The 288358-nt window shown below is 38.5% G+C and overlaps 1 pseudogene; it reads left to right on the top strand.

The window, feature by feature from the left end:
• Positions 1-57841: 57841 nt before the first annotated feature.
• On the top strand, positions 57842-154528 carry LOC129550090 (14-3-3 protein zeta/delta-like; annotated as a pseudogene).
• The last annotated feature ends 133830 nt before the right edge of the window (positions 154529-288358 follow it).

Here is a 288358-nt window from a genome sequence, read left to right on the forward strand (position 1 = left end):
TTCCTTTAAGAGGCTTTATTTTTTAGAACAGTTTTACATTTTGTGGTTTTTATATAAAATTTATTTTACAAAAATTTAACTAGCAAAGCCACATTTAGGTCACCAGAGGAGTTCTTAAAAGTTTCTCAAGTTTTATAACTTTTTGTTTTACCTTTGCTTAGAATTTATATCCTGCCTACTTCTGAACAGATTTGAAGTGGCTTATGAGATTAGGCATAATGCAAAAAAAGGCAATTAGGGATAGAATGAAAAGATATCCTCTAACTAGAGCAGAGGGAATGAGGTGGACAGACACCCGAGAGGAGATGATTGTTAAAATTGGGGCACTGATCTTGGCTCTGTATTTCGAAGTAGCCAAGGCAAAGAGGAAAAACTCATGGGTGTACAGAATTTTAATTTCTGAATAGAGAAAGCATTTAGATATTCAGTTCAGTTCAGTTCAGTCACTCAATCATGACCAACTCTTTGCAACCCCATGAATCACAGCACACCAGGCCTCCCTGTTCATCACCAACTCCCGGAGTTCACTCAAACTCATGTCCATCAGGTCGGTGATGCCATCCAGCCAACTCATTCTCTGTCGTCACCTTCTCCTCCTGCCCCCAATCCCTCCCAGCATCAGAATCTTTTCCAGTGAGTCAACTCGTCACATGAGGTGGCCAAAGTATTGCAGTTTCAGCTTTAGCATCAGTCCTTCCAATGAACACCCAGGATTGATCTCCTCTAGAATGGACTGGTTGGATCTCTTTGCAGTCCAAGGGACTCTCAAGAGTCTCCTCCAACACCACAGTTCAAAAGCATCAATTCTTTGGCAATCAGCTTTCTTCACAGTCCAACTCTCACGTCCATACATGACCAGTGAACTCCGGGAGTTGGTGATGGACAGGGAGGCCTGACGTGCTGTGATTCATGGGGTCGCAAAGAGTCGGACATGACTGAGAGACTGAACTGAACTGAACTGAAACTTAAGTAGCAGTTTGATAACTTATATGATACATTGTATAAAGTTCAGAACAGTATTTTTGATTCATTTAAAACAAATACACTCATTCTGTTTCAGTTCAGTTCAGGGTTTACTCAAACCCCTGTCCATTGAGTCGGTGATGCCATCCAACCATCTCATCCTCTGTCGTCCTCTTTTCCTCCTGCCTGCAATCTTTTCCAGCATCAGGGTCTTTTCCAATGAGTCAGTTCCTCACATCAAGTGGGCAAAGTATTGGAGTTTTAGCTTCAGCATCTGTCCTTCCAATGAGTATTCAGGACTGATTTCCTTTAGGATGACTGGTTAGATCTCCTTGCAGTCCTAGGGACTCTCAAGAGTCTTCTCCAACACCACAGTTCAAAAGCATCAGTTCTTCAGCGCTCAGCTTTCTTTATAGTCCAACTCTCATGTTCATACATGACTACTGGATAAACCATAGCTTTGACTAGATGGACCTTTGTTGGCAAAGTAATGTCTCTGCTTTTTAACATGCTGTCTAGGTTGGTCAAGGTTTCTTCCAAGAAGCAAGTGTCTTAATTTCATGGCTGAAGTCACCATCTGCAGTGATTTTGGAGTTCCCCCAAAATGAAGTCTGTCACTGTTTCCACTGTTTCCCTACCTATTTCCCATGAAGTGATGGGACCAGATGCCATGATCTTAGTTTTCTGAATGTTGAACTTTAAGCCAACTTTTTCACTCTTCTCTTTCACTTTCATCAAGAGGCTTTTTAGTTCCTCTTCACTTTCTGCCATAAGGGTGGTGTCATCTGCATATCTGAGGTTATTGATATTTCTCCCAGCAATCTTGATTCCAGCTTGTGTTTCATCTAGCCCAGCGTTTCTCATGATGTACTCTGTATATAAGTTAAATAAGCAAGGTGACAATATACAGTCTTGATGTACTCCTCTCCTGATTTGGAACCAATCTGTTGTTCCAGCTCCAGTTCAAACTCTTGCTTCCTGACCTGCATACGGATCTCTCAAGAGGTAGGTCAGGTGGTCTGGTAAATGATATAGTCACACTTTATTTCTTGATTATCAAATTAAGCACTATTGATACTTTCTACTATTGACAAAGAATGGAACTTAGTTACTCTGCCAACATTTTCTTCTCAATCTTTCTCCCATTTTTAATAGTCATATTGAGAGGGTAACAGGCAGGAAGGCCAGAGGTCCCCAAGCAGCAGGAAGAAACAAACTGCAAGTGGCAATTTTTTTTTTTCCCCTTTCTCTATACAAAGTCTCTTTTAATTCTGTGTTGACAACACCAGATTATGCCTTGAGCTAACCAATGAGGTTTTCTTATGTTAATGAAACTATGTATTTGCTTTGAAATTTGCCTCTCTTCAAAATGGTTCCACCTAAGACTAACTTCTTTAAGACAATAGCTCAACAAACCAGTATTCCTGTCAGTTGCTTTATGGCTGAGGGATGACACACCTTGTGCCATCCTGTCTCAAAAGTGCATATTGTGGGAGAGGGGTCTTGGTGAAACTCCTTAAACCTTGAGTTGTCTCTCTTATCTGATTAATAGCTTTCTAACAGACATAAAACACCTTGCTATAAACTAGCAAAGGAGCACTCCTTCTGTCCCCTTCTGATGTCCATGTCAGAAGTTTCCCTGTTTCTATTATACTTTAATATAAACTTTGCTACACAAAAAGTTCTAAGTAGTCAAACCTTGTCTCTGATCCTGGATCAAAATCCTCTCCTGTGGAGGTCACGATTCCTGGTGTAAATCCCAGCATAACACACAGCTCACAGCAGCAACCTTTCAATATTGTTATTTTTTAGTTTTTTATTCAGAAAATTAAAATTTGTATTTTTCTGATTTATCCACTTGAAACAGTATCTCTTGACTCCTCCAGAACAAAAAGTGTTCAGTGTTCTTACAGTTCCTTTCTTCTCTTTTCCCAGTTTTGCCAGCTCTATGCTACTTATGCATGTATTTAGTTGCTCAGTTGTATTCAACTCTTTGTCACCCTTTGGACTGTAGCTCACCAGGCTCCTCTGTCCATGGGATTTTTCAGGCAAGAATACTGACGTGGATTGCCATTTCATCCTCCAGGGGATCCTCCTGACCCAGGGATTGAACCTGTATCTTTAGATGGACTCTTTACCCCCTGAGCCATCAGGGAAGCCCCTACTTATCTGTAATCAATGTTTAAACTATAGAAGTTAAAAACTGATAGTGAGAGGGCCAGATACAGGTGTTCACAAGTATTATGTTTGACTCACAAGATGACTATTTTTAAAGGAAATTTATTTAATAGTTAATAAGTAAAACTAGGGCTTCCCTGGTGGCTCAGAGGTTAAAGCGTCTGCCTCCAATGCGGGAGACCCGGGTTCGATCCCTGGGTCGGGAAGATCCCCTGGAGAAGGAAACGGTAACCCACTCCAGTATTCTTGCCTGGAGAATCCCATGGACGGAGAAGCCTGGTAGGCTACAGTCCACGGGGTCGCAAAGAGTCGGACACGACTGAGCGACGGAACGGAACGGAACGGAAGTAAAACTATAGAGATTTCATATGAATATGCTTTGTTTTTCTTCTCTAGAAAAGTGGAAGAAGAGCCAGTACTATTGAGTCCATATTTCTGCATGGCAGTAATTGTCTCCTTTTGATGAAGCTTATGTTCATTTCTTCCCAGGTGCTTTGATGCATTACTTCACTCTTCTGTCCCTGTAAGCATCTGAGTTTGTGTGTGGCCCTTAGTTTATAGTATTTTGCTTTATTCTGTAATTATCATTAAATGATCCATGCTTTGTCTATAAAGTGAATCTGCTCCATGTTCTGGGACACTTCCTTATATATTTCTTTTAGATTTTTATTAGCTTTTTCAAAAGAAAACATTGTTTCACTAGTCATTTTATTTAACTATGAACACTTTGTTATTTTCTGACTACAGTTTATCATTGCAGATTATTTTTGTTTCCTGGAAATAATGGATATAATCAAAATTCCACTGATTAGAGGTCTTTTCTGTCTCTCTTTCAGTTTTCCTCCAGCTCCCTGAATTATCTGTTTCCTCTAAAGTCAGTTATTCTCATTGTTCATTTCCATCCACTTTTCTTGTATTAATTTGTTATTTTTGGTCTTCTTTCATATTTGCGAATGTAAGACTGTGAGCAGATTAATATCACTAGTTCATTGTCTCTTATCACCAGCTTCTTTTCAGCTTCTTTCTTGGCCCTTTTCTTCTCTGTTGCTTCATGATTAACTATTGATACTTGCGTTGCTGCAGGGCTCAATTCTCCCTTGTCATCCACACTCCTGTCTCCCAGGTGATCTCATGTATTTCCATGGCAATAGCAAGGAAACCAAGGTAACTCATAGCTTAAAATCTTCCAGCAGTTTCTTATCATGTTTTAATAAAGTTTATTCTATCCTAAATAGCCCCACAATATCTGGCTCTTACTTCCCCTAAACTCCTACCTCCTTCTCCTCATCTGATTTACTATAGACACAGTAGCTTCTTCCTGTCACTCAAGCATACTCATCTATCAATAATTCCTACTCTAGGACTTTATAATTACCTGTTGCCTCATTCTAGAATGTACACCTTTTGTTAACCTCTGGTTATATAGGTCTCAGCTTTGGTGCCAAACCTTTTCTTGCCTCTCTTTTTAGAGAGGTCATTCCTAAATACCTCATCTAAGATGGCTTCCAAGTCCCTTACACTCATATAGTAACTCACGTTATGGCACCTATTGTGAGTTTAGTATTTTTCCTGGTCACTTAAAAATGTCCATTCATCCCTCAGTATTTTTTCTAGGATCTTCATAGATACCCAGATTCTTTCCTTCTTTGTTGAAGCTATGTGGGTTTATTTCTTGGCTCTCTATTCTGTTGCATTGATTCATATATATGTCTTTATGTGCCATTGCCATGCTATTTTAATTACTATAGCTTTGTAGTATTATTGGAATTCTGGGAGGGTTATGCATCCAGCTTTTTTTTTTCCCCCCTTCAGGATTGCTTTTGCAATTCTGGGTCTTCGATGATTTCATATAAATTTTAGGATTATATATTCTAGTTCTGTGAAAAATGTCATGAGTAATTTGACAAGGATCACATAAATTTGTAAATTGCTTTTGGAAGTATGGCCATTTTAGCAATATCAATTATTTCAACCCAAGAGCATGAGATATCTTTCCATTTCTTTATATCGTCTTTGGTTTCTTTTATCAATGTTTTCTAGTTCCTTTATCAATATTTTCTAACACATGAGTCTCTTATTTCCTCAGCCTGGTTTATTCCTATGTATTTTATTCTTTTATGTGATTTTAAAATATTTTTTTAAACTTTCTTTTTCTGGTATTTCATTGTTAGTGTAAAGAAATGCAACAAATTTCTGTATGTTAATCTTGTATCCTGCTACCTTGCTGATAGATCTAGTTTTTGTGTGGAGTCTTCAGGGTTTTTTATATAGAGTATCATGTCATGTGCATATAATGACAGTTACCTTTTCCCTTCCAATTTAGATGCCTTTTATTTCTTTTTCTTGTCTGATTACTGTGGCTAGAACTTTCAGTACTATGTTAAATAGAAGTGTGAGAGCAGGCATCCTTGTCTCTAAAACCCCAGATTTTAGAGGGGCGACTTTCAGCTTTTCACTTTTGAGTGTTACATTGGCTGTGAGTTTGTTATAAATAGCTTTTATTATGTTGAGATGTTCCTCCTATACCCACTTTTGTAAGAGTCTTTATTATGAATGGGTGTTGAATTTTATCCAATGCTTTTTCTGCACCTGTTGAGATAATCATGGTTTGTTTTTTTTTCTTTGTCTTCCTTTTGTTGATGTGGTTTGTCACATTGATTGGCTTGCGTATGATGAATCATCCCTGTAACCCTGGGATGAGTCCATCTTTTTTGTGATGTATGATTTTTTTTTAATCAATATGTGTTGTTGGATTCAGTTTCAATAGTATAGGTAATTATTTTTTCTTGTACCAAGAATTTTTCTCATCAGTGTACATTGATCCCTGCAAATTTTCCTAATAGAAGGCTGACAGAAGACTTCTGTTGTTTTTAGACATTCATTGCTGCTGTTCAGTCGCTCAGTCACTTCCGACTCTTTGCAACCCCATGGACAGCAGCACGCCAGGCTTCCCTGTCCTTCACCATCTCCCAGAGTTTGCTCAAACTCGTGTTCATTGAATCGGTCATGCCATCCAACAACAATCAGTAAATGAGTGGTGTTGGACATTTTTAGGAACACATATTTAAATATTTTCTAATTAAGATAAGCTTTTTCAGAAGTTTAAAATTATGTTCCAAAAGGGAAGTTATGGGATATTTATATCAAAATAATCACTGGAGTCAAAGGCACAGTCCAAAGATTCTGGCAACTGTACATGGGAATTGCAGCCTCACCAAAAGACCACAAAAATCATACCTCCACAGATGATTATTCTCTCTATTCATAAACCTGAAACTAATAAGCTCAATTTTTTTTAAAATTCAGAGATAAATATATTTCAAGTCAGGCAATAAAATGGGGACTAAAATGGTTCTAGAAAAATTAAAGACAGGCAATGATTTAAACAGATACTTCACAAAAGATATGCAAATAGACAATGACTACATGGAAATATGGTCAACATCTTAATAATTAGGATAATTTAAAATTAAACTACAATAAAATATTACTATACACACACCAGGATGGCTAAAAAAAAAAGACTGACAACACCAAATATTGGTGAGGATGTGAAGTAACCAGAATTTTCATACATTGTTGGAAGGGATGTAAATTATTCAAGCACTTTGGAAAAAAGCTCTTACAACTTCTTACAAAAGTAAACAGACATCTACTACAGGAGCCAACAATTTCATTCCCAGGTGTTTGCGCAATAAAAAATTTTTTTAAAAAGCATATTTACAGAGGAAAACTTATACAAAAAATGCTTATAATGAGAACCCAAATAAAATGAGAACTGAAAAAGGAAATATTACAACTGATAATGCAGAAAAGAATAAAAAAAACCATAAAAAATATTATGAATACTTATACGCCAACAAATTGGAAAATCTCTTGGTTGGACAAGTTTCTAGAAGCCTCAGTTCAGTTCAGTTCAGTTCAGTCGCTCAGTCGTGTCCGACTCTCTGCGACCCCATGAATCACAGCACGCCAGGCCTCCCTGTCCATCACCAACTCCCGGAGTTCACTCAAACTCATGTCCACAGAATCGGTGATGCCATCCAGCCATCTCGTTCTCTGTTGTCACCTTCTCCTCCCACCCCCAACCTTTCCCAGCATCAGAGTCTTTTCCAGTGAGTCAACTCGTCACATGAGGTGGCCAAAGTATTGGAGTTTCAGCTTTAGCATCAGTCCTTCCAATGGACACCCAGGACTGATCTCCTTTGGAATGGACTGGTTGGATCTCCTTGCAGTCCAAGGGACTCTCAAGAGTCTTCTCCAGCACCACAGTTCAAAAGCATCAATTCTTCAGCGATCAGCTTTCTTCACAGTCCAACTCTCACATCCTATAGCCCACCAAAACTGAATCAAGAAGAAATAACCGTCAATGTGAACAGACAGGTCACAAGAAGTGAAACAGAATCTATAAAAACAACAACAAAAATGTCCTGAAAAACAAAGTCCAGGACCAGATGGCTCCACTAGGGAATTCTACAAAACATACAAAAAAGAACTTATATTGTTCCATCTCAAACTCTTCCAAAAGATTGAAGAGTATGGAACACTCCCAATATTATCCTTTGATGCTACCATCACCCTGCTACCAAAACAAAGACACTGCCAAAAAAAGAAAATTATAGGCTAATATATTTGATGAATATAAATGCAAAAACTCTAAACAAAATATAAGCAACCCCATTGACTGCAGCACTCCAGGCTTCCCTGTCCTTCACCATCTCCCAGAGTTTGCTCAAACTCATGTTCATTGAATCGGTCATGCCATCCTGCAATCTTATCCTCTGTTGCCCCCTTCTCCTCCAGCCCCGAGTCTTTCCCAGCATCAGGGTCTTTTTCATTGAGTTGACTCTTCACATCAGGTGGCCAAAGTATTAGAACTTCAGCTTCAGCATCAGTCCTTCCAATGTATATTCAGGGTTGATTTCCTTTAGGATGGTCTGGTTCTATCTCCTTGCAGTTCAGGAGACTCTCAAGAGTCTTCTCTAGAACCACAGTTAGAAAGCAAAAATTCTTTGGTGCTTAGCCTTCTTTATGGTCTAACTCTCATATTTTTACCAGACTACTGGAAAAATCATAGCTTTGACTGTATGGACCTTTGTTGGCAAAGTTTTTAGATATAGTCTATTCTTTAAAGGAACTGCTTGTCCTACTTCAAAATATAACATGGGCATTTTTTCCTCTTCCTCCTCCTTTTTCTTTCTTTTCTAATAGTAATAATGATAATAATAATTATCATTATAAGTGAAAATATAAATAGTTATCAACTCCTCACTGTCAGATAATGTGCTATATTATTAAAAACACTGTTTTATTGTGTTATATGAGATAAACATTCATTAACCACGATTTTACAAATGAGAAATCTGGAACAAGAACAAGTTGTTATTTGTCTGAAATCATAGAGCTGCCATGTAATGAAATTGGAACCTGAATCTAGCTTTTTTTTTTAACCTATTATCACCTGTGATATAGTCCTTTTGCCATCACAGACTCATGTACATTGGAATATAAAACATAATTAATTGTGCTATTAAGTTGTGTGTTTAAGTTACTATGATGGGTATCAGGAGTCCTCCATAGGACATTCTGCAGAGTGTTCTTGTCTTTTAGGAGTACCAGAATCTTAACTCAGTTAACAGTTGCAGTCAATATGGTCGAAGCATGTAGTTATAATGATATCAGAAAGAGCTTTTTAATTCAAAGACATAAGAAATAGATTACCTACAAGTGAGTACACTGTACAGCATATGGAATATATAATGGTACAGAGCACTTTCTCTGTGATTAGTGTCATGTTAGGCAAAGCTGAATTATGAATCTTTGCCCAATAAGCTTATAATATAATGAATGTTACTAAGTTGTCTATAGAGAATTTATAAATAGTTAAGTGCTGTGATAATAACATGCAATAGACTACACATCCTACATCCTTGATATTTTAGAAAATATCTTTTAGTCCCTGCTTGCTAAGGCATGGGTGAAATTTGTGGTTAGGATTTCCTGAGGGAAAACTTCACTGACTTTGATTTTGCATTTTATGATCTTCATACCTAACCTTATTTGGCACTGAAGTGCAGCTAATACTAATATCAGAGATTTCTCTTTTCTTACTACTATGCAAAATTCAGAATTTTAAAAATACTGTATATTAAATATTAAATCTGTCTTTTAAGAGTGGGAAAAAAAACCCACCAAAATCCTGATTCTCTTTCTCCATAGCCTTTCAAACCCTATTCTTACTGAGGGTTGGTGGTTCTGTTTGCTCTAAACTAGTGAGAAATTTGTATCTTTACTTGAGCAGAGACTAATACAGAGAAAGATCCTGGGGAGTAACTGAACAAAGAGAATATGAAATATTTAGATTTGTTATTGAATTGTATTAGAAAAAAGGGTACAGAAACATCCCTTCATATCTGAAAATGGGAAGGTAACAACAATTTTTGTGTTGCCTATGGTTTATTTTTGGTGCTTGGGAATTTGCTATCATAAAATAATTTAAAAGGATGGAAAATGCAATAGTGGTGAAGTTGAATGGTCATTTTTGGAGCATTGGATAACTTTTAGCATGAAGAGGAAAAGCCCAGTTTCCAAAATATCTGGCTCAGGAAACAAAAGAAAGACATTATGTAACCATGTTGCAGGAATTTATTTCTGTCTGCAGTTGGTACACTGGGACAGCTGAAAAGAAATTACAGAAATTGATGTTTAAGAAGTATACTTTACATCATTCTTTGGTGCTTCCACATGTGTGTGGGGCATATATACATAGAAACAAAAATTTCCAGAAACAATACCAACTGTTACAATGTTCCAGTCACTGATACTTTTCATTCTATTCTATTGAAAGAAGAATGTCATTACAGATGACTTTATGAATGTAGTCATTAGACCCTTTCAGTTCAGTTCAGTTCAGTCACTCAGTCATGTCCGACTCTCCGCGACCCCATGAATCACAGCACACCAGGCTTCCCTGTCCATCACCAACTCCCGGAGTTCACTCAAACTTATGTCCACAGAGTCGGTGATGCTATCCAGCCATCTCATTCTCGGTCGTCCCCTTCTCCTCCCTTCCCCAACCTTTCCCAGCATCAGAATCTTTTCCAGTGAGTCAACTCGTTGCATGAGGTGGCCAAAGTATTGGAGTTTCAGCTTTAGCATCAGTCCTTCCAATGAACACCCAGGATTGATCTCCTTTAGAATAGACTGGTTGGATCTCCTTGCAGTACAAGGGACTCTCAAGGGTCTTCTCCAACACAACAGTTCATTAGATCCTTTAGGGGAGGGGATAATGGAAAATTTGGAAGAGACTATGTTTGAAAGTCAATCATGCGGGTTTAAGCAGATCATATTTATCTTTCATTTCCTTTCTAATTAATTCACTATTCACTTTCAACTCATTTTATTCCTGTCTTTATACTCCTATTGATATCTCATAGCCCTCCCTATCAGGGACTGCAGCTGATTGGACTATGGGTGGATACCTAAAGAAATCAATCCATAAGATAAGTTGTGTCAATCAGATGCCTAGATTGTTCAGATTTTTCTAAGATTTTGATAGATTTGTATCTCTTTACAAATTCATTTTTGGAGTCAGTTTGAGATTTCTTTTCCTTGTATCCAAATATGGACTTCCCTGGTGGCTCAGACAGTAAAATGGTTGCCTACAATGTGAGAAACCCGGGTTCAATCCTTGAGTCGGAAAGATCTCCTGGAGAAGGAAATGGCAACCCACTCCAGTATTCTTGCCTGAAAAATTCCATGGACGGAGAAGCTTGGTGGTCTACAGTCCATGGGGTTGCAAAGAGTCAGACACGACTGAGTGACTTCACTTTCACTTTCAAACATGGCTTGAAAACTGTACAGATATTTCCACTGCTGTCATTTAGAACTCATTTCATCTACAGATGAAACATGCTGTCTTTTAGTTTATATTATAATTGTCAACTAATCAATGAACTATGACTATGCAATACTGTTTAAAACACTGGCCAACAAGTTTTAATCCCAATTAAATTCAGTAAATTTTTATTCTTCTAAGTGCTTCATCACTTCTTCACACAGTCAAGCTAATAAGAGCATGTTTTCTGAGTCTGATTCTGTTTTTGCTGGCTAAGTAGTCAATGGTTTCTGTTGAGTGACTGGCAGGTTATAGCCTCTCTTTCTTCAGGTTGTCTTGTCTTTTCTTCTTCTTAAGTACTTTCCCTTAAGGTTTTAAATGGATTCTTTGATGTCCTGACATGTCGGGAGGTTTAACCATGGAAACCATAGCTTGTTCTTTTTCTCTTCTTGAGGCATGAATTTAGGGCTATTCTATAATACTGAAGTTTCTTTAATATTTGGAAAGGTGACTTATTTTGAGAATAGAATAATATTAACTTTTTCAAAGTTACTTGAGGTGCTTAATATTTCAAAAGTCATCTATTTTCAACTTGTTTAATTTTTCAGTTTCTAAGGCCCTAAAACTGCCATTTGGGTCTGTTGCCAAATATGTAGACACTCTGCAAAGGAATCCCGTTGTGAGTCTCTCATTCAATTATCTATTTTCAAAGGGCAGAGAAGAACAGAAATGTAGTCTCCTTTTTGAGAGAGGAGATAAGAGTTTTATTTGATAAATGGTTTTTGAAAGAAAATTTTGGGTAATTTTTGTCAATGAGTTAGTTTTATAGTGAATACATTTTTGTATTAAAATTCCTGAGATGTGGATACATTTCCCTCTTGTTTAAAAATAAGCAAGAGTTGAGTAAGTATACTGATTAGTTAGAAGACATTTTTGTGTTTATGTTGCTATAGAAGTATTAGAACTAGTGATTTTCTTCCAGGGAGAGTTATAATTTTGTTGAACATTTTATTTGAGGAATTACATTAATATGTAGTCTTTGATATATTTTATATTCAAATATTTTTATCTTCTCCTTCAGTTCAGTTCAGTTCAGTCGCTCAGTCATGACCGACTCTTTGTGACCCTATGAATCACAGTACGCCAGGCCTCCCTGTCCATCACCAACTCCCGGAGTTCACTCAAATTCATGTCCATCGAGTCAGTGATGCCATCCAGCCATCTCATTCTCTGTCGTCCCCTTCTCCTCCCGCCCCCAATCCTTCCCAGCATCAAGTCCTTTCCAGTGAGTCAACTCTTCGCATGAAGTGGCCAAAGTATTGGAGTTTCAGCTTTAGCATCATCTTCTCTTACCCTCCCCATTTCCTAAGACTGCTGCTGCTGCTGCTAAGTCACTTCAGTCGTGTCCGACTCTGTGCGACCCCATAGATGAAGCCCACCAGGCTCCCCTGTCCCTGGGATTCTCCAGGCAAGAACACTGGAGTGGGTTGCCATTTCCTTCTCCATTCCTAAGACTAAAAATGAAGTAAATTTCCAAATGAATCCCAATTATATTTTCATTCTGCTGGTGACAGAGAATTATATATGCACTCATGCTTTGAGTGAGTGAGTGGGTGAAGTCGCTCAGTCGTGTCCAACTCTTTGCGACCCCGTGGACTGTAGCCCACCAGGCTCCTCCGTGCATGGGATTCTCCAGGCAAGGATACTGAAGTGGGTTGTCATTTCCTTCTCCAGGGGATCTTCCCGACCCAGGGATCGAAGCTGGGTCTCTGGCATTGCAGGCAGATGCTTTAACCTCTGAGCCACCAGGGAAGTCAAAGTCAAAAGGAGAATTTTGTTTCCAGGTGATCTAGAACTAATATTTCACATTTTTGGATAACTTTTTTTCTAACTCATAAGACAGTGAACTTGTAGCTGGGAGAATTTGGGCTATGCATTCTGTGTAATGAGATTTTTAGATACTTCTCATTTTTTCCTTTTTCAAACTTCCTGAATCATCTTATTTTTAATAATAAATACATATTAGTTTTATAATAAGATAAAATATCAAAACCATTTTCAGCCTAGCTTTTTTCCCTTTGGAAGCTTATTAATAGCTATTAGAGGCATGATAGGAGCGTCATTTGTTCAACTTCACTCTGTTCACTTTGGCTTTTAAAGTATATTTTCTTTTCCCCACTCTTTTGTGCAAACATTTTATGAATACGAATTGTTAGTTGATAGAGGAAGTTTGATTTTGCCTATGTGTGCTTTAAAAAAATCTAAGAATGCAAAAATTAAGAAAAGTAAACCCAAAAGTTCTGCCTGCAAATCTTCAGGTTCTACTTGAAGGATATTTATCTACTGTATTTTTCCCTAAATAGACTGCAGTAGTTTGAGGATTAGCTGTTTCTCGGGTTAAAATGCAAGAGGTTAGAAGATAAGGGTAAAAGTTTTATTGCAAATTCTAATAGCCCTCAGTATTATTAATATGGCACATGGAATTTTTATGTCAACAGATTTTTAAATCCTAGCTTACAAATGCCTGTAGGATTGGTAATATATTTTTACTTGTATTTCACTTCTGAAATTTACTCTTTAAGGTTCTTTGGGTTTCCACTTTTATTTTCTCTTATTCTGGCAAGAGCACCTTGGTTTCTATAAGGATTTACCCATTCCTCACTTTGTGCAATCTTAGTGAAATTGCCAAAGTATCCTCTACTCTCTTGGTAAAAGAATGGTCATTCTACCTAATGAGCCAATCAGAATCCCCCTTTCCAGAATTTGAATCTTGAGTCATAAGGCCTTATGACAGAAAATAGTTGGATTTTTTAATCATGGGGTGCATGGTGAAGAAAGTCTCATTGGTTTTTCTACCATGATTCCCAGCATTGCTATGGTTCTTATACTGTTTGAAGCCTGATCTTTTGAATTTTCTTCTGTTAGGCAGTTTTTTCCTTATTTCAAATTCATTCATTTTTTAAAAAAATGATCTTTCTTTTTAAAATAAAATACAGATACAGAAAGCCACAGCAAACAAAAAGCTAAATAAACTATTATAAATTAGACACCCTTACAACCATCATCTAAGGGAAGAAACAAAACTTTAGTAGGAGAAAGGAATAGAACCACCACCCAAGAATCCCCCTTTGCCAACATCTGTCACATCTCAGTCTTAGTTACTTCCTTCATAGTGTAATTGACCACTATATTGACATTTAAAATAACCACTCCTTGAATTTATCACCCAAGGATAGATGCCTGGTTTAGTGTTCATTTTCAAAATTTTTTATAATTTTTTTCATTGGTATAGTTTTTCCACTTTTTATAATATTCTTTGAAATGAATTTCTTATAGTCAAGACAGCATTGGGTTTTTTAAAAGTCTACTCTGTCAATCTCTGTCTTTTAAGTGGTATATTTACAAAGTTTTCATCTAATTACTGATATGTTAGGGCTTAAGTTTGCCATTTTATTTTATTTTCTATTTGTCCCCTTTGTTTTGGTTCTCTGTTTTCTTTTTTCTTATCTCCCTATAGGTTAAACATTTTTTTTTAAAAATTCTATTTTGATTTATCTATAATTTTTTTTTTTTTACTCTAACTTTTTGTTTAGATCTTTCAGTGTTTGCTTTAGGTATTATATTACACATACATAACATCATAATCTGCTGATTTCATGCTGTTTTCTCACAATGAGAGTGGAAGATTAAATATATGACTTTAAGATATCTGGTCTAACGCTAACTGAAGCAAAATAAGAACCTTTATTTGATGCTGTTGTGAAAAAATATAGTAATTCTAATCAAAGTTTATGATTAATTGTGGTTTGTACAATAGATTTCAATCTCATACAAACTTTTATATTGTAAAAGTGATTCTGAGTCTACTTTTCTGATATAAAAATGCAAAATTAAATCCTGAAATGTGAAAAATATTGGAATTATAAAATAGCACAAGGTATACTTAATGTTAAATGAAACGATATTTTGAAATAACTTTTTAAAAAGGAAAAATAATGATAAGTTGTAAAAACAAGATGGGTTTATACTCTTTCTTGAAGTTAAATACAGTTGGACACTGAAAGTTGAAATAATCACTTGTTGGGCATTCAGAAAATTCATGTTTATTTGAAAGCTTTGGCTAATATGTGTAATTTTTTGAATTATACAGAACCAAGTTGAACAGAATTTCTAGAACAGAACCATTATATAAAATAACACTGGTATATCTATACATGCATGTGTGTGTACTGATATTTTCATATCAGTACTGATATGAAATACTGATATTTTCATATACATTTGCTTTTAAAGTTTGATGTAATCATTAGCTATTGACTTTATAGGAGTATTTCCAAATCTTGTAAATCCAAGTTTAAACTATATCTTACATACTCTTTTAAAGCTAATTTATGATTTATGTATTAGTTAAATTTTGAGTATTTGGACTCAGATTATACTGAAACAAAAAATGGTTTAAATAAATGGAATAAAATGAGTCAGAGAGACTATTTGGTATCTAACAAATTGGGGGTGATTTCAGATGCTTCTTAGAATTGAGGAAAATAGAAAACGGACATCTGATTTCCCTGGACATGAAATAGTGCATTAAGCCTGTTTCCTCATTCTGCAGACCAGAATAGCTCTTAGCTGTCTTCTTGAGCCTTCAGACTTATGACTGTCTTTCTACCTGAGGACACTCTGATTTGGAACTGCAGCATATTTAAAGTTGACTGGTTCTGCCAAGTGTCCATTAAGGGTGCTCCTGTTGAGTCCTAAAACGTTTGTCATCAGTGTGGTCTTCTGGGTTACTTTTTCTTGATACCCTTTTCTCTACATTTTGCCTTATTGCACACAGTATTGACTCACAAGTCCCTGGTACATCGCCAATTTTCCTCTGGAGGCTAGAAAATAGAGACTATGACATATTTTCTTACTGAGAGTCCTCCTGCTGTTCGATGTCTATTTTGAGTTGAAATTGAGAATATAATTATTTATGTCCATGGTTCTTAGCTTGAGGTGTCTTATTGCTTATGACCATTGCACACGTTCAAGCTGGTGTTAGAAAAGGCAGAGGAACCAGAGATCAAATTGCCAATATCCACTGGATCATCAAAAAAGAAAGAGAGTTCCAGAAAAACATCAGTTCAGTTCAGTTCAGTTGCTCAGTCGTGTCCGACTCTCCGATCCCATGAATCACAGCACGCCAGGCCTCCCTGTCCATCACCAACTCCCTAAGTTCACTCAAACTCATGTCCACAGAGTCAGGGGATGCCATCCAGCCATCTAATTCTCGGTCATCCCCTTCTCCTCCTGCCCCCAACCCTTCCCAGCATCAGAGTCTTTTCCAGTGAGTCAACTCGTCATGAGGTGGCCAAAGTATTGCAGTTTCAGATTTAGCATCAGTCCTTCCAATGAACACCCAGGGGTCGATCTCCCTTAGAATGGACTGGTTGGATCTCCTTGCGATACAAGGGACTCTCAAGAGTCTTCTCCAACACCACAGTTCAAAAGCATCGATTCTTCGGCGATCACCTTTCTTCACAGTCCAACTCTCACATCCATACATGACCACAGGGGAAAAAACCATAGCCTTGACTAGACGGACCTTGGTTGGCAAAGTAATGTCTCTGCTTTTTAATATATTATCAAGGTTGATCATAACTTTCCTTCCAAGGAGTAAGCATCTTTTAATTTCATGGCTGCAATCAGCATCCGCAGTGATTTTGGAGCCCAAAAAAATAAAGTCTGACACTGTTTCCACTGTTTTTCCATCTATTTCCCATGAAGTGATGGGACCAGATGCCATGATCTTTGTTTTCTGAATGTTGAGCTTCAAGCCAACCTTTTCACTCTCCTCTTTTACTTTCATCAAGAGGCTTTTGAGTTCCTCTTCACTTTCTGCCATAAGGGTAGTGTCATCTGCATATCTGAGATTATTGATATTTCTCCCAGCAATCTTGATTCCAGCTTGTGCTTCTTCCAGCCCAGTGTGCCTCATGATGTACTCTGCATATAAGTTAAATAAGCAAGGTGACAATATACAGCCTCTATTTCTGCTTTATTGACTATGCCAAAGTCTTTGACTGTGTGGATCACAATAAACTGTGGAACATTCTGAAAGAGATGGGAATCCCAGACCACCTGACCTGCCTCTTGAGAAATCTGTATGTGGGTCAGGAAGCAACGGTTAGAACTGGATATGGAACAACAGACTGGTTCCAAATAGGAAAAGGAGTACATCAAGGCTGTATATTGTCACCCTGCTTATTTAACTAATATGCAGAGTACATCATGAGGAACGCTGGGCTGGAAGAAGCACAAGCTGGAATTAAGATTGCAGAGAGAAATATCAACAACCTCAGACATGCAGATGACACAACCCTTATGGCAGAAGGTGAAGAGGAACTCAAAAGCCTCTTGATGAAAGTGAAAGAGGAGAGAGAAAAAGTTGGTTTAAAGCTCAACATTCAGAAAACTAAGATCATGGCATCTGGTCCCATCACTTAATGAGAAATAGATGGGGAAACAGTGGAAACAGTGTCAGACTTTATTTTTGGGGGCTCCAAAATCACTGCAGATGGTGATTGCAGCCATGAAATTAAAAGATGCTTACTCCTTGGAAGGAAAGTTATGACCAAACCTAGAAAACATATTAAAAAGCAGAGATATTACTTTGCTAGCCAAGGTCCGTCTAGTCAAGGCTATGGTTTTTCCAGTGGTCATGTATGGATGTGAGAGTTAGACTATGAAAAAAGCTGAGCACTGAAGAATTGATGCTTTTGAACTGTGGTGTTGGAGAAGACTCTTGAGAGTCCCTTCCCTTGGACTGCAAGGAGATCCAACCAGTCCATTCTAAAGGAGACCAGTCCTGGGTGTTCATTAGAAGAACTGATGCTGAAGCTGAAACTCCAATACTTTGGCCACCTCATGTGAATCTCATTGGAAAAGACCCTGATTCTGGGAGGGATTGTTGGCAGGAGGAGAAGGGAACAATAAAGGATGAGATGGCTGGGTGGCATCACCGACTCGATGGACATGAGTCTGAGTAAACTCCAGGAGTTGGTGATGGACATGGAGGCCTGGGGTGCTGCGATTCATGGGGTCGCAAAGAGTCAGATACGACTGAGCAACTGAAATGAACTGATTGCATATAGGTCATGGGGCAAAAGAGGTAACAAGTCTGATTCTTAGAGGCCCTGGGAGTGTATTCAGCTGGAAAAGCTATGATCATGAGTCTACTTCTCCCTTTTGCCTTCACTATGATTCATTCTGCTTCACTCTCAGCAATGTATTACTGGATATTTATTCCTTGCCAAGTTTTAAGAAAGCTCAATTTTTATATTGTTTAATTGCTTATTTCCAAAGTTAAGTTCTTTTCTTTTTTTTTTACTTTAAGACCTTCAAATAGATTTTCCTTTCTTACTTGAAACATCTTTCAGTTAAGATAAATGAGCCAAAAGAACGACACTTACTGATATGCCTTCTCTTCTTGCTGGCTTGATGAAAGCTCTTTCTTTCTTTTTGGAATAGACTGTTCAAGATCTAGTCTGGCAGGAAGTCAGTCTCTGCTGGAAGCATTGATCTTCATTCTTTTCTCTTTTCAGTTCTTCCTTCTTGATATTGGTCTAGGGACCATAATTCCTGATTGTAGGTGACAAACCTCCCGATGTAAAATATTCCTTTTCTCTACCTGAGCTCTGCATCATCAGATATCTGGAGCTGAGAGGCTATCTCTGGAAAATATCTTTGAAGTCTCCTCCACTTATTCACAGCTCACATTATTTGACTCTAAACTCTCCATACTGCTGGGGAAGATTTTAAACTTAGATACAAGAAGCACCAGGAACAAAATTGGTATAACATGTTGCCTAGCCCATATGTTTTATTGTTTCAAGTCATCATATCAGCTGATCGTAGAGGCACCCATTGCTGAATGCTGAAATGAAGTTTCAAAATAAAGTAATTAATGTCATTCTGGTAAACATGTTTTAAAGTTTGACTATACTCTGATTTTGAGTTGACAACAAACTACATTGTGAATTTGGATTGGCTTATTAACACAGCGAATATCAGTACTCTGCTGGGGTGCTTTAATGATTTTAAACAACGTTTATCAGTTAAACAGGGGGGTTATGAGTTGATAACTTAAAATGTACTCAACATAGCTTGATTATAAAGGAGAACATATCATTCACCACTTTCACGCATTAAATTGTCTGTAAATAAGATTTTTCCTATGGTGATAAAGATCAAGATGTCAAAATAAGTTGAACATGTGTATCTGTACAAACTTCTAAGCAATGCTAAATGCTTCTCCAACACAGTAAGTACTTCAGTAAAAGTCAATTTCTTTGTATTACTTGCCTATAATGTTAGTTTTATATTTGCTCTATAAAAGTCAGTGCTCTGTTAAAAAATATATTTTTAGAGGAAACACTGTTTTTTGATTTATAACCCAAATCTCTTAAATTCATAGTTAAATATTCTTTATCAGTCTATAGGCCTTGACGGAAATGTAGAGAGGCAATTTATTTCTCATTAATTAAGACATTTGACAACTTAAAAAGATATAATAATATATCTTTAATTCCTATCTATGCTCAGAGAAAAATGAGATGGGAATATTTGTTTCAAAGATAATTCTATGCTATTATTCATGTTACAGTGTTAGATGTTCTTCATTTGCTCCTCCAAACCTACTCTTCTCTTCCCCATCCTGCTCTGTGAACTTCCCATCTTGCTTCCCTTGATTTGACCAACAAGAGGTATTGGCAGGTATCAGAGGGTGGAAGAGAGTGAAGGCAGGCTTATTTTTTCCCTTCTCTCCTATCAGGGTCATCAGTTGTTAGAGGCTGCTTCTCTCTAGATTGTCTTTCTTTTGACTTTTAAAACCTAGGAGTGGCAATGGTCTCCTATTCCTCTTTCACTAAACAAGACACCTCTTCTTGTTTTGATAGTTTGTCTTAACTTTTGAGAAATCTTTGTCAATAGTCTCTGTACTAATTTCCTAGGGCTGCCTTAACAAACTCATACAAACTTGGTAACTTAAGAAGGTCAAGGGTCTGAAGTGAGTCAGCAGCATCCTGTTCCTCTGGAGGAGAGCAGGCAGAATCTGTCCCATACCCCTCTCTCGGCTTCTGGTGGCTGTCAGAAATCCTTGGTATTCCTTTTCTTGTGATTGCATCACTCCAACCTCTGTCTTGCTCTCCACATGGCCTTCTCCGTGTCTCCCAGTATCTTTTCCTCTTCTGTGTCTTATAGAACATCTATCATCCAATTTAGAACCAGCTGTGATCTAGGATGAGCTCACCTTGAGATTTTCACCTTAATTTCATCAGCAAAGCCCCTTATTCCAAATACTATCACATTCCAAGGTTCCAGGTAGAAATGTTTTGGGGGCTTACTATTCAACCCAATATAGTCTCTACATTAAACTCTCCTCACTTAAGCCTATTGTGTGCATGTGTGCTCAGCCATGGGAGTGGGTTGCCATTTCCTTCTTCAGGGGATCTGCCCAACCCAGGGATCAAACTCATGTTTCCTGCATTGGCAGGCATGTTCTTTACCACTGAGCCACCAGGGAAGCCTGCTGGGCTTAATATAATATTTAAATTTTAAATATAAAAATTAAAAAAAATTGGAAGATTAAAGTAAGATATGTGAAGAAAGAAGATATTCAAAACAAATAGTGGCATGGCGAGACTCATGCTACGATAAAAACTAGAAATACATTGTCTATAGAGAACTAGCAAAACTGTAAATTTACTGTCTTAAAGGAACAGTTTTCTTTAGCGTCCCTTTAAGATCATATACTTTTGGTTGTCTTTGGAAAATCTATTTTAGAAAAATAAGATTATTTGATTTATTTGAAGTCAATCCCCCTACTAGTGAGAGTTTAATAATAATAATAAACCCTCTCAAAGCTGGTATAGGTTCTTCCATCCAACATATATGAACTGTTGGGGTTCATATATAGGCCTCATATGACTAAGTCTAAGATATATAAGTATACACTCCTCACTCTATGATCTTAGGGGCTTGAAATGTGTGATTGAACTGTACAGTATTCAACATAACTCTCTAATAGAAGAACTCAAGGAAGTACAAGACGCCAATTAGGATGATATTTTTTCCTGATAGTGACAGAAAACATGCACAGAATCAAGAGCCAGTCAGAACAAGGATAAGACTGTGGCCCTGAACAACCTGGGCCTTGGGTAAGTGAGGCCAAAAAATTTCTGTAGAAATAGAGATTTAGGAAACCTGTAAGGGATGTGTAGAAAAGAAAGTATGAGAGGACCACAGGGTCTGGACCCAACCAGAGTCAAGACCGTTCTTTCAGTCACAGTGAGTGAAGTATTTTCATCAGTTTATGTTAAATCTTTCTCTCCTCCCACTGTGTTATATTTCAAAAATTTGTGCTTATTAGCTTTAGAGAAAATTGTTTAAGTTCTTATGCCAGAGTGTTCAGCCATTGTCAATCATTCCTTTATAGTTCTTTTAGCCTTGTCAACTAAAGAACCCCTCCAGGGTTTTAAAAAACAGATATTGAATGCATTCTTCTCATCTCTTTAAGCTGAATCTTGTGAGCTAAAGAAAACTAAAAGTCCATGAGACCCCTCTCTTTCAGGATGTTGCTTTAATAAACTATTTTATACAAAATCCTGATGTGCTGCATGGTGTGTACAGACAAGGTCCTATTCTTGTCACTCAGTTGAATACACTGGGATGTTTAAATGAGGGAAGGTAATCTCTTTGCTTCTTCACTTTGGGCTTTGAATAATCTACTTAAAGTGACACTTTCCTTATTATAAAAAATGCAAATATTTTCATATTTCTAAACATTTTATTTACATTGAATGATTTAGGCAAAAGTCTCTCATAGTAGAAATGAAAAATTATGAAACTGTAGATCTGTGTATGTTTCCACTCAAATAAAGAATAATGAAATACCATTTCATGGGGCAAAAATATTTTGATGACTAACTGAGATAAACAAGGCGTGAAATAAATTACTTAATAAACAGCTCACAAATGTGACTTGTTTAATACATTATAGTTGACTCATCCTGCCTATTCACATTAATGGATGAGCATAAACCATTTTTGTCAGTGAAATTTTATTCAGATTTAAAAAGAATAATGTAGTTTATGACAGATTTAACTACCGTCATCAACTATATACCATCCTTTTGCTTTCAGATTGTAGACTGAACATATGTTTTTAAAATCTTAATATGTCATATAATCAGAAGTGTTTTATGTTAATATATGGCTTTGTTCATTTGATTACAGCACTGGAAGAACTTTAAAGTTTTATGAGAGTCCTATAAAATTCAACAGTTTGATGGAATACTAAACAGAGTAATCACCATATTTTATGGAACTTTATTCTGAGCTCAGTTAGATTTTCTCTAATGAATTTTAGGTGGAGTGACTCAGATCACTAGCATACCATATTCTATACATGAAAAGGGATGGTACCTGGGTCTAGAGTCCTGAAAAATAAAGAACATCTCTCAAACTATCTATCATATTACCAAAAAGTAACTCAAACATGGAACAAACAAATAAACATTGCCTTATGTATGTGACAACAGGATTTTTTTAATGAGCACTTCATAATAAATTCCCTGTCCTCTTTCTCACCAGGAGGTGAGAAAACCTGTTTTATAAAAGACCAGTAGTACATATTTTTAGTTTTATGGGCCATACTACACTCTCTACCTAAACTACTTAATTCTGCCCTTGTGAAAACTGCATAGATAACATGTAAACAAATGGAGTACCTGTGTTCCAATAAAATTTTATTTATAGAAACAAGGGGGCAGGACTGATTTTGGCAACAGGTTTGCCAAAGTGAAAGTTAAGTTGCTGCTGCTTCTGCTACTGCTAAGTCGCTTCAGTCGTGTCCGACTCTGTGCGACCCCATAGCTGGCAGCCCACCAGGCTCCGCCATCCCTGGGATTCTCCAGGCAAGAACACTGGAGTGGGTTGCCATTTCATGTCCAACTCTTTGTGACCCCATGGACTGTAGCCTACCAGGCTCCTCCGTCCATGGGATTTCCAAGCAAGAGTACTGGCGTGGGTTGCCATTTCCTTTGTGCTTGTAAACCTTTTGGCTAGTTGTGCTTTTTGTGATGATAGCATTCCGAGAGAGGATCAAGGCATCAGGCTGTTCTCTTCAAAATTTTTAAGCCAGTAACCAAAGCTACAGAACAGGAGAATAAGACTTATCAGTCTCAGGATTTTCAACTATGTGGTCCTGACCATTAATACATTTAGTTTATTTATTTTAACTGGTAAGTCAGTGAGTGAAAGAACAGGTTTGAGTCTGCATCATTTGAGAATTCCCTCCATATTGGCTATTAAATTATGTACTATCCGTCTCTCTTAAATACTTCCAAACTTCTTTCCAGACATTTTCTGAAGGATGAAGTGGCTAAAACTCATATAGTCATATCCCTGACTTCTGTTTATTTCATTCACATGAAGATTTTCTAACAATAATAACATGGGTGAGAGGGCTCTGTTACCTGACTTGTAACCTGGAAAGTTCATGTGCATTTTAATCTTTGTGGTGAAATTCAGCCCACTGAATTCAACTATTACCTTAATTTATTGGCAGATGAATGTACCTAGGTCTGCTTCTTTATCTCAGTTATGATAACAGCCATTCAGACTCTCTATCCTTATTTTACTGAACAGAGCTTTTCAAAATTCTCTCTCCTCTTTGCCTGTAATCCCAGATGAGTAACACCCTTTGTCGTGTATTTTTCTTATTTAATAAATTGCTTTTGTCATTTCATGACATCCTAGCAACTACAGCTGATCTAGTAGTATTTGGCAGTCACACTTCTGTACCTCTAAGTTCTGTACCTCACCTCTGATGAGATAGATATTGACTTCCAGGGAATAGACATTCTTCAGGCAGCATCAAAGGACTCCATCAAGGATGGGGAGAGGGCAGAGCTTGTAAGCTTGCTCTTTGTGAACTCTCTTCCTACTGAGCTGGAGTTGTTACAGGGTCCTGCTCTTCAACTGCAGGTCACCTTCTTTTGCAGGCACCAATTTCTCTTTATATAGTAACTTTGGAACTGATGGTATCTGGGGAGATGGTACAAACCATGTACATACAAGAAAATTGAAAATGCCGAAGGTTATTTTTTCAGATATTTTATTCATTTAAGAAATATTTATAAATAGATTGACAATATAATTTACTGTGTATATCATAACCCTGACATTTTTTTTTCCTGGAAAGATATAAGATGGGAAATATAGACAAAAGGATAGTAATGTCATTTAAGGAATGCTTCCTACGTCTGTTCCAGACACCAGAGAAATAGCAGTAGCCAAAGCCTGCCCACAAGGAGCTTTCACTGCAGTAAGGAGAGACATAGTAAACAAGCAATAAAAAAGTTAACCTTTAAAAATAAAATTTCCTATTTATATAAATATATTTATTACAGAAAAAATAAAATTCAGAGACTTCCTGTTGTTACCCTTGCTTTCTTATTTTTCATACATTAGCATAATGGTGGTTAAGAAATTAACTACTGGTGATTAAGGAAGCCTAAAAGCAGACTTCCTGGGTTTGAGTCCTGCCTCTCCCAGCTGAGATACTTAAAAAAGACCGCATGTGTTAACACATGGAAAACAACAGTTGTGCTCAGCACATAGTAAGGGCTCAATAAATACAATGTTATTTTTATTATTACTTGACAAGGACAGTACATTGATGAATCTTCTGAGATCCTAGAAATAAGATTGTTGTCACAGAGTAGAGATAGAAATTGTCTTAGAAACAAAGGGTAGATTTCCAGGGCGAAAGGACTACACTGTAACTTTCCGCATGGACTGATACAGCTAAAACATCCCTGTGTCAGACGTGGGCTTTGTTAGCAATGGATGTACAAAGACAGCAGAGAGTAGCTGTGGCGCTGTATGTGTACATGCTCGTTGTGTCTGTCTCTTTGTGGCCCCGTGGACTGTAGCCCATCAGGCTCCTCTGTCCATGGGATTTTTCCAGGCAAGACTGCAGGGATGGGTTGCAGTTTCCTACTCCAGGGGATTGTCCCACCCCAGGGATCAAGCCCTGTCTCATTATGTCTCCTGCACTAGTGGGTGGGTTCTTTACCACTGGGAAGCCCAGGTGTTGGTATTGTATTGGCTAGTGAGAGAGTTAATTCTTAGATAGGCTGATAAGGAGTCTGGGGCCCTCAAGGAGGAAAGGGTCCAGGACCCTTCAGTTTAGTTCAGTTCAGTCGCTCAGTCGTGTCCGACTCTTTGCGACCCCGTGAATCACAGCACGCTAGGCCTCCCTGTCCGTCACCAATTCCCGGAGTTCACTCAAACTCATGTGCATCAAGTTGGTGATGCCATCCATCCATCTCATCCTCTGTTGTCCCCTTCTCCTCTTTCCCCCAATCCCTCCCAGCATCGGGGTCTTTTCCAATGAGTCAACTCTTCGCATGAGGTGGTCAAAGTATTGGAGTTTCAGCTTCAGCATCAGTCTTTCCAATGAACACCCAGGACTGATCTTCTTTAGGATGGACTGGTTGGATCTCCTTGCAGTCTAAGGAACTCTCAAGAGTCTTCTCCAACACCACAGTTCAAAAGCATCAGTTCTTCAGTGATCAGCTTTCTTCACAGACCAACTCTCACATCCATACATGACCACGGGAAAAACCATAGCTTTGACTAGATGGACCTTTGTTGGCAAAGTAATATCTCTGCTTTTTAATATGCTATCTAGGTTGGTCATAACTTTCCTTCCAAGGAGTAAGCATCTTTTAATTTCATGGCTGTAATCACCGTCTGCAGTGATTTTGGAGCCCAGAAAAATAAAGTCTGACACTGTTTCCACTGTTTCCCCATCTATTTCCCATGAAGTGATGGGACCAGATGCCATGATCTTTGTTTTCTGAATGTTGAGCTTTAAGCCAACTTTTTCACTCTCTTATTTCACTTTCATCAAGAGGCTTTTTCGTTCCTCTTCACTTTCTGCCAGGACCCTCAAGGAGGAGAAAAGGGACAAACGTTTTTTTCTATATTGTTTTGTCTCAGTTACATGAGATGTTTTTTCTTTAACTCTGAGTTGTTATGTCAACAATATTTAAGACTTTCTTTAAGCCCAGAGCTAATAATTACACAACAAAGCAACTATCTTGCTTAAGGGTATGTTTTTCCTTACGCTCTGTACTAACGATTATATAGAACTATGTATCTTGCTCAAAGACATGTTTCTCCTTAAGAAGCATCTTCTGATAATCTTGCTATCTTTAAACTTGTGGGAGTGGGTCTGCTAAGACCTTTCTGTTAGTTCTAATTTTGTTAATTTAATATGTATGTTGTGGGAGTGGGTCTGGTAAAAGTATATAAGTTTTATCTCCTTGACAAGACTAGGAGTGGAGCACTCCATCGCCCTTCTGATGTCTATGTCAGAAGCTTTCTCTGTCCCTTTTTATACTTTAATAAAACTCTGCCACATAAAGTTCTGAGTGTCTGAAGCCTGGTCCCTGGTCCTGAAGCTAAATCTTCTTTGGAGATCATGAATCCGACATCATTCACCATAAGCTATTACTAGCAAATGCTCCCAGGAGGAAAGGAGTCTCAACCTGATACCTCTGTCCAGCGTTCCCCTCTGATTTGTTAGGGATTCCTGGAACAAGTCCTCTGGATTTTACACCTAAAGAGAAAACCTTTTTTTTTTCCTTTCTTTTTTTGTTGGTTGCAAGATAGTACTCTAAAGTAGCTCAACTTATAGTGGGGGCTTGACTGATTAACTTCCTCATAGCACTTGGCATTTAGTTTCCATTGCTAGGCTTAAAATATAAATTGGATTTGAGTTGGACTAAATTATTCTCTAAAGGAATTGGTGTCTTATGATTTGGTGGGGATATGCAAATGACACCACCCTTATGGCAGAAAGTGAAGGGGAACTGAAAAGCCTCTTGATGAAAGTAAAAGAGGAGAGTGAAAAAGTTGGCTTGAAGCTCAACATTCAGAAAACAAAGATCATGGCATCTGGTCTCATCACTTCATGGGAAATAGATGGGGAAACAGTGGAAACAGTGTCAGACTTCATTTTTTGGGGGGCTCCAAAATCACTGCAGATGCTGATTGCAGCCATGAAATTAAAAGATGCTTACTCCTTGGAAGGAAAGTTATGACCAACCTAGACAGCATATTAAAAAGCAGAGACATTACTTTGCCAACAAAGGTCCATCTAGTCAAGGCTATGGTTTCTCCAGTGGTCATGTATAGATATGAGAGTTGGACTGTGAAGAAAGCTGATCACGGAAAAATTGATGCTTTTGAACTGTGGTGTTGGAGAAAACTCTTGAGAGCCCCTTGGACTGCAAGGAGATCCAACCAGTCCATTCTAAAGGAGATCAGTCCTGGGTGTTCATTGGAAGGACTGATGCTAAAGCTGAAACTGCAATACTTTGGCCACCTCATACGAAGAGTTGACTCACTGGAAAAGACTCTGATGCTGGGAGGGATTGGGGGCAGGAGGAGAAGGGCATGACAGAGAATGAGATGGTTGGATGGCATCACCGACATGAGTTTGAGTGAACTCTGGGAGTTGGTGATGGACAGGGAGACCTGGCGTGCTGTGATTCACGGGGTCGCAAAGAGTCGGACACGACTGAGCGACTGAACTGAACTGAACTGAACAGAGTCTTTGAGAGATTCCCCAGCAGCTCATCTGTTAAAGCATCCACCTACAATTCAGGAGACCTCAGTTCAATTCCTGGGTCAGGAAGATCCCCTGGAAAAGGGATAGACTACCCATTCCAGTGTACTTGGGCTTCCCTGGTGGCTTGCATGGTAAAGAGTCTGCCTGTAATACAGGAGACCTGGGTTCAATGCCTGAATCAGGATGATCCCCTGAATAAGGGAATGGCAACACCCTCCAGTATTCTTGCCTGGAGAATTCCATGGACAGAGGAGTCTAGCGGGTTATAGACCATGGGGTGGCAAAGGGTCAGACATGACTGACTGGCTAACACACACACAAGGAATCTTTGATTTTATGGCAAACTTGGATAAATAGATTCAACCATATGACAGTGCCATTTTTGTAGGTCACAAGAGTCCAGTACTGGCATTAGACTGTGGTTTAGTTGAAAGCCTGGGCCGCCACACATAAGCACCTGGTTGCGCTCACTGCAGTTCAGCTGCCTGCCTCTGCTTGGCTGGTCTCACAGTCCGAGAGGACTCCAGCCAGCCGGCCAAGCATGGAGTCTATCTCTTTAGGACAACTGAAGGCCACAACCGAACAAATCCTGCCTTGAGCCCTCTTGGCGGCAGGCTGAGAGTGAATAATGCAAGTGCTGCTACTGCTCTTGCCAGACACGAAACTCTGCTTCCTTGAGGACTGGTGGACCATGGGGATAAATCCACCCCTTAGGCTCCGCTGTCTCTGTGTCCCAGAACCTTTCTGTAGTAATGACAAGCTGTAACCCTTATCTCTCCTCTTCAGCTAGGCATCCTTTTCTTCCCTACTGGGTCTTGAGAGACTGCACGAAAGCACTCTGTTACATCCACGTTGTTTAAGCCCATCCCTGTGTGAAGACCCCCTCACCCAGGGGACATGAATCCTCTCCCGTTCCCCTTTCAGTCACCCGATGACACAGCAAGGCTGATTTTGGCTTGGAGATCAGGGAAGGAGCTGTAGTTGAATATTCTGGTCCTGTTGGAAAGATCATCCTTTGGGTTGTGGTCTTGCAAGCAGGCTGTTTTCCCTTACTGCCGTTAAACATTTCACTCATCAGACTCCTTCTTCAGATTCCAGTCTCACCCAGCAGCTTTCTACCTATCACGCAGCTTCTCACATAGATATGCCCTGTCACAGCGGCTTACAAGTATTTTGGCTTCTGTGACATTTATTTCTTCTTGTGAATTAATAAATTTGAATTTGGATTTATATCATAGTCTTAAGAGTTTAGTTCATGTAAGTTTCTGCTTATGAAAGATGCCTCTATTTATAGTGTGCCAACACAATCTGATTGCTAATCTTTTGAGAAAAGAAACTAGGACAAATTCAACAAAGTAAAGCATGAAGGCCTGAGTTCTTTTCAAAGTTAGGCAGATTTTCCTTTTCCTCTCAGACCTGACATCACCATGGGGCTGAGCACAATCAAAAGCTTCTTTTTGCTTAGTTCTTAGTTTTCACATACACTGCCCACCCTTCCACACCAAATCCCTTCTCCCCCCAAGTCTCACTGCAGACATTTTGTAGGATTTTCTGCCTAGTTGTTGGAAACTTCTAACTTGGAAAATTTTTAGGATATTTGATATTTTGGGGAAAAAAGGATAGTAATGTTAAGTAGTTATATAATATGCCAGTTGGTTTCCCTGGTAACTCAGACAGTAAAGAATCTACCTGTAATGTGGGAGACCTGGGTTCAGTCTCTGGGTTGGGAAGATCCCCTGGAGGAGGGCATGGCTACCTACTCCAGTTTTCTTGCCTGGCGAATTCCATGGACAGAGAAGCCTGACAGGCTAGTCCATGGGGTCGCAAAGAGTCAGACACAACTGAGTGATTTTCACTACGAAGACATGCAAAATTTGTAGAAAATGCCACTGTTGTTGAATATTCAGGTTTTTCATTATTTTTTCTGTTCCAAACAGCTCATGATGAACTGTCTTCTTGATACATTCTTGTGCTCATCTATTCTCTTTCTCTTATTATAAATTCTAAAAGTGAAGTTCATGAGTTAATACCTGCAGTTATTTTAGGTTCTTGATACATCCTTTTTTTTTTCAATGTAAGTATTAATTTACACTCCCACCAACTTTGAAAGAGACTGAACATTCATCAATATTGGTTTTATTCCTATTTTTGAATCTGTGATATTCTTATAGGCAAAACATACTACTGCATTTTTGTAAGTAGATTTTCCATTATGCCAAGCTAGGCTGATTTTTGACGATCTTTATTTTTCTTTTATAAAACACCCACACATTTCTCCCTCCTGATTGATGTCTGTGCAGCAGGCAGGAAGAGAGAGTGATGATCCTGGGAATATGAGGCTCAGAGATGCCGATTATTTCCTTTCCTCCTGAGCAGCGCTGGGATCCTTGGACTGTAGCTCTTCAATGACAAACCCTATGACTGGAGGACTAAGCCTATTTCCATCAGAGCTTTTACTGTGGTAGCTGAGGCTTTTATTGTAGTAATGGATGCCTTTTCACACAGCATTTGATGTTATGTCATAGGCTACAAAGGGAGATACTCAATTTTGTATTAATATACATTAAATGTTATATATTATAACATTATATGTTATATATTTAATGTACTAATATGCATTAAATACCATGTTATATGTTATATATTTAATGTACGATCAGTACAACTGAGTGACTGAACTGACCTTCTAACAATCAATTGAATAATTCAGACACATTCTTTTCATGTGTGTGCTCAGTTGTATCCAACTCTTTGTGACTCCCACGGCTCCCCATGGAGCCCACCAGGCTCCACTGTCCATGGGATTCTCCAGGCAAGAATACTGGAATTGGTAGCTAAAGGATCTTCTAAAGGATCCCTTTAGCTAAAGGATCTTCTAAAGGATCCCTTCTCTAAAGAACCTTCCTGACCCAGCGGTCAAAACCGTGTCTCTTGTGTCTCCTGCATTGGCAAGCAGATTCTTTCCCACTAGCCCTGCTTTCATTTCAAGCAGCAAACCCAATAGTGGCATTTATTGCATCATCTTGGAGCAAAACGTTCTTTCCCAAAAATCAAACACCATAGATCTTTAAAAGCAAATTTTTGCCAGAACATCATTTAAAGTGAAAGGGGGAAAGGAACGGGCTGAACTGACTCCATCTTGAGAAGGAAACTTTCCCCTTTTGCATTCTTGGTAAACTTAGGACTATATGCCTGGTAGCCAAGGAGACAACATACCTACGGCCGAACAGGCTTCCTGAACTGATAAACAACCCGATTCCATACCTAGATTTCCTGTTGCCAGAAAGAATGTAATGGCCCACTATGTAGTCAATCACTTTTGTAATCTTTATGGCACCTGTTGATGTAAACTACAATGTGTAACCAGCTGACATTTTAAATTACGAATCATGACTGTAACATTTTCCAGGCTAGGCTTAAGGAATTTGGGGATGTGGGTTTGATCACATACACTTAAGGTATATGAAATTTTCACAAAAGTCGGTCAGCGTCCCTAGCTAAAGAGGAAACTCTGTTTCAGACCCGCTGGTGTAATAAACTGCACTCTACTATCCATGCTGTCCTTCTGAGTGAGTTTGCTTTCTGGAGCATTTGACTATAACTAAAGCATCACTCCAAAAAAATTGTTTACAATTGTTGGGCCTACATGACCTTCTAAAGCTAATCACCTGGAGAACATTATAGAATTTGTTACTGAAGAAATCAGTCCTTTAAGGGGTATTTTTTCGTGTTCCCCTTGGACTCTCTTGTCTCTGGTGCTTTCAATATCTGAAGAAAACTTGAAGCGTGCCTTCCTAAATGTCAGAGCCCTTAATCTCAGCCAGTGCTCTTTTCGTTCTCAGCCCCTGCCCTTCTCCTTGGGGTAGCACAGAGGGCAAGGCTCTCATCTGTCTCTAGACTGGCTGCTCTCACTGGGAACTAAGAACTCGGAAGAATGCCACAACTTATTGTCTGCATTATGTTGTGTAACTTGCCCTAAGCTACTGCATCTTTTTCAAGTGACCTGCAGTTCTCACTTGGTTACTTATTGGAATCCACTTTTAAGTATTTTCAAAACTATATGCATACTTTTGAATTTACAATGTGTTATAAAACATAAGGTGTGTTATACATTCATAATGGTGCTATATTGCTCCATTTTCCTATTCATCTTTATTCCATTTCCATCCCCCATGGAAGTTGCTCTAAACCTTTATCACTTTCGAAATTTCGTATTCAGTACTGGGTTCCTTATTCTCAGCAATAGCCACCCTTCTCAGCTGAGCAAATAGCAGTTACGAGCCCTCCATCTTGCCTTTCTCCATCTCTTGTATATACTTATAGATTCAGACATCACTCCTAGAGGGGAGGCTTTCCTCTTTTCCAAGATTTAGTCCAATAAATAGTTCCTCTTTCTTACAGATGTAGTTTTTCTCTTTTGATTAGTTTCTTTACCTCATTTAAAAAATAAAGCTAAAGTTTCTCCCTCCAAAAACGTTAATTTTACTTCCCCTGAAATGCTTTCATCCAACTTGAAGCTCATCTCTCTTTACTTTTATCATTAAACTTCTCCATCAACTATCTGTGAAATGAAAATATCTCCTGCCATGTCAATAAGCAAGAAATGTCACCACCATCAGCAATTTCTGGCCTCCAAATGTGAACGAGGGCTCCCCAAACTGTGATCTAGAGGATCCAAGGAAACAGTATTGGCCTCAGATAGCTGAGGTGCATATGGAAGGAATGATTTCAGTGAACTCAGAGGCTTGCATCTTCCCATACTTAGAATGCTACATTTCTTAACTTGATACCTGATCTTTGATATTCAGACTGACTGCTCCCTTTGTTGCAAACTTATATGTAGCCTGACTTCCCCCTCCTGCCTCCTTGGCAGTATTTTTAGAGTTGCTGGGAATCTATCTCCTGGGCTCAGAGTCCTAAACATTCCCACCAAATAGAACTGTCTACTTTCAGGTTGTGAGTATTTTTTAGTCAACATATCCAAAATTTTTGTTTTCATTTCCTAGTCATTAATTGAAAATGTAATTTGAGGTTTGATTCTGCTTTATTTCTGAGGCAGATGATTCTCAATGGCACTGGTGATGTTTTAATCAGATAGTCCATTTGAAGTATTTTCATTCCTTTCCTTTCTATAACAATAACCAGCTCCATCATGAAAATTGTTTCTCCCATGGCTTCCATGCTACCAATTTTTCTATCTTCTTTCTTCCTCTTTGAATATTCCTTTTCAAAGACCTTCACAGGGTTCTCTAATGGAGGCTGCTTCCTGAATCTCAGGATTCCAGAATGGCTTCTCTTGTTCTTTCTTTCTTATTCTCTCTTCTCTACATACATGCACACACACTCGAGATATTCGTAGCTCTTCCTATGGCTTCAAATTCCATCTGTTTACTGTCTGTAGTATACATTCTATTGAGTGAGAGATACAACACAAAACACAAATCGGGCAGTTACAATACCAGATGGCAGTTATATGCATATGTGTGTTACTTTCAAGATATTACTAACCTCAATCATTTCAATTTTCTTAACAATTGACATGGATTACAGAATGGCTAATTTTAATGTACACATCAGAATTAAAAGGTATAGTAAAAGAGATGACATGTTCTGTGACAGCAGAAATCGCTGTACTTCTTTGATTCCTTGAAAGTCCCAGAATTAGCATTTTATACATCCTAGGCACTCAGCAACTTTATGATACTTGTAAAGTCACCGTGACAGTGTGTGACTAGGTTCCCCTGAGAAAGTTTCTTATAAAATAAAATACAAAGGATAAAAAATAGATGCCACTTGTACCAACTGCAATTTTTCAAGATTATTTTTTGAGAACCAAAGCTAAGCGAATAGCTTTGAATTACACTCAATAGATTTATATTCAAATGTGACTTGTTCCTGGAAAGTTGAATAGAAAAATAAGATTCTATAAGCTATTCGGCCCCAGGACCACTATAGATTCTGTGCCTTGCTGCTGATTCTCATTAAGTGGTAGGCAAAAGTGATTTTACATAATCATGTTAATCAAACGATGAAGATATAAAAATGTATGAAGTCTTTGAGAACTGAAAATAATTTTAGAAATAATCTGGTTTTACCTCTTCATTTTGTATGAGAGAAAATTGAAGCTAGAGGGGTTAAGTGAGTTCTCCAATTTCACTTAGTTAATTAGTGGCAAAGCAGGGGGAAATCAAGTTTCAAGGCTCAAGGTTTAATGTGCTTTACATTATAAAACTGCTCATAAATAGCCCAAGTTGTTGTCAATTCTGACAGAAAAATTAGACTTGTTTTAACATCATTCTCTTAATTAAATAGCCCTTACTCCTTATACCTGAATCTATTTATTTTTTCCCTTTTAGACATCTGAGGTACTTTGCAGGTGAAGAAAGTGGAGCAGTTGCTTTATTCAGCATGGTGAGTGAAGTTTCCAGGTTATTAATGGTGATGATTATGTTGCTTTTTACATGATATTTTTTTGTTCCCCAAATGAACCAGGTAGTTGGTTTTATATCTACGCTGGAGAAGACTCTTGAGAGTCCCTTGGACTGCAAGGAGATCCAACCAGTCCATTCTAGAGGAGATCAATCCTGGGTGTTCATTGGAAGGACTGATGCTAAAGCTGAAACTGCAATACTTTGGCCACCTCATGCAAAGAGTTGACTCACTGGAAAAGAATCTGATGCTGGGAGGGATTGGGGGCAGGAGGAGAAGGGGACGACAGAGAATGAGATGGCTGGATGGCATCACCGACTCGATGGACATGAGTTTGAGTGAACTCCGGGAGTTGGTGATGGACAGGGAGGCCTGGCGTGCTGTGATTCATGGGGTCGCAAAGAGTCGGACACGACTGAGCGACTGAACTGAATGGAAGCTTTATCTCTTATTCAGTTAACAAATATTCATTAAAAGTGTACTTTATTCCAGTCTTAATACTGGCAACTGAGAGTGGAAAGATTAATTTTAACCCAGTCTTTGCTTGTAAAGGTGGTATCAGCATCCATTGAAAATTAATTGTAGTAAGATCTGAAAGTGTTCTCTTAATTGTAAATTATAATAAATAAACAGTCACAATCATCAGTTAAATGCAATTTAAACACTGTAGATGTAAATATGATATTATACTGATACAAAGGGAGTTGAAGTGGGAAAGAGGGAGACAAAAGGTCTCCATGGTGATAGTAACCTGTACATTGAGTTGTAAGCAATGAATAGATGTTCTTGAGGGGATGGTGATGGTGGGAGGGTAGAGGTAGGAAGTAAGGGGTAAGGGATTAGAGGCAGAGATAGGAGAGGAAGCAAAGCCATGGAGGTGTGAATTCAAAGCAGTTCTGTGAGGTTGGAATTTAAGAAGATAGGGTGGGAGGCAAGAATGGTAAAAGGCTGGAGAAACAGGGAGGAGCCAAATTTTGGAGGGGATTTGTATGTCCATGGTAAGCAATTTGTTCTTCATTCTTTATGTATGGACCCATAATTATCATCACTCAAAAGTCTTCCTGAGCATACCTTATATATATATGTCTCTATAGTATTTGCTGTGGTATGGAAGGAAGAATCCTAGATTTAGCATGAGTTCAAATTCTTATCCTTTTACTTATTAATGATGAAATTTTGATCATTCATGTAATCTCTTGGGACCTCAATTCTATTTGTACAATAGAAATGATCATTCACAGGGGATCAAATAGGATAGAAATTTACAATTCAAGAGCATACATAGTGAAAGAGCATTATTATTTTGATTATTTCAGGGGCAGAAAACTTCTGGGGCAAAGAAAAGATTTAAGGCATTGATGAAGGTGTCATGTTACAGTTTGCTTCCAGTCGGTTCTCTGGGATTGCAGAGAGAGGTATAGCACGTGTTGCTTCAGTGAGAGTTCAGTTAAGAAAGTAGAAACCACTTTATATATTCTGGTTTGAGGTTATGGATTATAGGACTTTTGGAAGTGATTGGGGAGTGGATATTAGGAAAGCTGAGGCTGAAAGATAGGGGAGCTGCCTTTTGAAGGTCAGGGAGGTGAACTGTTAAAATTTAGCCTGAAGCACTCAATGGCTGACTTTGAAATGCTTACCTGGAAGCCATTCTGAAACTCATGTAACATAACCTACATTTTAAAATACATATTCAGAAAAGCTTCACAGTATGTAGAAAGTTTGACCAAATACTGAATCATTTAGTTGTATGATCACAGGATGAAAGAAAGAAAGAGACACTATAGCAGAAGTTGTATGAGAAAATATCCAAATATTTTATGGAATTTGGGAACTGGAAAATGCAAATAAACTAAATATCATGTTAAATATGATGAATGCAATTTAACATAATACATTGCAAAATTGAAAGTTAATATGACATGAATATTTTAATGATCCCCATTCAATAGAATATTTTGCAGCTGGGATTGTTCATTAGATAGTGGGGAAGAATATTGAGTTTATAAGTGAGTTTTTTGAGCAGATCATTAAAGGAATGATTTGAAGTATTAATAAACAGATACCAATTTGGGGTCTGGGGTAGGAAGTCTCCAAGATGGCCCCCAGTGATACCTACTGTTTGGGAGTAAGGTTCTTGTGAAACAGTCTTTCTTTGAATATTCTGGACCTACTGACTTATTCTAATCAATAGAATCCATAAAAAATGGTGAGATGTCATTTCTGAAATTAGAATACAGAGGACTGTGACTTGGATATTGCAAAGACTATCTTGTTCATTCTTGCTTTCTCACTCTGGGGAAGTCACGTGCACGCCATGTGACGGGAAACTGAGGGAGGCCTATGGCTAACAGCCGGGGAGGGGCTGCATTTCATATTAATTAATTCCATTATTTAACTCGTACAGTGGACTCTTTCATATTTAGAAAGTCATCACTCACCTTGATATAAAGGTTCACTCACATTTTCTTGAGTTTTTTATATTTTTATTTTTACGTTTGATCCATTTAGAATTTATTTTAGCATCCTCCTTTTCAATGTTATATTTCTTACCTTCAGAGACCGCAATGATCCACTACTGAGAAAATCTTCTGAAAGTTACTCAGAGATTCCTGAAATCTAAGGCATTTTCCAAGTGATTTTATTACAGTGGCCCATTTACTCAACTAGTGATTTCTTGAGTTGATCCAAATTCTAACCCTGTAAGTACTCTTACTCCAAATGTTGAGCACAGATGTACAGGAAAGAAAGTACACAGTTCTTAAAATAAATGTTAGTAATCATTTCACTTAGATGTGTGATTATTTTCTTCTCACTTAAAAAAAACAAAAAAACCTCAATCAGTGCTTCTTTAAAAGTGTTACTTCCTCCATCTCTTTGTGGGGAGCTATAAAGGAATACATTTTACAAATAATTAATACTAAAGACCACATACAGAATCAAGGATAGTGAAGAGATAACAATCAGCTATCAATTATCACTGCATAATGCATAGCAAAAACCTGACTTTGCTGAAAAGGTGTTATTTTGTAAAACAGGCTGCATATACAGATTCGGTGCCAGAATAGTTCCATGAATCACTCCTGTATAACTTTCAAATAGATAGGAATTGCCATTCTACATGGCACTCTGATGACTACAAAGAACACTTCAGGAAATATGTTTCTTCAAAATGATACTCATAGGTACAGCCAAATTTTTGTGCTCCAACTATTAAGAATAAAGTTTTGTGGTTAAAGATAAATGTACTCCTGACTGATCAAAAGTCAGCATGCACATTGAGTTGTCATCTGGGCAGTATAGTTTGCATAGAATCGTCACCTTTTCTAGCCTATTTCCCTGCTGCTAAGTCACTTCAGTCATGTCCGACTCTGCGACCCAATAGATGGTAGCCCACCAGGCTCCGCTGTCTCTGGGATTCTCCAGGCAAGAACACTGGAGTGGGCTGCCATTTCCTTCTCCAATGCTTGAAAGTGAAAAGTGAAAGTGAAGTCACTCAGTTGTATCCGACTCTTCATGACCCCATGGACTACAGCCTACCAGACTCCTCCACCCATGGGATTTTCCAGGCAAGAGTACTGGAGTGGGTTGCCATTGCCTTCTCCCAGCCTATTTCCCTAGAAGAATATAACATGTCATTGCATATTGTCATTCTTATTCCCCACAGAATTCAAATCATAGACCTTTGGTGCGTAGTTGAGGGTTCATTTTCTCTCCCTTGATTAAACAATTTTTAAATGTCTTTGACTTTTGTAGTATATAAATACTCTAATAAAAAAATTACATCTCCAAATTGAAGTTTTTATATTTAGCAGAACCTTATAAAAATGGTCATTTTTTTAAAATAAAAATGTTCAAACATCAGTAACATCACTGAGTTTAACCTAAGTAGTAAGTTTAATGACTAAACAGTGATTAAAGTTCTCCTAAGGAAAGTTGAAGAATTCATGCTTTTGAACTGAGGTGTTGGAGAAGACTCTTTAGAGTCCCTTGGACTACAAGGAGATCAAACTAGTCAATCCTAAAGCAAATCAGTTCTGAATACTCATCGGAAGGACTGATGCTGAAATTCCAATTCTTTAGTCACCTGATGTGAAGAACAGACTCATTGGAAGATGAGTCTGATGCTGGGCAAGATTGAAGGCAGGAGGAGAAGGGGATGACAGAGGATGAGATGGTTGGATGGCATCTCCAACTTGATGGATATGAGCTTAAGCAAGCTCCGGGAGTTGGTGATGGACAGGGAAGCCTGGTGTGCTGCAGTCCATGGTGTCACAGAGAGTCGGACACGACTTAGCAACTGAACTGAATTGAGCTGAAGGATAGGAAAGCTTAGGAGCACATTCTTAAACAAGCTGTCTCTTTATTTTCTTGTTGTCATATTATAGAAAGAATTTATTCCAGATTGAGAAAAGCGTTAGTTACCTACCTGAACTTTCTTACTATTAAAACCGTTTTTGCAAAAGTTGACAAAGGGTCCAGCTTAGGAAAAACCACAGGAAAATGTGGTTTTCCAAGCATCTTTGCAGTTGATTATAGCTTTCTGGTGTACTTTTGTGATGTGTGTGGAACCTAATAAGTTGGCTTCTTGGAAAAATTATAGTTTCATTGGTAAAAGGAAGACTCACTTGGCAATTAGTCATTTTGTAAGTCTGAAGATGAATATTCCATGTTAAGAATTTGGAAGCTACATAGAACTTAGGTTCTTAATAATTTCCTTGAGCTACCTCTGATTGCCTGTCTCCATACTTGATCTTTTGTGACAAAAATAAATCCCCACTGGGTTAAGCCATTATTAGTTGAATTTCTATTACGTGTTTCTTAACTTCACTTCTTAATGTACTGCCAGAAGCAGGGCTTCTCCAACTTTAGTGACTACCTGAAGGTCTTGTTGAAACAGATTGCTGCAGCTATTCTCAGAGCTGTGATTCATTCAGTGGATCAGGAGGTGGATCCTGAAAGTTTGCATTTCTAACAAGTTTCTAGGTGATGCTGATACTGCTGGTCCCAGAACCACACTTAGAGAAGGATTTAGCAGGTTAAAAGACAGGAAAACAACTGTAAGATACTATAGAAGCTAATTTCCTTGATTGGGTATCAAGTTAAGGGATGAATAAGAAAAATTGCATCTAAATCTTCCCAAAGTTAGAGGAGTGAATGGAGAGAGTTTGAGCTGAAGAATGAGTATGCTAGGCAAATACATGGGACCAGAAGGAGAGGAAATGGTTGTAGATGATGTGGAAACAGGGGAAAACACTGTGGTTCTGGGAACTATGTAGATGTTGATCTATAAGCTAGAGACACACATACCCATGTGATTAGGAGAATTGTGTGTGTGTATAGCAGGGGCCAGATTATGGCAAGTTTTATACACCATGGCAAGGAATTAAGTTTGTATTCCATAGTCAGTGGGAAAACCATTAAAATTTCTAAATGTAGGGACATGTTTCATGTGCATGACAGAAAAGATGCTGTTGGCAGTGTAGATGGTAGGCTGGAGGAATAGAAGCATAAAAGCAGAAGATTAGTAAAGGGTCAGTGTGATTGTTCAGGTTGTGCTGATTTTCAGTTGAATGGTTTGATTTGGTTTTAGTGAGTAGACATGAATCTGAGTACGAGTATCATCAATCAAGATGGAATTTTTGAAACCCTTACTCTCAGCTGCATAACAACATTTAATAAAGTACCAGCGCCTCCCTCCCTCTGGGTGCTGTCCATTAGAGCAAGGCTAGCTTCCTAAGAGCTTTCCTTCTCCAACTTCGAAAGTGTGGGTAGGAGTGAAGCTTCTTAATTATCAAGAGATGTGGCAATCCTGGAATTCAGAACAGTTCTCTAGGATCTCTTTAATCTATTGTAAATTTAAGCCAAAACATACATACTATCTCAGTGAGTGAGTGAGTGAAAGTTGTTCAGTCATGTCCGACTCTGTGACTCCATAGTGTTATACACTCCAAGGGATTCTTCAGGAAAGAATACTGAAGAGGGTTGCCATTCCCTTCTCCAGGGTATCTTCCCAACGAGGGATTGAACCCAGGTCTCCTGCATTGCAGGTAGATTCTTTACTAGCTGAGCCACCAGGGAAGCCAAAAAATATAAAACAATTTCATTTATGCTATGCTGAGTTGCTCAGTCATGTCCTACTCTTTGTGACCCCATGGATTGTAGACCACCAGGCTCCTCTGTCCATAGGATTTCTCAGGCAATAGTACTGGAGTGGGTAACTGTTCCCTTCTCCAGGGGATCTTCCCAATCCAGGGACTGAACCCTGGTCTCACACATTGCGGGTGGATTCTTTGCTGCCTGAATCACCACAGAAGCCCCTGAGCTACCAGGGAAGCTATCTCAACTGAAGCATTAATACAGCCTTGGTTGTCTCTTCAACAAGGATAAAGTCCATAAGGACATGTCACAGGGAAAGTCATCTGTCACAGGTTGACACCTGCTCTCCCACACAACATCACCCCCAAGAGAAACTCATGAAGCTATAAGAAATATCCTCTCTATACTTTTATCTAACCACAAATTTATAAAATTTTGTTTTAGCTGGACTTGCATAATATTTATATTTACAGTCCTTGCAACAGTCAAACCAAGAGGCAGCAGGATAATTTAGGCTTTGGGAAAAAAATGCTAAAGACATTAGGGATTTATAAATTGAGCTGCTTCCTTTGTTTCAGTTGACATGTTTAGGGGTATTGGTAAAGAGGCCAGGAGGTTAGCTTTCCATGTTAAAATTAGTGGCATATGTAATAGCTTGGTAATGAAAACCCAGGTGGTTAATTTCTGTGTTTAGAAACACTTTTTCTTTTTTTTTTTCTGTTTACTTAGGGAAAATCAGAGTACATAGAATGCACAGAATGGTTATACAGTACCAAAACCAAAGCAAAACAAAAATAAAAAAAATTGAAAGAGAATGATTTGTAAATACATGCCAGCTTTTAATTTATAAGTGGGGTGCATAGAGGTGCTATGGGAGGGCAGTGCTATCCCAGGAACCACCATAACCTCTTATCTACTGGGCCCATGCTCTCTTTCATCAAGATACTAAGGCAATCAAATGATGAATCAGAAGTGTGTTTGGAGAGCAAAGAGACTACTGTCATCTTGCAGGATGTTTAATCTGGATGGGCTGATGTAGAGGCTGATGACCTTCCTCCAGCACTGTGCGCTTTCCTATTGCCTGACTCACACAGACCTCTTAGACTGTCTGTCTTTTTCACAGCTCTGGAGAATCACTCAGAAAATGGTCATCTCTGGCTCTCCAGCTTTACACAAACTACCATATTTCTATCATGAAAACATTTTCCAGACAAATGGAATAGTATTGTATCATAGGATACTTTAACGATAGTTTTATTTTAGCTGTTTTGATGCCATTTAAGAGATAAAATTATTTAAGAAATGTGCCTTATTCTCATTAGAAAAAAGTGATCTCTTAGTATGCAATTACCTTTAAAATATATATATCAGGGAGTTTCCATTAATATGAAAACCTAAGTTTGATGCAGGAACACAGGACCACAATAAACTAAATTTAAAAAGAAATCTGAAACATAGTAACAGTTGAAATGTATTTAATATATTGTTTTCCTTACAAGAATGGTATATAGTTGAATAACATTTTATGCACTGGATTTTTAAATTGTTTAATGAATAGTGTGTTTTCCTATGGTAATATTCATCTATATTTGTATTTTAATTGATTAGTATTATTCTATGGAGATATCATAATTTACTACGTTCTATTAGTGGACATTTAGACTCTTCCCCAAATTTCAATAGATAATACTTTAATGAAGGACTCCGATTAACTATCTATTATTTACATCTTTCCTTCTTTCCTTAGCAACCACATCTCAAAGAGTTTGCCTTATACATTGCCAAGTGAAGATACCACTCTTTCATAGGACCAGTCTGATCCATCGTATACTGATATTTTGTCTCAAATCTGTAGGGTCACAGAATCCCATAATCTAGTTGTGTTTGTGAATTTGAAGCCCACAGTTCCTTGTGTATATATTACCTGTGTATGTGTATATGTGAGTGTGTATGTTAAACATAACATACATGACAAAGAAAGTGTATATAAATATGTATTATATAGCATATATTGTATATACTTAACTTTCTTTGAGCTTAAAATTTGTTTCATTAGCTCCTCTTAGATGTCTGTTTCATTAGCTTCTCTCTCAGTTCAAATTTAAGCTTTCTAAGTCTGAATTAAGGAATTGTATTTGAAATAAGTGATATGATTTATATTAAGTTCCACTTTGGGACTATAGCTCTAGTTCTTTGACCAAAAATATTTGATATGTTGGAAATAACCTGTGCTAAAAATTCTTTTATTTCCACTTCATCATTTTATTTGTTTGTGATTTAAAACTTTGAAAGCTACCAATGGTAGAAGATTCCATTGAAAAATATATGTGGTTCTGGATCAAGGTATCTATGTGTGTATGAGTGCACCTAATTCTATTATGAAAATAGATGTGTGTGTGCCTTTGTCTACCATGGAAATACCATTTTTTTGTGTATTTTAAAAACTTTTATAGCTATTATATTAGAGTTGGAATATATAATATACAATTCTTATGTAAGGAGGTGGATCTATCTCAACTCTTTACAAGGGAAAACTTGGCAGAACAAAAATTCAGAGGTTTATTGTTTTTAGACGCTTTAATAGGGGTTCAGTCCATTACCTTAGAAACTAAGTTATAAACAGAAAATGCTGTTTCTCACAATAATTGGACATATAGATAGTTTGCCTTACCTTTGAAACAAAGGTTTTTAACTTGGGAGAATTAACTCCTAGGAGTGCATGAATGAGCTTCACAATGTGCATGAGTCCACCAAAATTATATAATCCTAACACTATGCTTGCCTAGAAAATCCCATGGATGGAGGAACCTGGTGGGCTGCAGTCCATGGGGTCGCTACAAGTCAGACATGACTGAGCGACTTCACTTTCACTTTTCACTTTCACACATTGGAGAAGGAAATGGCAACCCACTCCAGTGTTCTTGCCTGGAGAATCCCAGGGATGGGGGAGCCTGGTGGGCTGCCGTCTACGGGGTCGCACAGAGTCGGACACGACTGAAGTGACTTAGCAGCAGCAGCAGCAACACTATGTTTATGTGCATTCATGCATTTTTCCCTATTGTGAACATTCTATCATTTAAAATCCCAGTCTCCAAAGGCTCTGTGACACATAAAATGGTTAAGAATCATAGTTATGAGACATTAATTATATACCAGAAGACATAATTAAATAGAGTGTGTTTAAATTGGGAATCCAAGGATTTTAGGATATTCAGTAACATGGTATTATGTTTTCATATATGGTTTGACCTGTCAGAGCACAATTCAATTTTTATTGTGTAGAACAAATTGAGAAGTTGAAACAGGCTAGTATATTACTTGATTTTTTTTTTAAAGATTAAGATGTAGAAGAATAACTTAATCATAGCAACTGTTTTGTTGTTCAAAGTGAAAGTCACTCAGTTGTGTCCGACTCTTTGCAACCCCATGAACTATACAGTCCATGGACTTCTCCAGTCTAGAACACTGGAGTGGTTAGCTGTTCCCTTCTCCAGGGGATCTTCCCAACTCAGGGATCAAACCCAGGTCTCCCAAATTGCAGATGGATTTTTTACCAGCTGAGCCACCAGGGAAGCCCTTTGTTGTTCAGGTCGAGGTTAATTTGGATGATTGCCTATAGTCTAACCTTGAGTTTAATTTGTTATTTATTTACCTATTTTTATTTCAGTGAATAAGGAAGCCAGATGAAAAGAAATTTAAGCTTGTCAAAGAAATTGGTAGCTGTATAATTTGTTTGGTTAACTAGCTAATTAACCTTATATATTTGAACTGTAGTAAGCAGGGTACTTTTTATACTGAGGACTTGGAGGTATATGGAGACATGTAAAAAATGGCTGAAATTTTCCAAACCTCACCAGCTAGAATGAAAATGAAGTTTATAAGGCCAACCACACCTAAGCATTGTACCTTCTGGCATGGGTAACTAACAAAAGCAAGACTATACGATGTTTTCTATCCACACTGTCACAACTAGGAACAGTTTCTACTTATAACAGAAATTTGACATGGGGCTATGTTTTAAAATGTAGGTTTTATTATTATTCATGTATGGTGAAGTTAGCAGATCAGGAGATGACTGCAATTGAAAGGATAGTTTGTTGCAGTTCGCTAGAGGAGGGGGTACACCACCTCACTTGGGGTTCCATTGGGAAGCACTAGGGTTGGTCAGGAAGCAGAGGAGGGTGAGGGGGAAACGTGGGCCAGAACCATTATTGTGATTTTCTAGAGAAGGAATGGGAGAGGCAGGTTAAAAAAAGTTTAGGATTTTCTAGTTGGATTAATTTCTGTGGGCTTTGGGGTGTAGGGTATAAAGATAAAGAGAAATAGGTAAAATTAATTTTAATATATTATTTATATGTATATTTAGTATATAATTAAAATAATATATTTTATTTTATTCCATATATCCAAAATGTAATTTTAGCATAGTTCAGTTCAGTTCAGTCGCTCAGTCGTGTCCGACTCTCCGCGACCCCATGAATCACAGCACGCCAGGCCTCCCTGTCCATCACCAACTCCCGGAGTTCACTCAAACTCATGTCCACAGAGTCGGCCTCATTCTCCGTCATCCCCTTCTCCTCCCGCCCCCAACCTTTCCCAGCATCAGAGTCTTTTCCAGTGAGTCAACTTGTCGCATGAGGTGGCCAAAGTATTGCAGTTTCAGCTTCAGCATAACCAATATAATTATTTGGGATGTTTTTCCTTCTTTTTAATGCTATATTTCTGAAATGTGGTATGTATTCTATACTTACATCTCAATTTGGATGCTGAATTTTCATATAAATACTTATCTGCATTTCAATTTAATGGAATTTACAGTTGATCAAGTATATTTGCATATCCAGAATTATTCCAAATGCGCTTGAAAGTTTTCCAATAACTGAACTCTGAGGATTCGCTTTAAACATTTAAATTAAGTAAAATTAAATAAAATTTAAAATTTAATTCTTCAGCAGCACTAGCTGCATTTGGTGGGTTGTTACTGCATTCACCAGTTCAGGCCTAGAATAATGATTATCAAACTATACTTGATAGTTTGATTTGAACATATAGTTCAGATTAGCCATGAATTAGCTAAAAAATACAGATTGCTGGACTCCACCTTAAACCTACTGAATCAGAATCTACAGGGCATTACATGATCAACAGAATAGTTTGAGTATCACTGAAAACACCAAACCTCAAATGTCTAGAAACAGAGGTTCTTTTATTAGAAAGAAGTCTATAAATTGTTTTCTAATTAGGTGCCCCTTAATCTCCAACCTTACTTCCTACCAGTCCTAAAGTTCTCTGTTCCAGCCACGCTGACCTCTTTGCATCTTTTCCTCTTGTGACTATGAATTCACTTCCTTTGGAATTATCTTCTCTTCCACAAAAAGCTTGGCACACACAGTTGTATTCTCAAAGAAGCATTTCCTAAGCAGGTGAAACATGAAATTCACATCTTTTCCATCATACTCTGTCTCCTCTTTTTTACTTGTCAGTTTCAATAACAGATATTTCATATGTTTATACATTTATTGGTTATCTCCCTCTTCCTAAAATGTACGTCTAGTGGGAGATGGGTCTTTGTTTTGTTTACTGCTTTATCACCATTATCAAGGAAAATAGTTCAGTCGCTTGGTCATGTCCAGCTCTTTGCAACCCCATGGACTGCAGCATGCCAGGCTTCCCTGTCTATCACCAACTTCCAGAGTTTGCTCAAACTCATATCCATATAGTCGGTGATGCCATCCAACCATCTCATCCTCTGTTGTCCCCTTCTCCTTCTGCCTTCAATCTTTCCCAGCATCAGAGTCTTTTCAAATGAGTCAGTTCTCCGCATCAGGTGGCCACAGTATTGGAGTTTCAGCTTCAGCATCAGTCTTTCCAATGAGTATTCAGGACTGATTTCCTTTAGGATTTACTGGTTTGATCTTCTTGCAGTCCAAGGGACTCTCAAGAGTCTTCTCCAACACCACAGTTCAAAGCATCAATTTTTTGGAGCTTAGCTTTCTTTATAGTCCAACTTTCATATCCATACATGACTACTGAAAAAGCCATAGCTTTGACTAGATGGATGTTTGTCATCAAAGTAAAGTCTCTGCTTTTTAGTATGCTGTCTAGGTTTGTCACAGCTTTTCTTCTAAGGAGTAAGCGTCTTTTAATTTCATGGCTGCAGTCACCATCTGCAGTGATTTTGGAGCCCAGAAAATAAAATCTGTCATGGTTTCCTCTGTTTCCCCATCTATTTGCCATGAAATGATGGGAGTGGATGCCATGATCTTAGTTTTCTGAATGTTGAGTTTTAAGCCAACTTTTTCACTCTCCTCTTTCATTTTTATCAAGAGGCTCTTTAGTTCCTCTTTACTTCTTGCCATAATGCTGTGCTTGTCACTCAGTAAATTATATAAAAGGAAAGTACTTGGCACTCACTAAATTATATAAAAGATATATATATATGTGTGTGTGTGTGTTAGTTTCTTAGTTATGTCCAACTCTTTGCAACCCCATAGACTGTAGCCCACCAGGCCCCTCTGTCCATGGGATTCTCCATGCAAGAACACTAGAGTGGGTTGCCATTTTCTTCTCCAAAGGGACCTATAGAAAGAAAGAAAGTGAAGTTGCTCAGTCGTGTCTGACTCTTTGCGACCCCATGGACTGTAGCCTACCAGGCTCCTCCATCCATGGAATTTTCCAGGCAAGAGTACTGGAGTGGGTTGCCATTTCCTTCTTTTATACATACATACATATATATATATATATATATATATATATAAAATCTCATTCAGGCTGGAAGACTAGAACCTAACCATTAAGTTTGTACAGCTCAGGTAATGTTGATGCAAAGCCTGCTCCAGTGTCTATAATAAGTGCCTCTGATTGATCTAGAACTTGAATTTCTCACCAAACTGACTTTTAGACTGTATCTTGGGGAGCATGATGGACATATATGGTCAGTAAAGGGCACTAGAGAAACAGGGTACCATGGCCACTGAATAGACTTTATGTAGTTGAAAGGGTCAGAATGATCAATGATAGTTGATATCTAGTCTCGAAGAAAGATTGCAGAAGGAAATGGCAACCCACTCCAGTATTCTTGTCTGGAGAATTCCATGGATAGAGGAGCCTGGTGGGCTGCAGCCCATGAAATCACAAAGAGTTGGACATGACTGGATGGCTAACACAGACACACACACTTGAAGTAGTAAACAACTAAAGCAATGGTGTGACTTCCAACAGACAAGATGGCATAGATTCATTTTCCCCTGGTCTGCCCTGCTAAGCATATTTATAAACCTGGAAATGGTTCAAGAGACAGTGCAAGGATAACTCTGAAATGTGTTAAGAAGAGTTGAGCTGGTTTATAACACCAGGATGTGAGGCATAGCACGGCAGCAGGGTGTCTTGAGTCTCTCTGCCCAACAGAGAATGACATTCAGCTCCAGCATTTTCAGATGGAAATGGCAACAGAAGGCAGCCTAGGTTTGCTGCTCCTCCCCCAACCCCTGATGGAATGGGAGTAGCTTTGCCAGCATCAGGGGAGCAGGACACCACCCACAAGGGGATCAACTGTGAGCCTCACTAGAAACAAGCGTCCAGGGGAGACATTTCTTCCTATGGCCCCGAGACTCTTCTTTTTGCAGAGAGTTACTGAGAGGGGCAGGGAGTCTAGGCAGGGGAATTCAGCTATAGCCTGCAGCCTGCTCAGGAAAGACCCTTTGTCTCCCAGGGAGACTTTTCTTCCCCAAAGACTCAGGACAACCAGGAGCCGCTGATGAGGGGATCCTTTCCACAGTCTTCTCCCACTGAGAGACACCCATGGGCTTCCTGAAGAATCTCACTCAGTTTCCTCAGGTAGCACCAGCTGGGACCAGTGGAAGCCCCAGGGGCACTAGACAGACCAAATTAACAAAAGAAACAATCTAAACCTCTAAATGTTAGACTGCCATTGGAAGCACAGACCATGGATATAAGCCAAGAACCACAGGCTGCGTCTAGACAGGGTGACTTCTTGTTAAATAAAAGATTTAAATAGGACTCAGAGTCTCCTAACAAAGCAGAGAATATGTCCAAGATAAGTATCAAATCATAACCCTCGAATGAGAAAAGACAGTCAATCCACTAAATGTCAACACCAAGATGAATCAGTTATCGGAATTATCTGACAATGATTTTAAAGCAGCTATTAAGGAAATGCTTTGACAATCAATTAAAAATTCTCTTGAGACAAATGAAAAATTAGAAAATCTCAGCCAAGATGTAAACTTATAAAAGAGAACAAAATGGAAATTATAGAACTGAATGACACAATAATTGAAATTATAAAAACTCACTGGATGAACTCAGTACTTAATTAAGCATAGATAATTGATAGAGGCTTATACATTCATTTTTAAAATAGTCACTGAGTATTTACAAAGTGTAAAACAGTCAGATCTATTACCTGTAAAGACCTTCAGTGAAATAGAGGAGATGGGTATTAAATAAATCATTGCAGCAATAATTACAATTGTGACAAGTGCTATGGAGGAAATGCTACAAATAAGAAGTACACGCAATCCTTGTCAAGGATGCAGGATTTGAAGAGAAGATGAGGAGAACGGAAGATGATTCGTAAGGAGAGAGTTTTCTCTTTGAAGGGAGTTCAGTGAGTTTCCTGCAGAGTTCCTCCTGACTTGACCAGCTCACAATTGCCTCAGGCATCTGTTGCCAGTACTCTTGTTAAGGCAGAGACTCTCTGAAATCCCTATACTTCCTCTGAACCTTAGGATTGTGATGAGGGGAGTTATGGGTGACTTGTGGGTTTCTGGTATGGATGATGGAGTGAATATGGCAACCTTATCAAGACTGGTTGTAGAATAAGTAGAAACAGACTTGGAACTGGACAAAAATGAGATCACTTTTGTATATACTGAGATGGAGATGCCCAGTTATCTGTTATACCCTCTGGCAGATAGATTTGTGGTTTGGAGCTTGGCAGAGATCAAAGTTAGTGATATGGATTTACCAGTCTTTAGCAAGCTGCTGCTGCTGCTAAGTTGCTTCAGTCGTGTCCAACTCTGTGCAACCCCATAGACAGCAGCCCACTAGGCTCCACCATCCCTGGGATTGTCCAAGCAAGAACACTGGAGTGGGTTGCCATTTCCTTCTCCAATGCATGAAAGTGAAAAGTGAAAGTGAAGTTGCTCAGTCGTGTCCGACTCCTGCGACCCCATGGACTGCAGCCTACCAGGCTCCTTCATCCATGGGATTTTCTAGGCAAGAGTACTGGAGTGGGGTGCCATTGCCTTCTCCGAGTCTTTAGCATAGATGGACGCTAATGCAAGGAAGAAATGAGGTCACAGGAAGAGAGCATGAGAAAATGATCTAGGACATAAATGTAGGAATTTAGAGAGGAGAGCCTGCAAAGAAGATGAATACAGGGAAAACATAGAGAGGAAATAGAAGCCAGATGATGTTAGAGAAGGAAGGAAAGGTTAATGTCAAATGCTGCATAAATGTCAAGGAGCTAGAAGGACAAAGGCTGTTTGCAGTGAGAACACTCAGTGCCCTTGGCAGGAGCAGGTTCAATAATTTTTAAATGGAAAAATTGGTAACAGGACATGTAGACTCTGTTTCTGCGAATTTGGCATAGAGCAAAAAAGAAAAAGAGAGAGGGTCAAGGTAAAGATTTTGGCTTTTGATTTTGCTATGAGAGCAGCAACTAGAATGTTTCCAGGCTAGGTAGAGAAAGCAAATCAGAAGGAAGAGCTTGGGACCCCAGTAAGAAAGGAAGTGACAGATGAGGCAGTGTCCTTAAGTGGCCGTGAGAACTGAGATGGTGGAGCAGAGGAAGGGACGTTATCCTTCAGGGGACGGGGCGGCTTGGGATAGCTTCCTTTTCCAGTGAGCGGAGGGGACAGGGATTTTAGGTTATTACTTGGACCACTTGAAGCTCCTTATCAGGTGGAAACATTGTCTCCTGCTAAAAATAAAAGGAGAGGTCATGGCTGGTGAAAGTTTGGAAAAAATATTGGAAACCCTAAGAGGAATAAGGAAAAGGAAATGAGACATTTTCTGGGACTCACTGACCTACTAGTTGACATTAGAGGCATGCCTGTGATGAATTCTTTTGAATATTTCTTCAGCAGGTAGTTTTGATGGTGAATGTCAGCTGATCAATTTTGGAATGAGAGTTTAAGGAAGTGTTGGCACCTAACCAACGTTTTCAGAAACAATGTGGAATATTTTGTAGCATAGTTACTGTCAGTATTTACTTTATGACAAACCTAGTCAGTTTCCTAAATATATCTCTGAATGGTTGATTAAAAACATGTTTTTCATGTACAGTACTTGATCTGTCCCGGGAGGGAAGCCTAGAAAAGTTGCAGTTCCTGCCTGCCATAAATTATCTGTTTATTTGGAAGGAAATGATAAATAGTACAACAATCAGGGAAGATAAGCAAAAATGAAAAGACAACTGTTATTTGTGTTAAGGCTTGCTATGTATCAGACATTGTTTTATAGATGTTATCACAGAGACAATATCGGGTAATGATTCAGAGTGTGGCTTCTGGAACCAGATTCTAAGTGCCTAATACATGAAGGCGATTATTATCATATGATTGATTTCACAATAAATACAAGGAATAGACATTATTATTCCCATTGTATAAACAAGGAAAGTGAAGCTAGAGGAGTTAGAGAATCTTGCCCAAGATCACGATTGAGGTAGATTAAGATTTTGATTTCTGATTGTGTCTGCATTTGTTTCCACAGACTCTGTTGTCACTCACCTAGGGTATAAAGTTGCACAAGTTGTATTGTCCTTAGAACTTTTGCTTGCAGTGTAGGGGGTGTGCTCAGCATGTGGTGACACTAATCACAGAATATGTACCAATGAAAATGAGTCTTTGGAGGGATTTGTGTGTTTTAATTAGAGAAACAAAGTTAGAAAGGCATTCCAGAAAGAGGAAATAATGTAAATCAAGCAACGGCCATGGGGATTACTTTCTTTTTTAAGGTCTGGAAAATGATAGGGAGGTAATTCTACTGGAGTTGACCTCCACGTGTTGTGAGATGAGAGGGCAAGTAGCTATATGAGCGTTATTTGATTTGTGAGCTTTTTTTTTTACTTGCCTGCCCTTTTGATATTATTGCATTGTAAGAAAAATTGGAAATAATAATTTCTTCTCCTTTCAATTTAGATCAGTCCAGTGGGCCTACCCAGTTACATTGCCTTTCTTTTCCTATGAATCACTAACACTGAACACAATACTTGTGTACAGCAAAATTTGTACATTATGACTTTCTTGTGGATTGCCTCTTAAATACTAGCTATGTTCCATTTGAATGACTTTTGTTTCTAGGATTTCCTAACTGGCTTCTTCATTTTCATCTTGACCCCTCTACAGTAAAGGCTCTTCCCACAGCCATGGTGATTCTTGGAACATGTAAGTCCAGTCATGTGTGGACTGCTTAACATTTCCAATGACTTTTCTATTTTCTCAAAATAAAATTCAGTGTTCTTACTCTTGCCTATACAACCCTATAGACCTTGTCTCATGCTGGCAACCTCTCTGACACTGTTGCTGCTGTTTCTTTCTCTATCCACATTGCCTGGTTCATCATTTCCTTCAGCTTTCTGCTCACATGCCACCTAATCACTGGGGTCTTTCCTGACTACTTTCTCTAAAATAATCCAGTTCTTTTCACCTCTCCTCATATCTGTCCTGGCAACTTCTTTTCTTCTTTACTTTGACTTTGTTAATATCACTCATCACCACCCAGTGTATTATATATTAATTTGTTTATTGCCTTTCTCTTTTCATTTGCGATAAGCCCCATGAAAATGGGAACTTTGGTTTACAGTTCTTGGTATACTCTGAAGAACATTGGCATTTTTTTGTTCAGTCACTAAATTGTATCCATCTCTTTTCAACCCTATGGATGGTAACACATCAGGCTTCCCTGTCTTTCACTGTCTCCTAAGTTTGCTCAAACTTATGTCCACTGAGTCAGTGGTGCCATCCAACCATCTCATCCTCTGTGCCCTCTTCTCCTGCTGCCCTCAATCTTTCTTAGCATCAGGGTCTTTTCCAATGAGTAGGCTCTTTGCATGAGATGGCCAAAGTATTGGAGCTTCAGATTCAGCATCAGTCCTTCCAATGAATATTCAGGGTTGATTTCCTCTAGGACTGACTGGTTTGATCTCCTTGCTGTCAAGCGGACTCTCAAGAGTCTTCTCCAGCACCACGATTCGAAAGCACCAATTCTTAGGCACTCAGCCTTCTTTAGGTCAGTTGATAAAGAATCTGCCTGCAATGCAGGAGACCCGGGTTCAATCCTTGGGTCAGGAGGATCCCCTGGAGAAGGAAATGGCAACTGACTCCAGTATCCTTGCCAGGAAAATCCTACAGTCCATGGGGTCACAATAGGACACGACTTAGTAACTAAACCACCCACCATCACAGCCTTCTTTATGGTCCAACTCTTACATCCATACATGACTACTGAAAAAACCAAAGCTTTGACTATACGGACATTTGTCAGCAACATGATATATTTGCTTTTTAATATGCTGTCTAAGTTTGTTATCATTTTTCTTACAAGGAGCAAGTGTCTTTTAATTTCATGGTTACAGTCATCATCCACGGTGATTTTGGAGCCCAAGAAGGTAAAAATCTGTCACTATTTCCTTTTTCCCTCAATTACTTGCCATGAAGTGATGGGACCAAATGTTATGATCTTAGTTTTTTGAATGCCGAGTCTTAAGCCAACTTTTTCACTGTCCTCTTTCACGGTTATCAAAAGGCTTTTTAATTCCTCTTTACTTTCTGACTTTAGGGTGGTATCATCTGCATATCTGAAGTTGTTGATATTTCTCCTGGCAGTCTTGATTCTAGCTTGTGACTCATTCAGCCTGGTTAACTGTTCTTGGTATAATACCAAGAGCATTGGCATGTAGTAGACTCTAAACTAATGTATGTATGTATGTGCTTAGTCCCTCAGTTGTGTCTGACTCTTTGTGACCCCATGGACTATAGCCCATCAGGCTCCTCTGTTCATGGGATTCTCCAGGCAAGAATGTTGCAGTGGGCAGCCATTCCATTCTCCAGGGGATCTTCCTGACCCAGGGCTTGAATCTGGGTCTCCTGCAGTGCAGGCAGATTCTTCACGGTCTGAATGACCAGGGAAGCCTAAACAAATACTTATTGAATAAATGGAAATGAATGAATAAAACTATTTGTACCAGTGCTAGTATATTTAATATTTTAAATTTATATTGGAGAGGACCAATATCTCTAATACAGGAGTTATGCTGTACTAGAGTACTTCTCAAAATCATTGACTAAAACTTGTCATGCAGGACCAGAATTTGTGCCAGTAGGGCTATTTTCCTTATCTAAATACTATTTAGTACAGTGAAAGCATTTCCTAAAACAGACATGAATATCTTTTTTAAAAAATTGAAAACCATTAATGTATAGTGGATATATGTCAATCCCAGTCTCCCGTTTCATCCCATTACCTCCCCTTCCTCCTTGGTATCCGAAAATTTGTTCTCTACATCTGTGGCTCTATTTCAAATAAGTTGATCTGTGCCATTTTTTCTAGATTCCCCATGTAAGTGTTAATATACAGTATTTCTTTTTCTTTTTCCATGCATAAAATAGGTAACTAAAGAGAATCTACTGTATAGCACAGAGAACTCTACTCAGTGTTTTATGATGACCTAAAGGGGAAGTAAATCTAAAAAAGAAGAGATACACATATAACTGATTCATTTTGCTATACAGCAGAAGCTAACACAGTGTGTAAAGCAACTATATGCAGATAAAAATTAATATAAAGTTTGGATGGGGTTAACAATCCAGGGATGTGAACAAATCAACAACAACAACAGCAACAAAATTTGCATTTTTCTTTTGGCGGAGTGGTGAGATTGTTGTGGAAAATCTGGGAGGGGTTATGAATGAGAAATCTAACATGAAAATAAGTTGTACTTCAAGCCTCTGCTTGAGAGAGTCTAAGAAAGGCTAGAGAGGTTTGTCTATATTTGAGATACAGTAGGAGAAAGAGTGGAGAAGGAAATGGCAACCCACTCCAGTGTTCTTGCCTGGAGAATCCCAGGGACGGGGGAGCCTGGTTGGCTACCGTCTATGGGGTCGCACAGAGTTGGACACGACTGAAGTGACTTAGCAGCAGCAGCAGCAGCAGGAGAAAGAGAGTTATGAAATTCTCCTCAAACATCAACACAGTTTATGAACTTGGGTGGGTTCTCAACAACCACTCAAGGTCTGCCATTTCCCCTTGGGAATGAACCAGACTGTCTCTCCTTTTTCAGGAAGGACTCAGGGATTGCTGTTTAATGAATGAAAAATCTAACATGAAAATAAGTTGTACTTCAAGCCTCTGCTTGAGAGAGTCTAAGAAAGGCTAGAGAGGTTTGTCTATATTTGAGATACAGTAGGAGAAAGAGTGGAGAAGGAAATGGCAACCCACTCCAGTGTTCTTGCCTGGAGAATCCCAGGGACAGGGGAGCCTGGTTGGCTGCCATCTATGGGGTCGCACAGAGTCGGACACGACTGAAGTGACGCAGCAGCAGCAGCAGCAGCAGGAGAAAGAGAGTTATGAAATCCTCCTCAAACATCAACACAGTTTATGAACTTGGGTGGGTTCTCAACAACCACTCAAGGTCTGCCATTTCCCCTTGGGAATGAACCAGACTGTCTCTCCTTTATCAGGAAGGAGTCAGGGATTGCTGTTTAGTCGTCATAGTGACCTCTGGAGACAGAATGGTAGACTATAGAACCCTCTGAGGCAAGTCAGCATCCAAGTTTGTGTCTATCTAGGTGTCCTTGATCTAGTCAGTTTAACCTATTTATCTATTTCCTAGAGTCAAATGAAAACTGGCAAAAGAGTATTGTTACTAACCTCGAATTCGTGTCTTCTGAGTTTTTCATGTTTTACTTCATTGATTTACAGATGCCTAGTAGCTTAGTCAAGACTGAGAAAAACACAGTCGTGTACTAATAATAAATTATCAAAGATAACCAGACCAACCAGCCTTCTAGAATTTTGTGTTGTAGAGACTGGCAAATTGGCAAACAGTGCAGGCTTGTGGGTTGTCACTGGCTTTTTATGTGTTGCCCGCACCCCCAAATTTCTTGTTCTGGCATGGCAGTCTTTTATAATGGTTCTATTACAAGTGAACTTTTCAAATTTATTATCAAGTGTATTATAGTAGATATGATAGCTGCATGTGTTTGGTTGTCTACTAGACAAAAACATTAGTTAGAAGTTAGAACTTCTTCCCTGACACCTAAGTTCTTTTACAGTCATGTAAACACACTCTGTTGTCTCAAGAGACTACAGTCACAGTGGTGATATTCCTTTTTATGTTTATGTTCTGAAAGAAATCTCCCTGATGGTAGAATATATGTCAAATTCCAGCAAACTTCAGGTTGAGAATGGGAGAGGAATTCCTGGCCCAGCATTATTGGTCAACATAGAACTCATTATGTTAAATTGGGTCATATGTATTGCCTCCAATACTTGCCAGGTTTTTTCATTCAATAATGCCAACATTGCCACTTCATCATGCAAACAAACAATCGAAACCTCAAATATTCTTCTGCAGATACTAATGACAGCAGTCTCAAAGGGAGCCTAGTTTTTGTTTCAGCACTGCTGTCCCTCAGACCATCATGTGGCATTCTGCAAATCATGAGTTTTAAATGAAAAGTGGTCAGCTGTCTCAGTGACTGAAATTGAATTATCGGGATCTGGCCAATGAGTGTCATCACTAGGATATCCGAATTCACCAGTACATTGGACATTTGGAGAAGAGCCCTGCCTGTTACCATCTGTTCTCTCATCCCATGCCATCCTCTTTTTTCCGTGGGGCTCAAAAGACTTCTTTCCCAATAAGGAGAAACTAGAAGTTCAAATTTGAATAATGTTATCATGGTTAGCCATTCACTCACAGTTTTTTACATTTTCTGGGACCCCGGAGAAGGCAATGGCAAGCCACTCCAGTACTCTTGCCTAGAAAATCCCATGGATGGAGGAGCCTGGTAGGCTGCAGTCCGTGGGGTCGCTAAGAGTCGGACACGACTGAGCAACTTCACTTTCACTTTTCACTTTCACACATTGGAGAAGGAAATGGCAACCCACTCCAGTGTTCTTGCCTGGAGAATCCCAGGGACAGGGGAGCCTGGTGGGCTTCCGTCTATGGGGTCACACAGAGTCGGACACGACTGAAGTGACTTAGCAGTAGCAGGGACCCCCCTGGAGTGTGGCATGGCTCCTGCATCTTCTGTATCCTTGGCCATTATGATCTAGTCAGAAGGCTTGTTACTGCTATCAGTGGAGGTGTCTGTACCCAAGTTACCCTTGGGTAACTCAGTTTAACCTGTTCTCTGTCTTTAAAATCTTTTATCCTTGGGCAAGTAGCATGGATTTATCACATAGGTGTGGTGTGTAGCGGTGTTGTCAGTTCAGTTCAGTTCAGTCGCTCAGTCATGTCCGACTCTTTGCGACCCCATGAATCACAGCACGCCAGGCCTCCCTGTCCATCACCAACTCCCGGAGTTCACTCAAACTCATGTCCACAGAGTCGGTGATGCCATCCAGCTATCTCATTCTCTGTCATCCCCGTCTCCTCCCACCCCCAATCCCTCCCAGCATCAGACTCTTTTCCAGTGAGTCAACTCTTAGCATGAGGTGGCCAAAGTATTGGAGTTTCAGCTTTAGCATCAGTCCTTCCAATGAACACCCAGGACTGATCTCCTTTAGAATGGACTGGTTGGATCTCCTTGCAGTCCAAGGGACTCTCAAGAGTCTTCTCCAGCACCACAGTTCAAAAGCATCAATTCTTTGGCGATCAGCTTTCTTCAGAGTCCAACTCTCACATCCATGCATGACCACGGGAAAAACCATAGCCTTGACTAGACGGACCTTGGTTGGCAAAGTAATGTCTCTGTTTTTTAATATGCTGTCTAGGTTGGTCATAACTTTCCTTCCAAGGAGTAAGCATCTTTTAATTTCATGGCTGCAATCAGCATCTGCAGCAGTGTTGTAGGTATATCATTGTTTTAATTTGCAGTTAAAAGGTGGTCAATGAGGATAGCATCTTTTCCTGTCTTAATTTTTCATCTGTATATCTTCTTTCATGAGATTCCTATTCAGGTTTTTTTCTTCTTTAAAAAAAATTGGGTTGTTTTTATTTTTATGTTTGAGTTTTAAGTCCTTTTTGAATATTTTGGATACCAGTGCTCTATGGATAAGTATTTTGAAAACATTTTCCTTAAGTTTATCTCTTATATTTTGATACAATAAGCCCCCTACCTATGAACTTTCAGGTTGTGAGCTTTCAAAGAGGCGAAATACGTGCCCATGTCCAATCATGTGAGTTAGTTCGTGTGTCTGGCGTACAGTGTCACATGTATGCATCCTCTGCTAGAGGTTGTGATTTTCTGCACTTTACTGTATAGCGCTGTTGTGCAACATGAGGTGCTTACTAATGAAGACCTGATGGAACTGGAGGCCCAGAAAAAGGGCTAAGAGAGACAAGAGGAAGAAAAAAGAACCAAAGAGATTCTCAACACAGAAAATGGTGGGGGGTTTCTTGCTTTGAAGAGGCACTGTTAATTTTTGAGGCCCCGGGCCCAAATGTAGAATGGTGCATGAAGGTTGCAGCAGCCGTTCAGAATGCAATCCAGTGCGACCGTGAGCAGAAAAGAAGAGCTACTACCCAGATATCACTGGGTTATTTTTTCGAGAGGGTAGACCGAATTGAATCCAGCAAGGAACCAGAACCTGTGCCATCAATGTCAGGCGTGAGTGAAATTGCAGCCTGCCCTCTTTCTCCTATTGCTGAAGATCCTTCAGCTCTACCATCTCCTACCTCCTCTCCTTCCTCCTGTCAGTAACTCTTTTGCTTGTTCACTCGATGGCAGCCCCTTTTATGCCAGCCTTTGTACTGTACTTTTTAAGGTACTATGCTGCTGCTGCTGCTAAGTCACTTCAGTTGTGTCCAACTCTGTGTGACCCCTTAGATGGAAGCCCACCAGGCTCCCCCGTCCCTGGGATTCTCCAGGCAAGAACACTGGAGTCAAGGTACTATACTGTAAGATTAAAAATATTTTGCTTAGTTTTTTATGTTTACTTCTTTTTATGTATTATTTGTGTAAAATGTATAAATCTATTACAGTACAGTACTATATATCTGATGGTGTTAGTTGGGTACCTAGGCTAACTTGGTTGGACTAATGAATCAATTGGACTTACAAATGGACCTCATTCATATGTAGGGAACTTACTGTTCTTTTAACAATGTGTTTTGGAGAGCAGAAGTTTCTAATTTTAAATTTTGTTTAAAATTCATGGATGATGCTTTTGAAGTTGTATCTGTTATCTCATCACTAAACTCAAAATTGTCTAGATTTTTTTCTGTTTCCTTCTAGATAGTTTGTACTATTGAATTTTATATTAAATCTATGAGTCATTTGAAGGTACTTTTTGTGAAAGGTATGAGGTATATGAAGGGGTTTATACATTTGTTAAAAAACAGAGACACTACTTTGCCAACAAAGGTCCGTCTAGTCAAGGCTATGGTTTTACCCGTGGTCATGTATGGATGTGAGAGTTGGACTGTGAAGAAAGCTGATCGCCGAAGAATTGATGCTTTTGAACTGTGGTGTTGGAGAAGACTCTTGAGAGTCCCTTGTACCGCAAGGAGATCCAACCAGTCCATTCTAAAGGAGATCAGTCCTGGGTGTTCGTTGGAAGGACTGATGCTAAAGCTGAAACTGCAATACTTTGGCCACCTCATGCGACGAGTTGACTCACTGGAAAAGACTCTGATGCTGGGAAAGGTTGGTGGTGGGAGGAGAAGGGGACGACCGAGAATGAGATGGCTGGATGGCATCACCGACTCTGTGGACATGAGTTTGAGTGAACTCCGGAAGTTGGTGATGGACAGGGAGGCCTGGCGTGCTGTGATTCATGGGGTCACGGAGAGTCGGACACAACTGAGCGACTGAACTGAACTGAACTGAATACATTTATTGTATATGGGCATCCAATTGTTCCAGCACCATTTACTGAGAAGTCCATCCTTTCAACATTGTATTGCCTTGGTCCTTTGTTAAAGAAGTTGCCTTTATTTGCATGGGTCTGTTTCTGGCTTTCTATTTTGTTCCACTGAACTATCTGTTTTCTTTTACCAACACCACACTGTCTTGTTATATGGAGTCTTGAAGTTAGCTTTAGTAGTATATGTCTTCCAGTTTTGTTCTTCTTTAGTGTTGTGCTGACTACTTCATGTTTCCATATAAAACCCTTAAAATTAGATTTTACAAAATAACTTGTTAGAGTTTTGGGGGAAGACTGTGTTGAATCTATAGATCGAGTTGGGAATCAATTACATCTGAGCAATGTTGTCTTCCTATCCATGAATGTCAAGTATCTTTTCATTTATTTAGATCTTCTTTGATTTCTTTTATCAGAGTTTTGTAGTTTTTCTCATGTAGAGCTTATAATTTTTTACATGATTTTCCTGTAAATGGCATTGTATTTTTACCTGAAACATTCAATTGTTTATTGTTGCTGTATAGGAATCAACTTCTATTTTAAACTTTGTATCCTAAAACCTTGATTTTATCACTTATATGTTTCAGGAGTTTCTTGGTCTGTTATTTGGGATTTGGTAAGCTGAAACTGCAATACTTTGGCCACCTCATGCGACGAGTTGACTCACTGGAAAAGACTCTGATGCTGGGAAAGGTTGGGGGCGGGAGGAGAAGGGGACGACAGAGAATGAGATGGCTGAATGGCATCACCGACTCTATGGACATGAGTTTGAGTGTACTCCGGGAGTTGGTGATGGACAGGGAGGCCTGGCGTGCTATGATTCATGGGGTCGCGGAGAGTCGGACACGACTGAGCGACTGAACTGAACTGATAGACACTCATATCATCTGTGAGCTAAAGCCATTTTATTTCTTCCTTTTCAATCTGCATATCCTTCCTTATTATACTAGATAAGGCTTTCAGTTAATGTCTCTTGTTTCCTATTTTAGGAGAAAGCATTCAGTTTCTCTCCGTTAATGTTGGCTGTAGATTTTTGTGAATATTCTTAAGTTGAGGAAGGCCCCTCTATTTCTAATTGCTGAGAATTTTTATTATGAATCGGTATTGGGTTTTATCAAATGCTTTTTATTTTTCAGCCTGTTGATTGCATTAGCTCATTTTCAAATGTTGAACAAGGTTTGCATATCTGTAATAAATCCTTTTTTGGTCATGATGCATATTTCTTTTTATACATTTTTGGACTCAGTTTATTAATATTTTGTTGAGGAATTTTGCCAATAGGTAAATGTCTTTGATTCCCTTTCCTATGTGAATGATATCTTGGCTGAATATTTGATTTTGGGGTGATACAGTCTTTGCCTCTTTGGAGAATAAAGGTGAGAGATGGCAGGTTGTCAGGCTCTTTTGAAACCACTCAGTTTCCAGTTCTCCTTAGCTACAAAGTCTAGAGTTCTTCTAAACTTTGAAGTAGGAAGTATAAGGAAGAACCAGTTCATCTGTTCAGGGGTAAGTTTCCCCAGCCAAGCTTTCTCCATTAGTGCCGAGCTTTGATATTTCCCCTGAGAGCCTGGATATTTGGTCCTCAGACTGTTGTCAAGAACAATGCACAAGAGAGTTGTTTAAGGGATTCTCTCCCTCTCTCTCATTTTCTCTCTCAGGAGAGCCTGAAGCCTGAATTCTTATTCATACTCTCTAGTCTCTCTGCCTGCTGAATCCAATTGCTGCAAAACACAAAACTAAGGAAAATTAATTGCCAATTAGCTTCCAACGAAAGAGGAAGAGAATAAAGACTTATAGTTAGCACAATAATTTCCCATAATCCCTGTCACACTGAAATCTATTTAGCTCCTCTTTCTCTGCTTCCCAGTGTATAATAAATTTCATTTAATTCCTTTTAAATGAAATAGTACAATGCATCAGACCAACCACCATTTTTGGTGTCAGCTATACATAAACTTTAAACTTAGAAAAGTATTTTACGTATAGCACGGGATTCAATTTAAGCCTGAACTTTACTGATATAGACAGCACAGACAGAAGTAAAGTGACTTCATGCAGCTTAATCAGCAACGGGGACCTTGGCAGAAGTGCCTGGAAGTGAGCTGTCATTGAAGTGGACAAGTGGAAGAGAAGGAAATGGCAGAGGCAAGTGGTACCAGGCAGGACCAGTTCAGGAATACAGGTGAGACCTCTCTCAATATCTCCCAAAAGGAGTTCACGATATTTTACACAAAACTGGCGATCTTATGGGGATGGAAATTCAGTAGCAAAACTAGCAAAATTCAATCATGACTCTTAATATGATACCCTTTTATTAATAAACACCCAAGTGTGGCTTAGGTGACTCAGGTTACACAATATTAGAGTGTGGAGAATAACTCTCTTAACAATTGTATTTAACCAGCAAGTAGATGGCAATGGCAAGCCACTCCAGTACTCTTGCCTAGAAAATCCCATGGATGGAGGAGCCTGGTGGGCTGCAGTCTGTGGGGTCGCTAAGGGTCAGACACGACTGAGCGACTTCACTTTCACTTTTCACTTTCACACATTGGAGAAGGAAATGGCAACCCACTCCAGTGTTCTTGCCTGGAGAATCCCAGGGACAGGGGAGCCTGGTAGGCTGCCGTCTATGGGGTCGCACAGAGTTGGACATGACTCAAGTGACTTAGCAGCAGATGTACTTTATCTTTTAGCCCATGTTCTTTGGTCTTCGGTATCTTTTCTTTGTGTGATTTAAATAGGAAAATTAATTAACACGTTTTAATAAACATCTCATTATTTACTTGGAGAATATGACTTTATAAAGTATGCAGGATTCCTTGATCAGGGAAAGGAATCTTTAGATGGTCAACAACTGCCAGTGCTCATTTATAAGGAGGTAAAACCTTTTCCTCTGTTATTTTGGCTGTCTTCCTGACACATTCAGCAGACCTTGACAAGTACAGCACATAAAGCTTATTTCTGTAGTGATAGGAGTAGTACCCCCCTCCTGCCCAAGAAACCTTTATAGGCAAGGCTCCATTCAGTTCCACAAAAATAGGCTGAGACAGTCTTACAGCTTGCAAAACAGAGCTCGCTAGCCTTGCTTCATTTCACTGGGTTTCTGAAGGCAGTCCTGAACCATTGTTGCACCGAGTTATCTCTTCAATTCATCCATCAGTTTGGGGTACCATTTTTTTTTTTTTTTTTTTTTGATGGAGATCAGATTGCTTAGGAACCAAGATAGAAGTATTTGAAATCCAGGTCTTTGGTGCTTGGGAAGGAGTTCTTTGTGATTTTCCTACCCATAAACTCTTAATTCATATTCATTTACAGTGTTTTAGTCTCTTACACAAAAAGAATGGATTTTCCACAGTTGATGAGAAAAGTGAAGAGGAGTGTGAATTTTTGCTGAGCTTAGAGCTAACCTGCTTGAGTGACTAGGAGCATCTTAGAAATACACACTGTCAGTTTAAGAATGTGATGCAATCTTTGGGGGAATAGAGTATTGTTTGGGTTCTAGAAAGAAGGGATTTGTTTCATTTGATTTGGTAGATGGTATTATATATCTGACAGTAGAGTTGGAAAAAAGTTGGAAAAAGTTTCTTCTCCTTTCCCTTGCCTAAAGAAAAGATTAAGATAAAAATAAATAATTTTCAATGCTTTAAAATAATACCCTTTCCTTTAATTATATAGAATTAGAATTGAGAATATGAACTTCATTTGGCATTCAACAATTGAGTTGGGAAATCATTGTAACTTTACTAAGATTGGTGCAGAGCAGTGTTTCTCAATGTTCTGATCAGCTTCACTTGGGAAATTGTTAGAAATGCAAATTCTCAGACTTCATCCTAGACCTACTCAATCAGAAGCCCTGGGGTAGATGCCCAACCATCTGTATTTTAATAAGTCCTCTGAATGATTAGATGTAGGCTAAAGAGAATCACTGGTATAGAACACAGGTCTTTCTTAATGCCCTTGCAGCTCATTTATTGCTAGGAGCCTGGAAGAAAGTTCTATCGTTCCATTTCACACATGACATGCTAGTGAAATGTATATTTCCAAGATCAGTTTGATAGATAATGCTGTATCTAATTAATTCCTGCTTAGACCTTAAGTGCTAAGAGAGTCTGCTTTTGTGGAAGGGTGGATTAGAGTCAAATCTTGTGTACTGAAGGGGGAAACATAGTAATTTTATTAATGGAGAATATACATGGTGAATTGGGGTGTAATATTACATCAGTGGAGATTAAGGGTAAACAAAAGAGATGTTTTTTATGCCAGTGTCAGTCACGTTCTCAGTGAAGTTTAATCTGACCACCATAGGTGAAGCAGCAAATGTTTTCAACCCCGTTCTGGCTATTCCTTCTCCCCCTAATCATCTCTGCTTTTTTTCTCTTCCACTTATTACTTCTATTCTATTCTAATTTTCTCATTTATTATTTTTGGTGTTTATTGTCTCCCCGCCGCAACTGAAGAATGCCATCTTCTCAAGGGGTGGTATATTTTTCACTCTCTTGGTATCAGTGATAATGAGAGAAAGAGAAATAAAACAGTGCCTGAAAAACATAGTTGCTGTCGTTTGGTCACTAAGTTGGGTCTGCCTCTTTGTAACCCTGTGGACTACAGCCTGCCAGGCATAGTAAATACTAATAAATATTTGTGCATGAATGGAATATACAGTGTTTATATTCTTGCCACTGTAAGAGTGAAGAGTTGTGGGAATATAACCAAATGAAGGAAATAATTCACCTAAGGTTGATGTGCTATTTGTCCAAGTTATGGGGTTACATCATTGCACTAATCATTATTATTGCACTGATGATGTTACAATGAACCATGTTACAGGCAAATAACGTAAATCTTAATTAGGAGTGGAGTAACAAGTGTTCCAGCAGGCTTGCACACTAGAGGAGTGTTAAAACGGGAAGTTTGGGAGGATCTTTTATTGTGGACAAAGCGGTCACAAGAACTTTAAATGAAAAAGAAAAAGGTGTATATATAAAAAAGACTGTCTTATAAATAAAAGAGATTGTATTGGATTGTCAATTCATGAATTTGGGGGGTCATGCATATCTGGAGAAGGCAATGGCACTCCACTCCAGTACTCTTGCCTGGAAAATCCCATGGATGGAGGAGCCTGCTGGGCTGCAGTCCATGGGGTCGCTAAGAGTCGGACATGACTGAGCGCCTTCACTTTCACTTGTCACTTTCATGCATTGGAGAAGGCAATGGCACCCCACTCCAGTGTTCTTGCCTGGAGAATCCCGGGGACGGGGGAGCCTGGTGGGCTGCCGTCCATGGGGTCTCATAGTCAGACACGACTGAAGTGACTTAACAGCAGCAGCAGCATATCTGGAGGCTTCACTAAGGAATCAAGCCTGGAAGGTAGTGGCTTTCGTGAATGACTGTTATTTTGACCTGTCTTGACTGTTTCTCTTACTCCTTGCTGCTACCCAGCAAGCTCACCTGAAGGGATTAGGGTGCTTAGAAGGTGAAGATAAGCACAGAGTATATTGGATTAAGATTCTATTATTACAATCTTTGAAAGTGAAAGTGAAATCTTTAACTGATGGAAAATACTTTTTAAAATAATTTTCTTCACTTCACAATATTTTTGTTCTAGGTGGTAAATGTAAGAATATTATAGAATGCTGAAAAACATGGGTAAATTAAATAGTTAAACACAATTCTATATTATTGTGTGTGTGCTCTGTGTCCAACCCTGTGACCCCATGGACTGTAGCCTGCCAGGCTCCTCTGTCAATGGAAGTTTACAGGCAAGAATACTGGAGTGGGTTGTCATTTCCTTCTCCAGGGGTTCTTTCTCCTGACTCAGGGATTGAACCCATGTCTCTTGAGTCTCTTGCACTAGCAGGTGGATTCCTCTAAATTACGTTCCTTTCCCACCAGTAACACAAGGAATACTATTTTTTTTGAAGTTATGATTTCAAATATTTTCTTTTACTGAAGAGATGCTAATTATTGAAAGGATGTATTTAACTTTAGTCTTCATATTTGTAGCCCGAGACTCACTTAGGTTCAGGTGAAATTGCTTCAGTAACTAAAGATAATTCTGTTAACAGAGTTTAACACAATTCACCACGCTAGATTCTGAAAAAATTAAATGAACAGTGAGCCACCATTTTTTTAAAACTGTTTTATGTTTATCCCTGGGCTTTTCCTGTTCACAGCCCAGTAACAATTAAGAAACATAACCATTTCCCGAAGCTGTGGCTATTCATTTCAGCTGTCATCGACACCCACTCTGGAAAACAAGAATGCCCATGAAAAGAGCCATGTTGGCTTCTGTTCTTTGGGAGACTCCAGAGACAACTTAGCATCTGGCAGATGGAAAATAAAAATAGTGGCTGTGTGCTTTACTAATTATAGACTTCTAAAACAATAGCTATGTCAGGAAAACACATGTTAAAAAAATGAAAAGCAGAGCATAACTATCTACAAGTTTCTTCAGAGGAACATTCTCACGTGTTAGGTGTTAAACTTGAGTGCTTGCTAAAAAAAATCATTTTTAGCAGAAGGAAAGAAAACTGCATCCACAAACATGTCTCTGTGCGTGTGCCCATGTGTATGAGTGAGGTGAGAGGTAAACAGGCGGAAGAGAGGGAGCAGGAGGCAGGCCAAGAGGCGAGAGAGGGAGAAAGGGAGAGAGAGATTGATGGATTTTCTTGCCAGGAGATTTTGATTACCCTTGTTTTCCTGAAAGCAGAGGCCCACCTAGGAGGGGAGCAAAGGTTTAAGACCCACCGATCTTGAATGACAATTTCAGTAAGAAGGGGATGCTTCAAATTTCTTTGTTGAAAGAGTAGAAGTGGGAAATTTATTCATGGGTTCAAATGTTTGCTTCAGATACCTGTTTGCTTTAAATATCTGTGTGCCCTAGAACTTGGGAAATGCCTGGATGCAAAATATTAATATATGTGGAGATGAAAGAGATGTCCAGAATTTTGCAGAGCATTTGTAAAATATGAGGGGCTTTCTGTCTCCGGATAAACTTGATCTGTATCAATGAGTTAGCTGAATATTCAAGGAGCTAGACTGTGTTTGTAACTGATGATATAAACACACTCAATTCTATTTCAAGGTTGCATATTTTTCTGGCCGAAGTTAAATCAATGTTGAGTAAAACAAATTAACAGTGTAAAATACAGTTATTTTTCAGAAATTTATATTTTAAAATGTGACATCATTAACATTATTATTTTAATTCTTCTGTGGTATAATTTTAGGGCTTGATACACATTTCGTTAACAGCAGCAACCATTGTACCTAGTTAATGGTTCTAGTAAATTTAACCTTTAGTGGGGTAAGGGAGAGGAGGTCATTAACAAAATTACTAACAATTGCTCTTGTAGACAAAGGCCTCTGATCACAGGATGTGGATGTGGTCTGCTCTAGGGGACAAAGAACCAAGGACATGTCTTGTCTGTAGAGAGTTTTAAAAACAATTATCAAATTAGGTGAAAGTCTCTTTATTTATTATTATAAAACACTCGGACAATTCTAAATGTCAATTCATTTAAGACATTAATTTTCCTAAATAGTAGAATCAATCAGGTGGTGTGTGAGGATTACACTCATAATCAATATGCCTGATTGCTTTCCTAAAACAGTTTGGATATTAAACTGCATCAACTTCCCCCTTTGCCCCACCATAATTTTTTTCCTACAAAGTCAGATAGAGGAAATCTGATGAGTTCACAGATTAATTTCTTTCAGATAACTCTGGACTAGAAATTTTCCCATCCTCTGTAAAGCCTTGTAGCAGCACTTGTGAACAAGAATCAAGCTTCAGAATTTTACTCTCAGAAGGAAGAGTGACTCATACATCTTAGACTGATTTTATTAGATCCTTGTCAGATGTGGTCTTGAATCAAAAGCAGGCATTATAGAGAAAATGCAATAGTCTGCAATTCTTCTCCGGAGTTAGACTGGGTGGTTAGAGATTGCACTGGTCAATCACCGATAAGAAAAGGAGCTATGTGGATTTTACACACAAGGATAGTTCGGTTCAGTGGCTCAGTCATGTCTGATGTCTGACTCTGCGACCCCATGGACTGCAGCATGCCAGGCCTCCCTGTCCATCACCAACTCCCAGAGTTTACTAAAACTCATGTCCATCAAGTCAGTGATGCTATCCAATTATCTCATCCTCTATCATCCCCTTCTCCTCCTGCCTTCAATCTTTCCCATCATCAGGGTCTTTTCAAATGAGTCAGTTCTTTGCATCAGGTGGTAAAAGTAAAGGTGGTTAAAGTTTCAGCTTTAACATCAGTCCTTCCAATGAATATTCAGGAGTGATTTCCTTTAGGTTGGACTGGTTGGATCTCCTTGCTGTCCAAGGGACTCTCAAGAATCTTCTCCAATACCAAGTTCAAAGCATCAGTTCTTCAGTGCTCAGCTTTCTTTATAGTCCAACTCTCACATCCATACATGACTACTGGAAAAACCATAGCTTTGACTAGATGGACCTTTGTTGGCAAAGTAATGTCTCTGCTTTTTAATATGCTGTCTAGGTTGGTCATAACTTTTCTTCAAAGGAGGAAGCATTTTTAAATTTCATGGCTGCAATCACCATCTGCAGTGATTTTTGAAGCCCCCCCCAATAAAGTCTGTCACTGTTTCCATTGCTTTCCCGTCTATTTGCCATGAAATGATGGGACCAGATGCCATGATCTTAGTTTTCTGAATGTTGAGTTTTAAGCCAACTTTTTCATTTTCCTCTTTCACTTTCAACAAGAGGCTCTTTAGTCTTCTTCACTTTCTGCTCTAAGGGTGGTGTCATCTGCATATGTGAGGTTATTCATATTTCTCCTAGCAATCTTGATTCCAGCTTGTGATTCATCCATACCAGCTTTTCTTATGATGTACTCTGCATATAAGTTAAATAAGTAGGGTGACAATGTAAAGCCTTGATGTATTCCTTTCCTGATTTGGAACCAGTCTGTTGTTCCATGTCCAGTTCTAACTGTTGCTTCCTTACCTACATACAGATTTCTCAAGAGGTGGGTCAGGTGGTCTGGTATTCCCATCTCTTGAAGAAATTTCACAGTTTGTTGTGCTCCACAGTCAAATGCTTTGGTGTAGTCAATAAAGTGGAAGTAGATGTTTTTCTGGAACTCTCTTGCTTTTTTAATGATCCAGCAGATGTTGACAATTTGATCTCTGGTTCCTTTTCCATTTTCTAAATCCAACTTGAACATCTGGAAGTTCATGGTTCATGTCCTATTGAAGCCTGACTTGGAGAATTTTGAGCATTACTTTGCTAGTGTGTGAGATGACTGCAATTGTGCGATAGTTTGAGCATTCTTTTGCATTCCCTTTCTTTGGGATTGGAATGAAGACTGACCTTTTCCAGTCCTCTGGCCACTGCTGAGTGTTCCAAATTTGTTGGCATATTGAGTGCATCACTTTTACAGCATCATCTTTTAGGATTTGAAATAGCTCAACTGGAATTCCATCACCTCCACTAGCTTTGTTCGTATTAATTCTTCTTAAGACCCACTTTACTTCAGATTCCAGGATGTCTGGAATAGTGGTAGATCTAGGAGATCTAAGTGGAGAGTTCCAGGACACACAAGCGTGTGTGTGTGTGTGTGTATGTGTGTGTGTGTGCACGCGTGTACACACATTGCATAAGGATATACAATTGAATAAGCATGAAATGAGAGGACTTGAGAAGCAAGTTCCATGTAGTATAATAAACTCTGACTAACTTGAGGTCTGTGCTAGTAACCTGGGAATCCAGGCCCAAAGAATAGGATGTGAATGAAGGGACCTATATTCAGAACAGGGAAGGTAGAGGAAAATCCAGCCAGAATACCAGGACCTGGTGGAGTTCCACCTTGACAAAAGGAAAACAGAATTCCTGCTAGTGTGGAAGTGGGCCAGGACTCAGATCACTGTCACATCCATTGTGTCTTCCAGCATAAAAACACAAAAGAGTTGGGAGATCAAGTACATGTGGACATTTTTTAGCCTTTTGTTAACTAAATATCTTCCATTTCCCATAAATGTCTTTTCCATGCTTTTGAAACTCTTGCGTTTATTGCCTTTCCCCTCTGAATAAAAATATAATTCTTAATGTTTAATCATCATAAAAGTTACAAAGGGGATCTCCTTCAATTTTCTGCCAACAAACACTGATTTGGCTCAGTCTACACAGAGAATGAGATGGCTGGATGGCATCACCGACTCTGTGGACATGGATTTGAGTGAACTCCAGGGGGCTGGTGGTGGACAGGGAAGGGCCCGGCGTGCTGTGATTCATGGGGTCGTGAAGAGTCGGACACGACTGAGCAACTGAACTGAACTGAACACTCATTTTTAAAAATTTCTTTCTTTCTGTTACAGTGAAATATACCTAGGAATCTCCTAATAGTCTTCCCAGTTTTGATTTTGAGTTCATCTCCCTCCTCAGGGATCTTAATGTACTGATCATTTCCTCTTTCCTGTGTCTTCAGTTTCTCCCCACTTTCTTCTTCCCAGAAGAATTGAAAAACTCAATTCTCTTCCATCAGAAAACAAACACAGAACGTCTGCTTTCTTTTCCCCCCAGTACTCTGTAACTTGCTGCAATCTGGCTTCTGTGTCCACTCAGTTACTGAAATTATTTTCACCATGGTCACCAAATATATCATTGTAAGCCTAGTAGATACTTTTCAACTTTTTCTAAACTGAACCACTGTCATTCTCTCTCTCTCTCTCTCTCCTTTAAATACTCCTTGCTTTATCTTCTAGATTACCCACTAATTTTTTTTTTTTCAGATTTTTCTGATAGCCACTATACATCTGCTTTGCATGGTCTTCTGCTGCTTCTACCAGGAATTTCAGCCCCACCTCTTTCCTTGCCTTCTTACTTGCACCCTTGCTTATCCACATCAACCCTACTCTTCCTAAAATCAGTTTTGTTCTTACATACTCTAAGAAGTTTTTCCTGAATTTTGAAATGTGTGTTCTGTTCAAGTTTGTACGCTTTCATAGCACATTTTCTTCAAATAGCGCTCACCACTGTGGTATTGTAATTGCCTGTATACACACCTGTGTTCCTCTCGTTATTGCTGCTCAAATTATGCCTCAGAAATGCTCAGCATCAGCTTTGCCTGAGAACTCCTTAGAAATGCAGAATTGTGGGCACCACCTCAGACCTACTAAATCAGAACCTGCCTTTAAACAACATCCCAGGGGATTCATGTCCACATTAAAATTGGGAATCTTGGTGTGGTCATAGTAGGCATTTGATAAAGGTTTGTTCGGTGAAATAGAAAAATCCCTATGTACCCAAAAAGTCTGGACAGAAGAAAGCAAATGGGATGGATTGTCTTAAGGTTAAAGTGATATATTTAGATAGAGAAGGAAATGGCAACCCACTCCAGTATTCTTGCCTAGAGAATCCTGTGGACAGAGGAGCCTTGTGGGCTGCTGTCCACAGGGTCGCATAGAATCGGACACGACTGAAGCGACTTAGCATGCATGCATGCATTGGAGAAGGAAATGGCAACCCACTCCAGTGTTCTTGCCTGTATAATCCCAGGGACAGCGGAGCCTGGTGGGCAGCCGTCTATGGGGTTGCACAGAGTAGGACACGACTGAAGTGACATAGCAGCAGCAGCAGCAGCATATATTTAGAAAGACACAACTTAAAAGTACCGCTGAATTGAGAAGGCTCTTTTGCTCAGGTCCAGAAGACAATTGCAGACAGTTGCTCCGCGTCTACTTAATACAAAGATGGGGGGGGTGTGAGTGAGTGAGTGCATGTGTAACAGAGAGGGAAAGAGAGAGAGAAGGAAAGAAACAGAAAGAAGAGGGAAAACAAATGTAGTTTAGCTAATGAGCTTTGGGAATCTTCACTGCTTAAATTTCCTCTGACTGCAGAGCCCCATGGAATCACTGTCTCAACGGAAACTCCTAGAAGACGCCAAATTCAGAAGCTCCTCCTAAGGCAACGCCAGGTCTGTTGATTTTATTCCATTTAAAAATTATCAGAACAGGTTTTGCATTTGGTTAATATTTACTGCTACACAGCTTACATATTTTGCAACACGCTCTGCCATCTAATGATTATTCAAAGGAGGCTCAGCAAATTAGGCCCCAAGGCCCAAATTCAGCCTTAGCCTGTTACTGAATAGCCAACAAGCTAAGAATGGTTTTCACTTCTTTAAAGGGTTTTTAAGAAAACAAAGAATAAAATAGGACAGACCTAAGTAGTCCTCCAGCCCTAAAATGCTTACTGTCTGTGTCTTTACAGAAAATGTATGATAGTCCTAACTCAAAAATTAACACCAAGATCCATAACACTATCAGAACCGTTTTAGGGCACAATCACACAACAAGGGAACTATTCAGTAACAAGAAAAGATCTTTAAGTCGCCATCTGCCATAGCTCTGGTGTGAATGTACACACACCCCCCTTTCTCTCTAATATCGACCAGAAACTCCTGGATAATTTTTTTGGGCACAATTATTATTACAGAAAATAAGGAAAATAGAGCTCTTCTTAACAATTCCTTGCTTCTGTTTAAGGGGTAGTATTTAACAAAATTTATTTTGTTTGAAAAATACTCTTCCAGTTTTCACTTAAATTTTAGAAAGAAATCATTACTGTACAAGAAAAAAGTGAACTTTTCAATAAGTAAAGGCACTCATTCAGAGTCTTGCATTTGTGTGTTAGTTTGGGTATGTTCGTTTACAACAGCTTTTCGCTTCACTTCTTATGCACACAGTGGTAGCAGTGCTTAGGAAAATACTTTATTCCTACTGAGAAAGTGGATTCTTGTTATGATTTGATGTAAAGATGGAAGTTTGTGCAAAATGTCCCAAGATCTGACTGGGAGTACATTCAATTTATAGGGTGGAAAGGTCTCTCTATCCCTGTTCAGAGTATGTAAAGAAATTTGTTTTAAAATTTCTCAATAGTTTGATCATGGGATATTGCACATATGAGTATAATTTTTGACACATTGCCTATTTATTTTGATTAATGAAGTGAAAAATACTTTCTCAAGAGGTAATTGATTTATACTATTTTTTTCTTTCTGTTTAGTCCGGGAATTATGACCTTATATGCATGTAAAATGCCAAATTATCTCTTATCATATTTGTGAAGTAATTTTTTGGAAGCACCTATGCGGATGTGACCAGTGATAGAAGCAAGGTCCGATGCTGTAAAGAGCACTATTGCATAGGAACCTGAAATGTTAGGTCCATGAATCAAGACAAATTGGAAGTGGTCAAACAGGAGATAGCAAGAGTGAACGTAGACAGTCTAGGAATCAGTGAACTGAAATGGACTGGAATAGATGATTTTAACTCAGATGACCATTATATCTACTACTGTGGGCAGGAATCCCTTAGAAGAAATGGAGTAGCCATCATAGTCAACAAAAGAGTCCGAAATGCAGTACTTGGATGCAATCTTAAAAATGACAGGATGATTTCTGTTCGTTTCCAAGGCAAACCATTCAATATTACAGTAATCCAAGCCTATGCCCCAACCAGTAATGCTGAAGAAGCCGAAGTTGAATGGTTCTATGGAGACCTACAAGACCTTTTAGAACTAACACCCAAGAAAGATGTCCTTTTCATTATAGGGTACTGGAATGCAAAAGTAGGAAGTCAAGAAACACCTGGAGTAACAGGCAAATTTGGCCATGGAGCACGGAATGAAGCAGGGCAAAGGCTAATAGAGTTTTGCCAAGAGAATGCACTGGTCATAGCAAACACCCTCTTCCAACAACACAAAAGAAGACTCTACACATGGACATCACCAGATGGTCAACACCGAAATCAGATTGATTATATTCTTTGCAGCCAAAGATGGAGAAGATGTATACAGTTAGCAAAAACAAGACCAGGAGCTGACTGTGGCTCAGATCATGAACTCCTTATTGCCAAATTCAGACTTAAATTGAAGAAAGTAGGGAAAACCACTAGACCATTCAGATATGACCTAAATCAAATCCCTTATGATTATACAGTGGAAGTGAGAAATAGATTTAAGGGATTAGATCTGATAGATAGAGTGCCTGATGAACTCTGGATGGAGGTTCGTGACATTGTACAGGAGACAGGGACCAAGACCATCCCCATGGAAAAGAAATGCAAAAAAGCAAACTGGCTTGGACCCGAGTTTGAGTGTACTCTGGGAGTTGGTGATGGACAGGGAGGCCTGGCGTGCTGTGATTCATGGGGTCGCAAAGAGTCGGTTACGACTGAGCGACTGAACTGAACTGAACTGATTGGTATTCATAATTTCTTCAGTTCAGTTCAGTTCAGTTCAGTCGCTCAGTCGTGTCCGACTCTCCGCGACCCCATGAATCACAGCACGCCAGGCCTCCCTGTCCATCACCAACTCCCGGAGTACACTCAAACCCATGTCCACAGAGTCGGTGATGCCATCCAGCCGTCTCATTCTCCGTCGTCCCCTTCTCCTCCCGCCCCCAACCTTTCCCAGCATCAGAGTCTTTTCCAGTGAGTCAACTCGTCACATGAGGCGGCCAAAGTATTGCAGTTTCAGCTTTAGCATCAGTCCCTCCAATGAACATCCAGGATTGATCTCCCTTAGAATGGACTGGTTGGATCTCCTTGCAGTATAAGGGACTCTCAAGAGTCTTCTCCAACACCACAGTTCAAAAGCATCGATTCTTCTTAGGCCTGCCCAAACTAGATAATCCAAAATTAAATAAAAGTGATTTTTACGGAGCTTTTGTGTATGATCATATGCAAGTTTCCTGAGGCCTCCCTGATAGCTCAGTTGATAAAGAATCTACCTGCAATGCAGGAGACACTGGTTTGATTCTTGTGGCAGGAAGACATGCTGGAGAATGGATGGGCTTCCCACTCCAGTATTCTTGGGCTTCCCTTGTAGCTCAGCTTGAAAAGACTTTGCCTGCTCTGCAGGAGACCTGGGTTCTACCCCTGGGTTGGGAAGCTTCCCTGGAAAAGGGAAAGGGAACAGCTACCCACTCCAGTGTTCTGGCCTAGAGAATTTCATGGACTTGTATAGTCCATGGTGTCGTAAAGAGTCAGACATGACTGAGTGACTTTCACTCCGTCATATGCAAGTTATGGAGTGAGGAAATACCCATGAACAATGGAAATTATCCCCTAACTTAAATTTCCAGATATTTTGTCTTTATTTCCACTTCAATGCTGAGCACTTATGCTTGGAAAAATAACTTTACAAAGTACATGTGTCTGTGAAATTATTTGAGAACAGTTTTAATTGTTAGGGTTTCTATGATTAGACCTGAACTTATCCCTCTTCTTTTTATACAACATATAATGTCACCCAGAGGGTGCTTTATAAAACTTAATATGTTTAAGGAATCATTAATGATGTTAATTAAGTTTGATCTTGCCTGTAGGATAGAACAATCTTGTAAAAATTAAAAAAAAATTAGTTTGTGTAACATTCCAGGCTAATTTTCCCCATATTACATAGCATCCCCAAAGTTAAGGTTCAGTTCAGTTCAGTCGCTCAGTCGTGTCCGACTCTCTGTGACCCCATGAATCACAGCACGCCAGGCCTCCCTGTCCATCACCAACTCCCGGAGTACACTCAAACTCATGTCCACAGAGTCGGTGATGCCATCCAGCCATCTCATTCTCCGTCGTCCCCTTCTCCTCCCGCCCCCAACCTTTCCCAGCATCAGAGTCTTTTCCAGTGAGTCAACTCGTCGCATGAGGTGGCCTAAGTATTGCAGTTTCAGCTTTAGCATCAGTCCCTCCAACAAACATCCAGGATTGATCTCCTTTAGAATGGACTGGTTGGATTTCCTTGCAGTATAAGGGACTCTCAAGAGTCTTCTCCAACACCACAGTTCAAAAGCATCGATTCTTCGGCGATCAGCCTTCTTCACAGTCCAACTCTCACATCCATACATGACCACGGGAAAAACCATTGCCTTGACTAGACGGACCTTGGTTGGCAAAGTAATGTCTCTGCTTTTTAATATACTATCGTGGTTGTTAGTCATTACTTTTACTGTATCAGTTTTAGAGAGGAGCATTGACTTCACATCAGGTACTAATGGTTTTTACATAACATACAAAACTGTCAGCTGTCTTATTTTTTGTTTATTATCAACACTCACGTTGTAATGACTTAAATTATACAAATACCTGTTTTATGACTAAAATTTGCACAGTACCATTCAAAGTGTGAATGGTAGAAAAAATGAGTGGGACATACTCTCAAAGTAAATTTCATGAGGCCAGGGTAATATCATATTCATTTTTATTGAGTCAGATCATGGTACATAGTCTGTACACAGAGAATACTCATTCGATGTACATGTTGAATATGAGTGAATTTGTAATGAATGTAATGGGAAGTGGATCTAAGAACAATGCAGAATTAATCGTAAGATAATAGAAGCATGAGAATATAAGTACCTTAGGAAAGGTTCAAAGTGATGTGAGAGTTTCAGGAAGATGGTAATTACATCAGGTTACATACAAATAGACAGGAGAAGAAATGTAGGAAGAATCCACGTAAAAGGAATTCTTCAGATGCCACTGGAGTGTAGAATAGTGAGAAATGGTTAAGGGGCAGTCCAACCAGAGAGAACTCACATGAAAAAGGCACAGAGATGGGAACACATGGCAGGTGTTAAGGGACTGGTGACTCCTCTGGATGGACTCTACTGTGAGGTACAGATGGGGAGGACGTGGGAAGATTGGGATTTAACATGCTCTGCTAGAATCAGAGAAAAAAGAGTAATTTATATCACCTAATCTGCAGGGTTGTCAAAATGCTCTACAATAAAGTATTTAAGCAAATCCTCTAAATTTGACAGCAAAAATTATACAGCAGCTTTAGGTAAATTCTTCAAGTTTTTAAAGGGCAGAGTTATCAGGTAAGCACCTTAAGTTAAGCCCAAATTTGCTTCAGAAGTAGAAGATGTAACTTTGATAATCCTTTTAGCAAATACATTCTAAAATTCTCTTTTGTATTAGCTTTACCTTTTGTGACTGGAATGAGCATAGATATTTTTACATCCTCTTAAAGATAAAATTCGGAGAAGGCAATGGCAAGCCACTCCAGTACTCTTGCCTAGAAAATCCCATGGATGGAGGAGCCTGGTAGGCTGCAGTCCGTGGGGTCACTAAGGGACGGACACGACTGAGCAACTTCACTTTCACTTTTCACTTTCACACATTGGAGAAGGAAATGGCAACCCACTCCAGTGTTCTTGCCTGGAGAATCCCAGGGATGGCGGAGCCTGGTGTACTTCCGTCTATGGGGTCACACAGAGTCGGACACGACTGAAGTGACTTAGCAGCAGCAGCAGTAAAGATAAAATTATCTTACTACTTCTTTGCTTGCTTATTAGACCATCAAAATACTGGGCAATAAATTTGCTTATAAGACATCTTGCATTTAGTGTACATGGAAAAGCATCTCCCTGCCAATGCAGGAGGTGCAAGAGACAAGAGTCATGGTTTGGTTCCTCAGTCAGGAAGATCCCCTGGAGTAGGAAATGGCAATCTAGCCTGAAAATTCTAGGTTAGAGGAGGAAGTTGGTAGGCTACAGTCCATGGGGTCACAGAGTCAGACGCAACTGAGTGACTAAGCACCCCACAAAATATACATTTAAATCTTGATTCCTTGTGTTTGTTTATTCTTTGCTTATCATATATCATTAAAAATTATTTCTTGATTATACTTTCATAGGGAGCATTTGAGCATATTTCTTGAACATTTGCATTTCCAGTATATGGCAATGCTGTCATATGGCCATTTGAAACTGTAACAACAGTCATAATGAAAGGAAGCAGATGTTCATTGCTGAGGAGGAATCCTATGTGATGCTAATACCAAAATACACATCTTCCATCTCAAAAAGACATTTTTCACTTCTCCTTTCTTGGAATTTCCTATGTATATTATTCACTGCAGGAAATAAAATGTTAGAGGGAATATCATAATAAAATTTAAGTGTCATACCAAAGAAGAGTTTTTGGAAATTAACTTCAGAGATTTGAACAACTGCTTATTTATTCTTTTTATTTCTAGGAAGTGAAACTTTTAAATTAGATTTTTTCCTGGGATGGTTTATGGGTGGCTCATATACTAGGAAATATAGAAAGGTGCAGGAATCTAGGGTGAAGAAAATATTTGTGTCTAAAGAATATGTTTAAAAATTATTTCTGGTAAAATATTGTCTTCACATCTTAGTGAATTTTATTGAGATATTTTGATGTAATGTTACTTTATTGAGACGTTTTTCTCAAAACTCACTGGAATAGGAATAGTTTTCTAGTACACACAGAGCATTTATGTGGAGTCAGTTTTGACTCTGAACTGCAGTACTTGGATGCAATCTCAAAAACGACAGAATGATCTCAGTTTGTTTCCAAGGCAAACCATTCAGTATCACATTAATCCAAGTCTATGTCCCAACCAGTAATGCCGAAGAAGCTGAAGTTGAATGGTTCTATGAAGACCTACAAGACCTTCTAGAATTAGCACACAAAAAAGATGTCCTTTCCATTATAGGGGACTGGGATGCAAAAGTAGGAAGTCAAGAAATACCTGGAGGCAAATTTGGCCTTGGAGCACTGAATGAAGCAGGGCAAAGGCTAATAGAGTTTTGCCAAGAGAACGCACTGGTCATAGCAAACACCCTCTTCCAACAACACAAGAGAAGACTCTACACATGGATCACCAAATGGTCAATACCGAAATCAGACTGATTATACTCTTTGCAGCCGAAGATGGAGAAGCTCTATACAGTCAGCAAAAATAAGACAAGGAGCTGACTGTGGCTCAGATCATTGGCAAATTCAGACTTAAATTGAAGAAAGGAGGGAAAACCACTAGACCATTCAGGTATGACCTAAATCAAATCCCTTATGATTATACAGTGGAAGTGAGAAATAGATTTAAGGGACTAGATCTGATAGACAGAATGCCTGATGAACTATGGACAGAGGTTCAAGATATTGAACAGGAGGCAGGGATCAAGACTATCCCCAAGAAAAAGAAATACAAAAAGGCAAAATGGTTGTTTGAGGAGACCTTACAAATAGCTGTGAAAAAAGGGAAGCAAAAGACAAAGGAGAAAAGGAAAGATATACCCATTTGAATGCAGAGTTCCAAAGAATAGCAAGGAGAGACAAGAAAGCCTTCCTCAGTGATCAGTGCAAGGAAATAGAGGAAAACAATAGGATTGGAAAGACTAGAGAGCTCTTCAAAAAAATTAGAGATACCAAGGGAATCTTTCATGGGAAGATGGGCACAATAAAGAACAGAAATGGTATGGACCGAACAGAAGCAGAAGATAGTAAGAAGAGGTGGCAAGAATACATAGAAGAACTGTACAAAAAAGATCTTCGTGACCCAGATAATCACGATGGTGTGATCCCTCACCTAGAGCCAGACATCCTGGAATGCAAAGTCGAGTGGGCCTTAGAAAGCATCACTATGAACAAAGCTAGTGGAGGTGATGGAATTCCAGTTGAGCTATTTCAAATCCTGAATGATGATGCTATGAAAGTGCTGCCCTCAATATGCCAGCAAATTTGGAAAACTCAGCAGTGGCCACAGGACTGGAAAAGGTGTTTTCATTCCACGCCCAAAGAAAGGCAATGCCAAAGAATGCTGAAACGACTGCACAATTGCACTCATCTCACACGCTAGCAAAGTGATGCTCAAAATTCTCCAAGCCAGGCTTCAACAGGACATAACTGAGAACTTCAAGATGTTCAAGCTGGATTTAGAAAGGGCAGAGGAACCAGAGATGAAACTGCCAACATCTACTGGATCATTGAAAAAGCAAGAGAGTTCCAGAAAAAAAATCTATTTTTGGTTTATTGACTATGCCGAAGCCTTTGACCCTGTGGATCACAGCAAATGGTGGAAAAAGCTTCAAGAGATGGGATTACCAGACCACCTGACCTGCCTCTTGAGAAATCTGTATGCAGGTTAGGAAGAAACAGTTAGAACTGGACATGGAACAACAGACTGGTTCCGAATTGGAAAAGGAGTACATCAAGGCTGTATATTGTCACCCAGCTTATTTAACTTATGCAAAGTACATCATGAGAAACACTGGGCTGGATGAAGCACAAGCTGGAATTAAGATTGCCGGGAGAAATATCAATAACCTTCGATATGCAGATAACACCACCCTTTTGGCAGTAGTGAAGAAGAACTAAAGAGCCTCTTGATGAAAATGAAAGAGGAGAGTGAAGAAGTTTTAAAACTCAACACTCAGAAAACTAAGATCATGGCATCTGGTCCTATCACTTCATGGCAAATAGATGGGGAAACTGTGGAAAAGTCGACAGGCTTTATTTTTGGGGGCTCCAAAATCACTGCAGATGGTGACTGCAGCCATGAAATAAAAGACACTTGCTCCTTGGAAGAAAAGTTATGACAAACCTAGACAGCATGTTATAAAGCAGAGACATTACTTTGCCAACAAAGGTCCTTCTAGATAAAGCTATGGTTTTTCTAGTAGTCATGTATGGATGTGAGAGTTGGACTGTAAAGAAAACTGAGCACCGAAGAATTGATGCTTTTGAACTGTGGTGTTGGAGAAAATTCTTGAGGGTCCCTTGGACTGCAAGGAGATTCAACCAGTCCATCCTAAAGAAAATCAGTCCTGAATATTCATTGGAGGGACTGTTGTTGAAGCTGAAACTCAAATACTTTGACCACCGGATGCGAAGAACTGACTCATCTGAAAAGACCCTGATGCTGGGAAAGATTGAAGGTACAAGGAGAAGGAGAGAACAGAGGATGAGATGGTTGAATTGCATCATGACTTGATGGGCATGAGTTTGAGTAAGCTCTGGAGTTGGTGATGGATATGGAGGCCTGGCGTGCTGCAGTCCATGGGGTTGCAAAGAGTCAGACACAACTGAGTGAAATGAACTGAACTGAATTTTAATTGTTTTATGATTCTTATTTGATAAGATGGGATTGAGGATCTTCTCAATACCATCTCCTGGTGCCTTGCATGTTGTCTTGCGTGCAACACCACATATGGGCACAAAGTTCCAATAATGTAATAGTGATAAAAATATTTATTAAAAGAATATTGCTTGTATTTGATTCTCCAATCAAAGATCACTTGCTCTGATCTTAGCCTAGCAGAGACAATAACTCTGGCGTGCTGTAATTCATGGGGTTGCAAAGAGTCGGACACGACTGAGCGACTGAACTGAACTGAACTGAACTGATGATACTTTAGATTTAGACTAACATTTACATGTAACAATATTATTTATATTAACAATGTAACTAACAAGTAAGAATAAAAATAATATTTATATTCAGTTCAGTTCAGTCGCTCAGTCGTGTCCGACTCTCCGCGACCCCATGAATCACAGCACGCCAGGCCTCCCTGTCCATCACCAACTCCCGGAGTTCACTCAAACTCATGTCCACAGAGTCGGTGATGCCATCCAGCCATCTCATTCTCGGTCGTCCCCTTCTCCTCCCGCCCCCACCTTTCCTAGCATCAGAGTCTTTTCCAGTGAGTCAACTCGTCGCATGATGTGGCCAAAGTATTACAGTTTCAGCTTTAGCATCAGTCCTTCCAATGAACACCCAGCATTGATCTCCTTTAGAATGGACTGGTTGGATCTCCTTGCAGTCCAAGGGACTCTCAAGAGTCTTCTCCAACACCACAGTTCAAAAGCATCAATTCTTCGGCGATCAGCTTTCTTCACAGTCCAACTCTCACATCCATACATGACCACGGGTAAAACCATAGCCTTGCCTAGACGGACCTTTGTTGGCAAAGTAATGTCTCTGCTTTTTAATATACTATCAAGGTTGGTCATAATTTTCCTTCCAAGGAGTAAGCGTCTTTTAATTTCATGGCTGCAATCAGCATCTTCAGTGATTTTGGAGCCCAAAAAAATAAAGTCTGACACTGTTTCCACTGTTTTTCCATCTTACTGATAACTAATTATAGGTAACAATTGTTTTAATTTGTGCATTAAGAAAGTGATTAAGTTCTTAATCTCAGTGAGTCTCAGTTTTTTCAACCATAAAATATTCTTTAGTAATCATTCTCACTTGTTTTGAGTTTACACAGCTAATTAATTGAGAGCTGGGACTCTAATCTAGGACTGTTTAATCTGATGATGGCACTTTCTCTTTAGTAAAAGGTTAGTTGTCATAAGAAAATCTTATCTATTCAAAGGGTTTTGACTCCAGCTTTCACGTTATTTTTATTGCATCATATATTTGAGCTAGTTGGTGGTAGCAAAGATTCAAAATTGAAAACATTCAGTTAATAATTCAGACATTTTTGTCTTGGTGATATTCACCGCATGGTAGATGTTAAACCTCTTAATCAAGAAAATTTTGAACTGACAATTTCAAAAACATATGATCCAATATCCTCGTTCTACTGAGGACAACACTGTATTGATAGCTCTCTGTACAAAACAGAGCAGGGCTCTTCATGAACACAATAAAAACTAAAAATGATATTACAATAATGGTATTTTTGGAGAAAATGGTTTGCTTTTTTGGATTTTTCATTTAAATAGTCCTTTTTATATTTGGAGAAAGACAGCACTCTGTCAAACTCTTAAGTAAAGGAAAAGCAATCCAGACCATTTGTGTAAACCAAAAGGCACATAATTCCAGGGAGTTAGCAATCTTGAAGGAAATTACCATTTGAATTCTTTTGTTCACTTTTATTACCAGATGGTTTAAGATATTTAATAGACATGATAATGCTGATGTTATGGCCTGACAATACAAGAATATTCTATAGAAACCAGGCAGTAAAAATATAATTGGCTTTATTCTTTGTAATATATGAGTTCTCCACAATCTGGTGGGACTGAAGCATCATCACTTTAGCTCATGAGCGATGCCAGAACCTGAGTCACTGCTCTCAGAGAGGTAAGAAATGTTCTGAAATGACATCAACAGAGTTTGTGACCCCATGACAATGAAAGGTGTGGGGAGTTTCATTTTACCATGTTAAATATTTTTCTCTTTAATTTACTGTATTTCATTGAATCTAAGATGCTACAATGATGCACATTACAGTTTAGCTGAAACCTAGGTTGCATTCTCTCAACTTAAATCTGTATTATCCTGAGCTGAATGAATTCTCTCCATAATAATAAAAATAATCTAGGACAGCAGAATTATTTTTCCAGTTTCTGTTGGTTTATCAATCCTCAAAGTATAATTGAGTGCCTATTTCTGCTTGAGAAAGTGCTAGGCATGACAACCTGGGACTTGACCTCAGAGAGCTTACAGTTATACGTGCATTTGTGAAGCAATGTGATAAGTTCAATTAATAGTCATATACAGAAGAAATTATAGCACCTGTCAGAGCATAATTAGGGTGTGTGGGCTAAGAACAGGGTTCTTAAGTTCTTAATTACAGTAATTATTAATAATTGCTAATGACAATGATGCAACATATACTCTTACTATTATACAATGAATGGTTTTCTCCCCCTTTAGTTGGTATCAGCAATCAAGGATTCTCTCTTTAAAAGTAACATTTGCTAGTATATTAGGTTGAATAATATGAATTTGTCATTTCTATAAGTTAAAAATAACTGAATTGTGGCAATTTGTGTGACTCAACCTATTCATCTTGCTGAATAGAAATTTTCAAGTGAGTCTTTCATGCTGTTTTGTGCCTTCTCTTTTGCTGTTGCTTAGATCTTACGAGAAATACAAAATCAGTACTTTTCAGTTTTGATGAATATATCCCTCTCACCAAATAGCAAAATTTATATACATATTTTTTAACATGTGATTGGGAACTAGAAGAAAGAAATTTTGAACTAAAGTAGTAGATTTCTTTCCTTTAATTTAATCCTTGGCCTCTAAGACAACTCTCAAAATTCCCAAGAAGACATGAGATACTACCAGATCCTGTAAATAAACTTGTCCACGTTAAGTCACTGTTCTTGGACATGAAAAACCATTGACTTTTTCAGCATACAATCAAAAGGAAAGTTCATACCATTTTTTTGAAGTGCCCCCCCACTCCTGTCTTAATTCTGAGTTCTTTATGGTCATCTTTTTATTCAATTCCAGTTGGTATCGAGACTTGTATCCATAAGAAGTAACCCTACCTATTCAGCTAAAATGTTCTGAAACTTTCTCTAAAAGATGGGATAATAGAAACACTATACATATGGATCATTAGCAATTTGACTCTTAGAATTGCTTCCACTCCAGTTTCTACTGTATTGCAGGATCAATAATCAAGCAATCTTCTTTCTTCTGGAAAGAAATGAAACATGATGACTTAAATTTTTAAAAATGTTTGAATCTTTGAGAGTTGTTTTGCCTTTAGAGAGTTGTTTAGAAAACCACTAAGTCTTTTGAAGCTAAAGCAGAATGCTAAGACATTTTTTAAAAAAGGAAAAAAATAGAAATTTGCAAAATGTATATTTTAAAATTTCAGTATGTGATATTTCTTTCATTTACTTCTGGTGGGAATGTAAATTGCTACCATATTTTACAGAGGGTCATAGATAATTAGGTATAATACCATGCAAAAAGTCAAGATATAAAATTGTATACAAAGTATCAATTATTAAAACAATAGGAAAATTAAAATTTTCAAGAAGAAAATATGTCAAAATATAAGTAGTGATTATTCTTGGGAAGTGGGGAATGGGTTATTGAGTGAGGGAAAAAAAAAACAACTCAGAATGTGAGAGCTGTGAATTTCAGTTTTATTTGGGGGCTTACTGGGGACAGGAAACAGCTTCTCATATAGCTTCCGAGGAACTCCTGCCAGGGAAGGAGTCAGTATATATATGATTTTTTTCCCCCTTTTTTTGGCCTGAGAATCAAATACACATCTTGGTAAAAAGTTATTGCTAGTCACAGGAATCATGTATCTCAGCTGATATTTTTAATGCTTATCAGAGTATGGAAGATGCAAGAATCTGGGCCCAGTGAAATTCTTCCTTAGATATACGTTCTATCTAGGGGTCATATATACAAAGCAGATACATCCTGCTTTATCCTGAACTCCTTTTAGGGTATACTTGTACAGTGATTGCAGTGGCTAATGACTTGATCTTTGTGGAACCAAATGGTGGGCAACTTTCTTTTGTTTACAGGATGTAGATGAGGAGCAAAATTTTCCTTCTATCCTATGGTTTTGACTGAAGAGTCCCTATAATTAAAGGACAGATTAACATGAAAAAAACAAACAGAAGTTTAATAACATTTATACCTCCTGTGTGGGCTTCACAAGTGATTTAGTGAAGAATCTGCCTGCCAATCCAGTAGATGCTGGTTCGATCCCTGGGTCAGGAAGATGCTCTGGAGTAGGAAATGGCAACCTGCTCCAGTATTTTTGCCTAGAAAATTCCATGGACAGAAGAGCCTGGTGGTCTGCAGTCCATGGGATTGCAAGAGTTGAGCACGACTGAGCCACTGATCACACACACGCATACCTCCTGTACATAAAGGAGATGCCCAGGAAGACTGAGTAACTCCCTGAAGTGGCCCAAGTCACCACCTTAAACACCATTTTCAGGCAAAAGTAAAGTAAAGATGTTGGGGCAGGGAGAGGCTGGTTATGGGAAATTACTAGGAAAAGCAAAAATGATAAACGGTATGATTATTATGCAGATTTATATGCCTTCTCCACTGATAACAGTTTCTAGAGATTATTCATTCTCCTCCTCCTGGTACAGAGAGGGTGATACCGTTACAAATGGCAATTTACCTTATAAGTGTAAATTTCTCTTGTAAAAGGGTAACTCCTATTTCATTTTCAGAGCTTCTCTTTGTTTGCTGTTTCTTAACCAACTATATTCCTTATGCCAAAAAGGTATATTGTGAGGGTGGCGAATTCTGCTCAACCTTCATGGGTAAGCTTATACTTTTTTACCTGCCATGTGCTCAGTTGCTAAGGTGTGTCCGACCCTTTGTGACCCCTGTGAACTGTAGCCCACCAGGCTCCTATCTCCATGGGATTCTCCAAGCAAGAATACTAGAGTGGGTTGCCATTTCTTACTCCAGGGAATCTTTCCCACCCAGGGATCGAACCCACATCTTTTGTGTCTCCGGCATTGCAGACGGATCCTTTATGCATTGAGCCCCCTGGGAAACCCCATACTTTTTTACACTTTTTAAAAATATGTATTTAAAATAGGTTTTTTTTTTTTTTAAAAAACACAACAACCATATTTTCCAAGTGCTAAGCTAAGCATAAATAATTTTTTTTCAACTAGTTCATTTATCAAAGAGAAATGCAACGAATTGCCCATTGTAAGGGGCATGCAATCATTTGGGCTAATGGTTTATGCCCTCTTGGATAATGGGAGTATGCTAACTTTGGAAAGAGCATTTCTGAGAAGGCACTTTTCCTCTCCTCTTCATCAAGGGAAGTATTCCAACTGCAATGCCCAGGATACTGGCATTGGGTGGTAGGAGTCAGTGAGACTGTCTGTGGTGCCCTTAGAGTAGGGCCTCCTTGGCCTCAGGAGGCAAAATCAGAATCAGAAGCAGGATTGCAAGGAAAAACTCAGAACCCTTGATTTTACTCCCCAGGTGGCCCTGGTTTCCTCAAGTTGTACAACTTGTTCATCTCCAGGAAAGCTTGTCCCCAGTACCCTTGGGGGTTTTCAGGAGATGTGTGCATTTAATTTGGGTTAAAAATTTCTTGATTCAGTTCAACATTTACCAAACCCTAACTATGTAGGTATCTGTTCTTAGGGATACAAAGATGAGAAGACTGGGTTTAGCATGTATAATTTTTATATTTAAAAAATACAGTCCAAACTTAGAAAAAAATTATTTGTTTAATATGTATTTTGGGCCGCAACGGGTCTTCCTTGCTGTATATGGGCTTTCTCTGGTTGCTGTGAAAAGGGGCTATTCTCTAGTTGCAATGCATTTGGCTTCTCATTGCAGTGGCTTCTGTTGTTTCAGATCACAGTCTCTAGGGTGTGTGGGCTTCAGTAGTTGCCGACACATGAGCTTAGTTACCCCGTGGCATATGGAATCTTTTCGGACCATGGATGGAACCTATGTCCCCCTGCATTGGCAGGTTGATTCTAGACCACATGGGAAACCCCACACATTTTATTTTTTTTTTAAAAAATGAGGGATGGTGATTTCAACAAATGATATTTTTAGGAACAATGGCATAAAAGAGATTACAGCATAATATTAAATATTCTCTGAAGCTACGGGTAGGATAAATTTTCAATAATTTTAAATAAATTCATATTTATGGCTAAACGAAAAGTTCAATTAATATTTAAAATTTCTTGAGCAGAACAAGGGTAAAGTTCAGGGAATTATGCTGTCTGGTTATTATTTCACTGTAGGAAATTTCCCTGTTCCTTTCCCTTTCTCTTCTATTTCCTTTCCTTACATATTTGTCGAGTACTGACAATTGTGGGTGGCACTATATTAGGTGCAGAGGATATGAAAAGAGTAAACAGTCCCTGTCTTTAAGGAGTTTGCAATTAAGGGTATAAACATTCTTGAAAATTTAACTGCTTTTGTAGAAAATAAACTCAAAGAGATTTAAAAGGAGACAAGCCTTTGGTGACAGCACACATTCAAGTTTAATTATTAAGAATCTCAGAAGCAAGAATACAACTGCATTCTTTGTCTAAAGTACTTAAGAGGGACTTTACAATCTATTAGCTCAACTAGGAGAGCTGTCAGGTTGCTGGAATGAAACAGGTAGTCTTGTTTCTTCCTGAATTATAGAGACAGCAAGTGGGATTGGAAGACCACAGGGGACACATCTTTGAAACTGTGTCTCTGATGTCACATTAACAACCACTTTCCTTTTCCTTCTGAAGTGAAAATAAAGCGAAAGCAGTAGAAAAGGGGAAATAATAAAAACAGATTTATAGTCACTCTATATCGCATAATTCAATAATTTCAGGAAGATATTTGAAGAATTTCTTTGTCTTGTGGATATTTATCTTTTTCCAAGTCAAGAGAGTTTAGCAACATGACAACATAATGAGCAGTTCAAAAACACTCTTAGGTGACTAGTTTGCAATCAAAGCATACTTTATAAATTCCTATTATTATTCCCACTTGCTTTATGAAAAAAACAAAAAAACTTCTGCCTCATTCTCTTTAGAGGATTTCCTTTCTCAACAGCATGCCCTTTCAGCAGTTCATTTCTATAACATCAACTGCCAATGCTAATTGCAGAAGCGTCATGCATAGGCATTGAGGGAGACCTCAGGGATAACATCTTTATCTTTAAGTTTTATAGAACCCAAGACTGCTTTTATCTTTTAATTCTCTCTGCAGCAGCTGCACTTATCTTTCAGGAACAGATTTGAAATGTGAGGAAAATGTTAACAAATTTGCCAGCATGTAACCTTTCCTTTCCAATATCATTAAGGATTAGGATGAGTGACTCATTTCCTATATGATCCTTATGCAATTGTGGTCATTACTGATCCCTTAATTATAGCTATTAGATGCCATGAAATTTCAAAGCCCTTTGCAACCTTCCTATTATTTGCAAACCAAGCCTTTTATTTCAGGGATGCCTATATTACTGTTTCAGTATTCAAGCATATTTCTTTAATAGGTATATTTTGTATCCTTCTACTTATAAAGGAAGATAATATTAATGAGGAATATCTCAAATGATCTCCCCACTCCCATGATCCTCACAAAATATTCATTTTTAATTAATAATAGATAATGTAAAGAGATATACATTTTAAAAATTAAATGCCTAGAAATCAAATTCCACTTTAGATACAGAAAAAATCATTGATATGCCTGACTGAAAATTACCATTTTTTCTTCATCCAGATAGCAGTTATGTTGTTAAACTCAAATTCATGTGCCCAATGTATACAGAGGCCAAAAAAATGTTGGGGTATGGAGCAAAGAAAGGTTTATTGCAAGGGCCAAGCAAGATGTATGGGTGGCTCATTCTTAAAAGACCCAAACACCCTGGTAGATTTCAGAGAAGGGGTTTTAAAGGCAAGGTGAAAAAGAGAGTCACAGGGTGTGTGATCAGCTGGTAAACAGTGCTGAGGTTGATGGATGGTGAGGTAACAAGGTGTTGTCACAAGGGTTAATTAACATCAATTGTCAGGCTCCAGACAGTCTGGGGGCTGTGTATTCACAGTTGTCTTGCAGTTTATTTCTCCCATTTGGTGGGATATTCAGTATCTGCAAAACAACTCAGGAATGGGCATCAGACACTGTTATCTATGTCCTGTAGAAAGAAACTAAAGATTCTATGACTCTGCTATATGGCTCTTTTGTTGTTTAAATTGTTACCAGTTCTCTTGGCCCAATTGATATTTTTTGTTACTAAATTTCACATTTCTTCTGTCATTAATCCTTGAGCCAGTTTGTGAGACTCAGGTGAGGCCTGGAAGACTAAAGTTTTTTCTACAATCAAGAGGCAGGCAGCAAACATGGGGTGGGGTCTGTCATGGGAAGGTCCCAATAGGGTCCTGCTCAGTTACAGTAATAATAATGATAATAATAATGGCAGCTGACATTTATTTTGTGCTTATTCTGTGACAGCCATTATGCTGCCTTGGAATATTTCACTCATTCACACGATAATTGTAGAATCCACATCTCACAGATGAGGTCTAAAACATGTAGAAACTGACATAACTAAGATTTGAACTTTTGTCTTCTAGAACCAGCTGCTTCTGCCTCCACACACACATTAGTCACTGTTGTATATTTTGTTCGTTGTTTACCTTGCTATCAGATGCCCATGAGGAATAATGCAAACTGATTTATTTGGGATGTTTCAGAGATATATTTCACATGATCATGATTTTCTTTTTTCTGTCCTCCAAACTGTCACTTTATTTTCTATCTATAAGGTCTAATGCATTTTTATGTGATTTTTTTTTCTTCTGAGAGCATGATTGCTTATTTCTGTATTCCTTGTATACAGCACAGTTAATTCTGGCAAACAGAAGACATTTAGTGAATATTTACTGACTGAGTAGATTTGCACATAATTTTTATTTAAAAATGGATCAAACTATGCATATAATTTTGCTACAATTTATTATCCAATAACAATTTCAGAACACCAATTAGTAACATTATCCTAAGTCAAAAAGTTCACTTTGATACATTAAATAACTGATTAATTATTTGAGAAATGGCATTACTAGATCAAAGGGCTTATACATTTTCAAGTTGTGGTAGACATTGATAAAATTCCGAAAAGGTACACCAATTTACATTCTCATCAAAGAAGTAGAGGTAGAATAAAAGCATGATTGGATAAAATATAGATTTGATTTACTGCTACAACGAATTACTACAAAATTCTGAGCAAGTCACCTAAACTATGTGTAAGAGTTTCTTGATAAGATCTTGGATGGAGATTTCATTGCCTGTTGTAATTACAATTCAGAAGGAGCCACCAGATGTATAAAGAACACTCAAAATTCAAATATAAGAGAACGAACCATTCAATTCAAAGTAGAAAAAATATCTGAACAGAGATTTTAGTAGAAAAGATATAACGATGACAAATAAGCCTATGAAGACATGCTTAACGTAATTTGTTACTAGGAAAACAAAAATTAAAATTACAGTGAGAATAGTTAAAACAATAAAAAAAAAAAGCTGACATTAGCAGTTCCTGATGAAGATTCAAGGGATTAGCTCTGATAGAGTGCCTGAAGAACTATGGACTGAGGTTAAAGACATTGTACAGGAGGCAGGGATTGAGACCATCCCCAAGAAAAAGAAATGCAAAAAGGCAAAATGGTTGTCAAAGGAGGCCTTACAAATATCTGTGAAAAGAAGAGAAGCAAAGGCAAAGGACTGAACGAAAGATGTACCTATTTGAATTCAGAGTTCCAAAGAATAGCAAGGAGATATAAGAAAGCCTTCCTCAGTGATCAATGCAAAGAAATAGAGGAAAACAATAGAATGGGAACGATTAGAGATCTCTTCAAGAAAATCAGAGATACTAAGGGAACATTTCATGCAAAGATGGGCTCAATAAAGGACAGAAATGGTATGGACTGAACAGAGGCAAAAGATATTAAGAAGAGGTGGCAAGAATACACAGAAGAACTATACAAAAAAGATCTTCATGACCCAGATAATCACGATGGTGTGATCCCTCACCTAGAGCCAGACATCCTGGAATGTGAAATCAAGTGGGGCTTAGGAAGATCACTATGAACAAAGCTAGTGGAAGTGATGGAATTCCAATTGAGCTATTTCAAATTCTAAAATATGATGCTGTGAAAGTGCTGCACTCAATATGCCAGCAAATTTGGAAAACTCAGCAGTGGCCACAGGACTGGAAAAGGTCAGTCTTCATTCCAATCCCAAAGAAAGGCAATGCCAAAGAATGCTGAAACTACTGCACAATTGCACTCATCTCACACGCTAGCGAAGTTATGCTCAAAATTCTCCAAGCGAGGCTTCAGCAATACGTGAACCGTGAACTTTCAGATGTTCAAGTTGGATTCAGAAAAGGCAGAGGAACCAGAGATCAAATTGCCAACATGTACTGGATCATCAGAAAAGCAAGGGAGTTCCAGAAAAACATCTACTTCCGCTTTATTGACTACACCAAAGCATTTGACTAAGTGGATCACAACAAACTGTGGAAAATTCTGAAAGAGATGGGAATCCCAGACCACCTGACATGCCTCTTGAGAAACCTGTATCCTAGTCAGGAAGCAATAGTTAGAACTGGACATGGAACAACAGACTGGTTCCAAATCGGGAAAGGAGTACCTCAAGGTTGTATATTGTCACCCTGCTTATTTAATTTATATGCAGAGTACATCATGAGAAACGCTGGGCTGGGTGAAGCACAAGCTGGAATCAAGATTGCCAGGAGAAGTATCAATAATATCAGATAAGCAGATGGCACCATCCTTATGGCATAAAGTGAAGAACTAAAGAGCCTCTTGATGAAAGTGAAAGCAAAGAATGAAAAAGTTTGCTTAAAACTCAACATTCAGAAAACCAAGATCATGGCATCTGGTCCCATCACTTCATGGCAAGTAGATGGGGAAACAATGGAAACAGTGACAGACTTAATTTTGGGGGGCTCCAAAATCACTGCAGATGGTGACTGCAATCATGAAATTAAAAGACACTTGCTCCTTGGAAGAAAAGCTATGACCAACCTAGACAGCATATTGTAAAGCAGAGACATTACTTTACCAACAAAAGTCCATCTAGTCAAAGCTATGGTTTTTCCAGTAGACAAGTATGGATGTGATAGTTGGGCCATAAAGAAAGCTGAGTCCCAAAGAATTGATGCTTTTGAACTGTGGTGTTGGAGAAGCCTCTTGAGAGTCCCTTGGACAGCAAGGATATCCAACCAGTCCATCCAAAACAAAATCAGTCCTGAATATTCATTGGAAGGACTGATGCTGAAGCTGAAACTCCAATATTTGGGCCAATATTTGATGTGAAGAACTAACTCATTGGAAAAGACCCTGATGCTGGGCAAGATTGAAGGCAAGTGGAGAAGGAGATGACAGAGGATGAGATGGTTGAATGGCATTACCGACTCAATGGACATGAGTTTGAGTAAATTCTGGGAGTTGGTGAGGGACGAGGGGGGCTGCTGTGCTGCAGTTTATGGGGTCACAAAGAGTCGGGCATGATTGAACGACTGAACCGAACTGATGAGGATGTGAGACAACTGGAATGCTTCTTAATTGCTGATGCAAAATGGTGCAACTCCTTTGGAAAACAGTTGGACAGTTTACTATGTAGTTAAATGTATTTGTGCCAATAGTAATGAGTGGCAATCTCACTACTATTTCCACAAGAGACACATAGTTTATATGTACATCAAAACCTAAGAGTGAATGTTTATAGCAGCATTATTTATAATTGCCCAAAACAGAGACAATTAATATCCTTCACCATGGGAATGGATAACCCAACTATGATATATTCATACAATAAAGTAATGCTCATCAATAAAATGAAACAAACTATTGATACAAACCAATAATATGGATACATCTTGAGTGAATTATGCTAAGTGAAAGAAGTCAGTCACAAAAGACTATTGTATGATTTATTTTCTGTCTCTCTCCCCATGTACAGATATGAGATAAAGTTATTTTTAAGGCTGAATGAGAAAATTTTTGCATATAAAATTCTCTCTGCCCTTTTGGGCTACTAACTCTTTTTAGTGTGCATCGTGTATCTCCATTATACATTAACTAGACCTCAGAAGATGCAAGAATACCTCCTCAACCAAAAAGAGCAATTTTCTCCTGGTGCCAGCAAGGTAACTCCTTGAGAGACAAGATTCCTTTCTAAATCCTGTCAGGAGTCATGATGACCCACTTCTTGCCTTGTATGTGCAGATCTGGGCCATGTAAACTGTCAGTCTCTTACTTTGATGTGTGACCCTTTGTCTCGAAAACATGTACAGCTGTGCTTTGACTTCTATCCAGCAGAACAGTCCTCAGAGCTTTCTGAAAGACTATCTGCTGGGTTATAACCCTCGGATTGGCTCAAATAAAATTCTCTATTTCTTTCTTAGATTGACTATTAATTAATTTTTCATCAAAAATATAAACATTCTGGGAAAGATAAAGCTAAAAGCACAGAAAAGAAATCAGAAGTTTCTAGGGATTGGGAGTGTGTGAGGTATTGACCACAAAGGGCAATGTAGAAAATTTTTCTTTGACTGATAGAGTTGTTCTGTTTTTTAATCGTGGTGACCTAAGATTTTACACATTCATCAAAACTCATGGACTTCTATACCAAAAACAGCAAATTTATTGTATATAAATTAATATAAAAGACATAGAATTTCAAGCAAATAAAAAACAGAGAAGTTTCAGAAACTAATTTTGACACCTGCAAGGCATTGAGAAGGCATGGTGAAGACTGCTGTGTGCAGGTGTGTGTGTGTGTGTGTGTATTTTTATTGTTAATATTATTATTGCTACCATTGCCTATAGTTTCCAGATTTCCTTAGGTAACAAGAGATGATTAGTCTTGTTTTCCTCTCTATTGTTTCCAGTTCAAATGCAGAGACAGAATCATTTAATTATTGCTAGATTTGGATTTTGTTTCTGGGATTTTGTCTTGATTTATTACCCTTCTCATTTTACAAACAGATGCTCATTTAGATTGAGCAAGTGGACACATAAAGTCTTCCAACTTACTTTGGGATCAGAATCTTTAATAGATCTAGCTTATTTATTTTCCCATTGAATCAATTTCCCTGTTTTAGCAAGGTTATATATTAATATAACTCCAAATGTATTAATGTTACTCAAAGCGTCAGTCTGTGGAAATCTTAGATAGTTTGTATTTCTTGTCATATACTTTTGGAAGTTAAAATTATCCTTCAGTTATAAAAAGACAAGGTTGTCTAACTACAGTATTAATAAAATTGTATCTAGAAATTCTTTTAGGTTCCTCTGAAGAAAATACACTTTTAAATTAAGATAATATAATTACCATTTTACTCAGATCAAATTAAACTTGATCAATTCATGTAAGAAAACTGTTAGAAGTAAAACCATGCATCACTCTAATGTTTCTTACTTAGCTTTTGATTTTTGATCTAACTTTATATTTTGAAGTGTCATATGACACATTTAAACTGTGGAGTTTTATCAAAGTTGGCTGAAAGGTTTACCAAAACTAGATTTTTTTTTTAGGTGAATGTCTGCTCATCATATGAAATGATAAGAGCCTGTTTTTGTGTGCAAATTGAGAAAGTATTCTTGAGATAGAGATCTGAGATAGGTAACAGGTGTTACCACAGCTAGACAAGATATTTCTGTGGGCATTTATTAAATGCCCAGATACTATGGAGAGGGCAAACCTCCATAAAGGAATAGAAAAATGGGAAGAAGCTTATTCAGTGTCATTAATGTTTAGGATAACACTGAGGTGACAGTGAAGGAAGAAGGGTGAGAATAGCATCATCAAAAGTGATGCTTTTTTTACCCCTTAGAAAATGCTTTCCCTGTAGAAGCATTTTAGTAATTATTATTCCATTACAATTTTGCTTTTTCGCCTTTATTTTCCAGTTAAGAAATGAAATTTAATGATAGTTTTTTAAAAATAAACAATTTGAAGAGGTTTTAAGCTATGACATTGAGCCAGTTATTAAATCTCAAGTGTTATTGAAAAATAAAGAGATTTATGCCTCAAACTGAGCTTCCCTGTGGCTCAGTCGGTTAAGAATCTGCCTGCAATGCCAGAGACCTGGGTTCAATCCCTGGTTTGGGAAGATCCCTTGGAGAAGGGAATAACAACCCACTCTAGTATTCTTGCCTGGAGAATCCCCATGGGCCTAGCAGCCTGGTGGGCTACGGTCTATGGAGTTGCAAAGAGTCAGATACGACTGAGCAACATTCCTCAAATTGTACTTATTGCAATCATAGTTATTGCAACAGCTTGGATTATTTTACATAATTTTCAGTTCATTTCAGTTCAGTCACTCAGTCGTGTCTGACTCTTTGAGACCTCGTGGACTGCAGCATGCCAGGCTTCCCTGTACATCACCAACTCTTGAAGCTTGCTCAAACTCATGTCCATCCAGTCGGTGATACCATCCAACCATCTCATCCTCTGTTGTCCTCTTCTCCCCCTGCCTTCAGTCTTTCCCAGCATCAGGATCTTTGCCAATGAGTCATCTCTTCTCTTCAGGTGGCCAAAGTATAGGGGCTTCAGCATATAGTATATCAAATAAATGAATGATCCAAAATAGCAAGAAGATATAGTAAAGACCCTCTTTGTTGGTATGAGGAGTATCTAAAGACATACCTTGTCAACATGATTTGATCGAAAGGAATTGTGAAAGTATATCCCTGGTCTCCCAAGACAACCTAATGCGGCACAAGGAAACACAAAATCAAATGACATCTGGTTTCTAATGAGGGGGCCATGGACCAAAACTGACTTCTGTGGTTTACACAAAATTTCCTACATTCTAAAAAGCTTTCCAGCCTCTTTCTACTTATATTTAGTGAGTATTAAATTTATTAGAGTAGCTCTAGCTGTGCTGAGAAGGAAAAAAAAGGAAACCCTTAACCTCAGTGTCTTTAAATAACAAAGGTGTACCTTCTGCTAAGGCAACAGCAAGTTGTAGTTTGAGTTGTTGTCCCACAGAGCTCCTTTCCAAGTAGGGACTGTGAGGCCCAAACATTTCCATCTTGAACTTGGTAACCTGTTCTTCACGTCCTCGGGCTAGAAGCAATGCATCCCCAAGTACTCACATTCTTTAGGTGAGAATTGTTCATATGATGATCTCTAGATGCAGGGAGGCTGGGAAGTGAAGCTTAGCTGTGCTTGAAAGAATATGAAATAATTGGGTGAATAAATAGCATTGTCTCTGTTGTTGTTTAATCACTACGTCTGACTCTTTGTGACCCTATGAACTGTAGCCTGTGAGTCTCCTCTGTCCATGGAATTTTCCAAGCAAGAATACTGGAGTGGGTTTCCATTTCTCCTCAAGGGCATCTTCTCGACCCAGGGATTGGACCTGGGATTGAACCCACGTTTCCTACATTGACAGGTGGGTTCTTTACTGCTAAGCTATCTGGAGCTAACTTCAGTTCAATCACTAAGTCAAGTACGACTCTTTGTGACCCCACGGACTGTAGCATGCCAGGCTTCCCTATCCATCACCAACTCCTGGAGCTTGCTCAAACTCATGTCCATCCAGTCGGTGATACCATCTAATCATCTCATCCTCTGTCATCCCCTTCTCCTCCTGCCTTTAATCTTTCCCAGCATCAGGGTCATTTCCAAAGGGTCAGCTCTTCACATCAGGTGGCAAAAGTATAAGAGCTTCAGCTTCAGCATCAGTTCTTCCAATGAATATTCAGGACTGATTTCCTTTAGGACAGGTTGGTTCTCCTTGCAGTCCAAGGGACTCTTAAGAGTCTTTTCCAACACCAGAGTTCAAAAGCATCAATTCTTTGGCACTCAGTTTTCTTTATAGTCCAACTCTCACATCCATACTTGACTACTGGAAAAACCATAGCTTTGACTAGAGGGACCCTTGTTTTTGTTGGCAAAGTAATGTCTCTATTTTTTAATATGATGTCTAGGTTGGTCATAGCTTTTCTTCCAAGGAGCACACATCTTTTAATTTCATGGCTGCAGTTACCATCTGAAGTGATTTTAGAGCCCAAGAAAACAAAGTCTGTCACTGTTTCCATTGTTTCCCTTTCCCCATCTATTTGCCATGAAGTGATGGGACTGTATGCCATGGTCTTAGTTTTTTGAATGTTGAACTTTAAGCCAACTTTTAAAATCTCCTCTTTCACTTTCAGCAAGAGGTTTCACTTTCTCCCATAAGGGTGGTGTCATCTGCACATCTGAGGTTATTTATATTTCTCCAAGCATTCTTAATTCCAGCTTGTGCTTCACCTAGCCTGGCATTTCACATGATGAACTTTGCATATAAGTTAAATAAGCGGGGTGACAATATACAGCCTTGACATACTCCTTTCCCAATTTGGAACCAGTCCATTTGTTGCCATCCAAACCCAATTTGTTCCATGTCTGATTCTAACTGTTGCTTCTTAACCTGCATACAAATTTCTCAGAGGGCAGGTAAGGTGGTCTGGTATTCCCATCTCTTTAAGAATTTTCCATTCTGTTGTGATCCACATAGTCAAAAATCTTTGGTGTAGTCAATAAAGCAGAAGTATATCTTTTTCTGGAACTCTCTTGCTTTTTCTATGATCCAGCAGATGTTGGCAATTTGATCTCTGGTTCCTCTGCCTCTTCTAAATCCAGCTTCTACCCCTGGAAGTTCTCTGGTTCATGTACTGTTGAAGCCTGGCTTGGAGAATTTTGAGCATTACTTTGCTAGTGTGTGAGATGAGGGCAATTGTTCAGTAGTTTGAACATTCTTTGGTATTGTCTTTCTTTGGAATTGGAATGAAACTGACCTTTTCCAGTCCTGTGGCCGCTGCCATTTTCCAAATTTACTGGCATGTTGAGTGCAGCACTTTAATAGCATCTCTTCAACAGCATCATAACAGCACCATCTGGAAACCAAGCCACATATTTTAAAAATGTTCATGGCACCTTCTCATTTCTATTAAAATAAACAGATTTATTTATTTTGAAAAATGAGATAAGTTAAATGGCTTGATTTTTTTTATGCTCAACCACTGTTTTCTAAGAATAACATGAAAAGTGAAGTCGCTCATTCGTGTCCAACTCTTTGCAACTCCATGGACCATAGTCTACCAGGCTCCTCATTCCATGGACTTTTCCAGGCAAGAGTACTAGAGTGGGTTGCCATTTCCTTCTCCAGGGGATCTTCCCAACCCAGGGACTGAACCTGGGTCTCCCACATTGCAGGCAGATGCTTTACAATCTGAGCCACCAGGGAAGTCCTCAGAGCTAAAATTTGGTTGTAGAATTTCAGACGTCTTTTTCTTAGATCCAATACCTTTTCACCATGGATAATTTAGGATTGAGTCATGAACTCGATTAGGAAGACATGAGTTCTGATTAACAGTGTGTCTGAGATAATTAGTTATTAATATATCATATAATCTATATTATTTCTAAAAAGAAAATAAACCCTGAAAAACAGTGTGCCTATCTAAAAGAGATGTGAATGTTAGATTTCTGTGATGCCGTAGAATATCTTCATTTGTATTAAATCTATTTACTATTTTGTTTATTCATCCCCTAATTCATTTATGAACTCAGTAGATAGTTATTGAGTCTCTAATAATAGGCCAGGTACCCTCCCAGAGTTTAAAGATAAAGATGAAAATAAATATGTTCCCTACCTTTCAGTTCAGTTCAGTTCAGTCACTCAGTCGTGTTAGACTCTCTGAGCGCGACCCCATGAATCACAGCACGCCAGGCCTCCCTGTCCATCACCAACTCCGGAGTACACTCAAACTCATGTCCACAGAGTCAGTGATGCCATCCAGCCATCTCATTCTCTGTTGTCCCCTTCTCCTCCCACCCCCAACCTTTCCCAGCATCAGAGTCTTTTCCAGTGAGTTAATCCTTGGCATGAGGTGGCCAAAGTATTGGAGTTTCAGCTTTAGCATCAGTCCTTCCAATGAACACCCAGGATCAATCTCCTTTAGAATGGACTGGTTGGATCTCCTTGCAGTTCAAGGGACTCTCAAGAGTCTTCTCCAACACCACAGTTCAAAAGCATCAATTCTTTGGTGATTAGCCTTCTTCACAGTCCAACTCTCACATCCATACATGACCATGGGAAAAACCACAGCCTTGACTAGACGGACCTTTGTTGGCAAAGTAATGTCTCTGCTTTTTAATATACTATCAAGGTTGGTCATAACTTTCCTTCCAAGGAGTAAGCGTCTTTTAATTTCATGGCTGCAATCAGCATCCGCTGTGATTTTGGAGCCCAAAAAAATAAAGTCTGACACTGTTTCCACTGTTTTCCCATCTATTTCCCATGAAGTGATGGGACCAGATGCCATGATCTTTGTTTTCTGAATGTTGAGCTTCAAGCCAACCTTTTCACTCTCCTCTATCACTTTCATCAAGAGGCTTTTGAGTTCCTCTTCACTTTCTGCCATAAGGGTAGTGTCATCTGCATATCTGAGGTTATTGATATTTCTCCCAGCAATCTTGATTCCAGCTTGTGCTTCTTCTAGCCCCGCATTCCTCATGATGTACTCTGCATATAAGTTAAATAAGCAAGGTGACAATATACAGCCTGATGTACTCCTTTTCCTATTTGGAACCAGTCTGTTGTTTCGTGTACAGTTCTAAATGTAGCTTCCTGACCTGCATACAGGTTTCTCAAGAGGCAGGTCAGGTGGTCTGGTATACCCATCTCTTTCAGAATGTTCCACAGTTTATTGCGATCCACACAGTCAAAGGCTTTGGCATAGTCAATGAAGCAGAAATAGATGTTTTTCTGGAACTCTCTTGCTTTCTCCATGATCCAGCGGATGTTGGCAATTTGATCTCTGGTGCCTCTGCCTTTTCTAAAACCTGCTTGAACATCTGGGAGTTCACGGTTCACATATTGCTGAATCCTGGCTTGGAGAATTTTGAGCATGACTTTACTAGCGTGTGAGATGAGTGCAATTGTGTGGTAGTTAGAGCATTCTTTGGCATTGCCCTTCTTTGGGATTGGAATGAAGACTGACCTCTTCCAGTCCTGTGGCCACTGCTGAGTTTTCCAAATCTGCTGGCATATTGAGTGCAGCACTTTCACAGCATCATCTTTCACGACTTGAAATAGCTTAACTGGAATTCCATCACCTCCACTAGCTTTGTTCGTAGTGATGCTTTCTAAGGTCCACTTGACTTCACATTCCAAGATGTCTGGCTTTAGGTCAGTGATCATGTTATCGTGACTATCTTGGTCGTGAAGATCTTTTTTGTACAGTTCTTCTGTGTATTCTTGCCACCTCTTCTTAATATCTTCTGCTTCTGTTAGGTCCATACCATTTTTGTCCTTTATCGAGCCCATCTTTGCATGAAATGTTCCCTTGGAATCTCTAATTTTCTTGAAGAGGTCTCTGGTTTTTCCTATTCCCTACCCTATTCCTATTCCTATTTCCTAATTCCTATTCCTATTCCTAATTCCCATTTCCTATTCCCTACCTTTAAAGAGGTTCTAATAGTTGGTGATGGACAGGGAGGCCTGGTGTGCTGTAATTCATGGGGTTGCGGAGAGTCGGACATGACTGAGCGACTGAACTAGACTGAATATTGTTAGAGTTATTTATCACTACTTAAAAAAAAAAGAAAAACACCTTAAATAGTAGACTCGAGCAAGCAATTTTGAAGTAGAAAAACAAGAGTTCTGCAAGGTAAGAAAATTTGCCACCCTTCCCTTAAGTGGTTAGTAACCTGGTCACTGAACAGCAACAACATGGTCCTACACTCTTTAACCGTGTGTCAGGAATACACTTGATCAGCTTCTCTGGTCCTTTAATCTAGCCTCACGTGGTCTTGTGTGAAGTGAAGAATGCTAACATCTTCCATTTGTTTGGGGTTTTAGTTCTGTGAAGAAGTCAAAGATATTATTATATATATATATATCCCCTGAGGTAGAACCCAAAGGACTCTGCCCCAAGAATGCACTATTTCTTCTTGGCTGATCCTCCCTTGTCTCTGCATCCCTTCCCTTCCCTGATTAACAGCTGTCCAAATCTACCTACTGGGACTTAGGGTAGGTCATGGAGGCTGGAGTCTGCCTCCTACAAACAAGGAACGGTGGAGCGGGGACGCAGAAAGGCTTTCATGCCCAGGAGCCCCACAGGGTCCTACTTGGTTTCACTTTCAAAGGATAAAAAGTTATACTAAATTATATAGTAACAGTTGAAAAACACTACTTTTCCCCTGAGGTTGTCTTCTAGTATCCTTTCTTCCTGCTTGCCTAAACTATATGTGTTCTCTCTCAAAATTTAAAGAATTCCTAATATCATTATATTTTATTGATGTTATCAAACTTTTTACAGTCTGCTGCTGCTGCTAAGTCGCTTCAGTTGTGTCCGACTCTGTGCGACCCCAGAGATGGCAGCCCACCAGGTTCCCCTGTCCCTGGGATTCTCCTGGCAAGAACACTGGAGTGGGCCGCCATTTCCTTCTCCAATGCTTGAAAGTGAAAAGTGAAAGTGAAGTCGCTCAGTTGTGTCCGATTCTTAGCGACCCCAGTCTAGCTCGGCTTATTTAGGTCAGGCTATGGGGCAAATGGAACAGGGTAGGTTGAGAAAACAGTAGTTCTGGACAATGATAGACATAAGGAGTATGATACTTGTTCTTGGCTTCAGCAATAGAGTGATGAATGCCTGTTAATACATGTTCTGAGGGCAAATGAAAAGTGAGACGACAGAATGTGGTATTAGATTGAAATGGACAGGACAAGTACGATACAGAGACCCAGGAGTAACAGGAGTTAGTATTAGGGCCTTAAGAGGAATGAAAAAAGCAAAAAGACACTACACAGTGAAAATAGTTATTTTGTTCACTTATGTGTGTGTGAGTGTGTTGGGTGGGTGTGAATTTATTTCATGACTTTATCAAGAAATCCAACATGCCTGCTGGTAAAGCTATCAGCTAACTGGGAATTGAAGGAAACTTACTTCAACTTGATAAAGACATCTACAAAAATCCTACTGCTAACATAATCATACATCTTAATGAAAGAAGGAAAGCTTTCCCCCAGTGATCAGGATGGAATGCTTTCCCCTATGACAGAAATCAAGGATGTTTGTCACTATTTCTATCCAGCTTTGTATTAAAGCTAATAAGTTTGTTTTCAGAAACAAGGTCAATTCATAAGAATAATTGTATTTTGATATCCTAGCAATAAATATTCACACACCGGAATAAAAAACATGTCATTTATAGCATCAAAGTTATTTAATACTTAGAGATAAATATGACAATGTGTAAGATATATACATTAAAACTATAAAATGTTACTTAGAGAAATTAAAGAGAGCCTAAATAAAAGGAGAGAGATATCATTTTCATGGCCAGAAAGATCAATATTATCAACAAAATTACAGTTAAAATCTGAGCAGATTTATTTTGGTAGAAACTGTCAAGCTGATTTTAAAATTCATATTGTAATGCTAAAGAACTGTTATTCCAAAACGGGGTTTGGCTCTTTGTGGGTGTTGAGTTGAAAGACGACCAAGTGAAAGATTATAAGAAGGAGGCATTGTTACTTGCAACAAACAAGGAGAACACCAGGGATCTTTCTCAAGTGGTGTCTCCCTGAACAACAAAGTTGGGGAACTTTTAAGCTAAGAGTACACATACATTCTGGCTTCCCAGGTAGCACAGTGGTAAAGAATCCATCTGCCAATGCAGGAAACATGGGTGTGAAACCTGGGTTGGGAAGATTCCCCAGGAGTAGGAAATGGCAACCCACTTCGGTATTCTTGACTAGAGAATTCCGTGGACAGAGGAGCCTGGTGGTCTACAGTCCATGGAGTCACAGAGTTGGACATGAATGAGCACATACAAACATACATATTCATGAAACACTCATACTCAGAGTCTCAGCTTTGTTTTATTGAAATCATGAGGGTCAGAAGAGATCCCATCATCCTTCCTCAGTTTCAGTTTGGTGGTTGAGCACTCCAGGCTAACCTTTACGGCTGAAACAGAACTGGGAGTCTTCACAACTGATATATTAATATTATCTTTACCATTATTAAGGGCTCCCTGGTGGCTCAGATGGTAAAGAATCCACCTACAATGCATGAGATCCAGGTTTGATCCCTGGGTCAGGAAGATACCCGAGAACGAAATAGCAGCCCATTCTTCACTTGTAGCTCAGTTGGTAAAGAATCTGCCTACAGTGCAGGAGACATGGGTTTGATCACTGGGTTGGGAAGATCCCTTGGAGAAAGAAAAAACAACCTACTCCAGTGTTCTTGCCTGGAAAATCTAATGGACAGAGGAGCCTGGTGGGCTGCAGTCCATGGGGTCGCAAAGACTCAGGCACGACTGAATGACTAATACTTACTTGCAGGAATTCTTGCCTCAAGGATCCCATGAAAAAGAGGAGCCTGGCAGGCTATAGTCCATAGGGGTCGCAAAGAGTGAGGCACCGCTGAGTGAATAACACCTTCAATATTATTATTTTCATGCCTGAGTTCTGACAAAATGTAGTCCACTGGAGAAGGAAACTGCAAACCGCTTCAGCATTCTTGACTTCCCTGGCGGCTCAGTCGGTAAAGCGTCTGCCTACAATGCGGGAGACCCAGGTTCAATCCCTGGGTCGGGAAGATCTCCTGGAGAAGGAAATGGCAACCCACTCCAGTGTTCCTGCCTGGGAAATCCCATGGATGGAGGAGCCTGGTGGGCTACAGTCCATGGGGTCGCAAAGAATCAGACACAACAGAGTGACTTCATTTTCTTTCAGCATTCTTGCCTTGAGAGCCCCATGAACAGTACGAAAGGCAAAAAGATGAATTGAAAGATGAACCCCTCCTAGGTTGATAGGTATCCAATATGCTACTGGAGAAGAGCAGAGAAATAGCTCCAGAAGGAATGACGAGGCTGAGATAATGTGGAAAAAACACCCAGTTGTGGGTGTGTCTGGTGGTGAAAGTAAAGTCCAATACTGTAAAGAATAATATTGCATAGGAAACTGGAATGTTAGGTCCATGAATCAAGGTAAATTGGAAGTGGTCAAACAAAAAGTAGCAAGAGTGAACATAGACATTTCAGGAATCAGTGTTCTAAATCAGATACTTTGGAATCAGTGAACTAAAATGGATGGGGACAGGAGAATTTAATTCAGATGGTCAACTGTGGGCAAGAATCCCATAGAAGAAATGGTGTAGCTCTCATAGTCAACAAAAGAGTCTGAAATGCAGTACTTGGGTGCAATCTCAAAAATGACAGAATTATCTCTATTCATTTCCAAGGCAAACCATTCAATATCAGAGTAATCCAAGTATATGCCCCAGTCACTAATGTCGAAGAACCTGAAGTTGAACAATTCTGTGAAGACCTACAAGACATTCCAGAACTAACACCAAAAAAAAAAAAAAAAGTCCTTTTCATCATAGGGGACTGGAATACAAAAGTAGGAAGACAGGAGATACCTGGAATAACAGGCAAGGTTGGCCTTGGAGTACAAAATGAAGCAGGGCAAAGGCTAAACGAGTTTTGCCAAGAGAACACATGGGTCATAGCAAACATCCTCTTCCAACAACACAAGAGATGATTCTACACATGGACATCACCAGATGGTCAATACTGAAATCAGATTGATTATATTCTTTGCAGCTAAAGTTGGAGAAGCTCTATACAGTCAGCAAAAGCAAGACCGGGAGCTGAGTGTGGCTCAAATCATGAACTTTTCATTGCAAAATTCAGACTTTTATTGAAGAAAGTAGGGAAGGCCACTAGGCCATTCAGGTAGACCTAAATCAAATTCCTTATGATTATACAGTGAAGTAACAAATAGATTCAAGAGATTAGATCTGAGAGAGTGCCTTAAGACTGAGGATAGAGGTTCATAACATTGTATAGGAGGCGGTGTTTAAGACCATCGCCAAGAAAAAGAAATGCAAAAAGGCAAAATGCTTGCCTGAGGAGGACTTAAAACAGCTGAGAAAAAAAGAGAAGCAAAAGGCAAAGGTAAAAAGGAAAGATAAACCCAACTGAATGCAGAGTTCCAAAGAATAGCAAGGAGAAATAAGAAAGCCTTTTTAAGTGAACAGTGCAAAGAAATAGAGGAAAACAATAGAATGGGAAAGACTAGAGATCTCTTCAAGAAAATCAGAGATACCAAGGGAACATTTCATGGAAAGATAGGCACATAAAAGGACAGAAACGGTATGGATCTATCAGAAACAGAAAACATTAAAAAAGAGGTGGTGAGAATATGCAGAGAAACTATGCAAAAAAGGTCTTAATGACCAGGATAACCATAATGGTGTGATCACTCACCTAGAGCCAGACATCCTGGAGTGTGGAGTGAGCTTTAGGAAGCATCACTATGAGCAAAGCTGGTGGAGGTGATGGAATTCCAGCTGTGCTATTTTAAATTCTAAAAGATAATGCTGTTATGGTGCTACACTCAACATGCCAGCAAATTTGAAAACTCAACATTGGCCACGGTACTGGAAAAGGTCAGTTTTCATTCCGTCCCCAAAGACAATGCCAAAGAATGTTCAAACTACCACACAATTGCACTCATTTCACATGCTAGCCAGGCTTCAACAGTACATGAACCAAGAGCTTCCAGATGCACAAACTGGATTTAGAAAAGGGAGAGGAGCCAGAGATCAAATTGCCAACATCTGTTGGATCATAGAGAAAGCAAGGGAATTCCAGAAAAACATCTTCATTGACTATTCTAAAGCCTTTGACTGTGCATCACTACAAACTGTGGAAAATGCTTAGAGCTGGGAATACCAGACCACTTTACCTGCTTCCTGAAAAATCTGTATGCAGGAAAAGAAGCAACATTTAGAACCAGACATGGAACAATGAACTGGTTCAAAATTGGAAAGGAGTATGTCAAGACTGTATATTATTATCACTCTACTTATTTAACTTATATGCAGAGTGAAAGAAAGTGAAAATGAAAGTCACTCAGTCATGTCTGACTCTTTGAGACCTCGTGGGCTATACAGTCCATGTAATTCTCCAGGCCAGAATACTGGAGTGGGTAGCGTTTCCCTTCTCCAGGGGATCTTCCCAACCCAGGGATTGAACCCAGGTCTCCCGCATTGCAGGTGGATTCTTTACCAGCTGAGCCACAAGGGAAGCTCAAGGCTGTATATTATTACCCTGCTTATTTAACTTATATGCAGAGTACACCATGCAAAATGCTGGACTGGCTGAAGCTCAAGCTGGAATCAAGATTTCCAGGAGAAATAGCAATAACCTCAGATATGGAGATGATAACACCCTAATGGCTGTAAGTGAAGAGGAAACAATAACCTCTTGATGTAGATGAAAGAGGACAGTGAAAAAGCTGCCTTAAAACTCAACATTCAAAAAAATGAAGATCATGGCATCCAGTCCCAGCACGTCGCAAATAGATGGGGAAACAATGGAAACAGTGACAGACTTTATTTTCTTGGGCTCCAAAATCACTGCAGATGGTGACTGCAGAAATGAAATTAAAAGACACTTGCTCCTTTGAAGAAAAATTATGACACATGTAGACAGCATATTAAAAAGCAGAGACATTACTTTTTACCAAAAGAGTTACATCTAGTCAAAACTATAGTTTTTCCAGTAGTCACATACAGATGTGAGAGTTGGATCATAAAGAAGACTGAGTACCAAAGAAAAGACTGAGTACCAAAGAAATGATGCTTTCAAACTGTGGTGTCGGACAGCAAGGAGATCAAGCCAGTCAATCCTAAAGGAAATCTATCCTGAATAATCACCGGAAGGGTTGATGCTGAAACTGAAGCTCCAACACTTTGGCCACCTGATGGGAAAAGACAACTATTGGAAAAGACCCTGATTCTGGAAAAGATTGAGGGAAGGAGAAGAAGGGGGCAACAAAGGATGAGTTGGTTGGATGGCATCCCCTAGTCAATGGACATGAGTTTGAGCAAACTGGGGGAGACAGTGAAGATAGGAAAGCCTGGCGTGCTGCAGTCCATGGGGTTGCAAAGAGTGGGACCCAGCTGAATGCCTGGAGAACAACTTTCCTTGTCTGAAAACAGGCAATGTTTCTGCACTCTTTTGTTCCCTTAGAGTCATTAATTGCTGAGACCTGTTCAAGGACAAGCATTGTGACCACCTTTAGATCACAAAATGGCTTAGACCAAAAATGTCTTCTCATATCTAGATAGCTTTGCTTTGTCCTCTTTCTCTGGGGGCCTTCAGAAATACATGTCACCCCCAGATTTGAAGATGCTTAATAAAGAAAAGTAGTCAATGGCTAATACAACCTGATTTTAAGGTTTATTGTAAAGCTACAACATCAAGCCTGGGATATTGGCATAAAGTTAAGCAAATAAATGGAATCGAAGGAGTCTAGAAACAGACTCATAAATATGAAAAGTTGATATTTGACAAAAACACAAAGATAGTTAACTGGAGACAGGGTCATTGCTTTCCAGAAGTAGCCTGGAATAATTGGATACCTCTGTGTCAAAAATAAGTCTAATCTTAAACTTGCATTATATAAAATATTAATACAAAATGGATTATAGACCTAAATATAAAATCTAAAACCATAACACTTTCAAGAAAACAAATCAGTTAGACTAGAGGATTCGGACTTTTTTTTTCATTCTGCAACTCCATGTGTTTTTCTGAAGTACCTGGAAGGAGGGAAAATGTACTCATTTTAGCTGCTGCTGTTGCTGCTACTAAGTCACCTCAGTCGTGTCCGACTCTGTGTGACCCCATAGAAGGAAGCCCACCAGGCTCCCCCGACCCTGGGATTCTCCAGGCAAGAACACTGGAGTGGGTTGCCATTTCCTTCTCCAATGTGTGAAAGTGAAAAGTGGAAGTGAAGTCGCTCAGTCATGTCCGACCCTTAGCGACCCCACGGACTGCAGCCTACCAGGCTCCTCCACCCATGGGATTTTCTAGGCAAGAGTACTGGAGTGGCTTGCCATTTCCTTCTCCGACTCATTTTAGCTAGAGAAGGTAATAAAAAAAAATAATCTGAAAACACTGGAGCAAAACTTGTTCTAAATTGTAGTCTTGATTAAGACCCTCTGTATTTACATTCACGTATAACCTCTAAGGGGGGACATTCATTTTGATAGTGCCCAAGATAGGACCTTGCAAATAGTTGGTAGTTAATGAACACATTCCTTGGATAAAGTGAAAAAGTCTATAGACAATGTCAAAGAAAAATTATGCTGGACAGAGTTAAACAGGAAAGAAAGATGTTATTCAAGGCTGTTGCAATAGGGTAGAGAGATTTAACCTAACCCTGGGAAACAGAGGCCAAAGGATTTTTAAGCCCTTTGCTGAGCTGATGGAAAAGTATTGGAGGACTTCAGAGGAGGTTGTGCAGTGTTAGGCCATCTGTGCTTGCTAAAGGTACTTATCAAAGATAGACTTCTATCTTCCTACGAAGACTGGGAGTTAGAATCCTTGTCTTTCTTGATGATTAAATTGCAAAGGGATGATTCCCAGGTCCTTGAGAGAAACATCCTTGAGTTGTAAAATGGGCAAAAGGTTAGGAGAAAATTTATATCTCAAAGGGACAGAGAAATAGTTTATGATGGAAAGCCTTATAAAGTCCTGGCTCTAAGGGAAATCAGGAGTTTATAATCTAAAAAGGGCTTAAACTAGGGGCTTCCCTAGTAGCTCAGCTGGTAAAGAATCTGCCTGCAATGTAGGAGACCCTGATTTGATTCCTGGGTTGGGAAGATCTGCTGGAGAAGGGAAAGGCTACCCACTCAAGTATTCTGCCTGGAGAATTCCAAGGACTGTATAGTTCATGGGGTCACAAAGAGTCAGACATGACTGAGTGACTTTCACTTACCTTACTTATCATCATGATACAAAGCAATAACTTAATAACTTACAGGAAGGGTCTATGATATCTGTTTATATGAAAATACATGCAGTTTTATTTGTTTTAAGGAGAAATACTGTAGCATAATACAGTAAGTTCTATTTGAGTCTCATTATTGTGATTTTTGATGATCTGGTTTTGTGATGATGATTCTTTTCTGGACAGCTAAATGGGCTTTTTTTGGTCTTTTTAATATATCTAACTTTAATCATTAACACAGTTGGCTTTACTAGAACAGACTCAAAAAGTTATCAAATATTTTGTGCATTTTTAATTTATAAAATTACAAGTTACATGTTAATTTCAAATTGTCATGCCACATTTTGCTAAATTATCATGTTGAAATTATGTATTTGAAAAGATTTAAGTTTTGCTTGTTCTTCTAACATAGGGTAGTAAACCACAGTGCAAGTTACTTTTAAGAAAAACATTCATTTTTTGGAAATTTTTGCATTAATTAGGTGTTGGCTAAAAAAAAAAGGTGCACAACATAAAACTTAAGAATTATGTTTTATTTGGCAGAGATACTGAGGACTTAAGCTCAGGAGAGGCGTCTCAGATAGCCCTGAGGGACTGTTCTGAAGAGGTGAGGGAGGAGCCAGAATATACAGGAGTTTTGCTAAAAGAACAAATAAACAACAACAAAAAAACAGGTAGTCAGAACATGGAAAGATTACTGTTAAAGAAACACCAGGCATCTCAGATTCATGAATTTAGCACCTTATGATGCATGAGAGATGTAAGAGTCTAAACTCATTGAAATCATTCCTTTGATTTGCACCTGAACTATCTAGGGCTAGTATCCTCCTTTCTCCAATCTGGATCCCCTCGGATGGTGGGGGCTGTTGCAGTGGCCAGTAGCTTGATGGTTGTAACATCTATTGTTTATTGATGTAACAGGCAACATTCTTTGTCTGGCATAGGTAAATTTAAGAATTAAGCTGTGTAGTAAATTAGAGACAATTCTAATACATAATTATACCCTTGTTGTATTATATACAACTGTTGTAACTACAGAGGTTTCAAGGATTTTTAAAAGAAAATGTAGATAGAGAAGAAGCTGATTTTTATTCAAATACTGTACTTATAGTAACAGTGATTTAGAAGGAAGCAGAGACACCCAAGGCAGTCACCTGAGTAACTAAGAATTATTCCTAAACTCTGTAAAAGGCTAGAGAATTTTACTGAAAAGGTTGGTGATGGGATAAATATTTATCATTTTCTGAGTTCAATTTCTGCAAGAGTTCATGGGTTCAGTTTGGAATTCTCTTCCACAAGGAAAAAGAGGCTGCTCTGGTGAATTGAAGGATGAGGATGTAATACAATTATTACTTCTTTCATATTCACTTTGCTACAAATTAAAGATAAAATCTGTGAGTAGCAGGATCCAGGGACAATTTTAACCTTGCCACTGCCAATGCTCAGAGATAGCAGAACCTTTCTCCATCCACTATGACCCACCTCTGGCTCAAACTTCCAGTCATGGTTGAAAATGTGCTGGTGCAAAAGCCAAACTGGACAAAAAAGCTGAGTGATATGTTGACATGGCTGCTTTCATGAAGTCTGAACAAGAAGCTGAATTCATCTTCTCTCAGTTGCTTATGAAAATGTTGTAGGAGTCCATAGATCATCTTGGAGGGTTGTCTCAAATGCTGAGAAAATGAGGGAAGGTTCCAATGGCTTGAGAAAACAGAGAGAAAGATGACAAGGAGCTCTGAGGTATCGGCAAGTGATTTACTGTCTCTTTTGGAAAAAAAAATTCCCTAGTGTTTCACAAGCCCAGAGCAAAGTCATTTACTTGAAAATGAAAGGAGACTACTACTGTTACTTGGTTTAGGTTACTGCTGGTGACGACAAGAAAGGATTATGGATCAGTCACAGCAAGTCTACCAAGATGCTTTTCAAGTTAGAAAAAGAAAATGCAACCAAAGACATCCTATTGTATTGGGTCTGGGCTGTAAATTCTCTGTGTTCTATTGTGTAATTCTAAACTTCATGGAGAAAGCCTGCTCTCTTGCAAAGAGAGCTTTTCCCCCCTACAGTTTTATTGAAATATAATTGACATATTATACTATATATTAAGGTGTACAACATGAAGTTTTGAAAAATGCATATGCTGCAAAATGATTACGACAATAAGCTGGGCTAACATTTATCACCTCACATAGTTACACTTTTTTTCCTTGTGATGAGAACTTTTAAGATTTACTCTCTTACAACTTTCAAATACACAATAAAACATTAACTATAGTCATCATGTTGTAGATAAGACAACATGTTAGAAAACAAATCTATGTTATTTATCTTATAACTGGAGGTTTGTACCATTTAACCATCTTTACTCAGTTACCTTCCCCTCAGCAACCACAAGTCTGACTCTGTTTCTATGAATTTATTTTAATTTCACATGTAAGTGAGATATATGTTCAGTTCAGTTCAGTTCAGTCGCTCAGTTGTGTCCGACTCTCCGCGACCCCATGAATCACAGCACGCCAGGCCTCCCTGTCCATCACCAACTCCCGGAGTTCACTCAAACTCATGTCCACAGAGTCGGTGATGCCATCCAGCCATCTCATTCTCGGTCGTCCCCTTCTCCTCTCGCCCCCAACCTTTCCCAGCATCAGAGTCTTTTCCAGTGAGTCAACTCATCGCATGAGGTGGCCAAAGTATTGCAGTTTCAGCTTTAGCATCAGTCCTTCCAATATACAGTGGAAGTGAGATGTATGTATATAAAGATATATATGTGTATATACATGTATATATATGTTTTTTCTTTCTCAGTCTGACTTATTTCACTAGCACAATGCCCTCAAGGTCCATCCATATTGTTGCAAATGGTAGAATTTCCCTTTTTTTAATGGCTGAATACTATTCTATTATATATGTGTGCCTTATTTTATTTATATATTAATCTGTGGATAGATTGTTCACCTTTGATGATGCCATTGCTGAACTTGATACATTTAAGAGTCACACAAAGATAGCATGGTAACAGGCTAGGCATGTTAGGCATGCCTAACATGAGAGGCATGACAGGTAACTTGACATTGTGAACACTGGATGCCCAAGTGTTGGAACAGGAGAGGAGGGGCAAATTACTCAGCCTCCCAACTCTTACCTATCGCATTTTGAAATTTACACATTTGTTATCCATCCTGCCCCACAAACAGATTTTTTTTGACAAGTGTATATTAATTTTATTTCAATTTCTATTTTTTTCCCATAAAGTTTTTGTTTAATGTTAGGGGAATAGAGTCAGTTAATATTTAGAAATTTACCTTTTCTTTCTTTCTCTTTCTTATTTTTAAATTATACATTCAGACTTGATTTGCTTTCCCATTTATTCAGCTCTTATTTTAACAAGATATTTTATCTTGCTTTAATAAGGTATTGTTGTTTCTTCATATAGGTTTTGAACCTTTATTACATTTACCTAAATATTTTGTCATTTGGCTATTATCAATTAGATTTTTTAAATTGAGATATAATTGACATTAAACATTAGTTTCAAGGTGTACAACATAGCAATTTGATATGTGTATATACTGTAAAACATTTACCACAATAAATCTAGTTGACGTCCCTCACCATATATAATTTTTTTTTCTTGTGTTGAGAACTTGTACTCTCTTAGTAATTTTCAAGTATACAATACAGGCATATCTTGGAGTTTTTGTCAGTTCAGTTCCAGACCACAACAATAAAGTAAACATTAAAATATAGTGATGTGAAGAACTGACTCCTTGGAAAAGACCCTGATGCTGGGAAAGATTGAAGGCAGGAGGAGAAGGGGACGACAGAAGATGAGGTGATTGGATGTAATCACCAACTCAATGGACGACTGGATGGACATGAGTTTGAGCAAGCTCTGGGAGTTGGTGATGGACAGGGAAGCCTGGTGTGCTGCAGTCCATGGGGTCGCAGAGTCAGACATTACCGAGCAACCTAACTGACAATATTGTGTCACACAAATTTTTTGGTTTTCCAGAGCATATAAAAGTTATATTTATACTATACTTAGTAGAGTCTATTAAGTATGCAATAGCGTTATGCCTAAAAAATAATGTATATACCTTAATTAAAACATACTTTATTGCTAAAAATGCTAACCATCATCTGACAATGAAGAGTTGCAACAAACTTTCATTCTTGTAAAAAAATGTAACATCACCAGATGTTCAATACCAAAATCAGATTGATTTTTCTTTGCAGCCAAAGATGAAGAAACTCTATACAGTCAGCAAAAACAAGACCAGGAGCTGACTGTGGCTCAGATCATGACCTCTTTATTGCAATATTCAGGATTAAATTGAAGAAGGTAAGGAAAACCACTAGACCATTCAGGTATGACCTAAATCAAATCCCTTATGATTATCCAGTGGAAGTGAGAAATAGATTCAAGGGATTAGATCAGATAGAGCGCCTGAAGAACTATGGATGGAGGTTCGTGACATTGTATAGGAGGCAGGAATCAAGACCATCCCCAAGAAAAAGAAATGCAAAAAGGCAAATGGTTGTCTGAGGAGGCCTTACAATAACTGAGAAAGGCAAAGGGGAAAAGAAAGATATACCCATTTGAATGCAGTGTTCCAAAGAATAGCAAGGAGAGATAAGAAAGCCTTCCTCAGTGATCAATGCAAAGAAAGAGAGGAAAACAATAGAATGGGAATGACTAGAGATCTCTTCAAGAAAATTACGGATACCAAAGGAACATTTCATGCGAAGTTGGGCACAATAAAGGACAGAAATTGTATGGACCTAACAGAAGCAGAATATATTAAGATGAGGTGACAAGAATACACACAACTATACAAGCAAGATGATGACCCAGATAATCACAATGGTGTGATCATCCACCTAGAGCAAGACATCCTGGAATGCAAAGTCAAGGAAGGTTGAAATGACTGAACTGAACTGATTTTCCCTTAAACTCCCCTCCTATCCAGGCTGCCACATAACATTGAACAGAATTTCCTATGTTGTATAGTATGTCCTTGTTGGTAATTCATTTTAAATTTAGTGTTACCAAAAAAAAAAAAAACAAAAAAAAACCAACAACCCCAAAACAACAATAAAACAGAAAAAATACTTGTTAAGTGCAATAAATTCAAGTACTGTAAAACAAGGTATGTCTATACCATATTATTAACTATAGTCTCCATGCTATGTGTTACATCCCATGAATTATTTATTTTATAACTGGATTTGTATCTTTTGATGCCCTTCATCCATTTCACCCATCCCCCCAACCCCTGCCTTTGGAAAACACCAACCTGTTCTCTGTATCCACGCATTTATTTTTTTCCCATATTCTTGTTGTCTTTTAGCATCTACATATAAATGACATTGAACAGTATATCATTCTCTGTCTGATTTAGTTCACTTAGCTTAATGTTCTCAAGTTCTGTCCATGTTGTTGCAAGGTTTCCGTTTTTATAGCTAAGTCAAATTTGGACAACTCAGCAGTGGCCACAGGACTGGAAAAGGTCAGTCTTCATTCCAATCCCAAAGAAAGGCAATGCCAAAGAATGCTCAAACTACTGCACAATTGCACTCATCTCACACACTAGTAAAGTCATTCTCAAAATTCTCCAAGCCAGGCTTCAGCAATATGTGAACCGTGAACTCCCAGATGTTCAAGCAGGTTTTAGGAAAGGCAGAGGCACCAGAGATCAAATTGCCAACATCCGCTGGATCATGGAGAAAGCAAGAGAGTTTCAGAAAAACATCTATTTCTGCTTCATTGACTATGCCAAAGCTGTTTACTGTGTGGATCACAATAAACTGTGGAACATTCTGAAAGAGATGGGAATACCAGACCACCTGACCTGCCTCTTGAGAAACCTGTATGCAGGTGAGGAAGCAACAGTTAGAACTATACACGGAACAACAGACTGGTTCCAAATAGGAAAAGGAGTACGTCAAGGTTGTATATTGTCACCTTGCTTATTTAACTTATATGCAGAGTACATCATGAGGAATGCTGGGCGGAAGAAGCACAAGCTGGAATCAAGATTGCTGGGAGAAATATCAATAATCTCAGATATGCAGATGACACTACCCTTATGGCAGAAAGTGAAGAGGAACTCAAAAGGCTCTTGATGAAAGTGAAAGAGGAGAGTGAAAAGGTTGGCTTGAAGCTCAACATTCAGAAAACAAAGATCATGGCATCTGGTCCCATCACTTCATGGGAAATAGATGGAAAAACAGTGGAAACAGTATCAGACTTTATTTTTTTGGGCTCCAAAATCACTGCAGATGCTGATTGCAGCCATGAAATTAAAAGACGCTTGCTCCTTGGAAGGAAAGTTATGAACAACCTTGATAATATATTAAAAAGCAGAGACATTACTTTGCCAACAAAGGTCCATCTAGTCAAGGCTATGGTTTTTCCCGTGGTCATGTATGGATGTGAGAGTTGGACTGTGAAGAAAGCTGATTGCTGAAGAATGGATGCTTTTGAACTGTGGTGTTGGAGAAGACTCTTGAGAGTCCCTTGGACTGCAAGGAGATCCAACCAGTCCATTCTAAAGGAGATCAATCCTGGGTGTTCATTGGAAGGACTGATGCTAAAGCTGAAACTGCAATACTTTGTCCACCTCCTGCCAAGGGTTGACTCACTGGAAAAGACTCTGATGCTGGGAAAGGTTGGGGGCAGGAGGAGAAGGGGACGACAGAGAATGAGATGGCTGGATGGCATCACTGACTCTGTGGACATGAGTTTGAGTGAACTCCGGGAGTTGGTGATGGACAGGGAGGCCTGGCGTGCTGTGATTCATGGGGTTGTGGAGAGTCGGACAGGACTGAGCGACTGAACTGAACTGAACTGAATATTCCATTGTATGTATACATGTTTCCACATTTTCTTCATTCATGTATCCACTGATGGACACTTAGTTTCCTTCCATGTTTTGACTATTATAAATAGTGTTGCAGTGAGCCTGGGAGTGCATATAACTTTTCAAGTTTGTGTTTTGTTTCCTTTGGATAAATATCTGAAAGTGGAATTTCTAGATCATATGTTAGTTATATTTCTAATTTTCTGAGAAACCTCCATGCTGTTTTCCCTAGTAGTTACACCAATTTACATTCCCACTAACAGAGCTCATGGGTTCCCTTTTCTCTATATCCAGATGAACACTTGTTATTTCTTATCTTTTTGATAATAAGCATTTTAACAGTTATAAGGTGAGGTGGTAACTTTTAATTTTTTAAAAATTTTTATTCATATATTTATTTATTTTAATTGGAGGCTAATTACTTTACAATATTGTGGTGGTTTTTGCCATGCATTCACTTTTCCCTAATAACTATGATGTCAAGGACAATTTCATGGATCTGTTGGCCATCTGTATGCCTTCTTTGGAAAAATGTCTGATTAGATCCTCTGCCCATTTCTAAATCAGATTATTTATCTTTTTTTTTTTGCTATTGAGCTCTGTGAGTTCTTTATATATTTTGGATATTAACCCTTTATCAATTATATGATTTGCAAATATTTTTTCCCATTCTAACGGCTGCTTTTTCATTTTGTTGATAGTTTCCTTTGCTGTGATGCAGTTCAGTTCAGTTCAGTCGCTCAGTCGTGTCCGACTCTTTGCGACCCCATGAATCACAGCACGCCAGGCCTTCCTGTCCATCACCAACTCCTGGGGTTCACTCAAACTCATGTCCATCAAGTCGGTGATGCCATCCAGCCATCTCATTCTCTGTCGTCCCCTTCTCCTCCCGCCCCCAATCCTTCCCAGCATCAGAGTCTTTTCCAGTGAGTCAACTCGTCGCATGAGGTGGCCAAAGTATTGCAGTTTCAGCTTTAGCATCAGTCCTTTCAATGAACACCCAGTATCGATCTCCTTTAGAATGGTACCACTTGTTTATTCCTGCTTTTGGTGTTAAATCCAAAAAATCATCACCAACACCAGTGTCAAGATTTTTGTCTACTTTCTTATAGAAGTAATATGGTTCCAAGTCTCATATTCAAGTCTTTAATCTATTTTGAGTTGATTCTTGTATATTGCCTAAGTTTTGGGTTCAGTTTCATTCTCTTGCATGTGGCTGTCCAGTTTTCCAACATGATTTATTGAAGAGATTGTCTTTTCTCATTGTCTAGTTTGGCTCCTTTGCCATAAATTAATTGACTGTATATGTATGGGTTTATTTCTGGGCTTTCTATTCTGTTTCATGGACCTATGTGTCTCTTTTTATGCCAGTACCATACTGTTTTGAGTAATATAGCTTTGTCACATAGTTGAAATCACTGAACTTCATGCTTTTAGCTTTACTCTTTCTCAAGATTGCTTTGACTATTCAGGGTCTTTTGTGATTCTAAACAAATTATCAGATTGTTCTATTTATGTGAAAAATGCCATTGGAATTTTGATAGAGATTTCACTGAATCTGTAAATTGCTTTGTGTAGCATGGGCATTTTAACAGTATTAATTCCTCTAGTCCATTAACATTAAATAGCTTTCCATTTCTTTGTGTTGACTTCAATTTCTGTTATCAATGTCTTACAATTTTTAAGTACAAGTCTCACATTCTTGGCTAAATTTACTTCTAGGTGTTTTATTCTTTGTGATGCAACTGTAAATGGGATTGTTCTCTTAATTTATTCTTCTGATAGTTTGCTGTAAGTGTAAAGAAATGTAACTGATCTTGATATTGATTTTACATCTTCCAACTTTACTAAATTTATTTTTGTAATTAGTTCTAAGCATTTGTGTGGAGTGTTTAGGGTTTTCTATATATAATATCATGTCAACTGTATACTTCTTCCTTTCTAATTTGGATACCTTTTACTTATTTTTCTTGTCTAATTTATGTGTCTAAGGTTTCATGTACTATGTTGAATAAGAATGGTGAAAGTGGGCATCCTTGTCTTATTCCTGACCTTTGAAGAAAAGCTTTCAGCTTTCCACCATTGAGTATAATGTTAGTTGTAGGCTTGTTGTGTATGACTTTTACTGTGTTGAGGTGGTGGTGGTGGTTGTTTAGTCACTCAGTTGTGTCCAACTCTTTGCGACCCCATGGACTGCAGCACCCTAGGCTTCCCTGTCTTTCACTATGTCCTGGAGTTTGCTCAAACTCATGTCCATTGAGTTGGTGATGCCATTAAACCATCTCATCCTCTGTCACCCCTTCACCTCTTGCCCTCAATCTTTCCCAGCATCAGGGTCCTTTCCAAGGATCAGCTCTTTGTATCAGGTAGCCAAAGTATTGGAGCTTTAGCACCAGTCCTTCCAATTAATATTCAGAGTTGATTTCCTTTAGGATTGACTGGTTTGATCTCCTTGCTGTTCAAGGGACTCTCAAGAATCTTCTCTGGCACCATAATTTGAAAGCATTGATTCTTCGCCATTCAGCCTTTTTTATGGTCCAACACTCACATCCATACATGACTACAGGGAAAACCATAGTTTTGACTAGACGGACCTTTGTTGGCAAAGTAATGGCTCTGCTTTTTATATGCTGTCTAGGTTTGTCATAACTTTTCTTCCAAGGAGCAAGCATCTCTTAATTTCATGGCTGAAGTCACCATCTGCAGTGATTTTGGAGCCCAAAAAAATAAAGTCTGTCACTGTTTCTATTGTTTCTCCGTCTATTTGCCATGAAGTGATGGGACTGGATGCCATGATCTTCATTTTTAGTATGTTGGGTTTTAAGCCGACTTCTTCACTTTCCACTTTCACCTTCATCAAGAGGCTTTTTGTTCCTCTTCGCTTTCTGCCATTTGAGTGGTATCATCTGCATATCTGAGGTTATTGATATTTCTCCTGGCATTCATATGTTGAAGTATGGTCCCTCTATACCCAATTTTTTGAGAGTTATCTTCATCTTGAGGTGACCAATATGGAGATGTGGAAATGTTATACATTGTACCTTTTCTACATTGTGACTTTGCAAGGACTTGTGTTAAAATTTCATCTATATCTAAGCAGAGAAAACTACCTGCATATTGATTTTTCCTGGTGTGGGACAGGAGAGAAAATTGGTTCCTATTGTAGATATACTTGTTGTGGGTACTTTAAGAATTGGAGAAATTACAAGACTATAGTAAAAGTGGATCTCCATGGATATTATTACCGAACCAGGTTTGTTTTGCCTGATGCACAGCAAGCCAAAATGCTGAGACAGTGAAGTTTACAGCAAAAAAGATTTTGTTCGCAAGGTATCCCAGTGAGTAGATGGGAGAAAATGTCTCAAGTCAGCCTCCCCTAAGGCAAGGGGCTTGTGCTATTTGTGGTATAAAGAATAAAGAAGCAGGGTGGTCTGAGGCATGGAGAGCATGGGAAAATGTGATTGAAAAAAAAGTGGAGTAATCATTGTTCTGCTCAGGCATAACTCAGCTGTAGGTCTCTTTATATTCAAAAGATTATTGAGTGGACACTCCTGCATGTCCAGCTGGACGGTCAGTGGTCCTATCCAGTCTTCATCAGCTCAACTAGAACTTGACACAGCTGACTCTCAGCTCAACTTGTGCTTGAATTTGGAGGTGACTCCAAAATCCTGGAAGATAACTTGCATAAACATCTTATTGTTTGGGCCGTGTGCTGCTTGGAGGACATGTCAATCTTAAAAGCATCTTAATTAGTAAATACAAATGAGACGGATCTAACCGAAGCTTTCTACGTATTGAACTGTGTGTACTGTGGAGCACACAATCTCAGTGTGCATACCTTTGACAGTACTTGTGGAAGTGTTGCTTTAGACAAAGTTGTGATCCAATTTTGTCTAGAGGAGGGCAGAAATTATTCGATTCCATTGTTTAACAGTTACCTGTTGTTTACTTTCATTAGTTTTGTAACACTTTTTTTTTGCATTTAAATATTCTAAGCAACCTAAGCACCATTGTACAAGTAAAGGTGCCTTACAATGAATTGCTTGATATCCAAAAGGATGTCAAACAAAAATTAAAGCAAATGCTTCAGAAAAGAAAAAAAATCCTTTTTACTTTTTTATTTCTTTGAGAGTTATCTAACATGCATGTTCTATAAAAGTAGTGAGCAGTGGAATAACTTAAGATGGTGGCTAGTTTGTTTTAAATAAGGTGTTTAATATATAAGGTATTTAATTAAAGTATTTAATATCTTATGAAATCTTTATGAACAATCCAAGCACAATTATTAAGAATGTGTATATTAAATTGGTATAGGTGGAATGAAAGAAACCCTAGAAACATGAACTCTCAAATTTTTTGTTTACTTTTTCCTGTTTAATTTTAATATTAAGGAAGTACATTTATGCTTTTTGATGTCAGCAGTTAGCTTAGAAAATACTTTCATCAAATTTTTTCTCATGAAAATGCTTTCATCAAGTTTTTCTCATGCTTTTAGGAAATGCCTTTCAAATGAGACTGATTTTAACATATACTTTTCACCACTCTTTGCTTTGTTGTATTTATTGATTTACAATGCTTTGAAATTTTATTCTAACAAAATAACTTTAGTACAGCTCATATAGAATCCAAAAATTGTCTTATTCATTGGTAAGGAAATAAACATGTGAGTATCCTAGAATATCTTTAAGAAATAAATACTAGACAATAAAGCCAGTAGAATTTTTAGATCTTTATAAGATACATGGGTCTTTTTTGCTAAAGCCAGGATGTTGGTAGTAATAGCAGCAGTCAGAGAAGACCAAGAGTCCAGTAGGTCAGTGATGTCATTGGGGTCACAGAATGTTCTAATCTGTTGTCAAAGCAGAATATGAAGAATCCTGTCCTAAGCATATGGATTTGTAACCAGACTAAGTTGCAAAGAATGACTAATTAGGGGCTATATGGATGATAACTTTCTGAACCATGTTTTAAATGTTTAGTTTTTCAACTGTACTTTGCTTTATTATGCTTCACATATACTCATATTTTACAAATTGAAAGTTTGTGGCAATCCTGAGTCATCAGATAATGGTTAGCATCTTTTAGCCATATAGTATTTTTAAATTAAGGTATGTGCACTGCTTTTTAGACAAATTACTATAGCACACTTAATAGACTACAGTATAGTGTAGACATAACTTTTTTATGCACTGAGAAACAAAAAAATGTGTGTGACTTGCTTTATTGCAACATCTGCTTTATTGTGGCAGTCTGGAATTGAACTTGCAATGTTTCTCAGGTATGCCTGTATTTATTGAGTGATTAACAGTCTTGGATTTTTATATTAGGAAATGTTGGGGGAAATCTCTGACATGCCTTTGAAGATTTGATCTATGAAAATTCATACCTTACATTACATTTTAATTGGTAGATGAGATATAAATAAATATCAGAGAGTTTTAATAAATTAAAGGACTTTTACTACAGATTAATACTGACTTTATAGTAGAAATAATTTTATAATAAAATGTTTATATAGGTGAGAAATTGAATATGCAAATGAAATATGGCCAGGCTTATAAATAAAACATAGACCTCTGATCCACATCCTCCTTGGCAACCAGGAAAGGAAGCCAAATGGCACCCTCTATAGCAATCAGCCCCGAAAGACAAACCTTGATCAATAACTGCCACTTCTCTGATTTTAGCCCTGCTTCTAACTTCAGATCAACCAGAGAAAACCAAACATGTTTCTCAAACCAATCACATATGGTGCCCTTCTAAGTTGACTTGTCTCCAGATTATTCACGCTGACAACTTCCCATCAGGGTATGGCAGAAACTTTCTCTTTTTTTACTTTAAAATTTTTATCCTTCCTTGACTGCCTTGAAATCCCTGCCAATGCAAGTGATGTTGGTAGACTAGTTCTGAATAAAAGGCCTTTGCTTGTTCACATATAGGTGGTCTTCATTTATTTACACATCTGGAAATGTATGGAATATTGAGAATTATAAAGTTCAAACTGTATCATCTGAGATTTTAAAATAACAATTTCAAGGTATAAATGACTTCAACTTAAATAATCTCATGATGGTAAAAATTTGGTGACTCTCAACTAGAAATTGAGAAGCAGTCAATTCTAATTTATATACTGCTGCTGCTGCTGCTGCTAAGTCGCTTCAGTCGTGGCCGACTCTGTGCGACCCCATAGACGGCAGCTGACCAGGCTCCGCCGTCCCTGGGATTCTCCATATACTAGCTTTTGAACAATTGCTTGATTTTGAAATATGGATTTTCACATTCACACTTTTAAGAGTAACTGAGATCATCTGAAAGTTATTTTAATATATAATTTATAGTGGTCCTTGGAGTCATTAACCCGGGATCACACCTGGTGATTTAAAGTTTTATCCAGAAAAGAATTTTGACTTTCAGTTAGTTGGTAAGGAATATCCAATATTTAGATAAGAAATTCAATTATCTTTTCATAGAAGCCAAGATGATTAGAGTTCAGAGAGTCAGAGGCACTATGCTGTTTCATTTTAATGTATAGCTGAACCAATTCTGTTTTTAAGTATATATTTTATTTCAAGAAATTGGATCTGGCTTGAGAGCCATAACTCATACAATTGTATTCATATTTATTGTTTTAAAAGTAATTATTGTGCTAACTAATACATTAGATGTGTTCTGTTAAATAGTAAAGGCCCTTAATTTGTAAAAATCTCCCTGGAGTTTTCTCCTGTACCATTATTATGTGCCAACACAAATTACTGACAAAATAGCCAAAAATATAAGAACTTTTCTGGGGGCTTTTAAAGAAGAAAGAAAAATGAAAAAACACCTGGTAATGTGTATTTCAGTCAGGAAATCTGAGGATTCACTAGTGGTTTTCAACTTTTTCCAAGTCTTTATAACAGTAATAAACACAAACATATATAGTGCTTGTTATGTGTTAATTATTGTTCTAAGCATACTACAGATATGAACTCAGTAATCCTTATACCAATTCTAGGAGGTTAGTGTAATAATTCCTTAACACTTCCTTTAAATTTATAAATTTATGACATAAATCAGTGGCTTTTATATTTTAGATTTGAATATAATTTAAAATTGAAGGATGGGAAAGAGTCATAAAGTATTTTTACCAAGTAAAGTTATAAGAAGCTACCTACCACCATCAGCACAATTACTATCTACTGTCATCACCTTTTCATTGAAAAAAAATATTTTTACATCAAAACAGTGAGCCTAAACTCGGAGTAAAGTGAAATCTTACTGAAAAAAATTGCTTTATGAAATACTCATTTTAATTCTTATTTTTGTCAGATGTTTACATGGATCAGTAAAAGCTCAACATTCAGAAAACTAAGATCATGGCTTCCGGTCCCATCACCTCATGGCAAACAGATGGGGAAACAGTGGAAACAGTGGCTGACCTTATTTTTCTGGGCTCCAAAATTACTGCAGATGGTGATTGCAGCCATGAAGTTAAAAGACACTTACTCCTTGGAAGGAAAGTTATGACCAACCTAGATAGTATATTAAAAAGCAGAGACATTACTTTGCCAACAAAGGTCCGTCTAGTCAAGGCTGTGGTTTTTCCCGTGGTCATGGATGGATGTGAGAGTCAGACTATAAAGAAAGCTGAGCACAGAAGAACTGATGCTTTTGAACTGTGGTTTTGGAGAAGACTCTTGAGAATCCCTTGGACTGCAAGGAGATCCAATCAGTCCATCCTAAAGGAGATCAGTCCTGGGTGTTCATTGGAAGGACTGATGCTGAAGCTGAAACTCCAGTACTTTGGCCACCTAATGTGAAGAGCTGACTCTTTGGAAAAGACCCTGATGCTGGGAAAATTTGAGGGTAGGAAGAGAAGGGGATGACAGAGAATGAGTTTGTTGGATGGCATCACTGACTCGATGGACATGGGTTTGGGTGGACTCCGGGAGTTGGTGATGGACAGGGAGGCCTGGCATGCTGCGGTTCATGGGGTCGCAAAGAGTCAGACACGACTGAGGCGAAATGAACTGAACTGAACTGAACTGAAGGGCAATCTGGTTTTACTTGAAGATGAAATTAGAAATTTTAATGGGTCTGACTAGTTGAAGCCAAAAACAATCAATTCTTTGTGAATGACATTAACAACAGTCGAATTTCCCAAGTTTTGTGTGGATAAATTATAAATTAATTAGCTCACTTTAGTTCTTTTTAACTTTTTTTTTTCAGTCTAATGACTGAAAGCAGTGTGAACAGTAATAGAAACAGAAGCCACACAAAAAATGGAATGCTCACGCATGCTCATTTTTCTGTAAAATTGTGAAATAAAAGTTTTTTGCATATTGAGCAGTTTATTTTCCTCATGCCTGCCATTATGTTAGATGGTTTCTTAGATCTGTGAGTTAGCACTTGCTTCTCCAATGTCCTCTGCTTTGACTTTAATGTCACTGCCTCCTTGGGAATAGTAAGCGTCACATTTGAAGCTCCAGGGATTTGGTGACTGTAGAGTGTTCAAAGCATAACTCAGTGGTTTTTTGTTTTTTTTTTTCCTTCCAAGGCTATAGCTTTCAAGTTACAGCAACAGTTACTCAAAACTATCTGACACAATATTGTGAGTGTGACAATGGAAATGCCAATTAGGATAAGTTGATTTGGTTGGTGATTCATACATAGAATTCATAGAGAAAAGCATCCTAGTAAAAATAGTTTTATACTACATAGTAATGTGTTTGCTCTTACACATTTTGTTTTATTAGAAAAAGTAGTTTAAAATAATTTATAATAAAACATACTGTGGTGGGTTGAGTTGTGTCCTCCCTTACCCCAACAAAAAAGATATGCCCTAACTATAACACCCAGTACCTGTGATTGTGAATTTTTTGTGAAAAGAGTCTTCACAGATGTAAATGAGCTAAGGGTCCCAAGATGAGAGCGTCCTGAATAATCCAGGTGGAGCCTAAATCCAATGAAACACATCTTTATTAGAGACAAAGGGGATAAAGCCATATGAAAATGATGGCAAAGATTGGAGTGATGTGTCCACAAACCACGAAATGCCAAGGATTACTGTAGCAACCAGAGGCTTGGAGAAAATCTCTTGGACAAGTTCTCCCCTAGAATATCAATAGTCAGTCAATCTCGCCAGCACTAATTTTGGACTTCTGGATTTGTGAGAAGACATTTTAATTTTATTCTTTTAAGCCATCAAATTGTGGTAATAGGTTGCAACAGCTCTAATAAACCAACATGTATACTTATGCATAGACTAAAATGTCAGAAAATTGAAGAAACTAAAATAGGAAAGTCGTTATAGCATTTTGACTCAACAAGAGCTAAATAGAGGTTAATTCTAAATTATGGGTCTTCTGAACTTTTATCTCATATCTATTTTAACAAACTGTAATAAAATTAATTGTATTTGCAACAACTCAATTTCATGTTACATTCCAAAATCATTGAATATAGAATACTATAAATGAATACAGTGAAATAAAAATTTATAAGTAGAAACTGATTAAAAATGAAAATTAATTTGGAATCCAACCATTTAATATATCTAGGGGAAATGCTTCCTGAAACATAAATATATAGGGAGAAAGTCACTTGGGAAACCCTTAAATGCTTAAATGGAATATTAAGGGTATTAACCAACATGTATTAATTGTTGTGACATTAAATAATAATAGCAGAACAACAGTCTTTAGGTACAAAGTCTTTCTAGTTTTTAGTCAATTATTATTTGTATAATTAGTAAACAGTTTCATCATCTATCCTATAGTTATTTAAAATCAAGCCAAAAAGAATTCAATCATATTTTGGGGAGATGTTTTTATGCCTTTTAAGTTAGGCCAACTAATAGGAAAGTGTTCCAAATTTATCTATTTAAATTTACCAAATACCTCTATAATAGAACAAATAGCTGACATAATTTAGGTCATAATCCTCTTAAAACATATTTTAGAATTTTAGAATAAAGTGTTAAAAAATAACCTCTATCTAAATTATGTAAAATCTGGATGGTTACTGTCATTGCCAAGTATTATCAAAATAAATGTATGTATATAAATGTGAGAATTTTAAATTCTTCATAAACTTCACAGAAGAGAGAGTTCTGACTAAACAAACAAAATATGGCATTAAGCCAATGGAATGAAGAGAATTGAAATCTTACTTTGGATAAATGTGTAATTAGTCACTGTTGACTAATTAATTCAACCCTTTCATTTCTATTCTAAGCTTTTCTTATTTGATACTAGAGTATATAACAAATGAATATATTTTGACGGGCATTGTGTCAAAGTAAAGGTTATCTCCTGATGAGATTTTTAATTAACTAGAGAAAAGTTCAGTAGAAGTTTAATGTGAAAAAAAGTTACTGTAATATGTTTGGTAATGCTATAATTTGTTCTGATGTGCTACTGAGTAAAATAAGTTTGGAAGATGATATGAAAATAAATAACTGATGTTTTCTTTATCACCTTGTAAAAAATTTTAAGTTATACTTTTTTGCGTGGGAGATGAAAGTAGGTATTTTATGATTTAAAGGTTTATCAGTTTTATTTTTCTTAAAATATTTTATTTTATAATGTGGTACAGCCGATTAACAATGTTGTGATAGTTTAAGATGAACACTGAAGGGACTTGGCCATACATATATTGATGTATATATCCATTTCCTTCCAAACTCCTCTCCCATCCAGGCTGCCTTATAACATTCAGCAGAGTTCAACATGCTATACAGTAGGTGTTTGTTCATTATAATAGTTCATCAGTTTTAGATTTGATTCCTTGTCCTACATGCTACAATACTGAATAAACTAATCAGTGCATGCAATATGCATGCATGCTCAGTTGCTTCCAACTCTTTGCGACCCCATGGACTGCAGTCAGCCAGGCTCCTCTGTCTCTGGAATTGTCCAGGCAGGAATACTGGAGTGGATTGCTATTTCCTACTCCAGGGTTCAGTTCAGTTCAGTTCAGTTCAGTCGCTCAGTCGTGTCCAACTCTTCGCGACCCCATGAATCTCAGCACGCCAGGCCTCCCTGTCCATCACCAACTCCCGGAGTTCACTCAAACTCATGTCCACAGAGTCGGTGATGCCATCCAGCCATCTCATTCTCGGTCGTCCCCGTCTCCTCCCGCCCCCAATCTTTCCCAGCATCAGAGTCTTTTCCAGTGAGTCAACTCGTCGCATGAGGTGGCCAAAGTATTGGAGTTTCAGCTTTAGCATCAGTCCTTCCAATGAACACCCAGGATTGATCTCCTTTAGAATGGACTAGTTGGATCTCCTTGCAGTCCAAGGGACTCTCAAGAGTCTTCTCCAGCACCACAGTTCAAAAGCATCAATTTTTTGGCGATCAGCTTTCTTCACAGTCCAACTCTCACATCCATACATGACCACTGGAAAAACCATAGCCTTGACTAGACGGACCTTGGTTGGCAAAGAAATGTCTCTGCTTTTTAAGATGCTACCTAGGTTGGTCACAACTTTCCTTCCAAGGAGTAAGCGTCTTTTAATTTCATGGCTGCAATCAGCATCTGCAGTGGGGTAATCACATGTAAATAAAGCAGAATAGGTGCTCAGTAAATGCTATTTATTATTATTTATTTTTCAAAATTTATTTTACTGAAGTATAGTTGATTTACACTGTTTTATTAGTTTCTGCTATACAGCAAAGCGATTCAGTTATTTATACATATATATGCTGTGATTCATGGGGTCGCGGAGAGTCAGACACAACTGAGCGACTGAACTGAACTGAACTGAACTGATGTATATATATATACTTTATTTCATATTCTCTTTCATTATGGTTTCATACAGGATATTGAATATATAGTTCCTTGTATCCACAGTAGGTGTTTATACATTCTATATATAATATTTTACATCTGCTAATCCCAAACTACCAATCCTTTCCTTTCCTATTTCTCCTCCCCTTTGGCAACTGTTTTTTATGTCTGTCAGTCTATTTCGGTTTCATAGATGTATCCACTTGTGTCAAAATTTTGATTCCACATATGAGTGATAGCATATGGTATTTTCTTTCCCCTTGTGGCTACTTCATTTAGTGTGATAATCTCTAAGTCCATTCGTGTTACTGCAAATGGCATTATTTTATTTCTTTTTATGGTTGAGTAATATTTTATTGTATGTATGTACCACAGCTTCTTTATCCATTTACCTGTCAGTGGACATTTAGGTTGTTTCCATGTCTTGGCTATTGTGAATAGTACTGCCATGAACATAGGGGTGCATGTATCTTTTTGAATCATAGTTTTGTCAGTGAAATGCCCAGTAGTTGGATTTCAGGATCATGTGGAACTCTTAATTTTAGTTTTTTGAGGAACCTCCATACTGTTCTCCTTAGTGGCTTCCCAAGGTACATTCCCACCAACAGTGTAGAATTGTCTCCATACCCTCTCCATCATTTATTATTTGTTATTTGTAGTGTTTTTAACGATGGTCATTTTGACTGGTGTGAGGTGGTACCTCACTATAATTTTGATTTGAATAAATGCTATTTCATTTCTTCTTTACTCATCTTTCCTAGATATTCTAAATTTTGGGGGAGTAGTACCAATTCTCTTCTTTTAAAATCTGAAACAAAATTGAAGATATTAGTGGATTTTGATGAACTTCTTGATTATTAAAAATGTATATCTTTTTATCCTTATTTATTAAGTAGAAAATTAGCATGGGTTAGATAGAGATCATGAGCATTCTTAAATAGTAGGATAAATAGCTGGCTGTTTCTGATATTTTCCTGAATGATGTCAACATCAGGTGGACATATTTGTAAATACATTTGCCTTAACATTCCTGCCCTCTTCAACTCCATTAACCTTCACCTTCATGAAATTTCAAAAACCCAGTCCCATGAACACACACTGGATTTTGTTATCTTTCAGAATTTCTACTTTTCAAAAATTTTTGGAAACATAGTGTTTCATTTGCCTTTCACTACTATACCCCACCCCCTGCTTAATTGAATCTTTGATCTCATGAAGACTCCTAAGCCTTTAATCAACTGGTTCTTTACTTATAATTATTTTTACTGATTTATTGGAACTTTCCTAGTTTCACTTTCTTCTCATTTTATAGCATATCATATGCTCAATATGAGCCAACACTGATTTTATTGAAATCAATAGAAGAACAGTTAAGTTTGATTAAGGCAAAAAAATTAATACCTACCAGAAAGGCAAGGTTTAGCTGGTGCTCATGGAACCAGGTAAATGGTTCTAAAACAATTTGCTAACCAGGTGGGAAAACAAACTGAAATGTTTAATTTATATTTTATTTTTACATGGAAAAGCAAATTTGTAACTCTAAAAACAATTATAGAAACATTTTTAAAAAAAATAAAATCTGAGTAAAGAAATATTTCTAAAAGGACAGAAGTGGAAATATTTATTTCACAACCTTAAAGTTTTATTTATATAAATCTGTACCACAATAAATACTATGAATTCTGTTTAAAGCAAACTATAGATTAAACTTCGTAATGCAAACAAGTGATAAAATGTTGATAACCAGAGTATGAAAATAATTTCTACAATCAATGAAACAAACAGAATGGAAAATGGGCTAAAGAATCGATCAGGGTTCAGTATAGGAATCACATGGTACATTCAAAGAGGTTTTGAAAAGAGTTCAAAACAAGGACAATTTAAAAGGTAAAGGCATGATTTAGGAAACCAACCAGGAAGAGACTAATTCTATAGGACCAGCAGAAGAAGGGAAAAAAAAAAGGAAGCAGGGAAGAGAAAGTTTATCAGAACACACAAGAGTAACAGTGTCACTGGACACAACTCTTTGCGACCCCATGAATCACAGCACGCCAGGCTTCCCTGTCCATCACAAACCCCCGGAGTTCACTCAAACTCATGTCCATAGAGTCGGTGATGCCATCCAGCCATCTCATTCTCTGTCGTCCCCTTCTCCTCCTGCCCCCAATCCTTCCCAACATCAGAGTCTTTTCCAGTGAGTCAACTCATCGCATGAGGTGGCCAGAGTATAGGAGTTTCAGCTTTAGCATCAGTCCTTCCAATGAACACCCAGGATCGATCTCCTTTAGAATGGACTGGTTGGATCTCCTTGCAGTCCAAGGGACTCTCAAGAGTCTTCTCCAGCACCACAGTTCAAAAGCATCAATTCTTTGGCGATCAGCTTTCTTCACAGTCCAACTTTCACATCCATACATGACCACTGGAAAAACCATAGCCTTGACTAGACAGACCTTGGTTGGCAAAGTAATGTCTCTGCTTTTTAATATACTATCTAGGTTGGTCATAACTTTCCTTCCAAGGAGTAAGCGTCTTTTAACTTCATGGCTGCAATCAGCATCCGCAGTGATTTTGGAGCCCCAAAAAATAAAGTCTGACACTGTTTCCACTGTTTTCCCATCTATTTCCCATGAAGTGATGGGACCAGATGCCATGATCTTTGTTTTCTGAATGTTGAGCTTCAAGCCAACCTTTTCACTCTCCTCTTTCACTTTCATCAAGAGGCTTTTGAGTTCCTCTTCACTTTCTGCCATAAGGGTAGTGTCATCTGCATATCTGAGGTTATTGATATTTCTCCCAGCAATCTTGATTCCAGCTTGTTCTTCTTCCAGCCCAGCGTTCCTCATGTTGTACTCTGCATATAAGTTAAATAAGCAAGGTGACAATATACAGCCTTGACGTACTCCTTTTCCTATTTGGAACCAGTCTGTTGTTTCATGTACAGTTCTGACTGTTGCTTCATGACCTGCATACAGGTTTCTCAAGAGGCAGGTCAGGTGGTCTGGTATTCCCATCTCTTTCAGAATGTTCCACAGTTTATTGTGATCCACACAGTCAAAGGCTTTGGCATAGTCAATGAAGCAGAAATAGATGCTCTTCTGGAACTCTCTTGCTTTCTCCATGATCCAGCGGATGTTGCCAATTTGATCTCTGGTGCCTCTGCCTTTTCTAAAACCTGCTTGAACATCTGGGAGTTCACGGTTCACATATTGCTGAAGCCTGGCTTGGAGAATTTTGAGAATGACTTTAATAGCACGTGAGATGAGTAAAACTGTGTGGTAGTTTGAGCATTCTTTGGCATTGCCTTTCTTTGGGATTGTAATGAGGACTGACCTTTTCCAGTCCTGTGGCCACTGCTGAGTTTTCCAAATTTGCTGGCATATTGAGTGCAGCACTTTCACAGCATCATCTTTCAATATTTGAAATAGCTCAACTGGAATTCCATCACCTCTAACTTTGTTCGTAGTGATGCTTTCTAAGGCCCACTTGACTTCACATTCCAAGTTGTCTGACTCTAGGTTGGTGATCATGTTATCGTGATTATCTTGGTCATGAAGATCTTTTTTGTACAGTTCTTCTGTGTATTCTTGCCACCTCTTCTTAATATCTTCTGCTTCTGTTAGGTCCACACCATTTCTGTCCTTTATCAAGCCCATCTTTGCATGAAATGTTCCCTTGGAATCTCGAATTTTCTTGAAGAGATCTCTTGTTTTCCCTATTCTGTTGTTTTCCTCTATTTCTTTGCATTGATTGGTGATGAAGACTTTCTTATCTCTCCTTGCTATTCTTTGGAACTCTGCATTCAGATGATTATATCTTTCCTTTTCTCCTTTGCTTTTCGCTTCTCTTCTTTTCACGGCTATTTGTAAAGCCTCCTCAGACAGTCATTTTGCTTTTTTGCATTTCTTTTCCATGGGGATGGTCTTGGTCCCTGTCTCCTGTACAATGTCACGAACCTCTGTCCAGAGTTCATCAGGTACTCTATCTATCAGATCTAGTCCCTTAAATCTATTTCTCACTTCCACTGTATAATCATAAGGATTTTGATTTAGGTCATATTAGAATGGTCTAGTGGTTTTCCCTACTTTCTTCAATTTAAGTCTGAATTTGGCAATAAGGAGTTCATGATCTGAGCCACAGTCAGCTCCTGGTCTTGTTTTTGCTAACTGTATAGAGCTACTCCATCTTTGGCTGCAAAGAATATAATTAATCTGATTTTGGTGTTGACCATCTGGTGATGTCCATGTGTTGTTGGAAGAGGGTGTTTGCTATGACCAGTGCATTCTCTTGGCAAAACTGTACCCCTTGGCAAAGGAACACAACTAATCCACAGCAACTTGCAGGGAGAATGCCAGTAGGACAGACATCCAGTATCATTCCTTTCTAATCTCTGAACTTTCTGCTAATGGTTCCCAAGGGCAAAGCCAACTGGAAGCCAGAGGGGATGGAAGATAGCACCTAACTTGCACAATTAAATCTACAGTTAAGGGTGTCAAATCTGTTTCTAAAGGTGTAAATTTTTGCCCAGATGGGTGATAAGAAAATTTCTGTTATAAATAGGATTTAAATCAAAGGGATCTGGGTATATTTTGTTAATAGGGTACCAATTAAATTTAAATAAAATATCATGAGTGAGGATATTATAGAGCTCCAGTATTGCCTACAGTCAGGTCCTTCAATCTGAAAAGGCTATTATACTAGAGGCCCTTTGCCTCAGTAGTTAGTTTGCTTGGTAATGAACAAGCCAGCAAATCCTTTGAGTATTAAGGCTTGTATTAGCCAAAGCAAATGAAAGGGGGAGTGAGAGAAAGAAGAGAGAACTTATCATAAACTAGTTTGGTTGACAAGTGAAAGCCTATAGAGTGGTGAAAAAGGATTTTTTTTCCCTCATTGACATAGGACACATTTAAGATGTAATAGAGAATGTGCATCCCATACGTAAGCTTTGTGAATTTGGTTAATGAAACAGAAATGGCTGTTGTGAAAAACACTGCATTATGTATTCTATGTTTATAAACCACATCTCGTCTTGCTGCAAATAATGGTGTCAATTGTAGATCAATTAGTAAAACTCTTGGGTGCACTGCTGATATTATTGCCATATTACCACCATGAGGTACAGTCTAAGTTCCCTACTCTTCACAATGGGATCTGTCATGTCTGTCACACACAGTATTTTGATACCTGAGAATCTTTCTAAATTTATGGGACTTTGAATAGACACCTCTGAACTCCTGTGATGAGGACTAAGCTTTGTGTGGAGGCTTCTAGTTTTAGTAGGGAACAGTGATAAAATAGTATCTCATTGGACACATAGTAGTAACTGCCGTTTAAAAAAAGCTGCCTTATAGTGGAGGTAGCAATACAGCTTCTTAGTTATCTGATTGATACACAGGACTGGAAAAGGTCAGTCTTCATTCCAATCCCAAAGAAAGGCAATGCCAAAGAATGCTCAAACTACCGCACAATTGCACTCATCTCACACGCTAAAGTCATGCTCAAAATTCTCCAAGCCAGGCTTCAGCAATATGTGAACCATGAACTCCCAGATGTTCAAGCAGGTTTTAGAAAAGGCAGAGGCACCAGAGATCAAATTGTCAACATCCGAGGATCATGGAGAAAGCAAGAGAGTTCCAGAAGAGCATGTATTTCTGCTTCATTGACTATGCCAAAGCCTTTGACTGTGTGGATCACAATAAACTGTGGAACATTCTGAAAGAGATGGGAATCCCAGACCACCTGACCTGCCTCTTGAGAAACCTGTATGCAGGTCAAGAAGCAACAGTCAGAACTGGACATGGAACAACAGACTGGTTCCAAATAGGAAAAGGAGTACGTCAAGGCTGCATATTGTCACCTTGCTTATTTAACTTATATGCAGAGTACATCATGAGGAACGCTGGGCTGGAAGAAGCACAAGCTGGAATCAAGATTGCTGAGAGAAATATCAATAACCTCAGATATGCAGATGACACTACCCTCATGGCAGAAAGTGAAGAAGAACTCAAAAGCCTCTTGATGAAAGTGAAATAGGAGAGTGAAAAGGTTGGCTTGAAGCTCAACATTCAGAAAACAAAGATCATGGCATCTGGTCCCATCACTTCATGGGAAATAGATGGGAAAACAGTGGAAACAGTGTCAGACTTTGTTTTTTTAGGCTCCAAAATCACTGCGATGCTGATTGCAGCCATGAAATTAAAAGACGCTTACTCCTTGGAAGGAAAGTTATGACCAACCTTGATAATATATTAAAAAGCAGAGACATTACTTTGCCAACCAAGGTCCATCTAGTCAAGGCAATGGTTTTTCCCATGGTCATGTATGGATGTGAGAGTTGGACTGTGAAGAAAGCTGATCGCCAAAGAATTGATGCTTTTGAACTGTGGTGCTGGAGAAGACTCTTGAGAGTTCCTTGTGCCGCAAGGAGATCCAAACAGTCCATTCTAAGGGAGTTTGATCCTGGGTGTTCATTGGAGGGACTGATGCTAAAGCTGAAACTGCAATACTTTGGCCACCTCATGCGACGAGTTGACTCACTGGAAAAGACTCTGATGCTGGGAAAGTTTGGGGGCGGGAGAAGAAGGGGACGACAGAGAATGAGATGGCTGGATGGCATCACCGACTCTGTGGACATGAGTTTGAGTGAACTCCGGGAGTTGGTGATGGACAGGGAGGCCTGGCGCTGTGATTCATGGGGTTGTGGAGAGTCGGACATGACTGAGCGACTGAACTGAACTGAACCGAATTGAACACATACTGGGGAACAGGGCACTTAAAACACTGTGGAAGACACTATCATTTTAGCACAAAATCCTTCCATAAAATATTTTTAAAATTTATTTATTTTAATTGGAGGCTAATTGCTTTATAATATTGTGGTGGTTTTTGTCATACATGGACATGAATCAGCCATGGGTGTACATGTGTGTCCCTGTTCTGGGCCCCCCTCCTGCCTCCCTCCCCATCCATCCCTCTGGGTTGTCCCAGTGCACCAGCTTTGCGTGCCCTGCTTCATGCTTTGAACTTGGACTGGTCATCTATTTCACGTATGGTGATATACGTGTTTCAATGCTATTTTCTCAAATCATCCCACCATCGCCTTCTCCCACAGAATCCAAAAGTCTGTTCTTTACATCTGTGTCTCTTTTGCTCTCTTGAATACAGGGTTGTCATTACCGTCTTTCTAAAGTCCAAATATATGTGTTAATATACTGTATTGGTGTTTCTTTTCTGACTTACTTCACTCTGTATAATAGGCTCCAGTTTCATCTACCTCATTGAACTGACTCAAATGCGTTCTTTTTAATGGCTGAGTAATATTCCATTGTTTTTATGTACCACAACTTTCTTATCCATTCGTCTGCTGATGGACATCTAGGTTGCTTCCACGTCCTGGCTATTATAAACAGTGCTGCAGTGAGCACTGGGGAACACATGTCTCTTTCAATTCTGGCTTCCTCAGTGTGTGTGCCCAGCAGTGGGATTGCTGGGTTGTATGGCAGTTTTATTTCCAGTTTTTTAAGGAATCTCCACACCGTTCTGCATAGTGGCTGTACTAGTTTGCATTCCCACCAACAGTGTGAGAGGGTTCCCTTTTCTCCATACCCTCTCCAGCATTTATTGTTTGTAGACTTTTTGATGGCAGTCATTCTGACTGGTGTGAGATGGTACCTCATTGTGGTTTTGATTTGCATTTCTCTGAAAATGAGTGATGTTGAGCATATTTTCATGTGTTTGTTAGCCATCTGTATGTCTTTGGAGAAATGTCTTAGTTCTTTGGCCCATTTTTTGATTGGGTCATTTATTTTTCTGGTATTGAGCTTCATGAGCTGCTTGTATATTTTGAAAATTCCTTCTCTGTCAGTTGTTTCATTTGCCATTATTTTCTCCCATTCTGAAGGTTGCCTTTTCACCTTGCTTATAGTTTCCTTTGTTGCGCAAAAACTTTTATGTTTAATTAGGTCCCATTTGTTTAGTTTTGTTTTTATTTCCAGTACTCTGGTAGGTGGGTCATAGAGGATCTTGCTGTGATTTATGTCAGAGAGTGTTCTGCCTATGTTTTCCTCTAGGTGTTTTGTAGTTTCTGGTCTTATATTTAGATATTTAATCTATTTTGAGTTTATTTTTGTGTATGGTGATAGAAAGTGCTATAGTTTCATTCTTTTACAGGTGGTCCATAAAATATTTTTTAAATTAAATATTAGTATGATATTCTATAAAGATTATTCCTGTGATTGATTAATTACATAATTTATGGGGAGAGAGGAGCAGTTTCCTTGAATAGTGGTCATCGTGCAAAAATATTAGCTGTGCCTTTTTTTTTTTTTTTTCGGTCGCTCAGTCGTGTCCGACTCTCCTCGACCCCATGAATCACAGCACGCCAGGCCTCCCTGTCCATCACCAACTCCCGGAGTACACTCAAACTCATGTCCACAGAGTCGGTGATGCCATCCAGCCATCTCATTCTCCGTTGTCCCCTTCTCCTCCCGCCCCCAACCTTTCCCAGCATCAGAGTCTTTTCCAGTGAGTCAACTCGTCGCATGAGGTGGCCAAAGTATTGCAGTTTCAGCTTTAGCATCAGTCCCTCCAATGAACATCCAGGATTGATCTCCTTTAGAATGGACTGGTTGGATCTCCTTGCAGTATAAGGGACTCTCAAGAGTCTTCTCCAACACCACAGTTCAAAAGCATCGATTCTTCGGCGATCAGCTTTCTTCACAGTCCAACTCTCACATCCATACATGACCATGGGAAAAACCATTGCCTTGACTAGACGGACCTTGGTTGGCAAAGTAATGTCTCTGCTTTTTAATATACTATCAAGGTTGGTCATAACTTTCCTTCCAAGGAGCAAGCGTCTTTTAATTTCATGGCTGCAATCAGCATCTGCAGTGATTTTGGAGCCCAAAAAAACAAAGCCTGACACTGTTTCCACTGTTTTTCCATCTATTTCCCATGAAGTGATGGGACCAGATGCCATGATCTTTGTTTTCTGAATGTTGAGCTTCAAGCCAACCTTTTCACTCTCCTCTTTCACTTTCATCAAGAGGCTTTTGAGTTCCTCTTCACTTTCTGCCATAAGGGTAGTATCATCTGCATATCTGAGGTTATTGATATTTCTCCCAGCAATCTTGATTCCAGCTTGTGCTTCTTCCAGCCCAGCGTTCCTCATGATGTACTCTGCATATAAGTTAAATAAGCAAGGTGACAATATACAACCTTGACGTACACCTTTTCCTATTTGGAACCAGTCTGTTGTTCCATGTCCAGTTCTGACTGTTGCTTCCTGACCTGCATACAGGTTTCTCAAGAGGCAGGTCAGGTGGTCTGGGATTCCCATCTCTTTCAGAATGTTCCACAGTTTATTGTGATCCACACAGTCAAAGGCTTTGGCATAGTCAATGAAGCAGAAATAGATGTTTTTCTGAAACTCTCTTGCTTTCTCCATGATCCAGCGGATGTTGGCAATTTGATCTCTGGTGCCTCTGCCTTTTCTAAAACCTGCTTGAACATCTGGGAGTTCACGGTTTACATACTGCTGAAGCCTGGCTTGGAGAATTTTGAGCATGACTTTACTAGTGTGTGAGATGAGTGCAATTGTGCGGTAGTTTGAGCATTCTTTGGCATTGCCTTTCTTTGGGATTGGAATTAAGACTGACCTCTTCCAGTCCTGTGGCCACTGCTGAGTTTTCCAAATCTGCTGGCATATTGAGTGCAGCACTTTCACAGCATCATCTTTCAAGACTTGAAATAGCTCAACTGGAATTCCATCACCTCCACTAGCTTTGTTCGTAGTGATGCTTTCTAAGGCCCACTTGACTTCACATTCCAAGATGTCTGGCTCTAGGTCAGTGATCACGTTATCGTGACTATCTTGGTCATGAAGATCTTTTTTGTACAGTTCTTCTGTGTATTCCTGCCACCTCTTCTTAATATCTTCTGCTTCTGTTAGGTCCATACCATTTCTGTCCTTTATCGAGCCCATCTTTGCATGAAATGTTCCCTTGGAATCTCTAATTTTCTTGAAGAGGTCTCTTGTTTTTCCTATTCTGTTGTTTTCCTCTATTTCTTTGCATTGATCACTGAGGAAGGCTTTCTTATCTCTCCTTGCTATTCTTTGGAACTCTGCATTCAGATGCTTATATCTTTCCTTTTCTCCTTTGCTTTTCGCCTCTCTTCTTTTTACAGCTATTTGTAAGGCCTCCTCAGACAGCCATTTCGCTCTTTTGCATTTCTTTTCCATGGGGATGGTCTTGGTCCCTGTCTCCTGTACAATGTCACGAACCTCCGTCCAGAGTTCATCAGGCACTCTATCAATCAGATCTAGTCCCTTAAATCTATTTCTCACTTCCACTGTATAATCATAAGGGATTTGATTGAGGTCATATCTGAATGGTCTAGTGGTTTTCCCGACTTTCTTCAATTTAAGTCTGAACTTCGCAATAAGGAGTTCATGATCTGAGCCACAGTCAGCTCCTGGTCTTGTTTTCGCTAACTGTATACAGCTTCTCCATCTTTGGTTGCAAAGAATATAATCAATCTGATTTCGGTGTTGACCATCTGGTGATGTCCATGTGTAGAGTCTTCTCTTGTGTTGTTGGAAGAGGGTGTTTGCTATGACCAGTGCATTCTCTTGACAAAACTCTATTAGCCTTTGCCCTGCTTCATTCCATGCTCCAAGGCCAAATTTGCCAGTTACTCCAGGTGTTTCTTGACTTCCTACTTTTGCATTCCAGTCCCCTAGAATGAAAAGGACATCTTTTTTGGGTGTTAGTTCTAAAAGGTCTTGTAGGTCTTCATAGAACCGATTAACTTCAGCTTCTTCAGCATTACTGGTTGGGGCATAGGCCTGGATTACTGTAATATTGAATGGTTTGCCTTGGAAACGAACAGAAATCATCCTGTCATTTTTAAGATTGCATCCAAGTACTGCATTTTGGACTCTTTTGTTGACCATGATGGCTACTCCATTTCTTCTAAGGGATTCCTGCCCACAGTAGTAGATATAATGGTCATCCCAGTTAAATTCACCCATTCCAGTCCATTTTAATTCACTGATTCCTAGAATGTCGACGTTCACTCTTGCCATCTCCTGTTTGACCACTTCCAATTTGCCTTGATTCATGGACCTAACATCCAGGTTCCTATGCGATATTGCTCTTTACAGCACCGGACCTTGTTTCTATCATTGGTCACATCCACAACTGGGTATTGGTTTTGCTTTTGCTCCATCCCTTTATTCCTTCTATAGTTATTTCTCCACTGAGCTCCAGTAGCATACTGGGCACCTACCGACCTGGGGAATTCCTTATTCAGTATCCTATCATTTTGCCCTTTGTTACTGTTCATGGGGTTCTCAAGGCAAGTATACTGAAGTGGTTTGCCATTCCCTTCTCCAGGGGACCACATTCGGCTGTGGTCCATGTGATCAGATCGGCTAGTTTCCTGTGATTATGATTTCAGTTTGTCTGCCCTCTGATGCCCCCTAGCAATACCTACCGTCTTATTTGGGTTTCTCTTACCTTGGTCGTGGAAAATCTCTTCACAGCCGCTCCAGCAAAGTGCAGCCGCTGTACCTTACCTTGGACGAGGGGTATCTCCTCAAGGCCGCCCCTCCTGACCTTGAACGCGGAGTAGCTCCTCTCGGCCCTCCTGCGCCCGCCCAGCCACCGCCTGTTGGACGTGGGGTAGCTCCTCTCGGCCACCGGCCCTGGCCTCAGGCGTGGGGTAGCTCCTCACGGCCGCACCTCTTTGCGTGGTTCGTTGCGCCGGGGCCGGCGTCTCTCGCGTCGCGTCTGCGCCGCCGGGGCCGGCGTCTCTCGCGTCGCGTCTTTAATTGCTTAGAGTACTATCAGTTTTTTTGACACAGAGGGAAACAAAACTAGAGATCTGCTTTAGAAACAAACCACAAAAACATATCTTATTCTTCCATGTAACATGCATAAAATGAATTAGAATTAGCATAAAACTTGCCAGCTGGCTTAAGAGAACTTCAGAATATAGTAAAATCAAATTAGAGTAAGTCATTCCAGTCAGTACGACTTGTTAAAGAGATCGATGGAGATTTCATGTGTTTAGAGAGAAAGTTTAGGATTCTTTCATAGGGTTTCTTATGAGAATCTAGGATTGTTCTTCATCGTCTGCTTAAAAGTTAGAGGTGCAATAAAAGAAGAAAAATTAATGATAATACTACTCAGGGATATGCTAGTTAGTGTTGATCCTGGTTAGTGGTGATACTAGGGGTAATAGTGTCCCTTAGTAATCCCAATCTCCTCCATGCGTATTACAGGTAAAGAGTATTTCAATTACTTGGTTTATCACAGAATCTTAGGATTGGAAAGGGTCATAAAGGATCATCTAATCATACCAAGAATTTGGTATTTGAATAGTTCTCTATAAATTTCCTGATAAGCACAGCCAAATCTTTGCTAGAATACCTACTGTGAAAGGGCATTTATTTATTACCTTCCAAAACTCCCCACTCTTATCTATAAGTAGCTTTTAAAAGAAATGTATTTATTCAGTTTTGACTAGGCTGTATCTTTGGCGCTATGTGTGGGCTTTCTCTAGTTGTAGGTGAGTGGGGGCCACTCTCTTGTTGTGGTGCACAGACTTCTAATTGCAGCGGCTTCTCTTGCAAAGCATGAGTTCTAGGGCCCAGGCTCAGTAGCTGTGGCATGTGGGCTTAGTTTACCTATGGCATGCGGAATCTTCCTGGACCATGGATCAAACCTGTGTCCCCTGCACTGGCAGGGGCTCCTTACGACTGGACCACCAGGGAAGTCCTTGTCTATGAATAGCTTTGATTTTAGGTGCTCCCTCTTGTGCATATGTCTCCTAAAGACTTCTAGTTTAGTATTCTTTATTAGATCTATATGAACCATACTAAAAAATGTGAACTCTGCCTTCTGTAGGAAAGCCAGTCTATATTTAAAGTGGCATGTTTTTTGAGATTTTGTTCATCTTGGGGTGAATCTTTTATACCATATAAGAGAAGACACTTATGGGTAGTGGTGGCCTAAAATTGTTTATCAGGTAGTATTTGTCTTTTATTTAATAACACCTTTCTAGAACATTCATGCTGGGTACATCTTCTTCATCCCAATAATTGCCATGTTCCACTTAAGGTATAGCCTTATTTCTGCTTACTCATCAACATTTCTTTCCATCCTAGCATTCCCTGAGCAGCTGAGATGGTAACACTCTTTTGATACTAGGTGGTACAGTGGTAAAGGATCCATTTGCCAATGCAGGATACTCAGGAGATATGAGTTCGATCCCTGGGCTAGGAAGATTCTCTGAAGTAGGAAATGGCAACTCAAAGAAAATTCCATGGACAGAGAAACCCAGTGGGCAACAGTACATGGGGGTCACAAAGAGTCAGACATGAGTGAACACACACACACGCGCACACACACACCCCACATCAGTAATTATTATTTACTTTATAGCTATGTTTGTACTTCTATATTGAAAAGCCTTAAGAGTGGGGAAAGGCTGTATTTTTGTTTCATCCTTATCATTGCAATAGCTAGCATTTATTACTTGCTTACTGTGTGACAGACATGTTCTAAGCCTTTACATGTATTAATGTTTCAGAAAAACCCTTATGAAATAGGTTCTTTCTATTATGCATATTTCCATGAGGAAACTGAGGCATGGAGAGGTGAAGCCATTTTCTCAAGGTTATATACATCCTAAGTTGTTGGAACCATTATTTGAACCTGGGCAGTGTGGCCACAGTGCTCATTACCATAACCACAGTATATTATCTCCTACAATTTAAAATAGGAATCTTCATTGGTTCTCAACATACCTTTCTAAGATGAGTGTATCTGTGCCTCTGCCTTTAACTATCACTTAGATACCAGATCTGTTGTCCTCTGCGCTTCAGATCTTTCTTTTGAACTGTAAAGCGTGTGACTCTATCTGGAAGCACTATTATACTATGTCAAACTTGATCTGTCCTGGAATGAGTTCATCATTTTCCACTCAAAACCCTGCCTTCTCTGGTGTCCCCTGTTTTCATTAATTAGAACCATCACACATCAGTTTGCTCAAACTAGGTTTCCTCATAGATCTCTCCTGTTCTCACACTCTACTACGTCAAGTTAATCTCAGAGTCCTACCATTTCCAGTTCTTCAGTATTTCATCATTCTTCTCCTCATCATTTTCATTGTGATTACTTCAGTTCACAAATGTTCACTTGCAGAATTGTAGCTTTAGCCCCAGAGAAGTCCTGTAGTCAAATGTTGCTCCCTTCCAGTGGATTTATCACAGCACAGTCAGGGAATTTCATAACAAAACAGTGATACTGTCATGAACCTGCTAAAGATACTTACATGTCTTCCTTTCTCAGGATAAAGACAGGTTCTAGCAATGCGGCTTTGTTCACTTTTCCAGTCTTACGCATTGTCGTATACTCATAAGCAACCTGCTACATACTGTTTTCTCCACTTAGGATGACCTGGCCCTTATGATCTCTTCTTGACCAGCTCTTACCTATTTTTTGAAGATTACTGTCGCCTTCCCTTGGAATTGTTCCCTGTGTCCATCTGCACTCCAATATCTGATTCATTTCCCTCATCACTCTGTTACGTACATCTATGCTTTTTCTATGTGATTTCAACAACACATTAATGGTTGATTTTTACATTTTCAGTCTGTTTACCTCATAGCCTGTGAGTTCCTTGAGGGTGAGTATTAACATTTACTGTTGGGGTCCTAGTATTCAGCACAGTGCCTGGGAAACAGCAGACTTACAACAAAACCTAGTTGGATGGAGGTCAATAATGCCTCCCAGTCTATTAACAAAAATGAGAGGAACAAAGTCCAGAATGGGAAAATATTTCATCTACATGCAAGTTCTTACTGTTCAAGGAGCTGTCTGGAGTGTAGTGTTGATACAGATTCTAAGGCAAACATTGAGGCTCAGTGGAAGTGTGTTGGAATTTATTACTAGTATTTATTATGGTCCTGAGGGGGGATAAAGAAAAGTGACGTTTATCTATCTGGATACCACTCTAACAATATTTCTCATTAGGATTTGCCTTCAGATAGGAAATTTTCAGACTGTGAAGATGTTAATGCTCCCTGGAGTTAATTTTTTAAAATAATGACATCTATGGGACGTATTCCAAGGGTTGCCTTTGTCTTTCAAATTACATCAGTTGTTCCAAAACTAGGAAACAGCACAGTATGTAGTTAAGTCCCAGGGCTGGGGTGTCAGGCAGTATTAGCTTGAAGTTCTATTTTACTACTTAATACTTGCTTGACCTTGAGCGTGTAGCTTAAACTTTCCTGGCTTCAGTTTCCTCAGAAAACTGAGAGTAATAGTACAAATGACTACCATTATTATAATTCTGCCAAACTGTTACCAGAATAGTTCTAAACAAGTGAGTCCTATATAGACTTAAACAAAATACAGAGCATTACAAGTTCAATCTAATCACACGTGCCATTGGTAATTATATTCAGCTTATATAGTTTGAACTTCAGTAGTGCCTTTATGCTGGAGAAGGCAATGGCAACCCACTCCAGTACTCTTGCCTGGAAAATCCCATGGACAGAGGAGCCTGGTAGGCTGCAGTCCCTGGGGTCACTAAGAATCAGGCACGACTGAGCGGTTTCACTTTCTCTTTTCACTCTCATGCATTGGAGAAGGAAATGTCAACCCACTCCAGTGTTCTTGCCTGGAGAATCCCAGGGACAGAGGAGCCTAGTGGGCTGCCGTCTATGGGGTCGCACAGAGTAGGACATGACTGAAGCGGCTTAGCAGCAGCAGCAGCAGCAGCAGCTGTGCCTTTATGCAATGCAGAGTGTAAATGATTCACAGCAGAGCCAAGTAATTCTAAGCAGGTCAGTTTACACTCTGAAATGTGTGATGTAGGCAAGTCATGGTAAATATCACTATTGGTATTCAGTTGCTAAGTTGTGTTGGACTGTTTGTGACCCCATGAACTGCAGCATGCCAGGCCTCCCTGTTCTTCACTATCTTCTGGAGTTTGCTCAAATTTATGTCCATTGAGTCAGTGATGCCATCCAACCATTTCATCCTCTGTCATCCCCTTCTCCTCTTGCCCTCAATCTTTGCCAGTATCAGGGTCTTTTCCAATGAGTTGGCTCTTCGCATCAGGTGGCCAAAATGTTGGAGTTTCAGTATCAATCCTTCCAATGCATATTCAGGGTTGATTTCCTTCAGGATTGACTGGTTTGATCTCCTTGCTGTCTGAGGGACTCTCAAGAGTCTTCTCTAGCAACACAGTTCAAAATCATCTATTCTTCTGCATGCGGTCTTTTTTATGGTTCAACTGTCACATCCATACACTAGAAAAACCATACACTAGAAAAACCATACACTAGAAAACCATACACTAGAAAAATCATACACTAGAAAAACCATAGCTTTGACTCTACGGACCTTTGTCGGCAAAGTGATATCTCTGGTTTTTAATTACTGTTGAGTTCCTTCTAAATGCTGGACATCCTGGGTGTTCATTGGAAGGACTGATGCTAAAGCTGAAACTGGAATACTTTGGCCACCTCATGCGACGAGTTGACTCACTGGAAAAGACTCTGATGCTGGGAAAGGTTGGGGGCGGGAGGAGAAGGGGATGACCGAGAATGAGATGGCTGGATGGCACCACCGACTCTGTGGACATGAGTTTGAGTGAACTCCGGGAGTTGGTGATGGACAGGGAGGCCTGGCGTGCTGTGAATCATGGGGTCGCAGAGAGTCGGACACGACTGAGCGACTGAACTGAACTGAACTGATGTGGGTCCTTTATGCATCTGCCAAAATATGTGTAAAAGTCTCAGAACTGTGTTGGAAATATTAGTAAATATGCTGCTGCTGCTGCTAAGTCACTTCAGTCATGTCCGACTCTGTGTGACCCCATAGATGGAAGCCCACCAGGCTCCCCCGTCCCTGGGATTCTCCAGGCAAGAACACTGGAGTGGGTTGCCATTTCCTTCTCCAATGTGTGAAAGTGAAAAGTGAAAGCGAAGTCGCTCAGTCGTGTCCGACCCTTAGCGACCCCACGGACTGCAGCCTACCAGGCTCCTCCATCCATGGGATTTTCTAGGCAAGAGTACTGGAGTGGCTTGCCATTGCCTTTTCCAAGTAAATGTGCTACTAATACTTAAAATTTTCCAAAAAAACTATACAGAGGAAGTGAATTTATTTGGTACTGAGAAATATGTTAAACTATTCACTATAGTTAGCAACTGAAAATGTTAGTTGTTCAATCATGTCTCTTTGTGACCCCACAGACTGTAAGTCTGCTAGGCTTTTCTGTCCTTTAAATTTTCCATGCAAGAATACTGGAGTGGGTAGCCATTCCCTTCTTCCCTTCTCCAGGGGATCTTCCTGACCCAGGAATTGAATCCAGTCTCCTGCATTACAGGTGGATTCTTTACCATCTACCGGGGAAGCCAAAGGTAGAGTCAATCTTTGTACTCCCTGAGCATGTCATATGTGACAGATACTGATTCTAACTTTAATAATCTCTATATCATATCTTACCCAGGCAACCATCATGGGACCATGTGATAATTTCAAACATTAGTGAATGACTACAATAACAGTGCTCTGGTTGATTGAATACAATGACATGTTACTAAGAAGAGTTAATAATGTAAATACTTTTCCAAGGAGAAACCTGAGGATATAAGCTTATTGTGGAAACCTTATCCTGTGACCACTATCCTAATAATGGGTCATATAATATTATATTATTACTAATTTCTCACAAAGACCAGAATTTTAAAGGAGTGTGAAATTAGAATGTATTTCTTACTAAATTAGATAAAGAGATAATTTCTTGACTTTTACTTGGAGGAGGGGGAAGAAAGATAGCTTTTGGAAATCTGAACCTGTCCTTCAGAGCCAAATTTCTACATAACTGAAAGTTACAGTTGAGAGTTTGGCCTTAAGAAAAGTTGAACGCTTGATTATGCAGGCACCAAGCCCATGATGCCTCACAATGCAAGGGTTTAGACCAGACTTCTCAAAACAATAATGAAGTGTGTTTAGCAGCTCTTTTATTTCATTTTGGGGTTGTTAAAAGAATATTAAAGTCAAATCATGAAAATGAGACTCATCTGTATAAGTACGTTTAAGTAGGGATTACATAGAGATGAGTTAACTGAAAGTATCTCCACTTCTAAGCATTTGAAGGTGGTTCTTAGTCACTTATCCCAAGTTAAATTTGATTGCTTTGAGATCAGGCTTTTATCCTTTCTTTCCAATAACAAAAATCACAGCAGCATTGTGACAACTAAAGCATCCCTGTAAATTAAGCACTTTGTTGAGGAGAAGGAAAGCCTCATAAGTGGCTCAGTTAAAGTTTTTTTTAAAACTTGTATTTTTTGTAGCTTTTGGTGGTTTTAGGACTACTGGGCTATGCTGCTGAATGTGCTGCAGTGGCTCATTTAAAGTTCTAAGGCAGTTTAAACCAGCATGCATTTTTCATCACGAATAAGTTAAAAGGTGTTTTTTTAAGTATTCTGCTTATTCATGGGTAGCTGGAATCCAGTAGGATTGCATATCTGCCACAACTTCAGCAAGTATCCATCTCCATTTGGCCTTTAAAGGACAGTACTAGAAATTCTTTATACTTCTCCTACCTAGAAATAGACTGGAAATTTTATGGCAATTTTAGCTGTGAACTCTTCATTTCAAAGCTCTACAGCTTCATTTTAATACATTTTGCTGTTGTTTATTTGTGTGCCCAAGGAATACTAAATTCACGGTGGCTGTGAATGAAATGGATCATTGTAGCTTCCTTTAAACTAGAACAACTTGTAGCGTGTAAGAGCTCTTGGCCACAAATTACATCATTGTAGTTTTTACTACATTCATTTCTCCATATAGACCACAGTAGATTAATTTTTTTTACTATATATATATACTTTTGGTGGTCTCGCTGCTGTATATGAATATGTATCCTATAACTATATTGTCTAGGCAGTGCATTGTATTGATATCAACACTGTCTCTTTATTCAAAATGAGAATGATTTAATAAATGGAGGTGTGTAAAAGGGGGGAAAAGATGTCAAAACAGAGAGGTCCTTTATAGAATAGAGACATTGCTGTCCCCTGATGTCATATGATGCCTGCAGCCTCAGACCTACTGTAGATATATAATGACATGTTATCAAAAACACACTATTCAGTTAAAATGGTCAATGTCAAACTAATTTTGTCTCACCAGACATTTCTTCCCATTTATAATACTCTTTTTAAAAAAAAAAAAAAGGGTCCAGCAATTCAGATGTGTATATAATAGGGATGATATACAATTGTACTTCAAGCTGACTGCAAGCAATCTGTCAAAAAACAAAGCTAAATTCTGAGTAATAAAATCCACCCTATGATTGATATCTTGCATTAAAGTGTAAGTTGAAGAAAGCAATTTTGTTTATGGGAAAGTCTTGGCTTGGCACATTTTTCATGTCATATAAAGATGGAAATCTTACCTTATGGTTGTAGATTACAGTTATATTTCAGCTTCTGTAATTGTAAAAGGACACACATCTATTTTAAAATAAGAACCATTTTCTTCTGATAAAAATGAGCTCATTTTAATATAGTTCTTTCTTCCAACACATATCATATTCTCCTTTGCTTTCATTCCTATGTTAACTCTTTTATGGTGCTTGATTTTACTGTGGTTTAGTAAGCAAATGTATCTTCTAAGAATTTTCAGAATTTCCAGTTGTTATGTGTTTGTGGGCACTTCATGGCATAAACAATGAATTACAGATAAAGAATTTATGTAACATTTAAGAATATTGCAAATTGAGGAAAACTGGGTCAGTATGTTCTCATTTTTCTATGTAGAAGAGAAATGAGTGGAATATTTAAAAAGTCCTGTATAATTTCAGAAGCTTATCACTTTTTTATTTCTTTGGATTAAATACTTTAAAACTTTCTAAAAATGTACAGTATATTATGGTTTACAAATTGCTAGCACATACATCGTTAATCTTTATCTGTCCGTTGAAATTGGAATTAATGTTATGATTTTTATCTTTCTGTTTTACATACCAGAAAACTGAGGCTCAGTGAGGTTAAATAATCTGCCCAAAGCCAACACTCTAGAATTTAGCAGACTCTAGTGTTTTGATGTTGTGGCATTCTAAATCATTTAAGCTCACTTGCCTTTTGATTGGAGAAGGAAATGGCAACCCACTCCAGTGTTCTTGCCTGGAGAATCCCAGGGATGGGGGAGCCTGGTGGGCTTCCGTCTATGGGGTCACACAGAGTCGGACACGACTGAAGTGACTTAGCAGCAGCAGCAGCCTTTTGATTCGGAGAAGGCAATGGCAAGCCACTCCAGTGCTCTTGCCTGGAGAATCGCATGGACAGAGGAGCCTGGTGGGCTGCAGTCCATGGGGTCGCTACTAGTCGGACACGACTGAGCGACTTCACTTTCACTTTTCACTTTCACACATTGGAGAGGGAAATGGCAACCCACTCCAGTGTTCTTGCCTGGAGAATCCCAGGGACCGCGGAGCCTGGTTGGCTGCCGTCTATGGGGTCGCACAGAGTCGGACACGACTGAAGCGACTTAGCAGCAGCAGCAGCAGCATTGGCATTACCCTAGTTTGGCTAAACTAGAGCTAATCTAAAAAGTTTCAAATCAAGTAAGTTTTTGTTTTTGGAGAAGTGCATGTCAGTTCAGTTCAGTCGCTCAGTCGTGTCCGACTCTCCGCGACCCCATGAATCACAGCACGCCAGGCCTCCCTGTCCATCACCAACTCCCGGAGTTCACTCAAACTCATGTCCACAGAATCGGTGATGCCATCCAGCCATCTCATTCTCCGTCGTCCCCTTCTCCTCCCGCCCCCAACCTTTCCCAGCATCAGAGTCTTTTCCAGTGAGTCAACTCGTCTCATGAGGTGGCCAAAGTATTGCAGTTTCAGCTTTAGCATCAGTCCCTCCAATGAACATCCAGGATTGATCTCCTTTAGAATGGACTGGTTGGATCTCCTTGCAGTATAAGGGACTCTCAAGAGTCTTCTCCAACACCACAGTTCAAAAGCATCGATTCTTCGGCGATCAGCTTTCTTCACAGTCCAACTCTCACATCCATACATGACCACGGGAAAAACCATTGCCTTGACTAGACGGACCTTGGTCGGCAAAGTAATGTCTCTGCTTTTTAATATACTATCAAGGTTGGTCATAACTTTCCTTCCAAGGAGCAAGCGTCTTTTAATTTCATGGCTGCAATCAGCATCTGCAGTGATTTTGGAGCCCAAAAAAACAAAGTCTGACACTGTTTCCACTGTTTTTCCATCTATTTCCCATGAAGTGATGGGACCAGATGCCATGATCTTTGTTTTCTGAATGTTGAGCTTCAAGCCAACCTTTTCACTCTCCTCTTTCACTTTCACCAAGAGGCTTTTGAGTTCCTCTTCACTTTCTGCCATAAGGGTAGTGTCATCTGCATATCTGAGGTTATTGATATTTCTCCCAGCAATCTTGATTCCAGCTTGTGCTTCTTCCAGCCCAGCGTTCCTCATGATGTACTCTGCATATAAGTTAAATAAGCAAGGTGACAATATACAACCTTGACGTACACCTTTTCCTATTTGGAACCAGTCTGTTGTTCCATGACTGGTTCTAACTGTTGCTTCCTGACCTGCATACAGGTTTCTCAAGAGGCAGGTCAGGTGGTCTGGGATTCCCATCTCTTTCAGAATGTTCCACAGTTTATTGTGATCCACACAGTCAAAGGCTTTGGCATAGTCAATGAAGCAGAAATAGATGTTTTTCTGAAACTCTCTTGCTTTCTCCATGATCCAGCGGATGTTGGCAATTTGATCTCTGGTGCCTCTGCCTTTTCTAAAACCTGCTTGAACATCTGGGAGTTCACGGTTTACATACTGCTGAAGCCTGGCTTGGAGAATTTTGAGCATGACTTTACTAGCGTGTGAGATGAGTGCAATTGTGCGGTAGTTTGAGCATTCTTTGGCATTGCCTTTCTTTGGGATTGGAATGAAGACTGACCTCTTCCAGTCCTGTGGCCACTGCTGAGTTTTCCAAATCTGCTGGCATATTGAGTGCAGCACTTTCACAGCATCATCTTTCAAGACTTGAAATAGCTCAACTGGAATTCCATCACCTCCACTAGCTTTGTTCCTAGTGATGCTTTCTAAGGCCCACTTGACTTCACATTCCAAGATGTCTGGCTCTAGGTCAGTGATCACATTATCGTGACTATCTTGGTCGTGAAGATCTTTTTTGTACAGTTCTTCTGTGTATTCCTGCCACCTCTTCTTAATATCTTCTGCTTCTGTTAGGTCCCTACCATTTCTGTCCTTTATCGAGCCCATCTTTGCATGAAAAGTTCCCTTGGAATCTCTAATTTTCTTGAAGAGGTCTCTTGTTTTTCCTATTCTGTTGTTTTCCTCTATTTCTTTGCATTGATCACTGAGGAAGGCTTTCTTATCTCTCCTTGCTATTCTTTGGAACTCTGCATTCAGATGCTTATATCTTTCCTTTTCTCCTTTGCTTTTCGCCTCTCTTCTTTTTACAGCTATTTGTAAGGCCTCCTCAGACAGCCATTTCGCTCTTTTGCATTTCTTTTCCATGGGGATGGTCTTGGCCCCTGTCTCCTGTACAATGTCACGAACCTCCGTCCAGAGTTCATCAGGCACTCTATCAATCAGATCTAGTCCCTTAAATCTATTTCTCACTTCCACTGCATAATCATAAGGTAGGTTTGGATAAAAGAATAGGAACTGGTATTGAAAGGGATGAAGAAGAAAATTGTCATCTCTGAAATAATAAGTATATTTTCACTATACAGGTAATTAGTGCTTAATAAATATTGAGCAAAAATGGAAATATCAATGCTACAACATGCCTGTGTAAAAAATGGAGAAACCTGAGCAGTATATTTTCTCTTTCAACTATCTTTGTATACCATGCAAAAGTTTCTTCCTTAGAAGGCGATTAGCTAAATTTGGGTTCACACCAGTATTATTCAGGTCTGCATTTCTCTTTCTGATGGTATCACAATTTCATGTCCTTTTCAGCCTTTCTGATTCCCTATGGGATAGACTGGTTCTAAATGGTTCCCAGTGATTGAATCCTGATTTCGGGGATTCACATTCTTGTGTAATTCCTCCTATTTGTGTGTAGGCTGTCCTAGAACTGGCTTCTAATAAATAAAATATGACAAAAATGTCAGATGTTTCTGATGGAAGGCTGTAAAAGAATGACTTCTGTCTCTCCCTCTTTCTTGCTACTCCTCCCTCTTTGTCTGACTTTGATGAAGCCAGCTGCTATGTTGTGAGCTGCCCTATGGAAAGAGCCATACTGTGGTAAAAACTGAGATCCTGTCTACTAGCCCAAAGAGAACTAAATCCTGCTAACAACCACTGAGTAAGCCTGGAATCAGATTCCACCACATTTGAACCTGGAGATTGTCGCTGCTTTGGAGGCCACTTGGATTGGGGCCTAGTTAGAGACCCTAAGCTGGAGGACCCATCTGATCTGGGTCCAAATTCTTGACCCACAGAGTCTATGTGGAATGTTTTCAACTGCTATGCTTTGCGGTAATCTATTACCCTCCTCAGTTCAGTTCAGTTCAGTTGTTCAGTCGTGTCCAACTCTGTGACCCCATAGACTGCAGCACACCAGGCCTCCCTGCCAGTCACCAACTCCTGGAGTTTACTCAAACTCATATCCATTGAGTCGGTGATGCCATCCAACCATCTCATCCTCTGTCATCCCCTTCTCCTCCTCCATGAAGAGTTTCATATGCTATAGAATATATGTTACCCTCCTAGATATTCTATAGCATATCATCTTATATTATTTCCATGAAAACTCTTATCATTATTTGAAATTATCTTTATTTATGTTACTTATTCTCTCTCTTCCTTCAATTAAAATGTAAATCTTGTAAGAGTTGGAACATTATCTTATTCATCTTTGGTTCCCCAGTGTCTAGAACAGCACCTGGCACTTTTAGTTACTGGTACTCAGTAATTATTGGTTGAATAAATGAAAGAACAAATTTTCCTTGAAGTTTCCTTCTTAGGCCCTTGTTTTTGTCTCTCTCTAAAATAAATAGCTTAAGGCAAGAAAATTTGAGTTTTCTTTTTATCACTACCTACAGAAGGATTATTTCTTAAACATTTGTTTAACCCGCTGCTAATCTTCCTTCTAACAACTGTTTCACTATTAACTTCTCCATATCCAAATGTCTTCGTGTACAATATTCTCATCACTTTTACTTTGCATAACATTGGTGGCTACGACTGTAAAGAATCTGCCTGCAGTGCAGGAGACCTGGGTTTGATTCCTGGGTCAAGAAGATCCCCTGGAGAAGGGAATGGCTGTTCACTCCAGTATTCTTGCTTGGAGAATCCCATGGACAGAGGAGCCTGGTGGGCTATAGTCCATGGGGTCACAAAGAGTTGGATATGACTGAGCGACTAACACACACACACAGACACACATAAAAAACAACAAAAAAATTGACTCTGACATACAGTACATTTTCAGGTTTGCTTTTCTTTGGATTCTGAGCTTGTATTCACTAAAATTTTGATAGAGCAACCTATTCTCTGTAGTATTAAAATTGTTTTATTTTCCATATCATTTCCCTGTGAAAGGTGTTAGCTTCCTGAGTAAAATTCATAAAAGTGAAAATAAGAAATATCTTCTCTATCTCTTCTCTCTTTGTCTCTATTGCTCTTCTTATTAATTTTTTCCTGGAATATTGTTGGCTTCATAAAAGAAAATTCTGGCTTTTGGACCAAATTGGGTCCTTGGGTTCATTTAATTCAGTTCTCAAAAAATATTTGCTGTTGTCACTGATGTAGAAGCTTGTAAAACAATGGACTTCCTTGTTCTTTCATGTATTGTAAAATAAATTAGAATTTCATTTATTGTAAAACCTCTTAGGATTTACAATTATAATAATTAAAAATTATAAACAGTAAATTCAAGGTTTAAAAAATGACGTAGTCCTTAAAGTCTTTTTAATCATTTGCAATAGACCACTATCCTGACAGTCTTCTAGTAAGTTAGGAATTGAAGAATTTATTTCAAGAGTGAATTCTTGAGTGATAACACTTACAGGATATCTATGATAAACTGGATACTGTATTAGGCACAACATGTATTTTATCTTATTAAACACTTGCATGAGAATGTGCTCAGGTGTTCAGTTGTGTCTGACTCTTTGTGACCCTATAGACTATAGTGCCAGGCTCTTCCGTCCATGGGATTCCCCAGAGTGGGTTGCCATTTCCTCCTCCAGGGGATCTCCTCCAGGAATCTCATCCCAGGGATCGAAACAGCATCTCTTGTGTCTCCTGCAATGGCAAGTAAATTCTTTGCCACTGATTATAAGAGTCTTTAAGATACTTTTGCCATTCCTAAGTGGATCCAACTCTCTGTCCTACAACACAGTCAGAGCTGAATTAAACAGCACAAATGATTTTTATATAACTTCAACCTCAACCAGGCCCTTAGCCAACTCTGAGTTATTTCACTTTTCTATTTACCCAAATAAAATCTCACACATTCTGTACTTTATGAAAATCTCTCACTCTTTCCTTCCCACATCACTCTCAGTTGATGGTTTTTATATTTCTCTGAAGAGAGAAGAAATAGAAACCATGAGATATTGCCTCCTTCATTTTCCTCTTCCTCTCTTCTCCTTCTAATTGACTGTCACTTGTTCTTTCCTTCTTCTCTCCTGTAAACATGGCAGGTTTATATTTGTTTCCATAGTGTGGATTAGATACTCTTTTGCCCTTTCAGAAACTAAGCTATTAAGTATTCTCTTCTCTCCTTTATCTTTAATATATTCCTCTCAGCTGAACTCTTCTTATTAGCAATTAAATATGCTGCATGTGAGTATATTTTCAATTTTAAATGTAATATTTAAATGTGTGTTATACAAATTTTATAAAACGTACATGTTAATTTTATTATAAATATATAGAAACATCAATAACTATTTTCCTCTCTGCTGAGGAAAATAGTCATTCTCCTCCTCATATAAACATACTGTTATCTTTCCATCTAAAACCACTTTGCTCGTTTCTGCCTCCAACTATTACTCACTTCTGTTTTCCTTTCAGAGTAACACTTTTGGAAAGAGTATTGTATACTCCTGTTTCTAACTTCTTTCTCTCCTTTTCCCATAATAAGTTAATTGTATCAAGGTTACCAGCAGACATTATTCAATCTGGTAGTCACTTCTCAGTTGTGAAATTTTAGCAACATTGGCCACAGTTGATAATTCTTGTCCTTTAGCCGTTCCGTTCCATTCCGTTCAGTCGCTCAGTCGTGTCCGACTCTTTGCGACCCCGTGGACTGTAGCCTACCAGGCTTCTCCGTCCATGGGATTCTCCAGGCAAGAATACTGGAGTGGGTTACCATTTCCTTCTCCAGGGGATCTTCCCGACCCAGGGATCGAACCCGGGTCTCCCGCATTGGAGGCAGAGGCTTTAACCTCTGAGCCACCAGGCTTCCATGATGGTGTCTGGTTTTCCCCCAGTTCTTTGTCTTTTCCTTTTCATTGCTTTTTGCTGAGTCCTTCTCGTCTCCTTGACCTCCAATATGGGATTGCGCAAGGCTTGCTACTTGTCTTCTCTTCTCTATTTAAACTCCCTTCTTTAGAATTCTCATCAAGATTCAGTACTTTAAATATAAGCTGCCAACTCCCAAATGAATACTTTCAGCACAAATCTCTTCTCTGACCTCCAGCCTCACATAACCACCTGACTACTTGTCCCCTCAACTCAAATATGTGACATGCATAAACTGAACACGTCCAGAACTGAGTTCTCAGAATTCTCTAATGCAGTAAATGGCAAATTCACTGTTCTAGTTTCTCAGGACAAAACCTTGATATCATCTTTAATGTCTCTTTTCCCTATACACCCTTGATATCTTCAGTTCAGTTCAGTTCAGTTCAGTTGCTCAGTCGTGACCGACTCTTTGTGACCCCATGAATCACAGCACACCAGGGCTCTACCTTTAATATATACCTAGGACACAAATCCTTATATCTCCATCTTATATATATATCTATGTCTTATATATTTTATCCTGATCAAAATCATAATTATCACTCACCCAGGATCTCTTAATTTATTTCCCTTCATCTACCTTTAACCTATGAAATAGCCAGAGAAAATGCAGTGAAACTCAAGGTGGGTCATGCTCAAAATCTTCCCAAGTTTCCCATTCCATTCTGGGTAAAAGTCCCAGTGCTCATAGTAATCCACAGGACCCTACCTTATTTATTCTCATTTAAAATTGCCTCTATTTCATCATCTCTAACTTCTACTTCTTTCATAGCCCTTTAGGTCTTCAGCTCTTCCTTATGTATGTTGGCTTGCTTGAAATTGAGACTTTTCTACTTGGCATTGCTTCAGCCTGCAATGGCCTTTCACGGGATATTTTTGTCTTAGTACTTTAATCTTTTCATTATACAAGAGATGCTTTATTTTGTTTTCATCAGCCCTTCCCAGTTAAGCATAAGCCCTATGTGTTAGCTAGAGTAACAATAACTGTTCCAACACACAAGCCCCCAGATCTCAGTAGGCTCACGTAACACACCTTATGTTTGGCTCATGTAGGTGTTCAGTGATTTTGATGATCAGTGATTCAAGAGGGCTCCTTGCTGCAGCTATTGACTCAGTGACCCAAGTTCTCAAGGCCCTGCCACTTCTAGTGTCATTATCTAAGGCCGTCCTGGAGACCATTCCTGTTTCTTAAAGGCCAGAGCACAGAAATGAATGACTTCACTTGCATTCCAATTTCAGTGAAGATACCCAGTAAGATGAGCACATCTGGATGATAGCATGTGGGGAATGTAGCCCCTGGTTGGGCAGCTATGCTCCAATGGCAATGAAGAGCCTGAATGTTTGGTGAATTCCTAGCTGTCTGTGCCACATGCCATAAGAGCAGTGATTTTTGATTATTTTATTTACTGCTATATGTCCAATACCTAGAGCAGTTAAAGGAGTAACTGAAATATAAGCAAACAAATAAACAAACAAACCATTTATGGATCCATAACCCCAGGCTTTTCCTTTCTCAGGCTTATCAAAATGGTAGTCCAGACTTCCAGCTTTAATAACTCTTGTGTGAATGTTAGGGAACTAATCAATAACACATAGAGATTTCACTATGCAGTATATATATATATATATATATATATATATATATGTATGTATGTATGTATATATCTTCCTAGGGGATTTGGATATGGAGTGTATCAAAAATTAGAAGTCATCTAAAACTCCCTAATGGCATGTTATTTGATGGAAAAAAAATCCTCCTCTGCTAAGTGGGGGAAGCTAACAATTCCCTTTATGCCCATACTGTTCTGTTGCTTATAAACAGCCAAAATCCAAACTTCACATTGCCAGGACATTGATGTGTAAAAGTCAGAGGAGGGAATAAAAGGTTACACAGAGGCAAACTTGAAAAATTTGCCAATCTGATGAATCAAAAATCTGAAAAAATTGATAGAGTTGGTTTAGAGGGTATGTTGTCAATTAAGGCAGGTGTTGCACAATTGAATGAAATTTTATTTATTTATATAGCTATACTTTTTTGGGTTTATGAATTTAATAGATTAGCCAGGACTTGAGCTGTGATTCTAATGATTTCTGGGTTGAATAGTAAAAACCTGAATTCACAATTGGCCTGTGCTAAAAGACAAATTGGCCAGGAATCCCTGTGTATTATTCAGAAGAGAGGTTGCAATCTGGGAACCCACAGTCTAGATCTGGCGTGTTGACATGCTTTGTTTGGCCCTCATAGTTTTGGCCCACACAGTGTTTTTAAAACAGCTGATTTATATGCCAAGAAACCTACAGAAAAACTTTTATTCCTACCCTTCTTTTAAAAGATCTGACAACACTGAGCTCATATTCCTATGTGGCAACAATTTGCTGCTGTCTACTGCAGATGCTGACTGCAGCCATGAAATTAAAAGACGCTTGCTCCTTGGAAGGAAAGTTATGACCAACCTTGATAGTATATTAAAAAGCAGAGACATTACTTTGCCAACCAAGGTCCGTCTAGTCAAGGCAATGGTTTTTCCCATGGTCGTGTATGGATGTGAAAGTTGGACTGTGAAGAAAGCTGATTGCTGAAGAATCGATGCTTTTGAACTGTGGTGTTGGAGAAGACTCTTGAGAGTACCTTATACTGCAAGGAGATCCAACCAGTCCATTCTAAAGGAGATCAATCCTGGGTGTTCATTAGAGGGACTGATGCTAAAGCTGAAACTGCAATACTTTGGCCACCTCATGCGACGAGTTGACTCACTGAAAAAGACTCTGATGCTGGGAAAGGTTGGGGGTGGGAGGAGAAGGGGACGACCGAGAATGAGATGGCTGGATGGCATCACCGACTCTGTGGACATGAGTTTGAGTGTACTCCGGGAGTTGGTGATGGACAGGGAGGCCTGGTGTGCTGTGATTCATGGGGTCGCGGAGAGTCGGACACGACTGAGCGACTGAACTGAACTGAACTGGACTTAAGATAGGGCAGGTGTATTTCAGTTTTCTATAGGTTTATTACTTTCTATAGCAACTATATTTCCATTGACTGCACTAGTTTAAATTTGATTTTGTGATCCCTGTTGATAAGGAAAGAATAAAAAGACTTTGAATAATAGAACTCTGATTAAATTTGCCCCATATCCTACATATGCACCCAGAGAGGCCTGGAACAACAAGCTGATGAAGAATAATCTATTGTAAAAGTACTTTGTGACTCTCTAGGCCTGAAATCCTGGTGAAAGTGTTACTGAACCAAACTTAGGTCTAATTACCCACACACATAAAGCCAATCTTCTGACACGAGGTTGTGGTGAAGGAAAGTGCAGTGTTTATTGTCGGGCACCAGAATGGGAGGCTAGGGCAGCTAGTGCTCAAAAAGTCAGAATTCACTGATGAGTTTCAGCAAAGCATTTTTAAAGGCAAGCTGAGGAAGGGGAGCCCCTAGGGTATGTGATTAGCTTGTGCACAATGCTCTGATTGGTTGATGGTGAGGTAACAGGGTGGTGTCACAGGGGTTATTGTTATCAATCCTTAGGCTCCAGGAGGTCTGGGGGCTACTGTGTTCTTGGTCATCAAGTAGATACTGTGTTATATTTGGTTGAGGTTTTAACATCTGTTAACTCAGGAAATGTGCATCAGATTCTATTGTCTAGGTACTGCAGAGAGGAGCTACAGCAGAGAACATGGGCAAGGGGTCTCTGCTGGGAAGGCCCAAAAAGTTTCCTGCTCCCCCATAGCGTCCTGCTTGGTTACAAGGGCCTGCAATCAAAATGACTCAGATTTTATCAAGAATGGAGAATCCCAGGGGGACAGAGCCCAGGGCATGGCAATAAACAGAAGAAAAAACAGAATATACCTAGGAATATGGCCTAATTCAGAAAAAGGGTCATTGCAGAAGTAATTAGTTAAAATGAGGTCGTATGGGAGTAGAGTAGACCCCCTACTCCAGTATAATTAGTGTTTTTATTAAAAAGGAGAAATTTGAACACAGATATGCACACAAACAGGCTTGTGAAGATGAAGGCAGAGATTGGGGTGATGCAGCAGAAGCCAAAAAATCATAAAGTGATTGCCAGCAAGCCACCAGAATCTAGAAGAGAGACATGGAACACATTCTCTTTCTTACCCTGCTGCAACCTTGATCTTCAACTTCTAGCCCCCCACAGAACCACGAGACAATAAATTTCTGTTGTTAAAGACACTCAGTGCATGGTACTTTCATTTTTGCCTTAGAAAACACACACAGTTTCAATAAGTGATTAAGTGATTAAGAACAAGATCTTGAGACTTTCCTTCCATTCTGTTATCGAATATTCTTTGAATTATTTCCTTTTATAAGGGAAATCTATTTCATCTTCTTTTTAATTTTTTTCAAACACAGTGATAGACACATATATATATGTATCCCAAAAAGTTATGAATAGGCCACTGAGGACTCATTCAATATCACTTCTACCTCTTAATCCTTCTTACAATCCCTGCTAAATCAGAGAAAGGGGAAAGAGAAATCATCATCACATACACACACACACCCAAAAATAGATTAGTACTCTATGTTTTTCCCCTATAGAAATATTTTAATTTCAATGAGAAATAATTATATAAATATATAATGTTGTATCTTCCCACTTGACTGAGATCTATTACAGCAGGCAAGAATTGTGTTTTATATCCATTAATAGTACTTGAAATAGAGTAGGCATTCAAATATTTAGGAATAAAAGAAGTGTTCAGTTCAGTTCAGTTCAGTTCAGTCGCTCAGTCGTGTCCGACTCTCCGCGACCCCATGAATCACAGCACGCCAGGCCTCCCTGTCCATCACCGACTTTAAGTTTGTCTTATTCTTAAAGTCAATTATAGTCATTAAGTGTAATTAACAATGAAAAATCTCATAACTAATTAAGCTAAAATTTTAATATCCATTTTAAGTTCTTAAAATACCTGCCATTATTTTTTTGTGCTAGAATGTAATTTTCAGCATTAATCTCATTTTGTTTATTATTTATTTATTTGGCTGCATGGGGTCTTAGTTGCAGCACGTGGGATCTTTGGTACATCATGTAGGATCTTTTGTTGTTATACATGGACTCTCTAGTTGTGGAGTGGTGCAGGCTCAGTAGTTTCAATGCATGGACTTAGTTGCTCCTTGGCTTGTGGAATCTTCATTTCCTGACCAGGGATGGAACCCGTTTCCCCTGTATTACAAGATGATAACCGCTGGTCCACCAGGGAAAGTACTAGTATTAATTAAAAATTTTTTTTTCTCTTTTGGTCCTTTATTCATTTCATGTGTGTATGTATATTGTACATATATAATAATATAGTACATGTTTACATGTTATTAGGTAGAATTGTCTGGAATTAAATGGAAGCCCCTTTTAGTGATTGAAATGTAGAAACTATCATTAATGCCATTCAGATGAAAAAACTATAAGCCACTTGTTCCCTAATGGGGGATCATCCAAATTTAAATTGATTTATACATCTTATAACATACTGTAAAGGAAACTTTTCACGATTACGCTTGTCTTGTCAAAAGTGTGTCAATGGAGAGTTAAACATGATTGAAGGAATAATTTTCAAATATCATATTAAATGCTAGTAAAAAATGCTCAAATGCTGGTTTCATACTAGAAGGAAGAATAATCCAGAAAACAACTTATAAACAAGCTCCATTTTATATTGCTGTTTCTACATATGTATTTATCTAAGAGTAACCCAAATTTTTGTTTTGTAGATAGGTTCATTTGAACTCTTTTTTTAAGATTCTACACATAAGTGGTATCTTATAGTACTTGTCTCTCATAGATGAATTTGGGTGGTGAGTTTCTGTCCCTGCTTTGTCTTAGGGCCCTAGATGCTTTGGGTCTTTATTCAAATTTTGAAGCTCATCTCAAGGCACATGAACATCATTTCTTCGGTATCTAATAGGCATTAAAAATTTACATGTCAAAATAGAACTCTTGAGTTCCCCTGCCTTTCAAGGTCCTATCATTTTTTGTTTGTTTGCTTTTGGTCTCATAATTCACCCAGTGTCTCAAGACAAAAATCTAGGAGTCAGCTGTGTTACCACATTTTCCTTGACCTTCACATCCAAACCTATAGCAAGTCCTGTTGATTTTAGCTTCAAATTATAAACGTAATGTGAATAGTTCTCTCCATCTCTTTTGCCCAAATCTAAGCCTACATTGTTATTTTGTCAGGCCAATTCAATAGCCCACTAAGTGGTCTTCTTTTACTCTTTCCCTCTTAAAATCTGTCCTCTACACAAGATATCATATCACTGTCAATGATTCCCTATTATATTTAAATTAAAATAGAAACCAGTTCTTATGGTCTTTGTATGGGTTGGGTTCTTGATGAAATAGAGTTAAGAATGCTTAGGTTTAGGGGTAGAAACATCTTTGAAAGAAAAAGGGACGGAATAGGATTTGGCAGAGAAGGACAATGGAATCTAAAAGTGCCTCCCCACCCCACCACCTCAACAGTTTACTATGGATCAATATTTGCTCCCTAAATGAGTCTTGCCATATAAGGCTTGACCTTGTACTGGAGTCTTGCTCAGTCACTGGCAGAGACCAACCTAAAGAAAGAATGCCATTAGCTTAAAAAGTGAAGTGGATTTGAGGGTGCTGATTACTAGAAACTATCCATTAACCACCTTCCTTGTAACTGGCAGGGAGTTATTATTATTATTTTTTAGTTGGGATATAGTTGATCTAGAAAGTAGTATTAGTTTCAGGTGTACCACAAAGTGAATCAGTTATACATATACGTGTATCCACTCTTTTTTTTAGATTCTTTTCCCATATAGGTTATTATAGAGTATTAAGTAGAGTTCCCTGGGCTGTATAGTAAGTCCTTATTAGTTATCTATTTTATATTTAATAGTGTGTATGTGTCAATCCCAGGGCTTCCCTGGTGGCTCAGTTTAGTTCAGTCACTCAGTTGTGTCCTACTCTTTGTGACACCAGGGACTGCAGCAGCCAGGCCTTCCTGTCCATGACCAACTCCCAGAGTTCACTCAAACTCATGTCCATTGAGTCAGTGATGGCATCCAACCATCGCATCCTCTGTCATCCCCTTCTCCTCCTGCTTTCAATCTTTCCCAGCATCAGGGTCTTTTAAAATGAGTCAGCTCTTTGCTTTAGGTGGCCAGAGTATAAGAGCTTCAGCTACAGCATTGGTCCTTGCAATGAATATTCAGGTCTGATTTCCTTTAGGATGGACTGGGTGTATCTCCTTGCAGTCCAAGGGACTCTCAAGAGTCTTCTCCAACACCACAGTTAAAAGCATCAACTCCTCAGCGCTCAGCCTTCCTTATAGTCCAGCTCTCACATCCATACATGACCACGGGAAAAACCATAGCCTTGACTAGACGGACCTTGGTTGGCAAAGTAATGTCTCTGCTTTTTAATATACTATCAAGGTTGGTCATAACTTTCCTTCCAAGGAGTAAGCGTCTTTTAATTTCATGGCTGCAATCAGCATCTGCAGTGATTTTGGAGCCCAAAAAAATAAAGTCTGACACTGTTTCCACTGTTTTTCCATCTATTTCCCATGAAGTGATGGGACCAGATGCCATGATCTTTGTTTTCTGAATATTGAGCTTCAAGTCAACCTTTTCACTCTCCTCTTTCACTTTCATCATGAGACTTTTTAGTTCCTCTTCACTTTCTGCCATAAGGGTGTTATCATCTGCATATCTGAGGCTATTGATATTTCTCCCAGGAATCTTGATTCCAGCCTGTGCTTCCTCCAGCCCGGCATTCCTCATGATGTACTCTGCATATAAGTTAAATAAGCAGGGTGACAATATACAGCCTTAACGTACTCCTTTTCCTATTTGGAACCAGTCTGTTGTTCCATGTCCAGTTTTAACTATTGCTTCCTGACCTGCATACAGTTTTCTCAAGATTAGATTAAATTAGATCTGAACTAGTAAAGTGATGCTCAAAATTCTCCAAGCCAGGCTTCAGCAATATATGAACTGTGAACTTCCAGATGTTCAAGCTGGTTTTAGAAAAGGCAGAGGAACCAGAGATCAAATTGCCAACATCAAGAGAGTTCCAGAAAAACATCTATTTCTGCTTTATTGACTATGCCAAAACCTTTGACTGTGTGGCTCACAATAAACCGTGGAAAATTCTGAAAGAGATGGGAATACCAGACCACCTGACCTGCCTCTTGAGAAACCTGTATGCAGATCAGGAAGTAAAAGTTAGAACTGGACATGGAACAACAGACTGGTTCCAAATAGGAAAAGGAGTATGTCAAGGCTGTATATTGTCACCCTGCTTATTTAACTTATATGCAGAGTACATCATGAGGAATTCCGGGCTGGAGGAAGCACAAGCTGGAATCAAGATTACTGGGAGAAATATCAATAACCTCAGATATGCAGATGACAACACCCTTATGGCAGAAAGTGAAGAGGAACTAAAAAGTCTCATGATGAAAGTGAAAGAGGAGAGTGAAAAAGTTGCCTTAAAGCTCAACATTCAGAAAACTAAGATCATGGCATCTGGTCCCATCACTTCATGGGAAATAGACGGGGAAACAGTGGAAACAGTGTCAGACTTTATTTTTTTGGGCTTCAAAATCACTGCAGATGGTGATTGCAGCCATGAAATTAAAAGACGCTTATTCCTTGGAAGGAAAGTTATGACCAACCTTGATAGTATATTAAAAATCAGAGACACTACTTTGCCAACAAAGGTTCATCTAGTCAAGGCTATGGTTTTTCCAGTAGTCATGTATGGATGTGAGAGTTGGATTGTGAAGAAAGCTGAGCACCGAAGAATTGATGCTTTTTGAACTGTGGTGTTGGAGAAGACTCTTGAGAGTCCCTTGGACTGCAAGGAAATCCAACCAGTCCATTCTAGAGGAGATCAATCCTGGGTGTTCATTGGAAGGACTGATGCTAAAGCTGAAAACCCAATACTTTGGCCACCTCATGCCAAGGGTTGACTCGCTGGAAAAGACTCTGATGCTGGGAGGGATTGGGCGTGGGAGGAGAAGGGGACGACAGAGGATGAGATGGCTGGATGGCATCACCGACTGGATGGACATGAGTTTGAGTGAACTCCGGGAGTTGGTGATGGACAGGGAGGCCTGGTGTGCTGTGATTCATGGGGACACAAAGAGTCGGACATGACTGAGTGACTGAACTGAACTAATAGTATTATTTGTTGAAAACAAATTCTATATGTTTCACCAGTCAGAATGGTGAATCTGTAGGTCAAATGATAAATGAAGTTTTAGACTGAATCCATTCTGTGCTTAGTCCCTCAGTCGTGTCCAACTTTTGCAACCCCATGGACTGTAGTTCACCATGCTCCTCTGTCCATGGGGATTCTCCAGGAAAGAATACTGGAGTGGGTTGCCAAACCATCCTCTAGGGGATCTTCCCAACCCTGGGATCAAACCCAGGTGTCCCATATTGCAGGCAGAATCTTTACCATCTGAGCCACCAGAGAAGCCCAAGAATACTGGAGTGGGTAGCCTATCCCTTCTCCAGAGTATCTTCCTGACCCAAGAATCAAACCAAGGTCTCCTGCATTGCAGTAGGATTCCATCCTACACTGGGTTTAATGCTATCACAGAATCATCCTAAGAATGTAGAGCAAGAATTAATATAAGTCATTGGAAGAACCCCGAAATTAGTTTCACGATTCATGAAATAAAGGCCATTCGGTTTGGAAATTTCAAATAAATCCGTGAATTTGCCTTCTATTTTTTCCTACCCCTTTAACCCCAAGATAGTGAACTAACACTGCATCTTTGTGGGGATTAAGAGCTTAAATGTACCAACAAGCACCTGAAAGGTGAATGTTTAACTCTTGTTGGGTGCAAAACTAGGTAGGTGTTAGAGAATGATGGTTGATTGTTACAGTTGGAGATCTCAATCATGGCTGTAGTTTCAGATTTATATCCTTAATTGGAGGAAATAAAAATACTCCCTGCACTTAATATGCAGTTATTACAAATTCTTTTCCCCTAATTTTATCAGTAAAGACAATCAGATGCATAGCTGCTGCTGCTGCTGAGCCACCCCAGTCGTGTCCGACTCTGTGTGACCCCATAGACGGAAGCCCACCAGGCTCCCCCGTCCCTGGGACTCTCCAGGCAAGAACACTGGAGTGGGTTGCCATTTCCTTCTCCAATGTGTGAGAGTGAAAAGTGAAAGTGAAGTCGCTCAGTCGTGTCCGACCCCCAGCGACCCCAAGGACTGCAGCCTACCAGGCTCCTCCATCCATGGGATCCTCTAGGCAACAGTACTGGAGTGGCTTGCCCTTGCCTTCTCCATCAGATGCATAGAGGTAGTAGATTATTGATTTCCCATAAAGCTATGCTATTCTCTTTCTATCATATCTTTTTCCTTTAAACTTTCTAGAGTATTTATACCAATATTAATATCTTCATTGTGTTTTTTCTTTTTTTACTGTAGTTATACTCAGTAAAAAATTTATATTCATTTTAGTGTCTTTAAATGATTCATGTCTTCCTAGATGATTATGAATAGCTATGTTCAGTTGAAGTGTTACACATTAAAATACTAATTATTATTTTAAAATGTTTAACGCAGATTATTAGGAGTCTTGATAATTTTTTTTACTATGTCACTTATTGAAGTGCTCAAAGAAATTAAAGAAGATAAATTTAATGGTGCCAACTTTAATTATAATATCCTTAATCTTTCTCACTGTGCAGTTTATGCCCTTTAACCCTAGGACCCTAATACTCTGACCTCCAACATCATTCCTTACCCATAAGCTGAAAGATGGACTTGATTAATAAGATAGATCAATTACTGGCCTGGGTGTATGCTCTATTGTCTCTGGGGATGTAACTCAACAATCCTAGTGCCTCCCACTTTTTCTAGATATCATGGTACAGTTTTCTTTAATTTTTGATTAGATGGATACTGCACAATGGGATTACAAATGAGGAACAGATTCCATATTCATGTCTTTAAACAAAATTTTTTAAAAATATTAAACTAAAGACAGTTTTGGGGAAAATGTAGTAGCAGTGACAGCATATGTTTTGGATCTTGGAAATCCTTGCATAAAAACAGAGCCACCAGAAGTTCAGTTGTTCAGTTGTTCATTCATGTCTGACTCTTTGTGACCCCATGGATTGTAGCACGCCAGGCTTCCCTGTGCATCACCAACTCCTGGAGCTTGCTCAAACTCATGTCCATTGAGTCGGTGATGCCATCTAACCATCTCATCCTCTGTTGTCCCTTTCTCCTCTTGCCTTCAATCTTTCCCAGCATCAGGGTCTTTCAAAAGAGTCAGTTCTTCACATCAGGTGGCCAAAGTGTTGGAGTTTCAGCTTCAGCATCAGTCCTTCCAGTGAATATTCAGGACTTATTTTCTTTAGCATTGACTGATTGGATCTCCTTGCAGTCCAAGGGACTCTCAAGAGTATTCTCCAACACCACAGTTCAAAAGAGCCACCAGGAAGCAAACCCAAAATCCATGGACAATATTTTCAACCAAACATGTATCCCTTCAACTCCCAAAATGAGTTGGAGCAAAGTACCAACAGCTACCAGACAGCTGTTTTTAACATCTGTGTAAGGAAAAGTAGAGGGAGGCATTTTTTTTTTTTTGGTGGAAGAAAGTTGTTTTGTTTTTTCTGTCTTTTGGAGTCTCATTTCTTTCTTTCCTAGCCTGGGCTTTCATATGTATGCACAATTAGAGTGCAGAGAACTGAAGGCCATAATAGAGTAGAGGGCAGTTCAAGTTCAACATCTATTTGGCTAGTGGTATGCATAGCTCAGTCAGTAAAGAATAGGCCTGCGATGCAGGAGACCTGGGTTAAATTCCTGGGTTGGGGAGAATCCCTGGTGAAGGAAATGGCAACCCATTCCAATATTCTTGCCTGGAGAATCCCATGGACATAGGAGCCTGTGGGTCTACAGTCCATGGGGTCACAAAAGTTGGACATAACTGAGTGACTAACACTTTCACTTTCCATGCTTTCAAAGCTGGTGGTGGCTGAGCTTTGAGGAGGATGGAGCCCAGCGCACCAACGCTACATTAATTCAGAGAGTTTTAGTTCTTACAATACAAAATCCTGTGGGCTCAGGGGCTCAATCCAGGCTGTGGGCAATAGAGGGGAAAAATGGAAACAGAAGTGTGCTGGGTCTGGTCTGAGGCTGGCTGCCCCCAGGCTTGTGGTGTATAGTTGTCTGAGAGTCTGGCAGCCCAGAGTCAACTTGAAAGTGAAGTAGGGGGACTTTAGGACAGCAGCTGCATCTGGGAATGAGTGTTAAGCTCTGTAAAGTGAGTGTTAAGGGATTTGTGTTCAGGTCTGCAGGATGTGGAACAGTATAGCCCCAGGAACTTTTCAAATGGATATGCTAGGGTTCTTTTTCAAGACAGGACTCTACCCTGAGGGGAAAATACTACTGGGATGTAAACTGACAGAGATCCAAGTAAAAAAGGAGATACAACTAGAAGACAGAGAAGGCAAAAGTATCAGAGAATCTCAGAAAACAAGGTGCCATATTTTTAACACTATAAAAAGCAAGAGAAGAGAGGGCTTTGTGACGTTAGAAAAAATCTGAATGAAATCTACTGAGTGAAGGAAAATGAAATTTACACAAAAATGAAATACAGAAAAATTATCAAATCCCAGGTACAGTTGCCATACAAAAAATGAGTATAAGGAAAAAAAGAATATTTCTAAGAAATTAAAGTCTGTGAGAAAGATTTATTCAAAATGCAGATCAAAACTGTAATATCTTAAAATGAGCCAAAAGATATTAAGAAAACAATTAAAAACATTAAAGAACAACATAAATCTGAATTTGAAAGCCTCAGAAAGAGGAAAAATAATTTAGGTAAAATTAGAAACAAAAGAAGTAACGTTTTAGAAATGAACACTAAAGCAGAAGAAATATATGAAGATGCAAATATTGAAGACTGGTGTTATAGGTGAATGGTGCCATCACTTCTCTTGCCTCATCATCCCTCTCCCTTCAGGTTTAATCCCTGGAACATATTACCTTATATGGAAACAGAGTCTTTATAAATGTGATTAAGATGAGAGTCTTGAAATGGGGAGATTATCCAGGATTATGAGGGTCATGGTGGAGGCTTCTGACAAACTGTGGTCCACTAGAAAAGGGAATGGCAAACCATTTTGGTATTCTTGCCTTGAGAACCCAATGAACAGTATGAAAAGGCAAAAAGATAGGACACTGAAAGATGAACTCCCCAGGTTGGTAGGTGCCCCACATGCTACTGAAGATCAGTGTAGAAATAACTCCAGAAAGAATGAAGGGATGGAGCCAAAGCAAAACAACACCCAGTTGTGGATGTGACAGGTGATGGAAGTAAAGTCCGATGCTGTAAAGAGCAATATTGCATAGGAAACTGGAATGTTAGTTCCGTGAATCAAGGCAAACTGGAAGTGTTCAAACAGGAGATGGCAAGAGTGAATGTTGACATTTTAGGAATCAGTGAACTATGGACTGGAATGGGTGGATTTATCTCAGATGGCCATTATATCTACTACTGTGGGCAAGAATCCCTTAGAAGAAATAGAGTAGCCATATAGTCAACATAAGAGTCCAAAATGCAGTACTTGGATGCAATCTCAAAAATGATAGAATGATCTCTGTTTGTTTTCAAGGCAAACTATACAATATCACAGTAATCCAAGTCTATGTGCTGAACAGTAATGCTGAAGAAGCTGAAGTTGAACGGTTCTATGAAAACCTTCAAGACCTTCTAGAACTAACACCCAAAAAGATGTCCTTTTCATTATAGGGGACTGGAATGCAAAAGTAGGAAGTCAAGAAACACCTGGAGTATCAGGCAGATTTGGCCTTGGAGTACGGAATGAAGCAGGGCAAAGGCTAATAGAGTTCTGCCAAGAGAACACACTGGTCATAGCAAACACCCTCTTCCAACAACATAAGAGAAGACTCTACACATGGACATCATCAGGTGGTCAATACTGAAATCAGATTGATTATATTCTTTGCAGCTAAAGATGGAAAAGCTCTATACAGTCAGCAAAAACAAGACCGGGAGCTGACTATGGCTCAGATCATGAACTCCTTACTGTCAATTTCAGACTTAAATTGAAGAAAGTAGGGAAAACCACTAGACCATTCAGATATGACCTAAATCATATCCCTTATGATTATACAGTGGAAGTGACAAATAGATTTAAGGGATTAGATCTGATAGAGTGCCTGAAGAACTATGGATGGAGATTCATGATGTTGTATGGGAGACAGGAATCAAGACCATCCCCAAGAAAAAGAAATGCAAAAATGCAAGATGGCTGCCTGAGGAGGCCTTACCTTACAAAGAGCTATAAAAAGAAGAGAAGTGTAAAGAAAAGGAGAAAAGGAAAGCTATACCCATTTAAATGCCAAGTTCCAAAGAATAGCAAGGAGAGAGAGGATAAGCCTTCCTTAGTGATCAGTGTAAAGAAATAGAGGAAAACAATAGAATGGGAAAGGCTAGAGATCTCTTTAAGAAAATTAGGGATACTAAGGGAAAATTTTATGCAAAGATGGGCAAAATAAAGGACAGAAATGGTATTGACCTAACAGAAGCAGAAGATATTAAGAAGAGGCGGCAAGAATCCACAGAAGAACTATACAAAAAAGATCTTCACGAACCAGATAATCACGATGGTATGATCACTCACCTAGAGCCAGACATCCTGGAATGCAAAGTCAAGTGGTCCGTAGGAAGCATCACTATGAACAAAACTAGTGAGGGTGATGAAATTCCAGTTGAGTTATTTCAAATCCTAAAAGATGATGCTGTGAAAGTGCTGCACTCAATATGCCAGCAAATTTGAAAAAGTCAGCAGTGGCCACAGGACTGGAAAAGGTCAGTTTTCATTCCAATCCCAAAGAAAGGCAATGCTAAAGAATGCTCAAACTACCACACAACTGCACTCATCTCACACGCTAGCAAAGTAATGCTCAATATTCTCCAAGCCAGGCTTCAACAGTATTTGAAATGTGAACTTCCAGATGTTCAAGCTGGTTTTAGAAAAGGCAGAGGAACCAGAGATCAAATTGTCAACATCTGCTGGATCATCAAAAAAGCAAGAGACCTCCAGAAAAACATCTACTTCTGTTTCATTGACTATGCCAAAGCCTTTGACTGTGTTCAGTTCAGTTCATTTGTTCAATCATGTCTGACTCTTTGTGACCCCATGAACTACAAATCAGTCCTGAACATTCATTGGAAGGACTGATGCTGAAGCTGAAACTCCAATACTTTGGCCACCTGATGCAAAGAACTGACTCATTTGAAAAGACCCTGATGCTAGGAAAGATTGAAGGCAGGAGGAGAAGGGGACGACAGAGGATGAGATGGCTGGATGGCATCACTGACTCAATGGACATGAGTTTGAGTAAACTCTGGGAATTGGTGATGGACAGGGAAGCCTAGTGTGCTGCAGTCTATGGAGTCACAAAGAGTCCGACATGACTGAGCGACTGAACTGAACTGATGAGGATAAATACTAAATGAAATCACATTATCCTAAGAGGGACAGAAAGGAAGGTTTGATGGTATGCAAAGAGAAGGCTATAAGGTGAGGATGAATGTAGAGGTTAGAGTGATGTGAACACAAGCCAAGGAATGCTGGCAGCCATTAGAAGCTGAAAGGTCAAGGAAAGGAGTCTCCTCATAAGCTTCTAGAAAAAGGTGGGTGACCCTGCTAAGCCCTTGATTTTGATCCAGTGATACAGATTTTCATTTTCAGTCTGGTCGATTTAAGACTATTAACTCTCTGAGGGTAGTGATCATGTGTGTTTGGTTCATGACCTAGCTCCATTGCCTACCATAGTCTAGGCACTCAAAAATATATGTAATATCCTATATGTCATAAATAAAGTAAATAAAATTGTGCAACCTTTCTTTACAACTGATATACTAGTCACTGTAATAAAAATGTGATTTCATTAGCACTGGGTCTATTGAGGCAAAAATATCTCCCATCATTATAGAGTTGTCTCCCTAAATTCAGAAAACCTCAGTTCAGCAAGAAAAAAATAACTTGTTTTGTGTGTGTATTCCAAGTGGCTCAGACAGTAAAGAATCCACCTGTCTAGGTTCACTCCCTGTATTAGGAAGCTCCCCTTTGGGAGGGCATGGCAAACCACTCCAGTATTCTTGCCTGGAGAATCCCCCTGGACAGAGGAACCTAACAGGCTATAATCCATGTGGTTGCAAAGAATCAGACACAACTGAGAGACTAAGCACAAGTACACACACTGAGGCAAAAGTATCTCCCATCATTATAACTTTATCACCCTAAATTCAGAAAATCTCAATGAAGCAAGAAAAACTTGCTTTGTGTGTATGTATGTATGAATATACATTTGTGGCAACTTGTGCACAATGTAGTAAAGCACATGTTTGGTTTTACTTAAGCATTACTACTAATTACATGATTTGGACTCATGCCAGTAATAGTAATAAAAGTGTTTGAAATGTTAGCTGTATGCTGCTTTGTGATTTTAACATTTAAGTAATTAGGCTTTAAAAATAATCTGTTATGAATTTGACTTTGTTCATTTTGCTAAGGCAAATATCTGTCATATATTTCATATTATTTTTAATACTTAGATGGAGTTGTGTTTCTATTGTATTTAAAAAATTTTAGCCTTGGCTCTTAAAGTGAATATATCTTTATTTCATCCAAAACACTAGAGGAAACTTTATCTTTTTTTCACTTTGTAGACAGATTGCTTCATGAATACCGATCTTACTATTGAGTTCTGTTTCTCTTTACCTCTTTCCTTCTAAGAATTGGGAACATAGAGTTACCTGGCCTTGGCATTGTGCCTCTGGCAGACTATAAAGGCAAAACTACCTCATGTGGTACTTTTGACAGGGCCCTGATATAACAAGTGGAGGATTCCAAGTTCGCAACTCACTCAGACTCTCATTATCTAAGACAGGGACCTTAAAGTTGTAAAGATTATAAAATGAAATTTATTTTAGAGACACTGAATTGCCCTCCCCTTATTATCTGAATCACTGTCTGTTAATCTTGGGAAACATTTACTAACTTCACCTATTTTCTAAGTGAAGGCGATGTAGGTCCATTTCCTTTTTCTGATCAATTTTTTGCACATAAAATAAATGCTTTGATATAAAGCCATGGGGGAGAGTATGTTTCATTATAGTGTCAGTTCTCCAATGTAAATATTATTTGGATTTATCGATATGTTAAGTTCATAGCTCTTGGTTTCATAACAGACCAATGCAGAAAGGTATTAAGAGGCTTAGCAATGTAAATTTCTTTCTGTTGTATGGTTTGAGAGCATGCCACCTTAAATATTTTCCATAATTTTGTTTTTAATTTTGAAAATATTTTTGTTCATATATTTTAGGTGAGGAAAGAACTTAAATAGTACTTTGCTCTTTTGCAGCTTATTTGCATACACATTAAGGACAAAATGAGATAAAAACAAAGCAAAGTCCTTTCCAGCTGTTTAAGAAGCAATTTAATAGAGCTTTTTCAAATATATGTTACATTAGGTTTTTTAAAAATATCATGAGTTTCTTTAATGAGATTATTAGATTTTTTAAACTAATTATTTTTACTAATTGTCATTGTTAAATATACTAGGTTATTGAATCTTCTTAGAAAATGCAAACCCTTGTTTAGAGCTGTATAACGGTTCATATTGTGATTGTATAGTGATTTATTTAATCAGTCTCTTATGGATTGAATCTTATCCCTTCCAAATTCATATGTTAAAATCCTAACCCTCAATATGACTATGCTTTGAGATAGAGACTTGGAGTAGGAATTTAAGTTTAAGTGAGGTTGTAAGGGTGGAAGTCCCAATTCAGTAGGATTGGTTTTTGAGGAAAAGTAGCAGACATAAGAGCTTGTTCTCTGTCTCTCCACAGGAGAAAGACCATGTGAGAACACAAAAGGGATGCACCGTGGGAGGAAAGGAGAGACATGTCTGACTTCTAGCCTCCAGGACTGTGAGATTAAATTTCTGTTGTTTATATCACCCAGTCTGTGACATTTTGTGATGGCAACACAAGCAGAATAATACATCCTGTGAGTGAACATTTAGTTTGTTTTATATGATTTACTAATACTATTTTTGCCACCTGATGCTGGGAAAGACTAAAGGTGGGAGGAGAAGGGGATGACAGAGGCTGAGATGGTTGGATGGCATCACTGACTCAATGGACATGAGTTTGAGTAGACTCTGGGGAGTTGGTCATGGACAGGGAGGCCTGATGTGCTGCAGTCCATGGGGTCACAAAGAGTCGGACACAACTGAGCAATTGAACTGAAGAATATTTTGCTACTATATTATGCTATTTAATGTTATATATTATTTATTTTACCAATATATTTACTATTATATTTTATGACATAGTGACTAAATAGTAATTTTACATTTTTCCTACAATGTTTTACTATTGATATAATGGGAATTCTTGTCATAAATCTTTATGTACATCTCCATTTTTTCCTAGTAAAATTCAATATATAGCAATACTGGGCCAAAAGTTACACATTTTGGGGAAAAAGCTAGAAATTTTTGTTTAAAATTTTTTGTCCAAATATGTTTTATATCAGATTATACAGCCATCACTTGTCCATGAGGTCTCCTTTCATCACAGGCTTGCCCAAACTGCATTTTAACAACCGTGAAAAAATTGCTTTCTGGAGTAAAAAGTGAACTTTTTTTATAATTTGCATATATGTTTTTGATTATTTTAAAATTTGATATTCTTTTCATATTTGTGGGTTATTATTTTTTTCTTCTGGATTGAAGTTCATATTCTTTGCCCATTTTCCTGATCGTGTGTCCTTTAGAATACTAATGATAAACCAATCAAGTTATGTTCTAAAAATGTCTCCCCTTTTCACTTCTTAACACATAATTGATGTGGAGCTTAAGGTAAAAAAACAACTACCTAAATTACATCTCCGTTAGATGTGTAAAATATTCATTTATTCACCTATCATTTAATGAATATTTATTGAATGTATTCTATGTGACTGGCAGTACTCTATGCCCTAATATTAGAGAATTAAACAAAATACTGTCTTTACTTTCTGAAATTTATATTCTCATGAACAAGTGACAGGAAGCAAGCAACGTGTCAGATGGTGTTAAAAGTATAAAACAGAATGAAAAGTGTAAGAAGAGCTGAGAGTGGGGAGGGTGATTGCAGTTTTACAAAGGTGTGTCAAGGAAGGTCTCTGACAAAGTGGCTTTTAAGATCTGAAGAAAGTTCTAGAGTGGGCTAAGCAGCAGTCTGGAGGAAAAGCTTCCCATAAAAAGGAATATTCAAATGTAGAGACCTGAAGCCAATGTGTCCTTGTATGGTATCAGTTTTTAAAAAATTGTGTATTATTGTTAATGTCAGAAAGGGGAAATTTTTCCCTTTTGAGTTCTAGTGGCTAGACTGATAATAACATTGATATAAGGTGGATCAGCAGAAAAAAAAACAAAACACAAAACTTGTGTACATGAGGTCTCATAGAAATGGGACGTAAGAAGTGTACAAAGCAGGCAAATTTTATACTTTTTGACCAAGACAGTGAATTTGTAAGAAACTGACAAGACAAAAAAAACTTAGTTTTGAGAGCTTAATTAGTACGGAATTGAAACAGGATTTGGATTTGGGGTACTATATTACAGAAATAAGAAGATTTGTTTAGGTAGTCTTCTCAGTTCAGATTCCCTATCTATGGTGATAAAGATGTGTCCTATCTGCAAATACAGAGAGTGTACCTTTCACATGAGAGATTCATTTCCTGCTTTCAGTAAGACAGAAAGAAGGGTCAAAATGTTCCTCTTGCATTAGCTGTTTCTTAAGTAAGTTGAATTCAAAGTAATCAGTATGTCACTGAGGGAGATAAAACAGTCTTTTCAGCAAGTGGTGTTGGGAAACCTGGAAAGTGCATGTAAGTCAATGAACTTAGAACACTCACTCAGACCAAAAACAAGAATAAACTCAAATTAGCTTTAAAGACTTGAACACAAAACATGAACCATAAAACTCCTAGGAGAGTACATAGACAAAACATTCTCTGACATAAATTGTACCATTGTTTTTTAGGTCAGTCTCCCAAGGCAATAGAGATAAAAGCAAAAATAAACAAATGAGACCTAATCAAGCTTATAAGTTTTTACACAGTAAAGGAAACTATAAACAAAAGGAAAAGGCAACTTACAGACTGGGGAAAAATATTTAAAATGATGAGAACGACAAGAGCTTCATTTCCAAAATGCACAAACAGCTCATGCAACTCAATAACAGCAACAACAAAAACAGCTCAATCAAAAATATGGACAGAAGACCTAAATAGACATTTCTCCAAAGAAGACATAGAGATGGCTAACAGGCACATGGAAAGATGCTCAACATTGCTAGTTATTAGAGAAGTGCAAATCAGAACCACAGTGTGGTACCATTTCATACTGGTCAGAATGGCCATCGTTAAAAAGTCTACAAATATTAATAACAAAAGCTGGAAAGAATGTGGAGAAGAAGGAACTCTTCTACACTGTTGTTGGGAATGTAACTTGGTGTAGCCACTATGGAAAACAGTATGAAGATTCTTAAGAAACTAAAAATAGAGTTACCATATGACCTAGCAATGTCACTCTTGGGCATACAGCTGGAGAAAACTGTAATTCAAAAATTATATGCACCCCAATGTCCATAGCAGCACTTTTTACAATAGCCAAGACATTGCTATTGTAAGTAGCCATTTGCCCATCAACCCAAATACTGATCAATAGATGAAATATAATATTCAAGAGGCCCAATCTGGCCTGTCTTATTAAAAAAGTTAATACCGAGTTTAATACCTAAACTTTCATATGCTAAAGACTTGACCACCTATTGTCTTGTGCATATAATTGCTTATTTCATGAGATACCTAGTAGTTATCTCAAAATTTAAAGGCAACTCTAAATATGAAGGTATCATTATTCAATGCTAAAACTATTTATTTTATCATATATTTTCCTATTCATAAAATATTTTGATTAGTTTTGGTTTAGTTAGATACATCTTTGATTTTTTTTTCAGAAAGTATTTGCAAGCAGTATACTTTTTACACTTCCACAAATACTTAGGTGCCTGAGAGTTTTGTTTACTTTCTAATTATAATAGTAGCTTGAATTGACGTTGGGTGGGTTGATTTTTGAATTGAAATGATTCCTCTTTGAAAGTCCAGTTTAGGATTACATCTTTATTTTTGAAATTAGATTAGAGAAAAAAAGGGGATATATTTAGTGTGCTTACTTTTCATTAATAATACTTGGTACCAGGAAATGTCTTTTCATCTGAAAAACTGAAGTTCTTCAGCTCATTAAAAATTTATTGTATTATTCTTTACTTTTTGCATATGTACACCTCATTTTAAAACTCCCTATTTAGTTTTGCTATAGTTATATTTTTTGGATTTTTTTCAATATCTCTATCAGATATTGATTAAAGTATAACAAACCACTTCAAAACATATTTTTATGAGTTTAGTTTTATTAAGATATCATGAAGAGGTTTAAATTTTGTTAGTATGTTCATCCAGTCTAGCTAAACACAGCTGAATTCTCATTGTTAAAAAAGAAAGCATGTAATGTCTTTCCTTAACCCATGATGTGCCATTATAAATATTTAGTTATGCCATACAGTTTCATTTGTTGTCTCTTCTATCTATCTTTAGAATCAACCATAACTTGGCTAGCATTTTCACCTATTGTTGTTGTTGCATCAGTACCTAAGCTAAGTTAGCTCTCAGAAATCACCCTGGGATGGTCATCAACATTCCATGGTCACATCCTGATTCTTGCTGCCTTGGTGACCACTTGTGTGGATCTTGACATTGCCTTCCCATGGACTTGTGTTTGTCAGCACTATGATTACATGCTTTGTGCTGCTATCTATGAAATGATTTTCAGATGAAGATAAAGAACTTGAATAGAAAAAACTACCAATAGAACTTACATAGTGCGATAGAATGAAAATTGTTTCTTTTCTATCAGAGTTACTTAGACACATGTACCCCAATGTTCATTGTAGCACTATTTATGATAGCTAGAATTTGAAAGCAGCCTAGATATCCATCGACAGATGGATACACTATATGCACTAGATTATTAGTCAGTCATAAAAACGAGAATGCATTTGAGTCAGTTCTAATCAGGTGCATGAACCTAGAGCCTATTAGATAGAATGAAGTAAGAAAGAGAAAAATATTGTATATTAATGCATACGTATGAAATCTAGAAAGATGGTACCTATATGCAGGGCAGCAATGGAAATGCAGACATAGTTAACAGACTTGTGGACACAGTAGGTGAAGGAGAGTATGGGACAGATTGGGAGAGTAACATTGAAACGTATATATTCAGTTCAGTTCAGTTCAGTTCAGTCGCTCAGTCATGTCCGACTCTCCGCGACCCCATGAATCACAGCATGCCAGGCCTCCCTGTCCATCACCAACTCCCGGAGTTCACTCAAACTCCATCGAGTCGGTGATGCCATCCAGCCATCTCATTCTCTGTCGTCCCCATCTCCTCCCACCCCCAATCCCTCCCAGCATCAGAGTCTTTTTCAGTGAGTCAACTCATTGCATGAGGTGGCCAAAGTATTGGAGTTTCAGCTTTAGCATCAGTCCTTCCAATGAACACCCAGGATTGATCTCCTTTAGAATGGACTGGTTGGATCTCCTTGCAGTCCAAGGGACTCTCAAGAGTCTTCTCCAGCACCACAGTTCAAAAGCATCAATTCTTCAACAATCACCTTTCTTCACAGTCCAACTCTCACATCCATACATGATCACGGGAAAAACCATAGCCTTGACTAGATGGACCTTGGTTGGCAAAGTAATGTCTCTGCTTTTTAATATGTTATCTAGGTTGGTCATAACTTTCCTTCCAAGGAGTAAGCGTCTTTTAATTTCCTGGCTGCAATCAACATCTGCAGTGATTTTGGAGCCCCCCAAAAATAAAGTCTGACACTGTTTTCACTGTTTCCCTATCTATTTCCCATGAAGTGATTACCATATGTAAAATAGATAGCTAGTGGAAATTTGCTGTACGATGCAGGGAGCTCAAATCTGGTGTTCTCTGACAGCATAGAGAAGTGGGATGGGGTGGGAGACGGGAGGGAGGTTCAAGAGGCAGGGGACATATATATGCCTATGACTGATCTGTGTCAGTGTCTTGCAGAGACCAACGCAATATTATACAGCAATTATCTTCCAATTAAAAATAAATTTATTAAAAACTGTAATCATTGTGAGACATTGTGTATGGTAGGATCTCAATAGATACTCTCTTCCCTCTCCGCTTCTTCTTTGTGGTCTTCCTAATCTACCCTTTTACTAGAATGTGGAAATTGTGCCATTATAGGGGGTATATTTACTTAGTGAGTATGAGAATGGTTTTCATATGATAAAGAAAGGAGTATCTTTTTCCTTTGTATGTAGGACAGTTGAAGGAAATAGTACTAGAATGATACCCAAAGCCATTTCTTATAAACATATACATATATTTACCATGCATGGATATTTACAAACCTTTCACATGAGCATGTATTTATAGTTTCTAGAGCAAATGGTTGAATAGCTGATTACTACTCAATATAATTTAGGGGCAGTGATTTCTTTCAAGTATCTTTACTGGATTGAAATATAAGGAGTATAGCCTTGAACCATCTCTTGTATTTTTCATGCTGGAATTGGCTGAGTCTAGAGTTTGGTCTTGGGGATCTTCCTGTTTCCCTCCAAATGATCTTTATAAAATTTTGTTTATAATTTTAAAAATTGTATAAACATATTCTGAATCACATGAGGCAGAGTCAGGACAGATATGTGACTTAAAGTTGCTTATCGTTATTTCTGAAGAATAAGTTTTTGATATAGAATCCAATTTTATCAGGTAAAAAAATTTTGACTTAAACCAGATATTATGATTTATAATAATTCAATCAATCATTTACTTATTCAATCATTCAACGCTATTCAATGAGTGCTCAGGAGTAATCAAGGTAAGCATTTCTCCTGTCTTAATGTCTAGTAGGAAAACATGAAATAAATTATTACTGCATATTTAATTACATATCCTAGTGTATTTATAGAATTTAATCCACTTGCCAATACAGGAGCTGCAGGAGACCTGGATTCGATCCCTGGGTTGGGAAGATCCCCTGGAGTAAGAAATGGCAACCCCAGGAGCCTGGCAGGCTACAGTCTATGGGTTTGCAAAGAGGCAGACATGGCTGAACACATGCACATACACAAGCTCGTTGAAATTCACTAGCAGATATTAATATTTCAGAAGACAATTACATAATAAATGTTCACTGTGCTCAGCCACTCAGTCAGGTTGACTCTTTGTGAGTCCAAGGACTGTAGCCCATCGAGCTTCTCTATCCATAGCATTTCATAGGCAAAATTACTGGAGTGGGATGCCATGCCCTTTTCCAGGGGAATCTTCCCAACCCAAGGATTGATCCTTTGTCTCTTACATCTTCTGCACTAGTAAGTGGATTTTATTTTACCACTAGTGCTACCTGGGAAGCCCCAAATATTCATTATAGAACTGTAAATAAGGACTAAATTAATATATTTGTCTGTGTTTCCTTCTGGGATATTCATACATTGTCCCAAAGTAATAAAACAATTCACATATTTATTTTTGTTGAGTATAAGTTTTGATTATGTGTTAGTTGCTCAGTCATGTCTGACTCTTTGTGACCCCATGGACTGTAGTCCATAAGGTTCCTCTGTCCATGGAATTCTCCAGGAAAAAGTTCTGGAGTGGGTTTATTTGCTGTGCTGTGCTTAGTCGCAGTCATGTACAACTCTTTGCGACCCCATGGACTATAGCCCGCCAGGCTCCTCTGTCCTTGGGGATTCTCCAGGCAAGAATACTGGAATGGGTTGCCATGCCCTCCTCCTTGGGATCTTCCCAACCCAGGGATTGAACCCAGGTTTCCCACATTGCAGGTGGATTCTTTGCCCTCTGAGCCAGCAGGGAAGCCCAGAGTCGTTTTATAGTAAGCAGCAATAGTACTAATCTTTTGAGATTGTAAACTTCTGAATAGGTGTGTGTGCTGCTTCATAGCTATATATAGTAATTAGTAATGTAATGCAAGACCTGATGAAAGTGATAATAATAATGTTTTATTTCTCTAAAAAATTGTGAGTGCTAAGGAAAGTAATCAATTTAGACAATATTTTAGTTGGAAAATTGATGACTACATAATACCGAATAAATTGTTAAAAAGAAATGAATAATCTTGCTGTAATGGAAGGATAGATAAAAATATTCATTTTTTATGAATAAAAATAATCTTACCCCATAATATATATTTTCAAATATCCATGGGAAATGAGTCATTTAAATAGAAGATAGGAGAAACTTAGATAATAATAGTTTCCAATTGTAAGCTTGTATGCCAGTGGGCTAAATGTTTGCTTAATTTAAAAAATATTTATAGGTACATGGATTTATCTCTGCATTTTGTTCTATTTTGTTCCATTGATCTATATTTCTGTCTTTATGCCAGTACCATACTGTCTTGATGACTGTGGCTTTGTAGTAGAGCCTGAAGTCCGGCAGGTTGATTCCCCCAGTTCCATTCTTTTTCTTAAGATTGCTTTGGCTATTTGAGGTTTTTTTGTATTTCCATACAAATTGTGAAATTATTTATTCTAGCTCTGTATCATGTTATCATCATTCATAGTCAATGTGTATGTAATTCCAAAACAATAAAATAAATAATTGTTTTTTGGCCAGAATGATGTCAGTTTATCAACTTGACATTTTAAATAACTAAATCAATAGGATTTTTGAATGGATCCATTGTTCTTATGGATTCAGGTATATACAAACCAGGTTTAAGATGATTATCTCTAGGGATTAGCAAATGTCTCTCTTCTTCCCTTGCAGTTTTAATTTAGAAAATTATCCCAAAGACTGGGTCTAATTCTGTCTCCTGCATATGACTGGAGGCTAGCAATACATCCTTCAGGAACTATAGGAAACCTGCTTGCTTTCTTTTGAAATGATTCCCTTGACATATATGCAAATAAGAGTTGAGAAAATAATCTCTAACATTCATGGAGATCAGTGATGTAACCCTGGTAAGGAAGTTACATCATATTCTTCAAGAAAGTTGCAAGAAGCTGCAGGTAAAAGGTGTAATGTGTGTGAGAGAGAGAGAGAGAGAGAGAGAAAGACAGAGATGGGAGGTTCTGCTGCTGGCTAGAATTTTGCTGTTTCTCTTTGTTAATAAAAGAATAAATCTTTTTGTTGAGCTGCTTGCCATGTGGTCTCTACCTTTAGGTGCTCCTTTCTACAACCTTGCCATTACTCTTTTCCCCACTTATGGGTCAGGAAAAAGAACTGCTTTTTGTCATTTTAAAAAATGGACTCAGGCACAGAAATTCCATCTGAAAGTTTTATTCTCTAATTAGGAAAGCAGTTTTCAAAACAAACAATTTTTTTTAATGAAGTTTTTAATGTTAAAATAAAGGGAAACACAAATTTGAAAGTGTTGTGTTCTTAATGAATTATTATTTCTTAAGGGGGAAAAGTTTTCAAAATGAGTTCTATATTTTTTAAGAGGAAATTTAAAATAAATGAATAAACCCAAAGGGCTTCGTTTTGATTGTTGTTCTTCTGTTAACTTTGCAGTTTTTGTTGCAAACATTTTTAGCATATTTCATAAAAATGTTTTTGGAAAATTTGATTACTTATGTACAGCTTAACATATCATGCTTTTCTAACAGATAGAATATTGACTTTTTACCAAATACACACTGTTTATGAGTTACTAATTTATCTTGGGTTAAGTACAAGAATACATTTTGGGTAGCATATCTGTTATCTAGCATCTAGAGTGGGGTGCAAGTTTGACTGTTAATGAATGTTTGTCCTTCCATCATTTTATGGTAAAATTGCCATCCATGGTGGATTGCTTTCTGTAGAAATTGTCAAAAGAATTATTTCTCTCCCCTGCCCCCTTGCCATGATGTACTTTCTTGACAATGAATTTTTATATTCATTTTTTGTGAGGTGTTTATTATATATGAAAGTAATACTCTATATACTAAAACAAACAGTAAAGGCATTTGCTACTGTAAACTGCTCAGATTATGAAAACAAGTGTCACTTATATCACTAAAGTTACCCCCCTCATCCGATACTATCATCATTCTCTGTCAGAGGTAAGTTTCTTTTTCATGAAATATTTTATCACTTGACTTTGGGCCTTTTCACTTAATTTCTTCTTATCTTTCCTTTTTCTAAATCTGTGCTATTTTCTTCTTCTCTTCCAGACCACCAAGCACTGAAATGCTCCAGGTCTTCGACCTTAGTACTCTTCTTTCCTCTATGTACAGTCACTTTCTTAATGATTTAGCCCAGACTCAGCTTTTTGAAAATTATTTTTACCTTGCAGATTTCCATATTTTAAGTGCCAACCAAGGAACTTTCTTTGAACCCTATACTCCTATATCTAATTCCCTACTCAGCTTCTCCATTTAGATGATTAAAAGCCATCTCAGATTGAAAATATCCAAAATCTAAACTTCATTTTCTAGCCACTGCTGTACAATGTTTGCCTCTCTCATTTTTCTTAAGTCGTCCAGATGCCTAATCCAAACATTTTCGAGTCTCTGACTGTCCTCTTTTTCTCATAACCATGTTCAATGGATTAAGAAATTGTTTGAGTCTACCTTTAAAATAGATTCAGAATCAATTCTTACTACCTCCAGGAAAATCATCCTAGTTCCATGCCATAATTTTCTCTTGCCTAGATTAATGCACTTTCTTTCTGATTGCTTCTCCGTCTCCCTCTCTTCCTCTTACAATCTCTTCTCCATATTGTACCCAGAGTATTTCTTGTAAAAGGTAAGATTAATCAAACTGTTTCTCTGCTTGAAACTCTCCAGCAGCTTTTCATCTGAGTCAGTGTGTAAGACAAAGTCCTTCTAATGTCTTATAGGCTGTAGATGTTCTGGCCCCTGGCTTCTTCTCTGACTTCAGTTCATTTACTCTCTCTACTCCACTGCCTAACTATTCTTCCCCAGCTACACAGGCCTTGGTGCTGTTCTTGGAATGATCTAAGCACACTCCTCTTTCAGAGCACTTGTTCTTGCTTTTACTCTGCCAGTAATGCCATTCCCTTCAAAGAGCTGTTGGACCTCTTCTTCCTTTCCATCAAATATCTTTTCTAATTATGCCTAATTGGAGAGATCTTCTGTGACTCTTGTATAAAGCATCCAGCCTACCTCCAGAGCTCACCAAATCTGTCTTTATCTGCTTTATTTCTACTTTTCCATAGATTAACCACCATATAAAATTAACTTATTTACTGTTTCTCTTACCACTAAAATGAATGCTGCATATAAACAACTTTGAGAACTGTTTTTTGAATGAAACAAACAGACTGCAAGTTATTTCTTCAGTCAAAAAAAAAAAAAAAAAGGACTTACTAAGGATTTTGAAAGAATTGCAATTTGGGATCTACAACCATGGTGAGCCACCTGCAAATCTCCCACAAAAATGAAGAGGAGAACTCTTGTAAGGAGGGGAAAAGGAAGTTGGGAGAACTAGAGTAAACAAAGAGTCTATGATAATCAGTAGTGACAATCTCTCAATGGCTGAGCTCTTGCCAGGAAAGAAGGAGTCTTTCCTTTTCATATTGGGCTCAGCTATTATTATAGGGCATGAAATCTCCCCATTCAAGCCTCCCTACTCTAATTGAGTTTCTTGTTTATTAATTTTTAACAATCACTTCATTGCCTTTCTTTATAATTTGCCATATTTATTGATATTAAGTTGAACCATATGAAATTTCCAATACATGTCCTTTTTTTGTCCTACAAAAATGTCAATTTTAGTTGAATAAACATTATAGTTCTCTAATGTTTATATACATTTAAAATTTATACATTAAATATGGTGTGTTTCTCATGAGTTGCTTTTTTAATCAATGTTATGTTCCCAATATTGATCCATATTGGGTTGTTGGTAGCTATGTTTGCTAATTTTTTAAGGTTATATAATATATGTTTGTGTGACTTCACCATGATTTATTTATCTAGTTTCAAGGTCATGGACATTGTTTTCAGTTTTTTTGCTCTTTCAAATGATGTTACTGAGAAATTCTTACACATGGCTTTGGTGCCCTTGTGCATGAGCATTCCTGCTTACACATATAGAATTAGTGGGTCATGGGGGCATGTTTTCAACCTTATAAGGTAAGTATAGCTTTTAAAGTTAGGTTATTGGTGATTGTACTGACTTTCACAATTACTGGCAGTTTATAAACTTTCTTATTACCCTGCATTCTTATCAATATTTAGTATTGTCATGCTTTACTTTTTGCTATTGTAGAGGCTGTAAAATGAAATGGTGTTTTTGGTTTTAATGTTCATTTTCCTAATTGTCAATGGGATTGAGTGTATTTTCAAGTGTTTATTGGCCCTTCATGTATTTTAATCTGTGAAATGCTTATTCATGCTTTGTGACCATTTTGGGGAAGTGGTTGGATTGTTTTGATTGTTTTCTGTTTCTTACTGGTTTTAAAGGGTTTTTTATATTCTAGGTAGAATGTCTGCTCCTCTGTGACTTCTTTTTATGTTTTTAAATTATGAAATATTTTACATTTAATTATTTTTGATGTATATTATTTAATATAGTTTTAATATATTTATTAAGAAGTTGTTCCACATCCAAAGTCACCTAATCTAGGGACTGCATTTTGAGATCCAGTATTATAGATTATGATAAATATAATCAGGTTGTCGTACTAATTTATAGCTCCATTTCCAGTTGTATATTTTACTAGCACAAGCAAGCACAGCCTTTAATTGCTTATATGAAACTTTCTCTCACAAATACTTATTCATCCACCCATATAATTAAAGAAAATAAAAATCATACTCTTATATGGCAGTGACAAAAGCATATATTTATTTCTTGACTCAGGGCCCCATCCATTTGGTTGCTTTCTATCATAATATACTTGGGGAATAACTTGATAGTATTGAATCCCAGAGAGTATCTGATAATGTTATACTAATTAGACCTTTCTTTGGTTATCCTGTTACTGCATAATAAATTACTTAGCAGATTAAAACAATCATTTTAATTTATAATTTTGGAGATAAGGAATTTAGGAAGGGCTGGAACTCAGGGAGTTGGTGATGGACAGGGAGGCCTGGCGTGCTGTGATTCATGGGGTCGCGGAGAGTCGGACACGACTGAGCGACTGAACTGAAATGAACTGAACTGAACTGGAATACATGATGGTTGCATTCATTCTTTGGTCGGAGATTTAGTTGTTTGAAAGCCTGCCTAGGCTGGGCATCCAAGATGATTCATTCACATGACTGACATTGATACAATCAGTTGGGAACTTAGCTGGAGCTATAGACCAAACACCTCACATGACTTTTCCATATGGCCTGGACTTCTGACAGCATGGCTACATGATTTTGAAAGAGAGTGTTTCCAAGAGGCAGTGACAAAGAATGAACATTCCAAAGGTTCAAGGCAGAAGTTCTAAGTCTTTTGACTTAGCCCTACAAGTCCTACAGTATCACTTCTATAGCAGGTCAGTCACTAAGGCCAGCCTGATTCAAGGGGCAGGAAATTCAATTTTACATCTCAATGGGAGGAATCTCAAAGTATTTGTAGTTGTCATTGTCCCCCCACCTGTTGAGTTTTAAGAACCAAGGACTCTATTTACCTTAATAGGAAATGTGCATTCCGGAGGGTAGATTTTATATCTTGTAAAGTTCGGGGGCCTGTCACATGGTTGAAATTTTTAGTGTTTGTTTATTTGGATATGTTAAGTTAGAAAAAAAAATTGTTTGCTCTTTCTTTGACTACTATAAAGACACAATCACATCTTCCATATGATCTCGAAGACAACATATATCAACTACTTGTGGTCAGTTGTACTGATCCAAGTTCTAGATCTACCATTCAGTTTCTAACATGGAATGAGAATAGAGCAAGAGCACCTGAGCCCAAGTCCCCCTGCTACTTGGGTGTAGGGCTTAGTATTGGGAGGCTCTATGGCAGATAGAGATGTATCTGCAAAGGAAATTAAAGAAAATCATGCCTACTTCACTGACACCTACTCTCCATGGGCCATGGAAGACACCACAACAGCTGACAGTAGTACTCCAAGCCTGGACTGCCTGAACTGGTTTATGTGATTTAATGAAATATATAATTGGAGGAGCACGATAGTATTACATTGTGAAATGTAAATAATAGGTACAAGACAGAGCCCAGGTAGAGATTAATAAACACAGGGTATTAGTAAATAACATAAGCTGCTGGTTCAGAATCCAATCATAACTACTTCTAACACTTCTCTGTCAACTCCTTTTTCTCTTTTTCTTTTCTATCTGCTTGTAGCTACCATATAAAAATAATTTTAATTTTATATCAAACAAACTTACTTTAAATAACATTTAACTTCAATTTTCTAATTCTAACCATTTCTCTTAATAGTTACATGGACATATGCACAATAATGACCGTTTCTTAAAGTAATTTTCAAAACCATATAATTTGTCTCTTTTACTTTCTTATTATACTAATACTTCAGTTCAGTTCAATTCAGTCACTCACTCGTGTCCGACTCTTTGCGACCCCATGAATCACAGCACGCCAGGCCTCCCTGTCCATCACCAACTCCTGGAGTTCACTCAGACTCATGTCCATCGAGTCAGTGATGCCATCCAGCCATCTCATTCTCTGTCGTTCCCTTCTCCTCCTGCCCCCAATCCCTCCCAGCCTAAGTTAGATTTAACCAAAATGATATTCAGTTCAGTAGCTCAGTCGTGTCTGACTCTTTGCGACCCCTTGAATCGCAGCACTCCAGGCCTCCCTGTCCATCACCAACTCTTGGAGTTTACTCAGATTCATGTACACTGATTCGGTGATGCCATCCAAACAACTTATCCTCTGTCGTCCCCTTTTGCTCCCACCTTCAATCTTTCCTGGCATAATGGTCTTTTCAAATGAGTCAGCTCTTCTCATCAGGTGGCCAAATTATTGGAGTTTCAGCTTCAATATCAGTCCTTCCAATGAACACTCTGGACTGATCTCTTTTAGGATGGACTGGTTGGATCTCCTTGCTGTCCAAGGGACTCTCAAGAGTCTTCTCCAAAACCACAGTTCAGAAGCATCAATTCTTTGGCACACAGCTCTCTTTATACTCCAACTCCCACAATCATACATGACAACTGTAAAAACCAAAGCTTTGTGTATTCGGACTTTTGTTGGCAAAGTAATGTCTCTGCTTTTTAATATGCTGTCTAGGTTGGTCATAACTTTTCTTCCAAGGAGCAAGCGTCTTTTATTTTCATGGCTGCAGTCACCATTTGCAGTGATTTTGGAGCCCAAAAAGATAAAGTCTGTCACTGTTTCCACTGTTTCCCCATCTATTTCCCATGAAGTGTTGGGACCAGATGCCATGATCTTAGTGTTCTGAATGTTGAGCTTTAAGCCAACTTTTTCACTCTCTTTCACATTCATCATGAGGCTCTTTAGTTCTTCTTCGCTTTCTGACATAAAGTGATGTCATCTGTGTACCTGAGGTTATTGATATTTCTCCTGGCAATCTTGATTCCAGCTTGTGCTTCTTCCAGCCCAGCATTTCTATTGATGTACTCTGCATATAAGTTAAATAAGCAGGGTGACAATATACAGTCTTGACATACTCCTTTCCCTATTTGGAACCAGTCTGTTCTGTGTCCAGTTACAACTGTTGCTTCCTGACCTGCATACAGATTTCTCAAGAGACAGGTCAGGTGGTCGGGTATTCCCATCTCTTTAAAAATTTTCTACAGTTTGTGGTGATCCACACAGTCAAAGGCTTTGGCATAGTCAATAAGGCAAAGGTAGATATTTTTCTGGAACTCTCTTGCTTTTTCGATGATCCAACAGATGTTGGCAATTTGATCTATGGTTCCTCTGCCTTTTCTAAAACCAGCTTGAACATCTGGAAGTTCACGGTTCACATACTGTTGAAGCCTGGCTTGGAGAATTTTGAGCATTACTTTACTAGCATGTGAGATGAGTGCAATTGTGTGATAATCTGAACATTCTCTGGCATATATATGTACATTATATATAATGTATATACATCGTGACTCATATAGTAAAGAATCTGCCTGCAATTCAGGGGACCTGGATTCAGTCCCTGAATCAGCAAGATCACTTGATGAAGGGAATGGCAATCCACTCCAGTATTCTTGCCTAGAGAATTCTATGGACAGAGGACCCTGGTGGCTACAGTCCATGGGGTCACAAAGAGTAAGACACGACTGAACGACTAACACATTTACTTTCATGTGTGTATAAACACATATGATAAAATATTACTTAGCCATAAAAAAGAATGAAATTTTGCCATTTGCAACAATATGGATGGACTTGAGGGTATTATACTCAGTGAATTAAATTGGACAGAGATAAACAAATACTGTGTTGTTCATTTATATGTACATATGAAAAACTAAAATGAATGAATATACTAAATAGAATTAGATACACAGATATAGAGAATCAGCTAGTGGTTACCAGTGGAACAAAGTGTTGGAGGAGGTGTAACATTGGGAAAGGGGATTAAAAGGTACAAACTACCTGACATAATATGATTGAGATACAAGGATGTAATATACAGTATGGGAAAGATAGCCAATATTTTATAGCAACTTTAAATGCAGTAAAATTTATAAACATATTGAATCATTACTTTTGTGCACTTGCAACTAATATTGTAAAGCAACAACTCTTCAAAAATTGATTATAAATAAAATGTCATTATCAAACACTGACTCTGTGACAGGCACTCAGTATGCTAACTGTTAGTGATACACCTCACTTTTCACTGAAACAGCTCAGAGTTCAGCAGAGGATAAACATGCTGACACAGCAAAGCACAGGATGGACAAGCAATAGAGTAATCAGATAGAAAAGACATGTATTCTGTCTGGGTCAGCCAGAACAGGCTCAACAAAGGGGGTGTGGGAGGTACAAAGAGATTGGTTCGTATTGAGACCCTGGCAAGGAAAAACATTCCAGCAGAGGAAATGGCCTGAGGAAAGACTGACAGCTGTGTGCAGATTATGTGGGAAAGCTTCCTGGTCAGGCATCTTGCAAACTTTTTGTAGAGGTGAAAGAGGTTTCGAAAAGAATCCCGACATCAACTTTCATCAATTTATTAATATCATTTAGCAGCCAATTAGAGATATTGTTGATGATATATTGTGGGTTCAGTTCTAGACCACTGAAATAAAGAAAATACCGCAATTGACTCAGACAGTGAACAATCTGCCTACAATGCAAGAGACTCAGGTTCCATCCTTGGGTCAGGAAGATCCCCTGGAGAAGGAAATAGCTACCCACCCCAGTATTCTTGCCTAGAGAATTCCATGGACAGAGAAGCCTGGAGTGCTGTCATCTATGGGTCACAAAGAGTCAGACACGATATTATTAAGTGTGCAGTACTTACTAATAAATGATATTAGTAATACTTACTAATACTTATTAGTAAGTAATACTAATAAAATGATATTGTAAGTATGTAATATCATCTGTTTCTTCTGAAATCAAGAAAGCTATGTAAGTTAGAGTGTTTTCCTGTTTCTAATTTTCATTGCATTCTTTAAAAATCCTTTTTTTTTTAATCCAATTTTTGAGTGCAAAGTTCAATGTGTGTTCATTAAGTCAAAGTTATTAATATAATGTTTCAGTATTATATGTCTTTACTCATTTTTATCTGCTTAATATAGCTGATAAAATATTTATTTGAAAATTTATAAAATTTGGATATTTATACCCTATTTTATCAAATTATCTTGAACATGGACAGGATCAGTGAATATAATGGACTAATATGCCTGTTGCTGCCTGCTGCTGCCAAGTCACTTCAGTCGTGTCCGACTCTGTGTGACCCCATAGACGGAAGCCTACCAGGCTCCCCTGTCCCTGGGATTCTCCAGGCAAGAACACCGGAGTGGGTTACCATTTCCTTCTCCAATGTGTGAAAGTGGAAAGTGAAAAGTGAAAGTGAAGTCGCTCAGTCATGTCCGACCCTTAGCGACCCCACGGACTGCAGCCTACCAGGCTCCCCCATCCATGGGATTTTCTAGGCAAGAGTACTGGAGTGGCTTGCCATTGCCTTCTTATTCAGTTACTAATCAGCTAACTTTGAATTAATCAAAGAGGAGATTGTTCTATGTGGACCTGATTTAATCAGATGAGTCCTTTAAAAGAAGTTGAAGCATCAAAGAAATGCTCTTCAGATGGTCTTGAAAGTACAGCTTATGACTTCCACAACTTCATAGAAATGATTCCTGCCAGTAACCCATTAGCTTGGAAGAGGACCCTGAACCTCTGATGAGACCCTTTTTCCACCTGTCAATTAGGTTTCAGTCTTATGAGACCTGGAGCAGAAAATCCAGTTGAGCTTTGTCTGTATTTCCGACATACAGGAACTGTGAAATAATTAATTTGCATTATTTAAACTGCTAAATTTGTGGTAGTTTGTTATGTAGCAATGGAAATGTAAAACAGCCCCTCCTTTTTAACATATTTATGAAGTCTTATATCTCTTATCTCATCATGGTGTTTACTCCACCACTAGTCTAAAAAGGTACTTACATCTATGGATAGATCAACTAAACAGAAAGTTAACAAGGAAACATAAACTTTAAATGATACAATAGACCATTTAGACCTAATAGATATCTAGAGGACATTTCACCCCAAAACAATGAATTTCACCTTTTTCTCAAGCACACATGGAACCTTTTCCAGGATAGATCACATCCTGGGCCATAAATCTAGCCTTGGTAAATTCAAAAAAATTGAAATCATTCCAAGCATCTCTTCTGACCACAATGCAGTAAGATTAGATCTCAATTACAGGAGAAAAACTATTAAAAATGCCAGCATATGGAGGCTGAACAACACGTTGCTGAATAATGAACAAACCATAGAAGAAATCAAAAGAGAAATCAAAATATGCATAGAAATGAATGAAAATGAAAACACAACAACCCCAAACCTCTGGGACACTGTAAAAGCAGTGCCTAGGGGGAAGTTCATAGCAATACAGGCACACCTCAAGAAACAAGAAAAAAGTCAACTAAATAACCTAACTCTACATCTAAAGCAACTAGAAAAGGAAGAAATGAAGAACCCCAGGGTCAGTAGAAGGAAAGAAAGCTTAAAAATTAGGGCAGAGATAAATGCAAAAGAAACAAAAGAGACCATAGCAAAAATCAACAAAGCCAAAAGCTGGTTCTTTGAGAAGGTAAATAAAATTGACAAACCACTAGCCAGACTCATCAAGAAACAAAAGGAGAAGAACCAAATCAATAAAATTAGAAATGAAAATGGAGAGATCACAACTGACAACACAGAAATACAAAGGATTATTAGAGAATACTATCAGCAATTATATGGCAATAAAATGAATAACCTGGAAGAAATAGATAAATTCCTAGAAAAGTACAACTTTCCAAAACTGAGCCAGGAGGAAATAGAAAATCTGAATAGACCCATCACAAGCACGGAACTAGAGGCTGTAATCAGGAATCTTCCAGCAAACAAAAGCCCAGGTCCAGACGGCTTCACAGCTGAATTCTACCAAAAATTTAGAGAAGAGCTAACACCTATTCTACTCAAACTCTTCCAGAAAATTGCTGAGGAAGGGAAACTTCCAGACTCATTCTATGAGGCCACCATCACCCTAATCCCAAAACCTGGTAACGACCACACAGAAAAAGAAAACTACAGGCCAATATCACTGATGAACATAGATGCAAAAATCCTTAACAAAATTCTAGCAATCAGAATCCAACAACACATTAAGATCATACATCATGACCAAGTGGGCTTTATCCCAGGAATGCAAGGATTCTTCAATATCCATAACTCAATCAACGTAATACACCACACTAACAAACTGAAAAATAAAAATCATATGATTATCTCAATAGATGCAGAAGAAGCCTTCGACAAAATTCAACATCCATTTATGATAAAAACCCTCCAGAAAGTGGGAATAGAAGGGACATATCTCAACATAATAAAAGCTATATATGACAAACCCATAGCAAACATTATCCTCAATGTGAAAAACTGAAAGCATTTCCCCTAAAGTCAGGAACAAGACAAGGGTGCCCACTCTCACCACTACTATTCAGCATAGTTCTGGAAGTTTTGGCTACAGCAATCAGAGCAGAAAAAGACATAAAAGGAATACAAATTCGACAAGTAGAAGTAAAACTTTCACTGTTCACTGATGACATGATCCTCTACATAGAAAACCCTAAAGACTCTACCAGAAAACTACTAGAGCTAATCAATGATTATAGTAAAATTGCAGGATATAAAATCAACACACAGAAATCCCTTGCATTCCTATACACTAATAATGAGAAAATAGAAAGAGAAATTAAGGAAACTATTCCATTCACTGTTGCAACGAAAAGAATTAAATACTTAGGAATATATCTACCTAAGGAAACAAAAGACTTGCACACAGAAAACTATAAAACACTAGTGACAGTAATCAAAGAGGACCCTAATAGATGGAGAAATATACCATGTTCGTGGATTGGAAGAATAAATATTGAAAAAATGAGTATACTACCCAAAGTAATTTATACATTCAATGCAATCCCTATCAAGCTACCAAGGATATTTTTCACAGAACTAGAACAAATAATCTCACAATTTGTATGGAAATACAAAAAACCTCGAATAGCCAAAGCAATCTTGAGGAAGAAGAATGGAACTGGGGGAATCAACCTGCCGGACTTCAGGCTCTACTACAAAGCCACAGTCATCAAGACAGTATGGTACTGGCATAAAGACAGAAATATAGATCAATGGAACAAAATAGAAAGCCCAGAGATAAATCCACGCACCTATGGACATCTTTTCTTTGACAAAGGAGGCAAGAATATAAAATGGAGAAAGGACAGTCTCTTTAACAACTAGTGCTGGGAAAACTGGTCAGCCACTTGTAAAAGAATGAAAATAGAACACTTCCTACCACCATACACAAAAATAAACTCAAAATGGATTAGAGAGCCAAATGTAAGACCAGAAACTATAAAACTCCTAGAGGAGAACGTAGGCAAAACACTCTCCAATATAAATCACAGCAGGATCCTCCAAGACCCACCTCCCAGAATATTGGAAATAAAAGCAAAAATAAACAAATGGGACCTAATTAAAATCAAAAGCTTCTGTACAGCAAAGGAAACTATGAGTAAGGTGAAAAGACAGCCTTCCGAATGGGAGAAAATAATAGCAAATGAAGCAACGGATAAAGGATTAATCTCCAAAATATACAAGCAGCTCCTTCAGCTCAATTTCAGAAAAATAAATGACCCAATCAAAAAATGGGCCAAAAAACTAAACAGATATTTCTCCAAAGAAGACATAAAGATGGCTAACAAACACATGAAAAAATGCTCAACATCCCTCATAATCAGAGAAATGCAAATCAAAACCACAATGAGATACCATTTCACACCAGTCAGAATGGCTGCTATCCAAACGTCTACAAGCAATAAATGCTGGAGAGGGTGTGGAGAGAAGGGAACCCTCTTACACTGTTGGTGGGAATGCAAACTAGTACAGCCACTATGGAGAACATGGGGAGATTCCTCAAAAAACTGGAAATAGAACTGCCATATGATCCAGCAATTGCACTCCTGGGCATACACACCGAGGAAACCAGAATTGAAAGAGACACATGTACTCCAGTGTTCATCGCAGCACTGTTTATAATAGCCAGGACATGGAAGCAACCTAGATGTCCATCTGCAGACGAATGGATAAGAAAGCTTTGGTACTTAAACACAATGGAGTATTACTCAGCCATTAAAAAGAATGCATTTGAATCAGTTCTAATGAGGTGGATGAAACTGGAGCTTATTATACAGAGTGAAGTAAGCCAGAAAGAAAAACACCAATATAGTATACTAACACATATATATGGAATTTAGAAGGATGCAAATGATAACTTTGTATCAGTTCAGTTCAGTTCAGTTCAGTTGCTCAGTCGTGTCCGACTCTCCGCGACCCCATGAATCACAGCACGCCAGGCCTCCCTGTCCATCACCAACTCCCGGAGTTCACTCAAACTCATGTCCACAGAGTCGGTGATGCCATCCAGCCATCTCATTCTCTGTCGTCCCCTTCTCCTCCCGCCCCCAACCTTTCCCAGCATCAGAGTCTTTTCCAGTGAGTCAACTCGCCGCATGAGGTGGCCAAAGTATTGCAGTTTCAGCTTTAGCATCAGTCCCTCCAATGAATACCCGGGATTGATCTCCTTTAGAATGGACTGGTTGGCTCTCCTTGCAGTATAAGGGACTCTCAAGAGTCTTCTCCAACACCACAGTTCAAAAGCATCGATTCTTCGGCGATCAGCTTTCTTCACAGTCCAACTCTCACATCCATACATGACCATGGGAAAAACCATTGCCTTGACTAGACGGACCTTGGTTGGCAAAGTAATGTCTCTGCTTTTTAATATACTATCAAGGTTGGTCATAACTTTCCTTCCAAGGAGCAAGCGTCTTTTAATTTCATGATACGAGACAGCAAAAGAGACATACATGTATAGAACAGTCTTTGAGACTCTGTGGGAGAGGGTGAGGGTGGGATGATTTGGGAGAATGGCATTGAAACATGTATGTTGTCATATGTGAAACGAATCACCAGTTCAGGGTCGATGCATGTTACAGGATGCTCGGGGCTGGTGTGCGGGGATGACCCAGAGGGAGGATAAAGGGAGGAGGGAGGTTGGAGGGGGGTTCAGGAGGGGGAACTCATGTACACCCGGGGTGGATTCATGTCAATGTATGGCAAAACCAACCAATATAATATTGTAAAATAATTAGCCTCCAATAAAAAATAATAAATTAAAAAAAAAAGAAAGCAAAAAATAAAAAATACAAAAGTAATCATTCTATTTATTTTGTATCCTTTTATTATATATGTATTCTTGAAAAATACATGTTATTTTTATAAGTACATATTTTTATTTTATAAACTATTATCAGTTCAGTTCAGTCGCTCAGTCGTGTCCGACTCTCCGCGACCCCATGAATCACAGCACGCCAGGCCTCCCTGTCCATCACCAACTCCCGGAGTACACTCAAACTCATGTCCACAGAGTCGGTGATGCCATCCAGCCATCTCATTCTCCGTCGTCCCCTACTCCTCCCGCCCCCAACCTTTCCCAGCATCAGAGTCTTTTCCAGTGAGTCAACTCGTCTCATGAGGTGGCCAAAGTATTGGAGTTTCAGCTTTAGCATCAGTCCCTCCAATGAACATCCAGGATTGATCTCCTTTAGAATGGACTGGTTGGATCTCCTTGCAGTATAAGGGACTCTCAAGAGTCTTCTCCAACACCACAGTTCAAAAGCATCGATTCTTTGGCGATCAGCTTTCTTCACAGTCCAACTCTCACATCCATACATGACCACGGGAAAAACCATTGCCTTGACTAGACGGACCTTGGTCGGCAAAGTAATGTCTCTGCTTTTTAATATACTATCAAGGTTGGTCATAACTTTCCTTCCAAGGAGCAAGCGTCTTTTAATTTCATGGCTGCAATCAGCATCTGCAGTGATTTTGGAGCCCAAAAAAACAAAGTCTGACACTGTTTCCACTGTTTTTCCATCTATTTCCCATGAAGTGATGGGACCAGATGCCATGATCTTTGTTTTCTGAATGTTGAGCTTCAAGCCAACCTTTTCACTCTCCTCTTTCACTTTCATCAAGAGGCTTTTGAGTTCCTCTTCACTTTCTGCCATAAGGGTAGTGTCATCTGCATATCTGAGGTTATTGATATTTCTCCCAGCAATCTTGATTCCAGCTTGTGCTTCTTCCAGCCCAGCGTTCCTCATGATGTACTCTGCATATAAGTTAAATAAGCAAGGTGACAATATACAACCTTGACGCACTCCTTTTCCTATTTGGAACCAGTCTGTTGTTCCATGACCGGTTCTAACTGTTGCTTCCTGACCTGCATACAGGTTTCTCAAGAGGCAGGTCAGGTGGTCTGGGATTCCCATCTCTTTCAGAATGTTCCACAGTTTATTGTGATCCACACAGTCAAAGGCTTTGGCATAGTCAATGAAGCAGAAATAGATGTTTTTCTGAAACTCTCTTGCTTTCTCCATGATCCAGCGGATGTTGGCAATTTGATCTCTGGTGCCTCTGCCTTTTCTAAAACCTGCTTGAACATCTGGGAGTTCACGGTTTACATACTGCTGAAGCCTGGCTTGGAGAATTTTGAGCATGACTTTACTAGCGTGTGAGATGAGTGCAATTGTGCGGTAGTTTGAGCATTCTTTGGCATTGCCTTTCTTTGGGATTGGAATGAAGACTGACCTCTTCCAGTCCTGTGGCCACTGCTGAGTTTTCCAAATCTGCTGGCATATTGAGTGCAGCACTTTCACAGCATCATCTTTCAGGATTTGAAATAGCTCAACTGGAATTCCATCACCACCACTAGCTTTGTTCGTAGTGATGCTTTCTAAGGCCCACTTGACTTCACATTCCAAGATGTCTGGCTCTAGGTCAGTGATCACATTATCGTGACTATCTTGGTCGTGAAGATCTTTTTTGTACAGTTCTTCTGTGTATTCCTGCCACCTCTTCTTAATATCTTCTGCTTCTGTTAGGTCCATACCATTTGGTTCTATGAAGACCTACAAGACCTTTTAGAACTAACACCCAAAAAAGATGTCCTTTTCATTATAGGGGACTGGAATGCAAAAGTAGCAAGTCAAGAAACACCTGGAGTAACTGGCAAATTTGGCCTTGGAGCACGGAATGAAGCAGGGCAAAGGCTAATAGAGTTTTGTCAAGAGAATGCACTGGTCATAGCAAACACCCTCTTCCAACAACACAAGAGAAGACTCTACACATGGACATCACCAGATGGTCAACACCGAAATCAGATTGATTATATTCTTTGCAACCAAAGATGGAGAAGCTGTATACAGTTAGCGAAAACAAGACCAGGAGCTGACTGTGGCTCAGATCATGAACTCCTTATTGCGAAGTTCAGACTTAAATTGAAGAAAGTAGGGAAAACCACTAGACCATTCAGATATGACCTCAATCAAATCCCTTATGATTATGCAGTGGAAGTGAGAAATAGATTTAAGGGACTAGATCTGATTGATAGAGTGCCTGATGAACTCTGGACGGAGGTTCGTGACATTGTACAGGAGACAGGGACCAAGACCATCCCCATGGAAAAGAAATGCAAAAGAGCGAAATGGCTGTCTGAGGAGGCCTTACAAATAGCTGTAAAAAGAAGAGAGGCAAAAAGCAAAGGAGAAAAGGAAAGATATAAGCATCTGAATGCAGAGTTCCAAAGAATAGCAAGGAGAGATAAGAAAGCCTTCCTCAGTGCTCAATGCAAAGAAATAGAGGAAAACAACAGAATAGGAAAAACAAGAGACCTCTTCAAGAAAATTAGAGATTCCAAGGGAACTTTTCATGCAAAGATGGGCTCGATAAAGGACAGAAATGGTATGGACCTAAACTATTATAGGTCTCATTTTATCTCATAATTTTTACACAGCAATGCTTCTATGAACTATTTAAATTACATTTCCATTTAGCCTATTGTTTTCCGTGGCCTTCTAATATTCCATGGTTTGAATCCACCATGTTTTTATGTCCTTTCCCTAGCAGTCGCCCTCCAGATTGCCTCCAATTTCCTACCATGATAAGCAGGGCTATAGAAGTCATTCCTTTTGGACCTAGTAGCAATTTTTCTAGGATATATGCTCAGGAAAAGGAATGTTGCTATTTTTTAAGTATTTATATACTAAATCTGATTGCATACTATCAGATTGCTCTCCATAATAGCTCCACAGTCTAAACTACCATCTGTACTACATAAATATTTCCATATTCCCATGATCTCTCCAACAATTTATGCTACCTAAAATTTTAATACTTGCTAATATGATGGGTATAAAGTTACATCATATTGTTTTAATTTGATTTTCTTTATTAAAAATGAGTTTAAGCATTCCTTCATATCTTTATTAGCCATTCATGTTGTTTTTTCTATGATTATAAATTTAATTTTTAAAATTAATCAATATTCATATCTCCTTCACAGAAGAGTCATTTATCAAGCAGTCACATCATGTTGGTGTTTATCTTAGTCTCCCAGCATGTTGATACTATCTGTAACTTTATGACTGGGTATTTGTGAAATGCTTTTACTTTTTCTGTTTTTATTCTTTTATTTATTTTTTCTTTTTTTATTGGAGGCTAATTATTTTACAATATTATATTGGTTGGTTTTGCCATACATTGACATGAATCCGCCCCGAGTGTACATGAGTTCCCCTTCCTGAACCCCCCTCCCACCTCCCTCCTCCCTTTATCCTCCCGCTGGGTCATCCCCGAACACCAGCCCCGAGCATCCTGTAACATGCATCGACCCTGAACTGGTGATTTGTTTCACATATGACAACATACATGTTTCAATGCCATTCTCCCATGCCTGTGGGAATTAATAACAAATATGTTGATGTTTATAGGAAAACCATACATCTATTTTTAGTACTGGGATTTGTTTATTATTGACTCATAGAATCTCCAATTTCCGCACAGGTATCCAAATATTACTTTTTACATTAAATTCACTTGAATGGTTACTGCAATGAATTAGTGGCTTTTAACTATCAAAGGGTATTCCCATGTCAGAAAAGAGTTTACCAAACATGAGTGGACAGATTTTTTTGTTTTTGTTTTGGTAGGAATATAGAATTTCACATGAAGAGATACCAAAAAGGGGAGTATAATAGACTGAAAATATCACTGATTCTTGTAGGTCATTGATCTTAATATTAATGAGAAAATGTTAAATGTTCTCATAACTATAAAAATCCCACTTGCTTCTTATATATCATTATTCACTGTTCTCCACTCAGTTGCAATTTAGGAAAAAAGACAAAAAGGAACAATATTCATAACTTTTTGTGCTTTTTTTTTTTTTAGTATTTGCTCTTTTACTTTATTCAGTGCTTTACTTGCAATAGCTCATATAATCCTCAGAAAACTCCTGAGATTTATACTCCTTTTATCACTGTTTTACAAATGAGAAGCTAGAGGCTTATTGTAACCAAGGGGTCAAAAGCTTAAGTGCTTTACCATGTAAGTTCTATTATGCTAAGCTGCCTCAGCTTAAATTAATGTTCTTGTCATAATGTGGAATCTGTAAGGCTGGCTCCAAACTGGGTATGGCTTATTAACGAGTATGTGTGTCAATGATGCTGCTATCTTAGCACTGTTGCTGACACTAGTTCTTTGCTAAGCAGTCTCAAAGTTGGAGTGGCAGTACATGTAGAATTAGATTATATCTAATTAAATAAGATTTAGTGGTTCTTTGTCTTTTTAGCATTGGTGACTCTTATTTCCTTCCAACCCTTTGACTTTTGGACAGAGCTACACTTAATAGTATAAGGAAGATAGCACTAAAAAGGCAAGTATGCTGCCCAATTTTAGTGCCTGGAGAACCAAAATCCTGACATGGTAAAAAAAAAAAAAATTGCTATATAGTTATCACTGCAAGAAAACACTGTTGTCGTTATAACACAAATTCAAGATTGCTTGATGAGAGTGATCATTAAGGCATTGCTTAGAGATTTCTGCTTATGTGAAATTAAACATTTGCATTTTAAGTAGTGTAGTGGTTCTAGGTACAAAACCTGGATACTGGAAAATATATGGTTATATATATATATTCTGTTTATAATTATTTAAACTTGGGATCCTGTATTTGACTTTTCCTTTGGATATAGTTTTCTATCCTAAGGAAAATAAAAGAAGCTAAAGTTGTATCATGTTACAGATCAGTCAATATAATATACAAAGAAGTTGAGTACTATCCAAATACTTCTCCTTCTGACTGAGTTTTGAGAGCAAAAACAAATGGGAAATATGCCCCATTGTTCAAAAGGGGGAACATTAGGAAGAGAGGAGAGGCACTATAAAAGTCCCAAGCCCCAGACATGAACTGATGTCCATGCTAGATGCAATTACTTTCATCTTGTTGGGTATTCACACTTTACTTTAGCTTTAATTGAGAGTACAAGAGGGATGCATGCAGCTGCAGTGTGTTCAGAGGAGCTGTGGAAAACACGTAAATGCATTGATTCTGAGTGGGAGACCTGTGTAAATCTTCCATTCAAGGGCCAGACATGAAATATTGGAAGCTTTTGATGCTTGACATTACTTCTACTTTTCCCTTTTGTCCACATGCTCTCTAAATAAGCTTATTTTCCTTTTTCAAGTGCCTGCTGTTAAGAAGTGCTGATTTGGTTTGAACTATGTGGGAGATCTAGGACAAAGTAGACCAGATTGAAAGAAAATTATTGAACATTCTGAGGCAGGTTGAAAATTTCACTTGCTTGCCATATGATATACTCCTTTTTGCTTTTAATTCAGATGTTTTGGACATTTGTTGACCTAGGACACATTTATAAACATTCTGCTTTTACTCAGTGGACTTCTTAACACATATAATTATATATATTTAGTATTTGAGATTAGGTTTGGTCAATTTTGTCACAATTTACCACTGGTCATCTACTTTCTCTGAAAATATTTGTACACAGTTCGCCTTCCCTATCATACTGCCAACATTATATGCTTAGGTAATAGTATATGTAAATGGCCATGGCAAGCAAAATATGGGTGTCTCCTAGATGAATGCTAAATAATCATTGTGGCTGGATGGTTCTTTTGTTTAAGAAAGAGGTTCAGTTCAGTTCAGTTCAGTCTCTCAGTCGTGACTGACTCTTTGCGACCCCATGAATCACAGCACGCCAGGCCTCCCTGTCCATCACCAACTCCCAGAGGTCACTCAAACTCATGTACATAGAGTTGGTGATGCCATCCAGCCATCTCATTCTCTGTTGTCCCCTTCTCCTCCTGAACCCAATACTTCTCAGCATCAGAGTCTTTTCCAGTGAGTCAACTCTTCTCATGAGGTGGCCAAAGTATTGGAGTTTCAGCTTTAGCATCAGTCCTTCCAATGAACACCCAGGATCGATCTCCTTCAGAATGGACTGGTTGGATCTCCTTGCAGTCCAAGGGACTCTCAAGAGTCTCCGCCAGCACCACAGTTCAAAAGCATCAATTCTTCAGTGATCAGCTTTCTTCACAGTCCAACTCTCACATCCATACATGACCACGGGAAAAACCATAGCCTTGACTAGACGGACCTTGGTTGGCAAAGTAATGTCTCTGCTCTTCAACATATTATCTAGGTTGGTCATAACTTTCCTTCCAAAGAGCAAGCGTCTTTTAATTTCCTGGCTGCAATCAGCATCTGCATCTTTTAATTTCATGGCTGCAATCAGCATCTGCAGTGATTTTGGAGCCCCAAAAAATAAAGTATGACACTGTTTCCACTGTTTCCCCATCGATCTCCCATGAAGTGATGGGACCAGATGCCATGATCTTTGTTTTCTGAATGTTGAGCTTCAAGCCAACCTTTTCACTCTCCTCTTTCACTTTCATCAAGAGGCCTTTGAGTTCCTCTTCACTTTCAGCCATAAGGGTGTTGTCATCTGCATATCTGGGGTTATTGGTATTTCTCCTGGTGATCTTGATTCCAGCCTGTGCTTCTTCCAGTCCAGCGTTCCTCATGATGTACTTGGCATATAAGTTAAATAAGCAGGGTGACAATATACAAACTTGACGTACTCCTTTTCCTATTTGGAACCAGTCTGTTGTTCCATGTCCAGTTCTAAATGTAGCTTCCTGACCTGCATACAGGTTTCTCAGGAGGCAGGTCAGGTGGTCTGGTATTCCCATCTCTTTCAGAATGTTCCACAGTTTATTGTGATCCACATAGTCAAAGGCTTTGGCATAGTCAATGAAGCAGTAATAGATGTTTTTCTGGAACTCTCTTGCTTTCTCCATGATCCAGCAGATGTTGACAATTTGATCTCTGGTTCCTCTGCCTTTTCTAAAACCTGCTTGAACATCTGGAATTTCACGGTTCACATATTGCTGAAGCCTGGCTTGGAGAATTTTGAGCATGACTTTACTAGCGTGTGAGATGAGTGCAATTGTGCGGTAGTTTGAGCATTCTTTGGCATTGCCTTTCTTTGGGATTGGAATGAAGACTGACCTTTTCCAGTCCTGTGGCCACTGCTGAGTTTTCCAAATGTGCTGGCATATTGAGTGCAGCACTTTCACAGCATCATCTTTCAGGATTTGAAATAGCTCAATTGGAATTCCATCACCTCCATTAGCTTTGTTCATAGTGATGATTTCTAAGGCCCACTTGACTTCACATTCCAAGATGTCTGGCTCTAGGTGAGTGATCATGCCATCATGATTATCTTGGTCATGAAGCTCTTTTTTGTACAGTTCTTCTGTGTATTCTTGCCACCTCTTCTTAATATCTTCTGCTTCTGTTAGGTCAGGCTACCATCACACTGATACCAAAACCAGACAAAGATGTGACAAAAGAGGAAAGTTACAGACCAATATCACTGATGAATATAGATGCAAAAATTCTCAACAAAATACTTGCAAACCAGCTCCAAGAAAACATTGTGAAAGTTAAAGTGTTAGTCACTCAGTCAGGTCTGACTCTTTGTGACCCCATGTCTGTAGCCCACCAGGCTCCTCTGTCCATGGAATTCTCCAGGCAAGAATACTGGAGTGGATTGCTATTACCATCTTCAGGGGACCTTCCTGACCCAGGGATCAAATACAGGTCTCCTTCATTGCAGGAAGATTCTTTACTGTCTGAGCTACCAGGAAAGCCCACAACAAAACATTAAAAGGATTATATATTATGATTAAGTCAGATTTGTTTCAAATTGCAAGGATTTTTTAATATCTGCAAATCAATCAACATAATATACCATACTAACGAACTGAAGAATAAAAACTATATGATCATCTCAATAGATGCAGAAAGGCCTTTTGATAAAGTTCAACAGCGATTTATGATAAAAACTCTCTAGAGAATGAGCACAGAGAGATCATGTCTCAAGAAAATAAAGTCTATATATAACAAATCCATTGCTAGCATCAGCTCAGTGGTGAAAAGCTGAAGGTGTTTCCTGTAAGATAAGGAACAAGACACAAATGCCCACTTTTATACAACATAGTTTTGCAAGTCCTAGTCACAACAGTAAGAAAGGAAAAAGAAATAAAAGGAATCCAAATTGGAAAAGAAGTAAAACTGTCACTGTTTGCTGATTACATAATGCTATACGTAAAAAATTCTAAAGACTTAAGAGTTGACTCACTGGAAAAAACTCTGATGCTGGGAGGGATTGGGGGCTGGAGGAAACGGGGACGTCTGAGAATGAGATGGCTGGATGGCATCACTGACTCGATGAACATGGGTTTGAGTGAACTCGGGAGTTGGTGATGGACAGGGAGGCCTGGCGTGCAGTGATTCATGGGGTCGCAAAGAGTCGGACACAACTGAGTGACTGAACTGAACTGAACCAGAAAACTACTAAAACTCATCATGAACTTGGTGAAGTTGCTGGATAAAAGATTAATATACCGAAATCTGTTGCATTTCTAGACAATAACAACAAAGTATCAGAAAAATGAAGACAATAGTCCCACTTATTATTGCATCAAAATGAATTAAATACTTGGGAATAAACCTACCTAAAGAGGCAAAAGACCTGTACCTGTACTCTGAAAACTATAAGACACTGATGAAAGAAATTGAAGATGACACAAACAGATGGGAAGATATACCATGTTCTTGGGCTGGAAGAATCAATATTGTTAAAATGACCATATTATTCAAGGCAAGCTACAGATTCAATTCAATCCCTATCAAATCACCAATGGCTTTTCACAGAACTAGAGCAAAAGTTTTAAAAATTTGTATGGAAACACAAATGACTGAATATCAAAGCAATTTTATGAAAAAAAAATGGAGCTGGAGGAATCACACTCCCTGACCTCAGACTATATTACAAAGCTACAGTAATCAAAACAACATGGTATTGGCAGAAAACAGAAACAGAGATCAGTGTAACAGGATAGAAAGTCCATAAATAAACCCACTCATGTATAATCAGTCCATTACAAAGGAAGCAAGAATATTCAATGGAGAAAGACAGTCTCCTCAGTGTGTGGTGCTGGAAAAACTGGACAGCTACATGTGAAAGAAAGAAATTAGGACATTTGCTAACACTGTACACAAAAATAAACTCAAAATGGATTAAAGACATAAATGTAAGATCAGATACTATAAAATTCCTGGAGGAAAACATAGGCAGAACACTCTTCACCATAAATTGCAGCAATTTTTTGATCTATCTCCAAAGTAAAGGAAACAAAAGCAAAAATAAACTGATGGGACCCAATCAAACTCAAAAACTTTTGCACAGTATAGGAAATCATAGACAAAATGCAAAAACAGTCTACAGATTGGGAGAAAATATTTGCAAATGATGAAATTGACAAGAGATTAATTTTCAAAACATACGAAAACCTCATACAACTTAATATCTGAAAACAAACAACCCCATAAAAAATGAGCAGAAGATGAAAATAGACATTTCTCCAAAAAAGACATATAGATGGCCAATAGGCACAGGAAAAGATGCTCAATATGCTAATTATTAGAGAAGTGAACACTGAAACTACAATGAAGCACCACCTCACACTTGTCAGAATGGCCATCATCTGAAATGTCTACAAATAAGAAATACTGGCTAAGGTTTGGAAAAAGGCACCCTCCTACACTGTTGGTGGGAATATAACTTGGTGCAGCCACTGTAGAGAACAGTACAGAGTTTCCTTTAGAAAACTAAATATGTGTTAAACATATGATCCAGTGATCTCTGGGCAGTGATATGTATCTGGAGAAAACTATAATTGAAAAAGATACATGTACCCTAATGTTCATTGCAGCACTATTTTCAATATCCAAGACATGGAAGCAACATAAATGTCCATGGACAGATGAATAGATAAAGATTTGGTATACACATACAATGAATTATTAGTAAGTCATAAAAAGAATGAAATATACCACTTACAGCAACATGTATGGACCTAGAGATGATCATATTAAGTGAAGTAAGCCATAGAGAGAAAGATAAATATGTGATATCAATTATATGTGGAGTCTAAAAAAGAGAGTCAAATCAACTTATTTACAAAACAGACCCATAGACATAGAAAACAAATTTATGGATACCAAAGAAGATAGCAGAGAGTGGAGTTTTGAGAGAGAAATTAGAAGTTTGGGATTAACATATACACACTGCTGCTGCTGCTGCTGCTGCTAAGTCACTTCAGTTGTGTCCGACTCTGTGCAATCCCATAGATGGCAGCCTACCAGGCTCCCCCATCCCTGGGATTCTCCAGGCAAACAGCAAGGACCTACTTGCTGTTTGTATATGCTACTTGTATAGCATAGAGAACTATATTCAATATCTTGTAATAACATAATGGAAAAGAATATGATGTACCTGTATGTATATATATTTATACACCTATCTATCTATACACACACACACACATCTATCTATCTACACACACACACACACAAATATATATATGTATGTAAAATTTGGGCATCCCTTGTGGCTCAGTGTAAAGAATCTGCCTACCAGTGCAGGAGATGCGGGTTTGATCCCAGGATTGGGACGATCCCCTAGAGAAGGAAATGGAAACCCACTCCAGTATACTTACCTGGGAAATTCAATGGACTGAGGAGCTTGGTGGGCTATAGTCCATGGGGTTGCAAAAGAGTTGGACATGACTTAGTGACCAAACAACAAAATATATATAACTTATATATGTATAACTGAATCACTTCTCTGGACACCTGATACTAACACAACATTGTGGACTAACTATATTTCAATAAGGAAAAGTTTTTAAAAAAGAAAGCACATCAACAGACTCTTTACCACTTCAACCATAGTTCCTAAATTACAATTGGTTTTTTATAATCAAGAAAGAATAATTTGAATTTCTTCCTAGAGAGATATGGTGATGACAAGAAATGTAGGGATGGAAGAAAGAGGAAAATATAAGGCCTAGCAAGGTGGTAATATTAGGCTGGTAGGACATGTCAACTTATAATTTTTTGTAGTGAAAGTCTGGTGTGGAAAACATTCTTTGATTAGTGGGATTTTTTTTGGAAACAAAAGAAGAGAATAGTGTTTATTGTCTGAAAAAGAATTGCAGAACCAGGATGTCATCAAAGGAATCAAGACCAACAATAGAGCCAGGTGAAAACAAAGGGTCAGAGAACACATAGGTCTAAAATAAGGCAAAAGGTATTTGAGAGTTGTAGAGGGCTTTAAAATTCCCTAACCAACCTATGTTTTTATACATGTGTATATGTATGTATCTATCTACTTAACTACCTATCTTTTAGTGAACTTGTGACTCTGGAATCAGAAGATCATATAAACCTTCAGACTGATGACATGCTGAAACTATTAGATAAAAGATTATATACTTATTTTCACAGAGGGAGTCATTTGCTTGCTTTTTCTACTCATCACTGCCTTAAGACGAGAAACCAAAATGAGAAAGATGGATCCTACCTTGCAAGTTCTTTTAATGAAAGTGCTAATGATAGACAAGGTTATAGCTAAAAAGAGCACTTCCCAACCCAGGTATCAAACTTGATACTCCCACATTGCAGGCAGATTCTTTGCCATCTGATCCACTAGAGAAGCTATTGATACACCTTACCTACCAATTAATAAAAATAGTTTACCTTTAAATATATAAGGGTATTTTCTAGATTTTGAAATAAAGACTATATTTGTTTTTTATCCTTTGGTATTTTAAAACTCGTGGTAGTAGAAAATCATCACACAGAGATCTCCAAGACTTTAGATGGATTTTAGGGACTAGGTTTAAATATATTTCTGTGGTTCCTTAGGTCTTTTCTTTAACCTCTTCCCCTTGCCCTCTCAAAAGGTCTTCACTATAGATTGAACACTTTTAGACTGAAATTGGGGAAACAGTATGTGCATGGAGGTGGAAAACACACATTATTTCAAAAGAATGGAAGATGACAGAAGGTTACCTTGAACCTCAAAATTTCTCTCCTTGACAAATGAGCTATAAAATGATTTTTTCAATATGAGCCCAATTTAGCACGGTCCTAGATTTCAATGACTTCTGGATTTTTGAGGTCAAGAAGAATAAAAAATGGGTTCCCTGTGATTATCTCCTATAAAAATTCCATGTCTGTGATCCAAAAAGAATTTGAGGATATCAGTATGTTTTCTTTTAATCTTGACAAGGTGTCAAGAAAAATACAAATGATAAAATCAATTATAGCATACACACTAAGATATTTTTTGTTTTGTTTCTGGTCTGTTATTCATTTTTTCATCAAAGTTAGAATTGAACCAAGCTAATCTGTTTCTCATCAAGAAAGTTTATACTGTGTTTGGGAGAAATGGATATCAATAATAGCAATAGACAGTTTTAAAAAAATCACTCCAGCTGGTTTGGAATTTTTTTAGTAGGTTTTAAAAATTGACATGAGATTAGTGGATTTTACACAATAGCTGAATAAGAAGCTTCATGAAGTGACATAGAGGAGGAACTACTGAATGAATGTCACATACTACCTTACATAAAAGTTGGAAAGCTCAGTAGGAACTAATTTCTTTAAACTAAGCTATTTTTGCCTATTTAAATGTCCTATGGCCCCAGCATTTTATAACTCACTTTTTGCTTAATTACTGAAACTACATTCTTCACTGGACCCATAGAAGATGCCCGTTTCTTGCTATCTTTTCATTTACTGTTAGTATCTTTTTTCCTTAGTTTTAAATATCATTTTCATCATGTTAATGCTTCTCTCACTGATATCCTCTGAGACATTGTATCACTATGATTCCATTGCACTAGCCTGGAAAACATCAACCTTAGATGGATCTTGGTTTTTCTGGTTAGTTCTTTGACATCTAAACACTCCTCAGAAGTGTGGCAGATTTTAAAATTACTATCTCCAAATTAATTTGGTCTGTCAAGATGTCCACAAATTCTTCTATATGTTGGCAGATTTTTAAAAAATATTTTAACACTTCTCAAATTGCCTCAAAATTGATCTCTTCCCCACTTGCCTTTTTATAGGCTCAGCTATCTCATCTCTTCACTGAAAAAAAATCCCTCAACTCCTGCTTACCTACTGTGAAATAATAGAAAAAAAAATATTTATTAATCTCTGCTTCCAAGTTTCTGGCAAAGAGCTCCTAAAATCCTTGTAATTTCCCAAGTGATAAGAGCACTAGGGGCATCTTTTGTTCTAATATTTTGTCTTTGGCCTTGTTCCTGACACAGAGTTCCTACATCCCTTGGAACTTCCTGGGGGAATAGGAGTATGTTTTTTTCTGAAGAGGTAACTCTTGATTGGTTCATGTGTAACTTCAGGATGGGAGCTGGTGACCAGAAAGACCAAACCGTGATTAGAATCTTGGAACTTGCAACCCCATTCTCCATCCTCAGGGAATGGAAGAGGGGCTAGAGATTGTGTTCAAGATTGATCATACCTATATGGTAAAGCCTCCATTAAAATACCCTAAACTTTGGTGTTTGAAGAGTTTCTAAGTTGGTGAACACATCTAGGTGTTGGGAGGTGGCACACCCTAACTACAGAGGGACAAAAGCATCTATGCTTAGGACATATCCAGACCTTAGTCCATGTATTTCTTCATCTGGCTGTTCATTTTTATTCTTTATCATGTACTTTATTATGTAATCAACTAGCAAATGTGTTTTCCTGAGTTCTGTGACATGTTCTAGCAAATGATTGAACCTAGGAGAGGGTCTTAATACCCTCTGCTTTGTAGCCAAGTTGGACAGAAGTTGTGGGTAACCTAGGGACCTATTGCTTGTGCTTGATGACCAGAGGCAGGGGCACATGTGTGGAACTGAGCCTTTAACCTGTACGGTCTACACTAACTCTAGGTAATTAGTGTCAGAATTTCCTGGAATGGAAAACCTATAATTCTGCTGTTGTAAGTGTGGTAATGTTGTGGGTGTGGTAGTGGTGTGATAGTTAAGGTAAACAGTGAGTTTTCTTTTTTAACCCAGTTACTAACTTACATGCACTGTACCCAATATTTTCACTTAATGGTGGATTATAAAGAAAAATGTATTCCTTTCCATTGAAAGAGAAATCTTCTGTTTCTACTCTGAACTCTATCTCATCTCAGTTTTTTAGGGATCTCATTCTTGGATTATTTCTTCTCCTGTATGTTCAATATTCTCTTAACAGTACCTTTACATTAGATTAGAATTTTTATATGCTCAATTCTCTGCTGTCTCAAAATAAGTATTTTCTTCTGCCCCAACTTTACAAATAGCAGTGAAAAGAAGAGAAGAGAAGAAAAAGGAGAAAAGGAAAGGTATACCCATTTGAATTCAGAGTTCCAAAGAATAGCAAGAAGAGATAAGAAAGCCTTCCTCAGTGATCAAGGCAAAGAAATATAGGAAAACAATAGAATGGGAAAGACTAGAGATCTCTTCAAGAAAATTAAAGATACCAAGGGAACATTTCATGGAAAGGTGGGCACAGTAAAGGACAGAAATTGTATAGACCTAACAGAAGCAGAAGATATTAAGAAAAGGTGGCAAGAATACACAGAAAAATTGTACAAAAAAAGATCTTCATGACCCAGATAATCACAGTGGTGTGATCACTCATCTAGAGCCAAACATCCTGGATTGCGAAGTCAAGTGGGCCTAAGGATGAATCACTATGAACAAAGCTAGTGGAGGTGATGGAATTCCAGTTGAGCTATTTCAAATCCTAAAAGATGATGCTGTGAAAGTGCTGCACTCAATATGCCAGCAAATTTGGAAAACTCAGCAGTGGCCACAGGATTGGAAAAGGTCAGTTTTCATTCCAATCCCAAAGAAAGGCAATGCCAAAGAATGTTCAAACTACCACACAATTGCACTCATCTCACATGCTAGCAAAGTAATGCTCAAAATTCTCCAAGCCAGGCTTCAACAGTATATGAACCATGAACTTCCAGATGTTCAAACTGGCTTTAGAAAAGGCAGAAGAACCAGAGATCAAATTGTCAACATCTGCTGGATCATTGGAAAAGCAAGAGAGTTCCAGAAAAACATCTATTTCTACTATATTGATTATGCCAAAGCCTTTGACTGTGTGGATCACAATAAACTGTGGAAAATTCTTAAAGAGATGGGAATCCCAGACCACCTGACCTGCCTCTTGAGAAATCTGTATGAAGATCAGGAAGCAACAGTTAAAACTGAATATGGAACAACAGACTGGTTCCAAATAGGAAAAGGAATATGTCAAGGCTGTATACTGTCACCCTGCTTATTTAACTTATATGCAGAGTACATCATGAGAAACACTAGGCTGGATGGAATCAAGATTGCTGGGAGAAATATCAATAACCTCAGATATGCAGATAACACCACCCTTATGGCAGAAAGTGAAGAAGAACTAAAGAGCCTCTTGATGAAAGTGAAAGAGGAGAGTGAAAAGCTGACTTAAAGCTCAACATTCAGAAAACTAAGATGATGGAATCTGGTCCCATCACTTCATGGCAAATAGATGGGGAAACAGTAGAAACAGTGACAGACTTTATTTCTGGGGCTCCAAAATCACTGAAGATGGTGACTGCAGCCATGAAATTAAAAGACACTTACTCCTTGGAAATAAAGTTATGACCAACCTAGACAGCATATTAAAAAGCAGAAACATTAGTTTGTCAAAAAAGTCCATCTAGTCAAGGCTATGGTTTTTCCAGTAGTCATGTATGGATGTGAGTAGGAGTATAAAGACTGCTGAGTGCCAAAGAATTGATGCTTTTGAATTGTAGTGTTGAAGACTCTTGAGGGTTCCTTGGACTTCAAGGATATCCAAGCAGTCCATCCTAAAGGAAATAGTCCTGAATATTATTTGGAAGGACTGATGCTGAAGCTGAAATTCCAATACTTTGGCCACCTGATGTAAAGAGCTGACTCATTTGAAAAGACCTTGATTCTGGGAAAGATTGAAGGCAGGAGGAGTAGGGGACAACAGAGGATGAGATGGTTGGATGGCATCATCAACTCTTGGACATAAGTTAGAGTAAACTCTGAGAGTTGGTGAGGGACAGTGAGTCCTGGTGTGCTGCAGTCCATGGGGTTGCAAAGAATTGGACACGACTGAGAAACTGAACTGAACTGACCCAACTTTGTTTAGAGCTGACAGGTTTTTTTTTTTTTTTCACATTGAGGGTTCTTTAAAGAGTACTCACTATCTTTCTTTCTCTATTATACCTTCTTTGCCTTCATTCCTTTCTAATGTTATCAGTCAGCTTTGTTGCAATAACAAATAACCCCCAAATCTCAGTAGTATAACAACAGACATTTATTGTTACAAATCAGCTACAGGTGGTTTTCTGCTATGGCTCTTTTCCCTGTTATTTTTGTGGGCCTCATTCTGAAGAAGAAACCCTTTGGGTAGTGCTGTTTTCACTGCAGAGAGCAAAGGTTAAGAGTGGTGAAAACACCTGATGCCATTTAAGCAATACTTGGAGCTGGCTGAGCTCTAATGCACAAGCGTTTATGATTATTGGACACATTCACCTTTTGTATGATGGTTAAACCAAGAGATGCAGAAAACCATTTGCCTGGAGTTCAAGTCAAGTCAATAATGAGAATAAAAATTTAGGCATATAGGTTATCCTGTCAGTGCTGAGCACCAGATCTTAAGAGACAGAGGTGTACTTTAACACATTTATTTTTTGTGTGCTCCTAATATGTGGAACTCAGAGTGGGACTCTTTTGTCTGGGCCTTAGGGTGGTTTTCACTTGGATATTATATACTAACATTTAACCTAACTCAATATGAATGAATTTTTGGTTTCAGATCTGATCCTTCTCTGGGGGTATGAGGGTAGAGATAATGTTCTTTCTCTTAGGCTATTCATTTTGACAATTTGAACTAGGAACATTTATACTTTTGCCTCTTATATATTTGCAACATGTGCCTATCACTAACTTATTTATGCATCAATCTGCTATTCATCAACTAGGTCTCTAGTTAGATGTTACCTTTTCTGTTGAACCTACATGATTACCACACATAGAATTTTGTATGCCCTTCCTTGTTTCTACTGAAATCCTATTACATAATTAAGATGATGAAAATATTTAATTATGCTATCTTACACAATTTGTGGCACAGGCCAGAGTATTATGCATATGTTTGTTTTCGTCACTAAGTCATGCCTATTCTTTTGCGACCCTATGAACTGTAGCCCACTAGGTTCCTTTGTCCATGGGCTTCTCCAGGCAAGAATACTGGAGTGGTTTGCCATTTCCTTCTCTAGGGGATCTTCCTACCCAGGGATTGAACCCACGTCTCTTGCATCTCCTGCACTGGCAAGTGGATTCTTTGCCACAGCTTCTACCTGGGAAGCCACATACATGGATATATTAATATATACCTATATCCATGTGATTCATATGGTGGCTCTCTCTATATAAAATAGGATATCAATATACATTTATTAAATATATAAAATGCTATTTTCAAACACATTTTTCCTAAACATTTAGAGATAATCTTTGTTAAATCTGAAATTTTTCTAAAGTAGAGAATCATGGTCCAAAATAAGAAATTTCAATTTTTAATGTATCTTTCTTGTCAAACTAATTGATTTCAAGTGAGAAAACTGATATTAATATATAAAGCACACACATGCTTGAAAACTGCAGATTCTTCTCCAACTATTCAAAGATATTAGAGATATATTCCTAGGCTATGTCTGACCCTGCCATTCCTTTCCATGTGAATTACCTGAAGTGGTGAACAATTTAGGAGGGTTGGTGAGTCTTAACAAGACTTATAATATGTTTCTTCTATTCTTTTACATTACTTCGGGTTCCCAACAAGTTTTATCTGAAACATTGCATTTGTTTTTTAAACTGTTTACTTACCTCCAGTCTCCCCTCTGTCCCCTACATTCTTTAGGATGATTTGTTAAAAATATAAATCTAGTTCTTTTTAGCTAAAAACAATAACTTTGTATTTCCTATATTCATTATAGACACCTCCGTTTTCTTCATTCTTCATCCCCATTCAATCATCAAGCTTTATAGACTGAACTTCCATATCATCTATCATATCTAGGCTTTTCTTTTTATCCCTAGAGCTACTGGTAATTAAAGCATCTATCATATTGTGCCTGAATTACTAGAGGAGTTTCAAAATTAGTCTCTCTTCTTTGAGTTTTGTATTTCTCTAACACATTCTCTGCTGCCAAATTGATTTTTTTGAAATTAAAATCAGATCATATCAGACACAGGCTAAATTCTGTCATATTAGCACACAAGAGCTCTGCCTTTATCTTCTGATTATTCTTTTTTTCATGCTAATAACACAGACCTTTCCATATGGAAAACCCTTCTGTATCATCCTGTAAAATTATTTCAACACTGAGTTTGATCAGCCTTGTCTGTGAAGTCTTTTCTGTACATTTTGCTACCTCCAGTAGATAATTCACCATTTCATTCCATTCTTGGTGCTCTTTTTTTATTTTGTTAATATTTCTTTAATGATCATTGTAAGACTCAATTTGCTTAATATGCGTGCCTATACTAAGTATAGTTATGCATTTTCTTTTTTATTTTCTTTTTTAATTTATTTTAATTGGATGCTAATTACTTTACTTATTTAATCTTTATTACATCTCAGAATGGAGTTATATTCTGTTTTATATATTTATTATTTTTGCATACATTTCAGTTCAGTTCAGTTCAGTCGCTCAGTCGTGTCCGACTCTCCGCGACCCCATGAATCACAGCACGCCAGGCCTCCCTGTCCATCACCAACTCCCGGAGTACACTCAAACTCATGTCCGCAGAGTCGGTGATGCCATCCAGCCATCTCATTCTCGGTCGTCCCCTTCTCCTCCCGCCCCCAACCTTTCCCAGCATCAGAGTCTTTTCCAGTGAGTCAACTCGTCGCCATCTACTATGTGTCAAGTATTTTCACAATGCATTAGATTTACACTGTTAGAAAGGCATATTTCCTATAACAGAATCTTTGAAAACTGAGCCCCCAAATATGTAAGTAACCAAATGACACACAGTTGCAGATGCCAATAGATTCAGTTCTCATTTTCTGAGAGTATAAAGGACGTACTTGTAATTTTGTCACGAGTACTTTGTGCAATATCTCACCCATTCCAGTTGAGTAAGTTACATAGTGACCTTTTCTTACTTTTTAAATGTTACTACCTTTTATGAGCCCAGCTTATTTAGTCTTGAAACTCCCTGGAGTATTTTATGCATATTCCAGCATGAAAACATTTTGAAAAATGTATCAAGTTATAGATATTGCAACTACGACTATGACATTTGGACATTTAATTTTCCATTTGCTTTATAGTTGTATATATACTTATGAAAAATTAACTGCAATATGAAAGAGAATGTGAAATGTGCTTGAATTGTTATATTAATCAATATTCATTGATAACTTCCTATAAGGTCTTTAATATGGCTACCAAGCACGCTTGAACTTTCAGTGTAGTGGGAAGCATGGGTAAATAAATAGATTATTATAATATAGTGTGATATGTGTTACAACTGAAACATAGTTGGCTGAATTTCTACTTAAATATAGTTTAATGAGGAAAGATTTTGGGAGGAGATAATGCTCAAATTTAGACTTAATGTGTGTGTAGGAATTGGCCTGACAAATGGTGGTGTGTAGATAATTTCCCAAGTAGAGGAAACATCCTGAGGAAAGTACTTTGAGAAGATAATCATGTCTGTCCCTCAGTCACGCCCAACTGTGACCCTTTGGGCTGTAGACTGCCAGGTTTTCCTGTCCATGGGTTTATCCAGGCAAGGATGCTGGAGTGGGTTGCCACATCCTCCTTTAGGGGATCTTCCTTACCCAGGGATCAAACCTGTGTCTTTTACATCTCCTGCACTGGCAGGTGGGTTCTTTACCACTAGTGCCACCTGGGAGACCCAAGTGGTGAGTAGGAAACTTCAAATTTGTCATGCAGTCTGTGAGAAACTTTAGAAATCATCAAGTCTAATAGAAACAAGGTTAATGAAATACTTTAAGCAAGCTGCATGGTAACCCCAAAAGAAAAATCTGTAGTAGATTCATAAACGATTATGATAAAGAAGTCAAAACATACAGACTCAAATATCATAAAATCAGAAAGGAAGACAGTCATGGAGGAATAAAAAAGAACCAAAAAACATTCAGAAAATAGTTAAGAAAATGGCAATAATTACTTTAAGCATAAATGAATTACATTCTCATATCAAAAGATATAGAATGGCTGAATATATTACAAAGAAAACCCCCAAATCCAATGAGATGCTCCCTGTAAAGTGTCATTAAATAATGATAAAGGAGTAAATTCTTCAGGAAGATACAACAATTGTAAATATTGTAGGCACCCAACATTGGCGCACCAAAATACATAAAGCAACAGCTGACAGAACTAAAAGAGGAATAAACAGTTTTATGTCTGTCTATTTACCTATCATCTATTTATCCCTCATCTCTCTATCATCCACCTATTTATTTACTTTTGACTGAAGCCCTTGGAGTCTCTCTTGTACCTACCTGAGTACTTGAGATAAGCCAAGGACTTGGGCAGTTTCACTTTGAGGTTCTCTTAGGTTTTCCAGTTGAATTTTCATCTTATCTTTTATCCCTAGACTCTGTTCTCTGCCATCGTAAGCCATGCTGCTAAATCTATTCTTTTTCCATCTCTGTAGCCATGGAGGTTGAAGAATTCCTTGGGGAAGAATGTTTTTGCAGTTCTTTGTTCTTCCTTTTGCAGTTTTCAAGAGTCAACTTTTCTGGTTCTATACATTGGGATCCTTATGGTGACTTTCAGTGTATTATTAACATAAGTTTTTAAAATTAAAGCAATATTTATTGGTTTAGTTGAATTACATTTCATTCATTTCTGCTGTATAGTTTCTTTACCATATTTACATTTTCAGTAGGCATTATTATTTGGATATTTTTTCATAGGTGTCAATTAAAAAAATAAAACAAATTCATAAATTTTCATCCTGATGTGAACTTATTTTATTTCTCTAGGTGAAACAAAATATTTTCATCATTTTAACATATAGAATTGGTAGAAATAATTTTGAATGTTTTCTGTTTGTTTTTACTCTCTCAAAATCTGCTTTAAGTTCTGTTTTTCAGTTCATTAATTTATATGGTAGATTAGTGCCTTCAGGCTTTCTAATAGTGACACACTTAACAAAGGCTAAAGTATTCAATTTTAAGAAGATGATTCTATGAATGCAAAGTTATTCTCTAAAGTGAGTCAGAATCTATATCTATTTAATACGCCTGCCTAGACACCATATTAACACAATAATAAGGAGTAAGTATAAGGCATTTCACTGTTAAGAGTTAAGTTCATCAGTTGTTCCCTCAAAAAAAATGTTTCTTTGACTCTCAAGAAAACTGCCTGAATATAGAATTCTGAACATGTTCTCTGAACATGTTCTCTGAACATGGAATTCTGGCACAAATAAACACCTAAACTCTGAATACTCACTTACATTTTATGTCACAATTGTAGTGAATATTTATGGAGTGAAGGCAGATTAAGAAAAATTCCAAAAGTGTGTATTTAAACAGGGATTATATCTCTGAGATTTTGCTAGGATTTATCAGATCAATTTTCCAAGCTGTTTTATTTTTCTCAGTTCATTTGTATTCACATACTTTATTTTTCAAAACAGGATACGTTAGACATACTAAAGAATACTTCTACATATTTATTTTTCATTATGATTGATTATTATTGTGACTCAAGATGACTTTTTTCCTTAGGATTATGTTTTTGAATCAAAATCACACTTCCAATCTTTTTATTTGCCATAGAGATTTGTGGATTATTAAATGTTTTACTTTACATATCTCTGAATACTGAGCATGTGGAAGAATGTAATATGATGGAATATTAGCAATTTATAGGATTAGAAAAAACAAACTATTAAGAAACAGCTTTATAGTCAATGGAAATCATTTGCATTTCCAATAGGCTTAGTAGTATCTGTTAATTTGAGGTCTCAAAAGCAATAGACTTTAGACTTCAAAAGCAATATGTTGATAAATTTTGATGGCCAATTTAATCTAAATTTATATATTTTTAATGAAAGCCTTTATAATGAGGAAATGTTTTAATAACTGGTTAAGTGACTTATGTAGATATATGTATTAATGAAGCTGCTTTTATATATCTCTAAATATATATAACATATACATATATATCTGAATGTATTATATATTCATATATCTCTGAATATATTTGCATATATCATATAAATATATGCAAATATATTCAGAGATATATGAATATATCTCTGAATTATATTTTTCATATTTCTTAGTTTATTAATTATCTGGACATTAGACTATGATTTGTTCAATCATTTAACAAATGCTTACTATAAGATATTTTTAGCTGCTGAAGAGAAAATAGAATGATTCAAATTAAACTCTTCCCATGAAGAATTCATGCTTTAATAAGGAAATAGTATAAGTGTGTGTGTTTGTGCTCAGTTGCTCAGTCATGTCTGACTCTTTGCAACCCCATGGGCTACAGCCAGCTAGGTTCCTTTGTCTATGGAATTTTGCAGGCAAGAATACTGGAGTGGGTTGCCATTTAATTTTTCCAGTGGATCTTCCTGACCCAGGGATGGAATCTCCTGCATTGGCAGACAGATTATTTACCATAGCACCACCTCAAAAGCCCCAGTATAAATGGATACTGAGCCATAATATGAGGTCAAAAGTGAAAGAGCCATAAGTGAGTTATGACTGTAAATTTCAGACAAGGAGGAGATTATATCTGGCTAAGGATGATTGATGCTTTGAACTGTGGTGCTGGAGAAGACTCTTGAGAGTTCCTTGTACTGCAAGGAGATCCAACCAGTCCATTCTAAAGGAGATCAATCCTGGGTGTTCATTGGAAGGACTGATGTTAAAGCTGAAACTCCAATACTTTGGCCACCTCATGTGACGAGTTGACTCACTGGAAAAGACTCTGATGCTGGGAGGGATTGGGGGCAGGAGGAGACGGGGACGACAGAGAATGAGATGGCTGGATGGCATCACCGACTCGATGGAGGTGAGTTTGAGTGAACTCCGGTAGTTGGTGATGGACAGGGAGGCCTGGCGTGCTGTGATTCATGGGGTTGCAAAGAGTCAGACATGACTGAGTGAATGAACTGAACTGAACTGATGATGTATGGAAATACTTTTTTTTCTCTTAAGGATAGTAAATATCTTAGATCTATTTATGGAAAAGTCAATCATTTCTCCATTAATCTGCAGTGGAATAAATAAAGTGTCCAGTTACATATGGATCCATTTCTGGACTTTCATTTGATTCCATAATGAATCTTGATATCTAGTAGTACAATTTCTTATTATTTTTCTCTTTTAAAAATATGTGTTGGCTGTTATTAGAATTATTCAGTTGACTGAATTTTATAATCAGCTTCACAATTGTATAATAAAATCCTTTTGACGGAAATTGATTAAATTGTAGTTCAATTTGACATTTTTAGAAAACTGAGTCCTGTATTCTACAGAAGTGGAAATTTTCATTTATTCATGCCCATTTTAATATATTTCAGCATATTTTAAGGTTCCTCCACAGAATATTTACAGTTTTTGTTAGGTTTATTTTCAAGGACTTTGAATTTCTGATTATATATGTTGATATACATAGAAACACTATCATTTTATTATAAATGTTATATTTTCATTGTAAAATATTTGTTAAAATACTAATTTTTTACCATACTGAAATTATCGAAGTATAAGTATCTTAAAGAATAATTTAAAATGAAGCATCTTTACTGCTACCATAATAAGAAAGAGAATATGTCTTTTTCTTAAAAAAAAGTCTCAAAAAACTCCCCTTATTTCCCTCCCTGATTAAAGGCTTAGAGTTCTCTTCAAGAAAATTAGAGATACCAAGGGAAATTTTCATGCAAAGATGGGCACAATAAAGGACAGAAATGGTATGGACCTAACAGAAGCAGAAGATATTAAGAAGAAGTGGGAAGAATACACAGAAGAACTATCCAAAAAAATCTTCATGACCCAGATAATCATGATGTTGTGATCACTAGAGCCAGATATCTTGGAATGCAAAGCCAAGTGGGCATTAGGAAGCATCAGTATGAACAAAGCTAGTGGAGGTGATGGCATTCCAGTGGAGCTATTTCAAATCCTAAAAGACGATGCTGTGAAAGTGCTGCACTCAATATGTCAGCAAATTTGGAAAACTCAGTAGTGGCCACAGGACTTGAAATTGTCAGTTTTCATTCCAATCCCAAAGCAAGGCAATGCCAAAAAATGCTACCGCACAATTGCACTCATTTCACACACTAGTAAAGTAATGCTCAAAATTCTCCAAGCCAGACTTCAACAGTATGTGAACTATGAACTTCCAGATGTTCAAACTGGATTTAGAAAAGGCAGAGGAACCAGAGATTTCCAAAATCTGTTGGATCATCAAAAATCAAGAGTTCCAGAAAAGCATTTATTTCTGCTTTATTGATTATACCAAAGTCTTTGACTGTGTGGATCACAACAAACTGTGGAAAATTCTTCACAAGATGGGAATACCAGACCACTTAACCTGCCTCTTGAAAAACCTATATGCAGGTCAGGAAGCAGCAGTTAGAACTGGACGTGGAATTACAGATTGGTTCAAAGTCGGGAAAGGAGTATGTCAAGGCTGTATATTGTCACCCTGCTTATTTAACTTATATGCAGAGTACATCATGTGAACTGCTGGGTTGGATGAAGCACAAGCTGGAATCAAGATTGCTGGAAGAAACCTGAGATATGCAGAAGACACCACCCTTATTGCAGAAAGCAAAGAGGAACTACAGAGCCTCTTGATGAAAGTAAAAGAGGAGAGTGAAAAAGTTGTCTTAAAGCTCAACATTCAGAAAACTAAGATCATGGCATCCAATCCCATCACTTCATGCCAAATAGATGGGAAAGCAATGGAAACAGTGACAGAATTTTTTTTTTGGGGGGGGGGCTACAAAATCACTGCAGATGGTGATTACAGCCATGAAATTAAAAGATGTTATTCTTTGGAAGAAAAGTTATGACCAACCTAGACAGCATATTAAAAAGCTGAGACATTAATTTGCCAACAAAGGTCTGTCTAGTCAAAGCTATGATTTTTCCAGTAGTCATGTATTGATGTGAGCATTGGACTATGAAGGACACTGAGTGCCGAAGAATTGGTGCTTTTGAACTGTGGTGTTGGAGAAGACTCTTGACAGTCTCCTGGACTGCAAGGAGATCCAACCAGTCCTTCCTAAATGAAATCAGTCCTGAATATTCATTGGAAGGACTGATGCTGAAGTTGAAATTCCAATACTTTGGCCACCTGATGCGAACTGAGTCATATCAAAAGACCCTGATGCTGGGAAAGATTGAAGGCGGGAGGAGAAGGGGAGGACAGAGGATGAGATGGTTGGATGGCATCATCAATTCAATGGACATGAGTTTGAGTAAATTGTGGGAGTTGGTGATGGACAGGGAGGCCTGGTGTGCTACAGTTCATGGGGTTGCAGAGTAGGAGATGTCTAAGCAACTGAACTGAACTCCCTACAGATATAGCCACTATTTTGAACCATGTGATAATTATTCTCTTGCTTTTCTTTATAGTTCATTATCTATGTAAGTACCTCTAAACTACTGAACTACATAATATCATTTGGAAATTACATAAAGATCATACTACATGTATAATTTTTTTACTTTCTTCTTTCACTAAAAATTATTCTCTTGCAATTTATCCATGTTCAACCAGATTATTCTATTGTAGGAAAATACCATAATTTATATAACTTCTACTGCTAAGAGATTTGTATTGTTTCCAATTTTTCACTATTGTTAACCGTTCTGCTATGTGCGTTCTTGTGTGTGTTTCCTGGTATAGCCGTGTTGTGAAAATCTCTGGATCCAAGGAATAGAGTGCTGTGTTGCAGGATATTTAAAGAATTATGATATCAGAGAATATCAAGGTGTTTTTAAAAAGAGAGCCAATTTGCACTAACCGCAGCAATATCCAAAGTTCTTAATATTTTACACCAATATATGGTATTATCAAGGTTTTGAATATATACTAATCAGATGTATTTAAATCTGTCCATTTATGTTTGTATTTTCCTGAGCAATTTTTGTATTTTAGCCACCTATACTCTCTCTCATAAAACATCCATTCAAATTAAAAAAAATTATTTATTTATTTGTAAGAATGCTTTGAGTATTCTGGATATGTGTGTTGTATATACTATGTTTGTTACCCGTGTTCTCAGAATTTAATACTGAATCTAAGCTCAGCTTCCCACAGAAGTGATAATACCACCTTCTGTCAAGGAAATTGCAATTTCCATTGGTTCCTAAAATCTGGGTTTCCCAGACATCACCAGCAAAAACCGTTAGCACTAAATAAGACTGGCTGGCAGAACAAGCTATTTAGCCAACAACTGCAGGTCTGCTTTGTTTATTTCCACTTATTACAGTAAAGCTTACTCTTTATACAATCATACAAGATGTTGTGAAATTTGCCTCAAATTTTGTTGATTGAAAAACAATGTGTCTTCCATAGCAATTAGACACTATGTTTTATAGATATGCTTTAAATCAGGCTTATTGTGTTATCAATTTTTCTTTATTCTTATGAAGTTTTTTATTTAATATGTTCATATTTAGAGGGCTACATGAAAGTAACTCACAGTATTTGTGGACTTACCTACTTATCCTTGCGCATCTATCGATTTTAAGATATATTTTGAGACTTTGAAACTATTACATTCAGTTCAGTTCAGTTTACGACCCCATGAATCACAGCACGCCAGGCCTCCCTGTCCATCACCAACTCCCGGGGTTCACTCAAACTCACCTTCATCGAGTCGGTGATGCCATCCAGCCATCTCATTCTCTGTCGTCCCCGTCTCCTCCTGCCCCCAATCCCTCCCAGCATCAGAGTCTTTTCCAATGAGTCAACTGGTTGCATGAGGTGGCCAAAGTATTGGAGTGTCAGCTTTAAAATCAGTCCTTCCAATGAACACCCAGGATTGATCTCCTTTAGAAAGGACTGGTTGGATCTCCTTGAATACCAATTTAGAATTGTTATGTCTCTTTAGGATTTTAATATTTTATTATATGTACTGAAGCATCAATAAAGTACTGAATATTTCATCAGTATATATTTAGGGGAATTTCAAGGTCAACCACGTATTCAGACTCACAGAATCAGAATAGGTTGCACATGGCATTAATTTAAGCAGAGAGACAGAGTCAGGAAGTACAGCCTGCCAGCAGTGTAGCATACTCTTCAAGGGATGTGGTTTTTGCATCAATCTTTGCAACGGTCTATGCAGTCACACAGGAGCTATTCCCTTTGGCCTCCAGATGAGAGCTCAGGAGCAAGAGACCATTTCACATTTGTGAACATGGGTTCCATGTTGGCTCAGAATTTTATGCTAGTAGAGCCAATATCTCTTGTCACATGTCTAAAGTATATATATATATTCCAAGGTACCCATAAGAGATAAGCACTGTAGAAAGATTACTATCCTCAAGGAATCTAAAGTTATGGTTTTCTATTAGGTTTTTAGCATCCATCCATACTTCTAAGGTCAAAAGCAATTCACTAATCTTGTCTGGTAACACAGCTGACATGCAACTTTTATCATGTTTCTGGGATCTTTCCAGGTGGTCCAGTGGTAAAGAATCTGCCTTGCAATGCAAAGGATAAGGGTTCGATCCCTGATCAGGGAACTAAGATCCCTCATGACTGGTTTCCCTCATGGTTCAAATGATAAATCTGCCTGCAATGTGGGAGGCCCAGGTTTGACCCCTGGGTCAGGAAGATTCCCTGGAAAAGGGAATGACTACCCACTCCAGTACTCTTGGTCTTCCCAAGTGGTGCAGTTGGTAAAGAACCCATCTGCCAATGTAAGAGACGTAAGAGATGTGGGTTCGATCTCTGAGTTGGGAAGATCCCCTGGAGGAGGAAATGGCAATCCACTCCAGTATTCTTGCCTGGAGAATTTCATGGACAGAGGAACCTGGAGGGCTACAGTCCACAGGGTCTCAAAGAGTTGGGCACAACTGAAGTGACTTTAACACACACACTTGTGTGTTCTAAGTCAAATGCAATGCACTAATCTTGCCTGGTAACACAGTTGACTCGCAACTTTTATCGTGTTTGTAGGGCAATAGAGACAGAAAGTTAACTCAAGGCCAACTGTTTTGTTATCCTTTAGTAACCAGTGACTATTTTCTTTAGCAATTCTTTTTCCTCAATGTATATAGAATCTGGTATTACTGCAGTTATACCAGATTTTTTTTTTTTAAGCTGGGGCTAATCTTCTATTAAGGTTTTAACATTAACATTGTATCTTTTTTTTCTCATTCAGTCTTTTTAAAATTGATTTTTATTGGAGTATAGTTGCTCTGCCGTTATGACCCTACTGTCACTCTGTCATACAGCAAATTGAATCAGTTAAATATTTATCCACTCTTTTTAGATTCTCTTCCCATGCAGGTCACCATAGAGCACTGGATAGAGTTCCCTGTGCTATGGTAGTTTCTCGTTAGGATATCTATTTTATATATACTAGTGTACGTATGTCAATCCCAATCTCCCAGTTCACTCTGCCCCCATTTCCTCCCTTTATAGCCATAGGTTTGTTTTCTCCATCTGTGACTCTACTTCTGCTCTGCAAATTAGTTCATCTGTACCATTTTTCTAGATTCTACATATAAGTGATATTATATGATAATATCACTCCGTGTGACAATCTCTAGGTCCATGCGTGTCACCTCAAATGGCATTATTTTGTTCCTTTTTATGGCTGAGTTATTTCCATTGTAGATGTACCACATCTTCTTTATGCTTTCCTCTGTTGATGGTCATTTAGGTTGCTTCCATCTCCTGGCTATGGTAAGCAGTGCTGCGGTGAACACTAGGGTGTATAGATGTTTTGAAATCCCTGGGTATATGCCCAGGGATTCTGGGCAGTCCCAGATGTAGAACTTGATCCTTCTTCAATTTTCCTCTGTATTCAATGACACCCTGGTAGCCAGTGTTCTTTAGCCATAGTTCTTCTCATTCATACTTTTATTTCAAGTACATAATGTGCTTATTTTCAAACCTTATTTACACTTTTGTCCTCTCTAGTTCTGAGATGTATGCTCTGTCACACCTCTTGAAAGTTCTTTTTTACTTCTGTGTCAAATTAAGAGTACTGCCTTCTGTGGTTTTTTGTTTGGAAAGGCCACTTGAATTTTCCTACCAGCAGAGCCTTCTTCAACTTTTTTATTTTAAACAGTACAAGATCCAAAACTCCCAGATGTTCAAGCTGGATTTAGGAAAGGCAGAGGTACCAGAGATCCAATTGCCAAGCTCTGTTGGATCATAGAAAAAGCAAGAGAATTCCAGAAAAAAGTCTACTTCTGCTTCATTGACTACACTAAAGCCTTTGACTGTGTGGATCAAAACAAACTGTGGAAAATCTGAAAGAGATGGGAATACCAGACTACCTTACCTGCCTCCTGTGAAACCTGTATGCAGGTCAACAAGCAACAGTTAGAACCAAACATGGAACAAACACTGATCACAAATTGTGAAAGCAGTATGTCAAGGCTGTATATTGTCACCCTGCTTATTTAACTTATATGCAGAGTACATCATGAGAAATGCTGCACTGGATGAAGCACAAGCTGGAATCAAGATTGTTGGGAGAAATGTCAATAACCTTAGATATGCAGCTGACACCACCCTTATGGAAGAAAGTGAAAAGGAACTAAAAAGCCTCTTGATGAAAGTGAAAGAGGAAAGTGAAAAGCTGGCTCAAAACTCAACATTCAAAAAACTAAGATCATGGCATCTGGTCCCACCACTGCATGGCAAATAGATGGGGAAACAATGGAAACAGTGACAGACTTTATTTTCTTACGCTCCAAAATAACTGCAGATGATGACTGCAGCCATGGAATTAAAAGATGCTTGCTCCTTGAAAGAAAAGCTATGACCAAACTAGATACCACATTAAAAATCAGAGACATTACTTTGCTGACAAAGGTCCATATAGTCAAAGCTATGACTTTCCAGTAGTCATGTATGGATGTGAGAGTTGGACCATAAAGAAAACTGAGCACTGAGAAACTGATGCTTTTGAACTGTGTTGTAGGAGGAGACTCTTGAGAGTCCCTTGGGCAGAAAGATCAAACTAGTAAATCCTCTAGGAAATCAACCCTGAATATTTATTGGAAGGACTGATGCTGAAGCTGAAGTTCCAATATTTTGGCCACCTGATGCGAAGAACTGACTCATTAGAAAACATCCTGGTGCTGGCAAAGATTGAAGGCAGGAGCAAAAGGGGATGACAGAGGATGAGATGGTTGGATGGCATTACCGATTTGCTGGACCTGAGTGTGAGCAAGCTCCGGGATTTGGTGATGGAGAGGGAAGCTTGTTGTGCTGCCACCCATGGGGGTCACAAAATGTCGGACCCCAGGGAGAGACTCAACAACAAAAACAAGACTGGGTCCATCTTTCTCAGGCCTATTAAAGTTTCAGAATTCAGCTCCACTTTGCCATTCACAATAGAGAAATTTTCTAACCCACTTATTTGTGGATCTTCATGCTTTTAAAGAAATGTTAGAGCAAGCCACACGGAATCACTTCAAGTTTCCATCTCTTTATCTGGTACATAAAAGAGTGTACTAAATGAGAATGGCTCTCATTCTTTCCTTGGCTTGCTATAGCTTCTAGATTTTAATTCCCTAACTAAGGGAGTATAATGCAGATGGCCAGAATTCCCTCTTCCTGGATTCACAATGAATCCTTGGATTGTCTTTGATTTATAACTGTGTATTTTATACCTGGAAGAAGTCTCTCAATATTTGTGATATAAGGTAATAACATTCAGTTCAGTTCAGTCACTCAGTCATGTCCGACTCTTTGCTACCCCATGGACTGCAGCATGCCAGGCCTCCATGTCCATCACCAACTCCCAGAGTTTACTCAAACTCATGTCCATTGAGTTGATGATGTCATCCAATCATCTCATTCTGCGTCTTTCCTTCTCTCACTCTCATTCTTTCCCAGCATCAAGGTCTTTTCAAATGAGTCAGTTCTTTGCATCAGGTGGCCAAAGTATTAGAATTTCAGCTTCAGCATTAGTCTTTCCAAAGAATATTCAGGACTGATTTCCTTAGGATGGACTGGTTGGATCTCCTTGCAGTCCAAGGCACTCTTGAGAGTCTTCTCCAACACCACTGTTCAAAAGCATCAATTATTTGGCACTCAGCTTTTTTTATAGTCCAACTCTCACATCCATACATGACTACTGGAAAAACCAAAGCTTTGACTAGATTGGACATTTGTTGGCAAAGTGATGTCATTGCTTTTTAATATGCTATCTAGGCTGGTCATAACTTTTCTTCCAAGGAACAAGTGTCTTTTAATTCCATGGCTGCAGTCACTATCTGCCTTGATTTTGGAGACCAAAAAAACAAAGTCTGACACTGTTTACATTGCTTCCCCATCTATTTACCATGAAGTGATGGGACTGGTTGCCATGAAATTAATTTTCTGAATGCTGAGTTTTAAGCCAACGTTTTCACTCTCTTCTTTCATTTTCATCAAGGTGCTCTTTAGTTCCTCTTCACTTTCTGCCATAAGAGTGGTGTCAGCTGCAGATCTGAGGTTATTGATATTTGTCCCGGCAATCTTGATTCTAGCTTATGCTTCATCCAACCCAGCGTTTCTCATGATGTACTCTCCATATAAGTTATATAAGCAGGGTGACAATATACAGCCTTGATGTACTCCTTTCCCTATTTGTAACCAGTCTGTTGTTCCATGTCCAGTTCTAACTGTTGCTTCCTGACTTGCATGCAGATTTCTCAGGAGGCAGGTCAGGTGGTCTGGTATTCCCATCTCTTTCATATTTTCCACAGTTTGTTGTTATCTACACAGTCAAAGGTAGGTTCAATATTAGGTTTCCATGTTATTTATCCACCTGTTCTTTCTCTTTTCTGTTCACTCAGGGTTGATTTTTAAGGACAAGACTTATTAGAAGCATGCATTGAAAACTGTTACCTTTACCAGAATTTCTGTCAGTGTACTTAATAAATCACTACTTTTTTCAAACAACTAAATTTTATCCATAAATATTTAAATACTGAGTTATAGAAATCAGGAAAACAGTTGAGGCTATTCACAAATTTATCCTTTTATCCTTTATTTCTAACATCCCTGTCACTCTTTATGCATTGATTAAAATGACTATGAATGAATATGTTGGCTAAAACTGGCTCCCTGATGTGAAATTCAGTATAATTCTATTGACATCTCTATTTATGGTAAGAATGAATGTTAATTTATTCACTTTCCAAAAAATAAGACCAGGAGCTGACTGTGGCTCAGATCATGAACTCCTTATTGCCAAATTCAGACTTAAATTAAAGAAAGTAGGGAAAACCACTAGACCATTCAGATATGACCTAAATCAAATCCCTTATGATTATACAGTGGAAGTAAGAAATAGATTTAAGGGTCTAGATCTGATAGAGTGCCTGATGAACTCTGGACGGAGGTTCATAACATTGTACAGAAGACACGGACCAAGACCATCCCCATGGAAAAGAAATGCAAAGAAGAAAAATGGCTGTCTGAGGAGGCCTTACAAATAGCTGTGAAAAGAAGAGAAGTGAAAAGCAAAGGAGGAAAAGAAAGATATAAGCATCTGAATGCAGAGTTCCAAAGAATAGCAAGGAGAGATAAGAAAGCCTTCCTCAGCGATCAATGCAAAGAAATAGAGGAAAACAACAGAATAGGAAAAACAAGAGATCTTTTCAAGAAAATTAGAGATATCAAGGGAACATTTCATGCAAAGATGGGCTCGATAAAGGACAGAAATGGTATCGACCTAACAGAAGCAGAAGATATTAAGAAGAGGTGCAAGAATACACAGAAGAACTATACAAAAAAGATCTTCATGACGAAGATAATCACGATGGTGTGATCACTCACCTGGAACCAGACATCTTGGAATGTGAAGTCAACTGGGAGTTAGAGAGCATCACTATGAACAAAGCTAGTGGAGTTGATGGAATTCCAATTGAGCTATTTCAAATCCTGAAAGATTATGCTGTGAAAGTGTTGCACTCAATATGCCAGCCAATTGGGAAACTCAGCAATGACTGCAGGACTGGAAAAGGTCAGTCTTCATTTCAATCCCAAAGAAAAGGAATGCCAAAGAATGATCAAACTACTGCACAATTGCACTTATCTCAGTTCAGTTCAGTTCAGTCGCTCAGTCATGTCTGACTCTCTGTGACCCCATGAATCACAGCACGCCAGGCCTCCCTGTCCATCACCGACTCCTGGAGTTCACTCAAACTCATGTCCACAGAGTCGGTGATGCCATCCAGCCATCTCATTCTTGGTCATCCCCTTCTCCTCCCTCCCCCAACCTTTCCCAGCATCAGAGTCTTTTCCAGTGAGTCAACTCGTCGCATGAGGTGGCCAAAGTATTGGAGTTTCAGATTTAGCATCAGAACTTCCAATGAATACCCAGGATCAATCTCCCTTAGAATGGACAGGTTGGATCTCCTTGCGGCACAAGGGACTCTCAAGAGTCTTCTCCAACACCACAGTCCAAAAGCATCAATTCTTCGGTGATCAGTTTTCTTCACAGTTCAACTCTCACATCCATACATGACCACGGGAAAAAACATAGCCTTGACTAGACGGACTTTGGTTGGCAAAGTAATGTCTCTGCTTTTTAATATATTATCAAGGTTGGTCATAACTTTCCTTCCAAGGAGTAAGCGTCTTTTAATTTCATAGCTGCAATAAGCATCTGCAGTGATTTTGGAGCCCAAAAAAATAAAGTCTGACACTGTTTCCACTGTTTTTCCATCTATTTCCCATGAAGTGATGGAACCAGATGCCATGATCTTTGTTTTCTGAATGTTGAGCTTCAAGCCAACCTTTTCACTCTCCTCTTTCACTTTCATCAAGAGGCCTTTGAGTTCCTCTTCACTTTCTGCCATAAGGGTAGTGTCATCTGCATATCTGAGGTTCTTGTTATTTCTCCCAGCAATCTTGATTCCAGCTTGTGCTTCTTCCAGCCCAGAGTTCCTCATGATGTACTCTGCATATAAGTTAAATAAGCAAGGTGACAATATAAAGCCTTGAGGCACTCCTTTTCCTATTTGGAACCAGTCTGTTGTTCCATGTACAGTTATAACTGTAGCTTCCTGACCTGCATACAGGTTTCTCAAGAAGCAGGTCAGGTGGTCTCGTATTCCCATCTCTTTCAGAATGTTCCACAGTTTATTGTGATCCACACAGTCAAAGGCTTTGGCATAGTCAATGAAGCAGAAATAGATGCTCTTTTGGAATTCTCTTGCTTTTTCCATGATCCAGCGGATGTTGGCAATTTGATCTCTGGTGCCTCTGCCTTTTCTAAAACCTGCTTGAACATCTGGGAGTTCACGGTTCACGTATTGCTGAAGCCTGGCTTGGAGAATTTTGAGCATGACTTTACTAGCATGTGAGATGAGTGCAATTGTGTGGTAGTTTGAACATTCTTTGGCATTGCCTTTCTTTGGGATTGGAATGAAGACTGACCTTTTCCAGTCCTGTGGCCACTGCAGAGTTTTCCAAATGTGCTGGCATATTGAGTGCAGCACTTTCACAGCATCATCTTTCAAGATTTGAAATAGCTCAACTGGAATTCCATCACCTCCACTAGCTTTGTTCTTAGTGATGCTTTCTAAGGCCCACTTGACTTCACGTTCCAAGATGTCTGGCTCTATGTCAGTGATCACGTTATCGTGACTAACTTGATCATGGAGATCTTTTTTGTACAGTTCTTCTGTGTATTCTTGCCACCTCTTCTTAATATCTTCTACTTCTGTTAGGTCGATACCATTTCTGTCCTTTATCGAGCCCATCTTTGCATGAAATGTTCCTTTGGAATCTCTAATTTTCTTGAAGAGATCTCTTGTTTTTCCTATTCTGTTGTTTTCCTCTATTTCTTTGCATTGATCAATGAGGAAGGCTTTCTTATCTCTCGTTACTATTCTTACTCTGCATTCAGATGCTTATATCTTTCCTTTTCTCCTTTGCTTTTTGCTTCTCTTCTTTTCACAGCTATTTGGGAATGTTAGGTCCATGAATCAAGGCAAATTGAAAGTGGTCAAACAGGAGATGGAAAGAGTGAACGTAGACAGTCTAGGAATCAGTGAATTAAAATGGACTGGAATGGGTGAATTTAACTCAGATGACCATTATATCTACTACTGTGGGCAGGAATCCCTTAGAAGAAATGGAGTAGCCATCATGGTCAACAAAAGAATCCGAAATCAGTACTTGCATGCAATCTTAAAAACGACAGAATGATTTCTGTTCGTTTCCAAGGCAAACCATTCAATATTACAGTAATCCAGGCCTATGCCCCACCAGTAACGCTGAAGAAGCCGAAGTTGAACGGTTCTATGAAGACCTACAAGACCTTTTAGAACTAACACCCAAAAAAGATGTCCTTTTCATTATAGGGGACTGGAATGCAAAATAGGAAGTCAAGAAACACCTGGAGTAACAGGCAAATTTGGCCTTGGAGCACGGAGTGAAGCAGGGCAAAGGCTAATAGAGTTTTGTCAAGAGAACGCACTGGTCATAGCAAACACCCTCTTCCAACAACACAAGAGAAGACTCTGCACATGGACATCACCAGATGGTCAACACCAAAATCAGATTGATTATATTCTTTGCAGCCAAAGATGGAGAAGATGTACACAGTTAGCAAAAACAAGACCAGGAGGTGACTGTGGCTCAGATCATGAACTCCTTATTGCCAAAGTCAGACTTAAATTGAAGAAAGTAGGGAAAACCACTAGACCATTAAGATATGACCTAAATCAAATCCCTTATGATTATACAGTGGAAGTGAGGAATAGATTTAAGGGACTAGATCTGAAAGATAGAGTGCCTCATGAACTCTGGACGGAGGTTCGTGACATTGTACAGGAGACAGGGACCAAGACCATCCCCATGGAAAAGAAATGCACTCATCTCACACACTAGTAAAGTCATGCTCAAAATTCTCCAAGCTAGGCTTCAGCAATATGTGAATTGTGAACTTTCAGATGTTCAAGTAGGTTTTAGAAAAGGCAGAGGTACCAGAGATCAAATTGCCAACATCCACTGGATCATGGAGAAAACAAGAGAGTTCCAGAAAAACATCTATTTCTGCTTCATTGACTATGCCAAAGCCTTTGACTGTGTGGATCACAATAAACTGTGGAAAATTCTGAAAGAGATGGGAATACCAGACCACCTGACCTGCTTCTTGAGAAACCTGTATGCAGGTCAGGAAGCAACAGTTAGAACTGGACATGGAACAACAGACTGGTTCCAAATAGGAAAAGGAGTATGTCAAGGTTGTATATTGTTACCCTGCTTATTTAACTTATATGCAGAGTACATCATGAGGAACGCTGGTCTGGAAGAAGCACAAGCTGGAATCAAGATTGCTGGGAGAAATATCAATAACCTCAGATATGCAGATGACACCACCCTCATGGCAGAAAGTGAAGAGGAACTCAAAGGCCTCTTGATGAAAGTGAAAGAGGAGAGTGAAAAGGTTGGCTTGAAGCTCAACATTCAGAAAACGAAGATCATGGCATCTGGTCCCATCACTTCATGGGAAATAGATGGGGAAACAGTGGAAACAGTGTCAGACTTTATTTTTTTGAGCTCCAAAATCACTGCAGATGCTGATTGCAGCCATGAAATTAAAAGACGCTTACTCCTTGGACAGAAAGTTATGACCAGCCTAGATAGCATATTAAAAAGCAGAGACATTACTTTGCCAACCAAAGTCCGTCTAGTCAAGGCTATGTTTTTTCCTGTGGTCATGTATGGATGTGAGAGTTGGACTGTGAAGAAAGGTGATTGTTGAAGAATTGATGCTTTTGAACTGTGGTGCTGCAGAAGACTCTTGAGAGTCCCTTGGACTGCAAGGAGATCCAACCAGTCCATTCTAAAGGAGATCAATCCTAGGTGTTCATTGGACCACCTCATGCGAAGAGTTAACTCACTGGAAAAGAGTCTGATGCTGGGAGGGATTGAGGGTAGTAGGAGACGGGGACGACAGAGAATGAGATGGCTGGATGGCATCACCGACTCGATGGACATGAGTTTGAGTGAACTCCGGGAGTTGGTGATGGACAGGGAGGCCTGGCGAGCTGTGGTTCATGGGGTCCCAAAGAGTCGGACACTACTGAGGGACTGAACTGAATTGAACTGAACTGAGTGCCTGTTTCAGATTTTCCCTGGTACACATGTTTTTTTTTTTTTTTCAGTGTACTCCTTTCCTGCATCCAGGAAAGGTCCATTTCAACTCTGACTGCTATTTTCAAAGTTTTCTTTATACTTCCTTTACAGATTCATAGGAAATATCAAAGTCACTATCTCAAATGTCCTTTTTTCAGTAGTACAGTCACTCTCTGAAACTCAGGTATATGCTCAGAGAACAATCTATAACTGCTGTGGGCCATTTGGGATCCATCTAAAACATACTAAAGCAGAAAATAATGTATACATATCACGGTCATTCTGTAGTGTCAATTGTGGGTTTGTAAATGTAAGAGAAAATTCAGATCTGTATGAGGATATTGATTATAACTGTGGATTCTTATGTAAGGAAGGGAAAATTCCACTGATTTACTTGAGTAATAAAAATTGTGAAGTATAAGAATTATATTTTCAAGTCTCCAACATGATTCAATTTTATATGTTCTTTCATGACATTATGGTGATATTGTAAGCTTAATGTATGTGTTTCTAGTCTCCATAGGATAGTTTTATACCCATTTTCTTTCTTTAAAATCATTCAGTTGCACTGAAAGTTGTACACAGTATTTTCTGAAATGACTATTATGAGTGTGTATGTAAGACTTGGCAATATGGTAATAAACTAAATTTTAAAAACTTTACATTTTAGGAGAGGTAGAAAAAATGTACAAAAATGGTCCGTTCCGTTCGTCTCTCAGTCGTGTCTGACTCTTTGCAACCCCGTGGACTGTAACCTACCACGCTTCTCCGTCCATGGGATTCTCCAGGCAAGAATACTGGAGTGGGTTACCGTTTCCTTCTCCAGGGGATCTTCCCAACCCAGGGATCGAACCCGGGTCTCCCGCATTGGAGGCAGACGCTTTCACCTCTGAGCCACCAGGGAAGCCCAAAAATGCTAGCTAGCTAAAAAAAGATTTTTTGGAACAAATCATTCTGCAATTTGATGTATTTACTTTCATATACTTTTACATGTATACATTTAACTTAGAATATATTATTTCCCTGGCTCAGGAAGATCCCATGGAGGGGGGCATGGCAACCCACTCCATATTCTTGCCTGGAAAATTCCCATGGACAGAGGAGCCTGGTGGGCTACAGTCCATGGGGTTGTAAAGAGTCACACATGACTGAGCGACTAAGCACAGGGCCTACTTGCTTAGTTTAATAATATAACATTTCTATACATTTTAGGTATATATTGTATACTATCATTGCTGTATACGATAATCAACTATTTGATTATAATATCATTTACCTAATAATTAGCCATTGTTAAACAATTTTTTCCCTTTTTTCTTAATCCACACAGTGGTGAATTCAGCAATATAAGATTTTTTTTCTTTTTTCCTACATCTGTTGGGTGACTACTACTTCTAAGGCATTAGATGAGGTATTACTGATAGTAATCAGATATTATTTTGGTCCTCAAATCACTTAAAATCTAGTGGGGGAAGCAGCCTTTAAACGATCACACAGCAAATGCTAATTTGTGAATATCTCAAGTGTTTATAAAGGAAAAATACCCAAGACTTTAGGATCTCATAATTAGGGCATTTCCTTGGAGGAGGACATAGCAATCCACTCCAGTATTCTTGCCTGAATAATCCCATGGACAAAGGAGGCTGGTGGGCTACAGTCTATAGGGTCGCAAAGAGTTGGACACAACTGAAGTAGCTGAGTACATACATAATTACAACATTTAACTACCTAGGCAGGTTGCAGATAAGTTGCCAAGGATGAACTAAAATATTGAGGAGTCACTTAGGTGAGCAATGAACAGTCAAGCCCAGACTCTGAGTGTGTGGGAGACAGGAGGAACTCCAGATGGCCAGTGAGGAAGAAGCAGGGAGAGCAAAGAGGGGGTTTATTTTATGGAGGGAAATGGAAAGGCAGGAACTGCAGGACCTTGCTGACAACATTTATAGTTTTAATTTTTTTCTAAGGCTATTGTGGTAGAAGGATATGAAATGACCAGACTTGCATTATAAAAAAGATAGTGCTCTGTCAAGGCAGATACTTGTTTCACCCGTTGGGTTGTTAAAGTTGGGGCAAAAGAGAACATTGATGTATTTAGGATTAATGCACTAGTGTTAAAAATGGGAGAAAAATGAGAGATTTGAAATATAGTTGGGGGGATAAAATCTTTAGTATTTAGCTTGGGCAATATCAAGGATGGTTATAAAGAGAAATATTTACACAACTGAGTGAATGATGGCACCCCAGTATTTCAACATCAGGAAGCATTAATCATATAGAGAGGAGGGAGAAGCCAAACAGCATCATACCTTTGTCACTGGGCATCATTCATTAAAAAAATTAGTATTGGGAGACAGTTATCCACAGGTCTGTCACATTTCTTCAGGTTTGTGTGTCAAGGGAAATACTGGCTTCTCCTTGTTTCAGCCTATCTTTTCAAGGGTATTTGCATAATAAAGAGCTGTGAAAGACACAGATGGCTCTGAAGGAAAGTGAAAATGAGTGTACCGCTTTGTAAAATAGAGGCAGCATCTCTTTCCAGGGAAATCGCGAGTATGCCTACCGATTATGATAAAATATTTGGGTTCCTAAAGCTCGGGGATCTTTCCCTTAATGCAGGCCAGAGTGTGCGCAGGTGTCATTTGGCTTCTTTATGTCAAATTTGTGGGAGCTGGGGTGCAGGGGAATAGCATTAGAATGTTGGCATTCTGTCTATTGTTATTGCTGTGATAATAAATCATTCTTCATCTGTGATTCCAGAGCATTCTCTCAGCATCAAGAAAACAATGGGAGGCTAACTGTATGGTTAAAATATCAGACCCTGCAAACTCCTTGACATTAGGTTCTATTTGATACATAAAATCAAAGAGCTATGTGTTAATCTCAACTATAAGATGGCTGGATGGCATCACCGACTCGATGGACATGAGTTTGAGTGAACTCCGGGAGCTGGTGATGGACAGGGAGGCCTGGCGTGCTGTGATTCATGGGGTCGCGAAGAGTTGGACACGACTGAGCGACTGAACTGAACTGAACTGATAGAACCATTGCTTACCATTAAAAAAAACAGAGTTGAGAATTTTGAATGATACATTTTGATTATTTCCTTCAAACATTGATATGCTTAATAACATACATGTTCCTCAAGTCTATCTTCACACACTGCATACTAAGTTGTTCATAGCACAGACTATTTTTGATATTTATAATATTAACACTTTTGATAAATTTAAAACACACTCATTTAAAGCACTTACGTATGTGTACATGAGTATCAGTCAGTTCAGCTGCTCAGACATGTCCGACTCTTTGCGACCCCATGAATCACAGCATGCCAGGCCTCTCTGTCCATCACCAACTCCCGTAGTTCACTCAGACTCATGTCCATTTAGTCGGTGATGCCCTCCAGCCATCTCATCCTCTGTCGTCCCCTTCACCTGCTGGCTTCAATCTTTCCCAGCATCAGGGTCTTTTCTAATGAGTAAGTTCTTCACATGAGGTGGCCAAAGTATTGGAGTTTCAGTTTCAGCATCAGTCCTCCAAAGAATATTCAGGACTGATTTCCTTTAGGATGGACTGGTTGGATCTCCTTGCAGATCCTTGTATATGTGTATCAGTTCAGTTCAGTTCAGTTCAGTTCAGTTCAGTTCAGTTGCTCAGTTGTGTCCAACTCTTTATGACCCCATGGACTGCAGCACGTCAGGCCTCCCTGTCCATCACCAACTCCTAGAGCCTACCCAAGCTCATGTTCATTGAGTGGTGATGCCCTCCAACCATCTCATCCTCTGTCGTCCCCTTCTGCTCTCACCTTCAATCTTTTCCAGCATCAGGGTCTTTTCAAATGAGTCAGTTCTTTGCATCAGGTGACCAACATATTGGAGTTTCAGCTTCAACATCAGTCCTTCCAATGAACGTTCAGGACTGATCTCCTTTAGGTATACTGGTTGGATCTCCTTGCAGTCCAAGGGATTCTCAAGAGTCTTCTCCAACACTGTAGTTCAAAAGCATCAATTATTTGGCGCTTAGCTTTCTTTATAGTTCAACTCTCACATCCATACATGACTACTGGAAAAACCATAGCCTTGACTAGACAGACCTTTGTTGGCAAAGTAATGTCTCTGTGTTTTATTTTTATTTTTATTTTTTTTTGATTGGTAAGTATAACTTTTAATTGGCTCCATACAGATGGAGACTTTAGAGGTATTTATCTAGATGTTTGTATTTACTTATTTAGTTAATTGTTTGGGGTGTATTTCCCATGGCTTGCAGGATCTTAGCTGCCCAATCAGGGATTGAGCACAAGCCCTGGCAATGAAAGCACCGAGTCCTAACCAGGGAATTCCCTAATATTATACTTTTAAAGGTGGGTTTTCAAATAAACAGATAAATAAATAAAACAAAATAAAGGACTGCCCTGGTGACCCAATGGTTAAGACTCTGGGCTCCCATTCTAGGGGGCAAGGGTTCTATCCCTGATCGGCTAAGCAAGATCCCACATGCCACAGAGCATGGCCAAAAAAATAAAAATAAATAAAAATGAATTTGTTTTAGTTTTGCATTAGTTTTGGGGTATATTTGGATCTAGGATATAACCTTTACTCCCTATGGCCCTTCTAGAGTTCTGATGGAAGGCTACAGTGTTTGCGGTCCCTTCCAACTTGGTGAGACTAAAACACTACGTTCTGCCTCCCTAGCAGCCAGCAGACAACACGGTTGCTCTGTTTCTGAAGTTTTTTCCAGCTGTTACTTTAACAGTTTCCTTGGAGTCTTGTCTAAACAAGCACAGGTCAGGGGTCAGTGAAGAGTTTTAAAGTGAATTTGTACCCGGATTTGGGGGACTTCCTATCTGTGGCTGCTCTGTGGTTCCCGCGCTCAGTTTCTGGCTGTGCCGGCATCTCTAACCTCCATTCTCCAACAAGCCAGAGGCCATGCGGCCCTCTGCTCCAGTTCTAGCTGCCCTGCTGGTGTAGACTGGGACACACCCTGAGGAGACACCAGACACGCGCTGTGTAGCCCTGGATGCCAGTCATCCTGGTTCTCTTCCCTCAGGCCTCCAATCCCCCCCCACCCAGTTTCTGTTTGACTTTGGTGGTTTTTCCAGGGCCTTCAAATAGTTAAGCTTTATAATCCCTGGTGACTCAGATGGTAAAGCATATGCCTGCAATGCGGGAGACCCAGGTTCAATCCCTGGATTGGGAAGATCTCCTGGAGAATGAAACGGCAACCCACTCCAGTACTCTTGCCTGGAGAATCCCATGGACGGAGGAGCCTGGTAGGCTACAGTCCATGGGGTCTCAAAGAGTCAGACACGACTGAGCGATTTCACTTTAAAGGAGAGTTAGTTCAATACAAGCCACTCCACCCTTTCCAGAGCTAGAAATTCAACAATTTACTTTCGAGTGCTGATACTTCAAATATTGCAGAGCAATGTTGTATTCTTAAATATTCCTATTTGTAATCTGATGGACTGACATGTGGATGTGTAATAGCAAAATGGCAAAATATGTGTTCTGAGCCCAGCATAGCACCAGGATTGGCAGTGGTTTAATGTTATCATTATTTGGGGAGTTCCCTTCTGTAAACCCTCATCCTTGTACTTTCCATAAAGTGTGTCATCATCAATAATCAATTTTTCAATGCTTAAACCTTAATTGATGTTTCTTCCAATTCTCCTTACAGGATGGAGTGTTGAAAAGTGTGTATATTTTTAAACTACCTGCATGTTCCTTATCAAAGATTAGCAGCATAGCCTTCATTACATGATTCCTATCAAGACCGCAGCTGACCTAGCAGCCTCGAGGTTCTTTTTAGACTATATTTCACATTTTGAGCTCTTCATTTCCTAGGAAGATAAGCATTCTTTTTTTTTTTTTTGAACAGAGGAAAATTTATGCATCGAACCTGGACTGGTCACTTATGATAATATACATGCTACAATTCCATTCTCCCCAATCATTCCACCTACACCCTCTCCCACAGAGTCCCAAAGACTGTTCTAAATGCCTATGTCTCTTTTGCAGTCTCTTATACAGGGTTCAGGTTACCATTTTTCTAAATTCCATATATATGCGTTAATATACGGTATTGATGTTCTTTTTTCTGGCTTACTTCACTCTGTATAATTGGCTCCAATTTCATCCACCTCATTAAAACTGATTCAAATGCATTCTTTTTGATGGCTGAGAAATACTCCATTGTGTATATGTACCAAAGCTTTCTTATCCATTCATCTGCAGATGGACATCTAGGTTGCTTCCATGTCCTGGCTATTATAAACAGTGCTGCAATGAACATTGGAGTACATGCGTCTCTTTCAATTCTGGTTTCCTCGGTGTGTATGCCCAGGAGTGCGATCGCTGGATCATATGGCAGTTCTATTTCCAGTTTTCTGAGGAATCTCCACACTGTTCTCCATAGTGGCTGTACTAGTTTGCATTCCCACCAACAGTGTAAGAGGGTTCCCTTCTCTCCACACCCTCTCCAGCACTTACTGCATGTAGACTTTTGGATAGCAGCCATTCTGACTGGTGTGAAATGGTATCTCATTGTGGTTTTGATTTGCATTTCTCTGATGATGAGGGATGTTGAGCGTTTTTTCATGTGTTTATTAGCCATCTTTATGTCTTCTTTGGAGAAATGTCTGTTTAGTTCTTTGGCCCATTTTTTGATTGGGTCACTTAGTTTTCTGGAATTAAGCTGCAGGAGCTGCTTGTATAATTTGGAGATTAATCCTTTATCAGTTGCTTCATTTGCTATTATTTTCTCCCATTCTGAAGGCTGTCTTCTCACCTTGCTTAGAGTTTCCTTTGCTGTGCAGAAGCTTTTGATTTTAATTAGGTCCCATTTGTTTATTTTTGCTTTTATTTCCAATATTCTGGGAGGTGGGTCTTGGAGGATCCTGCTGTGATTTATGTCGGAGAGTGTTTTGCCTACGTTCTCCTCTAGGAGTTTTATAGTTTCTGGTCTTACATTTAGATCTTTAATCCATTTTGAGTTTATTTTGGTGTATGGTGTTAGGAAGTGTTCTAGTTTCATTCTTTTACAAGTGGCTGACCAGTTTTCCCAGCACCACTTGTTAAAGAGACTGTCTTTTCTCCATTTTATATTCTTGCCTCCTTTGTCGAAGATAAGGTGTCCATAGGAGCGTGGGTTTATCTCTGGGCTTTCTATTTTGTTCCATTGATCTATATTTCTGTCTTTATGCCAGTACCATACTGTCTTGATGACTGTGGCTTTGTAATAGAGCCTGAAGTCCGGCAGGTTAATTCCCCCAGTTCCATTCTTCTTCCTTAAGATTGCTTTGGCTATTCGAGGTTTTTTGTATTTCCATACAAATTGTGAGATTATTTGTTCTAGTTCTGTGAAAAATATTGTTGGTAGCTTGATAGGGATTGCATTGAATGTATAAATTACTTTGGGTAGTATACTCATTTTTACAATATTTATTCTTCCAATCCACGAACACGGTATATTTCTCCATCTATTCGTGTCCTCTTTGATTACTTTCACTAGTGTTTTATAGTTTTCTATGTACAAGTCTTTTGTTTCCTTAGGTAGATATATTCCTAAGTATTTAATTGTTTTCATTGCAACAGTGAATGGAATAGTTTCCTTAATTTCTCTTTCTATTTTCTCATTATTAGTGTACAGGAATGCAAGGGATTTCTGTGTGTTGATTTTATATCCTGCAACTTTGCTGTAATCATTAATTAGCTCTAGTAGTTTTCTGGTAGAGTCTTTAGGGTTTTCTGTGTAGAGGATCATGTCATCAGCGAACAGTGAAAGCTTTACTTCTTCTTTTCCAATTTGTATTCCTTTTATGTCTTTTTCTGCTCTGATTGCTGTGGCCAAAACTTCCAGAACTATGTTGAATAGTAGTGGTGAGAGTGGGCACCCTTGTCTTGTTCCTGACTTTAGGGGAAATGCTTTCAGTTTTTCACCATTGAGGATAATGTTTGCTGTGGGTTTGTCATATATAGCTTTTATTATGTTGAGGTATGTCCCTTCAATTCCCACTTTCTGGAGAGTTTTTATCAAAAATGGATGTTGAATTTTGTCGAAGGCTTTCTCTGCATCTATTGAGATAATCATATGATTTTTATTTTTCAGTTTGTTAATGTGGTGTATTACGTTGATTGAATTGTGGATATTGAAGAATCCTTGCATTCCTGGGATAAAGCCCACTTGGTCATGATGTATGATCTTCTTAATGTGTTGTTGGATTCTGATTGCTAGAATTTTGTTAAGGATTTTTGCATCTATGTTCATCAGTGATATTGGCCTATAGTTTTCTTTTTTTGTGGGGTCTTTACCAGGTTTTGGGATTAGGGTGATGGTGGCCTCATAGAATGAGTTTGGAAGTTTCCCTTCCTCAGCTATTTTCTGGAAGAGTTTGAGTAGAATAGGTGTTAGCTCTTCTCTAAATTTTTGGTAGAATTCAGCTGTGAAGCCGTCTGGACCTGGGCTTTTGTTTGCTGGGAGATTTTTGATTACAGTTTCAATTTCCGTGCTTGTGATGGGTTTGTTCAGATTTTCTATTTCTTCCTGGTTCAGTTTTGGAAAGTTGTATTTTTCTAGGAATTTGTCCATTTCTTCCAGGTTATTCATTTTATTGCCATATAATTGCTGATAGTATTCTCTAATAATCCTTTGTATTTCTGTGTTGTCAGTTATGATCTCTCCATTTTCATTTCTAATTTTATTGATTTGGTTCTTCTCCCTTTGTTTCTTGATGAGTCTGGCTAGTGGTTTGTCAATTTTATTCACCTTCTCAAAGAACCAGCTTTTGGCTTTGTTGATTTTTGCTATGGTCTCTTTTGTTTCTTTTGCATTTATCTCTGCCCTAATTTTTATGATTTCTTTCCTTCTACTGACCCTGGGGTTCTTCATTTCTTCCTTTTCTAGTTGCTTTAGATGTAGAGTTAGGTTATTTAGTTGACTTTTTTGTTGTTTCTTGAGGTATGCCTGTATTGTTATGAACTTCCCCCTTAGCACTGCTTTTACAGTGTCCCAGAGGTTTTGGGTTGTTGTGTTTTCATTTTCATTCATTTTTATGCATATTTTGATGTCTCTTTTGATTTCTTCTATGATTAGTTCATTATTCAGCAGCGTGTTGTTCAGTCTCCATATGTTGGCACTTTTAACAGTTATTCTCCTATAATTGAGATCTAATCTTACTGCATTGTGGTCAGAAAAGATGCTTGGAATGATTTCAATTTTTTTGAATTTACCAAGGCTAGATTTATGTCCCAGGATGTGATCTATCCTGGAAAAGGTTCCGTGTGCGCTTGAGAAAAAGGTGAAATTCATTGTTTTGGGGTGAAATGTCCTATAGATATCTATTAGGTCTAACTCTTCTATTATATCATTTAAAGATTGTGTTTCCTTGTTAATTTTCTGTTTAGTTGATCTATCCATAGATGTAAGTGGGGTGTTAAAATCTCCCACTATTATTGTGTTATTGTTAATTTCCCCTTTCATACTTGTTAGTAATTGTCTTACATATAGCGGTGCTCCTATGTTAGGTGCATAAATATTTATAATTGTTATATCTTCTTCTTGGATTGATCCTTTGATCATTATGTAGTTTCCTTCTTTGTCTCGTTTCACAGCCTTTGTTTTAAAGTCTATTTTATCTGATATGAGTATTGCTACTCCTGCTTTCTTTTGGTCTCTATTTGCATGGACTATCTTTTTCCAGCCCTTCACTTTCAGTCTGTATGCGTCCCTCGTTTTGAGGTGGGTCTCTTGTAGACAACATATATGGGGGTTTTGTTTTTGTATCCATTCAGCCAGCCTTTGTCTTTTGGTTGGGGCATTCAACCCATTTACGTTTAAGGTAATTATTGAAAAGTAGGATCCCATAGCCATTTTCTTTATTGCTTTGGGTTCAAGTTTATACACTCTTTCTGTGATTCCTGTCTATAGAAGATCCTTTAGCATTTGTTGGAGAGCTGGTTTGGTGATGCTGAATTCCCTCAGCTTTTGCTTGTCTGTAAAGCTTTTGATTTCTCCTTCATATTTGAATGAGATCCTTGCTGGGTATAGTAATCTGGGCTGTAGGTTATTTTCTTTCATCACTTTAAGTATATCTTGCCACTCCCTTCTGGCCTGAAGAGTTTCTGTTGAAAGATCAGCTGTTATCCTTATGGGAATCCCCTTGAGTGTTATTTGCTGCTTTTCCCTTGCTGCTTTTAATATTTGTTCTTTGTGTTTGATCTTTGTTAATTTGATTAATATGTGTCTTGGAGTATTTCGCCTTGGGTTTATCCTGTTGGGGACTCTCTGGATTTCTTGGACTTGGGTGATTATTTCTTTCCCTATTTTAGGGAAGTTTTCAACTATTATCTCCTCAAGTATTCTCTCATGGTCTTTCTTTTTGTCTTCTTCTTCTGGGACTCCTATGATTCGAATGTTGGAGCGTTTAACATTGTCCCAGAGGTCTCTAATATTGTCCTCATTTCTTTTAATTCGTTTTTCTTTTTTCCTCTCTGTTTCATTTATTTCTACAATTCTATCTTCTAGTTCGCTTATCCTGTCTTCTGCCTCTGTTATTCTACTGTTTGTTCCCTCCAGAGTGTTTCTGATCTCATCTATTGCATTATTCATTGTATATTGACTCTTTTTTATTTCCTCTAAGTCCTTATTAAATCTTTCTTCCATCTTCTCAATCCTTTTCTCCAGGTTATTTATCTGTAACTCCATTTTACTTTCAAGATTTTGAATCATTTTCACCTTCAAAATTCGAAATTCTTTATCAGGTAGATTCCCTATATCTTCTTCTTTTGTTTGTGTTGGTGGGCAATTATCTTGTTCCTTTACTTGCTGGGTATTTCTCTGCCTCTTCATCTTGCTTATATTGCTTTGTTTGGGGTGTCCTTTCCCTCTTCTTGCAGTTTGTGGCGTTCTCTTTATTATGTAGTTTCTTCGCTGTGTGTGGGGTTGGACAGGTGACTTGTCCGGGTTCCCTGGTTAGGGAAGCATGTGTCAGTGTTCTGGTGGGTGGAGCTGGATTTCTTCTCTTTCCTTTAGAAGACAATGGGCTACTTTTCTGGGAGCCTGATGTCCTCTGCCAGTATTCAGAAGTTGTTTTGTGGACTTTACTCCACGTTCAGATGTTCTTCTGATGAATTTGTGGGGAAGAAAGTGGTCTCGCCGTCTTGTTCCTTCCTCCCCAGAGCACTGGATTCTTATATTCCACTTGGTCGTGGAGTATCTCTTCCCAGCTGCTCCAGCAAGGCGCAGCCGCTGCACCTTACCTTGGACGAGGGGTATCTCCTCAAGGCCGCCCCTCCTGCTTTGAATGTGGATCAGCTCCTCCCGGCCCTCCGGTGCCCAAGCAGCCACCGCCTCCTGAACGTGGTACAGCTCCTCTCGGCCACCGCCCTAACCCTGGGCGCGGGGCAGCTCCTTTCAGCCACGATTCTGCACGTGGTTGGTTGCGCCGGGAGCTGGGCGTCTCTCGCGTCTGCGCCGCCGGGAGCCGGGCGTCTCTCGCGTCTGTCTCTGTGTTTTAATATGCTGTCTAGGTTGGTCATAACTTTCCTTCCAAGGAGTAAGTGTTCTTTAATTTCATGGCTGCAGTCACCATCTGCAGTAATTTTGGAGCCCCCAAAATAAAGTCTACCACTGTTTCCACTGTTTCTCCATCTATTTGCTCTGAAGTGATGGGACTGGATGCCATGATCACGTATATACACTGTACATGTGTATAGTTATAATTTAAAATGTTTTCCTGTTGATTGTTCTCTTTGGAAAATATGCATCATAAACTTTCTACTTTTCCCTCTTGTTCATTATTATGCTGTTGTAATATTCCTATCGACATTTGTGTATTTTGGAGACATTTATATTGTAATATTAAACCCAAACTTACTTTCTTAGAGACATGTGTTGGTTCCTAATAGTTATTCTAAACTGACTGATCATCGGTAAAATATGTTGTGGTAGCTTTGATTAGATTTCAAACTAAAAATTTCACTGTTCCGAACCTTACTCTTCCTTTTGATCTGGATCAGGTTTTCTGAATACTGTATGCTATTTTCTAAAAATTCAGAAATGTTATTTTAAAACTTGCTTCCTGATTGACCTGTGCCAGGCACATGGTACTAGGATTTTCATTTTATTGCTTTAAAAAACTAGTCTTAAACTTAACAAATACACGTATTTTCACCACAGATTATAGTGGCATCTTATGTTGCCTACTGGAAAGTGATCTGGTTCATGTTATTTGGTAGAAATATAAGTATCCTTTTTAGTTCATTGTTTTGAATATTTTTCAGTGAAAAAAGTCATCTCGGTCTTATATTTACAATGTTTAACAATATTCCAATTAAATCAGTTATTACATGCAATTTATTACTGTTTTTTTGTTTAGGAAAATCATTCATATATTGAAACATATATGGGATCCATCAGTACAAAGATTTCCCCAATCATTTTAATGAAATTTCAAAAATTTTAAGTAAAACTAGATTTCTTTTCATTTTAACTTATAGAGAGGTTGCTTTTAGCTACCTGTCAGGTAATCTAAATGTAGCATGGACACATATTAAATGTTAGAGTCTTTTTTTTTTTTTTTAGTACAAAAAGAATTCAGTTCTTATTTTCCCTTATCTTTGTGAAAGCAAAAAATAGCATTATCTTTCTGTTTTTATTTTCTCAGTTGTTACTAGCTGCTTCTTCTTTAGTGAATGACTAGAGCTTTCATGAATTTGTAGGAGGAATAAGAAGAGAGGTTTATGTATAAAATTTATAGCAATGTTATTTTTTCTCTAATAAGAAGTGATGTGAGAATACCAAGTGACATAACTGTAATTCAAAATTTATTCTCTCAAAAGTGTAAAAGATATTTGGAAATATAATTCATGATGAGTGAAAATGCATTAATTATGTCTTAGAAATGTATATCAATGAAATGAATATCAGTCTAATATCTGACAACTTTTAAGCATCAACTTATAAATTAGGAGACTGATTGACACCATCAAAAATAATAAAAGACACAGGCTGTGTCTACACTCATGACTTTCTTTAGATGTCCTGCTAACTGTCTACCTACCTGTTGGCATATCAGAAAGTTAATTTTTAATACTTCTAATTATTTGAATAGAGATAGAAGAGAAAAGTCTAGGTATTTTTTCAGGGGAACAAAGACACCGAGGAGAAAAATAGAATGCAACATTAATTTGGGCCAGGACAAATGGTAAAAGAGAATGGCTTCCAAAGTTTTTCTGTTTTTAAAATATGTTCATATACTTCAATGTGGGAGGCAGATGGGAACATCTTGGTAGTGTTTTAAGTGTGGCATGAAAGAGACTGCTCTTTGACTCCTATCTTTTGTAACTGAGCAATATGACCAGCTAAAATAAATTGTTTTCTATTCTGGTAGGTATATGGATATGTCTGACTTCTCACCTATTATGACAAAAGGGTTAATGCTAAGTGGGACTTCAAAGTAGACTCCATAAATGGAAAGGGCTCAAACTCATTTTTCCTCTTACTTCCTATTCCTGCCAGAGCAAGGGTGTAATCACTAGAGATTCAGTAGATATCTTTTACAATGAGGTGACTTTCAAGATAGAAGCTAGGCTCTTAAGCATAGAACTATGGAAAACTAGGAGACTGAGTCCCTGATGACCTTGTAAAGCTGTGCATAAGCTCTAAACTGCTTTTTTACAGGCGGGAGAATTACCTTTCATCTTTTTTTTTTAAGCCACTTGCTTTTAACTTGACTGCAAATTGGAAATACTTGGATAGTTTTAAATACTTGAGATGCCTGGATTCTATTCCAAGAGATATTGATTTAATTTATGTAGGATGCAGTCTGGGTATTGGGAATTTTCAGAGCTCCCCAAATAATTCTAACATGCAGCTAAGTTTGATAACTATGAATTTAAAGTAGTTCTGTTTTTTTCTTTGTGTGATAGCAGAGGAGTTCTGTTACAGATAAAGACAATTACTACCTGATACATCTACTGTACTCAGCTGGATTTAGATATTATTCTTTTGATTTACAATAATCTATTTGATAAGTTCAAATGAACCCACAGGGTACAAAATACTATGTGAATTCTGTTAAAACTAAACTAATTGCTCTTTACTACTACAGTTAGGAATAGTTTAGCATGCTACTTACAAATACAAAAATACTATAAATATATTAAAATACTTACAGATATTTTATTAATATATCTGGCAAAATATTTCTATACTAAATGTGAGTAGCTAATAAAATCAAAGTATATTTGATGTTTTATAAGAAAGATTATTGGTAATAAATACTAGGGAATTTAAATTTAATAATTTGATTATTTTGACTGAATTGAAATAACAGAGAATTTAAGTAAGATTTATGATCTTTTGAAAACATTAGCATTTTGAAAAATTGTTGGGACAGAAACTAATTCTTATAATAAAACCAAGTGCTTGTATTTTATGTTAATACTAGAACACTGCCCCAATTTCATCATTGCCCCAATTTCTTTTTTTTTTTGCAAGATTTTCTTTTTGAAATTGTTAGAACAGGAGGGGTTAGACTAGTTTCTCGGAATGAGACAGAATCAAATAAATAAAAGCTGAGAAAGGACTACTGGGCCATTTCAGAACCCTAAAAACTCCAGTGAATCTATTCACTCGTTAGCTTTTATTCACTGATTTCTGCCAGGTACTCAAAAAAGACTGAGAACAAAACAGTATTCATCTCCCAGGATTCATCTAACAAATGTAGTGTTTCTATACATAACATTGTTTACATCAGACTCTACTGTTATTTTATGAACAACGTCTGGCACTTGAGAAAAATGATGAGAAGTAATAAATTATTATCCAGAGAAACATGCAGATGTAGAGCTGGCCCAGAAAGAGATACAAAAATGACCCAGAATTTTTTTTTTTTAAATCAGCAAATTTAGTCATCTACTTTACTTTCTAATAAGAAAGTCTCAAATTTTTTTTACTTACAATGATTATGATTATGTTTTACAGGATTGTGATAGGCACTCAGATGTAAACACAGAGTCCCATTGGCACCAGGGACTACTTGGTGAGATGCTTTTGTGAATTAAACAGTAATTAAGTGAAAGTCAGCACAGAGAATTCAGAGACCCAGCTTCTCAACTCTCCTTCTCCTTAAGTTCCTTCCCTAATTTGGCTCAACAACTACATCCTCCAGGGAGAAAATCAAAAGATGCCACTCTTGTTTTTGGAATACTTTTTCCCTTAAGTGTATCCTATTATTTCATAGATGCTTGATATCTTTTTTCTCTCTCTGATTATATTAGTTTATATATGTGTGCCTGCTAAATTGCTTTAGTGGTGTCTGACTCTTTGCGACCTCATGGACTATAGCCCTTCAGGCTCCTCTGTCCATGGGATTCTCCAGGCAAGAATACTGGAGTGGGTTGTCATGACCTCTTCCAGGGGATTTTTCCAGACCAGGGATCAAACCTTTGTCTCCCGAATTGGCAGGTGGATTCTTTACCGGGGAAGCCTGAGTTTATATATGTCGAACAACTTAGGCTCGATTCCTGGGTAGGGAAGAGCCCTAGAAAGGAAACAGCAACCCACTCAGTATTCTTGCCTGGAGAACCCCATGGACAGAGGAGCCTGGGGTTGCAAAAGAGTGGGACCAACTCAGTGACTAACCAACAACAAACGTAATATGTATGTATAAAGTTTTCATGGATTCCCTTTATTGTCTTTGTTTTGTCTTTGTTTTTCTGTGTTTCTTTCCCCGCTTCATTCTGACTTCTAATTTCCATGATAACATTGTTCTCTAACACGTGGAGCAATTTGATTTTCTATTTATATTTAACAATTAAGCAATACTGGATGTTTAAAAAGAAATCTGAGACTTTTCAACTGGTGGAGTATTTTCACTGGGGGACATGATACCAGTTGTTTCTAAGTCATTTCCCCAGAGGGAAATCTTCCAGTCTTCTGCCTGGAGGATATTCAGCCAAACTAGGAAAGGAGCCTGAGGAGTGGGTAGGTGGAGAGAGAAGGTCTCTGCATTCTTGTATATACTATCACTTAATCACTGTTAGTCTGCTTTTGAATATCCAAATAATAAATCTCATTGTTTCTGCCAGAGTTTGAAGGTATAGTCAACACTGATACTAGGTTGTAAAGCCTCTTGTTATTGTTGTTTAGTCACTCAATCATGTCCGACTCTTTGTGACCCATGGACTGCAGCACACCAGGCTTCACTATCCTTCACCATCTCCTGGAGCCTACCCAAACTCATGTCCATCGAGTCGGTGATGCCCTCCAATCATCTCATCCTCTGTTGTCCCCTTCTCCTCCTGCCTTCAATCTTTCCCAGCATCCGGGTCTTTTCAAATGAGTCAGTTCTTTGCCTCAAGTGGCCAAAGTATTGGAGCTTCAGCATCAGTCCTTCCAGTGCATATTCAAGGTTGATTTCCTTTAGGAATGACTGGTTTGATCTCCTTGCAGTCCAAGGGACTTTCAAGAGTCTTCAACACCACAGTTCAAAAACATCAGTTCTTCAGCGCTCAGCCTACTTTATAGTCCAACTCTCATATCCGTACATGACTGCTGGAAAAATCATAGCTTTGACTAGATGAACCTTTGTTTGTAAAGTAATGTCTGTTCCTTTAGAGGGGCTTATTGCCTCTCATACTGCAGCTTCACCCAGAATCTATAGCTTGAACCCATAATTTCCCCCATTAGATGAAGTGTTAGTTTTATGTGCTTTGTGACATTCCCCCTCACCCATTTCCTTTCCAGCTTCCATGATTTTCATATCTCATCAACATTTTTTGTTTCCTTTTTTCTTTTTTGTGGAAGCTTTCTAATCTTTTTATTCTCATTTCATGGGTGTTTTAGGAGGAAGTTTATCTTTAACCCAACATATTTAACCAGAGTGTTTCTAGACTCATTTCCCACTTTTTCCACTTTGGGAGGGTGTTATCTTATTCTAAGTGAGTTTTATAAAGTTACCTTGAATGTAAGGCTTCCTTGGTGGCTCAGATGGTAAAGAATCTGCCTGCAATGCAAAAGACCTGGGTTTGATCCCTGGGTGGGGAAGATCCCCTGGAGAAGGAGATGATGGCTCATTCCAGTATCTTGCCTGGAAAATCCCAAGGACAGAGGAGCCTGGTGGGCTACAGTCCATGGGATCCCAAAGAGTTGGACACTACTGGGTGACTAACATCTTGAATGTGTGTGTGAGTGGGTGTATATTGAGGTGGAGAACACCAAATCTTAGAAAACCTGCCATAAAATGGAAGTTTAATTCATTTTCATTTTTAATGATCATTATGCTTTGGGACTTTTTTCTGCCATCTTCATGTTTTTCAATTGATTATTTTGTCTTTTTATTTTGTTAGTATTTTCTTCCTACTCTTGGGCTGTTTGAGATATTTTATTCTTCTTTTCTCCCCCTAGCTGTATACAGTTACACTTGTTCTTCTGTTACTGTGTTTATATAGGTTACACTTAAAGGTTTTAAAGATATATTTTAGGTTTTGTATTTTTACTATTGTTCAGATTTATTTCCTATTTCTATCCTATGTTAAATAATACAAAAATCTTCTTACATTTCACACTTTCCCTTTAAGATCATCTCTGATATTTCTTCCAGAGTTTTGTATATTTTAATATTATAAATCAGTTACGATGTTGAAATTAACTTCAATTACCATATTTCTCAACACAGTTTCTTATATTCTTATAAGAATATTATATATTTATAATATTTCTTATATATTTTTATTTTATTTATTTTCTTAAGATTTTCTCTCTCTTTTTTTTTTTTTGACCATGTATACTGTACTGAAAGTGGTAAAATATCTGAGGACATCACTTTATAAATTTCTAAATTTTGTCATTATCCTTGATTGCTAAGGGGTAGAAACTTATAAGTAAATAAGTATACTAGCTTTTTCATCACCTCAAGGTCCTATTCCCATTTTCAGATATCCTTTGTCAGAAAAATTTAAGTCTTTAGCTTGTCAGGAAATCATGAATCACAATATCAGCAGCTCATATTTTTTTCTCTTCCTTTTTTTCTTCCTCTCCCTCTGCCTTTCCTTTTTCCTTTTGTCCTTCTTTCCAATTATTTTCCTTATGCTAGTTTGTGGACAACCAGTTTCTTCAGGCTCTGATCTGATTCTCTAGCTTCAAACTGAGTCTTAAATTATTTTCCAGAGAAATCTTTCCGTTTTTTTAAGAGCAGAAGTTCTTCAACTATAATAATTACCTGGATAAAAATTAAAATACCTATTACAGGAAATAAACTCCAGAAAAGAAACTTGAAAATGTGAATTGTAAGAGATATCTGATATTTTTATGTATCAGAAGATAAGTCTTCAGAACTTTAGCCTGAGAGTAAAAGCTGCTGTTTCCAGTTGTTTAATATATATGTGGGGGTAATAAGAGTTTCATTGAATCAGTTATTCTTAAGCAATTATGATTACACTGAAAATTACTCCAGGAGCCCTGTATGTTTTAGATAGCTGTTGATTGCTAGCCTCAAGTCTATATGGGACTTTGAAAGGAACGACTGCTTTTAGTTTTGCAAAACTGTTGTTCTTTCTTCTGCTTTGAATGCCCCAACTGAGGCCAGTGCAACATTTCATGGAAAGAGTATTGAGAACTGATGAGAAACAAAACCAGTTGTATCCACAGCAGAGCTAATAGCAGTGGGACGTACACTTGAAGTGAAGAGGCAGCTGCCAAGTAGGAGAGCTCAGGGATGATGGAATGTCTCTATTCCCCAATAGTAGAGAGGGGTTTTTCTTAGAAGGAGGCTAACCTTTGGAATGCTAGTGCAAAATTTATTATCAGGTTATTTTCTAAATGACTAGATACTATATTAGAAAATTTACTCTAGGAGTAAAGAAAATAATAGCAGAGGGAGCATTATTGAATGAGACAACTATCAGGCCTCCTCATATATTAAATCTAGATTAACAGTCTAAACTGATTAGTAAAGAGAGATTTCATTACCACTGAGTTAGAGTAGTAGTACTTTCATGGTTTCCGAGTAGAGACACAGCTAAAACTAATACTATAATGGAAAATACAGCAATAGCACTCTTTTTTTGATTTCCTGATGTAAGATTGAACATATCATCCTAACCCTGGATATTTCTTTAGGATGTGCTTACACTTTAAGTATTTGTTAGCAAGTAAAATGATGTGAATATATTACATTTCAGAGAGGCTATATTACTCTCATGAAACATGTAGAATAAACCAAGACCTAGTCTTTATCAAAATAAACTCTTTACTAAAACAGTATCATTGTTAGTTATCCTATGTGTGTGTGTGTGTGTGTGTGTGTGTGTGTGTGTGTGTGTGCACACGTGTGCTAAGTCGCTTCAGTTGTGTCTCTTTGCAACCCTGTGGACTGTAGTCCAACAGGCTCCTGTGTCAGTGGGATTTCTCCAGCAAGAATATTGGAGTGGGCTGTCATTTGCTTCTCCAGGGCATCTTCCTGACCCAGGGATCAAACCCACGACTCCTTTGTCTCCTGCATCTCAGGCAGATTCTTTACCACTGAGCCACCAGGGAAGCCCTATGTAGACACTATATAGGAAATCTATGCAGAGACTATAAAAAATGAGTGGATATTTTTAAATAATTTAAAAATATTTGTTTTGAACACAGTAGGATGTTTTTCTTCTGACTTCTCTCTCAGTACATGTAGTTGATTAGCTTTAATGTTAAATTGGTTTAGAAACTCAGCTTGTAACTTTCAGGAAACAGTCAACAGTTCTAGCTCTAGGCTTAGTTAACCTTGCACAGGTCTGGCTGCTTCATGTCGGTATAGGTCTTAGTTGATTGGAAACATCCATTTGTCTAGGCCTGCTGTGTCTTCACCAAGGGTTCTTTATTTGGTGCTTCTGCTGTATTCAGTTCAGTTCAGTTCAGTTCAGTCGCTCAGTCGTGTCCGACTCTCCGCGACCCCATGAATCACAGCACGCCAGGCCTCCCTGTCCATCACCAACTCCCGGAGTACACTCAAACTCATGTCCACAGAGTCGGTGATGCCATCCAGCCATCTCATTCTCCGTCGTCCCCTTCTCCTCCCGCCACCAACCTTTCCCAGCATCAGAGTCTTTTCCAGTGAGTCAACTCGTCTCATGAGGTGGCCAAAGTATTGGAGTTTCAGCTTTAGCATCAGTCCCTCCAATGAACATCCAGGATTGATCTCCTTTAGAATGGACTGGTTGGATCTCCTTGCAGTCCAAGGGACTCTCAAGAGTCTTCTCCAACACCACAGTTCAAAAGCATCGATTCTTCGGCGATCAGCTTTCTTCACAGTCCAACTCTCACATCCATACATGACCACGGGAAAAACCATTGCCTTGACTAGACGGACCTTGGTCGGCAAAGTAATGTCTCTACTTTTTAATAAACTATCAAGGTTGGTCATAACTTTCCTTCCAAGGAGCAAGCGTCTTTTAATTTCATGGCTGCAATCAGCATCTGCAGTGATTTTGGAGCCCCAAAAACAAAGTCTGACACTGTTTCCACTGTTTTTCCATCTATTTCCCATGAAGTGATGGGACCAGATGCCATGATCTTTGTTTTCTGAATGTTGAGCTTCAAGCCAACCTTTTCACTCTCCTCTTTCACTTTCATCAAGAGGCTTTTGAGTTCCTCTTCACTTTCTGCCATAAGGGTAGTGTCATCTGCATATCTGAGGTTATTGATATTTCTCCCAGCAATCTTGATTCCAGCTTGTGCTTCTTCCAGCCCAGCGTTCCTCATGATGTGCTCTGCATATAAGTTAAATAAGCAAGGTGACAATATACAACCTTGACGTACACCTTTTCCTATTTGGAACCAGTCTGTTGTTCCATGACCGGTTCTAACTGTTGCTTCCTGACCTGCATACAGGTTTCTCAAGAGGCAGGTCAGGTGGTCTGGGATTCCCATCTCTTTCAGAATGTTCCACAGTTTATTGTGATCCACACAGTCAAAGGCTTTGGCATAGTCAATGAAGCAGAAATAGATGTTTTTCTGAAACTCTCTTGCTTTCTCCATGATCCAGCGGATGTTGGCAATTTGATCTCTGGTGCCTCTGCCTTTTCTAAAACCTGCTTGAACATCTGGGAGTTCACGGTTTACATACTGCTGAAGCCTGGCTTGGAGAATTTTGAGCATGACTTTACTAGCGTGTGAGATGAGTGCAATTGTGCGGTAGTTTGAGCATTCTTTGGCATTGCCTTTCTTTGGGATTGGAATGAAGACTGACCTCTTCCAGTCCTGTGGCCACTGCTGAGTTTTCCAAATCTGCTGGCATATTGAGTGCAGCACTTTCACAGCATCATATTTCAAGACTTGAAATAGCTCAACTGGAATTCCATCACCTCCACTAGCTTTGTTCGTAGTGATGCTTTCTAAGGCCCACTTGACTTCACATTCCAAGATGTCTGGCTCTAGGTCAGTGATCACATTATCGTGACTATCTTGGTCGTGAAGATCTTTTTTGTACAGTTCTTCTGTGTATTCCTGCCACCTCTTCTTAATATCTTCTGCTTCTGTTAGGTCCATACCATTTCTGTCCTTTATCGAGACCATCTTTGCATGAAAAGTTCCCTTGGAATCTCTAATTTTCTTGAAGAGGTCTCTTGTTTTTCCTATTCTGTTGTTTTCCTCTATTTCTTTGCATTGATCACTGAGGAAGGCTTTCTTATCTCTCCTTGCTATTCTTTGGAACTCTGCATTCAGATGCTTATATCTTTCCTTTTCTCCTTTGCTTTTCGCCTCTCTTCTTTTTACAGCTATTTGTAAGGCCTCCTCAGACAGCCATTTCGCTCTTTTGCATTTCTTTTCCATGGGGATGGTCTTGGTCCCTGTCTCCTGTACAATGTCACGAACCTCCGTCCAGAGTTCATCAGGCACTCTATCAATCAGATCTAGTCCCTTAAATCTATTTCTCACTTCCACTGCATAATCATAAGGGATTTGATTGAGGTCATATCTGAATGGTCTAGTGGTTTTCCCTACTTTCTTCAATTTAAGTCTGAACTTCGCAATAAGGAGTTCGTGATCTGAGCCACAGTCAGCTCCTGGTCTTGTTTTCGCTAACTGTATACAGCTTCTCCATCTTTGGTTGCAAAGAATATAATCAGTCTGATTTCCGTGTTGACCAACAGGTGATGTCCATGTGTAGAGTCTTCTCTTGTGTTGTTGGAAGAGGGTGTTTGCTATGACCAGTGCATTCTCTTGACAAAACTCTATTAGCCTTTGCCCTGCTTCATTCCGTGCTCCAAGGCCAAATTTGCCAGTTACTCCAGGTGTTTCTTGACTTCCTACTTTTGAATTCCAGTCCCCTAGAATGAAAAGGACATCTTTTTTGGGTGTTAGTTCTATCATGGTCAACAAAAGAGTCCGAAATGCAGTACTTGGATGCAATCTTAAAAATGACAGGATGATTTCTGTTCGTTTCCAAGGCAAACCATTCAATATTACAGTAATCCAGGCCTATGCCCCAACCAGTACTGCTGAAGAAGCCGAAGTTAATCGGTTCTATGAAGACCTACAAGACCTTCTGCTGTGTACCATAGATAAACTCAAGTTCTCAAGCCTTTTCTCTTTCTCTATTCTTACTCTCTAGACCTTTCAGATTTTCTTGCTTAGTTTAAGATTCTGACTTCCAACTCAAGTGTGTAGAAAAACATCATTTTCACTGTGGAGCACCATTCTTGGTTACTGAACATCATAGTATACTTTTGGTTCTGTTTTCATATATCTTCTTAGCAGGGCATACCCAGCACCCATATGCCACATAATGGAAGGAGGAGTCCCTCTCTTACCACATGGCTATCATTTAGCTTGTTCTAATAACTTTTTCCCCTATAAATAGCTTTCCTATATATGATATATCTATTATTATTGCCATAATCCCCTAACTTAGGGGCAATGATTTTACCTGACTGATTAAAAAATATTAGAATTTTAACATTCTTAAAACTTATTGAACATATAGACCTATGTCTTTCTATATATACATGCTTCTTCCACAGTAATAATAACAATCTTTGAAATTTCCTTATGATTAGTGTCATCATTAAGAAATTTTAAGACAAAATAGTCTTAATGACTCTACCAAGTCCTTTTGGTTTAGAATAGAGCCATGAGAGGAAGGACCCTCAAATTAAGCAAATCAATTTTGAAACATAAATACCAGAATGTAAGGTCCAACTTAGAATCTTATTACCAGTCTCTCTGGGTGAAGCAGTTGGAACATGGGATATTTAGCCACCAGAACAGTTACACTTAAAATGAATATAAATATAGTTATACACCATTGTAATTATCTGATATATAACTTGAGTTTTCAAATTTTAAATGCAAGTAAAAACCAGATCAACACTGCAAATTCTAAGTAGTTATCACACAGGGACATTAGATGAAAGAGTTCAAACCAAAGAATTTTTAATGTCAGCAAATTTAATTATCTTGTTATTTTGATCCTGTACTGGAGGTTACTTTTTGCTGTTGTATGTCGTTACTCCCTTAGTGATTTTCAATTATTCAGTGTTCAGTTCTGTCTAATTTCACGAGCCTATGCTTATTTCTTAAATGACTTACAATGTTTCTTCAGAAAATTCTGTAAGTCCTCATATATGCTTAGCTAATATTCCAGTTGTGAAGAATCTCAATACTAGATCGTCTCTCCAGTTATGATTGTGTAGGGAGGGAATAGTTAAGTGTAATGGTGAAAATACTATTCAAGCAACATTATTTTATAATTATAGTGTCTGCACAAACATTAAGGCATGCGTATGTCACAACACTGCATATGAAATAGTCTTCTGGAAATTACCAATCTATTGTTCTCACCTCTTTTTGTGACCATAGGAAGGATTTGCTTACTAGAATCCTTTCAGTTAGTTAGAGCCATAGCCTGTAATTGGAAGCAACATTGTCATTTTTCTGATTGGGGCATTTAATTTTTAGGAAGAAGGTCACAGATGCAGGATAATGTGACTACAATATGGTGTTGTCTTGTGGCCCCTGTGTGCCCGTGGATTAGCCCCTGATCCGTATAGCTCACCAACCTCAGATCACACATGTAAAGAGAAATATATCTGTATTGCCTTTAACTGATGAGAATTGAAGGTTATTTCTAACAGAGCATAACTTAGCCTATTCTGATCAATATATCTCACTTTATCTCACTTTTAATTGTCTTAATTTAAATAGCCCAACAAATTTGTGAGATACTGAAACTCCAATACTTTGGCCACCTCATGCGACGAGTTGACTCACTGGAGAAGAGTCTGATGCTGGGAGGGATTGGAGGTGGGAGGAGACGGGGACAACAGAGAATGAGATGGCTGGATGGCATCACCGACTCGGTGGACATGAGTTTGAGTGAACTCCGGGAGTTGGTGATGGACAGGGAGGCCTGGCGTGCTGTGATACATGGTGTCACAAAGAGTTGGACACGACTGAGCGACTGAACTGAACTGAACTGAACTGATTCTCCTTTTTCCGTGGAGTAAGAAACGGCAGCCTACTCCAGTATTTTTGCCTGGAAATTCCACGGACAGAGGAACCTGGTAGCAAAGAGTCAGACATGACTGAGCACCCATGCATGCATTTTCTTTTTGCAGATAAAGACAAACTCCAGACATAGAAAGGACCATTTTCTCAAGGATTTTGAGCCTGTTAGAACAATAAATGGGAGTTAATTCTAAGCCTGGTACTCTTCTTACTATTCCAACTGCATTGCAGACTCAGTGGTAAAATAACTGCAGTGTGTTTTCTGTCAGAGCTGTATGGTTTGCTGGATTGTTCAGGAAAGGCAGGGGACAGAGCTGCAGTGATTTTTAGTATTCAATTTTAGTCTAGCCAAAGATAAAACATCTGCTGCCTTCATTGCTGCTATAGCTGTTGGAGGTGCTCTCCTTCGGTTGAAGCCTGAGGGGAGAAAACCAGTCAAATGGGCTTGGAAGGCCTTTTTTCCCCTTAGGTTTAGAAGGTTACATGGGTATACTCTCTATCATAGGGATTCAGATGGAAAGGAGAATGAATTTAACATGGCTTGTTGCTTCACGTTACTCAGTTTAGGTGACAGTGTCATTTTTAAAATTCTCCTGTCACAGAATATGTGGTCAGATCATGTTCTGACATGTGACCTAGAGAGAAGGTCACAGTAAGCATATTTCAAATGATATGTTAATTTCACATAGTGAATATTGTTTATTGGCAGAGTCTAAGAACTAGAGAGTTTTTGAAGGGAAAATTTACCCTACGCAATTAAGGATAGTGATTAGATATGCAGAAGCAAGAATCAGAGCACTTACAAGCCAAACAACCTTGAAAAAGTTATGTAACCTCTATTCAGATAGCTGTTGATTTCCCTGGTGGCTCAGATGGTACAGAATCCACCCACAATGTGGGAGACCAAGGTTTGATCCATGGGTTGTGAAGATCCCCAGGAGGGTGGGCATAGCAACTCACTCCAGTATTCTTGCCTGGAGAATCCCCATGGACTGAGGAGCCTGGCGGGCTACAGTCCATGGGGTCGCAAGAGTCAGACATGACTGAGCGACTAAGCACACAAGGAACAATAACATTTGGTGAATTTTCTTTTCTTATTTTTTTTATTAGAATTGCTTTACAATATTATGTTAGTTTCTGCTGTACAATAATGTGATTCAGCCATATGCATACATATATCTCCTCTCTCCTGAACCTCCCTCTCACCTCACCTGTCCACCCTTCTAGGTCATCATAGAGCACCAAGCTGAGCTCCCTTTGTTCTTACAGAAGCTTCCTGCTAGCTGTCTATTTTATAACTAGAGGTTTGCTGAGTTTTAATGGGATGATAAGCTGGAATCAAAATTTCCAGGAAAAATATCAATAACCTCAGACATGCAGATGATACCACCCTTACGGCAGAAAGCGAAGAGGAACTAAAGAGCCTCTTGATGAAGGTGAAAAAGGAGAGTGAAAAACCTGGCTTAAAACTCAGCATTCAAAAAACGAAGATCATGGGATCTAGTTCCATCACTTCATGACAAATACATGGGGAAACAATGGAAACGGTGACAGACTTTATTTTCTTGGGCTCCAAAAACAATGCAGATATTGACTACAACCATTAAATTAAAAGATGTTTCCTCCTTGAAAGAAAACTATGACAAACTTAGCATATTAAAAAGCAGAGGCATTACTTTGTCGACAGAGGTCCATCTAGTCAAAGCTATGGTTTTTCCAGTAGTCATGTATGGATGTGAGAGTTAGACCATAAAGAAAGCTGAGTGCTGAAGAATTGGTGCTTTTGAACTGTGATGTTGGAGAATACTCTTGAGAGTCCCTTGGACTACAAGCAGATCCAACCAGTCCATCCTAAAAGAAATCAGTTGGAAGGACTTCTGCTGAAGCTGAAACTCCAATACTTTGGCCACCTGATGCGAAGAACTGACTCATTAGAAAACATCCTGATGCTGGGAAAGATTGAAGGCAGGAGCAGAAGGGGATGACAGAGGGTGAGATGGTTGGGTGGCATCATTGACTGGATGGACATGAGTTTGAGCAAGCTTGAGGAGTTGGTGATGACAGAGAAACCTGGCATGCTGGGGTCCATGGGGTCACAAAGAGTCGGATATGACTGAGCGACTGAACTAACTAACTGAATGGGATGATACATGTTAAACACTTAACTGAGTGTCTGGGACAAATAAAACAATCAAATAATTTTGGAAATGAAATGTTTTCCAAGTTTTAGACCGATTCAGATACAGACTTTTGTGTAGGATTGGAAATAAACTTTTTATCTTCTTTAATAGAGGCATTTGAATTGGAAACTTAGACAGTAGTCCATCTTTGATGTTTTAATTGTAACAACCATTATTATTAGTCAGCTTTTGTTAGGTGGTATTGTGTTAACAAAATATTCCAAATATCTGTGACTTATAAAAGCAAATATTTATTATCTGTTTCATTACATGTTGGCTGTAGATCATCTTAGGTTCTATGCTAAACTTTGTATCTTCTTTATTCCAGAATCCACAATGAAGGTTCAGACACAATTCAGGACATTATTAGGCTGGTAGCACAAAGAAAGAGATGGTTGAGTCATGCAGAGATGTATAATCTATCTCTTAGGAAGAAGCCATCTTTTTTATAGTAATATAGCCTCTTTGGGTGTAAATATTTATTACTTTTCCTTCAACAAGGTATTGGGTTGGCCAAAAAGTTAGTTCATAAGTTGTTATGGAAACATCAAAACAAACTTTTTGGCCAACCCAATACATGAACCCTCTCCCCAGGGGTGACATCAATCATGAAATTGTGTTCAGTGTCTCTGAATGATTATCTGCATCCACTCTAGCTGTTACCTTGCTAATCTGGTCAACTGTGAACCTTAAAGAGAATTCATTTGCCTCCCAAACAATCTGTTTATACAATGGAATGGGGCAAGGTAACCCCAATAAATACTATAATTCAGAAAAGGGAAGAGTGTGAAGTGCTTAGCAATCACTGGTCCATAGTAATTTTGATGTTCTTTTATGTTGATTTCATAAGGGCTCCTATACTCAGGATATGTGGCCCTTGCTCCCTAAAATCTCTTTCCTTTTCAACCTAATAGTTCTATTGGAGGCACAACTCTCAAAAACATGATCAGCTTCTTGTATCTTCTTGTAACAAAAATGCTTCTTTCTTTAGATTTAAGTAAGGGCTGCTTGAGTCTCCTGTGTGTGCATGTGTGCTAAGTTGCTTCAGTTGTGTCTGACTCTTTGCGACTCAATGGGCTGTAGCCCACCAGGTTCCTCTGTCCATGGAGATTCTCCAGGCAAGAATACGGGAGTGGGTTGCCATGTCCTTATCCAGGGGATCTTCAACTTAAATGATCTAATGAGTACTACATTTACCAGTTCATAGCATGTAAAATGATATTCATAACTTCCCTTTGATTTGGTCTTGCCACTAAACTGAGGTTTTATAGACCTTTGTATTTTTCAGTTTTGTCTGTTATATGGTTGGAAGTGAAAACCAGTTGCATTTTCCAACTGTGAAGGTCATAGAATTTCTAGGTTTTCTAAACTCCCTTTTATACTAGCCAATTCTTTCCTGAACTCAACTCTTTCTTATAGAGTTTTAAAATATATATAAAATTAGTCACGGACACTAATCATATTTCCAAATTCTGTTTTGCTTCTTTACCTAAAGCCACAAGATCTTCAGGCACAATTTTTAACAGAAAACCATTTCACCAGATTTTTTCCACTGCAGAGAATGATTTTTCATCTTTCTTGACTCTAATAAATAGTTGGTGGGATGTCCACTATCTAGTCCCAAAGCCACACATTTTAGAATTTTTACTGCAGTGCCCTGATTATAATTGTCACTTGCCATGTCAGTCACCTTTCTCTAAGCTATGCTATAGTAACAAGCATATTTTATGTCCAGATTTTAGTGGCACAGCACAATAAAAATTTGCTGACATTACATGACAACTTTGGTTTGGCTGTCAGCTTCTTGTGGCTCTGGTTTCTCTCTCTTTAATTCCAGAATCCAGGCTAAGGAGTAGGAACATTATCAGGTTTATTTTAGAGAGGAAAAAATAGTTGAATCTCCACATGATGGCTCTTAAATCTTCTGCTTAGAAGTGGCATGATCATTATCCATTATAGTTTATTGAATTTAGCAAGTTAATGGCCACATTTGACATCAATAGATAGGAATATATAATACATTCAGTTGGTAAGTGTAGTGAATGTTTTCATAATGATGTAGTTTACTTCAGTCCTTTTTGGTCCCAAACATTTGCTTCTGAAATGATGTCAGTGCTATTTGGAAAAAAAATAATGCAATCTACCTCATCTGTCTGCTCAGACATGATTTGAGGAACTGAGAAATTATAGGACTTCTCCGTAGAGCAGGGATCTCTGCCTGAAAGTTCTTGACACATGAAAGAGGGATAGATGGGAGGAAAACATTCTGTATTGAGGCAGGCAGCACCAACAAAGAGACAGAGAGTCAAAGGCTGGGTTATACCTGTGCAGGGACCTCTCATATCTTGGCCCCACAAGGAGGCATTGAGCTGTTACCTGCATTAGTTCCTTCTTTGATGAGAAGGAGTAAAAGGAAAACCATAAACGATACTCCAAAACTCTTCCTCTCCTGGAGTGGAGTGAAGTTCCTTACTCTTAGGAAAGCGCATTTTCCTCTAGTCCCCAGACTGTTTTCCTCTTATCTCATTGAACCTGACAATTAAAGCTATGGATAACCAACTTTAGGTTTTTTCCCTCAGCAGAGAGGTGCCCCTAGCACAGCTCATATGTGCTTGATCCTATTTTTATCAAGATGCCTCTTCAGTAGCAAGATATACTCCTTTATATGTTTTCCTTAGGATCCAGGGTGAGCATCTCAGCTTTTCCCCCAGAAATGTCTGGAATGGGTTCTAAAAGAGACATTCACAAATTACCTGAAACAGGCATGTGCACGTGTGTGCTAAGCTTCCTCAGTCATGTCCGACTCTGCGACTCTAAGGACTGTAACCTACCAGGCTCCTCCATCCATGGGATTCTCCAGGAAAGAATACTGCAGTGGTTTACCTTATTATTAATGAAACATTTGCTGCTCATTTTTATTTCTCACCTTAAATAATGCCTAGCCAAATTGTTCAATAAAACTGAGTTAAAACTAGGCAATAAGCTCAAATGTTAGCATAAGTCATAATATACTGCCAGGAATGCAAAATTATCTATCTATCTACACACAAAATCTCTTATTAAATCCCCGAAAATAAAGTCCTACCTTTTCCAGTTTCACATTCTCCTCATTTTCTGTCCAATATAACTGATTCAGATGGCTGGGTGGAAATGAATGTCAGTCAGCAGCAGCTTGGGCTTCATCTCTTCATTTTGAATGGATGTATTTCGTTTGTATTTAAAAAGGTAAATCAACCCAACCTGAAGTCTCTCATGGGACTCAGTTTTTCAAAGAGTTAGTCAAGAGGACACAACAGGGTATTAATACTCTAGCCATATTCCCATAGGAAAATTTGAAAATGAAACAGATAGCCCATCAAGTCATAATATTACCCAAATCACGCCAGTATACTTTAGAGCCATATGACTCTGGCCAGTCAAAACTGTTAGCAGAAGTTTGGTTATTCAGAGGAAAGAAGTAGGGAAATGGGGAGGAAGGAAATAGGGGAAAAGGGTGGGGGCGGGGAGAAAAGGAAAAGACTGTGATTTTATCTTTGCAAAATCTATGTGATTTTTTGTTAAATTACTAGTATTAATGAAATACTTAGCATTAATTGGATGAAGTGTCCCAATCAAAGGATACTTATGATTCTACAGTTATCATAAATCACATTTTGAGGAAAACTCCAAGATAGGCTAATGGCCTTCTTTTTAAAAGTGTGATATTCGAATACTCCTGCTTTCTTGCCAAATTTTGAAATATGCAGCAGCGGCAGCTACAATACCAGGATTTACTTTAGTTTCCCATTTCCCAATTTACCTTTAGGTTTGATCTCTTATACTTAATATCCCTCTTGATTTTTTTTTTTTTTAGAAATAATAAAAGTAATATTTATTTGATAAGTAGTGATAAAATCAACCATATGTTTTTGAAAACCCACCCTTTCTTTTTTTTTTTTTGTAGTTAATTTATTTTTTATTGGAGGCAAATTATTTTACAATATTATATTGGTTGGTTTTGCCATACATTGATATGAATTTGCCCCGGGTTTACATAATGTCCCTCTTGATTTTTATTTCTCCTTTTAACCTTGAATTCCTGACACCCAACCAGGGATGGGTTTTCTTTCCCTTTCAGGAACAAAGTGCACATATTTTTAAGAGCCCGCCAAGCTTACAAATCTGTATTCATAGCCTTGAATTTTTCTTTGATCCATTCTCTTAAACTCCAGCCATGTATAATTTTGGTAGAATATCTGAATTTCTCCATCCTGGAAATGATCATGCTGTACTGAAAAGTCCTTCTTTGTCTCAGAGTTTCTAAGTTCACCAATATTGAAGTTCCAGTCTGGCCCCATATCATGAGTGTCGGCATGTTTTCACTAAAAAATTACAGAAGAAGAGGAAACAGGTGATCTTTTATGGATCACTGAGAGATGAAGAACTAAGAACAAGCAAAGCTGCAGGTTTTGCCAGAGATTGTCAGTCAATGCCTTCTCTCTAGAAGTGAAGAAGTTTAAATTTTTCAATAGCAATGGAATTACTATCAGTTCAGTTCAGTTCAGTTCAGTTCAGTCGCTCAGTCGTGTCCGACTCTCCGCGACCCCATGAATCACAGCACGCCAGGCCTCCCTGTCCATCACCAACTCCCGGAGTACACTCAAACTCATGCCCACAGAGTCGGTGATGCCATCCAGCCATCTCATTCTCCGTCGTCCCCTTCTCCTCCCGCCCCCAACCTTTCCCAGCATCAGAGTCTTTTCCAGTGAGTCAACTCGTCTCATGAGGTGGCCAAAGTATTGGAGTTTCAGCTTTAGCATCAGTCCCTCCAATGAACATCCAGGATTGATCTCCTTTAGAATGGACTGGTTGGATCTCCTTGCAGTATAAGGGACTCTCAAGAGTCTTCTCCAACACCACAGTTCAAAAGCATCGATTCTTCGGCGATCAGCTTTCTTCACAGTCCAACTCTCACATCCATACATGACCACGGGAAAAACCATTGCCTTGACTAGACGGACCTTGGTCGGCAAAGTAATGTCTCTGCTTTTTAATATACTATCAAGGTTGGTCATAACTTTCCTTCCAAGGAGCAAGCGTCTTTTAATTTCATGGCTGCAATCAGCATCTGCAGTGATTTTGGAGCCCAAAAAAACAAAGTCTGACACTGTTTCCACTGTTTTTCCATCTATTTCCCATGAAGTGATGGGACCAGATGCCATGATCTTTGTTTTCTGAATGTTACTATACTGACCAATTTTCTGGAGGGCCAGAGTTTAGGAGAGTCATTTAGTTTTTAATAGTTTCAAAATCGGTTTTAGTCATTTGCAACAGTTACTGTGCTATTGCATCAGATTTAGAAATTCTTAGAGCTATTAATTTTACTTCTTGGGAAAGTAATATTTTGTCTAAGTTTGGAATCATGGTCACTATCATTTTTTCCTAAGACTTTATCTTCAGGATCTCAGTAGAAACATTTAAAATAAATATAAATAAATATTTTGCTTCATAATTTTGAATTTACAAGTAATGGGAATACAACTGGTATTATTTCATGTAGAGGTTGAAATGCTTCTACTTACCTCTTCTTTCTGTGTAGCAATGGAATATTCCTCTAGTGTTCTGCTTATGTACACTCTTCATCATTTACAATAGTTCAGTTTCGGTTTTAAAGCTTTCATGTGTTAGATTATTTACTGTTTTCTATTTCTACCATGTATAAGGCTAGGATATAACGTCTGCTTTCCTTTCTACCCCCTTGCTCTTGGATCCACACATTTGTTTTCCTATTACATTTCTCTATGCTTTCCACCGATGTTCCGTGATGAGTTATGAAAGCACTTAGGCATAAATCTTATCAACTGTTTGACCATTATATTGGATAATTCTATAAAGAATATAACCTAGACCAATATTATAAATTTTTTCTATTATGGATCTTTGTAACATGGTTTATCTTCAGTGTGTCTTAGAGCTCTAAATTTATAAATTTTCTGACCACATTCCCTTAAGAAATATATACATATGCTTTCTCAGATGAAAGCAAAAGTACCACAAACAACAAAAAGTATTACTTGAAACTATCAAATGTTTCTTGAAGTATTTTAGACTGATCTTAATCCTCCCTTCTGAAATCTTTCTGAAGTTTCTTCAACCACCTGTCTGTGTCTGTTTTCAAATTGAGGGTTCCCAATTGCACTTATTACAGACTCTCTACCTGCAGTTTTGAGTTATTTTCAATGTTTTTTGGATCTGAATTGTCTCTATGAGCCTAATTTTATTTTCTTTTCCTGTGATCTTGTTTCCCTTTCTTTGTCTCTTTGGGCCCCACACCCTCCATCATCTATTAATAACATAATATACACAAGTCTGACTTTATTTTCTTTTATTGGATTTTACCATCCCACTGTTCTTGTTCTAAGAGCAAAATTCAATCTGATTTTGAAACTACTATAGGTTCTTATTAATAGTCTGAGCAAACCTGCATTCTGTAGTCGGTGATTTAAAACATGTAATTACTAATAATGATTTTATTTTTTCTTTTATCTGTCTCAACCTAAGAAGAATATCTCAATCAAACAAGAGACTGTGCTTTTCAGCTGGCTGACAAAGCCAGTGACTCCACTCTGATAGCTGAAGTGCCCCGGTCTCTAAAATCAAAGTCTTTATCAGGGCTTAATTAATTAACCATGATGAACCAATTTGAGACTATTGTCTAGAAGTCAGTTGCAAACCACTTAAATCTAAAAAAAGTCAGAATCTTTAGTTTCCTATTTGTTCATTTACAAAGGAACAGCAATTGAAGTAATATTCTATGGTGTTAAAGTTTAAAAGTGGTGATAGATTGCAAAATCACCAAATTTCTTTACCCCCTAACTATATCCACATGCTGTTTGATTTTGCAGTTTTCCTCAGTAGAGTACATATTTTATTTGCCCTCTCTTTGAACTTGGACTTGACTTTTAAATTATTTTGGCTAATAGAATGTTGTGAAATTAATGGCATACTACTTCTGAGTCTTGGCATTAAGAAAGCAACTTCCTGCTCCCGTGGACCCCTGCATCTAATATAATAATTCCACCTACTTGAGGGGTTAGAAGTGCCACTAAGAGAGATGAGGCCATCATGGACCAGCCAACAGCCCATCTCCAAGCATGCAAGAGAACCCAATCAAAATTATCAGAGGGTCTGCTTTATCTATACCTGATACAGACCTATGAAGACTAGGGTGAGCTCCTAGCTGACCTCCCCAAATTCTATAGATTCCTGTTAAACCTACTGGTTGCTATTTAAACTGCTGACTTTGGGGTAGTTTGTAATACAGCAGCATGGTGATGGTTGATAATTAATAGCATCAACGAGGATCCTATGGTCTGCCAAAGTATGTGCAATGTGCCAATTGTATTTAAGCTTTGGGACTATCAGTTCAGTTCAGTTCAGTCAGTTGTTCAGTCGTGTCCGACTCTTTGAGACCCCATAAATCACAGCACGCCAAGCCTCCCTGTCCATCACCAACTCCCGGAGTTCACTCAAACTCATGTCCATAGAGCTGGTGATACCATCCAGGCATCTCATTCTCTGTTGTCCCCATCTCCTCCCGCCCCCAATCCCTCCCAGCATCAGAGTCTTTTCCAGTGAGTCAACTCTTCACATGAAGTGGCCAAAGTATTGGAGTTTCAGCTTTAACATCAGTCCTTCCAATGAACACCCAGGACTGATCTCCTTCAGAATGGACTGGTTGGATCTCCTTGCAGTCCAAGGGACTCTCAAGAGTCTTCTCCAGCACCACAGTTCACAAGCATCAGTTCTTTGGCGCTCACCTTTCTTCACAGTCCAACTCTCACATCCATACATGACCACGGGAAAAACCATAGCCTTGACTAGATGGACCTTTGTTGGCAAAGTAACGTCTCTGCTTTTTAAGATGCTATCTAGGTTGGTCATAACTTTCCTTCCAAGGAGTAAGCGTCTTTTAATTTCATGGCTGCAATCAGCATCCGCAGTGATTTTGGAGCCCCCAAAAATAAAGTCTGACACTGCTTCCACTGTTTCCCCATCTATTTCCCATGAAGTGATGGGACCAGATGATATGATCTTCATTTTCTGAATGTTGAGCTTCAAGCCAAACTTTTCACTCTCCTCTTTCACTTTCATCAAGAGGCATTTGAGTTCCTCTTCACTTTCTGCCATAAGGGTGGTGTCATCTGCATATCTGAGGTTATTGATATTTCTCCCAGCAATCTTGATTCCAGCTTGTGCTTCTTCCAGCCCAGCGTTCCTCATGATGTACTCTGCATATAAGTTAAATAAGCAAGGTGACAATATACAACCTTGACGTACTCCTTTTCCTATTTGAAGACCAGTCTGTTGTTCCATGGCCAGTTCTAACTGTAGCTTCCTGACCTGCATACAGGTTTCTCAAGAGGCAGGTCAGGTGGTCTGGGATTCCCATCTCTTTCAGAATGTTCCACAGTTTATTATGATCCACACAGTCAAAAGCTTTGGCATAGTCAATGAAGCAGAAATAGATGTTTTTCTGGAACTCTCTTGCTTTCTCCATGATCCAGCGGATGTTGGCAATTTGATCTCTGGTTCCTCTGCCTTTTCTAAAACTTGCTTGAACATCTGGGAGTTCATGGTTCACGTATTGCTGAAGCCTGGCTTGGAGAATTTTGAGCATGACTTTACTAGTGTGTGAGATGAGTGCAATTGTGCAGTAGTTTGAGCATTCTTTGGCATTGCCTTTCTTTGGGATTGGAATGAAGACTGACCTTTTCTAGTCCTGTGGCCACTGCTGAGTTTTCCAATAGTCCTCATTGAAAATATAATACAGTAATTTTATTCAGTAATACCTTAAAAACCAGAATACAGAATCTCTGCCAATTTTGACATCAGCCTTAATTATAATTAAATAGATAATCTACCTCAACCTCATCTTCAATTTTGAGGCCAGGTTGTTTTAGAGGTATGGTCAGATCCATGCCTAATTTTCCAGCAACTAGTTGTCCTTCTTTTTGAAGAGTGCCTCTATTGAAAACAGATTCAGTAAACATACATTTCATCATAAAAGATGCTTAATTCTCTTTTATGTTATTTAGACCCTTAATTTCCTTCTTTATCCCTATTTATAAGATTATCCCCTCCTCTCCCCGTATTTTGGTCATTCTGACTCAGGCTAAATAATCATATCTCTAGTGAGTGCTCAATCAACATACAAATAGGGGACAGGTAGGAATTAAAATATGTCTAGATTGAATAATTTAACTTGAACATAAAATAATATTTTATCATAAGATATGCTTTAATAACTTGCGATTGGGACATGAAGAACATGAATATGTGGATGTAGAATTCAGTAGTGCTGTTTTCTTGACATTGAATGGCAACCCCTTTAAATTCAGTTTAGTTATATTTCTTTATTTGACCAATGAAATGTGAGAATAAGTGATATTGCATTCCTTCCCATATGAAACCTTTTAGAGCGATGTGTGATCCACTAAATCTCTCCCATTTTGGGGGATTCCTCAAAGCATGTGAAAATATAGAACTACTATCTGCTAAATTCCCTGATGGACTAAATCCTTCTAATGAATCACACTGAATATGTAACCTGAGTAAGGTATAAACTTTTTCATAAAGCATGGAAACTTCAGACTTGTTTGTCACTGTAGGGTAACCTGCATTGTTCTTTTTTTTTTAATCCCATAAAAACATCTGAAATGATTATGAATGACTGATGTCATATGTTGTTGTTATGTTGGTACTCACTTAGAGTGGGTTTAGTTTCTTGTTACTAGAGGCTGGGAAGATGGTATTCCAAGATTTTCAGTGGAATAGTAGAACAGAAACTGCAGCTTTGCTGTAACTTGGAAGGAAGAGAATGTTCTTAATGAGAATTAAAGCAAATACATTTGGATAAATTAGTAGTATATATTAGTTGTTGACTGCTTTTGAGAAGAAACTACAAAGAAGAAATGAGTCCAGAAATTGCTGTTATTACCTCAAAGGTTGGTGAGAGAGTAGAGAAAGAACAGAAATTTTGGGATTTGTAGAGGTGAAAAGGTAACTAACTGCTTCTTAAACTCAAATAATAAAAGATAAAATGGAGAAATTCTTTGACCAATAAAGACAAATGAAATCTCAACTACAAGGCAATACTGAATCAAGACAATGGCTGATAGATTCATTTTGTTAAAACTTTTCTGTCAAATGAGCTGTCTCAGTGTAAAGACCCAACTAAGAGGGTAGTTTCAATAAATCTTTTCAATTAGAAGAAGAGAAACTCAAGGAAAAGAGACAATGCATGGTTCTTCCACTAAAATTTGATAGGTGGCAGAGAAATGCAATAAAATTGAGAGAAAGAGTTAAGGGTATGAGAAAGCAAAAAGATATTAAAAACATCTGAGAAGCCTATAAAAGACTGTGTGTGCAGTAATTGATATATGAGATAGATTTGATTCAACTATATAAATAGCCCATGAAGGTTTTAAGAAGACTGTCAATCAGTTCAGTTCAGTCGCTCAGTCGTGTCCAACTCTTTGAGACCCCATGGACTGCTTGCAGCATGCCAGGCAACCCTGTCCATCACCAACTCCCAGAGCTTGCTCAAACTCATGTCCATTGAGTTGGTGATGTCACTCAACCATCTTGACCTCTGTCATTCCCTTCTCCTCCTACCTTCAATCTTTCCCAGTATTAGGGTCTTTTCCAGTGAATCAGTTATTTGCATCAGGTGGCCAAAGTACTAAAGCTTCAGCTTTAGCATCAGTCCTTCCCATGAATATTCAGCACTGATTTCCTTTAGAATGGACTGGTTGGATCTCCTTGCAGTCCAAGGGACTCTCAAGAGTCTTCTCCAACACCACAGTTCAAAAGCATCAATTCTTCAACATCCAGCTTTCTTTATAGTCCAACTCTCACATCCATACATGACTACTGGGAAAAACATAGCTTTGACTAGACAGACCTTTGTCGGCAAAGTAATGTCTTTGCATTTTAATACGCTGTCTAGGTTGATCATAGTTTTTCTTCTAAAGGGCAAGCATCTTTTAATTTTGTGGCAGCAGTCACCATATGCATTGATTTTGGATCCCCCCAAAATAAAGTCTGTTAATGGTTCCATTATTTCCCGAAGTGTTTGCCATGAAGTGGTGGCACTGGATGCCATGATCTTAGTTTTCAGAATGTCAATTTTTTTTTTCATAAGGGAATCCTATCAAACTTTTATTTTTTTAAAATTTATTTTATTGGAGGCAAATTACCTTACATTAATATATTGGTTGGTTTTGCCATACATTGACATGAATCCGCCCCGGGTGTACATGTATTCCCTTTCTTGAACCCCCCTCCCACCTCCCTCTTCCCTATATCCTCCCTCCAGGTCATCCCCGTGCACCAGCCCCAAGCATCCTATATCATGCGTCGAACCTGGACTGGTGTTTCATTTCACATATGATAATATACATACTACAATGCTGTTCTCCCCAATCATCCCACTTTCACCCTCTCCCACAGAGTCCCAAAGACTGTTCTATATACCTATGTCTCTTTTGCAGTCTCGCATACAGGGTTAAGGTTACCATCTTTCTAAATTCCATGTATGTGTGTTAGTATACTGTATTGATGTTTTTCTTTTTGGCTTAATTCACTCTGTATAATAGGCTTCAGTTTCATCCACCTCATTAGAACTGATTCAAATGCATTCTTTTTGATGGCTGAAAAATACTCCATTGTGTATATGTACCATAGCTTTCTTATCCATTCATCTGCAGATGGACATCTAGGTTGCTTCCATGTCCTGGCTATTATAAACAGTGCTGCAATGAACATTGGAGTACATGTGTCTCTTTCAATTCTGGTTTCCTCGGTGTGTATGCCCAGAAGTGCGATTGCTGGATCATATGGCAGTTCTATTTCCAGTTTTTTGAGGAATCTCCACACTGTTCTCCATAGTGGCTGTACTAGTTTGCATTCCCACCAACAGTGTAAGAGGGTTCCCTTCTCTCCACACCCTCTCCAGTATTTATTGCATGTAGACTTTTGGATAGCAGCCATTCTGACTGGTGTGAAATGGTATCTCATTGTGGTTTTGATTTGCATCTCTCTGATTATGAGGGATGTTGAGCATTTTTTCATGTGTTTGTTAGCCATCTTTATGTCTTCTTTGGAGAAATGTCTGTTTAGTTCTTTGGCCCATTTTTTGATTGGGTCACTTATTTTTCTGGAATTGAGCTGAAGGAGCTGCTTGTATATTTTGGAGATTAATCCTTTATCCGTTGCTTCATTTGCTATTATTTTCTCCCATTCTGAAGGCTATCTTTTCACCTTGCTTATAGTTTCCTTTGCTGTGCAGAAGCTTTTGATTTTAATTAGGTCCCATTTGTTTATTTTTGCTTTTATTTCCAATATTCTGGGAGGTGTCTTACATTTAGCTCTCTAATCCATTTTGAGTTTATTTTGGTGTATGGTGGTAGGAAGTGGTCTAGTTTCATTCTTTTACAAGTGGCTCACCAGTTTTCCCAGCACCACTTGTTAAAGAGACTGTCTTTTCTCCATTTTATATTCTTGCCTCCTTTGTCAAAGACAAGATGTCCATAGGTGCGTGGATTTACCTCTGGGCTTTCTATTTTGTTCCGTTGATCTATATTTCTGTCTTTATGCCAGTACCATACTGTCTTGATGACTGTGGCTTTGTAGTAGAGCCTGAAGTCCGGCAGGTTAATTCCTCCAGTTCCATTCTTCTTCTTCAAGATTGCTTTGGCTATTCGAGGTTTTTTGTATTTCCATACAAATTGTGAGCTTATTTGTTCTAGTTCTGTGAAAAATATTGTTGGTAGCTTGATGGGGATTGCATTAAATGTATAAATTACTTTGGGTAGTATACTCATTTTCACAATATTTATTCTTACAATTCACGAACACAGTATATTTCTTCATCTATTAATGTCCTCTTTGATTACTTTCACTAGTGTTTTATAGTTTTCTATGTATAAGTCTTTTGTTTCCTTAGGTATATATATTCCTAAGAATTTAATTCTTTTCGTTGCAACAGTGAATGGAATAGTTTCCTTAATTTCTCTTTCTATTTTCTCATTATTAGTGTATAGGAATGCCAGGGATTTCTGTGTGTTGATTTTATATCCTGCAACTTTACTGTATTCATTGATTAGCTCTAGTAGTTTTCTGGTAGAGTCTTTAGGGTTTTCTGTGTAGAGGATCATGTCATCAGCGAACAGTGAGAGTTTTACTTCTTCTTTTCCAATTTGTATTCCTTTTATGTCTTTTTCTGCTCTGATTGCTGTAGCCAAAACTTCCAGAACTATGTTGAATAGTAGTGGTGAGAGTGGGCACCCTTGTCTTGTTCCTGACTTTAAGGAAATGCTTTCAGTTTTTCACCATTGAGGATAATGTTTGCTGTGGGTTTGTCATATATAGCTTTTATTATGTTGAGATATGTCCCTTCTAGTCCCACTGTCTGGAGGGGTTTTATCATAAATGGATGTTATATTTTGTCAAAGGCTTTCTCTGCATCTATTGAGATAATCATATGATTTTTATTTTTCAGTATGTTAATGTGGTGTTGATTGATTTGCGGATATTGAAGAATCCTTGCATTTTGGGATAAAGCCCACTTGGTCATAATGTATGATCTTCTTAATGTGTTGTTGGATTCTGATTGCTAGAATTTTGTTAAGGATTTTTGCATCTATGTTCATCAGTGATATTGACCTGTAGTTTTCTTTTTTTGTGGGGTCTTTACCAGGTTTTGGGATTAGGGTGATGGTGGCCTCATAGAATGAGTCTGGAAGTTTCCCTTCCTCAGCAATTTTCTGGAAGAGTTAGAGTAGAATAGGTGTTAGCTCTTCTCTAAATTTTTGGTAGAATTCAGCTGTGAAGCTGTCTGGACCTCAGCTTTTGTTTGCTGGAAGATTTCTGATTACTTCCTCTAGTTCCGTGCTTGTGATGGGTCTGTTCAGATTTTCTATTTCTTCCCAGTTCAGTTTTGGCAAGGTGTACTTTTCTAGGAATTTGTCCATTTCTTCCAAGTTATTCATTTTATTGCCATATAATTGCTGATAGTATTCTCTAATAATCCTTTGTATTTCTGTGTTGTCGGTTGTGATCTCTCCATTTACATTTCTAATTTTATTGATTTGTTTCTTCTCCCTTTGTTTCTTGATAAGTCTGGCTAGTGGTTTGTCAATTTTATTTGCCTTCTCAAAGACCCAGCTTTTGGTTTTGTTGATTTTTGCTATGGTCTCTTTTGTTTCTTTTGCATTTATCTCTGCCCTAATTTTTAAGCTTTCTTTCCTTCTACTGACCCTGGGGTTCTTCATTTCTTCCTTTTCTAGTTTCTTTAGATGTAGAGTTAGGTTATTTAATTGACTTTTTTCTTGTTTCTTGAGGTGTGCCTGTATTGCTTTGAACTTCCCCCTTAGCACTGCTTTTACTGTGTCCCAGAGGCTTTGGGTTGTTGTGTTTTCATTTTCATTCATTTCTATGCATATTTTGATTTCTCTTTTGATTTCTTCTATGATTTGTTCATTATTCAGCAGCGTGTTGTTCAGCCTCCATATGCTGGCATTTTTAATAGTTTTTCTCCTGTAATTGAGATCTAATCTTACTGCATTGTGGTCAGAAAAGATGCTTGGAATGATTTCAATTTTTTGAATTTACCAAGGCTAGATTTATGGCCCAGGATGTGATCTATCCTGGAAAAGGTTCCGTGTGCGCTTGAGAAAAAGGTGAAATTCATTGTTTTGGGGTGAAATGTCCTATAGAGATCACTTAGGTCTAACTGGTCTATTGTATCATTTAAAGTTTGTGTTTCCTTGTTAATTTTCTGTTTAGTTGATCTATCCATAGATGTAAGTGGGGCATTAAAATCTCCCACTATTATTGCATTGTTGTTAATTTCCCCTTTCATACTTGTTAGTACTTGTCTTACATAGTGCGGTGCTCCTATGTTGGGTGCATAAATATTTATAATTGTTATATCTTCTTCTTGGATTGATCCTTTGATCATTATGTAGTTTCCTTCTTTGTCTCTTTTCACAGCCTTTGTTTTAAAATCTATTTTATCTGATATGAGTATTGCTACTCCTGCTTTCTTTTGGTCTCTATTTGCGTGGAATATCTTTTTCCAGCCCTTCACTTTCAGTCTGTATGTGTCCCTCATTTTGAGGTGGGTCTCTTGTAGACAACATATATGGGGGTCTTGTTTTTGTATCCATTCAGCCAGCATTTGTCTTTTGGTTGGGGCATTCAACCCATTTATGTTTAAGGTGATTATTGATAAGTATGATCCCGTTGCCATTTTCTTTATTATTTTGGGTTCAAGTTTATATACCCTTTCTATGTTTCCTATCTAGAGAAGATCCTTTAGTATTTGTTGGCGAGCTGGTTTGGTGATGCTGAATTCTCTCAGCTTTTGCTTGTCTGTAAAGCTTTTGATTTCTCCTTCATATTTGAATGAGTTCCTTGCTGGGTATAGTAATCTGGGCTGTATATTACTTTCTTTCGTCACTTTAAGTATGTCTTGCCATTCCCTCCTAGCCTGAAGAGTTTCTGCTGAAAGATCAGCTGTTATCCTTATTGGGATCCCCTTGTGTGTTATTTGCTGTTTTTCCCTTGCTGCTTTTAATGTTTGTTCTTTGTGTTTGATCTTTGTTAATTTGATTAATATGTGCCTTGGAGTATTTCGCCTTGGGTTTATCCTGTTAGGGACTCTCTGTGTTTTTTGGACTTGGGTGATTATTTCCTTCCCCATTTTAGGGAAATTTTCAACTATTATCTCCTCAAGTATTCTCTCATGGTCTTTCTTTTTGTCTTCTTCTTCTGGGACTCCTATGATTCGAATGTTGGGGCGTTTAATATTGTCCCATATGTCTCTAATATTGTCCTCATTTCTTTTAATTCTTTTTTCTTTTTCCGTCTCTGTTTCATTTATTTCTACAATTCTATCTTCTAGCTCGCTTATCCTGTCTTCTGCCTCCGTTATTCTACTGTTTGTTCCCTCCAGAGTGTTTCTGATCTCATCTATTGCATTATTCATTGTATATTGACTCTTTTTTATTTCCTCTAATTCCTTATTAAACATTTCTTGCATCTTCTCAATCCTTTTCTCCAGTTTATTTATCTGTAACTCCATTTTGCTTTCCAGATTTTGAATCATTTTCACAATTAAAATTCGAAATTTTTTATCAGGCAGGTTCCCCATATCTTCCTCTTTTGTTTGTGTTGGTGGGCATTTATCCTGTTCCTTTACTTGCTGGGTATTTCTCTGCCTCTTCATCCTGCTTATATTGTTGTGTACGGGGTGGCCTTTCCGTCTTCTGGCAATTTGTGGAGTTCTCTTTATTATGTAGCTGCCTCGTTGTGTGTGGGGTTGGATGGGTGACTTGTCAAGGTTCCCTGGTTAGGGAAGCTTGTGTTGATGTTCTGGTGGGTGGAGCTGGATTTCTTCTCTGTGGAGTGCAATGAAGTGTCCGGTAATGAGTTTGAGATGTCAGTGGGTTTGGAGTGGCTTTGGGCAGCCTGTATATTGAAGCTCAGTGCTATTCTCCTGTGTTGCTGGATACTTTGCGTAGTATGTCTTTCACTGAAACTAGTTGACCCTTGGGTGGTGCCTGGTTTCAGTGTATGTATGGAGGCATTTGATGAGTACCTATCAATTAATGTTCTCTGGAACAGGAGATCTCTGGTGTTCTCAGGATTTTGCCTTAAGCCTCTGCCTCTGGTTTTCAGTCTTATTCTTGCAGTAGGCTCAAGGCTTCTCCCTCTGTTACTTCCAAGGTAGTTCCTTCTGTTGAAAGAGCTCTTTTGTTATCTGGTCTCCTTAGTGTCTAATTCCCGTCCTGACACCAGGATGCGGTGGTGGACACTTTTTTTTTCCCCCGGCTCACCTGTTCAGTCCTGCTGTGGGGAGGGAGGAACGCAGCTAACAAATATCCCTGGCGTCTGTGGGGAGTGCTCGCAGTGTCTTGGCTACACTGGGAATGCTCCCACTCGAGGCGTGTGTGCTTTCCCTGTTTATGCTGCTTAGGCTTTAAGTTGCTCTTCTGGGAGCTGTCCGCGGCCGGCACTGGGTTGCATGCACTTCCCAGGTCTGAGCGGCTCAGGTTCAGGTCCTTGGGTACTGGACAAAGGCGCACACTTGGCTGGGCCTGCGTTTTGTGCATTCCCCGGTCTGAGCAGCTCAGGTGACCAGGCGTTTGGCGAGCGTGGTCGCTGTGACTTATTGCCTTCCCGGTACCTGCCGCTGGGTTTTCTGGGAGTACAACTGGCGCACTTTCTCAGGCGGATATCGACCGGCCGGAACCCCAAAAGTCCTGGCCAGCAAGGAAGCCTGCCTGTAGCTTGGCACGGGAAGCCTCTCTGGGGCCGCAGCTGCCCCTGCCCCAGCGCTGGCCGCCCTCCCCACCTGCGTTGGCGGGGGCTGGGGGAAGGGCTGCCCGCTGCTGGCTCGCTCCGCTCAGTGCCTTGTTCTGTGGGCGGGGCTGCAGAATCCTGGGTTGGGGCTTTTCACAGGCTTCTCCTAGCTTTTTCGCCTTTTAGCTGCAGCTTCTGCTTTTGTTTCTTAAGTTTGCACCCTCAGTTTGCCCTGGGGTGTTCAAGCCTGGTTCTCCCTCTAAGCGCCGCTACCCACGCCTCCCTGCCCAGCCCCTGCCTGCTAGTGCGGGGTGCAGGGGTCTGTGCCGCTTCTCCGCTGAGAGTTTCCTCTGGGCACTGAGTCTGTGAGTTTTGATTATTTATGTCTTTTGTCTCCCAGTTATGCAGCCCTCTGAGGTTCCACTCGCCAGTGTTTCCAGGTGTTTGGAAACTTTTATTTTTTTAAGCCTCCCTTCCCAGGACGGAGCTCTGTCCCTCCCTCTTTTGTCTCTCTTTTTATTTTTTATACTATTTCCTACCTCCTTTCGATGACTATGGGCTGCTTTTCTGAGTGCCTGATGTCCTCTGCCGGTATTCAGAAGTTGTTTTGTGGGATTTACTCAGCGTTCAAATGTTCTTTTGCTGATTTTGTGGAGGAGAAAGTGGTCGCCCCGTCCTATTCTTCCGCCATCTTCCCGTGCCCTCAGAATGTCGATTTTTAAGCCAGCTTTTTCTCTCTCCTCTTTCATTTTCATCAAGAGGCTCTTTAGTTCTCTTTCTGCCATAATGGTGGTGTCATCTGCATATCTGAGGTTATTGATATTTCTCCTGGCAATCTTGATTCCAGCTTGTGTTTCATCCAGCCCGGTATTTGGCATGATGTACTTTGCATATAAGTTAAATAAGCAGGGTGACGATATAAAGCCTTGACGTACTCCTTTCCCAATTTGGAACTGGTCTGTTGTTCCATGTCCAGTTCTAACTGTTGTTTCTTGACCTGCATACAGATTTCTCAGGAGGCAGGTAAGGTGGTCTGTTATTCCCCTCTTGAAGAATTTTCCAAAGTTTGTTGTGATCAACACAGTCAAAGGGTTTGGTGTAGTCAATAAAGCAGAAGTAGGTGTTTATTTGGAACTCTCTTTCTTTTTTGATGATCCAAAGGATGTTGGCAATTTGATCTCTGGTTCCTCTGCCTTTTCTAAATCCAGCTTGAACATCTGGAAGTTCATCGTTCACATACTGTTGAAGCCTGGCTTGGAGAATTTTGAGCATTACTTTGCTAGCATGTGAGATGAGAGCAATTGTTCGGTAGTTTGAGCATTCTTTGGCATTGCCTCTCTTTGGGATTGGAATGAAAACTGACCTTTTCCAGTCCTGTGGCCACTGCTGACTTTTCCAAATTTGCTGGCATATTGAGTGCAGCACTTTCACAGCATCATCTTTTGGGATTTGAAATAGCTCAACTGGAATTCCATCACCTCCACTAGCTTTGTTCGTAGTGATGCTTCCTAAGGCTCACTTGACTTCACATTCCAACATGTGCGGCTCCAGGTGTGTGATCACACATCGTGATTATCTGGGTCATGAATATATTTTTCGTATAATTCTTCTGTGTATTCTTGCCACCTCTTCTTAATATCTTCTGCTTCTCTTTGTTGTTGTTAGTCACTCACTTGTGTCTGGCTCTTCTTTTCTCAGCTATTTGTAAGGACTCCTCAGACAACCATTTTGCCTTTTTGCACTTATTTTTCTTATGGATGGTCCTGATTACTATCTCCTATACAATTCATGAACCTCTGTCCATAGTTCTTCAGGCACTCTATCAGATCTAATCCCTTAAATCCATTTGTCACTTCCACTGTATAATCATAAGGGCTTTGATTTAGGTTATACCTGAATGGTCTAGTAGTTGTCTTTAGTTTCTTCAATTTATGTCTGAATTTTGCAATAAGAAATTCATGATCTGAGCCACAGTCAGCTCCCAGTCTTGCTTTGCTGACTGTATCAGTTCAGTTCAGTCGCTCAGTCGTGTCCGACTCTCCACGACCCCATGAATCACAGCACGCCAGGCCTCCCTGTCCCTCACCAACTCCCGGAGTACACTCAAACTCATGTCCACAGAGTCGGTGTTGCCATCCAGCCATCTCATTCTCTGTCGTCCCCTTCTCCTCCCGCCCCCAACCTTTCCCAGCATCAGAGTCTTTTCCAGTGAGTCAACTCGCCGCATGAGGTGGCCAAAGTATTGCAGTTTCAGCTTCAGCATCAGTCCCTGCAATGAACATCCAGGATTGATCTCCTTTAGAATGGGCTGACTGTATAGAGCTTCTCTATCTTTGGCTGCACAGAAAATAATCAGTCTAATTTCGGTGTTGACCATCTGGTGATATCGATGTGTAGAGTCTTTTCTTGTGTTGTTGGAAGAGGGTGTTTGCTACGACTAGTGCATTCTCTTGACAAAACTCTGTTAGCCTTTTCCCTGCTTCAAATTTGCCTGTTACTCCAGGTATCTCTTGATTTCCTACTTTTGCACTCCAGTCCCCTATGATGAAAAGGACATATTTTGAGTGTTAGTTCTAGAAGGTCTTTATAGAACTGTTCAGCTTCTTCAGCTGAGAGATATACCAAGGGAATATTTCTTGCAAAGAAGGGCACAATAAAGGTATAGACTTGGATTACTGTGATACTGAATTATTTGCCTTGGAAATGAACAGAGATCTTTCTGTCATCTTTGAGATTGAACCCAAGTACTGCATTTTGGACATTTTTGTTGACTATGAGTGCTACTCCATTTCTTCTAAGGGATTCCTGCCCACAGTAGTAGATATATTGGCCATCTGAATTATAAATTTGCCCATGCCAATTCATTTTAGTTCACTGATTCCTAAAATATCGATGTTCACTCTTGCCATCTCCTGTTTGACTGCTTCCAATTTGCCTTGATTCATGGACCTAACGTTCCAGGTTCCTATGCAATGTTGTTCTTTACAGCATCAGACTTACTTCCATCACCAGTCACATCCACTACTGGTTATTGTCTTTGCTTTGGCTCCATCTCTTCATGCTTTCAGGAGTTATTTCAGAGGATTGTGCTGCCAAAGAAACCACAAGATGGAGTAAGATATTCTCAATTCTCTTTCCAAGACTTAAAATGGCTATTGGATCCCCAGCATTTTCCAGGTAGTAAATAGGATGCAAACATTATTCAGCCTACAAATGTGTCTCCTCCCACCAATGTCTGATATATGTAGCTAAGAGGAATAATGAGAATGGGCAGACTCACTAATCAGTGACCAATCTCACTGAATGGAATGGATGAGATTTAGCAATGAGTGGAAAGCTCTTCCTAAGGAGCAGAATTGTGAGCTAATTAAGAAATGTTGTCCATCCTGCAGAAGGGAGTCCATGAATATCTGCTCAGAAGGATTTCAGGGTGTTACAGCAAATGGCTATAGAAAAAGGCATATTTGCCTTTCTTCTGTTTTCCAAGTTGAGTCTTTATTGTAGTTATACCGTGTCTTCCTCCAGTGTATACCAAGTGCATCAGTTCAGTTCAGTCGCTTAGTCGTGTCCGACTTTCCGCAACCCCATGAATCACAGCACGCCAGGCCTCCTTGTCCATCACCAGCTCCTAGAGTTCACTCAAACTCATGTCCATCAAGTCGGTGATGCCATCCAGCCATCTCATTCTCTGTCGTCCCCGTCTCCTCCTACCCCCAATCCCTCCCAGCATCAGACTCTTTTCCAGTGAGTCAACTCATTGCATGCAAGGAAATCCAACCAGTCCATTCTAAACGAGATCAATCCTGAGTGTTCATTGGAAGGACTTATGTTAAAGCTGAAACCAAGTGCATAGAGAGCACTGATTTGATTTTAGTTCTCCAGATAAAGAACGGGGATGATCCCATCCTCACACCATATATGAAAGTAACTTCCATGTGAAATAAAGAACCAAACTTTACAATAAATTCTATTTATATTGAGATCTCTATTTTTTTAATCCAAAATTCTCAAATTAATAAGAACTTGACTTTGAATATTTTAAATGGAACATTTTGAAGATAGGGATCAAATGGATGAGTAATTGACTGTTGGGATTAATGATGCTTGCTCACAGCAGTGGCATGAGTGATGTGGTACAGGAAAATAATTAGTCCCTAGAGTTAATTCTAACTCTTTTAGGTCCCTAAATTCATCAATCATTGTTTAAATTCACCAGCTAATTTCCATCTGGGTCAAAAAAGAAGTTGCCCTAGGTACTGCATCATTAAGTATGTGTGGGAAAGAGTAAATGGGGATGTGATATACTTTGAAGGGTGCTGCTGCTAAGTTGCTTCAGTCGTGTCCGACTCTGTGAGACCCCAGAGACAGGGAGCCCACCAGACTCCCCCTGGGATTCTCCATCCCTGGGATTCTCCAGGCAAGAACATTGGAGTGGGTTGCCATTTCCTTCTCCAATGCATGAAAGTGAAAGTGAAGTCGCTCAGTTGTGTCTGACTCTTAGCAACCCCATGGACTGCAGCCTACCAGGCTCCTCTGTCCATGGGATTTTCCAGGCAAGAGTATTGGAGTCGGTTGCCATTGCCTTCTCCATACTTTGAAGCACTTAATATTAAACATCAGGAAGTGGTAGATTGAATTTATGCTTTATATGCCCCCAGAGGATGAATTAACATAGAAGTATGTTTAGAAATAAAATATCAACCATGATATAGTTTTATAGAAGCCATGCAGAAAAAAGCAAACTTGTAAACACTGTGCTAATGACTTACACACAAATTCAGCTTTAGACTACAAACAGCTGCTTTTGGAAAAATCAACCTTAAAGAGGTTTATGCTTTGATTGCCTGAAGCTAAATTATCTTGCTGCAAAGCTCAGGGAAAAAAATAAAGTAACATTTTGTAGGTATCAGCATAACTTCTGGCATGTTAATCTGGCACCAAGGCTTGAATAAATGTCATTTGATTCTCTGTTGGAGATTATGATAGCCTTTAACAGAAACATGTTTAGATTAGACAAAAAAGAGAACACGAGTATAGAGTATGTTGAAATAGAGTCTGTTTATGCTGAATGGAGTAAGCATAGGTATTTTGAGAGCTTAAACCATTCTGTTTTAAGGTCCCAATGCTATTACATATTTTTTAGGAGTCAGAAGAGTTTAAACCAAAAACTTTTTTTTTTTAAGAATAAAAGCTTAACCAATATTTAGATATACAGTAGAGTCAAGTTCTCAAGACGACGCAAGCCCTGCTCTTTCAGTTCCATTTTTTCCTGCTATTGTTCTCTCTTTCTTCTTCACCATCACTTATTCTCCTAGAAAACTCCCAGTGTTGTACAGGTGTAGTATAATATCTCATAACTACATTTAGCATATCCCTTCAGCCACCTGTTTCTTTGCTCATCTTTAAAGCAAAATTCCTCAAAATATCACCACTTTCCTTAATCCATATCTATTTACAAAAACTGTTGGTTTCAAGGTCATTAATAGCTTCCATGTTGTTAAATCCAATGATAAATTCTTGAAGTACATCTAACTGGATTTATCTGTAGCATTTGACACAAATGACTATCACAACTCCTCTTGAAACACTTTCTTCACCTATCCTCCAAAAAACAAACAATCAGAGTCTCTTTTTTTTCCTTCTCTCTCACTGAGTACTCTTTTAAAAAAGATACCAAAATATCCTTTTTGGTTTCTTCTTGCTGATCTGACCTGTAAGCATTAGAGTGTCAAAATGCTAAATCCTTAAATATCTTTTCTTTATCAATAGGAATTTTCTAATTTATTTCTTTCAGTGATATGCATGCACATCTCATCTGTATACTGATAACTCCCAAATTTATGTTCTCAGTGTTAACTCTTTGACTTCAAACACATAAATTCCATTTGCAGTCTTGTAGCCATCTCAAACTTAAAGCATCTAAAACAATTCTTGGTTTCCACTATGAAACCCTTTGTCATTCTCAATCCAAAAACAGAAGTTTCATTTTTCTAACTGCTCAGACTAAAACTCTAGAGCAAGTATTAGCTCTTCTTTATCTCTCATGAACCAGCATGAACTGTTGTTTTTATCCTTAAAATAGATCAAAATCCAACCATGTTATCCTACCTCCAGTCATTGTACGCTTGTCCAGGCCACCACCATCTATAATCTAAACTACTGCAATACTAATTTTCCAACTTCCATTTCTCTTGATCTGCATTCTTGTTCCTTATGTTTGTCATTCTTTGCATCTCTTCTGTGTCTGAAAAGGGGAAAATCGATATGGCTCAGCTCCTGACTTCCTTTAACTCTTTAATCAGATGTCTCATTGTTAGAAAGAACTTTCCTTACTCCTCTATGTAAAACAACACCTTATTTACTATCACTCTTACCTCTTTACTCTGCTGAAGTCTCATTATAGCACTTTTTACTTCCTGAGATACTATTCATTCATCCACTCATTTGAATTTTGTCTGTCATACCTCACTAAAATGTAGACTCCACAAGAGAGACAGAATTCCTCTGTTTTGTCCACTGTTGTACTTGGAACACTGACTGGTACATAGTGTGTACTCAATAAATATCTACTGAACCAATCTCAAACTTAACTTAATTTCCAGTGATTTTCAGTGGATTCTAGTCCTACAAAACAGTATCTAAAATTATACTTAATTTTAATGCTCAATATCCTTTAACTTCAGCTCCCAGAGTCTGTATTTGTCTTTCATTATATGTTTGCACTGTAACCTCGTACTCTGCTGGAAGGGGTTTATGTGGGATGGATAAGATGACCCTGTAGAGACAGTCAGACTGAATAACCAGTACGGTTATGTATTGCAGTCAGATGATAGTCAAAAACCACAATTACGTCTCTGCAACAACAGAGAATGCCAAACTCTTCTTTTTTTTTTTTTTTGTGGGTGAACAAAATGATTAGTTATTACAAAAAGAGAGAAATCATTTAAAGAGTTATCAAACCTCTGATAAATACATTATGGAAATATTTCTTCAGGAGGGTATGGTTTTGTGTCAATGTAAATATAGCTTCTATAGATTTTTAAGATGAATACACAGTTGATCAAAATTGGTGACCTATTTTCTTTCTGATTGTTATCTATTCTAAAATCTGTACAGGAGATACTGAAAATGCTTTCTCCCCATCCTACCCCCCGACTCTAGAAACCAATTTTTAGGAATCAGTTTCTTGAATAAAATATTACATATTAATTTTTATTTTAATCTCTGTAACTACTCTTAGTTTTGTTTACTTATCCATATATCTACTGTTGACATTTTTCTTATTTAGAGACAGCTTTATTAAGATTTAATTTATATAACCATATATTTCACCAAAGTGCATAAATCAGAATTATGCAACTATCACCACAATTAATTTTATGACACTTTTACCACACAATATGCCTATTCTGATCATTTCATAAAAGTTAAATTATAAAGTATCTGTGTTTTTGTGACTGGTTTCTTTTAGTTGGCATACATGTTGCACCATGTATCAGTATTTTATTCCTTTTATGCTGACTAATATTTCATTGATATACTGCATTACATTCATCCATTAATTCATTAGTGGACATTTGGATTATTTCTAATGCTACTGTAAATACTATGTACAAATTTTGTACAGATACATATTTTTAAAATTTATTTATTATGTAACTGAAGGATACTTGCTTTATAGAATTTTGTTGTTTTCTATCAAACCTCAACATGAATCAGCCATAGGTATATATTTATTTCTCTTGGATATATATTGTGACGTGAAATACCGGGTTATATAGTATCTCCGTGTTCAGTCTTTATGGAACTGTCAGACTGTTTATCAAAGTGACTGCAACATTTAAATTCCTAGCAATGCACAATAGTTCCGGCTTCTCTCCATATGCTCAAAACTTGTTGTTATCTATCTTTTTAATATTCATCCTAGTGGGTGTGAAATGGTAATTCATTGAGGTTTTGATTTCCATTTCTCTGATGGTTACTGATTTTGAGCATCTTTTTGTGTGCTTATTGTAAATTTGTATTTTCATTGAAGAAATGTCAGGTCCTTTGTGCCTTTTTAATTTTTTTGTCTTTGTATTATTAATCTGTAAGAGTTCTTTATATATTCTTTGATACAAGTCCCTTACAGATACATGATTTGTGAATTTTTTTTTCCATTCTGTGCACTGTGTTTTTACTTACATGATGATGTCCTTTGAAACACATTAAAACTTTTTTTTGATTGATAAAGTCAATTTATCTTATTGTTGCATGTGCTTTTGTTGTCATATCAAAGAGGTCACTGCTTAATCTAAGATTACAAATCTGTGTGCCTCTGTTTTTTTGAAAATTATTATACTTTGGGTCCTTACATTTAGGTCATTGTTCCATTTTGAGTTAATTTTTGTATATGGTATGAGGTAAGGGTCTAACTTTTGCATGTGGATGTCCAAGTGTCCCAAGACCATTTATTAAAAAGACTATTTTTTCCCCTTCCTATTGAATTGTTTGGGCATCTCTGTTGAAAATTGATTGAAAGATGAAAGCATAAAAAAGTAAAACCATAGGAAATATACACTGGATATCAGATATCATAGAAATTACAAATGGATTAAACTTGATGCTAAGACAGAAATAACCATATGTGTCAAAAAAGTCCAACTAGGTAGATTACAAAGAAGCTCACCTAAAGCATAATGTAGAAATTTTGAAATAAAGAGCTAATATATTCTGAACAACACTTATCAAAGGTAAAATCTATAATGTCTGTGTTACTTTCATACAAAACAGATATTAAGGAGAAATGCAATTGTTAAAAATAAAGAAAGTCAATTATTATTATAAACAAGGCTAGGGCTAGATGCAAATCCTAAGTTTGAAGTATGAAATATGACTATGTGTAGGTCTGTGATAGTGTGTGTGACAAATATAAGTAGTATGTGTGCATATATAAGTATATACATGTTAAATTAGAAAGAGAAATTTATAAATTTGAGATCATATTGGGAGATATAAATAACTATTTCTGAAGTTTAAAAATCAAACTAATAAATAGCAATGTCATGAATAAAATCATTAGCAAACTTGTTTTATTGAACACTTAGCAAAAACAAGACCAGGAGCTGACTGTGGCTCAGATCATGAACTCCTTATTGCCAAATTCAGACTTAAATTGAAGAAAGTAGGGAAAACCACTAGACCATTCTAATATGACCTAAATCAAATCCCTTATGATTATACAGTCGAAGTGAGAAATAGATTTAAGGGACTAGATCTGATAGACAGAGTGCCTGATGAACTCTGGAGAGAGGTTTGTGACATTGTACAGGACACAGGGACCAAGACCATCCCCATGGAAAAGAAATGCAAAAAAGCAAAATGGGTGTCTGAGGAGGCCTTACAAATAGCTGTGAAATAAAAGAGAAACGAAAAGCAAAGGAGAAAAGGAAAGATATAAGCATCTGAATGCAGAGTTCCAAAGAATAGCAAGGAGAGATAAGACAGCCATCCTCAGTGATCAGTACAAAGAAATAGAGGAAAACAACAGAATGGGAAAATAACAAGAGATCTCTTCAAGAAAATTAGAGATACCAAGGGAACATTTCATGCAAAGATGGGCTTGATAAATGACAGAAATGGTATGGACCTAACAGAAGCAGAAGATATTAAGAAGAGGTGGCAAGAGTACACAGAAGAACTGTACAAAAAAGATCTTCATGACCAAGATAATCATGATAACGTGATCACTGACATAGAGCCAGACATCTTGGAATGTGAAGTCAAGTGGGCCTTAGAAAACATCACAATGAACAAAGCTAGTGGAGGTGATGGAATTCCAGTTGAGCTATTTCATATCCTGAAAGATGATGCTGTGAAAGTGCTGCACTCAATATGCCAGCAAATTTGGAAAACCCCAGCAGTGGCCACAGGACTGGAAAAGGTCAGTCTTCATTCCAATCCCAAAGAAAGGCAATGCCAAAGAATGCTCAACCACTGCACAATTGCACTCATCTCACACTCTAGTAAAGTCATGCTCAAAATTCTCCAAACCAGGCTTCAGCAATACGTTTAACTGTGAACTTCCAGATGTTCAAGCTGGTTTTAGAAAAGGCAGAGGAACCAGAGATCAAATTACCAACATCTGCTGGATCATGAAGAAAGCAAGAGAGTTCCAGAAAAACCTCTATTTCTGCTTCATTGATTATTCCAAAGCCTTTGACTGTGTGGATCACAACAAACTGTGGAAAATACCCTTTAAGAGATGGGAATACCAGAGTACATCACGCAAGTTGCCAGGCTGGATAAATCACAAGTTGGAATCAAGATTGCTGGAAGAAATATCAACGAACAACCTCTGATATGCACATGATACCTCTCAAATGACAGAAAACAAAGAGGAACTAAAGAGCCTCTTGATGAGAGTGTGAGAGTGAAAGAAGAGCGTGAGAAAGATGGCTTACAACTCAATATTCTAAAAACGAAGATCATGCATGTGGGTCCCATTACTTCATGGCAAATAGATGGGGAAAAAATGGAAACAGTGACGGATTTTATTTTCTTGCGCTCCAAAGACACTGCAGACAGTGACTGAAATCACAAAATTAAAAGATACTTGCTCCTTGGAAGAAAAGCTAAAACGATCCAAGACTGCATATTAAAAACTAGAGACATCACTTTGCTAACCTAGGTCCCTAAAGTCAAAGCTATGGTTTTTCTAAGTCATGTATGGATGTGAAAGTTGGATCATTAAGAAGACTGAGTGCTGAAGAATTGATGCTTTCAAATTGTGGTGCTGGAGAAGACTCTTGAGAGTCCCTTGGACAGCAAGGAGATCAAACCAGTAAATCCTAAAGAAATCAATCCTGAATATTCACTGGAAGGATTGATGCTGAAGCTGAAGCTCCAATACTTTGGCTACCTGATGTGAAGAGCTGATTCATTAGAAAAGATCCTGATGCTGGGAAAGATGGTGGGCAGGAGGAGAAGGGGGTGACAGAGGATGAGATAGTTGGATGGCATCACTGACTCGATGGACTGAGTTTGAGCAAACTCAGGGAGATAGTGAAGGACAGGGAAGCCTGATGTGCTATGGTCCATGGGGTTGCAAAGAGTCATACAGGACTTAGTGAGTGAACAGCAAGATGTGGTAAATAGAACATCCTGCTTTTATGGACCCAGTAGGAGTTTAAATTAGAATAACTATTTTGGATACCAATTTGGCAATGACTAGATTTGCAAAAACCTATATCTCAGTTTTTTCACTTCAAGGATCTTTTCCTCCATATCCTATCTCTCTGTCTCTGTTTCACAATTTGTCTCTTTCTCTGTCTCAATTTCTCCTCCCTTTCTCTCTTGAAACACTCACACTCTGTTCACAAGGAGGCTTATAGGGAATTGTTATTAAAGTACTTTTATCACAGTAAAATATTACAAACAACTTGTTCATTTCAGTTCAGTTCAGTCGCTCAGTCGTGTCCGACTCTCCTGCGACCCCATGAATCACAGCACGCCAGGCCTCCCTGTCCATCACCAATTCCCGGAGTACACTCAAACTCATGTCCACAAGGTCAGTGATGCCATCCAGCCATCTCATTCTCTGTCGTCCCCTTCTCCTCCCCCCCCCAAACCCCTTTCCCAGCATCAGAGTCTTTTCCAGTGAGTCAACTCCCCTGCATGAGGTGGCCAAAGTATTGCAGTTTCAGCTTGTAGGTAATAGTATAAGAAAAACAATAAGTTGTGGTTTAGTCATAAAATTGAATACTGTAAATAAATTAAAATAAATAAATTAGATGCTTAAATTTCATAGAAACCTTAAAATAATGATGAGTACATCATGAGGAACGCTGTGCTGGAAGAAGCACAAGCTGGAATCAAGATTGCCGGGACAAATATTAATAACCTCAGATGCAGATGACCCCTACCCTTAGGGCAGAAAGTGAAGAGGAACTAAAAAGCCTCTTGATGAAAGTGAAAGAGGAGAGTGAAAATGTTGGCTTGAAGCTCAACATTCAGAAAACAAAGATCATGGCAACTGGTCCCATCACTTCATGGGAAATAGATGGGGAAACAGTGGAAGCAGTGTCAGACTTTATTTTTTTGGGCTCCAAAATCACTGTGGATCTTGATTGCAGTGAGGAAATTAAAAGACGCTTACTCCTTGGAAGGAAAGTTATGACCAACCTTGATAATATATTAAAAAGCAGAGACTATTTTGCCAACCAAGGTCCGTCTAGTCAAGGCTATGGTTTTTCCCGTGGTCACGTATGGATGTGAGAGTTGGACTGTGAAGAAAGCTGATCACTGAAGAATTGATGCTTTTGAACTGTGGTGCTGGAGAAGACTCTTGAGAGTCCCTCGGACTGCAAGGAGATCCAACCAGTCCATTCTAAAGGAGATCAGTCCTGGGTGTTCATTGGAAGGACTGATGCTAAAGCTGAAACTCCAATACTTTGGCCACCTCATGAGAAGAGTTGACTCACTGGAAAAGACTCTGATGCTGGGAGGGATTGGGGGCAGGAGGGGAAAGGGACGACAGAGAATGAGATGGCTGGATGGCATCACCGACTAGATGGACAAGAGTTTGAGTGAACTCCGGGAGTTGGTGATGGACAGGGAGGCCTGGCGTACTGTGATTCATGGGTTCGCAGAGTCAGACAAGACTGAGCTACTGAACTGAACTGAACTGAATGAAAAAACAAGTTACAGAATGATACATATTATATGATATAATAAAGTTACAATTAAAAGTTTATAGTTTGTACTGTTAATGGATACAATACATACCTATATCAATTCAAATGAAAGACAGCTTCAGATAGGGGGTTGTTTTTTGGTAAAATGAGAGCAAAAATGACATGGGTGGTGGTTTTTGTATTTATCCTTTAAACTGTACTCTTAAAAAACATGGAAATCTTAAAGATGACAAGATGTTGCTGCTGCTAAGTCACTTCAGTCATGTCTGACTCTGTGCGACCCCACGGACTGCAGCCTACCAGGCTCCTCAGTCCATGGGATTTTCCAGGCAAGAGTACTGGAGCGGGGTGCCAGTGATGTTAACATTTGCTGAATCTTTTCTGGTTGATAGACATGCTAATGCATGTCTGCTACAATTTTTTTTTTTGCATCTTTCTTAGAAATATGTAGTAAGCAAAAGGAAAATCTCTAATGAAAATTGAATTTTATCTTATCTACTTATAAACCTCTCTTGCCTTGCTATTTTCAAATGAGATTACTATCTGCTCCATATTTAATCTCTGAACTGTGGGGCACTTTAGCCATGGTCTGAGATTCCCAGTATATACTCAGACCAGTTTATACTTCTAACTACAAATTGGCACTTGCCAAGAACATTGCCAACCACTGAACAACAAGAGCATTTGCCATCTGCCTCTGCAGAGATTGAACCCTGTGTTATTGTAGCTATTGACCGTCAACACCCCCTGAGGGAGTTCAGGGTAGAGTGAGGCACTCTGTGCTCCAGGGAATCTGATGGGACAGGTCTTCAGACAGTTGGATGT

Source organism: Moschus berezovskii, chromosome 21, assembly GCF_049115385.1.
Source record: "Moschus berezovskii isolate FMDL1 chromosome 21, NW_MosBer_1.0, whole genome shotgun sequence".
NCBI lineage: Eukaryota > Metazoa > Chordata > Mammalia > Artiodactyla > Moschidae > Moschus > Moschus berezovskii.